Source organism: Mytilus edulis, chromosome 4 (assembly GCF_963676685.1).
Source record: "Mytilus edulis chromosome 4, xbMytEdul2.2, whole genome shotgun sequence".
Classification (NCBI taxonomy): Eukaryota; Metazoa; Mollusca; class Bivalvia; order Mytilida; family Mytilidae; genus Mytilus; species Mytilus edulis.
The window spans coordinates 12,279,856-12,522,418 of record NC_092347.1 but is presented as its reverse complement, the minus strand read 5'-3'; the positions used below and the strand labels follow the sequence as shown (position 1 = coordinate 12,522,418).

The 242,563-nt window shown below is 32.4% G+C and overlaps 9 protein-coding genes across 11 annotated transcripts; 6 read left to right on the top strand and 3 right to left on the bottom strand.

The window, feature by feature from the left end:
* Positions 1-16,092: 16,092 nt before the first annotated feature.
* On the top strand, positions 16,093-84,702 carry LOC139518971 (uncharacterized). Of its 2 annotated transcripts, none has more exons than XM_071310676.1 (18): positions 16,093-16,197; positions 35,056-35,294; positions 36,054-36,226; positions 39,320-39,361; positions 44,614-44,652; positions 47,480-47,636; positions 50,556-50,724; positions 52,166-52,283; positions 53,512-53,608; positions 54,000-54,083; positions 54,577-54,636; positions 66,089-66,202; positions 69,591-69,713; positions 70,059-70,148; positions 72,802-72,935; positions 75,051-75,167; positions 81,826-81,885; positions 84,023-84,702. In XM_071310676.1, exons 1-18 carry the CDS (start codon positions 16,133-16,135, stop codon positions 84,164-84,166), a joined length of 2,025 nt encoding a protein of 674 aa, XP_071166777.1. In that variant the 5' UTR covers positions 16,093-16,132; the 3' UTR covers positions 84,167-84,702. The 2 variants fall into 2 exon arrangements, with proteins under 2 accessions (XP_071166777.1, XP_071166775.1); XM_071310674.1 differs by having other exon boundaries at positions 50,553-50,724.
* Positions 84,703-85,630: 928 nt separating this feature from the next.
* Positions 85,631-105,357, top strand: LOC139518970 (transient receptor potential cation channel subfamily M member-like 2). The gene is made up of 11 exons (XM_071310673.1): positions 85,631-85,719; positions 86,785-86,884; positions 87,231-87,462; positions 87,971-88,060; positions 89,215-89,358; positions 95,880-96,143; positions 96,729-96,930; positions 97,396-97,561; positions 100,090-100,247; positions 100,904-100,927; positions 104,925-105,357. Exons 2-11 carry the CDS (start codon positions 86,796-86,798, stop codon positions 105,038-105,040), a joined length of 1,485 nt encoding a protein of 494 aa, XP_071166774.1. The 5' UTR covers positions 85,631-85,719; positions 86,785-86,795; the 3' UTR covers positions 105,041-105,357.
* A 2,656-nt stretch (positions 105,358-108,013) lies between these two features.
* Positions 108,014-120,792, bottom strand: LOC139518969 (peptidyl-glycine alpha-amidating monooxygenase B-like). The gene is made up of 10 exons (XM_071310672.1): positions 120,435-120,792; positions 119,340-119,533; positions 118,372-118,491; positions 116,381-116,453; positions 115,322-115,461; positions 113,035-113,108; positions 111,567-111,669; positions 111,062-111,174; positions 109,864-109,970; positions 108,014-109,052 (listed from the first exon to the last, which is right to left on the bottom strand). Exons 1-10 carry the CDS (start codon positions 120,561-120,563, stop codon positions 108,954-108,956), a joined length of 1,152 nt encoding a protein of 383 aa, XP_071166773.1. The 5' UTR covers positions 120,564-120,792; the 3' UTR covers positions 108,014-108,953.
* Positions 120,793-124,978: 4,186 nt separating this feature from the next.
* On the top strand, positions 124,979-127,389 carry LOC139518967 (uncharacterized). The gene has a single exon (XM_071310671.1). It carries the CDS (start codon positions 125,170-125,172, stop codon positions 127,318-127,320), a length of 2,151 nt encoding a protein of 716 aa, XP_071166772.1. The 5' UTR covers positions 124,979-125,169; the 3' UTR covers positions 127,321-127,389.
* Positions 127,390-147,234: 19,845 nt separating this feature from the next.
* On the bottom strand, positions 147,235-165,061 carry LOC139518979 (protein PRRC1-A-like). Its single transcript, XM_071310690.1, has 10 exons — positions 164,932-165,061; positions 162,154-162,261; positions 161,501-161,604; positions 161,029-161,060; positions 160,161-160,252; positions 159,793-159,935; positions 155,389-155,443; positions 154,818-154,927; positions 151,064-151,221; positions 147,235-150,018 (listed from the first exon to the last, which is right to left on the bottom strand). Exons 2-10 carry the CDS (start codon positions 162,242-162,244, stop codon positions 149,703-149,705), a joined length of 1,101 nt encoding a protein of 366 aa, XP_071166791.1. The 5' UTR covers positions 162,245-162,261; positions 164,932-165,061; the 3' UTR covers positions 147,235-149,702.
* A 2-nt stretch (positions 165,062-165,063) lies between these two features.
* On the top strand, positions 165,064-188,496 carry LOC139518978 (3-hydroxy-3-methylglutaryl-coenzyme A reductase-like). The gene is made up of 21 exons (XM_071310689.1): positions 165,064-165,277; positions 167,871-168,042; positions 168,580-168,691; positions 169,125-169,212; positions 170,068-170,258; positions 170,575-170,681; positions 171,299-171,418; positions 172,476-172,624; positions 175,157-175,377; positions 175,797-176,017; positions 177,183-177,298; positions 177,861-177,939; positions 178,542-178,700; positions 179,550-179,635; positions 181,162-181,233; positions 181,759-181,864; positions 182,395-182,501; positions 185,377-185,581; positions 186,498-186,656; positions 187,174-187,328; positions 188,041-188,496. Exons 2-21 carry the CDS (start codon positions 167,881-167,883, stop codon positions 188,351-188,353), a joined length of 2,928 nt encoding a protein of 975 aa, XP_071166790.1. The 5' UTR covers positions 165,064-165,277; positions 167,871-167,880; the 3' UTR covers positions 188,354-188,496.
* Positions 188,497-198,593: 10,097 nt separating this feature from the next.
* LOC139518977 (uncharacterized) lies at positions 198,594-209,945 on the top strand. 2 transcript variants are annotated; one of them, XR_011663494.1, is made up of 12 exons: positions 198,594-199,878; positions 200,281-200,340; positions 200,901-200,953; positions 201,500-201,644; positions 204,712-204,934; positions 205,240-205,607; positions 206,202-206,316; positions 206,720-206,846; positions 207,748-207,859; positions 208,320-208,429; positions 208,951-209,277; positions 209,686-209,945. XR_011663494.1 is itself a non-coding variant. In XM_071310688.1 (11 exons), the coding sequence occupies exons 1-11, from the start codon at positions 199,003-199,005 to the stop codon at positions 209,042-209,044; spliced, it is 2,283 nt and encodes a 760-aa protein (XP_071166789.1). In that variant the 5' UTR covers positions 198,601-199,002; the 3' UTR covers positions 209,045-209,945. The 2 variants fall into 2 exon arrangements, 1 of the variants encoding a protein (XP_071166789.1); XM_071310688.1 differs by having other exon boundaries at positions 198,601-199,878; positions 208,951-209,945.
* Positions 209,946-218,004: 8,059 nt separating this feature from the next.
* Positions 218,005-219,528, bottom strand: LOC139521263 (uncharacterized). Its single transcript, XM_071314731.1, has one exon. The coding sequence runs from the start codon at positions 219,526-219,528 to the stop codon at positions 218,005-218,007; it is 1,524 nt and encodes a 507-aa protein (XP_071170832.1).
* Positions 219,529-219,626: 98 nt separating this feature from the next.
* On the top strand, positions 219,627-242,158 carry LOC139518966 (CWF19-like protein 2). The gene is made up of 19 exons (XM_071310670.1): positions 219,627-219,679; positions 221,780-221,843; positions 222,520-222,630; positions 224,009-224,113; positions 226,114-226,227; positions 227,259-227,381; positions 227,958-228,155; positions 229,043-229,820; positions 230,454-230,599; positions 231,151-231,369; positions 231,980-232,054; positions 234,173-234,238; positions 234,535-234,649; positions 235,479-235,567; positions 236,076-236,192; positions 238,173-238,328; positions 238,941-239,021; positions 240,331-240,432; positions 241,943-242,158. The coding sequence occupies exons 1-19, from the start codon at positions 219,651-219,653 to the stop codon at positions 242,099-242,101; spliced, it is 2,847 nt and encodes a 948-aa protein (XP_071166771.1). The 5' UTR covers positions 219,627-219,650; the 3' UTR covers positions 242,102-242,158.
* Positions 242,159-242,563: the final 405 nt, after the last annotated feature.

The following is a 242,563-nucleotide window of genomic DNA, read 5'->3' as shown; positions in this document are numbered from 1 at the left end:
CTCCGCAATTTCGTTTTTATTTGGTCTATTTAACTTTTTACTTAGAGCGTCACTGGTGAGTAGTTTGAAGACTGAAAGTGCGTTAAACGAACAAACCTTTAAGCCTGATATCTATGACGAGTAAAACCAGAACGAAAGACAAAAACAAACTGACAACGTCATGACTTAAAATGAAATAACTTAAAAGAAAAAGAAAAACAGACAAACAATAGTACACAAAAAACAACATAGAAAACTAAATTCTAAACAACACGAACACCACCAAAAACTTTGGTGATCTCAGGTGCTCTGAAAAGTTAAGCAGATCCTGCTCAACATGTGGCACCCGTCGTGTTGTTAATTTACTTAGGGACAAGTCAAATTCCGTTGGTCACGTTCGTAAAAAGGGGAATGGGTGTAGTTACGACATTTGGAATTTATCTTTCCCAAGAGTGTACGTTACATTTTTTCAAATAGATATAAAGACAAATACATGTTGTTTCTCAATTTTCATTGTAAAATAAAAAGAAAAAGAAAGTGCAAATGCTATTAATAAATCTTAGTGCTCTTTTAAATATTGGGGAAAGAGAACGAAGTTTAAGAAAAGTACAAACGATAATTATTATCTAATCATCACCTTTCAACTTTCAAATTTAACTTTCACTCATGTCGATATTGAACATTTAGAAACAACGCAGGTGTCTTCTGTTGGCTAAAATGTCACCTACAGAACATCATAAATTGCATATGACAACTGACCCGAGGTATTAAATGTTTACTAATATAATGCATACCCATTTTAAAATGAGCATAGAGCATGGCATGATAGAATTATTTCGATTCTAATAGTAATAGTTTGAACTTTTGTACTTCGAAACGGACTTATAGTACATGTAGACTCGAAATGTCGCCATTTTGATTTGATGAACCAAAAACGTTATAGAAAATCAGCAATTTATCTATAACAGAAACATTTAAACTTACTGTTAGAAAATATTTATTTAATTTCCTAGCGAGCAACACCATCAAAAATATGTCCATTTTGATCTCTGGCGTTGTTCAAAATTCATCTGACGTTGCAATTTCAATTGTGACGTCAATCACGTGCAGCCCGTGTTCTATTCGAATTAGAACATGGCTTTGTACCCAAAGCTAAAGAAGAACGTCATATTAGAATTTGACTTACTATATACTAAAATATAAGTTCACGTATACACCTTCCATGGAGTTCAGTTTTTGCGTGATTTTACTTTTTAGATTAATGGTATACTGTTGCTATTATTCAAAAAGAATATAAGAAGGTATGTCATATGAATCATCAACTATTCATTTCTGTCATACATAAGAGGGTCTTATTCATCCTTAAATCAGAAAGACGAAAGTATGGATTTATTTTGGAATCGAGGAGGTGATAAGGTGATGGATTTAAGTCACTGTACAGAGTAAACGTATACAATAATACTTGAAATTGCCTTACCTAAAATAGGCAGAAACAAAACAGAATTTTAAAATGAATTTATTTATTTGTCTAAACATAGCACAATGCTGTGATCGGATTTAAATAATGTTTCCTCTCTTGCATAAAATGCAACGAACGATAACTGGTATCTGACAGCTACTTGCCCTCGGTCCCTGGTACAACCGGTGTCCAAAATAAACATACATTTACAATTTGCAAATTATCTTTTAAAAAAAAACATTTAAACACTTCTATTATTATTTGTTTTGCCAAATTATCAATATTTGTTAAATCCTTGAAATTAACAGACTTGCTATATAATTTGAATAACCGATTAAATTGCAGAATAATCGTCTATTTAAACACATTATTTGAACATGAAAAATTATATTAATACCTTTTTATTGTACGTATAATCACCATTAACCATGTCTTAATCATCTAAGTGTGTTCAGTACGCCTATAGTCATCCAAAATATCAAATCAACACTGGATAAATGATCATAAATATCATGCGTCCGAAGCCATATTCTGGCTTCACCTCTTTAAGGAACACTCAAAACTGAATATTGAAATCTGAGGATGCATTAGAATCGGAACAGTTCAAGACCGAAAAGGACATAGCATAATAACCAAAAGCATCTATGGTTAACTCGATAGAGAGTTGAACCCTTGTTAACTAAACAATCCTGAAAGTTATATTCGGACAATTTTAGAAATATTTGTTTTAAATTATGTCAGTACTGAAGGTATTGACTACGAAGCTGATGATACTTTTGGGGACTAATAGCCCACCAGCATCAACGTGCGTATGTTGTTCTATTCTCTTACATTTTTACTTGGAGAAGAGTACCAGTTAGACCTGTATTAATGTCAGCTAGATATTCTGTTCTTGTGAAATTTTCAGATATTTCGTGTTCGAGCATGTGCGCATTTGATTTTGAAAAGAAATGAGGAATATTTGTTATTTTGAATTAATAGTTTATTGTTAAAAGATTGTAGTTTAGAAATATGTGTATTATTTTATAATTATTAACTAGACATTACTTAAATTTTGTTTTAAATATTTTTTAACAAACTAGTACTTACATTTACTGCATCGTAGACATTTATTAAATGCGCACTATTTAATCTTTTTTTTTAGAATTTATATTGATTCAATTTACTGATTTTGCAACCAAGGTCCTTTCTCTTATCAGATATATAAATTAACAGAGGGTTGCGTCAATCTAAACAATTAGACACATTTTTAAAGGGAACATTCAAAATTGCAGATTTTATTTTACATGATTGCAAAAAGTAAACGGGTTGAAGAGACACGCTAAATAATCAATACATGTTATACCGTATACCGACATGATATCATATATCTTCTTTTCAATGACGAGAGTGACATTTTGTCAAATAAACATTATAACGTATGCAAATATTGTCATAGTAAAATAAAACAAATGCGCAAATGTAAAAACCAAAATCTTTTCGTATTGTTATTGAGGAATGAACTAGTGTATACATCTTGTGCAAATCCAGAGTTCGATCAACATACTTATAAAAATTTACGCTTTTAAAAAATTATACGCACATGTTTGGTTCCCTTATTAACGCTCCTTTGTCAAGATAACAAAATCTATATCCTAACATTAATTTAGTTTCCTATTGTTTCCAAGGCGATCTGAGTCTCTCGGCTACAAAACCACGTATTCATGGTAAACTCTACCTAAATTGATATGAAGTCATTGTATATGGGCTTCTAATATTGAAAATGGTGTGACATCGCAGAGCAAATTATGTGGAACGTTAATCAGGTCAGTCTTCGAATAAACATTAGGATTGAAACATATGTTGATATAGTTAAAATAACAACAATTCCAAACTTCAAGGAAATTCAAACCGAAAGGTCTCTTATAAAATGGCAAAATTAAATAAAACCTCAAACACATCAAACGAACGAATAACACAGCCCATTGAACCAATTATTACAAAATTTCACAAAAAGACATGATACCTACCAAATATAATATAAGAAATACTGGTGATTCATGTTATGAAGCTGACATCTTATTATATGCATACACAAGGGCAGAAACCATAGCGATTACCTTATATTACAGGTATATTTTTCATAAAAGTTGTATGATTGCCAATGAGACAACTCTTCCCATGAGACCATATGACACAGAAATTAACTAGTTTAGGTCATCGTGCAGCCTTTCACAATGAAAAAAGCCAATACCTGGTGCAGTGGTGTAACAGAAAAAAAAAGACCTATACAAAAGAATAAACACACAACGCATATGATCAACAACAACATACAGCAAACACACAATTGCAGACTTCGGACTTGTGACAGGCAAATATATACTGTAACAGAACGTGGTGGTAATAAACATGTTAGCTGACGCACAACATTCTCCTGAAACGTGGGACAGTGGTTTCACAGTACAACATAAGAACAAAATATATTTCAAACAAGAATGCGTCCTCAGTACACGAATGCCCCACTCGCACTATCATTTTCTATGTTCAGTGGACCGTAAAATTGGGGTAAAATCTCTAATTTGGCATTACAATTAGAAAGATCATATCATAGGGAACATGTGTACCAAATTTGAAGTCGATTGGACTTCAACTTCATCAAAAACTACCTCGACCAAAAACTTTAACCTGAAGCGGGACAGACGGACGAACGAACGAACAGACGGACGAACGGACGCACAGACCAGAAAACATAATGCCCCTCTACTATCGTAGGTGGGGCATAAAAATCAGTTGAAAAGGGCTGTACCCATCAGATGGATACAAATAGAAATAGATCTAACAAGAGTGGACGTGGTCGGGTATTTATACATCCCAACAACAAAAAGACATATAGTTTACCTCCAAAATAGCCTAAACATAAACATTTTACCTGTCCTTAATATTCATTTGGAACTGCAAAAAGTTTGAGGGAATAAAATCTAACCCAAGAGTATTTGAAGCCACGCTGTTAAAAAAACAAACATTTAGAAGTTGTGTTCAGAAAAAATAGTATGTCCTGATTTAAAAAAAAGAAGAGTCGAATGATTACAAAGGGACATTCAAACTCATAAGTTGAAAATAAACTGACAAAGCATGGCTAGAAAGGACAAAGAAAAACGATGTTTAATGATAACATACGAACAACAACCTACGAAAGATAAAATGACGCATATATATAGCCGTTATTCCTTGTACATTGAGTTATACCTTTACCATGTATTCCAGGCTTTAAAAATGTCCAACTTGATAAAAAGGTAAAACAATTCAAAAGAAAAATAAAAAACCAATTGTTCAGAAAATGATCTATTTTGATACACAAAAAAAATCGGTTTAGGATGTCAGTTACATCGTCAAATGATAGCTTATTGTACCCAGATTTCAAATATATGGTTTCTAGACATTTTTTTTAAAAGGGAGATAATTGCTACTTCCGGTTTGAAAAATATCACTTCCGGTGTTATTTGATAGTATACTTGACACTGATTCCAAAAATATACATGGTTCTATATACTTACATAAGGTCACTTTTGATTGGCTTTTCCAATGTCATATGGCTTGCAACCTAATGTAAAGTTCCATGGCTTTATAATGTATAATATATGAATTAAAATCAAAGATTAAAATCTAGAATATCAAACTTACCTATGACCTTGGCTTCATTTTGAAGGTCATAAATTAAGGACCACTAATCAAAAGACACTACGTCTTTAGTATATATGGTGAATGAGTTATATCACCATACGTGTAGTTTTAAAGTCATGTGAAAATTTAACTTGAAAAAAAGAATTGCAAATGTTTTTATCATAAAACTTATGTACAATATATGCACTTTTTTGTCAAAATTTAGAAGAAATTTAATTTGTTTTTAATTAGATATAGGAAGATGTGGTACGAGTGCCAATGAGACAACTCTCCATCCAAATAACAATTTATAAAAGCAAACCACTATAAGTCAGGGCCGTAACTACAATGAGGCAAATGAGGCAAATGCCTCATGTTGGAAATTTAAAAAATATAAAAAAGAAATTAAAAAAAATGGAACAAAAGATTGTCTTTATTTCGAATTGTTTTCACGGAAAGTGTCTTGCAAGAAGCATTAACTTCACCCTGTGATGTCGCCCCTGTATGTTTTTCGCGATCAATGTTTCTATTTTACTTTTAGTTTTCAGAGTTGATGGTCTATTGTTTGTACATCTGTGTCGCGGGCATGCCTATTGTTCATTTATTGTCATACTTTACGACTATATTCTGAGTGTTGATTTTTATTTGTTAATGTGTTCAATGTTGCATGTCCACAGATGTCCAGACATTGTGCGAGAAAATATTTTTAGAATATACGATGCTACTTGACACAGAAAAAAATAGTCGTTTCAGCATGGAAAATTGAACTTGATATCAAAGAATACAAAAATGCCTTTTTTATATATAAAACCACAGGGGCTTGGGTATATGATACAAATATTTTTTTATTTTTTTGTTGTTGATTTAAATATTAAATTTTCTATATTTATAATACATATCTATCACTTCTGTGCATGTCTCCTCTAGTTTTGAGTGATTGAAACGACTCAGAGAAAATACCTTTAAACGACTCAGAAAAATACCCAACTTTTCTTAGTATGGATTGTAAAATTGGGTATTTTCTCCGAGTCGTTTAAAATAGATAAAACTAGATAGCTGAAATGGTTTCAATTAAAGTAAGATCACCAAACTCCCGGTATCAAATAATTTGAAAAAAACAACAATGTATTGTCATATGACCTTTTACAACGAAGGGTTAAACTTGCATTAAGTCGTGTTCAGACACTTTAAACGAAAGTTAAGGAATATGCCAGGAGTCAACGTGCACGGGACCTAATCACACATAAAGTCAATGCATAGAAAAGAATACAAATGATCTATGGTCAAAGTTTTTATTTCTGTTCTTCATCTTCAATGATATTTGCTGGAGGGTCTTCAATAATAAAAGAATCTTTAATACCGTAAAACAAGGCCCCGATTGTCCCTAATCAGTACTAATACTAAAAGTATAATACTGCACTGTCACTTTATTAAAAGAAGTCATAAAAAATCACCAAAGTCAGCACAATACAAGACAAGAACAGACAGACAGATCCGGTATTAATGATTATGAGAATTACGATTTTTGCTTTATCCTACATACAATAAATCTATGTTTTTGCTTTGAGACCAGAATATTGTCGAAAAAATAGCTAAAATCATTTGCGTTTCGATGTAAGAAAGAGTCACGGGAAACGTTCAGAATGCACGATATTGCGTTATTTTTCTTGAGCGGCCCCCAGACCCCTCGCCAAATTTTTTTCGCCTCGCTTCGCTCGGCAAATATATTTTGCCTAACGTTTAAAAGAGGCTAGTTACGGCCCTGTATGTCAATGCAATGTACGGCCTTCAACACGGAGCCTTGGCTCACACCGAACAACAAGCTATAAATGGTCCCAAACTTACTAAACGTGTAAAACCATTCAAACGGGAAAACCAACGGTCTAATACACCTTATCACTATTTGTCCGCCATTGCTGGAAATCACACAGGTTCCCGTAAAATTTTGACGTCATAAAACAAAATGTCTGACGCCACAATGGAACAGTGATTGTTGTTGACGTCAAAAGTTCAAGCGGACGGGTCAGCCGGGAATAGCGATAAGGTGTATATATATATTGCAACGAAATGGGGGGTCCCTTGAAATGGAACTTGTTTTCCCTAAAATTGTGTGATGATGTTGTTAAAGCCTTACCGTTAATTGACTGTTTTTATTATATATTTCTTGCATAACTATGTTTGTTAACTTTTATTATTCTTGTCCATGCTTTTACAATCGGAACACCTGTGAATTGTTTACTTCAAATGAAGTACACCAATGACGTCATATATAACCTATTTTTATTATGACGTCGGCTCTGGCTTTGGTAATTTCGGTAAATGGTAAGCCGAAATGGTAAATGGTAAACCATTTCGGTAAATGGTTTACCTAAGTATAAATACGGCGGAGAAAACCGATAAGACTTTAGTACGACTTTACCCTGGGCAAGTAACACACGCTAATTCCAAGCGATTTAAATTATACATGTACCGTAACCATTTACAAAAAAAATCTGTAAAAATTTAGACAACTTATAATTATCAAAAATATCAATTTTACTCAAAAATAGTTTCCTCCTTAAATATATACATGATAAAACTAATGTCCTAAATGCCTAGTTTTGTGTACACTTAACCTACACAAGGCCTACATTGACTATCGACTGTGTGTAGGTAAAACATGATTTAACAGGTCGGGACCACTACCTTATATGGAAATGCATAAATTAGCATACTTATGTTCTCGCACATGTAATTGTTTATTTACATGTGACGCAATTTGTTTTTACCTAGGTTTTTGACCAATCCATTAAATGAGTCACAATGCATGATGGACTACTACGTGTTTACAATCAACCAAGAACACGTGTTATTTTCTGAAATACAACACATTTTTTCGTGCAATGCGGGATTCACAATTTCGCTTAGTTTTTCATTTTGTGTATCCTCATTTATAGTTCGTGATATAAAGTATTACTTCCATGCTCAGATTAACGAAGAGTTGTTTCTATGCGAAGAAAAAAGGGTTTGAATTACCCGATATATAGCCATTAACATGTTTGATGATGGCACAGAGATTTCATGTATTTGTCCACCAGAAGCAACGAAACAGCAGCGAAAAAAACACAATTACCCATGAGACAAACTTACTGGTGTAAAGTAAGTTGTCGATAACAGCCGATGCTGATATTCAAGAGTACAGCAATGTTCGTAAAGATAATTAAAGGCAAATGTGGGATCCTGGAATTTTGTGTTCGTAAAAAAGGCGAAGAATATTTATATACATGGCATTGTTAACAAAATCTATAAGTATTTTTGTTGGTCACATTTCAGTACATAAAACTTCCAAACTGTTTCCTTTTTTTTGAAGGTAGTGAAGTCAGCAACTGTAGTTTCAGTTTGTTCGTTTTTTAACGGGCTCGAACATTTGCAAAACTGAATAAAATCATTACAGCTGATTTCTTAAACCTGCAAAGTAAAACTTTGGTTGGCTTGCTTGCTTTGTTTGTATAGTTGTTTATACAAGCTTTGAAAATAAGATTGACATCTTTACACAATATATATATATATATATATAGGCATAGTTTAACTTGTATATTTTATATTTTGTACAATATACAAACAAAGCAAGCAAAGCAAGCAAGCTAACCAAAGTTTTGCTCCACATGCATCAGGAAATAAGCTGTAATGATTTTATCCATATGTGTATGTGCGACAAGGTGGAAATATTGATATGTTTTGTGAAAATTGCAGCGTTGGATCTATAATAAAAAAAAGAAAATGTGGTATGATTGCCAATGAGACAGCTGTGCACAAGAGACCAAAATGACACAGAAATTAACATTTATAGATCACCGTACTGTCTTCGACAATGAGCAAAGCCCATACCGCATAGTCAGCTATAAAAGTCCCCGATATGACAATGTAAAACAATTCAAACGAGAAAACTAACGGCCTTAATTATATAAAAAAAATGAACGAAAAACAAATATGTAACACATGAACAAACGACAACCACTGAAATACAGGCTCCTATACAATTTTTTTTTTTTTTTTATGGGATAGATTTCTTGTCCTTTTATATATTTAATTGGGCCGTTTTTTTTTTTTTGTTTTTTTTTGTTTTTTTTTTTGGATTGTTTTACACAAGTAATTTTTGGGTCATTAATAGCTTACTTTTCAGCATTGAACCTATGACTGCTTACTTTACTAAATCCTGTCTTTGTTGGAAAGATGTCTCATTTGGCACTCATACCTCATCTTCTTATTTCTATATACAAAGCACGTTTTAGAAAAAAAAATAATAGGTAATATGGCACCCACTATGATCCAGAGACTTTTAATATTGGAGATATTTTACATAAAAAAATTATGTCAACAGGACAGCAGCCGAACGATGAAAAAACCTCTGAGGTATATTTTGTGATAAAATTAGCAACACACGGATATTATCGATGGATGAAACTATAAAAAAATGTATTGAGCTATATACCGTACCCGCTCAGTGGCGGATCCAGGGGGCGGGGGTTCCGGAGGATGGACCCCCTTTTTTGGACGATCAGTGCATTTGGATGGGGACATGTAGTTGGAACCACCTTCCCTTTTGTCCAGGGTTAGGACCCCCCTTTTTTAAATGGCTGGACCCGCTCCTGCCGCTTTCATAACACTTCTTTTTAGCATACTGAATATAATGATGTTCTAACTATTAGTTCAGGTCCTGATAAAAAAAAATACACATTCAGTACAGAAATAAGTGTTTCAATGAAAGTTTCGTGTTTTTCTAGGCAGAAATGATTTTGCAATGACATTATACAGGTTTAAAAGAGCTCAAATGATTTTCTTACTGGACAGACTGTGGTCACTTCATTGGATATTTCACTGTGTCATGTCGTGAAATTAATGCAGGTTCAATTCATAACAATGCACAAAACCGGTTCAACTACTTTTGCAAGGCGAAAAAGAAAGTCGAATTGTGAAGCCAATAAACAATATTTTTTTAATCTGAGCATGCAAATTGAAGATTACGTTATATATTTTACATTAAATATATTTGCAGAATAAAAACTTTGGTAATGAGAGTCCCAGACAATATATTAATTGACTGTTTTCCAACTAATTCCACGTGTTTTAAGTAGTAGTTTACTCGTAGTAGCCCACAATGCATTGTAGTTCATTGAGTCGATTGGTCAGTTTTTCAAGGCCATATTGGCCTTGTGTTTTGGAAATTACTATGCAAATATATTCTGACGTCAGAAAATCTAGAGTTCTCGACCTGTTTAAACTACATGTAAACATTGAGTTTTACTAATGGGAACGCAATTGTGTTTAGTTTACGTGTGAGTTACACTAACACAACACCAAATTTAGGTCAATGTGAACACGGCCTAAGTAGCTAGTAACCAGACTACTTCCGTATAATGTGGGCTTGTTAATTCCTTAACAAGTTGCATTTAGAGAATAACTTCTCGAGAGAAACGTTATCTTTTGACATTGAATTTGATTTACCATTTGCCGATTACCAAACTATAGTTCGTAAACTTTCGAGGTATATATATTTCCGCTATCCATTTTCTTTACGATATTCTAATAAAGTAAGGTATTTATTTGTTGGACTAGAATACAGTTAAGTTATATACTATTTGTATGAATTGTAGATATTTAACGCATCTTAAAGTTAATATAGTGGGAGATATTATGGACATAATTGTTCAAATCGTGATACAAGCATGAAATTTGGTATAAAGGTTGACTTAATGATACTTAAGAAAAATCCGCTGCTGGCCAGAAAAAAAACTCATTTTTTCAAAATGGCCACCACACATTTCGGAAATGGCGTCATTACAAATTGGCAATAATTCGTTAATCCTTTGAAAGGTGTGTTATATGTAAAATCCAATTTTAGATTTGATAAAAAGTAAATGACAGTTCCTTAATTATGACTAGACAATACATTAATGAAACTAAAGGTGACTTCCGGTTTCAAAATGCCAGCCAAAAAGACAAAAATTTCAATTTTTATACTTTCAAGCAACTTCACAAGGGATGTAAATCCTTGAAAGATGTGTGATATGTATAATCCAATGTAAGTTATGATTAAACGTTAAAAACAGTTCCTAAGTACCTCAAAACAACACATAAATGAAAAAAATGGTGACTTTCGGTTACAAAATGCCGGCAAATACGTAGAAAATATTTTTATTATTTCCATCAAATTAACAAGTGATAACACTCTTTGTTAATTTTAAATGCCTTGTTTGGTTAGAAAGACAGGTTGCTTATCTTTTAATTATCTGATAGCTGCCTATACAACAACCCGTACAAGGAAGGCCAGAACGGTAGCACCTACAGCTACCAACACAGCTGTATTTTCGCCTCCGCATTTCAGAATTTCCTGACACAAGGATGCAACGGCAGTCAAAGAAGTCCATTTTGGTTTCCAACTGTCATTCTTTCTTTCATCCAACCCTAGTGTTCATGACTTGGTACATGTACCTGTAGAATACATGAATCAGGCTGAGCCCAAACAACTCCTCCTTGATATACTTATCTTTAGATGTGCTCTGGAAAAGAACCTCTTGTAGGCGGAATTGAATCACAATGTCGCTGCTTCCTGGCAAACAATACACATCGTGCCTCGCTTCATACTTCAGCCAAAAAAAAACGTCCTTTACATCTGGAAAACCTTCCATTGTTAGCCAATCTGACATCTTCCCTTTCTCACGACAATACGACAAAGTGCAACATCCAGATAGGAAGTATCTTTATTGAAATTGCAAAGAATATTTTCACCATGAGTAACATACACATTTTAATTAGTCTCTTAAGAAGCAATTTTGTCAGTAAGAAACTTGAACAATTTCGTTTCGTTGTCATCTTCACAGAGAAAACTACTACAAACCCTTGGTGTTCTACCAAAATCAACACCTTAAAATTTCCATCTGGCACAAGAACCGTGCCTTTGTCTTGTCACAGCCTTTAAATAATTAATTTAGTAAACATCAAATACAATGTCTACTTTTGAATACTTGTTGATGCACGATTTTATATAAGGCAGTATGACATCATTAGCATAATCATCAAATATTTTTGCAAAACTTTGTGCCCTGGAATTAACCATTGCTGCCCCACCAACGATAAATGCGTCCGACATTGTATCGGCAAATCGCAGAATGTTTCAAGTAAACTCATTTGCAGCGATTTGATACCACTATTTCAAGTGACATCCTGAGATAAAGACGGAGGGGCAGTTTAGTTTTTATGGATAAAGGAATATTCAAAGTAAAACTGTCTACTGTGGCAAGAAAGGAAAAGTCTAGAAAAGATATCGAAACCACTTTTAACGTTCTCTAGCTTTGTTTTTGACAAAGACATTTCCAGTTTAATTTTGTGGCCAAAATAGGAAGTTGTTCTTTTTTATTTGGTTATAAAAGGCAGGTTCTACTTCGTTTTGCATTTGCTTCAAAAGATCTTCGTTTTGTTTGGATCAATATCTTGAAGTTTATTTACATATCTTACCTGTTTCCGAATCAACAATTTCCAAAATGAAGTATTTTTTTTTTACAAATCTGACGACTCTTCTAGAAATGAATTTCCAAACTCGTTCATCATTTTACAATGCCTTTAAAGCTGTTTAAAGATATTTTTTTTGTGTTTTCGTATGGTCTTCATTATGTCTGTTGTAGAATAGCCCAAACCACTAGATTTTTCAAATTCATCTTCTAGTATACTGACTCCTGGTCCAGCTACCATCCATTTGTCTAAAAGGGATCTTCGGTTAATCCTATGGCACCACCATCGCCCTTCACAATTGCATTATTCTGTTGTTGTGCCTGATCAATTGTGTTATAAGAAAAACATTTGCTGGACTTACGGACAGTGAAATTTTCATTTTCGAATTCCATTGCCACCTGTGGATGATGTTCGGGAAGGGAAGTCATATCTTGGAGACGGTCGGTAACGATCTAGCATAATTTACACGATCAAGACCTAAAAATATACGCTTTCGAGCTTGATATGGACTTTTTGAAAAGTACGAAATCTCACTCATGAAATGAGCATAATACCAAAATCAGAAGAAGTTCTTAATTCATAATTAAACGCCAGGAATTAAACTGTGGTCGAAATGACTCTATTTCCTTACAACAGTCTTTTAAATCATTGAACGCCACAATGTTTTAACAGTCATGACATAATTATATATGCTGAGTTGAGCTTTCATAATATAATCCGAAATTAACAATTCAAGCAAAATACATGCGGTTGTCTGATACGCCTGTCTAGTTCTATGTACATTTGAAAATACATAAAAAGAATCTGCTGTTCTTGGTGTTGCAATATTGGCTTCAGTAAGACGAAATGTCCATCCCTACCACGCAATATATCACCCAGAGTTTTATAACAAGTCATTTCAATGTGCTATCCACCAAACATTACGATACACTTATCTCTTCCTTACAAATCAGGCCATTCCCATTGAATTTGATTAGGCATTTCCAAAAGTGACTGATCTGCAATTACCATTGATGTTACTCCGGGATTAACCACATTTTCGCCTTACAAATCGAATACCTGAGAAATGCTTGGTAGTGCATACAAATTGCTCTTGATGTCTATAAATAGTTTGCACATGCGCAAAAGTGTTAAACACATGTGTATCATAACCTTGAAAAATGTTATTAAACCAATTCATAATATCATTAGAAATCCAAAAACACTAAATATATGTGAAATAGTTCAAATGTTTTTGAAAGAATTTTGTTACATTTTCGCGCATGCGCAAATACTGGATATGTCAAATATTATTTTTTTAATAAATATGTGATGTAAGGAAGGTATCCACCAAACTAGGTAATTGGTTTTTACTAAAAGAAGTTCAAAGAAAAGTTTTCCAGAAAAATCAAGATTTTCAAACTAAAGAAAACAGCCATTTTAGAAAATGGCCGTGGCCATCTTGAAAAACAATTTTTTTTTAATGGCCAGCAGTTATTTCTCAAAAAGTATATAATAATGATGCTTTGTGGTAATTTTCATGCTTGTATCATCATTTGCACAATTCCCTCGATTTTGCTTGCTAATATCTTCCACTAATACAAGTTGATTTTTATTAAACGAGTCTGTTATTCTTACAAAAACCTAAACAGAACCAAACTAAGATCTACCAGAATACCACTAAGTACCACAAAACCTATACAGAACCAACCTTAGATCTACCGGAATACCGCAAAGTACCACGATACCAGAGTACCAAGCTACCAAAGAAGGGTCGCCAGTTATAACATTAGTTCATATATACTTATCCATGTTATAAAACACATTCTTATAGCAACACACTAAGGATTACACATTTATAGTTTAACATCAAAGCCTGACCGCTCGGTTTTCGTTACAATATATATAAAAAAAACGAGAAACGAGAAACACGTATAAATTACATAAACAAACGACAACTACTGTACATCAGATTCCTGACTTAGTACAGGTGCAAACATTTGCTTCCAGTAAACATTTCGCCGATATGTTTACCGTTGATGATGATGGAAGCTAGTGTTTAACGACCTTGACTGGCTTTTCAGCCCTCGCACGGTTGGATTTCCGTATGCAGTGAACTCAGCGTGACCTTTCTCGTAAAAATCCTGTGATCGCAATACGCATCATATTTTCACATCATTACAGACGAAAGAAATATCTTGACGATTTCACGATACGGATGCGTTAAAAAATTATTAAATCGTGCACAGAAGACTAAGATTATGATGAATACAGGCATTGGTACAAAAACTGGATGAGCATTATTTTTCACCAGTCACTTGTTTCATATGACTTTAGATATAAGAGAAAATTCTAATATAATGTTTGCGTACCTTTTCAACCAGAAAGAATGTGCAACGACATGTCACAACTAACAATTTAGTAAAACTATGGTGTGTATATCTTTTACTGCTTTTGAAAAGAAGTGACAATCAGCCAAAATCTAAATTAAGAGTATAACCTTGCCCTTTGACCTCTGACCTTGACTTAATTTTCTTCTTTTTTTTTTACCAAGGACCTTAAATCAAAAGATCCTAGGTATCTATCACTTATGTTTTACCAGTTAGAAATGCATGTATAAGGTGGAATAACTCTCATATAAAGTCTTCCGAAAGCTTCGGTCAAAATAAAACGTAACATCCTGAGAATATAACGAACATTTTGGAAAAATAAATATATCGCTTTCTTTTATGGTTGCGAATGATGTCTATCTCATATGGTAGGATTCTCAAATAAAAAAAATACTATCATGTAAACATGTTAAAAGTTCAACAGGTCTTCGAATTTATACATGCATTTTGTAACTTGTGTTTCCAGTTTTTCATTTAGTAGAATAAAAATAGCAAAAGTAATGCATTATTGATTGACATTTAAGTACTTTTTTAAAAAAAATATTGAATTCTGCAAGGTGATATTGAAATTAATATACCAGCATTATTTTTATTAATATTTATTTGAAATTTAAGTAGGCAAGTCAGAAAGATCTAGTATGAAAATTGAAAAATCAGCGTTAAAGAGATAAAATTGAAGTTATAGGTCAATGTTTTATTATTCATTACATTATGAAAGGCATAACCTTGAGATAATCTAAGGTTATTGATTTTTTTTAATGTGATTTGTGCATCGTCATTGTTAAAAATTACAATGCTTTTTTACATAAAGTACGATTATGTTACAAAACTTAATTTTCGAAAAATTTCGACTGTATTAAAATAGCTTACAATAAATGTTCCATATATTGACCTACTTTCAACTGAATTATATTTTTGAAATGCAGTCTTCCATATAAGTAACTTGGAACAATAATTAGTATTTAAGTGCATGTTTTCATATTTAAGTTTTAGAATTAAAATCAACTTGAAGGTTGTTGATATGCAGTATATTAAAAAATAGTATGTAAGTTTACCTATCTATATGTATTGTTACTATTTACGTACCATAAAGTATCAGCCGATTTTTTTAATTTATCATTGTAAAAAACAACTTATGTGTTATATGTTTTATTTCAGATGAAATAATTAAAACTTATAACATCTAAAAGATTGAAGAATGTCGAGAGTTTCCGCCGAACCTGGACCATCCAAATTGAATTTCAGTTCACCAGAAAACTTTAAGTAAGTCTCTGTATCTCGCAATTGAAATACATAGTAAATGTGGCTTTTTGAAATGATAACAAACGGTAGAACGTGCAATGGATTATGAAATATCGAACAAGATAACTGTTCCACGATCTCAAAATAGTAGACTTTATTCACAATAGCTGTTCAAGGGAACTTTATATTTGAAAGGCTGTATAGGGATTAGATCATGATCATTTGCTGTGTCTACCAGTCATTTTCATATATTTACTACAACCATTTGCGAAAGAGATGTTTTGCTATGCCCGACTGTTATCTTTTTATCTGTCTAAAATCTATAATCGGTGACTATGGCTACATATTGTATTCTGGCCAGCCAGAAGATAGCAACAATGTCTAATTTCTAACTAGCCTCAAAATGGGTATTCTTTTGTTTATCAACAGACGAAAATGCGGTCATGAACGTTAAGAACCAGTCAGTCGAAATTATTCATATAAGGGTATATCTTTTCCTTATTGTCCTTAGCGCGTTCATAACAAAAAGTTTGTAAAAAAGCAGTCGTGCGATGAAGTTTTGTCGAATTGTAAAAGAAAAGGTTGAAAATTATTAAGAGTTTATAGTTTTCTAAAGTTTAGATCTTGTTTCAAAGTTGCAATATTTTAAATGAATAATTGTTAAGACAGTATAACTGTATATATAAATATGTTTACAACTCGTCTAAACATCAATCCAACAATGTTAGATCTGTAAATTTGCTTTTGCAAATTTTTTGTTCTTCCCTCGCCTGGATTCGAATTCATGCTACTGAGATCCCGTGACACCAAATCGCTTGCACTGTAGCCGTCCCGCTAGACCACACGACCACCTGGGCTTCATAAAAATGAAGCTTTCGGTGGCCAGGTGTTACCTTTCGACGTCAGTTTTAATCTAGCGTCGTACTACAGTACATTATAAATAAGGCATGATATATAAACCAAATTCAGAGATCTAACATTGTTTGGTTGATGTCTAGACGAGTTGTATATACATAATGTACACAGCCATGTATCACCATCACTGCTGGTGGTGATCCGATGGATAAATCTGTTGTAGAGTTGTCACTGGCTCAGACGTACTTATAAATAAAAATATATATATATATCCCGGCGAGGGAAGAACAAAAAATTTGCGAATGCAAATTTACAGATCTAACATTGTTTGGTTGATGTTTATATATATATAGTAATTAATTGTGACAAAAATTTTATTCCATACTTTCTTTTGTTTTTGTTAATATTTTATTTTTATTATACAATATTCTTCAATTTTATCTATTTTACCAATTTGTAATGAAAAGTAATGTACTGTAAAGGAGGCATTACATCAATTTTTAACTAAAGTAATCATTACATTACATGTAATTGTAATTCAGAAAATGTGCATTACAAATTACTTTGCATTACATCCAAAAAAAGTAATATTACAATGCATTACAATTACATAGATGAGGATACAATTGGATATTTAAAACCAGAGAACGCCAAGCCTGGTCGATTGTATCTTCTTCCTAAAATACACAAGGTTAACAAACCTGGTAGACCCATTGTATCTGCCAACGGCCACTCGACTGAGAAAATCTCGGAATTTGTAGACTTTCATTTAAGATCTCATGTAGAAAATCTTCCTTCTCACATTCAAGACACTACAGATTAGCTTCGCAAAATGGAATCCATGAACCCTCTTCCTCCGGAAACCCTCCTTGTCACTTTTGATGTCACCTCATTGTATACCAACATACCTCATGATGACGGAATACAATCGTGTAGGGAAATATGGGACTCGCGCAACACTTTAGAACTACCTACCGAATGTTTAGTCCAACTGCTTACTCCGGTCCTGAAATGCAACAATTTTACCTTTAATGGTGAGAATTACCTTCAAATAAACGGGACAGCGATGGGGACGAAAATGGCACCGTCTTACGCCAATATTTTCATGGGCAAATTAGAGAAACAAATTATTTTAACATCTTTATCCAAACATCTGTCTTGGTTCCGTTTCATCGATGATGTTGACATGAATGGATTGAATCCCAACAAAAATTGGATGCTTTTATCAGACATGCAAACAACGCCCACCAGTCAATTAAATTTACATATGAAATATCCGACTCTCAGATATCTTTTTTAGACACAACTACATCTATAAAGGACGGTGTCATATCAATAGACCTCTACTGTAAACCTACAGATAAACATCAGTACCTTTCTCCCCAAAGCTGTCACCCCAAACACTGTACAAAAAGTATCCCGTACAGTCAAGCTCTCAGAGTAAAGCGGATTTGCTCCTCTGAGGAGGCTGTCACTCAGCGGTTACAGGAACTTCGCGGATTTTTAATCAAACGAGGTTATAAGAAATGGGACATAGATAAGGGGTTTGCGCGTGCTAACAATAACAGCCGCAATGATCTGTTACAGTACAAAAAGAAGAGGCGCAGCAAAATAGTTCCATTTGTTTTAACATACAATCCCACCTTTACTAACCTTTCACGTTTGATCCGTGCCAATTGGCAAAGTATTGCCAATCACCCAAAATTATGCAAAATCTTTCCGGATCCTCCTGTCTTAGCTTTTCGGAGACCAGCAAGGCTTAAAGACTTATTTGTGAAAGCTGCCGTCTCCTCTAATAAAAGCTGTTCAACTACAGGATTGTGCAAGTCATGTGGTAACAAACGATGTCTGACTTGCCAACAAATACTGAATACTCAAACATTTACTTGCCACTCCACTGGGTCTGTGTACACAATATTGTGTAATGTAACTTGCAAAACCCAGAATGTTGTATACATTCTTCAGTGTCGATGTGGCATGCAGTATGTTGGCGAGATAGAACAGCCATTCAAAAAACGCATGAATGGTCATCGTAGTGACTACACCTGCAAGCCCGACCTCCCCGTAAGTCGTCATTTAAGATCATATGGGCACGCCCAAGCTGATCTTAAAAAACTTACCATCACCATCATTGATCACAACGAGGACTAGTCAAAGGCCGACAGACTTGCTAGGGAAAGTTTTTGGATATGAACGCTCAGGACAGTTTCCCCATAGGGCATTAATGAAAAAACATAGAAGAGTCACTCATTTTCCCTACCATCACTAATTTCCTGCAATCACTTGTGTCCAGTAACTCCGCCTCCGTACTGGACTCTTACACTTTTCAGGAATTTTTGAATTATACTAGTTTTAATTACAGTTGGCAGAGATGTGTAAATACGCAGCCACGTTCTATTACTTAACCTTAGTAAAAATTTATTACTCATTTTTCTTATCATCAAATTACAAATTTTTGGGATGTTTAAATACGCAGTCTCTGTTGCAATTGCTCTACCGTTGTCATATTTTAAATATTATACCAGCTTAGATCGGTCAGGACTGTTTATTGGGACTGTATTTCCACGCAGTTGTTTAACATCTCAACTGTCACCACCTTTGGGAATTGAGAGTTGTGCCAGTTCACATCGTAAATAACTATTTTTATTGTGGCATATCTTTGTAGTCTTTGCGCCGTGTTTGGAAATTTTAAAATTGTTCCAGCGTTCGCTTAAATTGTATAAATTTCAAGATTTTGATAGAGTCTTAATTTGAATTGACATTATTCATTTGTCATCGTGCAATTACCGAGGAAGGATATCTGTTATCCGAAATAACTTACATATTGTTCGTTTTATTGTGTTTTTGGTGATGTTGTACCCTTTTAGACTTGTTATATATTATATTGTGTAGTGTACTGAATCATGTTTATATGATCCATCGACCCGTAAGATTTATCGTTGACTATTTATTCAGTCATTTATTATATATACATTTTGTATATACAAGTCTAAATTGAAAACTACGTTCAAACCTATGATTGCGTTGGATAAAAACTGCATTTTTTATACGTGTGCATGTAAAACAAATTTCGTTGTAGAAGGGTCTAAATACAGCACAAACAACATTTTCCAAAAGACCAAAAATGAAAAAGTGTATTTAAACAAAACGCATTTGACTAACAGGTCGAACAACTGATGTTCTTTAACCTTGCTGACTGCCATTGGCGATTGCCAAATAAAATTGATCACAAGATGTAACAAAATTAGTCCAGCAGATAAGTGCAATATATGAAGGAATTGTGCACTTCTTGTTAAAAGCACCAAACTTTGTTCAAACATACTTCTATCTATACTATTCAATTTTAGATATGGAGGCAAGCTGGAAATATAGTTAACTTCCGGTAAAATCCAAAATGGCGGATGCATGTTTAAATATCAACTTTTCAAAATTCTCTTTCAATTTTTTTAGTTTAAACTAAAAGAACTGATGTTTTAATTGATCTGAATCGTATTAGATGGGTTTCAGTGTTGCTGAAGCAGCAATTTGGATGAGTTTGGTTAACTTCCGGTCGAAATTTCATGTCAAAATTCAGGAAAAATGTTGATTTTTAATTTGCAAAAAGTGAGAGAAATGGTGTAATAGAATCAGGTATTTATTTCTTTGGAGATCATTAAAATTCAATTGATATGGTGAACACTACTGTTTCATTATTACATTTGAATGAAGATAGACATACACTTCGATAAATCAAGAGTCTAAATAACAATTGAAAGATGAGCTCTTAAAGATTTAAACTTATTGAGGCATCAGATAATCGAAGACCAGGTAGTTCGTCCCCAAATGTTGAGGCGGTTGACTGGATTTTAGTTCATTTATATGCTTTGGAATTTAATGTGACATCCATTTACTCCGAATTAGTACACCATTTGTATAGGGACCAGCTAGTGACCACATCCGGTTGCAGGAATTTCTCGCTGCATAGAACACCCATTGGTGGCATTCGGCTATTGTCTGCTCTTTGGTCAGTTTGTTGTCTCTTTGATATATTCCTATTTCTATATTCTCAATGTTAAATCTATAATTTGTCAAAATATGACAGACAAATAGCTGCAATGCCCTACACCCTCAAATTGTATCAATATTGGTGCTAGATATATTACTTTGGTTGGAAATCTCGTTAAATACAAAGAACTTCCATGTTTACCGTCTACGACCCATCTGTATACACAATATGATGGCAGGGGTCTTCCACGTACTACGTACAAAAACAATGCCACATGGCATAAGACCTGCCATCTAAACATAGAACGCAAGAGAGCTAAAATAAGACATCAAAAGGATACAGATGATATGTAAACAAAACAGGCAATCGGAGCTGGAAACCCACCCACACCGTCATTGTGTACAAATGCTTCAGTTCACAACTTTATTAGAGAAGCTCAGTGCTGGGGACCTCTTTGTACAAGAAACGAAATATCATGTCCAATGTCTTGCTTATCTTTATCGACAGGCATCAAAAGTCTCTAGTGAAGATGAGACTGAATAAGGAAGAGACGCACGAATAAGCCATGAAATCGCATTAGCTGACATCATCAGCTACAATGAAGATTCCATAACTGAAGAAGATTTAGCACCAGGATTCAAGATGTCAGGTTTTTTCTATAGGCGAATAAGGAATCTAGATGTTGACATTGAAGACAGGGTTAATAATTCAAGATAAAAGAATAGACTGTTTGCCTGTGAGAGAGCTTTCACATGTTTGACATGGATGGAGATTTGTCTCAATGGCACTCATACAACTTCTTATATCTAATGCTTGCTTATTTACCTGATATTCAGGAATAAAAACAAGGGAAAGAGAATTAACTTGCTATCAAAGATAATATAGAACCGTCGTTTCAGAAAGCAGGTGATGATGCCTTTGATTAAAACTAAATGCAGATTTATAAAGCAGTAACAATAATTCGCAGTGACATGTTTATTGTTACATTTTGGTTTGACGGTAGTTTTCCAGTGAACTGGGAGGAGAATAATGTTCCAAGATCTCTTGTAGCTCTTGTTAGTATGTTGTTGTATGGACAATATATAGCAACCGACTCTTATAAGCAGGAAACACTAACGATTGCTTGGATATTTATATTTAACAGCTACAAACGAATCCTTAACGTTAACTCTCCAAAGATCCGTCATCATGCATCTGAAGAAACATATGCACTTAGAAATAATGGTTCACTGTCTGACAGAACACATGAAATAAACATGTTGTTAAGTCGGATGGAGGCACTGTTAACAGATAACCCGTTAGCCCTCCGAAGAATAGATGGATGACAGCTTGACAAGAAATGGCAAGACATGCTAAAGAGTTTGAGAAGAGGGCGAAAGATACCAGAGGGACAGTCATATATATCGATTTCTTGATGAAGAGAACACAACTGAACATGAGCAGAAACTAAGAGCTCAAATGTCGTTTATCCATGATGTAGGTTCTGTTGCAGAAGAGATAGGAAATCAATTTCTTGAAGACAGCAACGTACTGCTTGTTCTGTATACAAATTAAAGATATAGCTTCCGCAGCAGTTGTTGATACTATTCGTCGTTCGTTGAATAGAAAAGGGACTTTCCGATTTGATTTTCCTCTGAGTTTAGTATTTTTGTGATTTTACTGTTTAGAACCATTGACAAGATGTAACTTTTGTAGACAATATAAAGATTGACAGTACAAGGAGACGTTGTCAAAGGCAATCATGCTAACCACTAAACTGATAGAGCTTCTCACATGTAGATAAAAACAAAACAGAGCTCATTCATTTTCTGTCAAATTAACAGATGGATGAACACATTTTCGAGATGAGAATTATTGCTACAGTTGTTACCGATGTATTAGTACTTGTTTCATGTCATTGTGACAATGCAGCTGATATTTATGGGTTGCCTTGGGACTGGAAACCACTTCGTATACATTTTAATTCATGAGCTTGCTAACTTTTTAGGACAAGAAAAAGCATATGCATTGCCTGTTTTCCATGCATTCACTGTATTCGACACTGTGGCATAGATCGCTGGTTAAGGTAAAAAAAAACCAGGGGATACATGAATGGTATTGAATGGTGTCACAAGAGTATACACCGTTATGAGAGACCAGGGTTGCGTCCAATATCGTAGCAGCTACGTAGTGCTACGTAGATGTGTGTCTACTGAACGAGTAGCTAATCTAGCTGCTATCTATATCTATGTTGCAGCTAGGCTAGCTACACGTTCAATAGTCATACATCTACGTAGCCCTTTGCAGCCTCTACGATATTGGACGCAACCCATGTGAGTACTCTGTGAATGTCGACACCACTATCACGCAATTAATCGAACGATTCGTTATGCTGATGTTTGATCGAACAATATCAATGGTCAAGGATATTTAACCTTTTTTTGGACAACATTGCTTTTTTTTTATCAAACATATGTATTTTGTCTCTAAATTACGTTTACTTGTGATATTTTTTACCGGAAGTGACAAATTTCTGAATAAAATACCCCGAGGGTTTCAAAGAAATGATACATTATTTCAAACCATGAATACACAATAATATTATAGTCTACACAGCAAACTTTGGCTACCAGCTGTGAGATTTGAATAACCATTAATCAGTTATCAAATATATGTCCGCCATTTTGATGATAAAACCGGAAGTGGATAAAATCAAGCTTGCCTCCATATATAATTTTGTTTAGAATGGTCCAAACTATGTTTCTACCAAATTTTATGCTTTTAAAACATAGTGCACAATTGTTCACCTATCTGCTGGGTAACCATTAATCAGTTATCAAATGCATGTCCGCCATTTTGATGATAAAACCGGAAGTGGATCAAATCAAGCTTGCCTCCATATCTAATTTTGTTTAGAATGGTCCAAACTGTTTCTACCAAATTTTATGCTTTTAACACAAAGTGCACAATTATTCACCTATCTGCTGGACTAAATGGATCATATATATATAATATATATATATATACAACTCGTCTAAACATAAACCCAACAATGTTAGATCTGTAACTTTGATTTCGCAATTTTTTTGTTCTTCCCTCGCCGGGATTCGAACCCATGCTACTGAAATATCGTGACACCAAACCGCCTGCACTGTAACCGGCGCGCTAGACTACCTGTATGTTACAATACAAAGTAAAAGGAGTTTCTTGGTACACACCAATAGGACAACACCGTGACGACTTGAAAATAAAGAAAAATATGACATTAAATTATGTATCAAACGACGAATTATATCAATAATATTGATCAAGGTCAGAGCAATGGCTGCCAGTTAAGAAAAGCTATTATTATACTAATATTGTTTATTTTGCAAGTTGATGTCGTAACTGCATATCAAAACTTTAAAATTCAGCGGTCGATATCAGAGTGTTACATGTAGCTATAATTTCTTTTTCATGTGATATAGCTGTCTTTGATATTTGTATATCTTTAAAGTTTCAATCTACTCAGATATAAGGTGTTAATACTGCATATACCAGATCTTTTGTTGACCGTTAAATGTATTATTATTTTATTTATTTCGCATGCGCCAGTTTAAATGGCAGTGAAAATTTTCGTTTTTGAATTATGATATTAAAATGCGTAAAACTTGTAAATATGCAGCATTAGTTATTTTCATTGGATTTAAATGTGTGATTAGTAATGCCAAAAAAGACTGACAAAAAAATCAAAAAGGACAAAAAACGAAAGAGGGAAAAGGCTAAAGGAAATAATTCATATGAAGACTCGACAAGTGATAGTTCTTTGTTTACAAAAGGAAAGAAGAAAAAGTGTTCAGGTGACATAAAGGGTGACGAAAACAAGGTATTTTTAACAGATACATTAAGTGAGGCCTTCTCGTGTCTTTACAACAACTCACCTACTATTAATTACGATCAAAATACAAACATGAACAATTCAATTAATCAGAGATTTAGTCAATACACACCCATTCAATCAAGTATACCAAATTTCCAGTACCATGACCAGCCCTATCAGTTTCAACAATACCCGATTCCAACACCGCCACCCCCATCCCTGCCGCATCATCTAGCAACAAACGGAATGGAGATGATACTAAATGAATTGTGTAAAAAAGTTGATTCGATGGAAACAAAACTCAACAAGCTAGACTCTATTGAAGAGCGATTAAACAAATATGAATTGAAATTTAGTGCTGTTGATGTTGATATGAAATCCTGCAAAGACAGAATAAGCACGCCTGAACATAGTGCCCAATGTATGTCCAATATAAAGGATGAACACCAAGCTATTAAAAAGAAACTTGAAAAGGTGTCTGAAAGCATAGAAACCTCAAAAACAGTTAACTTAAATGTGAAAAATAGACTTGTCAACGTTGAAAAACAAAACTTTAGCAATAATCTTCTGTTCTTTGCTATCGATGAACAAATTGAAGTTACTGAAATGGATACCGGAATAAACGGGGCACTGGGTGATTCAGAGGAGGCGAATGTGGCGGAAAAAAGCACCGGTAAACTGCATCAACATTATTACAGATTTTCTCGAGCAAAGGTTGAACATTAAAGATGCTAAAACGCGCATAAAACTCGAAAAGCCTATAGAATTTGTAGGAAAAAGACGAATGCCGAAAAACCGAGAACACTAGTGGTTAAATTTGCTGGATTCGGTGATAGAGTAACGGTACGAAAAGCTTCGGGTCGCTTAAAACAAACAAGTTTTGGAAAGTGATAATTGTAATAAATGTTCATTAAATGTGTGCTCATGAAATATCTCTAAAGGTCAATGGCGGAAACTAAAAGATAAAGAATGTTTAATGGAAATAACGAATTGTGATATCGTATGCTTAAATGAGTGCTGGGTCAAATGCCCGACGGAATTTGAATTAAATGGTTATGATAAAAAGTTTTTTTATAGGAAAGTGCAATGGAGGAGGAGTAATTGTTTTCTATAGAAAGCGGTTGAATCTTGTATATTGAAGTATTGAATTGATGTGCTATTAGATGTCGGTCATTTAAAGACGTATCAACCGTATCATATACGTTGACGTATCCGCATCTGCAGATATACCAACAAACAGTATGTGATCTCGAGCTTTAATTTTATGTACTTGTAATAATGCAAATGGGCAACTGATTAATTTCTAATGCAAAACTAACAAAACAATGAGGAAATGTCGAGTTTTTGTTGAACATGTAATCCGACTTTTAAAGATATTCCGGATAGTTTGAACAGTTTACAGTTATAGGCGAGTGACTTTAACCATAAAATTAGATTTTTAATGCACCTACCTAACACACGGCTAAATTATATATCATTTGAAAGCTACACATCTGTACTATCTGTTTTGCCCGGTCGTAAAAAAATCGTACGGTGCAATTTCCGTCAAATCAAGATCAAAGGCCAAGGACGAATAATTGCATATTTTCTAAGATTTCAGCCTGATTGCATAATATGACTTTTATATACTAAATTCAAATATGCAAACAATTTAAATCTTTAGCAGAGAGATTAACAGTCATTATTCAAATGCATTTTTTAATATTTAAAGTGTTTTTTTGACAGAGAGCACATGTTTCCTGAAATTCGAGTAAAAGTGAACAAAATGTGTGAAAACCCAAATTTTTCTTTCTCGTGCAAAAGCTAATCAACTAAAACTAAGTAAAACCCTGTAATAACTATCAAAGAAGTTTTTGACATCATAAAATTTCCTAAAATTATGCTTACTTCTAATCAAACAGCAAATCATAACAACTCATACAGTTGCCCAAAATACCGCCATCTGCGAAAAAACAGCTTTTAAGCATTTTTTCCTATTTAAACATTGTATGTGGTCAATATAAGATTTAATAAATAAATTTTTAAGAATCTGAAAAATTTAGAGTGAAAAAATATGTGCGCGAATCATCTTATTGCTTGAAATAAAGGGGCTGAAAATAAGAGATTGCAATCTGCATTGTACATGTAACTACCAGACTGAAATAAACATATTTCGACTTTTCTAATTGTTTGATTTGTAGCATCATTATAAATATTGATGTAGTGAAAAGACCTTTTATTTATTTAATGTGAATTGAAAATTTAGACCAAAATAAATAGAAAATAAATTGATGAAAATTGAAATTTCAAAGAATTTCAAAAACTAGTAAACACATTATAAAACTTGACTACTTCATTGCTTAAATTGCGTTGTTCGTTGTTTACATGCATTAATTCATCAAATAAGAATAATTTTGAAGAAAAAATATCCATTAATACGCAACGATTCTAGTTACAACTAGACTTCCTGAATAGCTTGAATGACTAGTTCATTTTTCATACGAGGATGACTTCATGCAAGAGTTGCTGATGACGACTGAAAAGAAGTTATCATTATCTTGAAACTTTACTTCCCATTATATAGATGATGTCATCTCACTAAATAGTGCAAAATTTGTGACAATGTTGGACTCGTATTTTCCATTGAAATTGAAAATAAAAGACTCAACAGATATAGTTTACTCTATCTCGTATCTTGAAATCGATGATGAGGGTTGGTTGAGAACAAGTTTTACGACAAAAGAGATGAGCATAAAACAACCTATAAAAACACCCCTTACTACCAAATTATAAACTTTTCATTTCTATGTAACAACATTATAGCAACGCCTGTATATCTTTACTACTAAAAGAGGAGACCGATTTCATTGAGCCTCAACTCCTCTGAAATAAAGGCAACTATAGTATACCGCTATTCAATAGTCATCAATCGATTTACTAGTAACTGATATAAATCCTGGTCACAAAGCAAAAACTAGGAAAACGCATCAACTATAAGAGGAACACAACGATATAACAGAAACACAGAACTGCTACAAAAACAAACGCCAACATACAAAGAAACAGATTATTCGATACCAATTGCCATATGCCTGACTTGGTACAAGACATTTGAAGAAAAATGGTGGCTTAAAAATGTTTGAAACCAGAGTTCAAATGCAAAGTTGAAATCATCCCACTACGAGTTGGTTGACATCTATGAGCTATCTGTTTCGCCAGATGACGACTAAAAAGTTCCATCGACGTAACCAAATTGCCGTCATTTCTGCCTTGAATGTCACCAACCGAATAAGGCTTGGCACCGAGTTAGGAAATACATGAGCCACAAGACGGGTTAAAGAGAGCCGTGGTGTGGTGGTTAGTGCATCGGACTACTAACACAAAGCTTCCTGGTTCGATTTCCATTCCGTGATGAAAATTTCAGGGACTGAATTTTCGGCTCTTCCTTGACACCATTTGTGAGTATGGTCTGACCCGTGTTAAGAGAGAGCCACATATCTTGCACGTTAAACACACCTATGTCGATTTCGAAAAAGAGCAGGCTAATGCCGCTACAAGGCAGCACTCGCATCCGCAAAGTGGAAAGCGATTAATTTAAATTGCAAAACTTGTTTCCCAATCCACTATAAATAAATATATTTAAACTAAGAAGGGTGTCACATGTGGAACATGATCTGCCTACCCTTTGGGATCCCCTGAGTTCACTCAATTTTATTTGTTGGTGGGGTGGGGTTTGTGTTACTCAATCTGTAGTTTTATATGTTATGTTTTGTATACTGTTGCTTGTCTTGTTCGTTTTTTGCCCGGCTTTGTCAGTTCGTTTTTAATTATGAGTTTGATGTCCCTTTGAAATATTTCGTCACTATTCAAGTAGTAAAAGGTTTAAAAATTACAGATCCGTGTAGCTAAATGTATCATGATTACGATTTGGTTCTATATATATATCACCGTGGGCAAATTAAGTCATTTTCGCGGATATTTGTCTTATTGCGTTAATCTTCTTCACTTTACTTTGAGTGGATTTTTTGGCCGATTTTCATTACTGCAAGTTAATGTCTTTAAAGTAAAATAATACCAAAGGAACAATCAACATCTCAAACCATGAATGAAATAAAGTTAATTAAAACCATGAACAAAATAAAATTAAAGTCCAAGAGACGAACAACAGTCCAACAAAGATAGCATACCATGAAAACGAACACTCCTAAAACAGCGAATGATCTTATGAGGTCAGGATGGGTATTTAACTTTTTCATTTTGTTATTTTACAACTGCTTATAGTGTTTTACATACACAATGACATGATTTTGTATTTTTAAAGCTTATGTAGAAAATACTCAAAGCATCTTTTATTCAAATAATGAAAGCGATTAAACTTCTAAACACATTTAATTTGACTTACTACAACACGATTATAAACTAAACAAGAAGCAGCCGCATTCTATTTAGTTCGTTTACATCCCGCTTTAAACAACCAAGTGTTTCTGAACAAGGTTACTTATTTCAATCTTGCCTATGATTTAGTCGCAAAGTAATGTTTGAATTTAAACATGATTACAAAAAGTAAAAAAGTTTGACTTCGTAAAAAACATATTTTAACCTCAATTACCTCGCATGTCTTCTTTTATTACTTTAAATACCCCTTCTTTTATTATGGAAAATCATTCTCCTCCCTGATATTCACAATTAGCGATGTGCTATTTTAACATAGATTAACAAAATGATTGCTATTTACAGATGGCAGATTTTTGGGCAACTGCAAATACTTCAATAGAAGGCTGTTCCATGAACAATAATTAATAATTGCATCTTAAAATTACAAAACAAATATTCCTTGAACTAAAACATATACAATTATCTATTTTTTTAGCATACAAATATCAATTCCCCAAGATATATTTTGCTTTTTGAATAATTTTTCATTTTTTTTAGGATTTGTGATAAATTTCAATTTTTGATTGAGCAGATGGCAGATTTTTGGGCAACTGCAAATACTTCAATAGAAGGCTGTTCCATGAACAATAATTAATAATTGCATCTTAAAATTACAAAACAAATATTCCTTGAACTAAAACATATACAATTATCTATTTTTTTAGCATACAAATATCAATTCCCCAAGATATATTTTGCTTTTTGAATAATTTTTCATTTTTTTTAGGATTTGTGATAAATTTCAATTTTTCGGGAAATTTTTAGCATCGAATCTCTTATGTTTGATTTGGATATTATGTATCATGTTCCATAACGTTCATATGATCTTTTGGACTATTTTATGGTACAAGAATTAGAAAATGGCGTTTTATTTAGTAATCGCAAAAATTGGAATGTTTTTTCATGACCTTTGACCTTGATTTAACAAAAATTGCACCGTACGATTTTTTTACGACCGGGCAAAACAGAAAGTACAGATTAACAGCTTTCGAATGATATATAATACAGCCGTGTGTTAGGTGGGTGCATTAAAGTCGTTAACTAAGCGTCTTTTTGAAATAAGTCACTCGCCTATTACATGCATGATAGGAGTAAATACGGTAAAATCGTTTGGTTGTGTTTTAACTTGTGCTCACGTAGAACCAAATTGTTATTTGACAAATAGAGTGATACTCAGCACATTTTTTATTTCAAATGTATTTATATGACATCTGAAGACAACTCGTGTTTCTGTAACCTTTTATGATAAAATCGCAAATGAACAATATTCAAAGTTCCTTACATGTATATAAGTGGTTCATTTGTTTTGTGTTTATTCATGCAAGATCTTGAAATATTTGTTCAATACTAGTAGATTATTAAAGGATTGTGTGTACCCTTTTAAGGGCATGTAACAGTAGTTAATAGACCCCCTTATCTTTTTTTTTTATATATAAAACACCGCTTTCGCAAATGTTGAAAGTATTTAATAATAATAATAATAAAATTCTTTATTTAACGAAGGTAACACATTTAACAATTACATGTTAATCTTCCATGAGGCCTTCAAAAACTATTAATACAAATAGAAAACGGACAAAAATACATAAAAAATAAAATACATAATACAGTTAAATATAGCAGCTTAAATATTGAATAAGCACATATATGCATTCAGTAGAAGAAGAAAAAATATACATTAGTCTCGTGCATCTTTATTCTGTTCAGTTAAAAAATAGTTTGAACAGTTGGTCTTAAATGTATCTAAATTGTCTATTTCTTTAATATTATTTGGTAAATTATTCCAGTCATCTTTAAATCCTTTGATTGTTTCGAAGAGATTTGAATTAGTTTTAAAAAAAAATGAAGTATCGAAAGCGTATAATGGTCTTAAGCTTGGGATCACATAATATTTTTTGATATATCTGTAGATGCGGATACGTCAACGTATATGATACGGTTGATACGTTTTTATGTGACTGACCTCTAATAGTATGATATGGTTAAAAATAATCAATGTTATTATGTTTGATAGTAAAGATTTGTATTTGTGTACTATATATATGACCCCTGATAATAATGTTTTTACCGAAATATGACTTCGATGTCTTTGACGTTTTGCCGGAACAAATAGAACATTATAGTTGTATTAGGTAGCATTGCAGTGATTAATTGGTAATCTCAACGGAAGAATAGGTTTAGAAAATGACTTAATAATGCAAGACAATTTAAATGTATTTAATTGCAATGAAACTGATTTACTTAATTATGAACCTGATCTACCAAGTAAAAGAACAACAGAAGGCATAAAGCCGGCTAATTCGTTTGGTCGTAAAATTTTGAACTTATGTAAATCTTCTGGTATAAGAGTATATAATGGTCGTTTTTTTTGTGAAAAAGTAAAACTTTTACATTTCGAAATAAGAATGGATGTAGCATAATTGATTATTTGCTTTTATCTTGTGATTCATTTTCTATCGTTAATGATTTTGTTATTGGTGATTTTTTCTACTTTTTCACAAAAGTTGTATTTAAACTTAAAGGATTACCTTTAAATGAATTATGTACTTGTAAAACTGTAAAATATGATTGTTATAAATGGAATGAAGGATTTAAAGATGACGTTGAAAGGGACTTTGTGGCAAATTCCGATAAAATTAATGGCCGGATGAATAGTTTATCCGACGAGCCAAGGAATATCGACGAAATTGTGAACAATATTAATTCGTGTCTCTCCGATATTGTCAATAAATATACAAAAACAGAAGTGACTAAGGTTTTAAATGTGATTATTGTAACAGCTCAAAGCGAACTTATAAACCTATACATATAAGGCAAGATAAACCGTGAATAAACGATGACTGCAAACAATTGTATGTAGAATATAAACGCTCGTTGAAACAATTTAACCAAAATAAATGTGAAGAAAACAGACTAATTTTAAATCTTGCTAAACAAAGATTTAAACGAAGTGAGAATAGTTTAAAAAGACAATATAAAAAACAGAGGGGAAACATGTTGATTCTATGAGAAAAACGAATCCAAAGTACTTTTATCAAAATTTCAGGAAACGAAAAAAGGCCATACAATGCAACATAAAATTAAACGATTTTGTGACACATTTTAAAAACTTAGTTTCTAAAGAAGAATTGACGACGGACCGGAAGTAGAAGTCAACAATAAGGTAATTTATGAAGAATTGGACCGACCTTTTACGGAGCAAGAAATTGATGTTTGTCTTAAAAAATTGAAAACTGAAAAAACAACAGGCTATAACAATCTATTAAATGACTTTTTTGAAGGAGTGTAAACTAACCCTACTGCCACTTTTATGTAAACTTTTTAACGTACTACTTATTACCGGTTGGTTTACAGAAATATAGGTCAAGAGTGTTTTAGTTCCGCTATTTGAAAAAGGTCAAGTTGATGATACAGGAAATTACAGAGGAATTTCGCTTGGGTCTCATGTTGGGAAATTGTTTAATTCTGTCACTAATACAAGACTATTAAAGTGATGCAAAGAATACAGTATATTAACTGATTCGCAGTTTGGATTTGTCCCTGAATATGGGACACATGACGCCATTTTTACCTTTCATTCTGTTGTATCAAAAAGTTTACGTAAAGGAGAACGTCTCTATTGTTGTTTTATTGATTTTGTCAAAGCTTTCGACAGTGTGTCACATTATGTTTTATGGCAAACAAATGTTAAAATGTGATATTAGTGTATTCTAAGTTAAAAACTTGTGTTAAATTAGATGGTGAATTTTCAGATTACTTTCATTGTAATGTTGGCCTAATGCAAGGCGAATCATTATCACCATTTTTATATGCAATTTATGTAAATGACATAGAAATTGAGTTAACTAAACAAGGAATAGAACCATATGAAGTAAAATTGTTAAATCTTTATCTTTTTATGTATGCTGATGATACAGTTCTCTTCAGCGAAAGTATTTCTGAATTACAAAAAATGATAGTCACTGTATATGATAGTTCATACAAGAATGATCTTGACATTAATTTAAGAAAAAACAAAATAGTTGTTTTTCGTAACAAAGGTGTACTGAAAGAGAATGAAAAATGGTATTTGAATGGTAAAATGATAGAAATGTGTGATCAGTTTGTATATCTTGGTTTGTTATTAAACTATAACCGGTACTTTTACTGCAACACAGAAAACACTATCTCAACAGGGTAGAAAGGCTGCATTTTGTTTATTGAGTAAGATTTATGATGATTGATATAACACTGAGACTTTGATATCCTTATTTGATACATATGGAACAAGTATTGTGAATTATGGTTGTGAAATATGGGGTTTCCATAAGGGAGCTGATATAGAAACGCTTCATTTGTGTTATTTAAAAATAATTTTGAAATTGAGAAAAACTACTGTAAACCATATGGTGTATTTTGAACTTGAGCGTTTACCATTGTATGTAAATAGATAGGTAAGAATGGTACGTTACTGGTTGAAGTTATTAGAATCTAATAATTATATATTAAAAATTATTTATGAAGATATGTACGAATCCAGTTTTGTTAAACCGAATGATAAACTCAACTGGAGTTGTAAGATAAGAGACATACTAAACAGGTATGGATTTTATGATATATGGTTAGCACAAAGTGTTGGAAATAGTCAATTATTTTTGCATGAATTTAAAAAAAAAAATTGTTGATAATATATAGCTGAAGGCTTGTCAGTTTTTAGAAATACTTCAAAATGTAATTTGTATCAATAAATACTTTACAATTCTATTTGAATCGACCATTGAACAGTTTATACCAGTCATATGTAACTAAATATAGAATCAATTCACATTCACTTAATGTAGAAACTGGAAGATACTTTAATATGTCCAAAAATGAGCTTGTTTGTAATATGTGTAATCAGAAAGTAATCGAAGACGAATATCATTTTATACTAGAGTGTGATAAATATGTAAATGTCAGAAGTAAATATACTAAGATATATTATTATGGAAACCAATCTACCTTCAAATTAGTTCAGTTACTATCTGTAAGAAATATTAAAAGAATTAAATAATCTGGGTAAATACCTGTATGAGCCAGCGAAAATTCATAACACTGGACTGTTTGTTATGTACCTTTATTACCAATGTAAATTGTATGCCAAACTCCGCTATATATTAATGCTGTATATGTATATGTAAACTGTATAATTTGTGTATCTGTTAAATCCTATGAGCTGTATTTGCTTATGGATTAAAGAATTATTTATAATTAATATTTAAATTGAATTTTATTTCAAACTTAGACTGCTTTCGAACTGGATATTCATTATACCTGTATTTGTGAGAGACCACATGTATCTATCTGTTGATTCAAAACTGTCGTTATATTTTTATATGTGTTGCAATGCTCTTTCTCCATGTTTACCAACCCGGCCATAGTTTTTTCTCAAGCATTCACAAACAATCGTTATTGGTGATGAGATTTTAAAATGTTACTCTCCGAAGTGCGTCTGTCAATTTTTTAATCTGTATTCTATATACATATGAAAATAAGAAGATGTGGTATGATTGCCAATGAGACAACAAGTGTATAATGTAAAACTGTATGCATGTTTGAATTGTCCCAACATTAGTTTAGCTTAGCTTGTTAAACCTTTGAATTATCTAAGATCAAAATGAGTAAAGAAAAAGTTTGTACTCAAGACATTTCGGGAAAGACAGTGTTATTGATGTTATTTATAACACTATAGCTATTTTAATGATATATTAATGTAATATGTATAATTGTTTAGAACATAAAAATCATTATAAAGCTTATTCATTGATAGGAACATCGAACTAAACGTCTGTGTGTCAACCGAAGAATCGAAAAAGGAAACAACGGAAGTATATAGCGAAATATACAATACTATACGAGAGTCTACGGAAGCAACTTCTGACGACCATGGAAGGTATTTGCCAGGACTTGTTCTGTCTGTTATAGGAGATTCTGAAAGTTATGTTCCTAAATCATGGAATACGACAGAATTTGAGTCGGGGCTACTACAGACTGTAAAAGGGGCAAAGAGTAAGCAAACTATGATTTATTACAATGGTTGTTTCTTGAAAACTTATTCAAACTAGTGCAAAACAATTGTTTTATGCTAGATCTACTTACCCTTCCGGATCACTCGAGATCACCCCCAGTTTTTGGTGTGGTTCGTCTTGCTTAAACTTTAGTTTTCTATGTTATGTCATGTGTACTATTGTTTGTCTCTTTGGTTTTTTTTTCATTTTTAGCCATGGCGTTGTCAGTTTGTTTTCGATTTATGAGTTTGACTGTCCCTCTGATATCTTTCGTCCCTCTTTTAATGTATAACTTATTTATCAATTCAACCCTTGCTTGACCCAATGTTTTTAAAAAAATCGACGTGTGATTGCCGATGATCTCAGTAGCTGATTGCATAATTTAACAAGTCAAAACGATCATCACCTTTGGATGAATCGAAATGAGTTATTAGGGGTAAGATAAAATTGACAACTTTATGTAGACATCTGGCTTAACTTGTGGAAAGCACTCAATTGGATGTTTGTTAATCAAACATGAAAAGGTATTTGTTGATTATTGGAGAAACAGATTTTCACATACTAGCTTCTTGTGGAATTCCAGATTTCTCCAATATCGGTAGATACTTTTTGAAATTTAGTCCCCGCTAAATCGACTACATGTATCATAATTAATGAATGAACAACAGCTGTCTTCCTATTGCGTTATATTCAAATAAATGTGAGGTCCTAATTCATTCAAAAGGACAGTATAGTACTGCTAACAACTGTTTCGTTGTAGAGAGCTGGATTATATATAGAGGTAACAAAGATGGCGTTAGCTCTCTGGTAGATATGGCAATAAAAGGCAGCACACTAATAGACGACAACAATCAGAATCAAGAAAATGAGAAAAATGGCGGAAACCAGAAAGTAACGTTAGTCGCAATTAAACCATTTATTAAACCTGAGGAGGTAACACTTATTTCTATTCAACATGTATTTTTGTAAAATTTGTTACTTGTATACTAAAACCTTCAACGGGAATGGAAAATGCTCTGATCAGGATACTTGTATTGCGTATATTAATACTTAATAAGGTCGTCTAAGATGGATAAAAAAGATAATTGTAAAACCGAAAACAGCATACCAAAGTTAAATGTTGTTATAAGAACTGGATGAAAAGGGATGCTTTCTCTTGGATTTATCTTCTTTAGAAATACTAAAAATTCAAAAATTTCAATGCCAGCGGTATTCAACTTTTAAGAACTTTACGAGATATTCGGCAGTAACTTGAACAAATAGTTCCATATTAATGAGTAAATCTGCAATTATCAATTATAAATAAGAATACTTACACATCGACATGTCGCCACATCGGCATATCAACACATCGATACATAGACATATCGAAACATCGATACATTGACACATCCAAACATCCAAATCGAAGGACTATCGCAAAATTAAATCTATTAAATCAATATTTTCAAGTTTGGTCAATTTGTGATATCACATAAGAATATAATGCAAACCCAATATCAAAACTTTATGCTGTGTCAAAAAGAGGTCGAGCAGCGTATTATGTGTCAGTGAACAATCAAACACTTGTTTGTGTCAATGTATAGACTAGCACCGTAGGCTGTGTCAATATGTAGTTTAGCACCATATGTTGTGTTAGTGTGTAAATGACGTAACGTTATATTGATACTAAACCGTAATATATAAATATATATTATTTCGGTGTAATTTTACTGAAAATGGATTAGATTCTGAAATGCCGAATTGGTTAATTACATATACTTATTCTCAAACTCTTTATTCATTGCAAATTCTAACATTTAATCTTACCCTGAACCTAACGCTCTCGATGTGTATCTAATATACAGTAGGTTTAAATATGCGTTAGCGTGTTCTTCTGGATTGCTGTAGAATCCTGTGAAACTTGGAAATGAATGTAACACAAATATTATAGAAATATACGGGCCACCAAATAAAAACTAAATAAATAAGGGGAGTGTTGTCAGACGCTCTGCTGAACGAATTCATGTACAGATATAGATTTATAAAATTGAGACCTCTTTTATTTATTCATTCAAGACATTCTAAATTTTCAACCACTTGTTTAAATTATGTAAAGTAGTTTATTTGATAACAAAATCATAAAAAATATTCAATTAGTTTAATAGTTTATATGGGTTTAATTTTATTTGGATTGTCTATGTGTTGATGTGTCTGTATGTCTAAAAGTCTATGTCAGTATGTGTCGATGTGTCTAGGTATCTATGAGTCGATGTGTCTATAAATCTATGAGTCGCTGTGTCTATAAATCTATGAGTCGCTGTGTCTAGATCGGCTAAACTAGCCAGACTAACAATTTGGAATATTTTTTTTAAATTGACAAAATCATATGAGGTAAATTTTCCTTAAGAAAGAACCTATTCTAATTTCGTTCATATTTTCTAATTCATCGACATAAAATTTAAGAATTACTAAGCTTTGAAAACCAAAAATCTATATGCGATAACCTTTGAATTAAACGATAACGCAACAAAACGTTCAGGCACTGTAAAACCTAAACTCCTGTCAGAACAAAACATTCCATACAATAGGTCAAAGGTACCAGGATTATAGTTTAGTACGCCAGACGCGCGTTTCATATTCATAAGACTCTTCATTGACGCTCAGATCAAAATAGTTATTAAGCCAAACAAGTACAAAGTTGAAGAGCATTTAGGACCCAAAATTCCAAAACGTCCTGCCAAATACGGCTAAGGTAATCTACTTCTGGGGTAAGAAAATCCTTAGTTTTTCGAAGAATTCAAAGTTTTGTAACAGAAAATTTATAAAAAAAAAAAAAGACCATATAATTGATATTCATGTCAACACCGAAGTGCTGACTACTAGGCTGGTGATACCCTCGGGGACGAAACGTCCACCAGCAGTGGTATCGACCCAGTGGTGTAAATAGTTATTAAAGGTACCAGGATTATAATTAAGGTCGCCTGACGAGCGTTTCGTCTACATAAGACTCATCAGTGACGCTCAGATCAAAATAGTTCTAAAGCCAAACAAGTACAAAGTTGAAGGACATTGAGGACCCAAAATTTCAAAAAGTTCTGCCAAATACGCCTAAGGTTATCTACTCCTGGGGTAAGAAAATCCTTAGTATTTCGAAGAATTCAAAGTTTTGTAACAGACAATTTATAAAAAATGACCATATAATTGATATTCATGTCAACACCGAAGTGCTCACTACTGGGCTGGTGATACCCGCGGGGATGAAACATCCACCAGCAGTGGCATCGACCCAGTGGTGTAAATAGTTATCAAAGGTACCAGGATTATAATTTAGTACGCCAGACGCGCGTTTAGTCTACATTAGACTAAAAAGTGACGCTCAGATCAAAATAGTTATTAAGCCAAACAAGTACAAAGTTGAAGAGCATTGAGGACCCAAAATTCTAAAAAAGTTCTGCCAAATACGGCTAAGGTTATCTACTCCTGGGGTAAGAAATTCCTAGTTTTTCGAAGAATTCAAAGTTTTGTGACAGAAAATGTATAAAAGAAAGACCATATAATTGATATTCATGTCAATACCGAAGTGCTGACTACTGGGCTGGTGATACCCTCGGGGACGAAATGTCCACCAGCAGTGGCATCGACCAAGTGATGTAAATAGTTATCGAAGGTACCAGGATTATAACTTATTACGCCAGACGCGCGTTTCGTCTACATAACATTCATCAGTGACGCTCAGATCAAAATAGTTATAAAGCCAAACAAGTACAAAGTTGAAGAGCATTAAGTCATACATCTAATATGTGTCATCAAGACAATTCAGGATTCTAAAACGGTAACACATACTTGAATAAAATAACCAGAATAACAGTATACTATCAGTTAAATCTCCAAACTTTAATTAGTCTCTAGTAAGTCAACACTATTGTTACTATAGAGATCAATAACAATATCAAAATTTCAAACAAATCAAGAAAGAACATCTTAATACGCTCATTTATAAGCATTATATTAGTAACATGATTTTAATTAAAAACTATATTTTAGGACTCAGAAAACAAACGTTCTTCAGAAAATCAGAACTACCAGGTATGGTTTGAAATCGTTAAGTTCACATGCTAAACAAATTCAAATGAGCTACCAAACTACTGTCACATTAAATCATCTTTTGGCCAATGCTTAATAAACTTGTACAAAAATAGGATCCAAATACTTGTAACAGCTCATGTCGGTGCAGTACATGCATATAGTACTATTCGTTTATTTTTCTTATTTTTTACTGTTTGATATATACCACTTTTTAACTCGCCTGGCCCAATGACGTCACTGTGCGTAGGTCGTCTGTCGTCATCGTTTACTTTTACAAAAATCTCGTCTGAAACTAATGAGTCAAATTTTATCGAACTTGACCACAATCATCATTAGGGTATATATACTTTTTAAAAAAGAAAAGCATATCTCAGATGATTTTTTTAAAATGCAATATAAATTTTACTAGGTAAATTGAAACGGGCAATTTCACCAACGAATTCTTACAGATAAGTTTTTGACTAAAAATGTTGAACGCCATTATTGCCTTATGTTGATGGTCATCATTATATGCAGTGGTCACAGCATTATATGCAATGATCACAACACTATATGTAGTGGTTAAAACATTACATGCAGTGGTCTCAAAATTATATGCAGTGGTCGCAACATTATATGCAGTGGTCACAACATTATATGCAGTCGTGCTAACATTATATGCAGTTATCGAAACATTATATGCAGTTATCGAAACAGTATATGCAGTGGTTAAAACATGATATGCCGTGGTCATAACATTAAATATATCATTACCATGTATTTCGGAGGAGAACTAAATAACTGTCAATAGTAAACTATGCCTTGCATGTTGGAAATAAATTAATTTTTGTTGGTCAGCGATGTCATTCGAAATAAAATATTACTAAAACATATACGATTTGCAATATTGTTTTAAAAAGGCATTGAACCGCAATTTTGAGTACAAAATAAATATTTTGTGAATTAAAATCTTGTTGAGTATATATAATTAGGACTATGCAATATTTTATAGTTGATATTCGAATACAGCATTTTAAAGAACATTTTACCCTCAACAAAAACTATAAAAACCCTATTTCGCGTATCAAAAATAAACTAACAGAACTAGCCAAGGAATTTGTTTTTGTCCCGGCTGATAAAGCTGCTAATAATATCATTATTGTTTGACGTAAATTTTATATAGAGGTTCTGCAAAAGGAAATCACGAATTCACCAACATTCCAACTGACTTCATTTTCAGAAAACGACATCTGTAACAAACATAAACTTTTAGCTACTTCTTTACAAGCAGAACCAAACACAATGAAAGTCCCAACTATGTACTGGCTTCCGAAGCTGCACAAAAAACCTTACAAATATAGATTTATTTCATCTTCTAGCCATTGTTCAACTACTAAATTGTCTGTTTTACTTACTAGTACACTTGGTACAATAAAAAACCTGATAATAAATTGTTCAAATAAGGCCTTTGAAAATAGTGGAATTAATTACTTTTGGAGTGTCAAAAACTCGTTGGAAGTACTTGATAAATTGCATGCATATATTGGTGATTTTGAATCTGTTCAAAGTTTTGATTTTTCTACCCTATATACCACTTTGCCTCATATTCTTATTAAGAAAAAATTCACATCCCTAATTAACTGGGCATTTAAAAAGTCGGAATGCGAGTACATATGTTCAAACTCTTTTAGATCATTTTTTAGTAGCAATAAACAAAAGAACTATGTCAATTGGACATGCTTTGATACTATTTATGCACTTGAATTTTTACTTGATAACATTTTTGTTCGCTTTGGAGATTCCGTATATCGTCAAGTTATTGGAATTCCAATGGGGACTAACTGTGCACCACTTATTGCCGACCTGTTTTTGTATTGTTATGAGTTACAATTTATGACTAAAATTAGCAAAGACCCATCAAAACAACATTTGATACAAAAATTTAACAATACTTTTAGATATTTGGATGATATATTGGCTCTAAATAATGACGACTTCAGTATGTATACTAAAGAAATTTATCCTGTAGAACTTACTTTAAATAAAGCTAATGATAACAATGACCACTGCCCTTTCCTCGATCTTGATATCTATATCATAAACGGGAAGCTTAATACAAAAATTTATGATAAAAGAGATGATTTTTCATTTCCTATTGTTAATTATCCATTTTTAGATGGTGACGTTCCCTTGTCACCATCTTATGGTGTTTATATATCTCAACTTGTACGATTCGCTCGTGTATGTAACAATGTATTAGATTTTAGCGAGAGAAATTTATGTATTACTGAAAAATTATTACACCAGGGTTTTCGGTATCACAAACTGGTCAAAACATTTACTAAATTTTATCACCGGTATAAGGAAATAATTCGTAAATATAACTCAACATGCAGACATCTTATACGTTCAGGTATTTCACATCCAAAATTTTATGGAAATATTCTTTATAAAGCACAAAAATGTCAGTATTCTCCTCAGAAACTAACAAAACCTTTAAATAGACTTATTAAAAGGGGATATAGTTACGATACTGTTGTCAGGTCATTAAAGATTGCATATTTTGGCTTTAACATTGATTCACTGATAGGGTCTTTGCATCGGAACTAAACACATTTATTTCTTTAAAAAAAAAACAGTTGTTGGCATGACACGGGTTATGTTCTTCTCATATATTTTATGATAGTATGATACTAAACCCCTAACGGGAGGGATTGTACCTGATATTCATATGATAAAGACATAATCTTTCAATCAGTTTAATTGAGGTCTGGAGCTGGCATGTCAGTTAACTGCTAGTAGTCTGTTGTTATTTATGTATTATTGTCATTTTATTTATTTTCTTTTGTTACATCTTTTGACATCAGACTCGGACTTCTCTTGAACTGAATTTTAATGTGCGTATTGTTATTCTTTTACTTTTCTACATTGGCTAGAGGTATAGGGGGAGGGTTGAGATCTCATAAACATGTTTAACCCCGCCGCAATTTTGCGCCTGTCCCAAGTCAGGAGCCTCTGGCCTTTGTTAGTCTTGTATGATTTTAAATTTTAGTTTCTTGTGTATAATTCGGAGTTTAGTATGACGTCCATTATCACTGTACTATTATGCATATTTTAGGGGCTAGCTGAAGGACACCTACGGGTGCGGGAATTCTCGCTACATTGAAGACCCATTGGTTGCCTTCGGCTGTTGTTTGCTCTATGGTCGGGTGGTTGTCGCTTTGACATATTCACCATTTCCTTTCTCAATTTTATAATATATAACAAACCAATAAGTTTCGACAATGTTTACTCCGTGGGTGAAACATATACAGGAGAAAGAAGCCCAACAAAAACAACCAAGCTCTACCATCAAAAGTCAAGTTTCTAGATAACGAAAAACATTTATATAGGAAATTTTCAACTTCTGATATGGATCCTAACATGGGATATAGAAAACATTTTGTAAGCAAAAATAAGAAAAATCCCCAGACTATAGCAACAAGACAAGCTTGTTTGTGAGAAGAATTAGAACGCAAATCACAATAATGAGAAGAATTCATAGTAAAACAATAGTTCTCTATTAAGAGACATAATAACGAATGGCGAGTTCTTTTGTTCTAAGGTGACAACATTTTTGTGCGGAGCTTCCCTAAAAATCAAAGAGCTCAGTAACAAGTATTATTCTTCTATCCCTTGCTGTTGCTTCCGTCTGGCGTATTAATTCTTTGAACCGTAATAAAAAAAAAATACCCTGACGACAATATTATAGGTAAATTGTCTACTAGTATTAAAACAGAATCAAGCAATTTCATGCCCTTATAACAACTGCTGTACTTTCTATGAAATGGTATACTACACTGTAATGGACTATATTGAGACAATAACTACACGACGCTTTCCCGAGTTGATGTGGGTATGTTTATGTGTTCATGTAATGCCTATATAGTAGTAGTAGGCCGTATAGCTTAATGTTTCAATTGTTTCACATTTTCATGTCGGGGCTTTTTAAAGCTGACTATACGGTGTGGCTTGGTTGACACATGTAGTTGGGTCATTAGGAATCATACTAAATGTTCTTATTTTTGTAATATCCCACTTAATTAGTAAATATTTCATAGTTTGTCATGTCAGGGCTTTCTGAATAATTAAAACTCGAGCTGTATTGTCTACATGAATTATTTTTTTTGTTTCTGAACACTTCTTTTTTTTTTTAAGTAATCTACTAAAATACTTTTTCTATCCAAAGTTCAGGTAACAATTCATAAAGGTTAGGTTTGGCTATACCCTGAACTAGACAGCGGGAAATACTCTACGATGCTGTTGCGATTACATCTTATTTCAACGTAAAGTTTAGCGCCTTATTGTCATTGTAACGTTTGCCATTAAAAATCAAAGTGTATGCTTTTATTAGAAAAAAACACATGGACACCCAGTTTTTTTTTCTGTTTTGCATTCATAAATTATTATTTCTGCGATTTTCGAACATGCCCTAGCATTTTGTAATACAATAGCAGGCGTTTTTTTGTCTCTGATAAATTTTTCAATGGAATTGCATAAACAAACATGACTTCAATAACTGTTTCATTTTGTTTGCGAGGTATAATCAATTATGATTGGATTTTGCAATTTCCGTTACAAAAATCTAGAAGTTTACCGAATCTGAACCACCACCATCACATTCATCAATCGTCATCATCACCATCACTGATCATCACCGTCACCAACAAACCACGTATAATGTTGTGACCACTGCATATAATTCTATCATGGATGCATATAGTGTTGTGACCAATGCATATAATGCTATCACGGATGCATATAATGTTGTGACCAATGCATATAATGTTCTGACAACTGCATATAATGTTGTGATCACTGCATATAATGCTTTGACCACTGCCTATAATGATGATTATCAACATAGGGCAGTCATGGCGTTCCATATTAAATCCCAACTGTTACACTTAATTTATAGTCAAAACCAGATAAGCTCAGTTTTGTCTAAGGAATTACTTTTTTTTAAATTTCTAAAATTCGACAGAAATTTGAAGAAATACTAAGCCTTGGTAACAAAAATTACTTTATGAGATAACCTTTGAATTATACGGTAATACAACAAAACGTTCAGACACTAAAACTTAAACTCCTGCGATGACGGAACATTCCGTACAATTTATCAGTCATACATCTGATATGTGTCATCAAGACAATTCAAGATACTAAAATGGTAACACATAATTGAATAAGATAGCCAGGATAACAGATTATTACTTACAAAACTATACTTTTAGGACACAGAAAACAGTTCTCCCGAAATCCAGAACTACCAGGTATGATTTGAAATCTTCAAAGTTCAAATGTTGAACAAACTTAAATAAGCTGGTAAACCAGTGTCAAATTGAAACATCTTTTGAGCAATTAATAAACTGGTACAAACATAGGATCCAAATAACAGCCCATGCTATATGTATATGTTGACAGCTTTTTCACCCACGATGTTTTTATGACTTAGATAAAAGTTTCCATTCTGTGTTTATTTTGTAGACGCATCCTTTTTTACTATATAGTTACACCAATTTAATATTTTTTTCAATTTATTTACTGATGCTGAAATACATGTAATAACTCAGATATATGCAAATTGTTTAGTCTCAAATAAAACTTGTAAAATTTCCACAGCTATTTTTGTTTGATATGTGCAATTTGGGTACTCGGAGCAATTTGAGTACTGTGACGTTAAACTGTTAAAAGAAACGCATGGCTCGGATGAATTTTTCAAAATACAAAATACATATTTACTTGGTTAATTGAAATTGTGATCAACTACATCTACGAAATTTAATGGTCAGTTTTTAACTTTAAATGTCCGTTATTTTGATGTTAATGCATGACTCGTTGAAAGTTCATATGACCTTTTTCGCCGCGAAGATTTACCAGTATGACGTTTATCAAGAGTGTATTGGGTCAACTCAACAGTGGCGGACCAAACTTAGAGATTTAATTTTATAACACCGCCATGTCAATGTGAGACCCTGCTATTGGGCATCGACCGTCTTTAGGCCGATGTGTCTGTCCCAAAGTGGAGTATCAAGAACTGAAAACGTTAACCAGAGCAAAATTTCGCGCAATTGGAACATATACCAGCAATTTGGCTGTATTAACGATATCTTCACACTACTCTTAGACAACTTTGCTACATCTAGGTATTTCATATACGGAATCGAACCATTGCCGCAACAGCCACTGCAGTTGGGATATCAGGATTTAGAAGAATCATCTCACTAGCTTTCTGCAATCGACTGCGACACCATGGCATTAGAACTAAAAGGTCATATTTTGGATCCGTTTTGATACCATTTCACAGAGTCAGATGGTGGGCTAGAAATTCCGCATATGGCACATAATCTGTTTCAGTGATGAGTCCCGAAGTAATGCTTCAGAAACGTGACGGAAGAACTCGTCTCTACCGGTGCATGAATGAACTATTAATATTGCTTCCTCCTGTTCAAGAAGTAGACAGCTTAGGTGGAGAAAGTGTCAAAATGTCGGATGCTATCTCTAATGACCCTTAAATGGAAATAATACATGTTTCGGGTGATTTCACTGCCCAAAGGTACAGAGACGTAATTCTCCACCTCATCTTATGCATTTACCGACAGAGGGTGTTATTACAGCAGGACAATACTACGCCTCAGCCAGGGCGAATAACAATTGACAACCTCAAGCAGAACAACACTAATGTACTACACTGGCCTTCAAAATAACTGGACTTTAATCTTATTTAACATCTATGGAACATACTTGATAAATATGTGCGCCATCGTCTACTCTCTTTTCAGACCCTTGATCAGTTCCAATAAATGTTGCAGGGGGAAGTATTCCAAGCATTGAAAAGTGGTTTTACACTGTATTACCTTTAATGACACCGGGAGTAGTTTTAATTGTGATAAATTGACTTGAAATTTATTTATCAATTTCATGGGAACTTACTGTGGTTTTCTCAATCAAACACGTCTTTATTGAATGTCCTTATTAGTTATTTTAAAATTTCCATTCAAAATACATGTATTAAAATTCTTATAAAAATCCGTTATGCGTTTTTCTTTTGCAGAGTATACATGTAGTCTAAAACTTTGTCAGATGAACATGCCCGACATGGCTATAAATATAACCTATGGTTTTGTCCTTTTTTCATATAATAGATAGAGAAAAAATTCAAATAGCAAATATGATCAACAAGAAAATGTCTTCAAATACGTCTACAATACTGAAATCGTCAGACGACTCTTTATTAGAGACATTGTCCTTTATGGATGAGTATTAGCAATATTTAGGTGTTTTCCTCATATATATCTTTAAAAGATAAATAGAAGCTTTAATAAAATATCAAAAATTGATCAGTAAGAGAATGTTTTCAAACAGGTCAAATTTTTGCCGAAATATTTAACAGACTCTTCATAGTAATAATTGCTGTTAAATGAAGATTTTTTGAACACTTATTATGTTTCGAACCAATAATTAGGAAGGGAGAGAGAGCCTGAAATTAAAAAACAAAATCAGCAACACAAAATAATAAAATAATTAAATTGTGAAAAAAATGCAGCAAAAACTCATTTAAACAAACCGACTTGTCAATAGTAATTATTTCTATCCAGATGAGTAGATAGTTTTTTTTATGTTGAACTATTGTAGCACGAATGGCCATTTTGTGTTGGTCGGTATTTATAAGTGAAGGAAAACAGAGTGCCAAGAGGGAGCCACCGACCTTCATCCGAAAGATGGGTAAAACTAGTCAAATTAGATGGGTTCAAACTCTTAATCTCAGTGTTTAGACGCTTTTGATATATTTGATGAACCACTTTGACCGCTCGACCACCAAGTACCCTAAGTTGAACTGAGGATGGAGATGATATTATATATTACCGTAATTGTACAACATCAACAGGAAAAAACAAAAGACAAAAGAAATACAACATATTTTAGCCACAATATACTTCAGAAGACCTAAAATTGATTATACATTTTATTTGCTTATAAATAAAAATACCTACGAAACTGTAAAATATAACCTAAATATCCTGTAACAGATTAAAAATGTACATAATATTTTCCACGTCATCATATTGCTCTAAAATGTCAATATTACGTTTTCTGTAGAGGAAACATGGAAGATGGACTTTTCAAATTAATCCACAGTTTGCAGAAGAATATCCAGAAGCCAAAAAGGAGTTTAAATGGTTCAACAACTACTTAGCTAATCTACTATCAGAGTTATCACGACAATATACACCCTTACTGATCAATGAAAATAAAGGTAAAATGTTATTTATGCTCATGTTGATATTAAATTGCTGTTATTTATATATTTTTTTTAAATCAGATATAAACTGGAAAACAAACAAACATATCCACAGACAGTCCAAATGTTAAACGTACAAATTGACTGGCAAACAGAATATAATACTAATTTGCAATGCTTAATTAATAAAGCGAGTGCTTAGCGTTTGGCATCTGCTTGCAATACTAGTATATATGTAATTTGTAAATACTAGTTCCCTTTTTAATCCGTCTCTCATAATTCTTTTAGAATGGCATTAATAATTTTAAAAAGGTTTACTTTTATAATGTGAAATGTATACTGTATTATTGATGGTGAGACGTTAATAAATTATTATTATTATTATTATATTATATATAAAATTTGCATATCTAATTTATCATTACTTTTGACTCTTTCTTTACAAACATGTAACTACTTTTAAGGCACATGTCATTAACTTTTATATCAAGGCAGAGAAGACCAATTTAATGTTAAAACAAAGTTATTAATTTTCTTATTCTAAATGTTTCTGCTACAAATCATGTTAATCCTTTTCTGTATCGACAAATTAAAATATGTTAGAATTATTAACCGGAAGTCCGATAACTAAAGCTGAATATATTTTCCGGGACACTATAAACTAAAGACAGAATATAGGTATTTCCATGAACACCAATTACACCTCTTTGAGTGCAGATGTTATCCCTGTATCATGGTCCTGATGCACAGTGTATGGTCAAACTTAGTAATGACCCGTCTAAACTATGTTCAATTGTTATATTCAACAACGTTTCGTAATCTTAATGTTAATGTGTTTTCGTTAAATAATCTGGAATTATTTATATATCTTGCTGTTGTGTTCCTTCAAACATAATATGAATCAAACTAATGTTTATATCAATAACTGTCCTTCCCTAGATTTAGCTATAATAGTCTCATACAGGAAACTCTGATTGGCAATTTTTGTCTTGTATTTTTGACGGTTTGTTTTTTGCCCCTTCAAACGGTGTTTATATTTTGAAAAACTATGTTCTTCCTGTGTCTGTGTAGTGCTTTTTTTTTATTTTAATAAATGTAATCAATTATATATTACTTAAAATTGAGAATGGAAATGGGGAATGTGTTAAAGAGACAACTATCCGACCAGAGGGCAGAAAACAGCCGAAGGCCACCAATGAGTCTTCAATACAGTGAGAAAATCCGGCACCAGGAGTCATTCTTAAGCTGGCTTCTAAACAAAAATGTGTATTGGTTCAGTGATAATGGACATCATTGAAATATATAAATGAACTAAATCAAAAATTACTTGTATAAAACTTTATTAATAATGTTTAATTAATAAAGCGAGTGCTTATCGTTTGTCATCTGCTTGTAATAATAGTATATATAAGATTTGCATATCTAATTTTTTGCATACGGAGTATATATCACCCTTTTCACGAAAGTGATCTACCGAATTAAACTATTTACCGCATTTGTAATAGTAAAAGCAACACGACGGGTGTCACATGTAAAGCAGGATCTGCTTACTCTTTTGGAGCACCTCAGATCACCCCCAGTTTTTGGTAGGGTTCGTGTTGCTAAGTCTTTAGTTTTCCATGTTGTGTCTTCTATTCTATTGTTTGTCTTTTTATGTTTAGCCATGGCGTTGTCAGTTTATTTTTAATCTATGAGTTTGACTATCCCTCTTGTATCTTTCGTCCCTCTTTTATTAAGTCAAGGATTTCGTTACCACAAATTACTTATAACGCATTGAAAGTCTGTATGATAACATATAGCTTCACATTTCTGCGTCATTTGGTCTAAGATGGCAAGTTGTCTCATTGACAATAAAAATCAATAAATCTACATTTTAGTTATATAATTAAAAAATCTCAAACAAACTCACACTTATATGTTAAAAAACCACGGAAACCCAAGTCTGGCTTGCGATTGAGTGTAACGTAGTATGCCAAATTCAAATTTAACTATCGGTAGTTAGGGACGGGAGGATTTTTTTTTCATATTTTTTTGTCTTTAAAATTGATAAGCATTTGTCCAAGTTTTATAGTTTTCTATTAAGACTTGATACTGTCAATGATGTTTAAAACAACATATTCGCAAACTGAACCGGCTTCGACGTGAGCGAAGAACTATGACATTGCAAACTATTGCCGCGGTGTCGTATGAAGCTAGCTCAATAACAAAACTTTATGTTCATAAGCAATATTTTCAAATGTAAAGGATCAAAAACAATACTCGTTAGATTCATGTTTAAAAAAAGAAAGAAGAAAAAACAATGATAAGAAACGGAAAAAACAATTATTAGAAACAGAAATAAAAAATCAAACATTATTAAAAAAAATATAGACACCCGATCTTACAATTTAGCTCTAAACATGGTTCAAACTTTTTTAAATGGCATTAAAAACTTTGAAAACAGCTAGTTGTGCCAAATGAGTGTGAATAGTTGTTTAAAAATAATCTGAGATGCCTTCAAATTTGCCCAACGTGTTTTTAACTTGATTCGACCTGCCTCTGTTCATTTTTTTCTAGAACCCACGAACACGTCATGTGAGCATAATAAAAATTAGATGCTTGATACTGCACAGATCACACCACCATGTTCTTGTCAAAACATGTTACTTATAGGGAAACATTTTATATTTCGTTATTCTTAAATATTGTATACAAGGCTGATATTCTTTTATGTATCTTGTGTTGCATATTCTCAGGACTTGATTTTTCGTCTTTATCTATTGGAAAATAAATCAAGCATAAAAAGTTTAGAAAAAAATGTCGGGTTTTCAAACAGTTCAGACCTCAATAACCAACATTGTCTTGCAAAAGCTATTTACTATAACTGCATATAGTCGTGAGTGCCCGAACTTGACAACTGATTTAAACTTATTGTTCAAATACAATTTTTAGCAGTCGTTCTTAACATGAGAGTGCCAGTGGTGGTTATTGCAGTAGAAGGTGACGTCACTACTGTTCATCAAATACAGTCATCTATTCGAAGAAAAATACCAGTCCTTTTAGTAAAAGGTTCGGGTAAAGCAGTAGATTTTATTATTGAATACATCAAAGAAACATCCAGCAGGTCAGTTATTCTTGATACACAAGACTTTAGAAAATGTCATATCTATAAGTTAACGAAGAATTATCTCGATAGGGAGAACATTGTCAATTTGAAGACAAGACATACATACTCTTCCCTAATATGTTAAGGTTATTTAAAGTCTTATATACACACATGCATATATATAAATACTTAATGGGTCTGTGAGCGTTCTCTGTTAGAAATACATACAATCTAAGTCTCTTTCCTCTTGCTATAGTTTAAACCATTTGACTTTTCTATCATTTTACTTTGTACAAATTTACTCTGTTTTAAACAAATAATTTTCCGAAACTAGCATTATCATGATGCTTGATTTCTTGATTGAAAACATATTTGTTACGTTTAGCGGACGTGTTTTTCAACAAACATTCATTTTCGTCAATTCAATCTAGCTTACTTGTTTCTTTATTCATACAAGGCGTACTTCATAAAGTAGTTATTTAGGAAGAATGAAAAGCTAGTATTGTACTTGAACATCACATTCCGCTATAAAGATGGAACCCCTTATGCATATAATTTGAAATTTCATAACAGATACAGTTAAGTCTGCCTTATATCTTGACTTACATCTAGAAATTTATTAGTATAATAGTCGGTTGAGGACAACCTTAACAACACAAGTGATTATTTTAGCTTTCGATTTGTATGTTAGAATATCCCAGTAGCGTCTGCAAATGTAAAGCTGCCAGTTGATACGGTATTCCGGGGCTTGTATTGCCAAGGCCTATCATGATTTCCTTGATATAGTATTGCCGCTTACAAGAAAGATATTTAACCTAGAGTTCGAGATGGTAAAGTTTAATTCATCCCCTCCACATTATACGAATGCCTTCCAAATTGCATGACATTTATAGGATATCTCATTTCAAATATGACGACTTAATCCTGTGTATGAGCCTGAACAAAACTAGTCCTACATTTAAAATTTATACTATCAAATAGATAATGTTAGCTGTTCTTTTAACTTATCGTTATGTGTCCGACTACGGTTATCTTCCATATTTAGTATATTCATGGTCCCAACTCTATATCCAAGTCTAGCCAATTGAACCTTAGTCACCTCAATAAACAATAAACAATAATGTAAGTCAATTAATGAAATGATTATATGGTATCATCTGACATTCGCCGTTTCTTTATAGATTATTGATAATATGAAGTTTATGTGATACTGTAGTAAAATGTTGTTTTAAAGATATAAATGCAATCTTGATAAGTTACAGTGATGCAGGTACAAAATGTAACACGTTTCAGCATGTGCAATCTTGTTCTAATCTAAAACATAGTTTTAAAATATTTCCACTACTGTGAGTGATTTAAGTATTACATGTATAGGCAAGAGTCTGTAACCAATTCGTTGTTGAATGATGCGTAGTTTACTAGTTACCTGAAATGATTAAAGTGAATAACTGCATTTTAGTGAGAAAGACAGAATTTTAGCCGAAAATGCTGCTTTGCTACTTGGAATCTACATAAACAGTGAAGAATATGAAAATTTAAAGAAGATGATGAATGAAATAGAGAAATATCGTTACCTGGTAAGAAAAGATTTTAAGCATAGGCTATATTTTACCAGATATTTTCTAAAGTAGTGTACTAGAGGACGGATGGTGATCTATTTTTTTATGTCAAATAGTTAGTTACCACTTGTCTGGATGTCTACACTTTGGAATGAACTGCCTGACGCTATATGTGTACAGTCGAACCTGAACCAGTTTCAAAGGGGAATGGCAATTACTGCAGATGTGGCTCATGTAGATCCTAAAGTTTTAGATTTTTTTATGTTTTCCATGCAACTTTTAGAACTAGTTTAGCTTATTTATTTCGTGCTGTACTTGTTTGTGCTTGCTTTTATACTTTTTTATGTATATGAACTTGATCCGTCTTACTTTGTATGTCTATTGTGTATGTTGTATATGTCCTAAATGTCCTATAAGTCTCAATATTGTATGTGTTGTTTTTGTTATAAATGTCGATAAAAGCTGTACAGAGCGTATGTTTGAAATATTTTCACGAATCCGACTTAAAGAAAAAACAATTCTATTCTATGTCTCGGCTTTCAAAATTCGAAAAACGGGGATTAGGTTTGACGAGATAATAATCAAACGCCGAAAAGCTCACAAAATTGATAGAGGTCAATTAACGGTCAAACTGGTGTTAACGTTTCAGATTACAAAATATATTACTATCACTAGTCCTTCGTGTAAAAACAAGTCGCCGAAATACATCGACTTTTACATTTTTAATGCACTTATTTAATGTTTTTAAATAGTTATGATATACAGGTAGTCCTACATCTTTAGTATATTATCTCAACTTTTTAAAGTATGTATGTAAATGCTGACAAGACAACAAACAATATGTGCAGTACCAAATGGAAAAGAAATGTTCATTCAATACAGCTTTCCCTTCAAGGATAGTCTAAACAGATGAAATAACCGTGTTTGTAAATAATGCAGCTCTTTGATGGTTTCCTTTATATTTGAAGCCAACATGTGCTGAAACACAACGATTGATTTTGTATTTCTAGACTTCGAGTAACATAACAGAAGATATTTACAAATTGTGCAAATATAACCGCAAAATATAGGTAATGATTGATTGATGTCTTATGCTTGAATTAAAATTTATTTTTAAAAAAAACCCTGCCTATATCGAATCTGTAGTAAGCAAGAAAAGCTTTACGGCCGTACTAATGTAAGTTGATTTTTGGGTCATATTATTCCTACAGCTAATCCCTTCCAGAGGAATATATTTATGTTTTAGGTAACAATTTATGACTTGCATAGCAAAACTGGCGGGAAAATGGAAGACGCAATTGTAAAAGCAATTCTTAAAGGATGGTCTCTTCAAGGAGTACATGGTACGGTATACAAAGTAATCAAAGTATTCATTATAAACTCAAGGGATTACTTTCATGCAGATCTGTAACCATCTTTTAAAGAACTTCTTAAATGATTGCCTTATTTGTAAGTTTCCATACTGACCGAAATCAATGTGAGATGGTCCTTCCTTAATCTTTACCTGTTACACTGTATAGCAGAGTAATATCAAATAACTGACAAATCAAAGAGATCTTCCGGTTTTATTATATTGTTGAATATTTCCATTTTACCAAGTCCACCGAAAAATCTTTGAAACATCAACACATACTGATTGACATTAAGTTTTCATAACTGTAATCAGGGATATAAAAACTTACTTTGATTTATTTAATACCGAGGTTTCCATTGATCATTTTTTTATTTATGTAGAACAAACATCACCTACCACGAGGTCTCAGCCAGTAACCAAATGTGAAACTAAAATACCAAATGATCAAGATAAACATGATAAAGGTATAAACATAGTAAAAGAGAAATTTGTTTTAGTAAAAATGCAAAAAAAATGGGGATTGTGTCAAAGAGACAACAACCCGACCAATGATGATATAATTGCCAAATGCTCCCAAGGAGTCTCCAACAGAGCGCGAAAATTCCACATCTGGAGTGTTTCGAAATACGTTTTAAAAAGTCAAAACCTTATCATTGTACGTTGTACATTGTACATGGCAAAGAGTTCTATCTAAACCTAATATACATGCTGTTTTACTCTCTTGTTTACGACATTATAAATCAAACAACAAATGCAAGAATAACTGTTGATATAAAATGAAATATGTGAAACGATGATGACGGTTATCACTGATTGTACTTACATGAGCAACATAGCGGTTGTGACATGTAAAGAAGGAGCTGCTTTCTCTTCCGGAAACAATATGCTTATTGATAATTTTAAATATTACATTTATTAAATATCAAATACATTTTTTTCTAAACTTGTTTTAACTAGGTACAGCAAATTCGGCAAAGGAGATGTTTGAACTAAATTCTCCTTTGAAGAACATTTATGGTTTGTATTTATATGATGTAATGAGTACAATAAATTATACTTCAAATAAAGATAATTGTCTGCAAACTATTCACTTTCTTAATGTGATAAATTGAGTGAAATGTAAAGCCCATTTTACAAGACACTGCAACTCATTACTAGTTATCCAACACACATCTATTTGACACATATAATAATGGGGTATAGCTAATATACAACATATCGATGCTGTAAATAGATTTTAAAGGTGGTGGACGTACTATTTTATCGAGTGAAGAATTCACAAGTTATTTTATGCTGGAGACGTTATATTGAATCAGGAAACCCACATTACACTACATTATCATATTATCATTTTAAAAAAAAGATTTTAAAGAACTTTAAATACCAATTTTGACAACTTCTACAAACTTTGAAAATGTAAACATTCCCGCCACACGAGAAAAAATGTCGACCAGCGGTTGATTTGATTTGGTTAAGTCAATCCAGTTTTATATTTTAGAGAAGTAAAATCCAATACAGAACGTTTTTATAAACGTTTGAAGAATTATATCAGATTTTATCCATTGAAAGTGGAATCCTGTACTTGCTATAATTTTATTTGCCTGCATATATCCCGTTTTATCAAGTTGCCGAACAACATTGTCACTGTGAGCCAAGTCTATCTTACTTTTTAGAATCGAACTTGATATTTGATTTTATTATAATAAACGTATTTTTATAATACTTTATGTGAAGTCGGAACTATAAAGGAAATATTTAACGATAACTCTACTTAGACCACAAGTTCAGGGTCGATCGTGGGACTAACCGCAACGTACACTGACCTTTTGGTTCCTATCATTGGACTCATTTAAAACTGACAATTATCCTTCGCAAATTATTGAAGTATATCCTAATCTGTATAGTGAAGCCTCTCATGTCCGAGAATAAATTAACCAAATACTTGAGGAAGGAATCCAAGGCACCTTCAGGCACACAATATCTCACACCAATATTACTTTCTGATAGCAAGGGATTTTCTCTACAGAAACAAGCATCTAATCCGATAGAACAAAGCATAAAACTGTGGTGTAAATATGGTTGAAACTCTAGACAAGGGTTAGAGTGGTTACAAGAAAACTTGGCAACACAAATTGGTCGCTTAGATAATATATCACTGTAAGTTCGGCTTGGAACGTGTGATCTAACCACATATAATAAAAAATTCATAGCTCTTGGGTCAGAAAACAAAAAGAACATAGAAGAAATAGTAACGAATTTTAAAGAAATCATTTCATTGTTTACTAGATACTCTGGATGCAAATTAACATTTTTGGAAACTCCGGTATATTCCATGTTTGACTGGAACAAACAAGCTGGCCACAAAAATCCCAATGAATTTCTAATTAAAGACGACCAACTCATCGAACAGTTGCACATACTTAGTGAACACATCCGTACTATAAATACATCCTTAGGAACAAGCGCGCCAAACTTTAATTTGGATTTAAGCCACTCAAAATACAAAACTTCATTAATCACAATCTATCGACCCCGTGACCAATATAATTTCATCTTATACAAAGACGAAATTCATCCCAACCGAAATCTAGCTGAAGTCTGGTTACGTAAACTTGCAATTAAAGTCAAAGACGAATGTTGGTCTGTCTAAATATTCTCCTGATTTGATATAATATATATATACATATGTACATACTGTTGTGATGACTATTATATTGATACAATTGATCAAAGTGGGACTTACCACAACGTATTGTTGTATCATTCACTGTATCATAGGAGCAAACTTTTAATATAAAACACATTGTATAAAGAAAACTAAGTACTATTGAAATCCAGCTGTCGTTATATATGCATATATATTGTATGGTTTGTCACTTGTTTAGACTTGTTTGTATGATATATATATACGTACTTATAAATATAATTATTTGCTGTGACTGTATATTACATTAATTTGTAGGATCCTTTACTATAGATAATTTAGCTGATCTGTAACGATAACATCTTCATGCCTTATATAGCATGTACTGTAGTACGCCGCTAGATTAAAACTGACGAGGAAAGGTAACACACGGCCAGCGAAAGCTCTTTTTTTTTAGAGCCCAGGTGGTCGTGTGGTCTAGCGGGACGGCTGCAGTGCAGGCGATTTGGTGTCACGATATCACAGTAGCATGGGTTCGAATCCTGGCGAGGGAAGAACCAAAAATTTGCGAAAGCAAATTTACAGATCTAACATTGTTGGGTTGATGTTTAGACGAGTTATATAAATATATATATATATATATATATAGATTTGTGCGATTGACAATTATACTTGGTTGTTACAATTGATCGACAGTGGGACTTACCACAACGTATCATTGTGTCAGTCGTAGTATTCTTTACCGTTCACATAATCAGAGGAATATATTAATTCTGATAGCTTACGAAACAGAGTACATTGTACAATCAATCAACAAAATGGGCACTTTGACGATATCCACATGTCCTAAAATTCAATGCTCTAATGATCAGCAAAGAATTGTAACCAATACTAGGCACAAACACTTTGAACTAAATCTTGACAAAGTAATTGCTAGGAAACTTGAAGCTACTAAGCGCCCAGTCAATGTAACTTATAAACTCACAAAGGCAGATACTGTGTCATTTGAACTGATGAAAATTGCTATAATACATTACTATGAACAACTAGATGTCAATGACAGGTATATAAACATCAAGGTTGATAGAGATCTAGATAAGAAAGGCCTCACAGTTTGTTTGGTTATCAGAGTGATAGCCAATGATACCCCGAGCTACACATTGTCTGTATACTATACATCATGCTCACTACTTGTGAATGGAAGAGATACAATTAGATTCTTTACAATTGATCTACCAGAAATACACAAGACAATTAATCAGGTGATCCTAAATGGTACCAAAGTTGATCTCCAATCTCTCAATAAACATTTAGAAGAGCAATTACAAAAAATGCTTGAAGAAAGACAAAAATCTGTATCGGAACCTAGTAAAACAAACCAACTAATTTCCAAAATAGATCCTGCCAAGTGTTTAAAATTTAAACGTAATGTTCAAACTAAAGGTGTGTACTGCTCAGCTGGTGAACACTGGATTCACTACAGGTGTGCCCGACTAAAGGATGCTGACATAAGTGCACTAAAAGATAATAACACAAATAACTTTTGTTGTATCATATGCACAGAATCAAAGTCAGACCAACACACTAACTTACCAAAACTCAAAAGTATCGAATAAGTCATTACTAATCATGAACAATGCTTACACTCAGCTAGAGATATTCTATTAGAGGAGATCCAAACAATATGCTCTGTATGCGATACTCGTATAAACAACAAATCTGTGAACTGTGAAATGTGTCTTCAATCTTGTCATATGGATTGTCTTTCCACTATTTGTCCATCCAATGAAGACGTAAATGATGCATCTAATGACACAAACATCTGTCTGAATTTTAACAATGTAACTAATCAACAACTTCAATATGGCATGCCAGATAATCAAGATTTCAGTCATAGACAACATAGACCCAATATAACAACAATCGAACATATTTCAGTACCAATTCACATAGGCTTAAATGAGACTACCAAACAAGGTTTAAAACCTAAAACATCACCTGTACAAGATCCTGAACCCGTACGAACTATGATGTCTATTAGTCCAGTAATAGTGGCCACTGAACAACACAAAGATGCACCACCTATATCGCCAAATATTATCATTGATAAGTCACCTTCACTGCAGAATATCAACGTAGACGGGACTACTCCATTGTAGAATATCACCGTAGATCATTGTATGATACAGAAACCACCATCATCTACTAGTAATACTACCAACAACACCACACGAACAGATTCGGAGTTAAAAGAACTTAAGCAGTCAGAACTACGACAACGTGAGTTAAAACTGAGGAAAAAAGAGGAAGAATTAAAGATAAGGGAGAGAATTATAGAAGAAACCCAAACAGAGAAGATATGGTTTCACACTTACATCAACAAGCTTGAACAAAGAGTGAAAGAACTAGAAAGGTCGAATGAAATTTTACGTAAACATTCCAATCTGTTAAACATACCTGAACCTACTAATCAAACAGTTAATAAAGATAGTAGTCAAGCACCAAGCCAGAACCAAAATGAACAAACAAATACTAGCAATATACAACTACATGGAAATATTCAGGACAGGGTCTCAAACTTTATCTTGCGACAAATTGATTACCAGTTAGTAAAACTTGAAGATTCCTTCATCAAAAGTAGTCAATGACCATCTTATTAAGGTACCAACTTATCTCCCGATCAATCACAAACAAGAGAGTTCCAACAACAGATACCTCCACAAATTAACGTCAATCATCAACATCTGACTATGAATCGAACATGAATTCCACCAAATCGTAGGAATAACATAAACAGCAATAAAGACACGAGTAGGAATGGGTCTAATGATATTGGCGTCAATAGAACTTTAAGTGGACAAACTATCTATTATTTACCACCGTCATATGTGACACCAAAATACCAAGCTTATGTCCCACCTGGTATCCAGGCAGTTTCTACTAATAACCAGAAGATACCATATATGCACCCACATTTCAATAGTACATTACCATCTACAGTACAAACCAAAATTTGTGTGGAGCCTCAACCCTTGATTAATCATAATCAGCATACCTGGCAAGGTAATCAGCAAAACAGTAAGAATCAAAATTATCTACGAAAAGACCATTTTTTAGGACACAGCCAGCCACAATACAACAGAACATAGCATCAGAAAGTAGTAATCAGAACTCTAACCCAGAACGAGGCAATAGCAAGAAATTGAACATTTTATCTTTTAACTGTAAGAATATAAAGACAAGTTGGAACTTTATTAGGGAAATGGAAAAGGAAATAGATATTTTTTTTATACAAGAACACTGGTTATTTCATGTGAATTAAATATGTAATCAGAAATTCATGACGAAATTGCGGGAAGTGGTAAAGCCGTGGATTCAGATGATCCAATATCAGCCTCATTCATGCCACGTGGTTACGGAGGTGTAGCAATTTTATGGAATAAAGCCATTGATAAATATATTAAACCTATCTTAGACGGTTCACCTCGTATTCAATGAGTTGAGTTATTAACTAGCAAACCAACTATCATAATGTGCGTATACTTACCAACTAAATCAACAACGGCAGCAAAATTATCTTTGATGACTGCATTGACCAACTATATGAGATAGTCCAAAAATACAAAGGGACACATGATATAGTGATTGGAGGGGACTTTAATGAAGACATTGTCAAAGAAACAAATAACTCCAAACGTAAAATTGCGCTTCTTAAATTTATGAAAGAATGTAAATTGACAACAAACCATAAAGGACCAACTTTAATTAACACATCCGGTGCAGATATATCAGAAATAGATTATTTTCTACACAGCAATATAGACCTACAGCCATCTAGGAGAATAACAGATCATCCAGTAAATGTATCTGACAATCACCCAATACTTCTCCAAATGCAATGCTACTTAACTCAACATGCTCAACAAACATCAAACAATCAGAAACTGAAAATTAAATGGGAAAAATTAAATAAGCAAGGAGATCATGAAATATTCGGATATGCTAGAAAACGATAACGAGAGCATAGACCAGATCATTAAAGAAACGACAAATTTAATGTCTGAAACAGCTAAAAAGGTTAGTAAACAGAAGACCTATGACAAGAACAAAATAAAATTAAACATCTGGAACAAAGAAATTGCAGACGAATTAAAAGCCAATAAGCAAGCATATAAGATATGGAAGGACAATGGACTTCCAATAAACATCGACCATCCATTAATTATTGAAAAGAAACTGACAAGGAAAACATTTAGGACGGAAATCAGGAACGAAGAGCTACGAAGGAAGCATAACGAGAGGAACATTTTGATACACTCAAATAGTGGCGACAAAAATCTCTTCTATAAACTGATACGTAAGCAAAGACAAAATGGCAATACCTTCATAAATAACCTAAATGTCGATGGAGAAACTTTTGAAAGATGATATCTTATCTGAATGGCATACTCATTTTAGCAAACTGGCAATACCAACTGAACATCCATCATTTAATTACCAGCATTTACAACTATGTGAAATGGACTATGATACAATCTTAGAAATAAGTCGCCAATTTACATCAAAAGAAGTAAGCCTGGATATCATTCAAAAAGCTATTAAATCCATAAATAAAGGAAAAACAGAAGACATATATGGCGTTTCCATAGAAAATTATTTATATGGAGGGGACGTATTTTTGAAATTTCTCCATAAACTCATTAATACTATGTTCCAAAAAAGGCTGATTCCTGATTTGATAAAGATGGGTCTATTATCACCAGTTTACAAAACAAAGGAGATAAATCCTACGCCAAGAACTACCGTGGTATAGTTGTTTTACCAATACTATTAAAAATAATTGAGTACATACTACGTGATGATCTAAGAAAACATTCTCTCGATCTACAGTCAGTACTACAGAGAGGCTTCACTGCAAATGCTTCACCACTGTATGCAGCAATTATAGTAGAAGAAGTATATAGAGAAAAATATGGACAAGAAATCACCATTTCTTATAGCTTTACTGGATGCGAAATCTGCCTTAGATGTTGTGGTCTTAAAAATTCTACTACGGAAAGTACACTTCACCGATGTCAATCCAGCTACTTGGATATTAATTGATGAAATACATAAAAACACAGAGGCATGCGTCAAATGGGCAAATTATTATTCAGAAAAGTTTCCAGTCCAACAGGGAGTTTAGCAGGGAGGTCTTCTCAGTGTAGATTTGTATAAAATATATATTGAAGATTTACTTCATAATTTTGAAAATGTTGCACAGGGATGCACAATTGGAGAAACCTCTGTTAATGCAATAGCCTGTGCGGATGATGTTGCCTTGATGAGCGAAAATCCAGCAGAACTACAACTTCTCAAAAATATATAGCTGCTGAATATAGTCAAAACCATCACTATCTACTACAGCCTCAAAAAAGCGTTGTCTTACAAATAGAACCAACTATCCGAAAGAAACAGTCTAAATCAGTCAATTTAACTTTGAACGAAAGTCCTATGCCAGTCGTAGACAAATCACCTCATCTTGGAATTCTCAGATCAACATCTTCAAAACACTCTCAAAATGAAACCACTGAACAAAACATTACTAAATCTACGAGAGCCGCATGCAGTCTAATGTCAGCTGGAATGCATGGTGAGAATGGACTTGATCCAATTACATCACTACATCTGATCAAAACCTTTATACAACCTATTCTTACGTACGGATTAGAAGTTATATTAGTACCTACTACATCAAATTTACTAAAATTAGAAAAGTTCCAAAAACAGTTGCTTAAAAGAATTATGTCTTTACCGATATGTACACCAGATCTGAGTATTTACATCTTATCAGGATGTTTACATATAGAAGCACAAATCGATCAAAAAGCACTAATATTATTTAATAACATATGTAGGCAAGACAACTCAAATTTAGAAAAGAAATTGGCCATTCGACAAGTATCCATCAAAGATCAATCAAGCAACAGCTGGTTTATTTCAATTAAGAAAATGATATTCAAATATGGACTACCATCTCCGTTACAACTTCTAAACTGTGCGCCAAAAAAGTTTCAATGGAAGAGAACTGTTCAAATTGCCATTTATAAATACTGGAAAGAAGCAATAATTTCATCCGGAAAAAGATATGCGTCCCTACCACATCTTAATATAGACGCATACAATCCTGGGAAATTTCACCATCTTTTGGACATAAATACAACTAATGATCCTACCAGAGAAACAACAAGACTGGCAATTAAATTAAAATTAGTAACCGGCACTTATATCTTACAGACTAAAAGATTTAGATATACAGAAAACGAAACACCAATCTGCAAATTATGCGATCATGGCGATGAAACTCTCTGTCACTTCCTGTTGGACTGTCAAATTCTAGAACCTATCCGACGAAAATATTTTCACCAGATCGATGAAATATTACAATTAATATCGGAAGAAAATTTTACAACACTTTCCAGTCATGATAAAATCCAAATAATTCTGGACTGCTCGTTACACTATCCTGGACTAAAAGGAAATAGTGAAAATATTATTAAATTAGATGCAATATGCAGGCAAATGTCGTATGCGTTACATATAGCTAGATACCGATCATAGACATTAAAAGAAAAAGAGGATTTTTCATTGTTGTGAACTGATCATATAATAATATGTTCCGAACATCGATACTCCCGTATTTATACTGTTGTTGTGCCGAGAGCATACCTGTCAAATAGTGTACTGTATATACTCGTATAATGTTGAAATTATTTTAAACATGGCTAATTCAGTGATACATGGAGGATAATATGAAACATTGATATCTCCGTACTCATGTGAATCACCGATAATGTGTGTAAAATAGTGTAAATAGATGTGGTGGTGGAATATTAACTGCTCAAATGAGGTTGTCCCGAAGTGGAAGGAGAAAGATTTCCTGGTAAGGTAAGATGCCACTGCTGGTAGACGTTTCGCCCCCAAGGGTATCACCAGCCCAGTAGTCAGCACTTCGGTGTTGACATGAGTATCAATTATATATGGTCATTTACAAAACTTTGAAATTTTCGAAAAACTAAGGATTTTCTTATCCCAGGAATAGATTACCTTAGCCGTATTTGGCACAACCCTTTGGAATTTTGAGTCCTCAATGCTCTTTAACTTTGTACTTGTTTGGCTTTATAACTTTTTTTATCTGAGCGTCACTGACGAGTCTTATGTAAACGAAACGCGCGTCTGGCGTATAATATTATAATCCTGGTACCTTTGAATATTTTGTGCAAGACATTATATATATTGGTATTTAGATTTTCATGGCAGTTCGGTTGTTTTGTTATTCTACTTTTTACTTTTTGTTGTTTTATTTTGTCAGTTTTTGTTTGTAAGAGTTAAAAAGTTTAAGTGTTTCGTGGTGTCCTGTGCATGTAACACTTATCATTCAGGTTTAGCTCTATATCGTTCCGGGTTTGATAGACTTAATTTAATAGAGAATATCAAAGATATAATCTCAACATATAATTCTCAAAAAAAATTATGAAATATATTCATAGAAAGTTAAGGAACATCTACAGGTATAAATTTTATAATACTTCATCTTCTCCTTTCACCTTTATTACAACATCTAGAGGTGGTACTTTATACGGAAAGGCGGCATAACAAGAGATATCCCGGTTTATACTTCATAAATAGTCACGGTTGCTTCATTTGCTAAGACATCAGCCGTCAGTGAATAAAGGCATACTCTGTACTCATCGGTTTTTACCGGAAGAGAGTAAAATTGCACGTAAGATGTAGAAAACTAGTAACTCAATTGTTTGTAAAACAATTGAAAGGTCTTTCCTGTAAAAGTGATGTTTTCGTAATGTACTTTGTACTTTGTACGACCTTTCGTTTGATATACGACAAGCATACCTTCTGAAACTTTTCGCTTTTTACACTTAATGACCCCATCGGCCTACATTTTCGAGATCGGAAGTATGATATATGTACCATTTAAGACTTGATGATCTTTCATTTGATATGCGACAACGCCATGTTCTAGAAAGTTTGGTTTTAGTAACTTATAACCCCATCCAACTCATTTTTGGAGGACAGGAATTTGATATTTGAAATGTACACGTTATGACCTTTCATTTGATATATAACAACCTTACCTTCAAAGAAATGTTTTTTTGCACTCAATGACCCCACCCAACCCATTTTTTGGGGACGTCAATTTGATATTCGAAATGTACGCTTTTTGGACTTTCATTTGATATGCGACAACCTATTAACAATTTGAGAAGTTTGAAGTTTTGCACTAAATGACCCCACCCTGCCCACTGGGACGAAAAAGGGGTTTGAAATTTTCATTTTTGAGTAGAGCTCATTAAGACCTTCAATTTGATGTATCATATGACCCCATTTTGCAAAGTGCCAAAAATGACGCAATATCAATTATATAAATAGAACTTATGCAACTTACAAAGTCAATGCAAAACATGAATATTTCAAATTGATTTTTTGGGGGTTTTTTTTCATGGAATGTTTTCGGTATTTGGTCAAACATATAACTATGTTACCCTCTTCAATTTCTAAATCATTTTAGGTGGTAATCTGTTTTTGATTCAGAAATACATGCCTCCGATCGCAAAATTTCAAACTGCATTATATCTAAAACGACTGCAGATATCTCAAATCTGTTAAATGATAAATGATCTGCAGTTGAAGGACAACATTGTAGAACAAGATTTCGACACTTCCAAGGTTCATCAAGGTCACAATGAATCATCAAATATATGATGCAATAACAAACCTGAGAACCGGAAGTGGTAGAGACATGGGACTACCACCAATCAACTCAGGACTACTCGGTCTCTCAAATGTGACAAGGTCAAAGTCATACTACACTTTGAAGGTCAAGGTTAAATTTCATCATGGCCTGACATTGACCTCAAATTGAAGGTCTTGAATTACTGATCATCTTTGCAGTTTATAGTAGGTTGATATATGTTACCTTTTAAAAGATATACACTTGTTACTATAGTTTTAAGAATTATGTTGTTGTAACTTTTGAACAGACAGTCGGACGTTTTTTAGCTTAATGTATAAAATGTAGAGCTCGTCAAAAGGAACATTTTATACACAGTATGAATGCAGCAAACTGTTATAGTTTTCTTAATATGCAAGCTTGAAATTGCGGCGTAATTTCTTTCTGCACTCGGTGACCCTTGACCTTGGTGCAAATTAAAGGTCACACGAATTAAAGAATATTGGTGAAGTTCCCAAGTCTCTACGACTTCCGGTTCTCGAAATATAATTTTTCCAAAAATGTATAATTTTTCAAGGGAAATAACTTCTTATCAGGGTAAATAACCTACTAATGTTTTATGTTTATCAACATTGCCATCTGTTCCTGTACACGCTGCCATTTTCAATTCTATTCTATAGAGATCTCTAATACCTTTTAAGAAAAATGCAAATAAGAAAAATGCTTCAAGGGGATATAACTCTCAAAGCCTACACGGCCTCATCTGGTAATACGTCATAATGAGATCTATCGATGGTCAATATTTGGTCTTGATGACTTCAATAGAAACGGGGGGAGGGCATGTCAAAAAAATGTTGGAAGAAAAAAAAACATTAGAAAAACAATAAGGTCTTTCCTCACGTAAGGGAAAGACCTTAATAAAAGATGCAGATTGCAACATTTTCAATCAAAATATAATACTATAATGTGATGCTATACTGCAGTGGTCCGCTATAACTTTTGTAGACTTATACGTTTCATTTTTAAAACGAAAGCCTGTCTACGAATGATAACAAACAATGCGAATTTAATTTATGTGTGCTTCTTGTATTCAACAGACACAGAAAAGATGACAGATGTTAAGCCTGTGTCACTAATTATAGTTCCAAATAATACCGAAATAGCATCAAGAACAATGACGTCGGCTTCATTCAATGTTATTGAAACACCTGGTTTGTAACAAATTTGTTTTCAAAATACAGAGCTATCTTCCTTATTTAGTATAACCCTTTTTAAAAGCTTATACCTTCTTTGCCAAACTATTTTGATATTTTTAGTACATGTTTTATTGGTCAAAATGACAAATATATCACTTCAAAGGTATATAAAAATGAGGAGATGAGGTGTGCATACAATTGAGACATCTATCTACCAAACTACAGGGTCCTGACTTGGGACAGGCACTCACAGAATGTGGCGGGGTTAAACATGATTTTTAGCACTCAATTCGCCCCGAATCGGGGACACTGGTGTAACAGCACAAAATAAGAACAGAGATTAACTATATATAAACATCAGTTGAAAAATGCTGAAATCATCAGTTTGATACAGAGCATATTTAAGAATCAAACATAAACACAAAGCGGACGTAGCAAGGTATTTTTCATACCTCCTCCTGCATCTAAGACAAAAAAAAAATCAATAAGTACACATGCAAAATTCAAAGGATATAACAATGTGAAGACGTCATTCAGAGAAAGATGTGCATTATCAAAATAAAGGATAATTGTCAATGTGTAGTATTGTAAGGGTCAGCCGTGCATATGTGTACATGCATAGCAAAACTATTAATATGATTTTTAATTAACTAAATCAATATTTATACCAATAAACCAATATTTAAAGATCTAAATACAGTGTTGAATTGGTAAACTTTTAAAATAAGATTATTTGACAGATTTACGAGTTATTAATGCGGGGTTCACACATTGCCGATTATTGCTCCCGTTTGAGATCAGACAGCGATACGACACGAAAAGTGAAAAAGTCGGATTAGAGTCCTCAATTATCTGGAATGTCCTATTAATGTCTGAACGCAGTCGTTTTAGTTCGTAACAGATTTCTACTGGTCGGGAAGGGTCCGAATAGTTCGACAAAGCACCCCGACAGTTAGGTGCGTGCCGTAACATTCGGGGAAACTCGGCCGATTTTGTCTAGTCGGATTACAATCGTGCCTACGTCGTGACAGATTCTGCTGTATCGGATCGAATTCCTAACAATGTTACAATACGACTGAGACTAGACAAAGACGTTTGCAATGCATAGAGCGGACCGTGATAGGATTACGTTCAGACAGTACCTGATCATCCCGAGTATGCCGACAGTTTTCGAACGGATAACTTCCGTCAGCGTCGGTTCACTGTCTTGTCACTATCTGATCTCTGTCGGATTACATTCGGTAGAATCGGGATGCAGTCGTGACAGACTCGGTCGAATTTTACCTGGCGAAAGATGCAAATCGGATTAGAAGCGGATTTAGAACGGGATTATAGGGATAAATTCGCTTGGAAACGGTTCAATATCGACGCTTCCTGAACAATATCTGATTGTTGTCGTGATTAAATTATTTTTTTTACAAATTTTAATTTAAGTTTGAATTTCCATCCACGATTCATAGGATCTTGATCAGACTTTTAATAAATTTTAATCGGGAATGGTCCTGTCAAGGACGGCAGTAAAAATCGTGAATGTGTGACCCTAGTTTAACGCATTTTTCAAAACATATAGTTTATACATAATTTTGTAAACTAAATTCTGTGAAAAAACTTGTTTTGTTGACAATTGTACTATGTGGTAAGTCATGAAAAAAAGTAAAATAACAACAAATACCGATTACCGAAAACGAAAATTCCATTAACAAATGGTAAAATCAAAAGTTCAAACACATCAAATGATTTTATTTGTTTTGTATACATAAGATAATAGGTTTTTGCAATATTGATCAAAACAAGCTTGTACTTTGAAATTTCTCTAATTTATTGATTGCTGAAGAGTTTTCCTTTTTCCTGTTCACCAAAAAATATGTGAATAATTATTTCAACTGCTCTAAAATATTTCCAAATGTCGTTACTCCTTCGCCGCATATGACTTGCAACTAGTAACATGGCGGCTGTCTTGCAAGAAGCAGGAACTGCTCATCTTTTCAGAACTCCTGTCTTCACCTCCAGCTTTTTGGGGTTCGAGCTATTCGTTGATGTGTGTACATTTTAGGTTTTTGTGTTATATGTTGGTTGTCTTTGTGTCTGTCGTTTTAGTGTTCTCATATTTGTTCTTTGTCATTTTAGCACTTTGTATATAAATAAGATGTGATACGCGTGCCAATGAGATAATTCTCTATCAAAGTCATAATCGAGTTTGAAACAACTCCTCAGTGTACTGTCCTTCCTTCGGAAGTTTTATGGACGCCACCCAAAAATTGGTTGACTGTTATTGAATATTTGTTGGTTTTTTATCATTAAAAAGGGCTTTTAAGAAGTAAGCTTCTAAATGTATATAGTTCCACCGACTGATTTAATGGATCGTGCATGATCATTTATGCCACACCAATTTAAATCCTTGTTCGACGGACCCGCCCTCACTTATTTTTTTTTAAACAGAATTTTTTGTAAACATTAAAAAAATAAATAGCAATCCCAGCAAATTATCATTGGTTTCCTATCCCCTTCCTTACCTTCACCTGCAAAATCATGCGTTGTTACAATAAAGTACGCAGAACTTGCCTGAAGGAGAAGTGTTGCCTTCAATTGCAGTATAATTGTTTACCGGCGGAACAAAACTACAAATGTATCCATTACCGCTGTACATGTTTATGCACCTGCCCTGAGACAGGAGCCTGTTGTTCAGTAGTTGTCTTTTGTTGGTGTGGTATTTCTCCGTTTGTATATAGATTAGATCGTTGATTTTCCTGTTTGAATTGTTTTACACTAGTCATTTAGGGTCCTTTACAGCTTGCTGGTTGGCTTGGCCAAAGCCCTGTGTTAAAGGGAAACTTTAAACATATTATTAGGTTGAAAACAACCCGTCCAATGAAAAATCCCTTTAATGAGGGATTGTCCCTCAGACATGAAGAAATTTTACTGTTGTGGATGATAAAAAAAGTAAACTTCTATTTTTTTTAAATTCATCATATTTAAAACAATTTTCTAAAAGATGTCCACTATTTTCAATTGTAAAGAAGATATATTAAACTTAAAGTCAACGAATATTAAAGTTATTGGATATGTGTTGACCATATAATACCAGATACTTCGACTATTAATTTACTACTTGTAATCCTTGGTTCAAAAGTTTTCTGGTGAGCTAAAACCTCTTTCATGAAGATCATGATCGGAAATGCAAGCTCTGGAATATCGTAGGCGCTGCTAGAATGTTGCAACATTGACACGGGAAATTCACAATTGGAACGCTGAAAACCGCTCTTTTTTCGAAACTTCTTTTCCAACAGACATTTATTGTTAATTCCTAGATCGTAGTCAAGATATAAGTCATACATGTACTTAGTTATATCTGTTATAATAAGTAAGGAGACATTTTAATGATTTGTATTTATATATTATACAGAAAAGATCATGAACGGTCCTAACGTTCCACCTGTTTCACATGCTTTCGTTGCAAATGAGACTTCTATTGAGAAAGACCAAAGCACAAAGAATTCTAGTACGCTGAATGCTGTTGACACAACTGGTATATACTTAATAAATGATACATAATATAGTACAATATTTAAAACATGAAAAACGTGCATTACATGATATCCTGTCACCTCTTAATAAGTCAAATTCACCTTCCTAAACTATCGTTAAAAGAAGATTATTTAGTTTCCATTAAAGGTCAAATTGTAGTAATACGAAATTTTTGACCCCTAAATAAAATGTGAACCGATCTTACATTTGATCAAAGTCAATGAAACAGCAACCCTAGAAGAATATTTTTATTTTGTATATATAAGATAAACTTTGAAAATATGAACATAAAATAAGATACAGTAAAGGAATTTAATTTAATGATGCATATTTGTATATTACACAGAAGAGAAAGCGAATTTTACAAGTGAGATTTCTCACGACAAAGAACAAACAACAAAGAACTCTACTACATTAAATGTTGTTGAAAAAACTGGTACGTAAAAAAAAGATATATATTGGTGTTGTTTCCATGAATTGTTCGTTGTTATTCGTAGTAACAAGAAATTCTGACCTCCAAATGAATTAATTTATCTTACCTCCTATAGTTTTATGGGGATTTGATTGGTTAACGGACTATACGTCGTGACTGTATATATTTCGTATGAGTTCTCTAAAAAAAATACATGGTTAGTAACATATATATATGAAGCTAATTTGTTTAGCGAAATATTGCGTGAATAATATATAAAATATAACAACTAATTTTATAACACTCATTAGTGTGTTAAAGTTACATTCTTAGACACTTATATAATTTAATTTAGTAACTGCATCAGTTTATTTACAAACTGATCCACACCTAGATAGATTGAATGTTGATTGTTGCTATTTTTAGACACTATATATATATATATATATATATATATATATAGGGTTAGCAACTATATGGGGTTAGTAGGGAGTTACTTCCCTTTCAAAACAAACAAAAAAGAAATCTAAAAGATTTAAACAGACGAGGAAACTGATAAAAGACGATTGAAATACATTCATAAAACAAATTTAAAGCTGACACGTTGTTATTGTTGGTATTGTTTTTTTGTACAGACAAATGGAAGTAGGTTCTTAAACATGTTAAAACTAAGTATTGGAAACTTTATCACTTTGATAGGCTAATAGTCTAAATACCAAATGTGAAGACAAGCGGTAAGATAAATTCGTAACACGGTGTGCTAGTGACCTAATACGATATATATGGGGTCAGTAAATTTCATATGGATTCGCTCAAAGCCCATATGAAATCTACTGATCCCATATATATCGTATTTGGTCACTAGCACACCATGTAACTAGTAATACAACCTTCCCTAAATTAATCTTTCGTCACATCTTGCATATTTGTAACAGCCTTATATTGCATCTGTGTTTATTATCAAATTCATTTTTTTCAAAAAAGATAAATAATTATTCAATTGGACAAAAGTTTGACAACATATTGGAATTTAAACCGGATTCTTTTTTCTTTCTTTTTATTCAAACTCAAAGAACTTTCTTGAAATATCTTTCTGTGTGACGTTTTAGGGATTATTAAAAGTTTCTTCTTCTTATTTCTCTTCATTTGCAGATCTTGAATCGCCCCTATCTGGAGAATGAAAATTATAATCCCGTATTGGCCATAGTCTCAACGCTGAAAGCATATCTATGGAAGATCAGACTCCAATCATAACATACAAATGAATCACTAAACAATACAACTGCCAAATAAAAATGAGTTGCATAGGTCCGTGTAATAATGCATGTTTTACCTATCTAATGTTGCTAAATATCATATCTCATAAAAATTGATTTATATAGTTTGTTTATTTATTTTTTTATTTTTGGTGTTTTAATGCCACTTTTAATCATCGCCTTTTGTGCTATTTCGTGGCGGCCAGTTTTTATTGGTGAAGGAAGCCGGAGTGTCCAGAAATAACCACCTACCTCTGATTAGGAAACTGACAACCCTAGTCATTTAAGATTGAGTTAAGTACACCTTCATGAGCGGAGTTTAAACTCACAACCTCAGTGTTGACTGGCTAGTGATTTCAGTACTAACTACTTAGACAACTCGTCCACCGAGACCCCCTACATATAGTTTTAAATAATCTATTAAACAACTAACAATCAATCTGTTAAAACTCAATTTTTAGTCTCTTTGTTTTTTTCTATGACGATATGAGGGTGCACACAAACAACACAAAATCTGCAGCACGTTTAAAGTACCTCTATATTACATTATGTTTTCATGTTTATTCGTTAATTTTCGTGGGAACAAATTTTCGTGCATTCAAATAAAAAAAATCGTGGTATTACATCTTGTGGTTTTGAAACAGTCTGCATAGAAGCCTATAGAAATGTTTTACTTTATAACATTAAAATTCGTGGTTGACATTTACCCATGTCATCCACGATAATTGGTATGACTTGAAAATAATGAATCTTGAGTCCTATTTTTCTACATGGACTATATTTGAACATTGGAAAGCAATACGATCGAACTTTTTGGTACGAAGCAACTTCAAGTAAACCGAAAAAAACGCCTCCTACTAGAAATTTGTCAAATGGTCGATTATCATTTGATAACGAGAATTTGGGCAAATGACGTACTAAATTATTAAAGGACCATGATATCATTCATCACATTCAGTCTTGCCCGTGATACTAGAGTCAATAGAATCATTACACCAGATTTAAACTCATTAATTACAAAGATACTGACAGAACGAAATCTAAAGCTCAAATAAATGTCTTGCAAATCAAACATCTGTATTTTGAATAGAGGATATAGTTTTGGTTATTTTAAAACTACAACAAAATATCAATTTTTCCTTATGTTGTTTTCTTCTTATAAAGTTTATCTTCCAGTTTTTTTGGTTTTTTTCTTCAAATCTCTAGTTTTTGGTGGGGTTCGTGTTGTTTATTCTTTAGTTTTCTATGTTATGTCATGTGTACTACTGTTTTTCTGTTTGTCTTTTTCATTTTTAGCCATGGCGTTGTCAGTTTGTTTTAGATTTATGAGTTTGACTGTCCCTTTGGTATCTTTCGTCCCTCTTTTAATACTCGACGTATTATGATATCAATGTAATAAAACTGTCCAACTTGTTTTCTAGGCGCTGAAAAATCTGAGACCTTAAAGGAATTGTATCCACTTATTCTCACATCCGGATCATTGTCGTTGTACTTTTACATAGTATACCAATATATCAAAGAGAGCGGGAATTTAACAAAGTCAGAGAGAGATACGGTAAGATAAAAAATTATCAACATATATTAAAAAAATTATAACCCAATAGATATTAATTCAACAAGCGTTTGAAAAGGCATAATTCAATACAATTCAAACAGGTAAATCAGTAAGTTAATGCAATAGCACATAACATGTAAATCTAGTTCTTTCGGTCAGATTATTTCGTTCAATAATTGTAACTAATTTTATTGCAAATTATCTGCTTACAGTATCAATGTTATTACATAGTTATGCATTATTAGAAGTGGATATTTTCATCTTGTCATTCCTTTATATACATATAAATAATGTGGAGATGTGTGTATAGTGTTTATGGTTTCAGTAAAATCGTATGCATTCATAGCTATAAAAATAAAATTTCATGGTATAAGATCAACACATGAACAATTTGTTTCCATTACTAAAGAGGGAGTAGTGGCTATACAACTTTGACGTTTACATCTGTACTAAAGTCTAAGATGCTTTTATCTTTGATATATATAATTGAAATTAAACATTAAACATTAATTACATTGTACCTCAAAAACGCCTTTAAGATTTAGCCCAATCAAATATAACAGTATGTTTGACAGATTCCATTAGTTAGTTAGTTTAAACATAAGTTATTGTTAAAAAATTACAAATTTGGTGTACATTGTCATTTGTTGTGAAACAATGCAAAATGACAAATCTATGCATTTTATAAGAAAAAATCCACAATGAGTTAAACATATATGATTTTTTCGTATTAATACAGTTTAGAAAACATTTTGTTTCGTTTGTTTTGATTATTTAGTGTTTTAAATATTTGACTGCCCTGGTTAGCCATTGAACAGGCTAAATATTCACAGGAATGCAAATCTTCTCATTGGCCTGTTATGATGACTGTAGAGTAATTTCAGCAAGAATGTTTAATTGCTTAGAACAGTACTGAACAGGGGTAAAACAACTAACGAGCCATAGATGAAATTTAAAAACCACAACAGTAAATTTATTTTCATAAAAGTTTACTTTGACCATATCAGATCGATCATCGTAAACACATTGTGACATAACCAGTTCTGACTAAAAAACCAATAATTGTAGACGTGTCTAATTTTAAAATTCAATTGTTCAAAAAGGGACATACAGAGAACAGTCAAATTCATATGGCGTCACATTTAGTAATGTTTTTAGGATTCGTTCTCTGTTGAAAGCATCATCTATAATCTGTTACTAGTTTTTCTCAAAACAGTTGTCAATGTGTGCGCTGAAAGAAACGAACTGATTATTACTTTTGTATTTTGAGAGTTCGTATCAGTTATTCTGTAGTTATTATGTTACTACTTCATAGGTTTAAGTATATTTTAATGGAAAAAATATTCAGCTGGGAATTATGTTAGACACTCGGGAAAGCAGACGTAAATACTCTTTCCTAATGGATGTGAGGTTGTTGATACCGTTGATTCAGAATGCACGTTCTACGCAATCTTTCAAGACCAAAATCTTGCAAAACCCCTGTCCAACCTTCATGACAAATATTTTGTCCACGTAGATAAAGAAGTAAAAACATCGTTTTTGTTTTTATGCCACATTACATGACCAATTCACTTGCAAACTCAACATGCCCCCTACAATCAAGAAACATATCATAGATAATCATAGACTTGTTCTGTGTTCTTTAGGAATTTCAACCAAAGATAAAGAACAGGATCTTTCTTCACTGTATTGAATACCTAAATTACAAACAACGTTATATTGATGGATCTTCCAATTGCTCTACGAAAGATCTTTAATTATGAACAACAACTAAAGCCGGGCTTTGAGGTTATTGTGAAACTACCTATTCTGGAGATGGCTTGAATTGAGATGTGGCTACTAAATGAAATCCAAAGATATTTTAGAGTACATTCAATATAAGACTCTGTCATATTTAACATTTAACACATTCAAGATCTATTTTCAAAACTAAAAGACAAATTTAAATAGTTTGTCCTACTTTGCTTAATAAAACAAGAACAGCCAACGAAAATACAAGTATCTTCATGAATCAAACCATGGATTGAATTTAATTAGCTAAAACTTGTATGTAACCATTGTGTATTGTGTGCTATATACCTAGATTGTATAACTTTTTTTTTCTCCATTTTATAGCATTTGCAGGTGCTTCTTCTTCATGCCATTATTGCTGATCGAGATGATTATGTATCGTCATTGATTCAACATGGGATAAGATTCGATTGCAGCAATATGAAGACTCTTTATAGCGAGGTATGGCTAGATGTATCTCTTTTTTTTCTTGTTTTCTTTTCTTTTTTTCTTTTTGATGTTCAAACTACCGTACATACATACATAGATACAAGACATAGGTGAAGATAATTATTTATATTATTGTAATGCAACTAAGTAGATATAGGAAGATGTGGTGTGAGTGCCAATGAGACAACTCTCCATACAAATAACAATTTAAAAAGTAAACCATTATAGGTTAAAGTACGGCCTTCAACACGGAGCCTTGGCTCACACCGAACAACAAGCTATAAAGGGCCCCAAAATTACTAGTGTAAAACCATTCAAACGGGAAAACCAACGGTCTAATCTATATAAACAAAACGAAAAACGAGAAACACGTATATATTACATAAACAAACGACAACTACTGTACATCAGATTCCTGACTTAGGACAGGTGCAAACATTTGCAGCGGGATTAAACGTTTTAATGGATCCAAACCTTCTCCCTTTTTCTGAAACAATAGCATAACATCACAACAAAGAAAAACATACGATAAAATATCAATTGGCAGACTTAACTCAATCAAAAAACGTATGATTAAAAAATAGTAAAGATTTACAACTCTATGGTGTGAATACACAGTATATGATACATCTTAAGAATTGTTTGGAGTTCATCAAATATGCAATCCTATTCAAAATAGATTGAATAAATTCCAAAAATACCACCATCTGTCGATAAATGACTCGTGTATGTCTTTTATAGAAAGATATATATACCCTAACATTTCCATACATCTTTTCGAACATTTAAGCCCCCGTGACACTAGACCACGATCGCACCACGCTCATCGCGATTTAAAATAAATATAGATCGTGGTGAGTTCGCGGAATGAGCGTCAAGAAAATGTTTTCACGATGCTTCTTCGTCCTCTTAACGCTTCTTTGACGATCCCGCTACAATATAACACGTTTGCATCTCGCTTTTCTTCGAACTCACTGCGATTATCACGATCTTGCTACTCTTATAACGTTCTCACTACGACTATACCACGATTCATTCGATTGTAACACGATCTTTCCACTCTTCAACTGGGATTATAGCAACGATCAAACTACGATCATACTGCGTTCATACCGCGATCTTTCTACGCTTCAAGCAATAACGTCAACATCGAGTTCTATATAAATACTGCTTAATTCCTTTTAATTCTCATTAATACGTAGATTTCTCGGAAACAACACAGTCATGGCCATTTACATAAAAAGGAAAGACAGAAGGTTCATCCTTAATTTATTACTAGTTCATTAGCTGATAATAATGACCAAACTGGTGTCTACTTTCGGTTGAATCGAATTTAGTCACCTAAGAATTATACTGTTTTCTGTCCAATTTTGTCAATTTTGGAAAAATAAGAGATGAATTGTTTTTGCTCATATTTATTTTGTATTAAACTCAATCTTTAAATTAAAAGGGGAAATGCTTATATAGGTTCTAGATGTATTGTAAGTGTTTTACATGATATAATACTTTGATCAATTGAATAGAAATTGAAAACAGATATTTGAGATAGAACATTGTATGACCAAAAAAAATTAAATCTTATACTGATATTGTTTTGAAAAGCGAAAACATGGAATACCACCTACTTTGAAATAGAATAAACAATTAAAAAAGTATCCTTCTTAATGTTATTCACACAATTCTGTTAAAACCAACTTGCACAATTCAAAAGCACATGTTTCGATTTCAATTCAATTCAATTTCTGCTTCATTAAATTTACTTCAAAAATTTTTCAAAGTAGCGACGATCATTTACAGGCATATATTTATACATTGTCTTGATCTCGGCAATCTTTTCCTTGGACAACGTGAGAGTCTTGCCAAGTTTTACAATTTAAGGTGGAGTAAAACCTGAAATACCACCGCTCCCCTTTCTTGTTTGTTTTCTAACTGAAACCTCGGTGTAACTTTCATCTCTATAAGCTTTTTTGTATTTCACATGACATGGCATGGATGAATCAATTTTAAGCTGACTTACTTTGGTAAATGAAACTTCAGAAAAAGCATAAGACAAACTTGTTTTTTGGAAATTCATAAAGTCCGACTCTTTCATTTGGATTACTTTCATGCTCCGTTTCCGTATATAAGTCAGCACTCTCATGCAGCTGACGGGACTATAGATTTCATTCAGTTGAAGTGACTTCTCTATGTGACTATGAACATTATCAACTTCCTGGATTGTGGAGTGTCCAGGCTCTGAAAATTTTTGTTCTATTGTTGTAAGAGTTTGGGTCGTATATAGCAAATCTTTTAAAGCTGACAACATTAAAGAATTTCTATTCTGTGGTACACATGAATCTGACCACAAGGTAATTGTATCTAATGTTTTAAATTCAGCCAAAATATTTTTAAAATAACAATAAGGGCACTTGCTATTTGATTCCCTCCTCGCCCACACAACATTGTATGCACATTTATTTAGAGAAAAGCGAGCAGTAAGATTGTACATGTTGAGTTTTCTTTTATAAAAGAAATTTGAAATATTAGCACGAGGACATGTGATTACATTTTGCATATCAAAGCAAACAACAAGCTACTATGATACTATGTCTGTCCTGATCTCGTTCTACTTTAGCATTGTTTTTGTTTTCAATGTGATTTTCGTATTTTTTCTTAAAATCATCAGTTAAAACATTGTTATTCGAACTGGATTTAAATTCTTCACATATATCACACCGATCTTTTTTGGGAATGTGAAAACCTAAGTTAAATTCACTGTTAAAAATACTTCTATAGATGTGACTTTTCTCAACTTTGATTGACTTTGATTGACATTTTTCCGTATAAAGATTATACATTTTTGAAAGAGACAACGTTGATTCTTAATATTCACGATGTGAATTAGCTCTACAATAGTGAGATTCAACTCTCGGAAAAGAGTTGATATGCTTCCGAATAATGCATAATGTTGCTTCAGGAATTTTATACTTTATATGTTGTCCTCTTTTATCTTCAAAATCAGGATCCTTATGATCAAAATACCACTGTATTCTCCGTGCACTTATATCAAGAGTGCTTAAATAGAATTCTTTGCAAACTCGCACTTTGATTTGATTACCAAGGATAAAATTGTACTCGTATGACAATTTGTTTTGAAAAGATTGAATGTTTTCATTTTGAGACATATTTATTTTCAAATTTGAGGATGTTGTAGACTGTGATTTTAGTTTTTATGCCCCACCTACGATAGTAGAGGGGCATTATGTTTTCTGGTCTGTGCGTCCGTTCGTCCGTCCGTCCGTCCGTCCGTTCGTTCGTTCGTTCGTTCGTCCGTCCGTCTGTCCCACTTCAGGTTAAAGTTTTTGGTCAAGGTAGATTTTGATGAAGTTGAAGAGCAATGAACTTGAAACTTAGTATACATGTGCCCTATGATATGATCTTTCTAATTTAAATGCCAAATGAGAGTTTTGACCCCAGTTTTACGGTTCACTGAACATAGAAAATGATAGTGCAAATTTCAGGTTAAAGTTTTTGGTCAAGGTAGTTTTCGATAAAGTAGAAGTCCAATCAACTTGAAACTTAGTATACATGTTCCCTTTGATAAGATCATTCTAATTTTAATGCCAAATTAGAGAATTTATTCCAATTTCACGGTTCACTAAACATACAAAATGATAGTGCGAGTGGGGCATCCGTGTACTGTGGACACATTCTTGTTTTTTATACTTTGTAAATAGTCTAAAGGTATTTTTTAACATTATAGTGATGTATCTCTATTTTTTTATTTCAAAACAGTGTATAAGAGAATATAACTGATAATGAAATGCATTCTTCTTGAAGTGTTTTCTATCAGAAGGAATATCTAAATACATAATTTGCAAGTTTAAACACATCTTTTCTTAGAAAATGAAACAATTCTTTGACATTAAAAAGGAAAACATAAGAAATTAACTCACCAGATAATTGACATGCTTTTTAAAAATGGCTATTCGTCAACTTTGTGCATGTGACTTAAACCGAGAAATCCTATTGGCTATGGAGATAGAACATTATAATTATGAGTACAAGGAATAAGAAAGGAGTTATAACAGTTTAATACTGAAAATAAGGATTACAAACCAGGGAAAACTAAATATAAGACATCATACAGATAGAACCTAGTAAAATAATTCTGTGTGAAAAATACTGGCATATTTTTGAAAATTGGAGATATAACAGTATAATTCTCATGTGACCCAAAATGACCTACGCCGTCTAAACATTTTTCTTATTCATTTTTGCTCTCTGAATAAAAATATTAGGGCCTGGTCGTTACGATTTTGTATCTATGTTAATTATTGTGGAAGCATTAGCATGTACATGGTCTTAACGTGTTTCCATGGTTCAATTGAAATTGATGTTTCAAACAATACCTGGAAAGGTTTTACATGTTTTATTTGTCAATTACAATAAGAATTACTAGATCTCGAAATGGACGTAGACATGGTCGTAGTATGAACGTTCTCATGTTGTTAGATGACCGTGATGAAGACGACATGAACCTGCTAGAATCGTACTTTTGTCCTGAAAAGCTTGGTATAAACATGATATAGTCCAATGAATAAATATTCTTCCATTTTTCATCACTAATTTCTGAATTAAGAAAACAAATCCGGTCACATACTAAAACCGAGGAAAAGCCATCAACTACTAGTATAAGAGAACAACAACGGAACAACAGAAACACTGAAGTGCAAATAAAACAATCGCCATATTCCTGACTCGGTACCGGACATTTAAATAATAAAATGATGGGTAGAACCAATTATTTTGGCTTTTCAAACCTCCCGTTTATATGACAATGTTAAAAAGGGTTGCTAAAATGACAATACTATGTAACAGAAATACAGTACAAACAAACCCAAGATCACTCAGCACAAAGAAACGCGCAAATAAATAATATATATAATAATCGTTACAACATGTAAATTGTTGAATAACAACGAACAGCTTCCATTCACGACAGTCAGCAAATGAGTTCTGTAACAGTGATGTTTGTTTGTAACGAATATTTAATTTTGAAATTCATACAATTATTTTCACTATACTAGTCTAAACCAGTATCATGATTATGATGGTATTGAAATGCGATATTCGTAAATAAATGATGTGATGACGTCATAGTTATCAGACTAACACAATATTGTATCCATGGAAAACGAAAACTAATTCTAATACAATTTGGATGTAACAATTGTTTTCATTGGCTAAAAGTTGCCGTCAAATCCACAATTGACCAGGCGTAACTACGGAGGGACCCGCCATTTTGAATTGATGAATCAACAAATGTTCGATTACTACTATATAATCAAAAATAAAACAACACCTACCTCGAATTCGCCGTTTTAATGTAATTTTATCCGAATTTGAAGCGTACAGGTAACGTAATCACCTCCAGTTTGTAAATTTTCATTTGTATGACGTCACGTTTAGCCATGACGTCTTTGTGCCAAAATCATTCATGAATTTTCGCGGATTATTTTTTTATTTGACAAATTAAGACATTTTATCAAGTTTTATCGTATTTTTTATTTTTGTAATGCATTAGAATAGGAATAACAGTACTGTAGTTGAAGAGTTGCCACCGTCAATTTTGATTTGACGGTCGAAAATCTCCGTTTTACGTTACTGTCTCCGCTACGCGTCGCCAGTAAAACTGCATTTGCGACCGTCAAATCTACAATTGACGGTGGCAACTCTTCAACTACAATACTGTTATTCCTTAATTCGACTTTACTGACAAATAAGACATGTTATACAATAGCCAACCGAAACCACAAAAGAAATATCGTCAATAAATACTTAAATGTCGGATTTATAAAAATGCCGAGACTAGTTGTAAAGCAACGTAAATTCACACTCGACACCACAATCATACACGGTTAAAGGACACGTTTGACACTTAGCAGACAAACGACATAGATGTTTAACTACAATCTAAGACGTGGTAAAAGTGTCAAATGTTAGTTTACGCAGGCACATCGTATAGATCAACAAATTCCTGAAGGTGTCTATATAATTTACGGAATGTTATTTTTAGTCTGTCTTCCTCATAACTCTGTTGGAGCAATTTCTGCGTTCAGGCCCAGTCACACTGTCACGTAGCAAAACGTGATAAGAACGTAGCACAAACCTAGTAAACCCTAGCTTCCAAAATAACCAGACATTTTACCAAATTCATGTTTGTGTGAAGATGCACGATCATAACCTAACAACTATGATATGTAAAAGAAGGACAAATGATACCAGAGGGACAGTCAAACTCATAAATCGAAAATAAACAACGCCATGGCTAAAAATGAAAAAAGACAAACAGACAATCAATAGTACACATGACACAACATAGAAAACTAAAGAATACGCAACACCAACCCCACCAAAAACTAGGGGTGATATCAGGTGCCCCGGAAGGGTAAGTAGATTCTGCTCTACATGTGGCACCCGTCTTGTTGCTTATGCGATTATGTAACAAATCCGGTAAATAGTCTAACTGTGGGTCACCGTTATGAAATGGAAGGGGATTGTAGTTACGACGTCCGATATCATTTGTGAAACGGTTAGTCCATAACGGTACAACTGGCATTAAGCACACATTAATCGATTAATTAAGAATTATTAAAATGAATTATTAGATTGTTGTCTGTCGTTTTAGACCCTTCAGTGCAAGAACTGCGACGGCATCGACTGTACAAAGATACATGCTATTCATTTTGTGAGTACTGTTTGTATATAAACATTCATAGCTGAATGTATGGATATATTCCTTTCTAAACAAACCGAAAAAAAATAGTGAATTGTCATCTTATAATTTTTTATATATAGTTCTATGAATATTATTTTGATTATAATTTACTATTGTATCTACGATTATTTATTTGTTTGCATTTGTAAAAGTAATTTGATAACAACACAATAACTAAATGAAGTCAATGTATAGTGCACACTTATTTACGTTTTAAAGTTAGCAAATAACGTTTTATTAATTGAACAGGTTTGAAGATATTGATTTTCCAAAATAATGTAAAATGTTATCTAGGATAAGATTAGACTGGTTCTTGGTTGCCATTATCAGTATGTTGCACATATACCAATATAACAGCGTTTGGCTATCAGTTAATACCTGGAACATAGTACCGGGAACCAAGATAGGATAAGATTGCAAATAGTCTGCATGTCTTGCAGCTTGCATATTATTTAAAGCCATTATTTAACACAATCTAGTATCCTCAAAAGTTGGAAGGAGCCAATAGAGAGACAAGTGAACAAGAATTTAATTACTACTCGTGCGATGACAATTGACCGAAGTAAGAGAATTGCAGTAACCAAGTCCTACTCCTGAGTCTTGATCAACTTGCAAGAATAGAAATCGTCGCTCGTTAATGTTATTATTGACAACACTACGAAAATAGTAAAATCAATAAAATACTGTACTTCGATGACAATTTTAGTCTGGCTTAAGTTGTGCTGTCCATATCTATGTGTTTATATGTATAATCTTGTTCGATTCGCTCGTGTATGTAACAACGTATTACATTTTTACGAAAGACATAGATAAAACCAGGTTTAATCCACCATTTTCTACATTTTGAAAATGCCTGTACCAAGTCAGGAATATGACAGTTCTTGTCCATTCGTTTTTTATGTGTTTTGTCATGTGATTTTGCCATGTGATTATGGACTTTCCGATTAGATTTTCCTCTGAGTTCAGTATTTTTGTGATTTTACTTTTTACTGGAAAAAAATATACATGGGTTTTCTTTATCACAAACTAGTCAAAACATTGTTATGTTTATACATCGTTGTCGATATAATTGAATTTGTTGCGACTATGATACAAATGAGAGGTTTAACTAGCTATAAAACCATGTTTAAGAAAATGAATTTACCAATTCAAGCATAATATGACCGTTGGTATTCACTCGTTTGATGTGTTTGAGCTTTTATTTTGCGAAATGCTTAGGGACTTTTTTTAATTTATCCTCGGAGTCGTCGTCCGTCGTCCGTCGTCGTTAACTTTTACAAAAATCTTCTTCTCTGCAACTACTGGGCCAAATTTACCCAAACTTGGCCACAATCATTATTGGGGTATTCAGTTTTAAAAATGTGTCCGTAGACCCAGCCAACCATCCAAGATGGCCGCCATGGCTAAAAATAGAAGATAGGAGTAAAATGAAGTTTTTGGCTTATAACTCAAAAACCAAAGCATTTAGAGGTCAAGATTTATCTGCCCTGAAATTTTCAGGTGAATCGGATAACCGGTTGTTAGGTTGCTGCCACTGAATTGGTAATTTTAAGGAAATTTTGCTGTTTTTTGTTATTATCTTGAATATTATTATAGATAGAGATAAACTGTAAACAGCAATAATGTTCAGCAAAGTAAGTTTTACAAATAAGACAAGACGACCAAATTGGTCAGCTGACCCCTTTAGGAATTATTGCCCTTTATAGTCAATTTTCAACCATTTTTCGTAAATTACAGGCTATTTAGAGCCTCTAGTTTTTGTGGTTTTACTCTTTACCAATTAAAGGACGTGCTCCAAAAATAGATGAAATACTCCTAACATGCTCAATATGTAGAAAGAGGAAGTAGTATTCATAAAAACCCAACCGATCGTAATGACAGAAAGAACAATATAAAAAGGCATTACTGACTAGAAGGCGACGCAACACACAAAATAGAATTCCTCATTTAGTATTATATCAAATCTGTCTGTATGTGCTTAGAAAAAGAACGAAATTCCCAACATAAGATAGCAATTTGATTCCCGTATATTAATAGTCTTTTGAATTAATTTTTCTTTGTAGAATTACTGTGCAATTCACTTATAAATTTTGTACATACATTTCAGGGTGTGTCAGCAACTCGCTGTCGGAATATTTGGTGCACATGCAATAATCATTCGAATCAAGTTTGTAAGATGATAAGTGATCATGAGGTTACCAATAATGCAAGGCAGTTATATTCTATTCTCTTGACATCCTCAGAAAGTTAGTTCTTTATTTGCGACATTCTTGTTATTATTTGCGCAACTCGAGGCATTTTTATACCACCATCAAGTCGAAGCAATATAGGTGTATATTTTTTCTTCCACTAATTATTGGCTTAGAAACATTCACATATAAGAAATACAAATATCACAACGAATGTTGACTTGGACAGATGTTATCAAGAATATGAAGTCATCTGTAATAGCAATATCCCCCGAAGAAAATAAAACTTCGACTATGAACCTCGCAAATGGTTTCAAATGATAAATTGTCTTGAGTCCTCTGAACCGCAATGTACTTTTTAGAAACTAAATCACTGCAAAATCTCATAGAACTTTACAAAGGCATATAGTTTCTCGCTCAGTCATTCAAAGCAGCATCCGATGAAGAACATTGTCTACTGTTGGTAATAATGCGTGTTCTTTACACCACATATACAAATATACATATTGCCACTTACAAAGTCTACATTTAGAATAATACTGTTTGAATTAAAATTCTCTATAATGTTCCATTTGTTTCAATCGATGATATACGTAAAACGTATATCAACTGATCAATATTAAATATAGTGTACATTTTGTATCTTGTTATGACGATTGTTTACTTTTAGTAGCAGATAGAGATAAAGGTAAAAACGAAGGTAAGGAATTCAAAGGGAGTTTATCCTGATAACTATATTAGAGTTATTGTATAACTTTACACCACAGTATACAAAACAAAAACGCTCCTAATCATTGATAAAAAGAAAATATAATATTTCAAATGATCAAGCAAATTAGGAACAGATACAGGTGAAGTACGAAATGAAGTGTTCAACGAATAACATTTACTAAAGGCTGATATGTTGACCGCGGGTAAACCACGAAATTGACAATCCACGAACATACAAGTTTTCCTTAATCCACGAAATTTGGTACCCAAGAAAATTAATTAATCCACAGTATTCGAAATTACATGAAAAATAAGGTGCACACTTTAAAATAACATGCTACGCGGGTTTTTCATAGTGCATCACACTTTTATGTTACTTCTTGATAGACAGAAAAAAAGAGTCAATCTTTGAATAATGTTAATTTCATATATCAAATATATAAATGCCAATTTTACTGTAGTGAATAAATTCAAATGGATCCTTTTTATATTTTCAAAAGCAGTATTCAAAGGTACTAAACCTATTGTGTTAAAATGTCGTCAAACTTTTATGATCTTAGTTGGTGTAAAAATAACATAGTTGAAAATTTCGCGTGTTGCTTATTGTAAGTAAATTTCCGGTCTAAATATAAAGTCTAGATTGCGCAGTAAACATGATAAAGGATTAGTAAAGCTTATATTTACTCTATATATAAAAAAATAACGTCAGCTTTATAATAATGGTCATTTCTGTGATCACCCGGGACGAAGATATTCTATCACGATCATAACATATATTCATATAAACCTATATAGTCGTTTGTCTTTGTAGATAATTTATACCAAGATTTATTAGCATGGGCTTTATTTGCAAACAGAAAAGAATTGGCTGGAGTATTTTGGTCCAAATGCGAAAATCCATTACGTAAGAATATATATAATTTTAAAAGTGGGTAAAAGTGAATTATTGAAAAATTTTTGTAAATTTTTTTCTTTCTTCATAATGTTTTAATTAATTCATATTTTCTGTGTTTCCATCTCATTGTATCAATTTCTGCACATTTTTATTATACGACAAGACAGTTATTCACACACTATATAACAATATTAAACACGATTACAGAAATGTTATACTGCAAGGGTATTCGGAACCACAGGCATAATATAAAATAGGCTGTATCCCACTAACATGTTTAACCCCACCGCATTCTCAATTTGTGTGCCTGTCCCAAGTCAGTAGCCTGTAATTCAGTGGTTGTCGTTTGTTTATGTGTTACATATTTGTTGTTCGTTCATTTGTACATAAATATGGCCGTTAGTTTTCTCGTTTGAATTGTTTTACATCATCATTTCGGGGCCTTTTATAGCTGACTATGCGGTATGGCCTTTGCTCATTGTTGAAGGTCGTACGGTGACCTATAGTTGTTAATTTCTGTGTCATTTTGGTCTCTTGTGGAGAGTTGTCTCATTGGTAATCATATCATATCTTCTTTTTTATATGTACGCAATAGCCAAAACAATCCTATGAGTAGAAATCCTGAACACAGATTATATCGTTCTTCAGATAATTTTGTGTGATGTTAATCTCTAAAATGATGTTTTTCAGAATGATATTTAAAAGTGGCTTCTGATTTTTTAAGTTTTAAATTTAACTGTCTAATTATGTTACCAATTGATGGATCTTTATAGAATTACGGGTCATATTAAAACTACATAATCAAGACGATGTACAAGTCCTTGCCCAATGGGAAACTATTGTTCAGAAATCAATATACATGTACAGGTATACGAAATACCATAGTTTCAGTAAAGGTATTACACAGTGGGGTTTTTTTTAATTTCTTTCAGATACATCAGTAAAACAATGTATTACGGTGCCATTTAATTTGCTTTCCCAACGAAAAATTTCATATGGTTTCAATAAACAATATTGTTTAAATTGTGACCATAGTCTTTATAATCTTCAAATCTAATATCTTTACTCTAACAGTTACAGCGATTATGGCAAGTAGTGTTTTAAAGAATATGGCTAAGAAAGTTCACACAGGCAAAGATCGGAAGTTACATGAAGATTTAACACAACATTCAAGGTTATATGTTTTGCTTATAAAAATGTTATTTGATATTTTGTTACATCAATGTTATTTGATATCACAACTTTTCTATATATACATGTCATTAAGAGATAATTATTGTTTATAGTTATTTATCCTGGTCAGTATTATTATTCATTGATCAAAGACATTATTTTACTCGTTTTCCATGGGCAGAAGCATTGTTCATGGGCAGAGTATTTTTAATAATTGTTTTTTAGCAGCATTGTTATTCGCCAGACCAAACACTTGTATCGTGTACTTTATCATTATATATGTCGCTGCCTCAGATAAAAAGATGTTCAATTTACAAAAGATCATATCATATTTTGCTGTGTTTTAGGCTTTTTGAAAAAAGGGCCTTGGAACTTCAGAATACATTGTATGACGAAGATGAAAAAGGTTGTATGTCGCTAGTAAACTCTGTAGAAGATATATGGGGTATGAGCGTTGGTCCAATTGAATGTGCTTATGAAAACGGAATGGTTGACGTGATCGGTCATCCTTGTGTCCAGCGCCTCCTGAGTAAAATATGGTACAATGATTCTGCAGTTCAGTTTCCACAGTGGTTTAAGGTTATTTACTTTCATGTGATAATCAAGGACAATATTGAGAACCAATTATATTTTTTTTTATTTTTTGCAACAGTGAGATTAAAAGAACCAGTTCAAGTATCAATTCGTGCTGGCATAAAATACGATTGGGATATGTTTTAGAAATACTTATATGGGTTAAATTCTTTCAAATTCCTAGTTTACTACCAAAAATTCCATTCCAAGACTAAAACAATGTTTATTAGATTTGCAATAAGAATAAACATTTTGAAGTAAATGTCTTATATATCTCTTTGGGGTTTAAACATTTGTATATGACATGGTGCATTTCTAAGACAATAGTCAATTTGCAGTTTTGAGCCTCTGTGTCCACATTAATCTACCTAAATTATATTGTTAAACCTGAAAACACGTTATACTACTGGCCTTGTTATTAATTAGAGAAGCCAATTGATTGAAATGTATTTTAGTATGTTATACAAAGAACACTTTGTTGTTGATTAAAACATTTCAATTGTATTAATTGCAGAGTCTTTGTTGCTATGGTCGTGGTCATAGACGTTTCGAAAACATGAAGAAAGCTTGGTCTTCTCCAGCAATGACATTTGCTGTACATTATGTAAGTGGCGCCACATATAAAATCATGAAAACAGGTTGGTAAAAAAAACGAATTTCTAGATATATGGAATAAGATGAATATCATTGAACTAGTCCATATTTTTAGCCTGTGAGATTTGAGATTATTAGCCTGGATAACTATAAACCAAAGTAGTGTCTATCTTCTTCAAACTTATACTAAAACCACAACAGAATATAAAAATAAAATGTTAGTACCATGTGATGATTAGTTCGTTTTAAAAACAAGAATAGTTTCAGAAGAAACTGGGGTTTTTTTAGATTATATTTTTCAAAAGAACATTAAAATTTATTAGAATCATTGCTTCGGGATTGTGCTTAGTTTTTCTAAATCTTTCAATAACTGAATTGAAATTGAGGATGACAATAATAAGAAATGTGTCAAATAGACAACAACCCGTGCAGAAAACCGACGAATGACACCAATGGATCTTCAATACAGCGGGGATTCAGCTTGACCCTAACAAAAAGTGTAGTAGTTCAGTAGAAATGGTCGTCAAACCAAACACCAAAACATATAAATTAAAAAAAAATATATATAAGACTAACAAATGCTAGAAGCTCCTGACTCGGGACAGGCGTTTTAATATGGCGGGGTTAATATTTCTCATTAAACTACAGCCACACAAATATTGAAAACACATAAACATATAATTACACTTACTAGGTTAAAGGTATACAACCACTTACTCATAGCCCCTTCGCTTTCTTTGTATAATTCTTCAATTTTAAGCAAAAACGACTACTTTGTCTTAAGTTCAAATAAAATCGCAGTTATTTCATGTCAAAACTATCTATAATACCTTATACTGACTTGTGCTATTATTCTTTTTAATTTTAAATTAATTATTTTTTCTTTAGGGGAGTATATAATCCAACTATCAACTGCAGCAACCCGGTTTAAGTCAGATTTACACACCGTGTGCCATTTTGTATTTACATATTCAAACTTGATTTAGTAGTTACTCTGTGTAATATTGTTACTTTTTATCTATGATTTGTTTTAATCATACTGTATGCATTTTCAGGTTTTTATTTTACTTTTTTTGACTTTTCTGTATATCATTTTATTGCATAGGGCGGTTCATTATATTCTGGTATTTTATTGATATCGATTTCATATTTTTGTATTTTAAGTTTGTGGTGTTGGTTCTGTTGGTGATTTACAGTGCATTCATTTTAATGGACATAAAAAGTGAGAATGCTCTCGGAGGAATTGGAGCGTATGAATTTATACTTCATCTTTGGATATTACTTGATTTATTAGAGGAAGTACTTCTTGTAAGTATATTGAGATGTTTTTCGATACTCCCAAAGTCTTTTTATTGATATTCACTATAGTAATATGAAAGGAAGGGACATATATTCTGTTTAGTATTAAATTTATATTAAGATCCATTTTGTTACACCTTATGATCAATTTTATTTGGCAATCGCCAATGGCAGTCAGCAAGGTTTAAGAACATCAGTTGTTCGACCTGTTAGTCAAATGCGTTTTGTTTAAATATAGTTTTTCACTTTTTTTGTCTTTTGGAAAATGTTATTTGTGCTGTATTTAGACCCTTCTACAACGAAATTTGGTTTACATGCACACGTATAAAAATTGCGGTTTTTATCCAACGCAATCATAGGCTTTTGAACGTAGTTTTCAATTTAGACTTGTTTATATTTTTTCGTTTGGACTTGTATCATATTTTCCCTCCGGTTTATATGATCCGTTCAACCTATATTGACTCTTAAAATTTAAGAGTTTATCTGAAATTGAGGGTATGGACTTCCAATTACCGTTTTGATCCCTAACATCACTGAAGAGACATATATTGTCGAAATCTAGATCTGGTGTACAAAAAAAACATATTGAAACCTTGTGTTCGTGGCATTACATCTTGGCCACAAGTGTATTCGGTTTTCTGTTTAGTATTAAATTTATATTAAGATCCATTTTGTTACATCTTCTGATCAATTTTTTTTGGCAATCGCCAATGGCAGTCAGCAGGGTTTAAGAACATCAGTTGTTCGACCTGTTAGTCAAATGCGTTTTGTTTAAATAAACTTTTTCACTTTTTTGATCTTTTGGAAAATGTCGCTTGTGCTGTATTTAGACCCTTCTACAACGAAATTTGGTTTACATGCCCACGTATAAAAATTGCGGTTTTTATCCAACGCAATCATAGGTTTGAACGTAGTTTTCAATTTAGACTTGCTTATATATATATATATATATATATATATATATATATATATATATATATATATATAAGTCTGAAAATTACACCAAACAGTGTTAGAGTTAGATTTTATACTGACAAATTTTTGTCCGTCCCTCAGCGGGATTCGAACTCACACCTTTGATACACTACAGCACCAATCGCTTAGCCTCATGTCCAGCGCTCTAGACCACTCGACCACATCCGCTATATAAAAATATAACTTCAATAGTCGTAGTGTTACCTTGTCACTGAAGGTGAATCTAGAGATAGACATAAGACACGTGTTTTTTGAGCGTGTGTAGATGTTATATTATTATTTTCATACACAATGTATTTTATTATTTGTCAGCAATCTAACTCAACAATTTTTATATATCATATAGGATCATGATTCATTTCATTATACAGTCACTAGAAATAAGTATATTTTACAAACAAGTCTAAACAAGTGACAAACCATACAATATACATGTCCACTGGATCTAAGAGTGATATAGATACAAGGTTAATGCAAATATTTATATAAGTCTGAAAATTACACCAAACAGTGTTAGAGTTAGATTTTATACTGACAAATTTTTGTCCGTCCCTCAGCGGGATTCGAACTCACACCTTTGATACACTACAGCACCAATCGCTTAGCCTCATGTCCAGCGCTCTAGACCACTCGACCACATCCGCTATATAATGTCATATATATATATGTATTTGACGGATATTTGGATTTTCCCTATTCAATTTCGACCGGTAGATTAACATAACGTACATACGAAACATGCAATTTAGACTAGCTCAGGTTAAATACGTATCTCTTAGAAGCGGTACATTAGATAACATAGAAAACAACAGTTATACATACAAATAACAGTTATACATACAAATAACAGTTATACAGTATAACAGAAACCATTGTTCGCAGTTTCTGTAGTCAATGTTAAAGTACTAACGCCCAATAAAAAAAACTTACATGTACATGATTGCATGTAAGTTACGAAAACGTGTCACTGTATTTGATATCCTGTTGTCGTTGATGAAATATGTTAGTTGTTGTTCTGCGGTTTGCTTATTGGTCGATTATTATATTATTTCTTTGTACATTTCTCTGGAATAAATGCTCTTGTGTGTGTTTGTGTTGTATTTCTATCACGTAGTGTATTAGCGATAATTTGTAACATTGCTATAAAGCGGAAATTTAGGCATGCCATTAAACCATGTTTAAACCACCGTTTTTTCTTAAAATGTCCTGTACCAAGTTAGGAATATTGCAGTTCTTATCAAAATAGTTTGTTTCTATTTGTGTTGGCGTTTGGTCATCGATGATCATGCTGTTTTCTCTTATGGTTGAAGTGATTCCCTCAGTTTGGTTTGAAACCCGGATTTATTTGTTTTCAATCGATTTATGACTTGTGAACACCGGTTTACAACTGTTGCTTTTATGGACAATGTGACAGAAAATCATCAGAAACAGCTGTCAAAGTTTAAGGAAGACGTTGGTTGACGCGGGACTTAATAGTCAACAGTTCTTTCTTCATTTGTGACAATAATATTTATTATTTTGCTAAAATAGCGTCGTATCCAATGAAAATGTACTATACAACAGTTAGTTTCGAAATGTCTTTTGTGCAACGCAAACCCCGTTGCTAAAGAAAAATATATATTTTTCGAATATATATCGACAATTGAATAGAACAGATGCATATCTTAAACCAGAAGAACATCATCCGAAGTTACCATGGCGGTGTTTCCATTTATCTACGTGCAACCCAAAATACACAATGTAAAAAGAAATCACCGCAAAGAATTAAAGTGAACAAAAGATCGTATCATTATATGTGCCTATAAATAGCAACACATAACATACAAATTTATTAGAATGTGGATTAATTAGTTAAAAGATTAATACAATTACACAAATAAAGTTTAAAAATTCCCTAACAATGTAATTTTAACACATTTTTGTATAATTAATTTGTTAAAGATATATAGAATGATACGTAATAAACATAATATTTCGCTAGACAAACTTGCTTTATCAAGCGAGCATCTATGCTGGGGAAATCGGACGTAGATAATAAACTGTTGTTGTCTTGTAAATAAAAAGTTTGAATGAAGATCAAGATTATTTGTTGAATGACGAAATTAGTGTTCGGGAGTTTGTATCCTACATTGGTCAAAACAGACATTTTCATTACAGAAATAGAAAGGATTTAAAAGAAATTGTTCTTTATCTTTCTTGAATCTTTTCTCGTATTTTTAATAATCCCACCAGATGCTTAAGTATGGAGATGGTGGATCCGAAAGATGTCTCTTTTCCTTTTCGCCTTTCTTTCCCATTTACTATACACTTATATAAATTGCCTAACAATGTAATTTTAACACACTATTGGGTATGTCATGCAGTAGAACAAGGATGTATCCTTTCACCGACATTGTTTTTTCTTTATATAAATGACTTAGCGGACCGCATAAATGAGTTAAACTGTGGAGTGAAGGCTGATGCTTTTCATTTGAGTATTTTAGTATACGCTGACGACATATCTTATGTCGCACCCGACGAAAATAGTTTACAACGAATGCTGGATATCGTGTCGGAATGGTGCTCTACATGAAAACTTTCAATTAACATTAACAAAACTAAAATCGCACACTTCCTAAATCAATCAGTTGCAAGGTCAGATCGGATTTTCAATTGTTCAGGCAATAACCGTGATTACTGTGAATCCTACAAATACTTAGGTTTCTGGATGGACGAGTACTTGACATCTAAAAAACGTGTAACGGAACTGTCAAAAGCGGCTAGTCGTGCCCGCGGAGCGTTAATAACAATGACGTCTTTGTTAGGTGGCATGACATATAAAGGTTTACACTAAACTGTATACATCAATGGTAGAGCCAGTTCTTCTCTATGGTAGTGGTATTTGGTGCACTAAATCGTTTAGTGCCATATCGACAATTCAGAACAGGGCCTGTAAATTCTATTTTCCGTCGGAAAACGAACGTCTAATTTAGCGTCACGCGGCGACATGGGCTGGACGTCGTGCTTTACAAAATAGCGAATTAACTACTCTAACCTTTTGTGTAGACTTTTTTCGCTCTGATCAACATAGAAACTGTAATAAAATACTAAAATGGACTTCAAGGTAAAGAAAGTTTTCAAAGTGCACAAAACTGTTGATTTACTAAATGTGAGAGATCTTGTGTACAATTTATCTGTATCTACAAAAACTGTTATGCGTACAATTAGCAAAAAATTAAATGTATTAGATAACACGGAATGGCACGAAGAAGTTTTTAATGCACGATATAACTCACAGAACGGAAACAAATTACGAACTTATAAGCAATACAAACAAAGTGTGAAAACCGAACAATATGTCCGTCTGAACATTTTCATAACTGATCGACATTCAATGGCTCTGTTTCGCTCCTGTTCACTTCCACTGGCGTGTGAGACGGGTAGATACTACAGGCTGCCTACACCAATTGAACACAGAATATGTGCGTTGTGCAAAAAAAAAACAGCATTGAAACAGAAAAACACTTTCTTATGGAATGCTCATTATATGACGATCTTCGATACAATCTTTTTAATGAATGCTCAAAACTTATTGAAGACTTTCAAGATTTTAATACAAACAGAAAATTTATTGAAAATATGAATTGTACCAATATCCAGTATTATTTTTGCAAATGTTTACATAAATTTAATTTGCGTAGAAAATAATTTTTAACAGTAATATTGTTCTATAATCAATTTTTAATGCATTTATTTGTAAGATTTTTACCCAATTTTATAGTATTTCATATTTCGTAGTTAATATATATCTTTTTAACCTAAGAATTATTTATATTTTTAGTGATTTGTCGCTTTTTTAATATAATTTTTATGAGATTATTTACAAGTTTAAATATTATATTTTTTTTTTATATATTTTGGTTTTAAGGATCAGTGTCTCATAAGTCATATTTTGGCTGGATATTGATTGTTGTTTGTGTGTATATCAAAACTGTGTGAATGCCTTGTTTCAATCAATATGTGACACTATAATAAACAACTTTTATTTTATTATTATTCTTAATATTAAAGACGAAAAAACAACAATCAAAATAAATACAAAAGGTCTTTCCACACAGAAGTGGACAGAACTAATAAAAGATAAAAAGAAAAGAAGAGAAAAGAAAAGAAAAAAATAATAATAAGAACAATTGGGTAATGCTTGACGTATCTTGACCTACATCAACTACAAGATATCCACATATATTAATATAGTGTATAAAATAAAATTAAGAATGGAAATGAGGAATGCATTAAAGAGACAACAACGCCACCGATTGGCCTTTAACACAGCGAGAAAACCCTGCACATGGAGGTGGGCTTCAGCTGGCCATCAACACAAATGTATAATAGCTCAGTGAAAATGAACATCACACTTAACTTTGAAACATAATATTGAATTAAAATTAAAAAGAAAAATATAAGAATAACAAAAGCCAGAGGTTCCTAACTTGGTACTGGCTCATTAATGCGATGGGTTTATGCATGCTTAGAAAAATCTCAAACCTTCCCCTATACCTCTGGCAATGTAGAAGTAGCAAACTCACATCAATACGCACAGTTAAGCTCGCTTAAAAGAAGTCCGAGTCCGATGTCAGAATAGGTAACAGAGGAAAATGGCAATAGTACATTAAAATTAATAAAAGACTAAATGCAGAAACTGACATGCCAGCTCTAGCTATAGACATTGATTAAACTGATTGAAGGATTGTGTCTTCATCATATACAATCAAGCACGATGCCTCCCATTATGTGTTTAGTATCATGCCATCATTAAATATATGAGAAGACCCAACAACTGGTTAGAATAGATGTGTTTTTTTTCGAAGCAAGGACCCTATGAGATATTCAAGAGCTTGCAGCTCCTACTCATACTTTGTAAAACGTCATCAGTGTCTGAGTAGAAAGTTGATGACCAGGGGTATGTCAAAGAACGTCTCGTCCTTTTTCTAAAACAAAAAAATATGTGACGTATAAAATTTTCTGACATCAGACACGCGAATCAATGAATGTGTTTATAGATAGATGTTTTTTTGTGTTCTGTTGAATTGTTCCGTTTAAAATTATTACACGATGATGACTGCTGTACCCATATTTTGACTATTTTATTTGTTATGTCTGTTTAGTTCACGCATCATTGTAAATATAACGGAATTTGATGAGACTGTCATCAAAGTGAGAGGTTTAGCGCTTTAAAACCAGGTTTAATCCACCATTTTCTACATTTGAAAATGCCTGTACCAAGTCAGGAATATGACAGTTCTTGTCCATTCGTTTTTGATGTGTTTTGTCATTTGATTTTGCCATGTGATTATGGACTTTCCGATTGGATTCTCCTCTGAGTTCAGTATTTTTGTGATTTTACTTTTTATGATTACATCTATAATAATTCCAAAATATGCCATCTTTAATGACCTGTCAATTGTATCGTTACTAAATCGCATAAATTAAAAGTAAATCACAAAAATAGTTTTCCAAGTGTCCTAAACACCAAAGATAATTGGATCTTTCAAACAATATACTTTCCTTACTTTCAGAGACATCTGAGGTCGCTTCTACTCTTCAAAATGCCAAAGGTTCGACTGGTTGCATATCTGAAAGATTTTTGGAACATTCTAGCCTGGTTATCATACATTATCATTATAGCTGCCTTTATGGTCAGAATTGTTTCTGCAGATGAATACAAACGTACAGAAATTAGAGTGTATAGCCTAGGGCTATTCATTATGTACATGCGATTTTTGAAGAGTATGTTGGTACTCACTTACTTTGGTCCGAAGATAATAATGATCGGCAAAATGGTAAGCTTATTTTTTGGGGAGAAAATCAAAAAATTTGATGTAGTGATATTGAGTGTTTATTAAGAATGTTGAAGTACTGTGACAATTTACATAAAACAAGGTAAATATCAAAATTAGAAGACATGATTGCAAATGAGACAACGCTCAACAAGAGACAACATAACAAATAAATTAGCAGTTATAAGCCCTCAACAATCACTACAAAAAGCCTATGCTGCATAGTCATTTATGAAATCAGTTGCATCAGTTGCATCTCAATTCGACTAAATATTCGAAAGTGATCACATCGTTAAATTGCTGAATTGGCTGAAATATCATCATAGCAATATTAATACAAAACTTTTCCTAATTATATCTTATCGACAACTTTGTTAATGACATCGATCCGCAGAATAAAAAAAATAATCAAAATGTATTACAAAATACGAAAGAAATTAGCATATCGAAATAAAAGTTCGAACTACATGCACTATATTACATATAAAGAAAATATTCAACCCCATACGATATATTATATTCTCAAAAAAACTATTAACATCGTATCCTTGCATATTTTGTGATTCATGTTTTTGTATATTTTACAAGCTAAAAGAGTTAATACAATTCAGCTGGATTCTGTTTATTTTCATCATGTGCGCTGGAGTGTTGTATCATTCAAACATGTACCCACATCACTACGACATGTGGCCAAGTCGTGGAACAGGAGCACTCTATTGGAGACTCTGGAAAATAATGTCGCTGCCATATTGGCAAATCTATGGTGAACTTTTTCTTGACGATCTGAAAGGTAACTGGTTATAAAGTGCAGTTCTTTTAATGTGACCTACTGAATATGACTATCGCCATGTGGATCAGACTTTTCTGGAGAACCTTAGATCACCCCTTATAATATTGTTGTGTTCGTGATTTCATTCACATGTGTTTTATGCTTTGTTTTGTATACTGTTAATTGTCTTTGGTCGATTTTCTTCCTGCCATGGTGTTCTCATTTTTTTTCGCTTTATGATTTTGAATAGCTCTTTTTGTATCTCTTGCACCTCTTTCATATATAAAAATTTGTAAATAATTTACTATTGGTAATGACAAATGTACGCACCAATTATTGAAACTAGATCTGTATACAACACCAATTTTATAAAAAAGCAAAACAATAAAATATTATTGCAACGCACAACTTTGCAGCATCTTTTCGAATTACACATATTGTATTGCACTGAAAATGTTACAGCTGACCATTCATTTATTTCTTCAGGTGAAAACAACAGCAACGGTTCTTGCACTTTTATCCAATCAGAATGGGAGAGTGATCCAAGTATAGAGAGATGTGTTGAGTCCGACTGGGCAATCATGATCATTGCAGCCATATACATGCTTATATCAAACCTTTTGTTGGTCAATTTAGTAATTGCCTTATTCAGGTATAATTATAAATCCTAACCAAGTCTTGTTTCAAGTATCAACATGCTGTTTTAAATATTTCTAAACAATACTGTATTGCACTAACTTTTTCTAAAAAATAAATTACTGAGAAAAACGTCTCTTGTTCAATCAAATTGATCTTTAGCAGGAAGACAACATATAGTTTTACAGCTTTACATAACAAATTTATTTTTTCTTAAGAATGTTCGTCATTATGCCATCTGTTAAAGGTGCGGTCGTTTCAGTCGTTTATAATTTGGTTATTTGTTTTAGATATATCGTATGACAACGTAAAAACATGATAACAGTATATACATGTATCTGTACTTTTACATATTAATTTGAGCTTTGATATGTTTAATATAATTACCCTGGTGCTTCATAAACTCACGGATATACTTACTATCCTCCTTTTCCAAACTGTTTTCATTAAACAAAAAAACTAAATCAACTGTTGATATTAACAACAGGTCACACCTGTGAACGTGCAATGTCGATAATATGGTACAAATATTGAAATTTTAAATGACATTACTTGTACACGAAGAAAATGGAGGCGGTGTCAAATAATTACAATGGAAATGAATAAACCTATGCAAAAATCAACTACCAACAAAATGTCGTTACTAGTTTGCCATATGCGGTTGATCTTAAACTGACCTCTTACAGGGAACTATGGAATAGTTTAAAAGTCTATAACTACATGTATAGTCGTCAGTAAAAATTACTAAAGCGGCAGGGTCAAATTATCTCAAAGCCAATATGATACACCTTTGCTATTACAACGGCAACAGAATTCAATTAGTATATTTGTGTTACTGCAATTATTATTTTTAAACACTGCACGTGGCGATATGTGTTAAGTTTGACTCCGACCTTAATTTGGTAATTTCGGAACACTTTTGCAGCAACCATCAATGCAAATTGATCGCCATGAGTCAAGTCACTAAAATTTGTTGAAAATGAAGGCGCAAACGCTCCCCAAAACCTGAGGCAGTGGTGTAACGGTACACCTTCAGAACAAACAATAAAAATTCGGAAACAATGTTTATCTCATCAGATATATACAACGCAGATAACAACAACACATACCAGACACGGAAGGGTGTTTATGCGTTCAAAGAAAACAAAAGACACCAAGCGCAGATGTACGAGTATTTGCAGTTACCGACAACTAGTAGCATTTAAAAGTTGATATCAACTTATAAAAGAATCATGTATGAAATACTTCAATATCAATATCAAAATGACATTATATTATTTTTTTTAATAGCATCACGGCCACTGTCAATCTAATGAGTTAAGCCTTTTTCAGCTGATTTTTATAGTTTGTTCTTATGTTGTACTGATATACCACTGTCCCAGGTTGTTGCATCATTGTCACATATCAGGTGGAAGAGGATTGGTGCTTTCAAATATGTGTAACACCTCAATATTCTATATGCTTGTTTGAAGTCAGGAGCCTGTAGTGCAGTAGTTATCTCTGGTTCATGACTATCGTTTTTGTTGTTCGTTCATTGTTTTGTAATAAATTAAGCCGTTAGTTTTCTAAATTGTTTTATTTTTTTATATCAATATCAAAATGAAATTATATATATTTTTTAAAATAGACATCACGGCCACTCCCACTTGTACATCTAATGACCTTTTTCGACTGATTTTCATAGTTCGTTCTTATGTTGCACTGTTATACCACTGTCCCAGGTTAGGGGAGGGTTCGGATCCCGCTAACATGTTTAACCCCGTTACACTATGTATGTATGTGCCTGTACCAAGTTAGGAGCCTGTAATTCAGTGGTTGTCGTTTGTTTATATGTTACATATTTGCTTTTCGTTCATTTTTTTACATAAATAAGACAGTTAGTTTTCTCTCGTTTGAATTGTTTGACATTGTCATGTCGGGGCCTATTATAGCTGACTATTCGGTATGGCCTTTGCTCATTGTTGAAAGCCGTACGGTGACCTATAATTGTTAATTTCTGTGTCAAGTTGGTCTTTTGTGGAGAGTTGTCTCATTGGCAATGATACCACATCTTCTTTTTTTATATCAACTTACCAACACAGTATTGAATATGATTACAATATACAAACTTCCAGTAAAATTCATTTCATACAGCGTACATATTACCTTTACAGTAAATATGCATGTTGTACTGCGTATATATTACATTTGATTTTACAGTAAACACAAATGTTATACTGCGCATTCACTATAAGTGATATATAGATGTAAATACTTCGGGTATTGTGATATGATGTCCTTGCTTAATACCTTTGAGAAGTTAACCCCTCCCGAAACGAAAGTGGATTTTACTCAATAATGCGTCTGTGCAATGCTAGGTGGTGTTGTCAAGTAAAAAGTACAGGTTAAAGTCCAGCTCGGGGAAGAACTAAGTAATCATAGTCTACTCTTATATTGTTAGATTGATTTTCCGGGCACTAATGTGATATAGATAAAAAGAAAAATTCACATGCACAGAACTATATATTTATGAAAATTTACATGTAATTATGTGTTTTGTTTCAGTTATAGATTTGAAGAGGTACAAAATAATTCTGACAGACTTTGGAAGTTTTGGAGATATTCTATCATAAGCGATTACAGTAAAAGATTTCCAATACCTTTGAACGTGCCTCTTCACATATTTGATGTGATAAGAACCTTGTATCGCCGAAAACGTGCATGTAAGCAAAATTTGTATTTATATAAATCTAACAGCTGTATCATATTAATCTATTTTCTTAATAGAAGTTACACAAAATAACATGTATTGGCCGATTATATATTTTACAAACTATTTCAAACCTCTATGTCAGCTCGAAACATGAAACATTGCTTTCAGGCGTAGGACACGAGTTTCTCTTGATTATGATATCTAGATAGTTATTGAACCAATACATGCCTATGTACTAAATAGTGTCCTATATGTCTGTTTCGAACATTGAAATGTGCTGTACGATTGCTTAATTTCAAAAGATAGGGTGATGATAGGGTCATTGAATGTGGACAATTCAGAAAACAGTAATTCAATTCCAGTACTTTTCTGAATATCTGGATTAATAAAAACTTTAAATGAATGATAAAGTGACTTTATTTAGCTTTTTAATCCTTGGCATGCTAAACCTGAAACACACACACTGTAGATAGGCATGTACGTGAAATGCATGGAGTTATATATACACGATATACATATTAAACATGTTATATAAAGATATTCTATAACTAATGATAAAAAAACTGATACACGCTTAAAATCCTTGCCTATATATCATGCCCATATATCGATGGTAAAGTTAAGATATAATATTATTGAAATAAGAGTCTTTCTTTTTATTCTTAGCTTGTAAAGATGCATCTTACAAAGGTAAGTCCTTTTATGAACTGTAAGTACTAAGTAGCTGTAATAGCTCGAATATATGCATGAATCGTAAAGAAATAAAATCAGTTATGTGGAAATTTATGGGATTACGTCATTTGGTGTATATAAGCATTCATGTAAAACATTTCTTGTGGATCTCGGTTGCAAATATTTTGATATGAGCGTCACTGATGCGTCTTATGTAGACGAAATGCGCGTCTGGCGTACTAGATTATAATCCTGGTACCTTTGATTATTAACACCACTAGGTAGATGCCACTGCTGTTGGACGTTTCTTCTCCAAGGGTATCACCAGCCCAGTAGTCGTTGACATGAATATCAATAATGTGGTCATTTTTATAAATTTCCTGTTTAAAAAAACTTTGAATTTTTCGAAAAACTATGAATATTCTTATGCCAGGCTTAGATTACCTTAGCCGTATTTGGCACAACTTTTTTGAATTTTGGATCCTCAATGCTCTTCAACATTGTACTTGTTTGGCTAATACATATTTTGATATGAGCGTCACTGATGAGTCTTGTGTAGTTGAAACGCGCGTCTGGCGTACTAGGTTAGAATCCTAGTACCTTTGATAACTATTGCAACTTATTAGACTCTTCCTTATAAGCTAAAGATGTTCAAATATTTGACATTCAAGACCTGTGTATATTTAGAAATTATATTAAGAATCTCAAATTTTAAAAAAAGCAGAAAAAATGCAATATTAAAATGCAAAAAGTCTATACATTATATAGACGAAATATAGAAACGAAGCACGATTAATTTTGAATTTAGCTGATTAGAATCAACAAATATAAAGAAATGTATATTATTGATAATTTTTCACTGTAATTGTTAATTTGATATATACGTCAATGCATAGCTAACCATAAATTTCTGTAGGGAATATTCGAGGATACTAGCTGTCTCAGTGCATATTATTTCATATGGTAAATTTAACTGGTTGTTAAAATACATTAAATGCTCTTAAATAGCAGAACAAGCATGATTGGTTTGCCTATGATTATCATAATGAGTCGATGACATTGTCATTACACTATTTTATTAAAATTATACTACTCTGAACATATTTTGTATTGCCTGCCTAAGTTCACGGCATTTTGTCTCCGTTGAAAAGTTGTTTCATGAGCAATCATATCACATCATAGACGCCAGGTGCGCGTTTCGTCGACAACAAATATTGCCATGCCACCAGAGACAAACAAATCAAAATGGGATAAATGGCTAACCAAAGTACGACGTTGGAGAGCATTGAAGACCCATAATTCCGAATGTTTTTGTCATATAAAGCACAACTTTTGGGAATTTTGGGTCCTCAATGCTCTTCAACTTGGTACTTGTTTTACTTTTTAACTGTTTCGATATGAGCGTTGCAGATGAGTCTTATGTAGACGAAACGCGCATCTGGCGTATTAAATTATAATCCTGGTACCTTTGATAACTATTTACTATTAAGTCTTGCATGAGTTAAACAAAAACATTCCCAACCGCATTCGCCAAACACGAAATCAAAGAACGAAACTTTTATATCCCTTGTTCACTGTTAATGCATTTCTTTTTTGGCTCAAAGTAATATACTTGTGAGCTGATTTTTTTAATGTATATTTTAATTTAAATTTCAGTGTTATGTTTTAGCTCACATGGCCCAAAATGGCCAAGTGAAGTTTTCACAACACTTGGCGTCCGTCGATTGCCGTCGTCCATCGTCGTCCGTTTAATTTTACAAATATTTTCCTTGACACTGCTGTGCCAAATGATACCAAACTTGGCCTACATCATCCTTAGGGTATCTAGTTAAAACAGTATCCGATTACCTCGCGCATCAATCAAGATGGCCGCCAAGGCTAAAAAAAGAAGGGTAAAATTAAGTTTGGCTTACAGCTCTGACACTAAAGCATTTAAGCATATCTGACATGGGGTTAAAAAAGTTCACTGGGGCAAGATTCATCTGCTGCCACTAAATTGATAATTCTAAGCACATTGAGCGTCACTGATGAGTCTTATGTAGACGAAATGCGCGTCTGGCATACTAAATTATAATCCTGGTACTTTTGATAACTATATATTAGAGTTTTTGGTGATTATTTTGACTATTATAATAAAAAGAGATAAACTATTAAAAGCTGCAAATTTGTTCAACAAAGTAAGATCTACCAATAAGTTAACATTACAAAAATGACCAAATAAAAAACAAATGTCCGATAAAGTTGGTAAATTTTTGTAACCTTTTACAAACATCTTCTCTGAAACCAGTCAGACAAATTAAACCTAACTTAACCACTACCATCCTTAAGTTATCTTATTTAAAAAATGTGTCAGATGTTCCCGCCTTCCAACCAACATGGTTGACATGGCTAAACATAGAACATAGGGACTAAAATGCAAGTTTTGTCTTTTATTTTATGAAGATTTATAAATAGAGAAAATCTGAAAGGAACAAATAGGTTTAAAATAATGACCTCAGGTTGCATGTTGAAAGGTATTTTTGGATTGTTTATTTGTGTATTTCTCTGTCCTGAATGTTCTTGAATTTATCTGTTCTGAATGTTTTTGTATTTATCTGTACTGTAGTCCTGTCATGTAATGTTATCCTATTAGTGTTACATTTAACATTGCAACAAAAGCGCAAGGTTTGGATAGTCACGAAACCTGGTTCAACCCACTATTTTTTTTCTTAAAATGTACTTTACCAAGACAGAAAAATAGCAGTTGATATCTTTTAGCTCGTTTCTGTGTGTGTAACATTGTCTTTTTTTGTTTTGTTGCACTTTAGTGTTTCTGTTGTTTCATTGTTTTCCTCTTATAGTTGATGTGTTCCCTTGGTTTTAGTTTGTAACCCGGATTTGTATTCTCTCAATCGATTTATGACTTTCGAACAGCGGTAGACTATTGTAGTTTTTATTTAGACAATTTCTGATAGGAGTTATGGCCCATAAAAGACCATTTCTTTTTGATTTGTATACGGCCATCAAAATTTTGCTGGCACCTATTATGTTATAAAAATGTCCGGCGTGCGTTTGTCTGTTCGTCTATCTTTCTGTCCGGCGTCCACATGTCGCAACGTAACTTGAGGACCATGTATCTAAATTTCATGAAACTTAACATAGTTGTTTCTTAGAATGATCAAAAGATCTGTATACTTTTTGGTGAAAACAAGATTCTTAGTTATATTAATTTAAAGATCTGTATACTCTTTGGTGGTGATTAAAAAATGTATTTGAGAGTTATAGAGTTTTAATGGAAAAAATAAAAGAGAGGGGTTCACATGTCGCATCGTATCTCAAAAACGATTTATGAATATTGCTTTAACCTTTACAAACCTCTTAGTTATATTAATTTAAAGATCTGTATACTCTTTGATTATGATTCAAAATTTTATTTTAGTGATTGAGTTTATTGTAGGAAAAAAATGGAAGGCGTTACAAATGTCCCGTTGTATCTCATAAACGATTTACGATTATTGCTTTAAACTGTACACACTTTTTAGTTATACTAATCTAAAGATATGTTTTTTTTTGGTGATGATTCAAAATTTTATTTTAGAGTTATTTAGTTTTTTGTAACATGTAGCGCTGTATCTCAGAAACTATTCATGATTATTGCATAAAACTTCACACACAAGACGACAGGCGTATCATGCGCTTGTGGTGCAGCTGTTTATTGCCTATTATCATGAAAACTATGATATTTAGAGAGAGAAAAAAATTCTGTTATGCCTCATATGATTTAAATTATAATATATAAATAAACACTTTAAATCACAAAAAATGATCTACAACTTGAAGGCAAGATCTATTAATAAGTCAATGAAACTAAACAGACTTAAAGATCAGTAATACAAGATCAGCAAAAAGGGGCATATGAAGTCTATTTTCGTGTTCAATGTCGTTTGATATGCAAATAGACCAAGATTAGCGACACATTCTTTTTATTTGTAGAAGTACAAGTAGTGAAATAGTATAATGATTTTATATATTACAGATTATCACAAAAAATGCATAAATGGAACGTGCCTTCCTTTTGATCTTCTAATAGACATTCAATCTAAACATGCCGCAAGATGCCTGTTTGAAGAGAAGAATGAGAAAAACCCATAGAACAGAATCAATTATTTTTGTCTGATAAACCTTTATCATTTTTTCTGAATAATATTATAAGAGCTATTCTTATTAAAAAAAAGGAAATTGATGAGGACTTTCAATTAAATGAATATTTGTGTGTGTGTATATTTATCCATTATATGTGCTAATGACAGTTGGGATCAAGTATAACTTCACTTCAGATTTATCAGGAACTGACAGAAAAACTGTTGTTTGTTTGTTAGGTTTTTTTTTACATATATTTGTTTATAGTGATTTTTTTGATACATTTGACATTTGATTATAAAGTATGGATTAAAATTAATAATTCAAAAGTTTTGGTATCTTGTACTACTTTTGTATGTAATAAGTTAAATGAACACTGAACTCAAAGTAACTTTTGGCGTTACATGAAAGGTTTATTTCAATCCTGGTATCTGTGATTGAGTTTATGTACACTTATTCTTTTAAATAATGATTTCCTGTTACTTTTGCTTGAACAAAAACTATTTTGGCACGTGAGAATTCATCAAAAATGATTATGGATGAGTGTTCTTTGGTGGGTTGTTTTGTACTGTATTCTTGTCACATAGTGTTTTCATTATTATAAACGGGGGCTTGGCTAGCCAACAATCCAAGACCAACCCACTATTTCTTTTGTTCAAATGTCTTGTATCTAGTGAGGAATATAATGAATATTGCGGTTTTTGTTAAATATTCCGTTTCTATGTATGTTGGTTGTTTTGGTTACAGTTCATTGTTTCTGTTGATCCTGAAAGTTTGTTTCCTTTTTATAGTTTTCCCTTAGTTTTAGTTTGTAACCTGGATTTGTTTTCTCCTAATCGATGTTTTTTTTACTTTTAAACAGCGGTAAACTACTGTTGCCTACATAACTAAAAGCTGCACAAAAGTCAACATACAAAAGTTGAACAAATGTTCAGTTTTGAATAAAAAGAAGTTAATTTATAGAAAATAGTTCTATATATATTAAAATCCGTAAAATGACTTCGTCAAATGCAATTAACTATTTGTAATGATTTAACTATAATGCATGCGAATGAAGTTTTTATTAAAAGGATATCAAGAAAGCCAAAGTGAATGTAAAATACAACAAAAACACCTAGAATAAAGACAAATCAAATTATTATCTAACCAGTTATCTAACATAGAAACATGCAGAAAATTAGAACAAATAATTTTGTATAAAGTATTGATATATACAATAAGTATAATTGGGCATGACTGTGAACCTGTACAAGAAAAGATTTCCAATGCCAATCTTGAAATCATTAAAAATTACGGAAGTATCTCTCTCATACAAAGCTCTGATATCTTGCCCGGCTTAAGTTATACTTGTTTTCCTTTTTGGGCTATAGCTCTTCATCCTTTTAATAAGCTTTGGATTTTTAAATGTTTCGACCTAGAGAATCACTGAAGAGACATTGATTGTCGAAATGTGCCTCTGGTGCAAAAAAAAATGGAACCGTTTATGTTATTGAAACTGAATAAGCCTAAGTACGTTGACAACTTGACTGAGAGTGTACACAGTTACGTATTGATATAAATATTAATCGAAAAGATTTTGAACCAAGAGTTACAAATGGTAAATAAAAAATCAGCCTATCTAAATATTACAGAATCCATCACGAGTAAGTTGATCGTTCTAGAAATTCTGTTTCACAGATGACCAACAGATATTTCCAATTATCATAGGCACAATTCCGTCACTTCGGTGATAATTTACTACTGTATATATATTGATAAGTGGCTAGTCATTAGAAATTATTAGATAATATTAGTTGAAATGTGTTCATCTAAAATTAATTCCATTCTTTATTCATAACCTTGAAGTATATTTATTTATGTTGTGCTCTGTGTATTAGTCAAATCTTAAATTTTATTGTTCTCTGTTTATTAGTTAGCTATTGTTAAATACGGTATTTCTTTTCCTCATTTCCTAGAAGTTTTACCATGATATACCATTGTTAGTTTCAGTTATGTAAAAACAAAATCCAACATAATCTCATTATTTACACAATAATTAATCCCGCAAACATAAATAATTTTTTTACCAACATTGTTTTAAACTTGTTTTAATAACCCCTGGTTTGATATGAAACTAAAACAGTAATTCATATATACTGTTGTCAGGTCATTAAAGATTGCATATTTTGGCGTTAATATTGGTTCACTTATAGGGTCTTTGCATCGGAACTAAACACATTTATTCAAAAACCAGTTGTTGGCATGACACGGGTTATGTTCTTCTCATATATGTTATGATGGTATGATACTAAACCCCTAACGGGAAGGATTGTGCCTGATGTTCATATGATGAAATCATAATCTCTCAGTCAGTTTAATTGAAGTCTGGAGCTGGCATGTCAGTTAACTGCTAGTAGTCTGTTGTTATTTATGTATTATTGTCATTTTGTTTATTTTCTTTGGTTACATCTTCTGACATCAGACTCGGACTTCTCTTGAACTGAATTTTAATGTGCGTATTGTTATGCGCTTACTTTCCTACATTGACTAGAGGTATAGGGGAAGGGTTGAGATCTCACAAACATGTTCAACCCCGCCGCATTTTTGCGCCTGTCCCAAGTCAGGAGCCTCTGGCCTTTGTTAGTCTTGTATTATTTTAATTTTAGTTTCTTGTGTACAATTCGGAAATTAGTAAGGCGTTCATTATCACTGAACTAGTATATATTTGTTAAGGGGCCAGCTGAAGGACGCCTCCGGGTGCGGGAATTTCTCGCTACATTGAAGACCTGTTGGTGACCTTCTGTTGTTTTTTTTTTCTATGGTCGGGTTGTTGTCTCTTTGGCACATTCCCCATTTCCATTCTCAATTTTATTAGTCTTAAAATAAGTAGAATTGGTCGAAATATTATCCCTTTTTAGCTGGATTTGAACCAATTTATATGAGGTACTGAGGTAAATACGCTTTCATATATATCAAATAATAAGCAAAAGAAAAACAATAATAATATAACAACTTAGATCTGAGTTTATTTCCAAAAAAGTCAACCATGCACATAAGTAAAATTTAAAATGTATCCATTATAACAATGTATATTTTCCTTTATTTAGAAATATTGCATGGCAATTGATCTGTAGGAACTAAATTTGAACTGGCGTCCAATAACTTTTTCTAACTATATATTCAGGAATGTTTCAATCGTAAAGTATAATAATTTATTTTAAAAAGGTTTGATTATAACAGACATTTCATCTTCTTAAAACTAGTTGTACGAAAGCATTTTTTTTTTAAACTTAAAAAAAATCTTATCGACTTATCATATCTGAAGTTTTAAATCAATTTAGTTATAAATAGTATATTTTTTACAAAATATTTTTTCGGAATATATATTCAGCAAGTCAGGAATATGGCAGTTGTTTACATTCGTTCGTTAGCTGATTAAGTCTAACTTTTACCTAATCGTGTATAACCTCTCCCCTTTCTTTTATTTTGGGAAGCTTTTTGTAATGACTTTTTTTCAATTATTCTAACGTTACTGAAGAAAAGCACGTCTTAAAATTTGAACTGAAGTCTTTTTTAATAAAGGACAGAAGTTCATTTGTCATTTGCTCGGCATAATAAATTAATATCTAAGCGTAGTCACTGGCTTTTTATAAGTTACCAAAAGTGGTGTTTAATATTCACCATGCCAAATCTATGATTGCAGCTCTATGTAATTGACGATATAATGTTTTTAAAAAGTACATGAACATGAAAAGGTCAAACAGTCATACATGAACACTTTGTTTTACGCAATTAATAGGTCTACATTGAAAGCCAAAATTTCTAGATATTATAATCTCATTCTTACAGAATAAACATTAACATTATAAAATTTAACATTGGATAAAGAATGTAACATTTAATAAAGTATTTTTTCAACCATAATCAATTATAACAACAACAATGTTTATTTGTTGAACTTTGTTATCCTGTTGGGTCGTATCTCTGCTACATACACCTGGTGACCATCAGGAGATACGGCTACGTCGTGAGGTTCATCAAAATTCTACAAACGAAATAACAGATATATATTAATATTATACATGTATGCAGCCGTGCACACCTTCACTGGTGATTCAATGGATGGATCTGTGTTAGAGACGTAATTAAAAATAATTATTTTTTTGACCGTATATTACGATCCTTTAAGATAGATATTTAGCTAACCTGCAACCATTTCCATCTTCATGCCAGATATATTATGTACTGTGTTACAACTCTAGATTATAATGACGGGAAAGGTAATACTACGCTACTGAAAGCTGATAATATAATTTCAGATACATTTTACATAGATAAAAGAGGGGCCAAAGATACCAAAGGAACAGTCAAACTAAAAAATCGAAAATAAACTGACAACGCTATGACTAAAAATGAAAAAGACGAACAGACAAATAAAAGTGCACAAGAAACAACATAGAAAACTAAAGACTGAGCAACACGAACCCCACCAAAACGTGGGGCTGTAACAGGTGCCCCGGAAGGGTAAGCAGATTCTGCTCCACATGTGGCATTCGTATAAGATAAGCAAGATCATAAAAAAAACAATGACATAATGTGTGTATGCAGTTAACCTGTTGCACATTTTATATAATTTCATTCCAAAGCAAATAGGCAACGTATGCATTCTGGAGCTTTTTAATCCTGCAAATTTTCGTTCAATAATGATCAACAAAACATTATCAGCTGTGACATCAACATTCCATTTTTCTATGCCTATCCTTCTATATGACTGATCAATGTTCCTTAGAAAAACTTACCATGTTCCTTGGTGCCAATGTATCATTGATATCTGTTTAATGTATCTATGAACTTACCATGTTCCTTGGTGTCCATGTGTCACGGATTTTGCCATCTAAATCAACAGTGAAACCTTCTACTTTATTTGAGCCAGTTGGACCATTAACAACGTACAACATCTTGTCTACGAATACATGATGAGAACATCATTATCATATGCCAACTTTTAAAACATACAATTTACAGTGGCGGATCCAGAATGCAACATGAAGTATCAGTGGAAAAAAAGAATCTGAAGAGCTGAATGTAAGTGTTCAAAGATAATGAAAACTGATTTAGAATACAGATTTTATTGCTGGTCTTAATTCACTGCATATGTTAAAGTTTTATTACAATCTACTATGAATAAGACATGTCATATGTCATGGGTTTTTTTTCTTCTGATTTTATTTTTATTTATTAATCTTAATTCTAGATAGTGTATATTTTTCGTTTGTATCATCTTGCCTTTATGACAATTAAGTTTGGTAAGTTTATTCGTCCATTAATTAATGTGTTTATTTTCAATGTCAGAATTTTATACGAAGAAGTTCGGTCCTCAACTAAAACGATCAGCCATCGCAAAAGTCGATGCGTTGTCTAATGCAAAAAGGTGTAACCTTCAAATAAAGTGTTTTATCATTTGTGAAGGTTTGTCCTCTAAATTTTCCTGCGATATTTTGAAAAGTCTTATTTTTCAAAACCAAAAATTCTAAAAACTTTCGACACACTTTCACATTTTGTATCCTGAGTTTTTGTCACACACATTGTAATTGTGTGTATGAAAGTAAAGATTGTCATTATTTATAAGTCATTATTTATAAGATAAACCTGAACCCGCTTATTATAAACTCATCATAGGTAACAGGATTGAACAGTTCTGCAAAATTTAGTGGCATTGATAAATAAGAGGTAATGTTAATGTTGTTAAACATAAACTTTCTAGAGACTTCATCCAATCCCTTTCCTGTAATGTAATTTTAAGTGTCCACAAAATTAATGATGATTGAATTATTATAATAAGTCTCGGATTTGCATCATTGAAAGTGCTAAAAACAAGTGGTAAAAATCAAGCTAACAAAGTACCAAACAAATTATTCAAAGAATGTTACTATAATTCGATGTTACACTATCTGACATGATGTTCATTATCTCTCTGTTATTTTTATGGATTATCCTGAACGATTGATGTGCGCACGGGAGTAGTCTTATGATGATTATTAAAATAGAATATACCTGTAGGGTCGTATGAAATCGCAAAAACTTTGCCAAATCTAGAGTTGGAAATACTCTTTACAAATCTACCCGTATCATTTGGATCAGTGATTCCTGCTGTGAAAAGCTGAATTCTAAAACAGACAATTTACATGAATCAATTATTAATATGGAAACATTAAATTGCGCAAACAATTTCGATTAGATAAACGTTCATTTAGGAAAAAATATAATTTAAATTCCAGATCACGAATTTAGAAAATGTGTGTGAGTTGGGTTTTGAACAATTCTACGATTGACATAGTGAAACAAGATATGTTAAATCGGTAATTGGCAAATAGACTATTACATGCACCAATTTATAAACCTATAGAATTGATGCTTTTAATAAACATGTAGCATTGTTAAGTTATTAACCATAATTTCAGTTGATACACAGGTTTGAAGATGATGATAGCACGTGTGTATTGTTGAAATAGAAGCATGACCATGTGTATTATTATGTAAAGCTAGAATTGTGTGTTACCTCCCATGTTCCCTATCTGCAACAGCTACTAAATTCGATTCTTCGATCAGTGTGATGCTGTGGGGAATAAACAGTTCATCATCAGCTGAAAACTCTACGGGATCTGGCAAAAAATAAGAAATGCATATTTATTACAAAACAAATCAACAGTACTACAAACAAATCGGTACAATTTACAGAGAAGATTGGCAGAATATGTCAGCAGCAATTAGAAAATATGGATGTTTTAAAAATATGACGAATATCATATTGCAACAGAACACTTAAGGACCCCTCAAAACGTTGTGGCAGAGGTGTTTTAACATATAGAAATTGTGACATTTTTCAACACAACGCTACTGATTTCGTGTCCAAATTCCTACCAGAAATCACTTTCGGTTATACACTCGCACATTAAACAGAACCCCTCTCTTGATCGTGGTTTCAAATCAGAAAAATTAATATGGCCAAGCGTATATACCCAAACTAAATCATTGGGGTTGTAACAAATTGAAATGAACATGATGTAGAGTATCAAAAAATGAAGTCAAGTATTGGGGTTGATGGATTTTTTTTAAGATTCCTTATTTGATGAGCACCACTGGTTGATATGGAGAGAACAGATGGGGTATGATTACCACTCATCAGAGTTCGAATATATAATGCAAGATTATATTATGCCGCACGGCATTACTGAAACAATGAGAACAAAAACTATACCTTATAGTCGGCAATATCAAGTCCCGACATGATAAATGTGAAACAATGAAAACGAGAAAAACAACGAACTTTTTATGTCAATTCAATTTACGAAAAAACAAATGTGACAGACATGAACCAACAACGGTACCTAAATTACAAGCTTATGGTTTTGAAAAGACATATAGATAACATGATTGTGGGGCTTACCCCTCCCTCAACACGGGACAGTGGTGTAACCGCACAACAGAAGAACAAACTGTAGAAATCAGTTGCAACTTTGCATTCTCAATATATCAGTTCGAACAACACACACAAAAACAAACTTGCTCCCAATCATGCTTAACCCGTCACATTTGACTGTAACATTGCACAAAGTCAGCTTTAACTAAATGTCGGTTCAAACAACCGGGTTCTTTTGTATTTACTACATCTTTGCTAAGCAAACGATCAATTGAAAAGAAAAGCAAAGACTGATCGACTCGTAGCGGGAATATGATGCCCGTTATTGGCAGCATATTAAAAATGCATGTAGCAAGTATTGTGATTGTTACATTTGGGTCATTGTCCTTGTATGCATGTTGTTACAGAAATATTCATGGGTCGTCCGTTTGGCTGTGCGGGATATATAAATTCACAGCCATGTCCTGTCATAGTGTGTGTTTAGTAACTAGTTTTTCAAAAGATACCTGGGATTTCAAAAAGTTACCGGACATCACAGCTTCAATAAAGTAAACCAAAAGAAATTAACAAAAAACTATAAAATTTAACTCGTATATATTTCACTTACTGTTTGTTGGTTTTCCCCACGTTTTAATTAGCATACCATCTTTAGTAAACTTCATTATTCTTCCGTTACAGTATCTATAATAAAATGCATAGATGATGTTCTTTTAAAGAGGGAATGATTTAGTTTATATGCTACTTAAAAAATTCCAGATGGTGATGGAATATGCGGAATACTGTAAATAGGTAATTAGTAGTAATGTCAGAACTTTTAATTGTAAATAAAAAATCAACAAAATTCACTTTTACTAAGAGTGCTCTTAGTTTGTGTAAGGGTCTAGGATACAATGTATTACCCTTTGAAAGCGAAATGCTGGAGGCGGATGATTAAGACTAGATAACAGGTTATATTTAGATTCTCATTTAAATTTTAAAACATTTTTTTTTCAACTCGTCAACGTGTTCCAAGTGTAATTAAACATGTTTACATTGTACTTGTATTTATAAGTCTAGTCAGTTCTACTGCACCTGTGATTCCTCCAATTCATCTTATTATCTGATGTTATTTCTTTTGATCTCTTAGCAAGTGTAAAACGTAAAAGTACACTGTGATTGTGGAAATAGGAATCATTATTAAACTTTTTTTAAACATACTCCTAACGGGAAGGATTGTGCCAGCTGATGTTCACATGATGAAATCGTAATCTTTCAGTCAGTTTAATTGAAGTCTGGAGCTGGCATGTCAGTTAACTGCTAGTAGTATGTTGTTATTTATGTATTATTGTCATTTTGTTTATTTTCTTTGGTTACATCTTCTGACATCAGACTCGGACTTCTCTTGAACTGAATTTTAATGTGCGTATTGTTATGCGTTTACTTTTCTACATTGGCTAGAGGTATAGGGGGAGGGTTGAGATCTTACAAACATGTTTAACCTCGTCGCATTTTTGCGCCTCTGGCCTTTGTTAGTCTTGTATTATTTTAATTTTAGTTTCTTGTGTACAATTTGGAAATTAGTATGGCGTTCATTATCACTGAACTAGTATATATGTGTTTAGGGGCCAGTTGAAGGACGCCTCCGGTGCGGGAATTTCTCGCTACATTGAAGACCTGTTGGTGACCTTCTGCTGTTGCTTTTTTCTATGGTCGGGTTGTTGTCTCTTTGGCACATTCCCCATTTCCATTCTCAATTTTATCATATTATATAGAATGACTGGTGTTGAATTTATTCGCAATTTGACAATATCAAATTTCTCAAATTGAAAGAAGTAAAAACAAAAGTAGTTCATGTGTTAGGAGTACATTCAAGTACATCAAAAGGTTTTAAGTTCATGTGGACCTAATGTTTAAAATGTCAGTGTTTACACCTTAAAATATACTTTGAGTACAGACAAATCCTTGCATCTTGGATGTTTTAAGGCAAAGCATGCCCTAGACATATATTATTCAAATGCATTTTATGTTTCAGAAAATTAAAACCTTCATTGAAGTTTGCAGTGCTCTTTTTTTTAGATCTTCGCAAGATGATGAAATAAGAAAACGCTCGAGTGTTTCTTGATATGGTTAACTCAGTGACACAGCACTTTTATGTTTTGTATAAATAACAAAACTTTGTTTTATTATATAATTCTGATGTTTTATAATTGTATATAACAGTCTCTCATATTTCTTTTAAGAATGGCACATGCATTCTAAATTTTTATATTGTGTACCTGATATTATATTGTTTTTATACTTATATATATATGTGGTGAGACTTTAATAACCTATTGAATATGAATCTGTCAGATATATTTTGTATGAATGACACTTCTAATTCTGCTAATTATTGCGTGTTTGATATTCAGGACGGCAGTCACGTGTTACACAGTTTAACATAGAGCACATCTGGGAGGAAAACATAGAAATCTTGTTTATCAGAAAACAATGTCAATTACACAAGCATAGTGACACTCTCCCAACTGATCTGTGGCCACACTTGTTACAGTCAAAAACAAACTGAGAAACATTACATATACATGTACAACATTCATGTTTTTTTATTATTATTATTATCATTAAAACGCTTTAAAACTATTAACGTATGCCCTGCCATTTGTAAAAGCCAAGCTTACAGTGGCAAAAATAAAAATAGATTTCGTATAGTATGAATCCTTAAGCGTAATGAAATTAGAAATCTTAGAAACACAGTGTATGTCTACCACCATATATGCCTCACCCGTCATATGATTCCAAAGTCAAATCCAGTATCTGTTTATCAACCAAGAATAGAACAAAACCGGTAGTAATGTCAGATTACATGAAATTATCTCACCGAGGTTCACATACAAGAATTCTAATAAATTACTTACCCATCAGATACAAAGAAATGTCCATTCGACGCAACAGCGACATCTGTTGGTTTACAGAAATGTTCATTGTCACTTCCGGGTTTCATGGCTTCACCAAGAACAAGCCCAGCATCTGTGGGGTCCACTGGTATTTTTATAACCTTTGGAGAAAGATAATGGTATTTATAGTGTTTGTCATTCAATAAAGTCTAATAATCAAGATAATAAGAAACATTTAGCAGACAAACTTTAAACTGAAGAAAAAAATGGTGGAAATTTCAATATTTTTCGGCCTTTGATTGTGAGTAGTTTGAGTAAATCATGAAATCGAGTGAAATAAATATAATACAGGTGCTCTTCTTTGTATTAACCTCCATCAGAAATCAATCCCAGTCAAAAATAAAAACACGAACTAAGAGCAATATTTATGATACATTGGATTTTTGCCAGATTGGTATTTATTTTCCAGTGCCAGCTTATTGTTCAGTGGCAGGCATTACATGCGTATTTAGGACAACAAAACATTGAAGGAAAACATAAATATAGCTTGCATGAAATCTAAACCGGAATATGTATGATTGAATCGTGACAACATGTCTGCGCCAGATGCTAACATCTTGTTAGTGTCGATTATTATATAGCGCAGACATTCTGGATCGATACAAACACACAAACATAAGCATACCGGAGTGGATGGGTCTCAATGAATTAAAAATGCAGTTTATTAAATTGGTGCATCGACAGCGCTAAAATGGTGTGAACATTCTTAACCTTGGCGCAGACATCTTTAATCCAACTAAGCATGCGTAGTACTTTGATATATAATTGTTAACTTGCAGTATATATTGTGACTTAGATGGAACTCATACCACATCTTCTTATTTATATGTATACATCTGTTGTCTAGAGTTCTGTCCGAGTCTTTTCTTCAATTCTTATATAAAAACAGATACAAATGTCAATTTCAGAGACTTAAGATTGAACCAGCCGGGTATTCAACAGCCTGAAGGAGAGTAGAACCCACGAGAAGCATGGCGGGGATACACAAAATAGATATTAATCTCCCTGTAAATTACCTACCTGGTGTAAACCAACATCAGTTACCCAGAGATTTCCTTTTTTGTCGACAGTCAATCCATGGGGCATGAAAAACCTAAAAATCAATAAAACAGAAATTATTTATTTCATTGTTCGTTCTATTTTAACTTTGTAATCTATCTGGTTTGAATGAAAGTATTACAGGAAAATTTAACAAAGATCACATTGGTTTTACAAATACATAATTGAACACGAGATCTGAGTCAGGCAAATCTGCTTGTAGGAAGATAGATTAAATTGACACATTTTACAGCCAATTAAAACAAACAGATGAACCTCACATAGACAATTTATCTATTTTGATCTCAACCATGCAAATACATGTTTTGGTCTGTCAAGTTTAGAATTACAGGTATTTCTTCATTCTATGTTTTATTTTCCTTATTTCCTTTAAAAAATGCCAGAGTTACATATTAACTTTTTTTTACAATATGCTTGCTAGTTGGTATGAATGGAATGTTACACAACAAAATAGTCTCGCGTTCATACTGATATGGACATATTATATAAGGGGGAAATGTCAATTAAACAGTAACCCATCTCTCAATAAAATAAATGGTATGGAAACTTATTTGTTAATATATTGGGGACAACTTATCAATAACTTAATATGGTATTATGAATATAACTGAATCAAGGATTTGTACATGTATTGTTTGTAGATATTTGGCTGAGTGAACTATGCTATTTTGAATTTAACACATGCAAATCCCATGAATCGTGTGCTAAATAATCACAGGCGCTTGGACATGGACATTTTTTTTTTTTGAATTTTCTGTTTTATTGTTTTGTTTTTATTTTTTAATGGGGGTTAAGAAATGTTAGTATATATTCTTCAAAATTTAACTTTATTACTGATAGATGTGTAATTGTTTTATCCTTACGCGGACACTAATATGCTTTATATATGCAGCCCATATGTTTAATTTGTTAATAATATAGTACATCTGCTCGTCTTATGCAAATTTTACGTAACATATTTTCAATTAATCTTAAAAATTACGAATATGTATTTTAATTAACTAAAACTACACTTTACAATTTGTTTATGTTAGTGGTTTGTATGCATAATGACTCCGATTGAAAGTTTGAAAAGAGGTGGCAGAAAAAATAAGCTAGTGTTTGCTGTAAGAATTTAGATTGATAAAAAAAGGAAAAAATGGGGAGTTAAGTATCACAATCGACTAGGCTGAAATTAAATCTTATCATAACGCTATGAGATTGTAGTGCTTCTGGAGTAAGGGTTACATAACTTTATTGATCGTGCGGTAAACTTTTCTTTAATATATCTCCTTAGGGCGACTTGTGGTGATGTTTAAATTCGTTCGCGACATTGTTTGGACTATAAGTGACGAATAATGATTATAATTAGGTGTCATAAATCAATTTCAAATTATTTCAAACTGTAATTGTTAACTATATTCATTTACAGTTAAGTCTTTGTCATTCTCACAGCAAATGTTAAGTGCTATTTTATTAATAATATAATACTGGTATATATAAATACGGAAAATGCAATGGAGAAGGACGGTTTATATGAAAATAAAATAATATAATACTGGTATATATAAATACGGTAAATGCAATGGAGAAGGACGGTTTATATGAAAATAAAATGTCAAATGTCATAGAAACGTGATCACACGAGAACTTGGATTATCAATCTTTCTAAGTATGCAAAACGTTTAATTTCCTTCAACCACTGAGACTTCGCGTTGTACGAACTCTTGACCTTATGGGATACCACTCAACTTTATTTTGTTCTAATATGTTCTTTTCATTAACGTTTTATTTAAGTAGAACTTTTTATTAAATTTTAGTTATTTAAGTTATATATTATAAAATTAAGTATTATATAGTCTCACTTTAAGTAAAAAACTTTAATTATTGATTGAGTAGATGCGTTTTGTCATCAATAACCTGAGCTAGTAATTCTTAGACTAGTATTTAATTTAAATAAAATGTATTAGTACCTATTAGCTCCAAGACGTTGTATAACTGTTCCATTCTTGTTCAGTCTGAGGATAGTAGCATTCCTGATAGGCCCTTTATTCTGTTCCACCTGAGAAAGTTCGTTGTTGTAATCAAAAGATCTAAAACAGTGAAGAAAAATAACATTATTCATTGCTTAAATTATCAACTTATTTTTTTTTGATAACCTTATAAGTAACCAAGTAATTTTGTTTCGAATGGTTTTCAAAATGTAAAATTAAAAACAATGACAACATCAATTACATTGGGTTATTTAAGCTGATACAAAAGCAATTTTAATTACCCTAAAAAGCGATAAACATCAGTTTTTACCAGTGACTGTGGTAAAGAAATATCATCAGGACTTCTACTCGGTCTGGCGTTAACACCCATGTTGTAGAGGTTTTCGTGTATCTTTGCACGGCTATAATTACACAGCCACGTCCAGTTAGATAGTGACGTTAAAACCGATGCCTTATATAAGAAGATTGTTATGCTCGTTATGCACGCAGTTCGTCGATTGTATATTGCAAGGCAAAAATTTGACCCCAATCAATCATTAAACCCTCTTTTCCAAGTTTTGAGCAAAATATGACGCCCTTTATCTCAATCGATTTAATTTGTAAAACCTTCCTTGGATTTCTTGTTAATTTATTCTCGCTCCGCATATGCATGATCTATTTGCAACTGGACGCTAGGAATACTACAATCAATCTACGACAAAGGATTTAGAATTTGTATGCTTATTCATATATTTCATGTGCGGTATTAATGTATATAACACATAGTGGGGGAGCAATCATGATGTATGTAAAATATAAAAAGAAACAGAAAATAAATGGTATTCTCAGTCAACTAATTGTTTTATTCCTGGCTTTGCTTGTCTTTGTTAAATTTTGAACCACCAGATAGTATTGCAGTTGTGTTTAAAAGGTCGACGAATTGAGAAAAATCTTTTAAACTGGATTACCTTGCTCCCCATGCACGATCACCTCTGTGAAATACAAGAACGTCGCCATTGTTGTCAACAGCAACACCAGCAACCTGACCTAGCTTTAGGTTATTTTGAGGCCAATTTTCCTGTTGCTGTACAGGAGAGTTTTGTTGTCTGTTTGACCTTGGAGGACTGTCACTGTCTAACAGGAATGCATATTCAGGATTATTCTAAAGAAAGTAAGCGTAAGAGGCATAAAACATTTTTAGAAAGTATCTTTATCGTTGATCATCTCGGCGAGATTGATGTTCTCGCTTGAGCCGGGACGGCAAACGGACGGCGAAAGCGAGAAAGGCAATCGAGTTGAGATGATCAATGATAATCTGTTTATCGCTATTTTACCTATGACGACGTTGTCAATTTCATGTCAATTTCGTTAGCAACGCCACGCGCCTGCTTAGTTTCTAGCGATAATTTTCCATCTCAAGCGAGTAGCATGATATGAAAATTATCACAAAAATAGATCAAAGGAAAAATGCACAAAATAGCGATAATATTGTCAATCTGTGCCTAATATACATAATATTTACATGACAGACAGTTGTTACAAAAGGTAATATGTGTTAAATCACCATTTTTAGCTCTTTGTATTAATCTTTTCTATTTAATTTTAACATTGTTTTGTAAATCAAGTTTTACTTTCGTAGAGTGGATTTGGTATTATTGGCAATAAAAACAGCTTTTAAAATAATATCTTCTTAAATATAAATGAAACATCTGTCAAATGGATTATGCTTAAACAAAACTAGTAATTTGTATAGTTAATGTATAGTTAAAGAATAATTTAGCTACATATTATCCATTATAATAATTGCCTATAAAATGAGGTATCTATTATACATCTCGCACAACGAAAATAGATTAAACCAGATGTCCATAACTAGGACTGGACTTCTAATCGTACATTTGTTTTATCCTAAAAAATCTGGTACGTACGTTGGTCACTTTTAAATGAATATTTAGTGATATTATTAAGTGATATTGTATAGATTGTTTTATAGATCACTGTGTCAAATTACAAACAGAGGTCAGACAACTATATATCAAAATAACAACCAGATGTTTTATTACCTGCAATCTGTCCAGTAACGCAGGTAAAAATTCATCAATCATTACTCGTTCATCCTCAGTTCTTGGTCGTCCATTAATTGTGGAAGCGATTCCCAGAATAACACATAAGGAAAAATATATTGCGGCCATTTTAGATTGGAATCAATTGTTTAAACGACCACAAATAGAAGTAATTCCGAAACAAGGGATTTCTCGTTAATTCTTATCACATATTGTCGCTATATACACCTGTAAAATGTTGTACACTGTCGTGTAAATATGTTTGTAATGTTGTTACTTCCTACAATCGATAATGTCAAAGTTTGTATGACGTCTATGAAATAATTAATGTTGCCAGAGATACAGGAACTGAGGAATTGATTTTTGTGTGGGTGCTGAAGACTAATCAATATGGTTGGAATAAAATTAAAATGATCAGTGTTTCCGCACATATTTCCATCTATTGAACGTTCCGTGACTGATTGTTGTCCTACAATTATTTATTTCAGTTTTTATACAAGTTTTTTATACATTAGATTAAAACAATATATATATAACTGGATTATTTGGTGTATGATGAAGCAATTAGTGCGTGTTACGCTGGATATTTCACCATTTTACAAGTTTTGATAATTTCCTTTAAATCATCTAATTATATTTATCAAAGTTGTACATATATCGATGCTTGTTTGTTATGTTTGGTAAGGGAGCTACCATTTGATTTTTATGGGGGGGGGGGGGCTAGGTGAAATTTGAAAAAAATAGGCAGGACAGGAGTTTTGAGTAGAAAAAAAAGGCAGGATGAGACACTTGCAAAAATAAAAAGTCAGGATGACAATTTATGTAAAAAAAAGTCAGGATAAACTAAAAAAAAATGCAGGACCGAACAGAGTGAAAAATAAAAAAGCAGGACAGAGATTACAACTAAAAAAAATGCAGGACAAAATTTTCATCCTAGCCCCCCCCCCCCCCCCCCCCCATAAAAATCAAATGGTAGCTCCCTAAGGTACACGTGTTTACGCTATTTATAGAAAGGTCTGTTTGATTGGATATATAAAGTATGCGGGTAGAATTTCATGCACGGGTAGTTTGATAGTAGTTAAAGTCATTCGAATCATTGCAGTCAAGTGCTACAGATGCTTTTTTCCAAATAAATAATTATAAAAATTATTTATTTACAGGTTGGTAGTCCAAGATGAGTCGCAAATATTGATATGGCAGTGCTAGTTAGAGACGGACAATTCTCATTGATATACAATGAATTACGTGTACTTGACCTTTGCAAGTGGTTACTCCCATGTGAGAGTTTTGTATTATATTGATCAGATAAATATTTTATGTTCGTTTGAGGTTACGAATTAGAACATACTACTCAATCTGTTCGGGTTTGGATTATCATAGTTTTAAAAAAGTGTAATATTTTACAAAAACGTCAAAATCAAAAACATTTGAAATGTTAGATATGTGAGTCTTTAAACAAAAATGTTATATTTTCATACATGTTTGATATCCTTCCACCTTTTTTATGTTGTTTCATGATATGTCGATATGTCATTTAGAGAACTTGTTACCTGCATCGTTGATTTTAATGGAGATAACTCTTGATTTCTGGAACTCATTGTGACTGACCATTTCTCAATCATAATAGCGTGTCCCATCAGTAACGACAACTCCTAAAACACTCATCAATACCCACTAGTTGCAGCAATTCTTTTGCCACGACCCATACATTGCTATTTGGGTGTTTTTTTAACAAGCTATTTCGTTGTTGCGTTTGCTTCCGATGTTTTTGTTGTTGCCGATATATTGATAGAAATGGAAATAGACAAAAAGAGTTGTGCATGTTTTCTTGTTTTTAAACCTAGTAGCACCATATAAAGTTATGTTATGTAATCTCACATTTAACATTGAGCCAAAACGGATAGTTTTTATCATCCAAATCGTTGTTGAATAAAACCTACATGTCGTTAAGGTGTCAGACCACCAATTAAAAATCCCTATCTGTTCAACCAAATTTTGCAATTTTCAAAGCTTTCTAAATATTTTACCTTAAGTTTCACTTCATAGAAACCAGGTATATCCTGAATTGTACATTGATCAGCTTTTTACATGCCAATTTTCACCATACCTTTAAAGCATTCTAACAAAATAACTGACCTTCGAACAGAGGTACTCCAAAAATAACCCCTGTTTTTCTGGAAATCTTAAATTAGTATACTATGGAGCGCATTAATCCCCAATTTTTAATGCAAACTCATAGACAAGTAAATTTTGGCACAAAATGGTCTAGATATATTTATCTTTCACCAAAAGTTTTATTTCTGCAAATTTGTTCGATAGTTTAAGTAAACAAGGACATCAAAAGCACTATTTTGTGTCAGAGTAGGGCTACTTTTACATACGTTCTAAATTGGAGGGAGTAATTGGTGGTCTGACACCTAAAGAGCAAAAAATTTGATCAGAAATCTTTTGTTTTGTTAATTCTTAATCCTTAGTCAATTTGTAGTTAAAAACATCCTTTCTGAGCATAATGCGACTCATATTACAAATATCACAGCTCAATTTTAACTGACTGTAATGTAAGCCTTTGATAGAAAATGCTTGAAAATCTCATTTGGACTAGAGGAACATAAACTTTCAATATCAAGATCACTTTTTGTTGATTTTTCCTTGTTTGTTCTACTGCTTTTTAAAAAGACTTTCCACAATTTTTACAATGAGTTTAATAAAAAATCCAAGGTATTGAAGAGTCAAGAAATATTGACCCCCCTTTTTTACACCTGGTGTCAGTAATGGGACTATTAACTGATCAAAAGTGCAGTCATGGTCATTTAACTGTTTTATTTACTATCAGTCAATAAGATTTAAGGTATAAAACTGTCATCTGGGTCTGACACCTCAACGCAAACCGCTATGAGGAGCTTATATTGAGTGAGCTGTTACATAAACAATAATTTGAACATAACCGTTCGCTCGTAACAGCAGCAGGATACCTGGAGTCTATAAAAGTACCAGTTATCGCCACCATGTATTGGTTTCATAGAAACCTCGATTCCAGGATAAAAAAAAACTGTTTTTTGTTTTATATATAAGCGTGAAATATTTGCAACTGGACGTTAAGCAAGCAACAACACTAAAAATGTATAGTTCCAGATAATTGTTGTACTACTTTCAAATCACAGGTTCTTGTTTTCGATTTATGGCAAGATCTTCTATCGCTATACATATATTACGAGTATGTAGTTGTAGAGGATCTCGCCATAGATAGAAAACAAGTGCTAGTGTTTCGAATTAGTCGATCAAGGTTCAGAGATTCAAAAATTATAGGGTTACCTCCCGTTGTCCACACTTTGTACATTTGCTGTTTTATTCTGAGTCCATATACACATGGGATTTAATGAGATTTAAATTACAACTTAAATATAAAAATAGGGCGATGCAGTATGATTAACAATATGACAATGACCGTTCAGCCATTACCAACTTATTTTATCCTGAATGTGGTGTCATTTCAACTGAAATTTAGTATACTTCATGATGTGGGGTTTCTAAAATCCCGCTCCTCTCCTTTTCAATAAGAAAGAATGAAATAAAGGTAAAATCACAGCTTATATTGTGTCAAAAAAGTTCATCAAATTTATTATTCTGATACGTGCCCTGTCCCCTTTAACATCCAATCTCGGATATATAGATATAGGAAGATGTGGTATGAGTGCCAATGAGACAACTCTCCATCCAAATAACAATTTATAAAAGTAAACCATTATAGTCAATATACGGCCTTCAACACGGAGCCTTGGCTCACACCTAACAACATATATGCCTGTTTTCAAGTTCGATATACTATATATACTTTTGTCAAGTTCCCGCCCAACCGTATAATTATGTCTTACTGGTAAATTGAGTATTCAATCAGCAATCGGCAAGCATTTCAATCCTGGTAATATGGTAAAGCTTTAAGGTTTATAGTAATTGGTCACTAGCTATAGTCTTGTTTGATGTTATATTTTTTTTATCAATTTTGTTGGGTTTTTTTGTGTGTTTCTAAAGAGCCATGATCATCATCTACTGAATATGCTGAATGCTGACCAATTTGTTCATGATTGTCAGATATTTTTTTTAAGTCACGTTATGCAATATATTGAAGGCGCTTAAAAAACAATTCAATGAAATGACCAACACCCATGTATACAACGTCACACTCAAACTATTTTTTTAAAAAGTGCACAAAAAAATAAATCTGACGTTACTTTGTGGTACTGCTAAGCACTCCACACCTTTCTGGAAGGGTTAAACGTGCATATACCATGAAATGCGACTACTTTGTTGTGGCTAAATGACAAAGCGACGTGCAACTACTCAATCATCTAAGGTGTTTTCTGTAGGAAGAAAACAATAATCAGCTTCTTTGTTTGTTGACTGCAATAAAACAAATTGTACAACACCATATGTCAATCAAATCATTAAAGTAAAGCATCTATTTAATTTCCTTATAAGAAATATGCAAAATCGGATACACATTCATATTACCTGAGGGGAATATAATACACTGTTTGACATGTATATGTCATTTTAATTGTCATGGCCAGTAATACTGACAGTTCCTCTGTGTTAAACCTGTGAGACGGATGGTTCGGGATTTTATGGGAACGTATAGCCCTGAATATTATCCGTATTAAAACTCTATACTTATTAAATTTTGTGATTGTATCCTTTATTGGATTATTTCGAAATTCGCAGAGGAACTATTTTCGGAATGAATTGTAAGTGTTTATTTAATTTCTTGTTTTTCACAACTTTCGTTACCCTTTCTGCTTCACGATATGGAATTGAATACAGCAGTGAGCCAAGCGCTTGTGTGACATGTATGAACAATAAAACGTGCCTTGCACCTGACTGTTTTTGTTGTAGAGATGAACTGAGACTGCCAATTTCAAAAAGAGATATACCTCAAATAGTTTTCTTTACATTTGATGATGCTTTAACTGACTCTGCTACAAAATTTTATCATCGACTATTCAATGAATCCAGAAAAAATCCGAATGGATGTCCGATATCCATGACATTGTTTGTTTCCCATCACGATACCAAATATAATAATGTAAACCATTTGTATAGAAAAGGAATGGAAATAGCTGCTCATAGTGTATCTCATGCTCATATGAGTAATAAAAATTTTATGAAGGAAGCTAAAAACCAAAAACGAAATTTAGCAACACTTGGTGGAGTGCCCGAGAACGAGATTGTTGGCTGGAGAAGTCCATTCTTGGAACCGGTCGGGGATATGCAACCACACGCTCTTAAGACCCTTGGATATACTTACGATGCGACATTGACCTATAGCAAACGGTCGCTCAAAGATAAAGCGCCAACTCCCTTTACCTTAGACTTTGGTTGGCCATATGATTGCAAGGTAAAACCTTGTCCAAAACGACGTCATTTTGGATTCTGGGAAGTTCCCGTTGTTTCTTTGTTGGATTATTTACATAAGTATGATTGCGTTTATGTTGATGGATGTAACAACCCACCACCAGACGAATCGTCTGCCTATAAGTTTTTAATGGATAACTTTAATAGCTATCATTCAAAGAATCGTGTGCCTTTTGGAATTAACATGCATCCTTCTTGGTTTTATATTCCTGCAAGATTAAACGCAATGGATCGCTTTATTCAAACATTGTCAAAAATGGATGATGTTTTCATTGTATCAGTGAAAAAGATGATTGATTGGCTTAAAAATCCTATAGGATTATCTCAGATCAATACATTTCAACCATGGCAATGTCAAAACAATAACATGCCCCACAATTCACATCAGTCGCACAACAGCCAAAAACAAAAACCCGCATGGAACAGACAATCAGACCCAGTCACACGCAGGAGAAACTACATTAGAGCGCGACTCGAAAAAATACAAGCAATGCGAAAACAATCTCAAAAACAGCATTCGGACGATTTAACGAGACTTCATCATTCCAATGAAGCAAGAAAGAAATGGTGGAGTCATACACCCGCCAGACACGAAACAAGTCATGTTCCAGCAAGACACGAAGACATTCATGTTCCAAAGCCAACAAAACCAGCCGCCATTGCACCTTGGGTACACAGAAGACATGACAGACCCGTAAAACAAAACGCAAGAAGACCTATGATTATAAAAACAAGTCCCACTGCTCAAGTTGTTGCCGAAGTACCATTTTGGAAAAGGAAGCACAAAACAAACGTCTCACCAACAAAACAGAATGAAGAAGTTGCATGGTGGGAAAAAGCTATACCGAGAACAAGAAGTTCAAAAGTAGAGATCGCCAAAAAGAAAGAGTTGATGAAAAAAGAAGAAACAGAAAATCATTCAAAACACAGTATGTCTTCTGATTATCCTGTAAGTTTTATCAGTTTTAAAGATGATCAAAAGAAACAACAAGAATCGTTAAGTGAGAACAAAAGGGGTCACACCGTGGAAATAATATCAGCTAACTTTCCGTCTCCCCCTAAAGTAGACTTTAAGAAACAGCTGAAAGAACAGGAATTGAAACAACAACAAATTATTGAAAAACAAAAAGAAATGCAGAAACGTCAACTAAAACTTCAAATAGAACAATTAAAACACAACAATGAAAAAGTGTTTAAAAAGCAAAAGGCAGAAGAAGATAAACGAATGAGGAATATTGAACAAAAACATAGTATAGTATTAAACAAACAACAATCCTTTAATATGGGTGAAATGATAGACACAAAATTTAAAAATCCAGCTTCAAAAGTTATAATTACAACAGTGTCAGAAGCTTTTGACAAAATAACGAGCACGAAGTCTCCAAGTGAGGAGAAGTTTTCATTAATTGCAGACAAAAACGACAAGTTGGATCCATGGACTAGATTCGTACAGTTTATTATTAGGAATAAACCATGAGGATACTATAGTATGCTCTAACATGTTGTGTTATAAGGTATTGGTATTCAATATATAGGTCTTGGATTATGATGATTTATTTTCTCAATTGTCAAAAATGACTTCAACATTAACTTTAGAAAAGTCGCCTGAGTTACTTCATCATTGTCGTTTTTATAACATTTAAAATATGAACGAGAAAAAAGTGGGTATATCCCGATCTGACAACAATCTCAACAGCAAAACGATATCCAAAAATTAAATAGGGTTCACCGTGTGTATTGTCGTAATAACAAACAATACTCTTGAAATTGAGAATGGAAATGGGGAATGTGTCAAAGAGACAACAACTCTTACATTATATTTGCATACTGTAGCTCTAAATGGTCCTTGAAATTAAATGTACTGTAACTAAATGTTGGGGCCCTTTATATCTTGCTGTTTGGTGTGAGCGAAGGCTCTGTGTTGAAGGCCGTACCTTGACCTATAATGGTTTACTTTTATAAATTGTTATTTGGATGAAGAGTTGTCTCATTGGCACTCATACCACATCTTCCTATATCTATGAACTTTTATTAAAGTATTTCTTGCATTTGAAAAATCAGATTCTTTATTTGAATAAAGCTCAAAACGAAGTTGGACTCCTCGTCGCAGGTTCTTATAATTTCGTCTTCTCAAAATCTAAATAATTATTTTTTCATTGGGAAACACCTATTTTTGCAATTATATCTTTATTATAACTGTGTAACATAAATAAGCAAAATTATTGTCAGATATCGCATATTTATTCATGGTGGGTCAATTCTGAGTGTGCGATATTCTTAGACTACCTTTACTCAGTAGAAGCTGTTTCACTGTGCAAAAAATGAAACAAAGTAGGTAAACTTAAAACTAAATTGCCATAACGTGTTTTATAGAACGATGTAAAAAACGAAAAAAACATCTTTTTTAATTAGTTGAAGACAACAAACACTTATCTTGTTCAATTTGACAGTGTTGGTAGTTAAAAATATTGAAATGTGCACTATATAATTAGATAATTAACTTTCAATTGTATTTGTAATAGCGGTAAAGAATCCGGCAGTGGGTGAAATAAACCGCAATTTTAACATTTCATGTTGCTTAATGACAGGACACTGCGCAGTCTTAATGACAGGACACTGCGCAGTCAATCTTCTGTTAATTTGCATATCTATTAACAGCTTTCGATTAATCATCTTATATCATGCACTTTACAGTAAATTACTAGCTAGCGTACATGGTAGCATATTATTTGTTTCCCCTACTACCTACAAAAACAATTCAACAATATGCAGATTTACGAAGAAAATATAGTTGCTAGTCATTTACAAAGATTTTTCATGCATAAAAGCTAAAACTACATATATCATGCAAAAATTTCTAGTCATTTTAGCGAAATATTAATTTTCCAATTTTGTGTAGTCTGACACTTAAGGAGGCTCGCGGGTATAAGATTTTCAGAAAAAATTAAACATTAATTTTTCATTACAAATTTTATTGATTACCTTAAGTAGCTGTTACTTTATCATATGGCACAAAAATCATTCCAAGACATCAATTCGTGTTGGCCCCAGCGGACTTTTAAAATGTAGATATCATTGAAAAAGCTCCAAATTATCTCCCTTTGGTGCAAAAATGCCATTTTTTTTGGCATTAAAATTGAAATATCTTTTTTAACTCATCGGTGACCTATATTTTTCATTGTTGTTTTCGAATAAGCTGTACATAAACTAAATAATTGTAAAATTTTAGCGATTTCTGTAATTTAGTTCTTTTTTTATTTCGATATTACCGCTATTTTTCCTATTTGTTTAACAGAAAAAAGGACATAAAATGAAATTCAAAACAGTGTGGCTGTGGCCATTGATTGACACATTAAATTCATCCATTGAAAGGACAATTTAGGTGAACGTTTGTATGTAACGACCACTGTTCACTATGTACTTTTTAAAGACACTTAAACTATGGGGTCACTAAAGGTTCTCAACACCTTAATAAAGTAATTCGAAAAATTAATCAGAAATAACACGATGTTTTGATTTATATCAATTATATAAATCAAAACAAAAAGGTTATTCCTGATTAATTTTTCGAATTATTTTATAATTAAAGGCGTTAAGAAACCTTTGGTGACCCCACAGTTTAAATGTCTATCGTAGGTACGTCGTGAACAGTGGTCGTTACAGACAAACGTTCACGTAAATTGTCCCAGTCAATGGATGAATTTAATGTGTCAATCAATGGCCACAGCCACACTGTTTTGAATTTCATTCTAAACAAAAATGTATGCTTCTTTCGAAGACAGATTGTGGGCGTAAATAAACGGTGACCCCATTTTTTTATTTCATTTTTCTATTAAGTATAAGATAAAGTTCATTTATAGAAAAATATAGAGAAATCCTATGTTAAATAAAAAATTTCATTTAGACCCGCCCTTAAGTAAAAAATATAAGTTGCAATTAGCAACCCTACCAACCTATTTTAAGGCCCAAAAATGCATACCGTCAAGTTTTCATAATCTCTTTTGGATATAACACAAAGAAAACAAATGTGGCATAAGAAAAAAAAATGTTTAATACCTTTCCATTTTTTTTTAAAGAGAAACCTTTAAAACTTATTTGTTAGTTTGTCCCTACTTCTTTTTAAAGAGGAAACCCCTAAAAAGATTTTTGTTTGTTAAGCCCTCCTTTGTTGCATATTCATAGCTGAATCAAATGCATTTGAAATTTACATATTATATGTTACAATAAACTTGTTTAAATTGATTTAATTAACTGATTATTTGACACTCATATTACAAGGTGACGTAGCAGTAAAAGTCAACGTAAGTCACGTGTGACGTTTGACAGATCAATACTAAAGGAAAGCAAGTACATATATTTCTTAAAAATAGAGAAAAATAAACAAGTGGGTTGATGGGTGACTCCTTTTATTATTTTTTGTCAAAATTATGATTGGTACAAAATGTAAAGCAGTAAAATAAAGTACATGCTGACATTGATTCGCATTTTCTATCAGCCATTTATTATTCAAATAATTTTTGCTTTATTTGTTCATGAGCATAAGAAAGGGTCTCTTGCTATTCTGTTTCTAATAGTTGTTGAATGAACGTCTTTGTTAAAATTACTACGTAACATAAAACAGGTGGTATGATTGCCAATTAAACAATTATCCATCAAAGTTTAAATGAAGTGGATGTAAGCAACTATAACCAACCGTACGGTCTGCGACAATGAGTATACCCATACCGTAAAGTCACCATTCATAGGTCTCGACATGAAAAAGGTACATACATATGTGTTCATTGGTAGTAAATTTAATCCATGTTTGGAAAATTGTTTACAATATTTGTGAGTCTTTCAAATGTGATTATACTATGTCCCATGGAGAGGTCTAACAAATAAATATTTTTTTATTGAAGCAATTTTTTATATATTTGAAGTCATTTTCTAATAAGATGAACGCTCTCTGAAATATAAATGGGGAAACGTTGTACCGAGTCAGGAATATGACACATGTTGTCCATTCGTTTGATGATTTTGCCATTTGAATAGGGACTTTCCATTTTGAATTTTCCTCGGAGTTCAGTATTTTTGTGATTTTACTTTTTGCTAACTGAACGCATATAGCTAAGACGTATGAGAATGAATTATAATACTAACGGTAGATGCCATCAAGGTTAAAGGAAGTAATGATTTGCATAGGCGATATTAGTAACATTTTAAAGCTCTGCGTTTGAAACATAAATAGCTGACGACATAAAATCACTGAATAATGAATTTTCAACTAATTTGTAGCGAATAAATTGGCAGATAACGTATGATCCCACACTTATTTTAAGTGCAAAAAATGCATTTGTTTAGGTTACTGCATGACTTTAGAACTTTTCAAATAAGTATAAATGAATTATACCTTTGCAAAGCAATCGTCACAAAAGGTTTTCCTCCATATTAATCGCTATATTTAAACAAAAAGCAGACATTCATTTCTCACTTTTTCAATTGACTTTTTACTAAGCATAATAAAGACAAAATCAAGGTCGAGCTATCATGTTGGAAGTGAAAACTAGTTGGAGTCCGTCATCCGTATTTACTTCTATTTACTAAGTAACCTTTAACAAGTCAATATATAACCTAGAATACTGTTATTGATTGCCATTCATTGGTAATTAAGCGCTTAAACAAGTTGTAGAAATACGTATTTGGTTTTTTTTAAATTGTTATTTGGATGGAGAGTTGTCTGATTGGCACTCACACCACATCTTCCTATATCTATTAAAAAATTGATTACTTTAATTTAACATAATTTATGTCATAATACCTATAGAAGAAATTACTTTCCCTTCCAGGAAACCTAAATTCTTGACGCTCCATCTTTGGTTTCTTTGTAGTGTTTTTGTACTCTTGTTTTCATCATGCTGTTTGTTTGTACTTTTTTCCCATGGTTTTGTATGTCTTTCTTCGATTTGTGTTATTTTTTATTGCACACTAGGTATTCCCCAACTTTTGTGTACAATGAATCGCAGACAATCAAAACTGTAAAAACCAGACAACTCAATCGAAAATAAACAAAGACATTTGTACAATCTAACAACTAAAACGATCCAAAAATTAAGTCTGGAGAAAAAATAATCCTAAAAGCGGATTTCAACATTATAAGTAAAATGGTTTTACATATATTGTGCACGACCATCTTAGGGGACGACAATTTGATTGTCGAAGGGGAGAAGGAGGATCATTTTGTAAATGAATAACTTGGCCTGCGGTAAGAACTTAAGATAAATAACTATGCACAAGACAGGATGAAAGTTGAGTATTCTCCAACTCAAAATCAAGAAAATCATGAGTTCAAAAACGAGTATAAATGTTCGCGTGGCAAAGTCCCCGAACAAAACTAAGCATCCGTATCAACAGATGAAAAGATATATAACAAATCCGGGAATAATCCTCAGATCCAATTCCCTCAGAATATCAAATATTCGTCACCTTAACCCTTGAGCAAATATAAAACATTACATTAATACGTCTTTCATAGTCGGGTGACATTGCTTTTCTTCCGTTTCTTTTTTCCATCATTGAACCTCCACTTTTTGTCAGAAGCATATGTAAATGTGCCGTTAGACTTTGAAATATTTTAAATGGCAGCCGCTACAATAACAACAGTACAAATGTGAAAAATATTTTTGTTTTTGTTTTTTGGTCAATTGTTCGAGTATTCATTTGCTTCATCAAATTTGCATACAACGTATATGTCCACTATACTGGCTTTTTGGGGATATTTATAATCGTTAGAACTAGTGTATTGCCATGAAAACTCTTGAAAGGGTTTCCATTTAAAACTCTATTATGGAAAAACCTTTAAGTAGTAGCATTTAACTAATTAAATGATACTTCAAATCTAGCGAAACTTAATTGGTATGTTCCCTGTCTTGTGCTAACTTTGGTATCTGTCTTTGGAATGTTGAAAAAATGGTTTCATGCAATGGAATTATGAACATTCGCTGCTTGAAATATACAAAATGGATGCTGCTTAATAGCATTGTAACATCTACTAATCCTTGCAATAGCAATTGTAGTAATAATAATAATTGTTTTAATTATTTGTACCTCTCTCCGTTGGATACGGAGACGTATGGATTTCGAGAAACAATTTCTTACAATATAAAAATAAGGAGACGTGCTATGGTTGCCAATGAGACAACTATCTGTCAAAGTCAAAATAACATGGATGTAAGCAACGCATTTCATTGTACGGCCTTCACAAGAATAGACAAAACGTATACCGTTTTAGTTGGCTATATAAAGCTCCAACGTGACGAAAGATTAAACAATAAAACAAAAACACAAAACAAAACAAAACAAAGGTTTTCACCTATGTCAAAACAATGAATGAAAAACATATATGACTGACAACAACCAACAAAAACCATTGCATTGTATGTATGCTTCTGACTTGATACACTGGTCTCTTAAAGAACCTGTATCCACAATTAAGTTTTCAATATGCATGTTCCACTTGGACTAGTTTGGTACCAATCTAATATTTGAATTTTTTATCGTAAGTAAACGATTAATATTCGCGTATGATATTAATTTCTCCTTCCGTCTGCTCTGAACTTTGTCAGAAATGATATATGTTTTATCAACGATATCTAAAGATGTCAGAATTAGAATATTTCAAGAAGATAAATCAAAAGCATGTTTGCATTTATATTTTCAAATTAATGTATATATGTACATGTATGACGTCAATCAAACACACCATTACTTATTTTATTGACAGAGGAAATACCAACAGCTACTTGTCATCGCACGTATTCCACTTAGCATTAGTTACAGACATAAGCCGACACATATAATTTCAGGAGATTAATAGTGGAAAGCGCCATCTGATCTGCATGTTTATTTGTTTCCTCTCGTGAGTCGTGGTTTTAGTAGTGGAAAGTTGCTGCTTAAATAGAATAAACTAAAATCACAAAAATACTGCATGAACTCAGAGGTAAATCAAATCGAAAAGTCTCTAGAAGCTATACAGCCAAACTCTTTAAAGGTTTATTGGATGCATTAATGATTATATTGGTCATTTTGTAATTCCTGTGTCACAGATGACCATGGTTTTGTTCCAATTAATGTATCCACAATCCCGTCCTCTTTTCGTAGATTGTGACATCGCCTTATACGGCTTATCATCGTATTTACTGTTATGAGCACCACAAAAAGTCATTTGTGGAGCAGGAACTGATTACCTTCTGGAGTACCCGATTTCACCTCCCACGTTTTTAAATGGATCTTGTTACTGAATCTGTAATTCTATTCGTAGTATTTTGAAGACTTTTTCGTTTGGTAATTGTGTTGTCTTTTTTTCTTTGGTTTGTGCTTTTTTTTTTTTTCTTTGTACCCTAACCCCCATATTTTATATCTCTAAGGTTTTATTTTTCTGAATTTTCCGTTATTTCATCAGTGACATGAAGGTACAGCAGTTTTGAGGTCTAAAAATAAAAGAATATTTATTATTTATTTTGTTGTCAAGTATAAGCACATCGAATAAAAACCTTTTAATGTATAGTGAGGGTCATCCCTTTAACCTTATAATTACCAATATGGCTAACAGCTGTAGTATCAAAGCACAGCAATGACATGACATCTTTAGCGCTGTCATTTATAAAAAAAATATACAATTAGCAAAAATAAGAGAAAACACTCGGCACTTTCATATCATGTGATTATTGTTAGATAACAAACATTTCATAATCAAAATTACCTTTAAAAAACTCTAATGTCAACAATTTGACGACTTATGTCAACAAAAGGGCTTGTTTTTACTTCTTACATCTTATTAAAATTCACATTGGGCGAGAATAGAGTCAGGATATTACTTAAATAAATTATGAAAACGTTGTTAGAATTTTAAAGTTTTTAATCAGACCAATTAATTAGGTTTTATTTAATTACATCATGATTAACCTTGTGGACTTCTGTCGGTGCACTTGTGTTCTGTCAAATTAAGTCTTCTGGTTTCTATCAACATACATGTGTGTGGTTAAAAATAAATAAATGGGGATTTAACCGATCATATCCGGATCTAGCAATACCATGGTTTATTATAGTTCTACTAATTCACAACTAACAGCAAACATGATGATTTCACCGTTGACACGCACGCTTTGAAAAAAAAGGGTTTTGTAGGAATAAACCTCAGTTGTGGTATGATTTGTGGTTTAAGTTAATTAAGATATTAACATTTGAATACCAGCACAGACTTGAAAAGTGGTTACAATAATTAAAACAAAGAACAACTAATTCAGTACATTCTGTCACCATTAATTGAATAAGGAATGAACAAACTCATACCACATAGCAAGCTATAGATGCATCAAAATAACAAACGATAATTTTGAGACTATTCAAACGAGAAAAAATAACGTTTGATTTATGTTCAAAACATCAAACAAAAAACAAATATGATATGTAATAACAAACGACAATTACTGAAAAATATTCTCTTGACTTGGGGAATTGCAGGTGCATAGTGTGTCTAGGTTAAACATGTTTGGTGGCGCGAAACACTCATCTACCATTGAACAGTGGTGTAACAACACAACATACGAACTAACTATCAAAATGAGTTGAAAAGAACTTGACTCATCAGATCCATACAAAGTACAGAAAACAAATAACACAAAAGACATTCATTACTAATCTCAGAAAACTTACTATTACTGAAAGCAAGTTCTAAGCCCAAAACAAAACAAAACAAATCATGTTGCTAAAAGAAAATATCAATCGGTACACATCGAATATATTTAGCATGTAGACTTGGAAAAACAATCTAGGAAAACATTGTCTTGTGCAATTTCAAAATATGTTTAATATCAATAATTATCTTTGTGCCTACTTGTATCATTGGCATCTAAGGCTGATATCAGGTCTCTCCACTGTTGTCTGTCCTTTGCAATCTGCTCCATTTCACCCCAGGTATTTTCCTTTCTTTAAAATTTCACTGCCAATTGTCTTTTTCCAAGTTTCTGTTGTTTTTCTCTGGTTCTTTTACCTTCCGATGGTGTCCATGTCAGAGCTTTTTTGTAATGCTGTTCTGTACTTTTCTAATAGTGTGTTCTAGCCATCTGAATCTCTGTTATTTTATGGTGGTCATCAGATCTTTTTGTCGTATTATTCTACAGAACTGTTCTTTATTTGATATCTTTGCTGGCCAATAATCTTACAAATTTTCCTCACAAATTTAGTATGAAGTTCATAGAGTCTCTGATTGTATTTCGAAGTTATTATCCAGCATTCTGCACCATACAATAATATAGAAAGCACATTACTCTGGTAGATCTTTTTTTGTTTTTTGTTTATTCACTTATGTCGCCTGTCTGCCATTCTTTATTTGATTGGTGAAAAGATGTTCTGGCCTTCTGGGGTCTGTTTGAGATGTCTTTTTCTATTGCATTGTGTTTGCTGAGAATTCCGCCCAGAAAGGTAACGTCGCCACTTCTTCTATTGGTTTACCCTTTAGTTTGATTTCAGATAAGGTAGCTGTAAGCTGCATTGGTTTTTTTTATTGGTGATGTTCAATCCAATTTGGTGTGCATATTGTCTAGATCTTGGATCTTCTTTTGTAGATGGTCAGCATTGCTTTCAAGTAGAGCTATATCATCTGTAGATTTAAGATCTTCCAGCATTGTATTTAGGTCCGATCTAATTCCTCTATTGTTACTCCCTATTGCTTGCCTCATTATCCAATTGATACCGACAAGGAAAAGCATAAATGACATGATGCACCCTGTTGTCGTACTAATCGGTTATATATGTTTACTTTAATTTATATATTTAGATGGGAGAGGTATTGGCAACTTAACAGAGTAGAAAATTATCAATTTAAGAATAATGGTCATATGGCTTCTGATAATTCAAAAAATAATCAAATTCCTTGCTAATGTTTTTTACATTGATACTACATTCAACAAAACGATTATTTAGCATGTATCAGCAAAGTAATAAATTAATTTGCCTTTATTTCAAATATTTTCTTTTCTTTGATAAATAAAGGCAACAGTAGTATACCGCTAATCGAAATTCATAAATCGATTCAGAAAAATCAAATCCGGGTAACAAACTAAAACTAAGGGAACACATCAAATATATGAGGAGAACAACGACACAACAGAAACACTAAAATGCAACATACACAGAAACGAACTATAAGATAGCAACAGCCATTGTCCTGACTTGGTACAGGACATTTTTAAGAAAAAAATGGTGGGTAGAACCTGGTTTTGTGGCTAACCAAACCTCCCGCTTTAACTGTGAGATGAAATTTATCCCGGAAGCTATTTTAAACATATATGATATTAATGTTAAAGTATTAATTACTGCATTAGCTTTCAATCGGAACTAGTTTATTGAAAACCGGAGCATAATCTTGGATATTCATAAATTGATTTTCAAACATTTTCAAAATAACCCAAACACATGATAAATTTATTTAAATTCCAGCCACACGAAATCCTCTAGAAACAACAACGACAATCACATAAATAATTTAAAGTTTACTGTAAAACTTGCGAACTCTGTTTAATTAAACGACTACATACAGCGTAACCCATATGTCTAAATGACAATATCACAAAACAAGTTGACATATCTAAAACTTACTCTATTGATATCAGAGACATAGTGTATTATTAAATTTCTATGTAAATATCGTGACTACAGTGAAAAAAGACAAGTTCGACATATTCATAGGTCTCATGGCGATCGCACCGTTCTTATTTTACACTTGATAATCTTTTCTCTTCTTTTTTTTGTTAAACAAAGACATCAATTATTATCCAACCTAGTTCAAAAACCAATTACAAAAATATACATGCAGTAAATTGCATAATAGATAATCATATGAGTGTACATGTACATTTACTATAATAACTATTTGCCACCTCGTACTGTTCCTTCATATTGACAGACCTGAAGATCATAAAAAATGAAGATCATTTGAAAGGTAGTTTTACGAATAAAACACATAACAGATGTATTGATTAAATCAAAAAGTAAAATCACAAAAATACTGAGCTCCGAGGAAAATTAAAAACGGAAAGTCCCTTATCAAAAGGCAAAATCAAATGATTAAACACATCAAAGGAATGGACAACAACTGTAATATTCCTGACTTGGTACAGGGATTTTCAAATGTAGAAAATGGTGGATTGCACCTGGTTTTATACGCTAAAACTCCCATTGTATGATAGTCGCATCAAATTTCATTATATTTACAACGATGCGTGAACAAAACAGACATAATAGGTAAAATAGTCAAAATATGGGTACAGCAGTCATTACTGTGTCACAATCTAAAAAAACCCAACTATTTAACAAAAAAAGCACAAAAACCACATTCATTGCTTCGCGTGTTTGATGTCAGAAAATGTAAACGTCACACAGGAAAAAATATAAAATAATTTTGTCGTTCAAAGTATTTAAAAACAAATATAATTCCACATGGGGAACTTTGATATACATCTACTATTTTTAATGACTACCTTTCAAAACTGTATTCCTCCATACTCTGATAACATTAAGCAACCTATAAATCGAATATAATTTATCAAGAAAAAGGACTACGCCTATTTCTGACATTATTAAAAATGAAGAACGTTCAAAGTGTTATTTGTCTGCAAACAAAACAGTAAACAATTTGAAGTTCTTAAGAATAACACCTTCAATTATGCTACGTTCTAGGCCGTGCGCTCAACAGGGACTCAAATAGCAAATAGGTATGTCACTAATTCTCAACCTTAGTCCGCCTCTGAACATTTGAACGTTTCAACTATATATTGACTAACTAAAGTATTACAAAAAAAACTCCAATTTCGCTCCATCTCGGCCTCTTGTAAGTGTTCCACGTCTGACCATTCTTTACTATAAATTAGATCCCCTACATCTATCAAAGAACTTATTATTATGTTTTGTTATGAATCATACGAAAATAATAGGAGTGTAAAACACTCTTTGAATGCTATGGATAAATGAAGTGCTTTTGATGGTGCAGATCTATTTGCTACAACTCCTATACAGTCTGGACTGAGAGAGAAAAAATACTGTATATATATACTGATCTATACTTGCTAGAACTATGATGAATAAGCGGTAAATCCTTGACAGCATATATGTATGTTTATGCAATAAAAGTTAGGTCGTAGACATTCCATTGATAACAGACTTGTTCCGTTTTTTTTCTGTGAATTACAGCTTATGTCCTTATTATCTTTTTAAGCTCAGAAAAGATCAGACTTTATTAAGTTTAATCGATAAGTTAAAAAAAAAAACATGTTACGTTTCTTTAGTAATATGTTTAGTTTGAGATAAACAAGAATTTTCAAATTCACTGCGGCAATTCACTCAAGGTAGCTTACTTAATATATATCTAATACAGACAGCAATAAATTTGTCATTTTCTGGATTTAGAATTTCAGTTTAACACATGAAACTTTGTTCAATAATTTACGACAAAATAGACGATTTTTTATTCCTTATTCTTTGGACGGTGATGTTCCTTTTGGTCCCTTTTTGCGATAAGTATATTTCCCAACTTGTTCGGTATGCTCCTGTCTTTAGTAGGCGTTTTAGATATCAATGAAATTAATATATGCATGTTTAGATAAATTTATTCTAAATGTTACCAATTCAACACTATAATTAGATTTTTTAATATTGTTATTATTGGTTTTAATATTTTTTTGGTTATCAGTGAATTTAAATTACACTAAATGTATTGTTTATCTACAAATATTCACATGCATGCCTCTGCAATCTGTCAATTCCTGTATATTGGCATTGCATAAGGTTATTTTTTTCTCTGCCGTCTTTGGCAAATTGCACTTTATCTTATAATTGTTAGCTGTGAATTGATTGATATTTTGGTCTTAGATGCATGTTTTTTAAGATTATTTTTTATAAGACTTGAACTTGTAGTCAGTAATTGTGAGTACTCTCAGATCTGTACTTTATGTTGCTATGGGGATGTATAAGTACCGATCAGTACCCAGCTGCCACGTCCAGATGTATGTCTGCTATGTTTCACTCTTATGAATTCAATCCTTTTCTACTTTTTGTACTTAAAAAGAAGATGTGGTAGGGTTGCTAATGAGACAGCTCTCCACACGAGACCAAATGTTAACTGTGATTGGTGATCGCACGGCTTCAACAATGAGCAAATCCAATACCGCATAGTCAGTTATGAAAGGCCCCGATATCACAAATTTTAAACAATTCAAACCAGAAAACTAACGGTCTATTAAATGTACAAAAAAATGAACGAGAACAAATATGTAACACAGCAACAAACGACAACCACTGTATTACAGGCTCCTGACTTGGGAAGGCACATACATACAGGATGTGGCGGTATTAAACATGTTGCCCTCCCCTAACCTGTGACAGTGGTGTAATATGACAACATTAGAACGAACTATAGAAATAAGTTGAAAAAGGCATAACTCCATATTAATTAGATTGCTGAATAGAAATACATATAACGAAAACATAGAGTGAACGAGGACTTGTACATCCCTACAACAAAAAGGCACTAAGTACCGATCTGAGAGTACTCACTGTTTGTGCCTCTCTCAAGTCAGGAGCCTGTTATTGAGTCGTTGTCGTTTTTTGATGTTTCTCATATTTGTTTTTCGTTGATCGCTTTGCATATATTTTTTTTGTGCCGTATCACCACTATCCCAAGTAAGGGGTGGGGGGTGGTTGGATTAGAAAGTAGTTTTTCCCGCCTAACCCTATGTATACCTACTCATAATCAGGAGCCTGTAATTCAGTAGTTGTCGTTTGTTGCTATCATATTTGTTTTTGTTAATCATTTTGTACATAAATTATTGGGATTTCATTTTTGTCGGCCGATACTCTTCTCGTTTGAATTATTCTACATTTTTAATTTCGGGCCTTTTTATAACTGAATATACGGGACGAGTTTTGTTGAAGACTGTACAGTGACATACAGTTGTTAATTCTGTGTCATTTTTGGTGTCTTGTGGAGAGTCCTCTCATTGGCAATTATACCACATGTTCTTATTTTTATAATAACCATTTGTTTTGAAAGTCAGAGATTTCGTTACCACAAATTAATAAAACTTGTTATAAATTCGTAGATACAAAGATTTAATTAGCAAGTTTGGTTGTACCTGTAGAATTTGTATAAAGAATGGGATGACAGATCCTAATTCGTACGGTGATGTTGTTGTTGAACCCATAAACTTAGGTACGATCCATGTCAACTCATTGATCCTATGAGTCAATATATTCTTAAAGTTTATCAATTTACCACGTTAGTCGAGTCTTTAGAAATTGTTTTTGTTGCACTTTAGTGTTGTTTCGTTCTTTCCCTCGGATTTGTTTTCTCTCAATCGATTTATGACTTTTAAAAAGCGGTATACTACTGTTGCCTTTATTATGCCCCATTTATGGGCATAATGTTTTTCGGTCTGTGTGTCCGTCGTCCGGCCGTTCGTCCGTCCCGCTTCAGGTTAAAGTGTTTGGTCAAGGTAGTTTTTGATGTAGTTGAAGTCAAATCAACTTGAAACAAGTACACATGTTCCCTATGATATGATATTTCTAATTGTAATGCCAAATTAGAGTTTTGACACATATTTCACGTTCCACTGAACAAAGAAAATGATAGTGCGAGTAGGGCATCCGTGTAATATGGACTATATCTGTTCTAACATTGATGGAGTTTTCGAAAAATTAAAACAGATATAAATTTATATTGCTATATGTGTACTATTATAAAATCCTACTTCCTGTCGACTCGATACTGTTTACTTTTATATTTTGATGTTTTTGGTGGTTTACATACATAAGCGAAACAACTGTTAGCTTGTACTAAACTGCTGATTGATACTTCAGTCTGAGAGAACGTGTATATAACCTATTAGTATTAGTTGTACTTGTATTTAGAAAATGAACATTCTTATATTAGTTCAGTCTATTGTCGTTATGATAGTTAATTTGTTGTGAGTGCTTCATATCGATCTATTAGGTAACGTATTTTGTAACTTACTTTTACAGTGTGTTCCTATGTTATGTGTTACACCACTGTCGAATGTAAGGGGAGGACTGAGTATTCAAAAACGTGTTTAACCTCGACACGTTCTTTATGTCATTTTTATATATTTCCTGTTTGCAAAAATATGTATTATTCGAAAAACTAAGGATTTCTTATCCCAAGCATAGATAAATTTAGCCGTATTTGGCACAACCTTTCAACATTTTGTGTCATCAATGCTCTTCAACTTTGTACATTTTGTAACTTTTTTGGCTTTCTAACTAGTTTGATCTGATCGTCACGGATGAGTCTTATACAGACGAAACGCGCGTCTTGCGTATTAAATTATAAGCATGATACCATTGATAACTAGTATTTGCTTTCCCTAAGTAATGAGCCTGTAATTCAGTGCGTTTTTCATAAATTGTATTGTTTTAAAATATGCCGTTATTTTTTTTATTTTTTTTTATGAATTGTTTTTACATATTTCGTCGGAGCCTTTCATAGTCGACCTTCGGCTATATGCTATGATTGGTTATACATGCATTTTCGTGATTTGAACTCTGGTGGATGATTGTCTCTTTATATACGAGGCAAAGTGAAATATCCCGCTTTAAAAATCCGCACGGTAAACTGGCACTGGTTGTACGAGGAATATAGTCAAATGTCTGTTATAAAGGCTTCCCTAATCCTACAACAAAACCTCATGTCGTCGTAAACGTACGACAAATATGTTTAAGAGTCCATAAACGGACGTAAAATATCACATGTACATATTTCTTAGTAATGACAGGCATAATAAATATGTTTAACAGTATATACAACATAAGTATTACATGTAATTACTAGCCGAATACACCGTTACAGACTTTAATAACATATGTCACTGTTAGTTATTCTTTTCTAATAGTAATAAAGTATTTTGTTTGTTGTATGACTTGCTCCTGTCTACATATGTATTATATGATTTTGATCACCGAGCATGTCCCATGAAAATGAATTGTCTGTATGGATGTTCAAGTAGTTTGCAGGGTTTGGTTTGGTTTGCTATGCCATAGTAGTAAACAAATATCTTTAAAAAGTTTATGCATGCAATGAAGTTTATTTCTGGTGGATCAAAACACAAATTGCAAGGGGTTTCCACATGGAAAAAGGGAACTCTAGCCTTTGAATTATTTGCATGAATGATGGGTGCTTTTTTGGCTAAAAGATTATTAAAAAAACAATTTTTTTCCTGAATAAAACATATTGTATTAAATATCAAAACGGAAGGAAGTGTCCTCCGAATGTAAAATGACTAGTACTGTAGTGTTCAAAGATTAATTCTAGATGGTCGTAAGAATTCAAATTTACAATAAAGACTAATGTTATTTGAAAATCGTTTGATATGGAAGATTAATATCTTCTATATTCGACAGTGCTCTTTTTCTTTAAGAGAACCGTTTGTTATTACCAGTATTGGATTATTGACGATCCATCTACCAATTCCCTTATATATGACGTTTTTTTCGAAACTAAGATTATTGTTTGTATGGTTTTCAAAGTAAAAACTTAAAATGCTACTGACAATTAAAACAGGATGAGTTGAAATATTCCCTGCTATTTTTGCATCGAAGAATGTCATTTACTAAATTCGATCTCTTTACATTTGAAATATAATATAGATATAAAATGAAAATGTGGTATGATTGCCAATGAGACAATCTCCACAACAGACCATATCACACAGAAATTAACAACTGTGGGTCACCATACGGCCTCATGCAACAATGGTGAGCCCCATACCGCATAGTCAGTTTTAATAGGCCCCGGAATGACAATGTAAAACAATTCAAACGAGAAAACTAACGAAAAGATTTATGTACAAAATAATGAACGAAAAACAAATAGGTAAGACAACCACTGATTAACAGGCTCCGGACTTGGGACAGGCACATACATACAGAATGTTTCGGGGTGAAACATGTTAGCGGGATCCAAACCAAAAGTGGTGTAACAGTACAACAAAAGAACGATCCAGTCGGAACTATAAAAAATCAGTTTGAAAAGGCCTTCTTCTCTAATGAGAAAGGTACATATGCTAGATATACTTTACTGGAGGTGTGATGAGATGATTAAAGCTGTTAATTTTCTCCCCGATAATATTTATGTACGTTTCGGCAACAAAGTTTATCGAAAGGTTGTAGGTGTCCCGATGGGCACTAATTGTGCCCCGTTAATAGCAGACTTGTGTTTGTACTGTTAAGAATCACAGTTTATGACTAAACTCAGTAAAGACCCGTCGAAATTGCATTTAATTGATAAATTCAACAACCCTTACCGTTATCTTGATTATATTTTTTCGTTAAATAATCAAGAATTTTCTCAATATACTGCTGAAATTTACCCCAAGGAACATACTTTAAATAAATCAAATTTAAACGGTAATAACCGTCCTTTCCTAGATTTAGATATTTCGGTTCTAAACGGGAAACTTCACACTAAAATTTACGACCAAAGGGATGATTGTTCGTTCCCTACTGTTAATTTTCCATTTTTAGATGGTGATGTTCCTTTGGCACCATCTTACGGTGTTTATATTTCACAACTCGTTCGCTATGCCCGTGTCTGTTGTGACGTTTTGACTTTAACGAACGTAATCTATGTATTACTGGTAAATTATTAAACCAGGGATATCGTTACCATAAATTACGTAAAACCTTTTCCATAGATATAAAGATTTGGTTTCCAAGTTTGGTTGTACTTGTAGAAAACTTATTTTCAAACGGGATAGCACATCCTCATTTTTACGGAAATGTTGTTAACCATGCCCGGAAATTTAGAAATGATCCTTGTAAACTTATCGCTCCTTTAAGTAACTTTATTCTTTAAGGTTACCAATTCAGCACTGTAATAAGATCATTGAATATTGTTTTATTGGTATAAATATTGATTTTGTTATCAGTAAATTAAAAGCAAACTAAATATTACTGGTATGTTATATACATATACACATTCATGGATGTACATTCTGTCGATACCTGTATCATGGCATTGCACAAAGTCATGTTTTTCTCTGACTTTTTGTGACGTCTTTACATTAAATCCATTGAATGTTGATGTGTACGGATTGATAATTTAGTCTTAGATGCATAATTTTTTTTATTAGTTGGTAGTGGCTTTGAACTAGCTGTCAGTATCCGGTCACGTCCACTTTCATTTTTGTCCATCTGATGAGTTGAGCCTTTTTCAACTGATTTTTATAGTTCGTTCTTATGTTGTACTGTTATACCACTGTCCCAGGTTAGGGGAGGGTTGGGATCCCGCTAACATGTTTAACACCGCCACATTGTGTATGTATGTGCCTGTCCCAAGTCAGTAGCCTGTAGTTGAGCGGTTGTCGTTTGTTTATGTGTTACATATTTGTTTTTCGTTCTTTTGTTTATATAAACAAGGCAATTAGTTTTCTCGTTTGAAATGTTTTACATTGTCGTTTCAGGGCCTTTTATAGCTGACTATGCGGTATGGGCTTTGCTCCTTCTTGAAGGCCATACGGTGACCTATAGTTGTTAATTTCTGTTTCATTTTGGTCTGTAGTGGACAGTTGTCTCATTGACAATTATACCAGATCTTCTTTTTTATATTAAATGTGCATATGTATACAACAATAATATTTAGTTTGATTTTAATTTACTGACAAAAAAGTCAATTTTCATATCAATAAAACCAAAATTCAAAGATCTAATTATAGTGTTGAAATGGTAACCTTTTATAATAAGTTTTTTGAAAGGCTCGATAATATATTACGTTCATTGAAATCCAAAACGTTACAACAGACATGCGCATAGCAAACGAGTTGTGATACATAAACACAGTAAGATGGTGTTAAAGGAACATTATCGGCCAAAAAAGGAAAATTAGGAATAACAACAAATCTTCCCTCTTGTAGGAAATTTTAGTGTAGAGTTTCCTGCGTTAATAGTTATCAAAGGTTTTAGGCTTATAATTTGATACGCCAGACGCGCGTTTCGTCTATTTAAGACTCATCAGTGACGTTCAGATAAAAAAAAAATAGAAAACCAAAACAAGTACATAGTTGAAGAGCATTGAGAATCCAAAATTCCAAAAGGTCTTGCCTAATACGGCTAGGGTAATCTATGCCTAGGATAATAACATCCTTGGTATTTCCAATAATTCATACGTTTGCAAACGTAAATGTATACAAGGAATTGTATATTTTTAAATATACAATTCATTGATGTATATAAATGACCATATAATTGATAATCATGTCTACACTGAAGTTTTGACTACTGGGCTGGTGATACTCTCGTGGAGGAAACGTCTACCAGCAGGTGCATCGACCCAGTGGTGGAAATAGTTATCAAAGGTACCAGGCTTAAAACTTGATAAGCCAGACGCGCGTTTCATCTTCATAAGACTCATCAGTGACGCTCAAATAAAAAAAGTTAGAAACCCAAAACAAGTACAATGTTGAAGAGCATTGAGGATCCAAAATTCCAAAAAGTTGTGCCAAATACGGCTAAGGTTATCTATGCCTGGTATGAGAAAATCCTTAGTATTTCGAATAATTCATACTTTTGCAAACAGTAAATTTATAAAAATGATCATATAATTGATATTCATGTCAACACCGAAGTGCTGAATACTGGGCTGAAATATCTGACTTTAAAAAGGCCAGTTATTAACGTTTATCTTTGATTTTTTTTAATAAGTTCCTTTGGGTAAATTTCGGCTGTAGAGCTTTATTTTCAATAGAATTTGGGTTATTGTTTAGAATGTCTTTTAAATGGCAATAACTCCTTAGAGATCATCTGGTCAGAGACATATAATACGTATATATGTCTGCTTTGGTGCACCAAGGAAGAAGTTAAATCATGACCATCTTATCCCAGTGGATATTCTTTATCTATTTCAGTTTTCAATATATAAGATATACGGCAATTAATGCATTTTACCATTATGTTTTATTTTTAGGCATAGCAGCCATGTTTTTTGACTGACTGGGAAAAACACATTCTCCTCAAGTTTGGTTGAAATAGGTTCATTTGTTTTAGAGAAGATCTTTGAAAAAAAATACAACAATGAAAGACGAATACAATGGACTATTACAGATGACAACAGGCATCTATGGATGAAGACCATTACAGACAAATGATGACAATAGCTCATATTGAAATAAAGTGCATTGTAAGGGTTTCAGAAATAACTTTCTGGTAGGACTAAGGGAAATCATTAAAATTAACCTACATGTAAATGATGCTTTTAATACATGATAAAATATACAGTTGTTGCAGAGGTATTTTTACTTATCAGAGATGAACCAGTTAATGTCTTTAGCAATATTTAATAATGAAATTAAAATATATTTTAAATAATTTATTGAATATTCTATACACTTGTACAACTTGCCATTTACAATGACATTTTAACCCAATTGCAGTAATACATAATGAATAAATTAATACATAACAAAGGCTTTAGAGAAAACTAGACAGTCAAATGCTTATATGTTTCATACATTCATTGTAATATTTCATATACACCAATCAAAAGTCATAAATGATAAAAGTTATTAATGGGTTGTAATCTTTATGTTACAACAGTTATTGGTGTCAAATATGCTTTAGTTACATGTCAAGAATGAACGGGGGGAAAATATGGCTGACTTCCAAGAAAATGGAGTATTTTAACAATGAATGATTCTTGAGAAATACATGTATAATATATATACTTCCATAAAATTCCTTAAATTGTATACAATTATTTCATAAACGTTAGGTTGTCATTTATATAACATGAATGACTTGCATTTGTATTATGCTTTTTGTTAAATATCTCAAGCCATATGAACTGCATTCAGCTCACCAGGATGTCAGATTATCACATACAAATGTAGTGAACCGATATCATGATTTCTATCAATAAGTTACAGTACTCATTTTAATGATAGAAGCAACACTGGATTGTTTATAGACACCCTAATCATAAATATTCAATATGTTACTGGTTCCATCTATGAAACCAGTTTAAAGAGATTTTTGCTTGCGTTTTTCATTACATTTTATTGTAAAAGTATAATCTCTGACAGCAGACATATTTGATTGCCTATTGGTATCAAAATAACAAATTTTTAGACGAAAAATATTTGAAATCTTTATAAATCTAATGATTTTGTTGTTGTATATTCACTTAAATTATGTTTCGTGACTGATGTAATCTATTTGCAGTACTTTTTAACTTCTAATATATATGGTTTAAAAATAAAAATTAATCTGTCAACATTCAGGAGTTTTCACATTCCTGGGGATTCATTTATTCTTTGTGGGTAGCAATTGTAATGGATTAAGGAAACATTACATATTCGTGGATATTTAAAATCCTTTAATTTCGTGGTTTTGCCAAAGTCTGCATACAAGCCTACAGAAAACTTGTCATTCTTTGAACATTTGATTTCGTGGTTTACCCTCACCAACGAAATCCACAAAATTGGTATCAAACGAATTATAATGAATCCACATGTACAGTACTAAAATATGGAATTCCTAGACAAATGATACATTTCTTTAGTATGAAATTCTAAGTAGGCACTAATCAAAGTTCAACTTCTTATGAAAAGATTATGTTCAGCACTTTATTGATATGACTTCAGTCCCAGTCCCATGATATATAAGTTTTTAATCTAATAGCATTTACAAGGTGTATATACTGATAAAGGGACGTAACTCTTATTGAATATGTATTAGATATTCATACATTTCTTATGTCTTTAAAAAATGTAATGTAATGTTTAATTTGGAATTTTCATACAGTAGTTCTTAGTCAAGAACCTTATCTCTCATTGTTTTTTTATTCTTTCATACATAATATGATAATACATGAACAGGTCATCTCAAGTTTACCTAAACCATATCATTAATATATGTCAGAACATTCATCCCAACCAACACAATGTAATTCAATGTATTTTCTACCATGAAAAAGTTATAAATTTGTGTAATGAATAAAACAAATGCTCACGGATGCAACAAATATATATTAATAAAGTATGATAATTCACCTATCCACATGGCATATATATTAACCAAACAACTACAACAAATGCTATAATGCCACTAAATGATATGAAAGGTATTGTTTTTTTCTTTCTTTTCACATTACCACAATATTGTTAGTTCAGAAATTATTGCAAGGTTTTTATTAATGCAAATAAAGCTACTGATTGAATTACACAATAATTGGATTTCACATTCAGATATATTATACATACATCTGCATGCAGATTTTTCTAAAATTGCAAGAATTAATCTCACATTTTGTCCATTCATTTAAAATTCCAAATAATAAATGCACAAAATAAGTTCTTATTTTACAGTATTTTTTTTCTAAAATAACTTGAAATTGTTTATCGCATTTCAAATACCAAAACAAAAATCAACCAATAAGCATTTAATGTGCAACTCACTCAAGTTTTATTTATTGTCTACTTCAGTTAATTGGAAGACAACCAGGATTAAATCCTTCAAATTTAAAAAAGTTTACAACAAAAACGAAAATTTTATTTAAAGGGTGTACATAAATAAAGATTATTAACTCATTATTTCCCTTTACAACCATGTGGTATGTTCATGATTGTTTTCTTTTTGGTTTTACACTGACAACTGATATTGTCACTGACAACTGATAAAGTCTTCAGTTATCCTAAATATATCAACTTTCAAATAATATCAACATAAGCTCAAAAATAGCTTTTATAAAGCCTTAAAGTAAAAGTCAAAAAGGGGGATTAAAATATGAACCCTATAACAAGAAAAGGTTAAAATAAATTCAATTTATGATACAAATGAAGTAGGGAGCCTTTCTTTATACATAAAAGCTAGTTGTCTTGAAGCCATACACAGAGATTCTCTCCTACTGATGCCAGTTAATGCATTCTGCCAATCACTATGTCCAATATGAGGGTTTGTTTCTTCTATTACTTGACCAATAGACTTTGCCAGTCCTGACCATCTTAATGGATAATCTGATGCTGTTGAGTCTTGGGCTTTAAGTATATATTCTGTAGGTATAGGCGTAGGTTGTGAGAATGTCTGAAGTTCCACTCTATGTGATGGGTCCCGAAGAATTAAACATGTCATTTCAAACCATCTGGAAAATATAATAAACTTCAGTATGAATAACATTTTATATCAGCAAAATTAATATTAACAAACAGCATGTAACTTTTATGTTTCTAAGTTATACCATTTGATGTATGAATGGCAAGTTTCGGATTTATAATCTTCATTTGAGGAAGTACAATACAGAGTAAAGGGTTGAAATTGAATGAGAATTCTTCGATTTTTCTACAATTCATGAATACACAAGTAGAGATGAAATATAACATTAAGAATGTCTGCAAGAAATAATATAAATTCCTTAATAGAATAAAGTGAAATCTATAAAAATGTTTTCTTAGCATTGACAGATAATAAGAACAAGAATGCGTCCACAGTACACGGATGCCCCACTCACACGAGCATTTTGTATGTTCAGTGGACAGTGAAATTGGGGTAAAATCTCTAATTTGGCATTAAAAATGCAATTTTTATGTAACATTATTTTTCATTGGCTAAAAGTTACCATCAAATCCACAGTTGACCAGGCGTAACTAAGGAGGGACCCGCTATTTTGAATTGATTGAATCAACAAATGTTTGATTACTACAATATTATCGAAAATAAAACAACACCTACCTCGAATTTGCCGTTTTAATGTAATTTTATCCGAATATGAATCCTATAGGTAAAGTAATGATCTGCAGTTTGCCAGTTTTCATTTGTATGAAGTTTTACGTTTAGCTATGACATCTTTGTGACAAAATCATTCATGAAGTTTCAGGGAAATTTTTCTGTATGTCAAATTTATACATTTTTTCAAGCTTTACTGTATTACTTCTTTTAATTCAGTAGAATCAGAATAACAGTAATGTAGTTGAAGAGTTTCCACAGTCAATTTTGGTTTGACGGTCGCAAATCTGTTTTACTGTCTACGCTAAGCGTCGCCAGTAAAACTGCATTTGTGACTGTCAAATCGACAATGACGTCAGCAACTCTACAACTACAGTACTAGTATTCCTTAAGTGTTACAATTATCCTTAAATCCATGCAAACATATAATGAAAAGATATTAAACCATTGTATTGTAAATGTACCTGTCAGGAAGTGTTTCTATAATGAATCCTTCTAATGAAACCACAGGGATATCTTCTGGAATTGTTCCTTGTTGTCGTAGATTCTGAACCCTCTCTTCTGCACCTTTAAGACCTGCAGTAAACCCAACAGGCTGTGCTGCTGTTGTTGCTTGGCTTTCCTGGAATTATAATTCAAAGTTTTATTTGGAAAATACTCTTGTATCATTTTACAAAGTGGTTATCTCCCTTATCTAACAATATTTTGCATCATTTCCTAGCCTGGCATCCTGGCCAAGCCTTCTCTTTACATTGGTTACGACCAGGCATAATACATTCAATGTTACCACTTTTCAGTGTTGAACAGGACTGTTGAATAACTGTGTGTGCATGTACTAAAAACAATGAATATTTTGATTGGATTGTTAAATAATAACTGGTGATCTTCTTAGTTAGTCAGTAATGTTTGGATTGTAATTGCTGTATTTTTCTGGAAATTGCATTTCTTTTGATAATTTTGAATAAATTCATGGCAATATATACATTTCTCACCACATGTCAAGATACAGTACGGGTAGGGACTTATTTTTATGGATGTCTTAATCCGTCTAGATGTCAGACTGGTCGGACAGTTGTCCCAGTGTAATAAACACCTGCTGTGCACTATCCAAGTGGAAGGTCGTAAATCAATCTGTATCAGCTTGATTAGAATTAAATTTTACCTGTACAGATATATTAGTATTTATGGAGGATAGATAAATGTAAAATATTGTTTTGTATTCAAAGAGAAAGAATTAAAATTAAATATAAGAATAAAAATAAAAATTAAATATAATTTTATTTTTTTTATAATTTGAAAATGAAATAAAGACGATTTTTAACAATTTATATATTGTGTTGCCAATTATTTCAATAGTTTTGTGCCAATAAACTATTTTGTATTTGTATCTGTAAACCGTAAATATTTCATCTAATTTAAAATAATAAGCCTAATAACAACCAAGACTGTTTTCAATAGAAGTTTAAATCAAATTGTTGAGACTTCAATCCCGTAAATTATACGAGTTTTCGTTGATGGTTATATTATTTCCCGCTTTTAACGTCCTGTTCCTTTATATGTTATTATAAGAAACTCAATTTTAAGTATAAGGCCAACATATCGTATTTATGAAATATGTATAGGCATTGTGAATTAATTTATTTTCCTTTTGATACAACTTTCCCCGTCGGAGCCTTTATATCTATTCACACCTGTCAATCATTTCTCGCAAGTGAAACATTTTGGTCAGACAGATCACTCGTGCTTTCTATTTTGACATATTTCCCCTTAATCTCTTTGAAAGTCAAACAATTGGTTGCAATATTTATAACGCCGAGATCATATTTCGATTCCTATTTTTTTAAAATTTTATTTAAAATTGTTGACACTCGAGATAATATGCCTTTCTATTTTCATGTCTGAATTTTTTTATCAAAATCGCCGGTGTTATAAATATATTTTACAAATTGTATCAAATCAATACATGAAAATCAAAGTTTAACCTTATATAGTTTATTGACTAAATGCACATTTATACCCCAATGGGGTTGAAGGCTAGTCGTACTAGTCATGATCAGCTGTCTTTACTTTTTCGTCGTACTTCTAGTCATTCTAAAGCTCGTGCAGTCAGTATGTTTTTTTTAAATCGATGTTGTATTATTTCCGAAGTTTAAAGGAAGTCTCCAAATAGATTATTTAAATGGGATCCGGGAAATGACTGATAAAAATAAAACAAAAAATAGTTAAAGAAGACTAAATCGTGTTTTGATTATACATGTATGTAAATCGATTAAATTTCTATTGTGGTAAATCGATCAAGAGCCTCAAAACTAAAGCACAATACTGTCAATCATTCCACATCAAATTTAATCATGAATGAATTTTCCCACGGTCGGTCAGTAAGGTCACCTGTGTTTACTGTTACGACATTTCCCGCCATATAAAAATCTCGTGCAGTGGACAAAATCGATCTTTAATATCATTTATTAGCATTCAATATTATGTGGAGTCAAGTTAAAGTTCAACCACGTGCACACACTGTTGATCACTGATATGTGTATCATGAATTGTCTTTTCACAGCAATTTTTTCTTTTAGATTGCTATAAAAAATATAACATACAAGTTTCCTTTTTAACATGGATTGTGCGTAAATTAATATTATGCAATTAAGTTCGGGATTTCGGGATTAACCCTATCGGGATCTGTGAATTCTTTTTGCGCTGTCGGGATTTAAATTTATTTAAATTCGGGACCTTGGGACTTCGTGTTTTTAAGCCCGGGATTTCGAGATCCGGACCCTCAGAGTCCGGACCCCTTTTACCCCCTACCCCCAAATGCAGATCAATTATATTAATATAGCATAATGAACAAACACGGAAATCTTAAAATAAACTTATGCCCGGGAAGAATCAATATTTTCTTCTAGTGTTATTATTTGCGTTCTATTTTAGTTATACATCTCCAACTTTCGGACAATATTTGTTTACAGTAAAAAGTAAAAACTACAAAGAATCATCAAGCTACTAATAATATACAAGTATTGCTCACTGTAATTATTTTGATCTCGGAACTGACACAACACAGACTGAATATTAAATACAAATTATAGAAATATTTTTCATGTGACCCGTCAAACTAAAACGTATGCAGCAGCACTTGAGACAGCATTCTGCTAATCAATGGATTTACGTGGAAAATAAATTAGTAAAATAAAAATAACCGTAAGCTTCAAGAAATAGAATACATGTAAAAATATATATGTTTAAAAAATTTATGCAAACAAATATGAAAAAGATACACAAAAAAAAAAAACAAATGAAAAGGAACATAAAATAAAAATAATTTTTAGGAACAAAGAAAATAAATAACAGTTGAAATATCAAAACCATAATTAACAAAAATAGGCTATTTTTATTAAACAAAGTTTTCTCCAGTACTTCACCTGTTAAAATATTTTATGTCAAATACGATGTAGAACTAATATAATCAATAAAGTGACTGAGAGGTTAAAATTGCAGGTAATCTGATTCTGAAATCAGTGAACCGTAATTCTAGCAATACGGATTAAGATGAAAGGACCATTCACACCTGGATCTGTTGATTAATGACCTTACTTCCTACCATAAAAATGTCGGATTATTCATATCCGACTAGACAGATTAAGACATCCATAAAAATAAGTCCCTACCCGTACTGTAGGATAATATCCCATGATGGATCATTGTAATATTCAAATAACAAATACATGTTGTTGTAATCGGCCTGGATCTACTGTCAAGCAGTGAGCCAGGATCTCAGGCTTTCCATTAAGAAATTGTTGTCTCCCCTTTGTGACAACTTGTTGCACAATTTACCAAATGATTATCTCCCATATAATCAATCTTTTGCATCATTTATCAAATAGTTATTATCCCTATTAAACAGTGGGTTTTTTCTGGGTTTTTTTTCTATTATTAATTCCTCTTGTATAAATTTAACAGTTTCAAAGCAATCACAACTGTTGGTAGAAAAAAGGATAAATGCCTATAGGAATAAAGGATTTCAAACTTTTCAGTGAACTTTCATGTACACTAGCAAACTTATCCTATTGTCATTCAAAGCCAGTGTTGTGGAAATTGTATACAGTTAGTAGCTGTGTTCTTATGCAAAATTTCTAATGTAATCTTATGCTAAATATTTGTCCTATTGAGCTCTCTCTTAAAATGAATACAGTTTATCAAATCAATTGTAAAACTAACCACCCCTGAGACAGTGGCTCTCCCAAACACATGCTGAAATGCTTCCCGAACAGCTCCAACTTTGTTTTCATTGGATGATGTAACTACTATATCTATATCTCCACCAGATTCTAGAAATATAAAAATAAAATTATATATTTGAAATACCTTTTAAATTTCCTTATCTAAAAAGAAAAAGAAAAAAGTCAGAAAAATAACTAAAAGCTTTATTAATGTCCTGTACTTTTACAATTATACATTTGAAATACCTTTTAAATTTCCTTATCTAAAAAACAGAAAGACCGAAAAAGAAGAAAAAAATAACGAAAAGTTTTATTATAGTCCTGTACTAGGATGAATTTATTTTGGAATTTGTTTTCTACTTTAATTAAAACAATGGGAAAATTTAATGTAAATTATTTTATTCAATACAGTATAAGTATATAAACATGTTTCCTGCATCCCTAACTACCCTTAATTTCTATGAATTTCAACAGAATACATTGGTATGATAAATCAATGTCTTTTAAGTTTTTTAAGATGTCATATTCTTCATCAACATAATGACAAAAATTTCAACAGAATAACTTACTGATAATTTCTTTCATCCCAGGGTCCAATGTTGTGATCATTGTTTCCATAGAACTCTAAAAAAATATACAAGATGTCAATAGACTCAAGACAACTGTAGGGATAAAATGTTTACATATGTAACAACATAAAATATATATCGTTTGAATTTTCATCATTATATGCCTTCCAAGAGGAAATATAACACAAACTTAGGAAGCAATGTCAAATTCTAGTATCTTCTAAAGAAAGGTAGCTAAGCTAACCACAGCTTTTGGATGTATGAGAAACATATGAAACTTGGCACAGGAACAAGGATAAGCACCCATATTCAATCAAAGCGCTGTAAGCACTGTAGGCAGTTAACCAAAAACCAAGGCAAACATAACAAGAGGCTGTCACAATGACAGCAAACCGGATTTATTAACATTTATTTGTCTCCTGGCAATATCACAAGAACCATAACTGATGAACGGTGAAAGTGAAAATCGGCAATATCAAATTTGACCTGCATTTTATCATCAGTATCAACATATTAAAACTTGAAAGAGCTTAGGTTGAATGATTCATGAGTAAATGCAACAACATGAATGGAAACGCCATTTTTTTATCTTTCAAGAACCATAACTCCTGAACGGTAAAAGTCAAAATCAACATTATTGAACTTGACCTCCATTTTGTCATCAGTAACAACATATTAAAATTTGAGAAGCTTTGATTGAACAATTCATGCCTAAATGCACGGACACGACTGGAAACGCCATTTTTCAATCTTTCAAGAACCATAACTCCTGAACGGTAAAAAAGTCAAAATCGTCATTCTTGAACTTGACCTCCATTTTGTCATCAGTAACAACATATTAAAATTTGAGAAGCTTTGATTGAACAATTCATGCCTAAATGCACGGACACGACTGGAAACGCCATTTTTCAATCTTTCAAGAACCATAACTCCTGAACGGTAAAAAAGTCAAAATCGTCATTCTTGAACTTGGCCTCCATTTTGTCATCAGTAACAACATATTAAAATTTGAGAAGCTTTGATTGAACAGTTCATGCCTAAATGCACGGACACGACTGGAAACGCCATTTTTCAATCTTTCAAGAACCATAACTCCTGAACGGTAAAAGTCAAAATCGTCATTCTTAAACTTGACCTCCATTTTTACATCAGTAAAAACATATTAAAATTTGGAAAGCTTTGGTTGAACAATTCATGCGTAAATGCAGGGACACGACTGGAAACGCCATTTTTCAATCTTTCAAGAACCATAACTCCTTAACGGTAAAAGTCAAAATCGTCATTCTTGAACTTGACCTTCATTTTGTTGTCAGTAAGGGAGCTACCATTTGATTTTTATGGGGGGGCTAAGATGAAATTTGAAAAAAATAGGCAGGACAGGAGTTTTAAGTAAAAAAAAAAGGCAGGATGAGACACTTGCAAAAAAAAAAGTCAGGATGACAATTTATGTAAAAAAAGTCAGGATAAACTAAAATAAAAAAAGCAGGACAGAGATTACAACTTAAAAAAAATGCAGGACAACATTTTTCATCCTAGCCCCCCCCCCCCCATAAAAATCAAATGGTAGCTCCCTAACAACATACTAAAATTTTAAAAGCTTTGGATGCACGGTTCATGAGACTATGCACGGACAACATTTGGTGCCGCCTGGCCGCCCGCCGTACATCCCCAAATCAATAACCGACATTTTTGTCACAAAAATCTGTATAATTATGAAAACTGTGGCAATGTTGATTCAACTTTTTTTTTAAAGATTTAAAAGAACAAACATTAAAAATTCATATATAATTGTACATTTATGTTCATTTAATGAATTAATCATTAAGGCAAATAATTCATATTTTATCAAGGTTTTCAATAGCAACGCACATGACCACGAATGGTCATGAGTCTTTCATGAGTCAGCAGTGGTACAAATTTGCAATGATTGCAGTTCTTCTAGTTGATTGTAATTTTTCGTATTAGTTGACTGTTAGTAGTTCAAGTTGACTTTAGTACGAGCTTGTAAAAGTATGAATGGACTTGCTTCCCTGGAAAGAAAACTGGGTTTGTGTTGTACAGTACAAAAGTTATGAAACACAAATCAGACAAATGTTTACTACTACAGGGATCAATGGTGAGGTCTGACTGACCTGTCCATAGTAAATGTAAATGACTCCCACCTTCATCCCAAGTCCATGATGTCTCAGTTTGGAATAAAATGACAGGTGTTAGAGTCTAGCAAAGTGATATGCATATGTGTCGCCTATGAGATTGAATTTGTATGTCATTCAATCTTTTTTGAAATGACAAACAGGAATGAATATGGTTTAGGTGTTGGTATCTCAATCTTTTACAAGTTCTCAAAACACACACAAGAGGGTGTGGGGTGACCCTAGGGACTACCCCTATTTTTCATTTGATTTTTTAAATTGTCCCATACATGAATATATATGGTTTATGGGTGGGGATCTCGACTGTTATCAAGTTTTCAAACAGGAGTGGGTAGGGTGACCATAAGGACTCTCCCTATATTTCATTTGATAAGTTCTCATACATGAATATATATGGTTTAATTTAAAGGTGGGGATCTCGACTGTTTCCAATTTCTCAATCAGGTGACTGCAGGGACTCCCCCTATATTTCATTTAATTTAGACTTGGGGATCCCAACTGTTTCAAAGTTCTTAAACATGAGGGGTAGGGTGACCACAGGGACTTCCTCTATATTTCATTTGATTTGTTATATAGTTTTATACATGAGTATATATCATTTATATGGTTAAGGGGTGATGATCCCGAATTTTTCCAAGTTCTCAAACAGGAGGGTGTACAGTGACCATAGGGACCCCTTATAATTCATTTGATTTGTAATATTGTCCCATACATAAATATATATTGTTTGAGATTGTGGATCTCGACCGTTTTAAATTCTCAAACAGAAAGGGGTTAAGTCAGAGTGGCCCAACGAACTCCACCTATATTTCATATGATTTGTTATATTGTCCCATACATGAATATATATGGTTTAGGGGTGGGGATCTTGACCATTACCAAGTTTTGGTCATTTTGGTCTCTTGTGGATAGTTGTCTCATTGGCAATCTTACCACATCTTTTTTTTTTTATATAAGAAACTTCCAGCTATTTTAACTGACCTATCAAAATTGAGAAGAAAAAAATACCCCTTGAAATTGCAGTAATATGTTTAACTTGAAAAGCATTTAACATTCATTACCAACATTTATCACTGATAAAAAAAATTATACTGTTACCAGGAACATATATATTGTTAGATAAACTGTTCCCAACTGTCACATTGTATTGGATTTTGACATTAAAATTGTTGTACAAAATATTTTCTGCTTTTTCTTTCTTTTACATATATCTTTTGGTTTTAAATTCTAGTGTTTATATTGATTTTCCAGGCATAGATGTATTTTGTCACCTGTCTGGATTTTTTTAGCTGATAGCCAAAACCCGGGATTACCCTTATCCGCTTCCGGAATCGGATCCGATATTGTAATCTCGCGGCAGCCATTTTGTTTTCAATGTTATTTTTGACAGATAGTGAGATACGATTTTACTCGGATTTACACATTATTTATCGGCGATTTTCTGTATAAAGCTAGCGGTTGAACAAATTAAACATAGCTGTCATGAATGGTAATGATATAAAATAAGTTTGAGATCGTTTATTAGGAAACTTCGGTAAAAATGTTTGCAAAGTATTTTTTTTAATTTTCTTTCAAGGTCCGTCGGGCGTAGCAAGTAACCAAGTAGAAAGTCCGACTGCAAAAGTGGAAGGTCGCAGACCTCGGACCGCCGCTAATTTGAACCCCTGCGTCCAAATTGAAAAGATACGCAAATTTCGTCTTCTAATTCAAAATTGCCGCCAACAGCGTGATCAGTTGAACTTATATTAATAGACTACTGACGTATATATACGTAGTTGACTACGTATTGACGACAAACAATATTCCTACGACTTTTGTAATTTGGGAAATCTTATAACTACTTGTCTTTTGAGATTTTCGGCGATTAAATATTTCATACATTTGTTCTTTGACATCTTAGCCAAAAGCTCAGGGGATAATAAACTACATAAGGATTCCTAATGTGCTCTACTTCCTATGTGCAACTTCAAAACTTTTGGGAAAATCGACGATCATTTAATGTTTTTCTGGTCATATTTTTTGTAATCCAGAATGAAAAGTATGAAAAAACTGTCCAATAAGTTATAAATAATATAGTAGCCAGCTAGATGATAACAATGGCACGTATTTCAGCATTTATTGGGTAGCACACAAATCCAGGGCGCTCGCATAAGGCAGCTTAACTGCCTAAAAATAGATACAACAATGATCCATGAATACCTTTACTAAATCTTGTAATCCCTTCAATAATTTTTTTATCATCATAAAATACCTTGACTTTGGACATTATTTTGTTCCCAGAAATCCAACCAAACAGTCCAGTATCTTGTCCTACAGGACTTTGTGGTGATACAGGAATCATTTCTGCTGGTACCTCAATCTGTGCACTTGCTTCATAAGGGGACTGGATTGGAGCTGCAGAAAACATTTTTGTTTTTATCTGATAATGTAATTCATAAGCTTATCATCAAAAAAACATTACAAAAGGATTTTTTTCAAAAACTGAAGAATTTCCTTTTAACTTTTTGGTTTTTTCAGAGTTAACAGATATCAGATTAGCTGAAACAGAATGTTTACATGTTTAATTGTCAAGTGGGTCATCAAACTCTGTCAATTAATATGAAGGCACTTTTCAATTACCTGGAGCTGCAATAATAGAAGCTGTTGGTTGACTTGGTACTGGTGTTGCCACAGCGGATCCTGGAGTTGATATAGCTGGTCCTGGACTTGGTCTAAAAGATAAACATTACATACAGATTGATTGATTGATTGTTGGCTGCTTAATGTCTAGTGGCAAATAGTGTGTGCATGGTCAGGCCAAGACTACATACAAGAAGTACAATTAATTCTTGTATTTATTTATTCACTATTTATGTTTAAATTACTATGAAGAATTCAAAATAAACTTTGAATTCTATGCTGATTGTAAACAAATTTAAAATTGTAATTAAAATGTGAGTTGTGCAAATGTACTTTATCTCATATGTTGTTTAATTTATTGCATACCGGTACCAAAGAAATTATATACATGTTTATGTATATTTATACAAGTTTTCTGTCTCCTGGCAAAAAAAGAAGGTAGATTTAATAGACTGATTAGTTAAATGATTTGGAGTTAAATAGTGCTTACTAAAATGTCCATTAAATTTGTTAAGTTAGACATGCAAATTAAGGAGTGGCAGCAAACATGTTCTATGTTTGCCTATAAGTCATTAAGTGACCTTTACTTTTAACCTTGAGAAAATAAAGTAATCCTCTCCCAATATGATGAGAATTGGATGCAAAAATGGAAATTATAATAAGGCTATAAATATTTGGTCTCATTATCCTGTTGATCTTTATTATATTCTTATAACTTGAATTATTTTATTGCAAAGTTTTATATTAAGTAGAGTGAAGTGAGAATGTAAAACTCCGTTGTTTTATTAAAAGTAAGATATGCACACATATAGATGGAAAGATAAATATATGTTTTGTAAAGAAAAGAAAAGGTTATATATATATATACCTTTGTGGTGTAGACAAAGGAGATCCCTCTTTCTGAAATAACAAACCAAAAGTATACATGAAATAAAGATAAAAATAAATAAACTAGAGAAAAGAATTACAAAAATAATCCTGATGAACTCAAGATGATTTGTTTTATAATGATGTTTTTTTTCTAATTTAATTTTACCCAACATTTACTTTTATAATATCTTATATAAATCAATAAAATAATCACAAAATATGTATCATGTCATAACATCACGATCATCTTAGATTTGTATTGTGCAAATTTGGTTATCATCTGATATAAGGCTCAGCTTCACTAGCTTCACTTTGAAAGCAACAGGACCCTAACCTGAGAGTGGTAAATAAAGGTAACTTATACATGTACAGTGGACCTATTGTTTAGCTGCATGAATTTTAAAGCCAAAAATTTGCAATAAATAACATTATTTTACTTCAGTGTTTTGAGACTATTATAGCATACTTACTTCTGCTGAACTACTAACATTCATAAATGCAGGAAGTGGTGTAGGTGGTGAGACACTACTGCTGATGCTCGATGTAGGAAGAGCTGGCGTGGAACTACCTGAAGCTATAAAATCATAAAGTAATATTATTATACAAGTCACATAAAAATTTTCAAAAAAATTTATAGCACCATGGGCCAGAAATATAAGAACATGCTTAGCCTGATAGGTCAACACTCTGAAATTATAGGACAACCCTTTCAACAGCTGTAAGGGCTTGAGAAGAACAATGAATCCTTCAAAAAAGATTCTTATATTATTCACTTATACAATATTTTCATTTCAAAAACTTCCTACATACTAAAAACAATAACAGTTATAAAGAACTGGGAACTTTTAACTACTGTTGATTAATGTATTTTGATGAATACAAATTTTTGTGGAATAAAGACAAAATTATAATTCCATAAATACACGTAGTAAATTTCATGTCTTTGTCAATGTCTGAATGTAAGATTACAGAAAATTTGTAATTTTTTTTGCAACACTTTAATTCAAAGTTTACTGCTACTCATCAACTTCAGAAAATTGGTATCCCAACAAATAATAATAAATGATAATGAATACACAGAAAATAAAATTCAAAATTGTTCCCATTTCTACATTGTTCTAACCGTTTAAGTCTGCTTCTTGCATTTGCCTTGCCATATCAGCTTCTTCTTTTGTTATAATCTCTGTCGATTCATCAGAAGATTCCTCCATCATTTTGTCAATCTATATATCTAAAATAACAGTAGGAAAAAATATAGTTATAGAATAACTAATCGCAGAATTGAAATAAATATAAAAATATTCAAAAGGTAACCTAACAACACAATAACATGCAATAATTGAAGAGTTAATTATTAATGTTTTTTGGTCTGAACAAATTAAACATTGTTCGATCATATGAAATAACTGACATCACAATTAAACAGTGATTTCTCTATAAAAATTTGAATTAAAGGTTGAAGAATCAGTTCCATACATTCTTGTCACTAGTTTCCAATTTTTGTTACAGTTGACCTGGTTTTATTGAAGGAAAACCATGTCATGTGAATTGTGACTAAGAAACTTGCTTTATCCTGTTTATGACTTTTTTTTTCAAAGGAAAATGTATTAATTAGAAAGTTGTGTAATTGTGGTTAAGTCTCTCTATTTATAATAAATCAGAAGAGTATACATTCCTTGTCATATTTTCCTATATACAATGTATGGAATGTACACTCAAGTACGAAGAAGGAATACACTAGTGCATTCAATAAACAAGAAAATCTACTTGCTTGAATGACAATATGCTTACTTGAGTTATTGCATGCATTTGATTGAATTAAGCCATTCATATTGATATTTTATAGTGCGCCTTTCTATGTTGTATGTTACACTATTGTTTCAGATAAGGGAGAAGGTTTGGTACCATTAAAACATTTAATTCTGCTGCAATTGTATGCACCTGTCCTAAGTCAGGAATCTGATGTTCAGTAGTTGTGGTTTGTTGTTGGGTTCATAAGTGTTTCTCTTTTCCTTTTTTTTATAGATTAGACTGTTGGTTTTCCCGTTTGAATGGTTTTACACTAGTAACTTTTTTGGGACCCTTTATCATGTTTATAGCTTGCTGTTCTGTGTGAGTCAGGGCTCTGTGTTGAAGACTGTAACTTGACCTATAATGGTTTATTTTCATTAATTGTGACTTGGATGGAGAGTTGTCTCATTGGCACTCAAACAACATTTTCCTATATCTATTGCAGATGCATATATTCATGCCTTGTCGCTACATCTATCAGTCTTCTTGGTCAACTTTCCAGTCCACAAACCCGAAGCTCATTTTTTTGAAAATTTTAGTTGAATTCTGTTGGTTTGTACAGAAGAGTTCTAAAAAAGAATGGCCAACGTAGATACAAGTATCTTGTCTTAGGGAGGGATAAATCATACTTTGCAAAGAATCACTCTGATTCAAACAAAAAATTCTCTGAAACCGATATTATCAAGATGCTTGATTTCTTGATTGACAACATATTTGTAACGTTCGGAGGAAGTGTTTTTCAACAGACTGTCCCCATCCCAATGGGAACAAATTGTGCCCCTCTACTTGCCGACTTGTTTCTTTATTATTATGAGGCTGACTTCATGCAGGAACTTCTTAGGAAGAAAGATAAGAAGTTAGCAATATCCTTTAACTCTACTTTCCCCTATATAGATGACGTTCTTTCACTAAACAATTCAAAATTTGGTGACTATGTGGAATGCATCTATCCCATCGAATTGGAGATAAAGGATACTACAGATACAGTTAAGTCGGCTTCATATCTTGACTTACATCTAGAAATTGAGGGTCGGTTGAAAACAAAACTTTACGACAAAAGAGATGATTTCAGCTTTCCAATTGTGAACTTTCCATTTCTAAGTAGCAACATTCCAGCAGCACCTGCATACTGGGTATATATCTCCCAATTGATACGATATTCCCGTGCTTGCATTTCCTATCATGATTTTCTTGATAGAGGGTTACTGCTCACAAGGAAGCTATTAAACCAAGAGTTCCAAATGGTGAAGTTGAAATCATCCCTTCGTAAATTTTACGGACGCCATCACGAGTTGGTTGACCGTTTTGGAATAACCGTTTCACAAATGATATCGAATATGTTCCTTACGTCGTAACTACAATCCCCTTCCCTTTCATGAATGTGACCTACCGAATTAGACTATTTACCGGATTTGTAATCACATAAGCAACACGATGGGTGCCACATGTGAAGCAGGATCTGCTTACCCTTCCGGAGCACCTGAGATCACCCCTAGTTTTTGGTGGGGTTTGTGTTGTTTATTCTTTAGTTTTCTATGTTGTGTCATGTGTACTATTGTTTTTCTGTTTGTCTTTTTCATTTTTAGCCATGGCGTTGTCAGTTTGTTTTAGATTTATGAGTTTGACTGTCCCTTTGGTGTCTTTCATCCCTCTTTTTTCTACAAGTCTGAAAGCAATTTTGCAAGCCAATATCCAGTCTTGTAGTTAAGCGTGAAGACTGAATTTGTATATGAGTATATGTATCAATTACTCAGAAGACAGTGCTCACAATGGACTTTGAATCTAAAGAAGTGATCCTGAATAATTTATAAGAAAGTTTTAGTTAAGATTATATTGGCATATGGAGATGATTTTACACTTTACAGGACCAACAGAAGTTTTACAAGCCTGGGCTGGTGGACATGCTGTAGAGTGCAAAGACAGATAAGATCAGTTACAGTTAATAATAATATGCTGAGTGGTTATACTCTATTTGGCAGAGTAAGCCAAACTTTGGTATAGCATCTGCTGCATTTGACAGTTGTCATTCCTCGTCAAGAGTCATGTTTGCTATGCTCTACAAATTCATGGATCAATAAGTTTTATGAAATTTATAATGTAATGTTTTAACCTATGTAATTGCTTTTGTTTACAAACAAATTCTCAATTTGTCAGTGACATCACTGTAGCCACGTCTAAAAATAAGCTCGGATGTTCTCTAGATTTATCGTTGGGTGTTTAACTGGTTCTCTAGTATTATCGATGAAAAGTGAAAGAATCATTTCTAAACAGGGAACCAATCAAAAAACCTACTTTCTTTTTCTAAAAATAGAATTTTAACCGGAAATGATAAATCTGACTTAAGATTGGCATCACTTCCTGTTACCTCTAGTAAATAAGGTTATTTGGTTTATGCAACCACCCAATTTGACGACGAGATTTTATCATGTTTTTGTTGTATCACAAATGGATAAATGGTAGGCACTTTACTTTAGTTTTCCAAAAATCATGCAGGGGATGCTTAGAAATGATTATGAAATACTCAAACTCTACTGTAGGCTTATCCACAAAATCAGAGACATATAATATTGTATTATATGTCTCTGACAAAATGTAGGTACCAGAAGCAGAAAATTATTTCTGATGCTGAGTCACAGAAAAAAAATTCCTATATACCTTAATATAACACAAGGTACTTTTCTCTTACTTTTGACAACCCCACTAAAACTTATTTTGTCGTAAATCTAAATTGATTTTTCTACACAGTGGTGTATCCAATTTGGCGTCAGTAGACGAAATATTTAAGATTGACATACTGGGTAGGATTGCTACAGATGATTCCTTCAACAAAAGTAGACGTGTTTATATAATACACCATTGAGGGGGGACGGACCTTTATCAGGACTCTGGGATCGGGTGTCTTTGAGCTCAGGATTTTGGGATCTGGGAATTCTTTAAGAATTTTGGGATGTCACAATGTTAATTTCTTCAAATTCATGACCTCGGATTTCATGTTTTAAGCCTGGAATTTCTGGATCAGGACCCCTTCGACCCCCCTTACCATTGTGTAGAAAAATCAATTTAGATTTACAACATAAGAAGTTTCAGTGGGGTTGACAACTGAGAAATCTGCAAATAACGGAACCTCGTGACTTGCTGACATTTTTCCAAAATACGAGCTAAAATGTTAGTTCCTTGTGTTATATTAAAATATATAGGATATTTTATTCTGAGACAAGTGATTGTGGCTGTGTGTTGACTATTGGATATGAAATTTGTAATTTTTTAATTTTTTTTACTTCAAATGCTTATTTGTCTCTTTAAATTGCTGAAGACCAAAAAAAGGTCCCTATTTTAATGAATTCAACAAGTTCGGTACTACTACTAGTCCAAACAATTATCTCTATGATGTCTAAAATTTAAAGGTGATTTTACTTTTTTTGCTTTGACACCTTACAGCACTGTTATGCGTCAAAGCAAAAAAGTATATATATATATATCCTAACCTTTCAAGACATCATAATTATTTGGACTAGTTGGTAACATTACCCCTGAATATATGTATTTACACTTGGACAAATGTTGGATGCAAATTTCTAATGTTTATATTTAATATCCGACATTACATAAAATCACACAGGTTTATGAGTTTGTTATCATGGTTATTTCAAGTGTTAAAAAATAATTTTGTAAAAACCACTACTTATCTCATAAGTGCTCATACAGTAACTACTAGTGTTGTACATGTTATTATTATATTCTTAGTTGAAATGTCGCAGTACCCAAATTGCACTGAAATTTATTTAGAAAAAATAACAGCAAAAATCTTACAAGTTTTCTTAGGGACTACTAATTAATATATATAACGTGACTAAACAATTTGTATTTTTTTATTTGACATTTTTTTTTTGGCATGTCTTTCAAATTGGGAAATATATTAAAATATTCACAAAATGTTCATGGAATAAATTAACATATGAAGTTTTCTCTGGAAAAAGTAAAATCTACTGAAAAAGAGGTACGAAAGATACCAGAGGGACAGTCAAACTCATAAATCGAAAATAAACTGACATTGCCATGGCTAAAAATGAAAAGGACAAACAATCAAACAATAGTACACTTGACACAACATAGAAAACTAAAGAATAAACAACACAAACCCCACCAAAAACTAGGGGTGATCTGAGGTGCTCTGGAAGGGTAAGCAGATCCTACTTCAAATGTGGCACCCGTCGTGTTGCTTATGACTATGAGATAACAAATCCGGTAAATAGTCTAATTGGGTAGGTCACATTTATGAAAGGGAAGGGGATTGTAGTTACGACGTAAAGAACATATCCGATATCATTTGTGAAACGGTTATTCCATAACGGTCAACCAACTCGTGATGTCGTCTGTAAAATTTACGAAGAGATGATTTTAACTTCACCATTTGGTACTCTTGATTTAATAGCTTCCTTGTCAGCAACAACCCTCTATCAACATGATAGTGAAGAAAATCATGATAGGAAATGCAAGCATAGGGATATCGTATCAATTAGGAGATATATCATGTATATACACTGTATGCAGGTGCTGCTGGAATGTTGCTACTTAGAAACTGAAATGTCACGTACACTAAGAGTCATGTTTGGTTCATTTTTTTGTCATGAGAGAAAAAAATGAATGATGACAAACCATATATATCCTGTATATATCTGTTCAGTTTTTAAGTCATGTAAGTAGAGTCTAGATTTTTGTATCAATTTATGTACAAATATGTATGTAACAAAACTGTTGATCACAGCTTGGATATATAATAAAAAGAATAATGTTTTGTCACTATTGTGTAATACATGTACATGTATTTGCTATATGTTGATAACTCATCATGCTCATTGTACATGTGATAATAAGAAAAGCAATCAACATGATTAAAGCTCTGTTCCTTAAATTTCCATTGGGTTTTAATCAACTTGCAGATGTTAGAGTGTTTTGTGTCATGAATCACTATATGCATGATATGTCATGTATGTACTGTAATATTATTATATATATTTTTTGTTTGTAAGATCATTATTTTTTTTCTAGACCTATAAAGATGTTGTCTGATATTTATCATACTCATGGGTACTTCTGTGCCTCCCATCCATGGGAGATAATCATTGGATCAGTCACAGTCACAACTTGTTTATTGTCTGTCAGTCTGTTTACAACAGGTAGCAGGATTTGTGGATGGAATTATGTTTGTGAAAATGACAAGGTAAGTTTGTAAGATATTTATATGTTGAAAATGTATCTAGTGAAATAAATCAGTGATCATGGTGAGGCCAACAAAAAATAATACATGTATTTCGGCTAACGTGCTGAAAAAAATAGGTTAAGTATTTAGGCAATATCAATTTATTTAACAACCATTTTTTAGCTGGTTCCTACTAGGGAAACAGTGGGACTTTAACATAGCTTGTTCTAAAATGGCATCAAAAGTGATTGGTTAGGCACTAAAAATTAGGGTAGGTAGGGTTAGCGGAAACACATGTATTATTTGTTTCGACCTGGATGTAACTTTGAGTTCTTAAAAAAAAATATCCAAGGAAATTCCGGAACACCATGAACACCTTACTTAATATATTGTAATGCAGAAAATTGTACAAGACATCAAAATTTTAGAAATATTAGCACATGACATTCTTGGTTAAAACCCAAGACTACATGTGTACAGAAGTGTACTTGACATCTTATTGTAAATGTTTCATTTTTCATTATCTTAAATGTTAATTGTTTTAATTCTGTATTTCAGGAAGAAGAAGGCTCAGATTTAATGATTTTAACTGTGACTAGGTGTTTAGCTGTTATGTATCTGTACTTACAATTTAGAAATATAAGACAGCTTGGATCTAAATACTTATTAGGTAAGTTTGGAAAATTAAAATGCAACTAAGGAATTTTAAGCATTATACATACATGTATATAATATAAAGACATTATCACATTTCAAGATTCACACATATATCTCAGTGTAAACAAGGGGTGTAGGCTTTACAAGAATATTGTAAAATACTATCCTACATCATTTTTATTATTAAATATGCAGTAGATAACTTTAACTAGTATACATAAGAGAATACTTTTGTTGTCAAATTGTTTTAAATTTAAAAGGCAGTTTCAGATACATGTTATTGTATTGACAATATACATTTTAGTGTGTCAAAAATGAAACTGGGTCTTTTTCATGGATGGAATACATATGTATCTGTAATTTAAGAAAATTATTTAGTTATCTTTTTATGAGTCAGATGAATAGATATTTTATTTTTAATTGTCTCACATGATTTATATTTCCAGGTATTTCTGGGTCATTGATGATTATCTCCAGTTTTGTACTGACTGCAGTAATTGTGAAAGTATTTGGTGGTAACATCTCTGGTCTTAGGTATATAATATATTCTATGTACTTAGATTTGTATGTCCATATTAAGTAATGTAAATTGAAACATGTGACCATGGTGATGTTTTGATTATATCAGGAATGAGTTTAAAAACATATATAATTATTTAGGGGTGAATTGTGCCTTTTGAAGATGTAAATAATATATAAAATCAACATTTTGAATGCTCTTTCCACTATATTTACAATGCAAATTATGAAATTTAAACCAAGGATTTACATTTAGAATATCAGAATACTTTTTTAAATCAGTGCCTTAAATGAATTATTTTTACAGGAATTGTATTCTTGGAAATATCATATAAACAATAGAAATAATATGTATTGTAAGTACTGCCATACATGCCATAATAACATATTTCTCATCAGATAATGACATGTGTGTTAGAGCTTGACATCATCATTATAACAAGTTTGCTATTCCTTACTGATTGATTATTTTTATGGGAGTAAATTCCCTTGGAAATATAATTAATGATGAAAATTCTCTGAAATGTACATTTCTTGAATCAATATTGATTAGTTCATATGCACTAACATATATCAAGTGGGACAATTGGCTATTCCCTATCCATCTTCTTATCTTTAGATAGAATATGTACAGAACAACAATTATCATTAAGAGTGATAAGATAAAGAATTTATCATTGTACTTAATGGGTTTTCAATATTGAACCTTTGATTTTGCACATTGGACATCTGAATTATCAAGATAATTTTAAGGTCCTAGAAGTAATTCACTTTTTCCTAGAAGCTTGACTGTTTAAAAGGTTAATATATATTACATGTTTACCTTGGATGATAGCAAACTTAATCATTCAATCCTATTTCTATTTACAGTGAAGCATTGCCATTTTTCCTGTTGTTGGTGGATTTGTCTAAAGCTTGTGCATTAGCACAATATGCCTTAAAATCAAAAACACAAGAAGAGGTACAGACAAACATTGCGGAAGGGATATCTTCAATTGGTCCTGCTATCACTTTAGATTCTATATGTGAAGTTTTAGTCATAGGTGTAGGAACACTCTCAGGTAAATGTTTTGTACAGTAAAACTTGACTAAACTTAACTATGCATAAATTAAAAACTTGTCTAAACAAAGTTCTTTTCCTCTTACAGACATTCTATACCGTTTAAAACCTCAAAATGCTGTTACAAATACATGTACATAAATCGGAATCATTCAATGCACTTCTTAATATAATTAGGATTTTAAAGAGACTTATATCCTTCCTTTTACTTCCTAAAGAAAGAAAAGTATTTATGGATCCAAAATCCCATATTTTAGAAAAAAACTAAAATACTTACACTTCAAAGAGTTTACAGTAAATTTAATTATTAATTTCAGATGTAAAGCAGCTAGACTCCATGTGCTGTTATGGGTGTCTGTCTGTTGTGGCACACTATCTAGCATTTATGGTGTTTTATCCTGCTTGTCTTTCCTTAATAATACAGGTATGATTAGATTTTATTTATTAATGCAGACAGCATTTTTCTTAAATAAATAAATGTTTAAGAATGGTTGTCATACAATTTATTTAAAATTCTCTTAAGTATTCCTCATTTCTATTTATGGAAACACTTCCTGAATTTATACCTGATATCTAAACTTGTGGAAATTGATAACCAATCAATGTGTATTGTTTATTTTGCATAAAATGTGTATATAACTTACAATCATGATCAAATGCAAATAAAAATAAATTCATTCAACATAAAAAAAAAAAGAAGAAAAAAACAAAACATGTATTGTTTTGTTCAATGTCTACTAATCACACAAAAATTTGAACAGGACTCCTGCCAGGAGCATAAAATAGAAGTAAAAAACATTTTCAATCTAAAGTCAACACAAAAAAACAATAACAATACATCATTAAAAAGCCTCCACTGTTGTCCTAAAAATGAAAATCTATTGACACAAGTAAATTATACATTTTATGTTACTGTATATTTTCAAAAATAATAACACTTCTTTAAATCTACAATAACTTCTGCATTTTCCTGATGTGATATCAATTTAATGTTTGAAGATTTCGTATTATATAAAAGTATTTTAATTTATTCTTTTGAAGATAACAAGAACTAGAAACAATGGAAGACCTCTTCTCCAACTTCAGCAACTTGCCAGAGTGTTAGAGAAAGAGGAGGAAAAGAAGCCAAATCCAGTCATACAACACATTAAAATGATAATGGTAACGTTTTATATCATGCAATCATACAACACATTAAAGTGATAATGGTAACGTTTTATATCATCCAGTCATACAACACATTAAAATGATAATGGTAACGTTTTATATCAGGAAAAAATATTCATTAAGTTCTATTGGGAAAAAATATTTAATCTTTAAAAATAGCCATTTTTTGGTACATCTATTTCTTGTGAAGTTTAAAGGAAATGATTTTATTTGGATTATTTATTTTGCCTCGTGAAACAAAAAAAGTGTATGTTAGACATAGACATGATAGATATGACATATAATACTTTAAATTCAGAAATTATTGAAATGTTTTTATTATTGCAAAAAATGCGACCGGGTTATAATCATAATAATTTAAACTCGCATTTTGAAATTTTTTACATGAATTAAACAGTATTTTTCTCAATCTCGCAAAGATAACAATCATATTTTAGTAAAATGACAAAATCCCAATAATAAATGCACACAATAATTTCTGAATTTATAGTATATATATGTGTTGATTAGATTGTGAATTATTATAAATGCTTATAGACTATAAAGCAAAATTGCTACATGTACTTATCACAAAATGAAGTTAATTGTTAATGTTTGCTTTGATTGTCAGAATTGTTAAGTACCACAGTAGCATATTTCTTTGAAAAGAGGGTTGCATTCGCATACTATGAATTCATTTATTTCGTGGGTATCAATCTTTCGTAGATGAAGGAATATTTTCTTTTTTTCCTGAATAGAAAATTTGTTATTCCCTGAACTTTTTGAATTCATGGTTCACCTGTAGTCTCAAAAACCATGAAAATTGGTATCCAACGAATATTAATGAATCCAAAGTATTTATTTTTCAGTTTCAAAGAGAATTGAGTTCCACTCTTTAGTCATGCTCAAGTCACTAATATTTTTACAGAATTAAAATATGCTTAAAATAACCATTATTAAATTAAGCCATCATTAGATTTTTGTGTGTGCAAAATTAGCAATCTGTTATTTCATGAATTTGAAGCCCTGTTGTTTTAGACATTATAATAAGATAGTTATCTTGTATTTTCAGTCAGCAGGTCTGATGATAGTACATATACACAGTAGATTTATAACTGAAGAAGGAGAAAAGTCACGGTTCAGTAGTTTATTAACCACCACTGAAATGTTAGAGAGAGACAGACAACCAGAGATGCCCTTAGTTCAGTTTTACTTACTTAGGTAACAAGATTCCTGTGTTTTAAATCAAGTTATTAGATCGCATATCCATTTGCTATGTTGAGAGGAGAAAAATGGATGACTTCATTTATTTCCTATATCCAATGGGCAAACCATGACCTCCTGCATGATGTTACACCCAACAAATGGCAACAATCATATTATGCCATCAATTGGGACATGATGCTAAAAAAATGATATTATATCAAGAAACCTGTGTAATGGAATTTACTAATAAAACCAAATTATATTGTTCTAAGAATCCTATGTAATGATTGAAAGGTACTAAAAAATTCAAATATTATTATAAAACACCTACAAAATGAAAAGTCTATTTAAATGCTCTAATAGTAACAAAATGAATTACTGAATCAGGAAAAATTATTTCAACTGTGACAGATTTTTATACGACCGCAAAATTTGAAAATTTTTTCGTCGTATATTGCTATCACGTTGGCGTCGGCGTCGTCGTCGTCGTCCGAATACTTTTAGTTTTCGCACTCTAACTTTAGTAAAAGTGAATGGAAATCTATGAAATTTTAACACAAGGTTTATGACCACAAAAGGAAGGTTGGGATTGATTTTGGGAGTTTTGGTCCCAACATTTCAGGAATTAGGGGCCAAAAAGGGCCCAAATAAGCATTTTCTTGGTTTTCGCACTATAACTTTAGTTTAAGTAAATAGAAATCTATGAAATTTTGACATAAGGTTTATGACCACAAAAGAAAGGTTGGGATTGATTTTGGGAGTTTTGGTTCCAACAGTTTAGGAATTAGGGGCCAAAAAAGGGCCCAAATAAGCATTATTCTTGGTTTTCGCACAATAACTTTAGTTTAAGTAAATAGAAATCAATGAAATTTAAACACAATGTTTATGACCACAAAAGGAAGGTTGGTATTGATTTTGGGAGTTTTGGTCCCATCAGTTTAGGAATAAAGGGCCCAAAGGGTCCAAATTGAACATTGTTTGATTTCATCAAAAATTGAATAATTGGGGTTCTTTGATATGCCGAATCTAACTGTGTATGTAGATTCTTAATTTTTGGTCCCGTTTTCAAATTGGTCTACATTAAGGTCCAAAGGGTCCAAAATTAAACTTAGTTTGATTTTAACAAAAATTGAATCCTTGGGGTTCTTTGATATGCTGAATCTAAAAATGTACTTAGATTTTTGATTATTGGCCCAGTTTTCAAGTTGGTCCAAATCGGGGTCCAAAATTAAATTTTGTTTGATTTCATCAAAAATTGAATAAATGGGGTTCTTTGATATGCCAAATCTAACTGTGTATGTAGATTCTTAATTTTTGGTCCCGTTTTCAAATTGGTTTACATTAACGTCCAAAGGGTCCAAAATTAAACTAAGTTTGATTTTAACAAAAATTAATTTCTTGGGCTTATTTGATATGCTTTATCTAAATATGTACTTTGATTTTTGATTATGGGCCCAGTTTTCAAGTTGGTCCAAATCAGGATTCCATATCAAGTATTGTGCAATAGCAAGAAATTTTCAATTGCACAGTATTGCACAATAGCAAGAAATATCTAATTGCACAATATTGTGCAATAGCAATTAATTTTCAATTGGAGTTATCTTTCTTTGTATAGAATAGTAGTTGATAATATATGTTGGAAATTTACCAGACATGACTATGATGTCATTTTCTATTTTTATTTGCCAATAACTTTATGTAAATAACTTCATTGGAAATTTGCCAATATAAAATGTTGCTGATGAAGCTTTTTTTCCTTATCTTATCTAAAATGTTTTTAGATAATGTATGTTGGACATTTGCCAGACATGACTATGATGTCATTTTCTATTTTTATTTGCCAATAACTTTATGTGAATAACTTCATTGGAAATTTGCCAATATAAAATGTTGCTGATGAAGTTTTTTTTATTGTTTTATACAATAAACAATGTATATTCACTTTTACTACCAACCAATCTTTACCATTCAGTGATAACAAGCACTTTATTTTACATTTTAATATCTTATGATGTATTTAAAAGAGTAGTTATTGTTGCAAACTCCATTAGAAATTTGAATTGATATCAGTTTTGGAAAAAGGGAAACAGGGATGTGAAAAAAAGGGGGGGGGGGGGGGTTAAATTTTTCTCATTTCAGATTTCATAAATAAAAAGAAAATTTCTTCAAACATTTTTTTGAGAGGATTAATATTCAACAGCATAGTGAATTGCTCAAAGGCAAAAAAAAAACTTTTAAGTTCATTAGACCACATTCATTCTGTGTCAGAAACCTATGCTGTGTCAACTATTTAATTTTAGATTTAAAAAGTTTGAAGAAATCTTTAATTGATTTGTAAAATCTTGACATTTGTTTTGTGTAAAAAAAAAACATATAATGTCAAAAATTTGATCACAATCCAAATTCAGAGCTGTATCACGCTTGAATGTTTTGTCCATACTTGCCCCAACTGTTCAGGGTTCGACCTCTGCGGTCGTATAAAGCTGCGCCCTGCGGAGCACCTGGTTCTAATTTTCTTCTAACTTATGCTTTTTTTTTAATTTTCAGACTGTTAACACATCATATAGACTACACATTTATGTTTGTGTTAGCCGTATTTCTTACTGTCAAGTATGTATTCTATGATGATCATATAGAGGAAGAATTAACACGTAAACTTGAAGAAGCAAGTCAGACAAGGAGGAGAGAATTATCTGACAGTCTCAGGGATGGCACTTCACAAACAACTGAATCAATGGATAATATTGTTCAATCACAAGACGAAACAGGTTTGTAAATCTAATTATGTAAAATTATCATAACATTATCTGCAATGGTCTTTAAATGTCTACAGTACATTTATAACCAGTATATTGTGCTTGCTACAGATTCTTTAAAATAATAAGATATTTATGGCTCATATATAAGATAAAGAAGATGTGATATGATTACCAATGAGACGACGCTCCCCTCAGAGACTAAATGACTTAGCAATTACCAACTAGAGCCTTTAATAATCAACAAACATCCACACAGCATTGTAAGCTTCATTGATAAGGTTGAACAATACATGTTGATGATGTCAGATCTAGAATCATTTTGAATTAACACAAATACTCATATTAATACACAGGTACATGTACTTGTATCCATCTTTTGTGATTTTTCATCTTTAAGTAAAATGTTTATTTTTATAATATATTTCTAGACTTCAAACAGAAGAATACAGTGAGTTTTACACAGCCAACAGAAACAATAGAATTTAAATTTTCTATTGGTGATGACAGTGACTCCGAGGAAGAGGATAAGTCCAGTGATAAAGGGGTACAAACAGAGAATAAAATGTCACATTACAAACCTCTTCAGAGATTACCGTCCCTCCAGCCACCAAGGTCAATGGAACAATGTTTGGAAATATTGAATTCAGATGTAAGTAACAGGTTTAATTTCACCTGTAATTTTATACCACAAAGACAAAGATAAGATTTAACAAGTCACAAATTTACCAAATTAAAGATGTTATTACAAAAATTATAGCACCATGTAACAGAAATATAGGACGTTGCAAGGATTGATGGGAACACACTCAGACATTAAATGACCACAGGTTCCTGATGATGTAAGGGCCTTGAGAGTACAATGATTAAAAGTGCAAAATTCAGTAAATAATGTGTTAACAAAAATTCTTTCAACTGGTAAGCTCAATTTAAATTTGATATACTTTCTTTAAAAGTTTTGACATTATTTATGCTTAGTTGAAAATTAAATTTAGCTAAGTTTTGGGTTACAGTTTTGGTTTTACTATAATTTGAAATAATTGAATTTACACTTGCAAAATTAATGGTTATCATGTTGCATGCATATAGTTTATATATCAGTATATATATATTATATATATTTGTTTGTGCTGTATTTAGACCCTTCTACAACGAAATTTGTTTTACATGCACACGTATAAAAATTGCGGTTTTTATCCAACGCAATCATAGGTTTGAGCGTAGTTTTCAATTTAGACTTGTTTATATTTTTTTCGTTTGGGCTTGTATCATATTTTCCCCCCGGTTTATATGATCTGTTCATCCTATATTGACTCTTTATTGATTATATGGCCTTCGGTTCCAAATACCGTTTCGATCCCTAACATCACTGAAGAGACATATATTGTCGAAATCTAAATCTGGTGTACAAAAAAATATTGACACCTTGTGTTTGTGGCATAACATCTTGGCCACAAGTTTATTGTTTTCAGTTTAGTATTAACTTTATATTAAGATCTATTTTGTTACATCTCGTGATCAATTTTATTTGGCAATCGCCAATGGCAGGCAGCAGGGTTAAAGAACATCAGTTGTTCGACCTGTTAGTCAAATGCGTTTTGTTTCAATATACTTTTTCATTTTTTTGGTCTTTTGGAAAATGTTGTTTGTGCTGATTTAGACCCTTCTACAACGAAATTTGTTTTACATGCACACGTATAAAAATTGCGGTTTCTATCCAATGCAATCATAGGTTTGAACATAGTTTTCAATTTAGACTTGAGTATATATATATTATATATTTACAGCAATTTTGATATGTTGTATTTAAATTTCAGGGTGGACCTTCTTTATTAACTGATGAAGAGATTATAAGTCTAGTCAAGTCTCGCCATATACCAGCATACAAATTAGAAATTATGTTGAATGATTTTGAAAGAGGTGTAGTAATAAGGTATGTCATGGCCATGCACTGGTAATTTAGAGATACTTTCATTGAAATACAACATTTTATTATGTAAAGGAAAATTATTAAATTTATCATGCATGTTTTTTTTCCAGGTAACTTACATGTAATCTAACAAAATATCTTATTAAAACAGTAGAAATTGATGTTATTTCAGGACTTGAGTATATTAATGCTTGATTTTGTTTCAGTGAATCTATGGATAATGTAATACTGTGGATTCATTTATTTTCGTGTGTACCATTTTTCCTGGATCATGGGAAACTTGCATGATCGTGGATATTTAAATCATGGTTTTGAAAAATTCTGCATACAAGCTTATAGTAAATTTGTTATTCTTTGAACATTTAATTTCGTGGTTCACCTGTACCCACGAAAGCCATGAAAATTGGTATCCAACTAATAATAATGAATCTACAGTATTGCCGTTGGTCATTATTACAACTAAATGACTTTTATAAAGACATACAAATGACATTAGTACTTTGATGTAACATTTAAATGCCATTCTATGTACAACAAATGCTTTAAATTTCATTATATTTTTCAGAAGAGAAATGTTATTAAATACCTTGAAGCAGAGCAGAGTATTAGATAACCTACCTTACTCTGATTATGCTTATGAATATGTAAGTAAATTGAATTTATACAAGCCGCTGTTGTAATTTCTTCTTTCAATAAAACCATATATATGATATATTGTGAGGAACAACCAACTGATTGAAATTATTTAGGTATATTTTTACTACAAAAGTAGCAAATTAACATCTAGGAAAAAGTTCTACTCACAAATTGAAGATTCGATATATATGTACAAGAATTATATACCTAATTGCTCAAGTAAAATGATATAGAATCATATTAATACAATTTTACAAAGTTATGAAATAAAAATAAACCCTTTGATTTATGGCAATTTGAAATAAAACAGAAGGAATCCATATAGTAATCATGAACTCATTTATATTTTATGATCAAATTACAATTTATTTTTCTTCTTTCAAAATCAGACATTGGAATTCAAATCTACTCAAATGCGCCAAAGGTTGAGGCACTTTACTCATACTGAATCTGCTGAGCCCTATTGATTTCAGAACATGTTCCTATAAACATCTTTACTTTTGAAGTAGCACTTGATAAATACATATGGCTTTGAAAAAACTAAACTGTTCTAATTAAATGTACTTTTGAATGTTATAAATAAAATATTCTATATTTTGTATCTTGTTAGGTGAATGGTGCTTGTTGTGAAAATGTGATAGGTTATATGCCGGTACCTGTTGGTGTAGCAGGACCTTTATTGTTGAATGGGAAACTTTTCCATGTTCCCATGGCAACAACAGAAGGCTGTCTAGTAGCAAGTACTAACAGAGGTTGTAAAGCTCTTGAGGTAATGTACAATGTTTTGTTTCAACTATAAGAACGTTAATTTACACAACAAAATATATTGTTTATGCCCCACCTACTATAGTAGAGGGGCATTATGTTTTCTGGTCTGCTTGCTTGTTTGTTCGTCCGTTCGTCCATCCGTCTGTCCCAATTTAGGTTAAAGTTTTTGATCAAGGTAGTTTTTGATAAAGCTGAAGTCCAATCAACTCGAAACTTAGTACACATGTTCCCTTTGATATGATCATTCTAATTTTAGTGCCAAATTAGAGTTTTTCACCCGATTACATGGTCCACTGAACATAGAAAATGATAGTGCAAGTGGGGCATCCGTGTACTATGGACACATTCTTGTTGTGCATGCAATCATGCATGTCATTAAGGTCAAACTGACACCCCAAAGTAATATTTTGTTTTAAATCTTAATCCATTTTGATTAAAGGTAAATAACCACTAATTTCGGGGCCCTGTCAGCAAAAAAATATAAGAAAGTAGTACATATATTCTTTATCAAAATAGTTTCTAGGCATATCTGTTACTTTGCAAATTACTGATGTATATGACAATAGGACAGTAACTGAATGCTAAAAAGATAATATGAGAAAAATGTTGTCAATAATGTTTCAATGCTATTTTAGTATAATAGCTGAACAATTACAAATGTTATATAAATTCTTTAAACAGGACTAAAACATATCGAACACCACAATTAACTATCGACCAATGAACATCTTACAATAAGCAAACATTATTTATTATGAAAGAAATGTGAGTCTGTAAAAATATAAATCATAGGCATTTCTTTTTAAATAATTATAAAAAGTATGATCTGAATGATTATTTAATTTTTTAGCAAAGTGGTGGAGTAACTAGTGTGGTTATAAATGATGGTATGACAAGGGCACCTGTTGTTAGATTTTCTTCTGCCAAGAGAGCTAGGTATTATGAATATGTTTCCATCATTGATTTGCTATTGATAATTATATGTACTAGGCTTAGAAACAGTTAGAAATATAAAATATGCTAATCATTGCATTGGTAAACTATTTTGTCATAAGTACAAACAAACTTTATCTCAGTAAAAAAGTATGGTTATTCCTTTCATGATGATTAACTTTTAAAACTATGCAGAAGATAGTGTTTAAGATGAACATTTTAAATAGGCCTATGAAGAAGAAGGCTTTACAGATATATGAACAAGGTATTCATTTGCAGGTTTATAAATACCACTGTACAAAGGTGTTAACATCACAGATAAGGTACAATATTTTATATATAATCTGAATCTGCATGTATATATATATATATAGCACAGATGTTTATAAACATAAAACAACTCCTCATATAAAATGATTGCACTTTGAAATTAATTTGTGGAAACATAAAGTGATTGTCAAGAGATACATTTTGAGTTGTCATATACAGTCGACTCTCGTTATGTCGAAGTCAGCCGGACCAGAGAAATATTTCGAGATACACGTAGTTCGACTCAAACGAATACCGGAAGTTCGACAATCTAAGGGACACAACTCTTGCTTAGCTTGGTAAAGCTAAAATAAATCCGGGTGAATATGACAAGGGGATCGATATTCTAGTATCAGATCGATGTATTTGTATGTCACAGTCTTTTATTATTATAATGACTGTTATTTTTACTTATTCAATTGTTTCAATTAAAAAAAAATCCTATGGCTTTTCCAAGAGAGTAATTTCCAATCGACAGTTTCGTAATTCAGGTCGCTAATAGCTGACAAAATTGTTTATTCTCGGATACAAGAGTTTTAAGAAAATTTTGATTTCTATTCATTTTGTTTTATCTCACTCTTTGTTTTCAAAAGAAAATATAATAAGATTAAAGACGCCGTTTGAGTAGTTTTTAGGTGATCATCAACGGAAGCCATAATCCTCACTTTATACACACCCAAGCTCATAAGTGTAAATCACAAATTAATTGTTTTGTAAACAATTAACATACTTTTTCATGAACATTAACAATTTATCACTAATTATTTATAAAAATTCTACAAAAGATAATCTTAGGAAAACACTCATGGAAATAGCATGTCATAAATCAATACAGTGGTCAGTGACCGGAAATTTAATTACACGTGTATTGTAAGATTAACTCTTCAATCCATTTAAATCCCGGAGGTCATGTTTTGACATATGTGTATTAGTTCGAGATAAAAAATGATTTTTGAATGCTTTTGTTAACCTTGGGACCGTAAATTTAGTTCGACTCAACCGAAATTTTGACTCATCCAATTTCGACTCATCAGGAGTCGAATTACATACTTTTGTATGGAATAAAGTTCGGGACCACGTGAAAACTTCGACTCATCCGAAATTTCGAGTCAACCGAGTTCGAGACAACGAGAGTTAACTGTACTTGAATTGTAATACATTATGTACTATATGTTTAACAAATGAAACTGGAGTTAAAAATATGGATTTTATTCTTTTAGTGAAGTGAAGAAATGGTTAGAAGATAAAGACAATCAAGATAAAGTTAAAGAAAGTTTTGATACGACTAGCAGGTATGTATTTAACATTTAAAAGTTATTATTTTAATGAAGGAAATCCTGAACATATGGAGAAAATTCACTAAAATAATCAGTTTTCCTCACTTTCTTTTGTCATGCTTGAAGATACTAATTTGAAAATAAGTATATAGTTTTATGATGATTTTGAGCAGAGTTATGGACCTTGGACTTAGAAAATTCATTTAAATAATCAGTTTTCAATACTTTTATTTGTCATGCTTGAAGATATTGACTTGATATTTGTTATATAGCTTACAACATGACAAGTTATAGATCAAGTTTAAAGTGTTCAAATACAATGATTTTTTAACTGGTAGGGGACTATATGTATTGCCATGCAATACTCACATAATGATTGTTTATATAACTGTTGTAACTATTTATGCTCATTGAAAATACAAGTGTGAAGTCCAAGCTGATTTTTTGCTATCTTTAAGAATGTAAGATTTGTTAGTCATATTCACATGATCATAATATTAGATGATTGTTTGTAAATTTTGTCTGCTTGTGTTATTTCAGGTTTGCCAGACTAACTAGTTTACATATTGTACAAGCAGGAAAACTTTTATACATCAGATTTATAGCTGTAACTGGTGATGCCATGGGTATGAATATGTTATCAAAGGTATGCTTTATTCACCCATAAGTAACTTCCAGAACAGACTCATTTTTCATTGAGTGAGGAAATTTATGACATTGATCATTTTACGATACAACTTTTTATGTGAACTTTGAAATAAGTGTTTATATTTTGTAATAAAAAAAGTTGGACTAAGAACTTTGATTGATTTATTGTTTGTCTCTATAACCACATGCAGCATTCTTGGGTACATTATGATGGGCAGTTCATTATTAGGTAATAAGCTCCAGATAACAACCTACAGCTGGAAACTGTCAATCCTACGCAAATAAGATCTGATTCGAACACGAATGCCTTGAACTGCATTCAAACTTTCAACATCAGTGTCAAAAGAATGGTGACCACAGTAAATGATCTACTTTGACCACTCAGACACAGAGGGTCTTATTGGTCAGAAGATGACCCCATGAATTATAAAAATTGATTTGTATTGCGATCATTATAACAGTAATGATTTGTTGCATAGGTGCATATTTTTGTAACATATAATAAATAAGTTACATTTTGAATTTCAGGGATCTGAGAAAGCCCTTGCAATGCTATCATTAGAGTTTGCAGATATGGAAATATTAAGTTTGAGTGGAAACTTCTGTACCGACAAAAAAGCTGCTGCTGTAAATTGGCAAGTGTGATATTTTTTTGACAAAATGATAAAAATAGCTATATTTATGATATAAAATGTAGTTAATCTCCATCTATTAGATTAATTATAACCCACGCAACGAAGTTGCAGAGGGTATAATGTTTTTGACCCGTCCGTCCGTCAGTCCGTCCGTCCCATCAGTCCGTCAGTCCTGTTTCTTGTCATCGCAACTCCTCTCAAACCACACAACAGAATTTCACGAAACCTTTTCAGATAATAAGGACATACTATGTAGTTGTGCATATAGACGGGAAATTGCGATTCAATTTTTTTTCTAGGAGTTACGCCCCTTTGAACTTATTTACTTTAATGTATTACTGCAACAGTTTGTCATCGCAACTCCTCTCAAACCACACAACAGAATTTCACGAAACCTTTTCAGATAATAAGGACATACTATGTAGTTGTGCATATCGACGGGAAATTGCGATTCAATTTTTTTTCTAGGAGTCACGCCCCTTTGAACTTATTTACTTTAATGTACTACTGCAACAGTTTATCATCGCAACTCCTCTCAAACCACACAACAGAATTTCACGAAACCTTTTCAGATAATAAGGACATACTATGTAGTTGTGCATATCGACGGGAAATTGCGATACAATTTTTTTTCTAGGAGTAACTCCCCTTTGAACTTATTTACTTTAATGTATTACTGCAACAGTTTGTCATCTCAACTCCTCTCAAACCACACAACAGAATTTCACGAAACCTTTTCAGATAATAAGGACATACTATGTAGTTGTGCATATCGACAGGAAATTGCGATACAATTTTTTTTCTAGGAGTTACGCCCCTTTGAACTTATTTACTTTAATGTATTACTGCAACAGTTTGTCATCGCAACTCCTCTCAAACCACACAACAGAATTTCACGAAACCTTTTCAGATAATAAGGACATACTATGTAGTTGTGCATATCGACGGGAAATTGCGATTCAATTTTTTTTCTAGGAGTTACGCCCCTTTGAACTTATTTACTTTAATGTATTACTGCAACAGTTTGTCATCGCAACTTCTCTCAAACCACACAACAGAATTTCATGAAACCTTTTCAGATAATAAGGACATACTATGTAGTTGTGCATATCTACGGGAAATTGTGATTCAATTTTTTTTCTAGGAGTTACGCCCCTTTGAACTTATTTACTTTAATGTATTACTGCAACAGTTTGTTATCGCAACTCCTCTCAAACCACACAACAGAATTTCACGAAACCTTTTCAGATAATAAGGACATACTATGTAGTTGTGCATATCGACAGGAAATTGCGATTCAATTTTTTTTCTAGGAGTTATGCCCCTTTGAACTTATTTACTTTAATGTACTACTGCAACAGTTTGTCATCGCAACTCCTCTCAAACCACACAACAGAATTTCATGAAACTTTGTAGATAATAAGGACATACTATGTAGATGTGCATATCAACAGGAAATTACGGTTCAATTTTTTTCTAGGAGTTATGCCCCTTTGAACTTATTTGCTTCAATGTACTTTTGCAAAAGTTTGTCATCTCAACTCCTCTGAAAACACACAACAGAATTTCATGAAATTTTGTAGATAATAAGGACATACTATGTATATTGACAGGAAATTATTATTCAATATTTTTTCTTATACTTATTTAATTTCTTTAATGACAATGTGGGGACGTGGGGTATGTGAGCGTGCTCACTAAGGTTCTTTAATTCAGTTCAATCAAATGCCTTTAAGTTATATCCTAAAGGTATTTATTGATAGTAGCATTGGGTTGCTTTTTTTTTGGCTTGAAAAGAACTTGGTTTTTTATCTTCTTAAAAAAAGATTAAATTTTTTTAAAATTTTAATATTGATTAAGCTTTGGCAGAAAATCAAATATTTCCAGGCTTTGATTTTTGTTCGATACTATTTTTATTGTCGTTAAGAGTCTCCATTATTCTTTTTCATTTAAAACCTTTTTTTCTTAGCATTTTAGTTTTTACTTATTGACTAGCAAATATCCATTGAATGTTATTATGGATTTTTTTCAATGAGATTTAAAAGATTAATGAACATTCAAGTAAAGGGTAGGTTTAAAATTGTCAATATATAAAAAAGAAGATGTGGTATGATTTCCAATGAGACAACTATCCACAAAAGACCAAAATGACACAGACATTAACAACTATAGGTCACCGTACGGCCTTCAACAATGAGCAAAGCCCATACCGCATAGTCAGCTATAAAAGGCCCCGATAAGACAATGTAAAACAATTCAAACGAGAAAACTAACGGCCTTATTTATGTAAAAAAATTAACGAAAAACAAATATGTAACACATAAACAAACGACAACCACTGAATTACAGGCTCCTGACTTGAAACAGGCACATACATAAATAATGTGGTGGGGTAAAACATGTTAGCAGGATCCCAACCCTCCCCCTAACCTGGGACAGTGGTATAACAGTACAACATAAGAACGAACTATAAAAATCAGTTGAAAAAGGCTTAACTCATCAGATGGACAAAAATACAAGTGGATGTGGCCCGGTACTTATACATTCGGACACAAAAAGACACAATGAACAGATCTGAGAGTTCTCGCAGTTATCTGACAGCTAGTTCAAAGCCACTAACAACTAATAAAAAAATCATGCATCTAAGACTAAACATCAAAGCTCATATAATTTAGGAGTTCTAGTAGAGACTGGTAAGATTTGCATGGGCAATATCCCTTGGACTAAAAAATGTAATTATCTTGAAACTGCTTGTAATATTGACCACTGGACATTAGAGGTCATTAATCAGTTAGTCATAAGAGCAAATTATATTCAAAATGTTAATAGTATGATATATCCTGCCCATTAAACTTTATTGTATTTTTCATTACAGGTTAGAAGGCAGAGGTAAATCAGTAGTCTGTGAGGCTGTTATACCTGCTCATATAGTGGAGAAATTACTGAAAACAACTGTACAAACATTAGTGGACTTAAATATAAGTAAAAACCTGGTTGGTTCAGCTATGGCAGGGAGCATAGGTGGATTTAATGCACATGCTGCTAATATTGTAACAGCCATCTTTATTGCTACAGGCCAGGTAAAAAAGTTATAGCTTTGTTAAAATTATACCTTTTAAATACTGACAAGAAGTTAAGAAAAGTGATATACATGTACTTATACCTACAGTGACTTGCATTAGCAAGAATAATAGAGGATCCTAATGGGGGTACCTTCGTGACGAATAACGGTAAAAATTCTTGCCAAATGACGTTAAATTTTTGGTGTATGACGATAAAATGTACACTTTCTTTTAGACAATAAAAATATCGACTGATTTTGACGAATCACGTTAATTTCTTTTCCAAAAATGACGGTAATGATAATTAATTAAAACCTCTGACAAATCATGATAAGGATATTTTGATGAATCAAGGTAAAATTTTAACCAATTTGACGCTAATGGTAGCCGAAAATGACTGTTTGATGCTGTTACTACCCTCATAATAATTATTTTGAGGACAATGTGTATAAGGTGAATGTTCATGGCTGCAATTTAAGAATATGTCAAATATAAAGAATACTCTACATTTACTATATAAGATTCCATAATCAATTAGATGGGAGGGTTAATAAGGCATTTCAAATTTTTTTTTAAACCATGAAGTTGGAAAAAATAATTTTTGGGACAGCTGATTTAAATAAAAGTGAGGCCCCTCATGGGGGGGTCCTAGTAATCACATAATCACCATTTTTTTGCCAATATAATCACATAATCATTAAATATTTGCTTATCTTTAGTAATCAAATAATCATAAACTAAAAATACAGTCCTAGGTAATCAAATAATCATGAAATATTTGGCTTAATAATCAAATAATCATTAAAAAACCGGCCAAGTAATCACATAATCAAAAACCCCATGAGGGCCCTCAAAAGTATAAGTATGAGAAATGACTTATTACAGTAATACATTTTCTTTTGATAGCATTTACAAAATTAATTTACGATTGCAGGACCCAGCACAGAATGTCACTAGTTCTAATTGTTTAACTCTGATGGAAGCTACAGGAGAAAACAACTGTGATCTTCTCATTAGTTGTACCATGCCATGTTTAGAGGTTGGAACAATAGGAGGAGGTACAGTGCTGCCACCTCAGTCAGCATGTTTAGAGGTCAGTTTAAAAAGTTGAAATCATATAAATGCAAACACACCCCTTTAAAGTCATATGAAGCCTCAAATTACAAAAAAATGATGCATATGTTTTTTATAACTAAATGGATAGTTATAAAACTTAATAAAACATTATAAAACTTATGTACATGTACCTTTTTCTGTAGAAAATTCTTTAATTTGTCCATATTTAGAAGAAGTTTACTTTATTTTAATTGCTTGCTTACAGGAAGCAATTTGCCGATATATTTTCTGTATGCAAAGTGACCTCAGCGTGACACTTCTCGTAAAAATCCAGTGGTTGCAATACGCATGGATCTATCCTTAAAATAAACTATTATCTGATTGTAGTTAGCTTTACTTCCCCTGTAACTTTATTGTATACCTGAAACAAAACCTTTTTTAGTGATAAAATTACTTAAAACTAAATGTCAAACTTTTTGAACAATTTTGAGTTCTATGAATGATATTTTAATGAATGAATTAAAAGTAGTTTATGATAATGTGCTTGTTTATAGATGTTGGGAGTGTGTGGGTCTTGTGCAGAGAATCCCGGTGAAAATGCCAAGCTATTAGCCAGTATTATTTGTGGAACAGTATTAGCTGGAGAATTATCTTTAATGTCAGCATTGGCTGCAGGCCATCTTGTCAGGAGTCATCTAAAACATAATAGGTAAAGTATTACACTTCAATGATATTCTCAAGTCAGCATTGGTTGTCAGAAATTGTGTCAGAAGTCATCTATAACATATAACAGATAACTATTTCACTTCTGACTATCTAAGTTAGAAGTCATCTAAAACATGTCAAGCAAAGTACCACACTTCAATGTAATGACTTAACAAATGTTGTTTATTTACTTTAAAAAAAAAAATCAATACAGGAACAATTGTTATGAATACATTGCTTGACAGTTATACACTATATCAGTGAAAATGCAAAAAAAATGCATTTATAAATGAAAGAGATATCAGGAAATATCACATATATCAAACATTAAAGCAGAAAAATGAACCAAACAAATAATCAAAAACAACTACACAGGAAAATAATCAAACACACAATGGTAACAATAAAAAAACAGCAAATGGCCGCATAGTCTGACTTAGTAAAGATAATATAGTATTGGGGTGAAACCTATTTAAAATGTGCATACATAACATCTCACCCAGTTCTTATTTTGACCACATATACTTGATATATGTCTCGAGTCAAAATACAAATTCACAATAATCAAACTGCAAAGTCAAGGTTCCATCAGGATAACCTTTAACTTGAAGATGAAAAAAATGTTTTTGTACACAATTAAAGTTTATGTACATGTAAAGTTTTAAAAGTATATATCAATTCATAATAAATACTAATTTTGAATTTCATTTTTCCAGATCAACAGTAAATGTCTTACCTAACCAGAGCTTGCCAAGTTCATCAGATATGTCTCAGTCACCACACCATTCCCATACAGACAGTTCTCATAAACTTTTAGGTTGTACAACAAATGCCATCAACAGTGATCATAGTATATCAACGTCAGTAGATAGTAACAATGCTCAAACCAAATCTAACCACTTCCTGTCACCTGCTTGTGATTCTCGTAGGAAATCATGTGATACAACGAAATCTGGAAAATCTAATGAAAACAGTAATGATGTGAAATTAGACAAAGATTGTTCAAATAAAAAGGATAAGATATCATGACAAAGCAGTTGATTAGGATATTCGTGTTATCATCTTAAGTGCTGTGGCATTATAGCATTGTGTATCAGTTTTAAAGGGATGAATGCATTTGATGTAAGAATGTGATGTTGGGATTTATAAAATAAACGCATGAGGTAACCTTGTGTCTATCATGATTATAAAGCCTTTTGATTATCAGCTCCAGCCCTATTGTCTCAAAATTGTCCATCACACATAGTTGATTTACCAACTTAATTGAATTTTTTTTAGCAATGGAAAACAGTTTAGACAAACTGTATCCCTGCCTGTAAAAAGAAAACGGAACAAGCATGGTGTATTGTGTCTAATATGACAATAATTGAATTTTTGTAAAAATTAGAGAACAGTTTTTCATTTCAAAATGACTTATTAGATACATTTTTAGAAGAGTAGGATTTTTCTTCTCTTTTTTAACCTCACATATTACATGTTTTATATTCATTAGTCTATAGAAGTAACATTTCCCCACAAAACATAACCTATCTTGTTAAATCAACTTATACGCTTTGCAACCCAGTTCTTTGAAACTCCAGATTGCACACATATTGAGATGTGCACTTTCTATTATTTAAATTCTCCCTCGCCCTGCTCGTCCGAATTGAAAGTATTTTATCTCTTAATTCAATAGGCTATAAACAAGACAAACACAGATATAGGATTAGTTGCTCGCAGTAACATATTATTTTCTCTTGCAATACAATACTTTATTTTACTGTATTGTACAGATTTCTTCGATTGAAACAACATATAAATACATGACATATAACATTGTTCCTCTTTCGCATCATTTCTTTTTCCTCGGCTAATATCTCCAAGTTCCAACGCCTGTACGTACAATAAACATAGCAGCAACTGCATATATACCAATGTGACCAACTTCAATTCGACGTAACTGTGAGGACCTTCGATACTAATACATTTAAATGCCAAACTTTATATAGTACCATTAAACCCCACCCGAAGAAACCGTCAAAACTTTCCTCGTGCCTTATGCACCTAACATTAAATTTATAAATAGTACATACTGTTGCAAAACCAGTATCAGAACTAGTTATACTAGTTCCCATCTATAAATAATTACTACAAATATCAATCGGGAAAAACACAATTTCAAGCAAAATAAAATACATAGAATTGAATGAGGATTTTTCCCCATTTTGAGCTTGCCTGAACTAAAAGATCCAAGTGAGCAATCGTCATACTCTAAACTTGAAAAAAAAACCTGAACATGTGGATACAATCCATGTTTAACTGTTCCTTGGTATAATATCTTGAGTTTTAATTGTATCAACAAACATAACTTCAGTGGTTAAAAATATTAGGTTTCAAGGAAACATTTTGCACTGCTAATCATTTTAAATAAAATATCTCAATAACAAAAGCAGTTACTGTAGAGCAAAATGACAACAATAAAAATGATAAGCAGTTCAGTGTCTCTTCCCTAAATGTTACAGATGAATTACACAACCAATTCAGGAGTTGGGACTCTAAAAATTCCTGTTTATCAAATTGTGCAGTTTTTGCTGTCATTATACGACCACAAAAAAAAAATTGCGTCGTATAATGGTATCATGTCGTCGTCGTCTGAAGACACATTAGTCTGAAATAAGCAATTTTGTAGTTTTCAAACAATAACTTGTGTTTAAGTGTATGTATCTCTCTGAAATTATACCACAAGTTTCCATACCATTATGGAATGGTTAGTAATGACTTTGTGGGGTTATGGCTCAAATTGTTTTGGAATTATGAGCTAAAAAAAGTGAAAAACTAGGTTTTTCTGGTCAATGGACAATTAGAACAATAGGGAGGTAATTCAAAAACATTTAACATACAATGTTGGGTATGTTCTGATTTACCTCCCTTACACTACTTGTAAATTATGTATAAAGAAATGTCAAGTTTTGGACTAATTCCAAAAAAAAAAAGAAGGGTGGTAGTAGTTGTCAAATTTTTCTTCAAATTTCTCAAATTTCAAATTTTTTTAAACTTTGAAGAAGAATTCTTTAATTGCACAATATTGTGCAATAGATTTGTAAGATCTTGACATTTGTTTTGTGTAAGAAACTCGTATAATGTCAAAAATTTGATCACAATCCAAATTCAGAGCTGTATCAAGCTTTAATGCTTTGTCAATACTTGCCCGAACTGTTCGGGGTTCGACATCTGCGGTCGTATAATGCTGTACCCTGCGGAGCAACTAGTTCTGTGTTATTTTGAAAACAATAAGAGCTAAGATTTTATTGTAAACTGCAAAAATGATCTGCATAACAAGATCTATCTAATCTGAAAAATTTACCACCTGAAAACAGGTGGTAAATTTTTCAGATTTTTGTTTTTGGAGATATTGGGAGTCAGAATTATTGATAAATACATTTTTCCAAATATAGTCCATCAGCTAGTTTTCAAAAGCGCTCTAGTTAAGGAGTTTGTGTTACACCCCAGGGTACTGCGATTTTTTTTGATAGAATTCAACTTCATTATCTTATTGATAAAATACCAGGTGTTAGACTAAAAAAAAATTGTCCAAGAGGTTTAAAAACGTCCCTTTCAATGGTCCCCTCATTTAGCTATCACGACTATTAATAAGTAATTTTTAATTAAAATTTTTAATATAAAGCGATTAAAAAAAATAAAGTATAGGTTTAAACAACTAAAACAGATATAAACTATCATATTTAATGTATCAATGAAGATTTTTGGTTTAAAAAAATGTTTATTTATATTACAAACAATCCGATTGTTTGGGTGAAAATTAAGGCATATTTTCTCATTTCATAAACAAATTCGTAATACAATTATCCGTTTTTGTTAATTAAACTTAAAAATTGACCAGTATGCAATGTTTAAACTATTTGCAGTATTTACATATCGTCTAAAATATGAATTATTCAATAAAACATATGTACGTGCAAATACTGGTGCCCACATAAGCAGTCTCAGATAATCACTTATTAATTTGCAACTGAAAACAAGCATTTAATTGTCGATTATGTTGTTTTTGTGTGACAAATTATTTTAAAAAGTAAATACTAGTATGTAACAAAATATTTATGAAAAAAATTACAAATTAAAGTTATTTTTTTGCGTTTTGAAAGGGTGTACTCTATTGAACTCAATAAAGGTGTGCTTGTTTACATTTCGTCTTTTAGCTATGTGGTGATTGAGTTAAGATTGTTAAGTCATTCAATCGACAAACATTGCTTTGAACGAAGGTCAAATAGTCAGTTGGCGAATTTGTTCAGACTTTTTACTTTCTTTGGCACAACATTATGTCGATTTGACATACCATCCTGGTTACTATTTATTTCAACGCTTTTCGTAATGTATACAATTTTAGTTTCTTGTGTACAATTTGGAAATTAGTATGGGGTTCATTATCACTGGACTAGTATATATTTGTTTAGGGGCCAGCTGATGGACGCCTCCGGTTGCGGGAATTTCTCGCTACATTGAAGACCTGTTGGTGACCCTCTGCTGTTGTTTTCTATTTGGTCGGGTTGTTGTCTCTTTGACACATTCCCCATTTCCATTCTCAATTTTATTGTTCCTCTTTTGATAGTGTTTTTTTTTTCTTTCATTTTTCTTTCCTTTTTACTATTGTTTTATAAATTTTGTACATATTGTCAAATCATTTTGTTACTTTCTTTGCATTCAGTTTTTTTTGCATATGACCGTCAAAACTTTTGCCGATACATGTCAGTCAATTTTTATTCATATGCAAAATATGCCAAATATCCATCCTGATGCGCATGAATATCTTTCATCTGGTTGTTTTTGTGTTCAGAGAAGCTCTCATGGATTTTCTAGATCTCCAGTTGACCAAACAATCGAGCAAACATTGAACAGAGATACAAAAACAAGAGGTGGCATGGTTGGTTTCAGTTTAAATAAAAGTTTTGTTAAATGTTGGTTGTTAAAAGTACATGAAAGAACTTCAATATCATCAAAGTGTCGAGATTTGGCAGGAATTGCTAACCCTGAAACATCCGCACAAAAAGAACTTGGAAAATACAAATGAAGCGAGAAGAAACTGACTATTAAAATTGGTTCAAACACTGTAAAGGTGGACAAATCCATTTGAAACATCTGAGCAGTTATTTGGCTTGTCCTCGGGTACTGTTGCATCTTCGGAATTAAGGTGCGACCTTCCAAACGCGTATGAAAAGGGAAAGTCGGCATCAGAAAATGTCATTATTGAACGGCTTATTCAAAAGTCAACCAATATTTCAAACCAATCAAAAGACAATCATTGCTTATATTTTCAACAAAGGAAATAAAAGGTTAACAGATAATGGCTGATAAGAACAACATCACATTGAAAGCATACACAAATCTTTTTGGTAGCCTGTTTGTCATGCATGGTCACTTGCAAACGTTGATGATACACCTGAAAAGACAAATAAATCTGTCCTAGGTGGTCTTTAAGAAAAGGACGTTGAACAAATGCAAGCCATTCCTGAGGAAAGCATGTGGATATTTGATGGTACGGCATTTATTCAATCCTTTACTAGGATACCAAGTACTTTTTCTGATTTGGCAATAGTTGTTTAATAAAACACCCTTTTAGTTTCAGAAAAAGCTCCCCGCATTGATTTTGTCACTGATCAGTATCGCACAATATCCATAAAAAAAATTAGAACGGCATCTCAGGTCCTTGGGAGGGCAAATCATTACGTCAATTTCTAGATCAACACAATCTTGTCCTCGGCAATTGAAGAAATTTTTGTCAGTTGCTAGAAACAAATTTGCTCTTGTTGAATTCTTTGAGTCGGAATGGAGTAAACAATCCTATAAATTTACACTTGAAGGTATTGATTTATTTGTATCATATGGAAGTATGTGCTACAAAATATATGTTGAAAATGAAATAGTGAGAAGAGTAGAATGCATTGAGCTTCTAAGCATACAGGAAGAAGCCAACACAAAGATGTTTCTTCATGCAAAACACGTAGCTGACAAAGGTTATGATTCCATTGGTATAAAATATTCTGACACTGATGTGGAAGTATTTGTCTGCTATTTTCAGAATTATATCAATTCTAATATTATTATTCCAAATGCAGATTAATAAATGTGCAATTAATGTGTGCAAAATTGGGGGAGAATGTGTGTAGATCACTGCCAGGATTTCACACCTCTACTGGTTTTGATTATTAAAGTAAGTGTTTTGTCTGATAAATGAAAAAGCAAAGCATTCGGCGTTTTGACACGTCATGTCTGTGGAGTTTTCAGAAAGTCTATCCTGTTTTGGTGAAACCTTTGAAGAAGAAGACGAAGAGTTGCCAAAACACGTAAGAGGTTTTTGTGTGTTATTATATATGAACAGAGAAATGTGAAATTAATAACATCGATGAATTAAGATTCAGATTTTTTTGCAATGCAAAAAACATTCATTGTCATCTACTGCCCCCAACAAAAGATGCAATGTTCAAAGCACATGAATCGAGACAACTTTCAGGCAAAGATTTTGAAATCTGCTCTTGAGCACAGAACTGTTCCGTCGCCAAACAACCATGGTTGGATTGTTAAGAACGATTTGATCAGTATCAATCGGTTGTACCAACCGCCAGCGTTAGATGCTTTATTAATTCTGATAAGCTGTTCATGTAAAGCTGGTTGTGCCAATAAAAGATGTTCATGTGTTCGACAAGGTTTATCCTGTACAGATGGCTGTAAATGTTCTAATGCTTGTAGCAATAAGGATTATCAAATCGTTGATATTGCTAATGATGACAACGAAGCCGATGGAGATGATGATGATGATAATTCGGTATAATGCAGGTGACGAAAATGATGATGATTCTATGGATTTTAATACCTCAAGTTCTTTGTGACCTTATGTGGTGATTCTGTTATTAAGAAAACTTTAATATAGATCTAGAAACCCTGACAGGTCTTTTTTTTTTAGTAATATGTGAGTTATTTCATGAATGTAAATACGTGACAGAATCGTGCATATCTTGTTGCTCAGGTTTGTGATTCTATTTCTTTCTTTCTTACCTTTGAATGTTTTTCAACAGCCTTGATGCTCTTTTTTTTATCAATGTAAATTAAACAATAATGTGTCCGGGGCATCCGCACATCATTTTCTAAGTTCAGTGGTCCGTGAAAATGGGTGGGAAATCTCTAATTTGGCATTAAAATTAGACAGATCATGTCATAGGGAATATGTGTACTAAGTTTCACGTTGATTGGACTTCAATTTCATCAAAAACTACGTCGGCCAAAAACTTTGACCTAGACCAAGAACTTTAACCTGAACTTGCGGCGGGAAAGACGGAAGAACGAACGAACGGACGCACAGACCAGAAAACATAATACCCATAAATGGGGCATACAAATATACCTTTATATCAACAACACTAGTACGTATGCTTTTTTTCATTCCAAATCATAAAATTTTGGAAATTACCCTCATCTTTTTAGCTCACCTGGCCCAAAGGGCCAAGTGAGCTTTTCCCATCACTTGGCGTCCGTCGTCCGTCGTCCGTCGTCTGTCGTCCGTCGTCTGTCGTCCGTCGTCGTCTGGCGTCGTTAACTTTTACAAAAATCTTCTCCTCTGAAACTACTGGGCCAAATTACACCAAACTTGGCCAAAATCATCATTGGGGTATCTAGTTTAAAAAATGTGTCCGGTGACCCGGCCAACCATCCAAGATGGCCGCCATGGCTAAAAATAGAACATAGGGGTAAAATGCAGTTTTTGGCTTATAACTCAAAAACCAAAGCATTTAGAGCAAATCTGACATGGGGGTAAACTTGTGTAACAGGTCAAGATCTATCTGCCCTGAAATTTTCAGATGAATCGGATAACCCGTTGTTGGGTTGCTGCCCCTGAATTAGTAATTTTAAGGAAATTTTGCTGTTTTTGGTTATTATCTTGAATATTATTATAGATAGAGATAAACAGTAAACAGCAATAATGTTCAGCAAAGTAAGATTTACAAATAAGTCAACATGACCGAAATGATCAGTTGACCCCTTTAGGAGTTATTGCCCTTTATAGTCAATTTTTAACCATTTTTCGTAAATCTTAATAATCTTTTACAAAAATCTTCTCCTCTGAAACTACTGGGCCAAATTTATCCAAACTTGGCCACAATTATCTTTGGGGTATCTAGTTTAAAAAATGTGTCCGGTGACCCGGCCAACCAACCAAGATGGCCGCCACGGCTAAAAATAGAACATAGGGGTAAAATGCAGTTTTTGGCTTATAACTTAAAAACCAAAGCATTTAGAGCAAATCTGACATTGGTAAAATTGTTTATCAGGTCAAGATCTATCTACCCTGAAATTTTCAGATGAATCTGACAACCTGTTGTTGGGTTGCTGCCCCTGAATTGGTAATTTTAAGGAAATTTTGCTGTTTTTGGTTATTATCTTGTATATTATTATAGATAGAGATAAACTGTAAACAGCCATTATGTTCAGCAAAGTAAGATTTACAAATAAGTCAACATGACCGAAATGGTCAGTTGACCCCTTTAGGAGTTATTGCCCTTTATAGTCATTTTTTAACCATTTTTCGTAAATCTTAGTAATCTTTTACAAAAATCTTCTCCTCTGAAACTACTGGGCCAAATTAATCCAAACTTATTCACAATCATCTTTGGGGTATCTAGTTTAAAAAATGTGTCTGATGACCCAGCCATCCAACCAAGATGGCCGCCATGGCTAAAAATAGAACATAGGGGTAAAATGCAGTTTTTGGCTTATAACTCGAAAACCAAAGCGTTTAGAGCAAATCTGACAGGTGCTAAATTGTTTATCAGGTCAAGATCTATCTGCCCTGAAATTTTCAGATAAATCGGACAACCAGTTGTTGGGTTCCTGCCCCTGAATTGGTCATTTTAAGGAAATTTTACTGTTTTTGGTTATTATCTTGAAAATTATTATAGATAAAAATAAACTGTAAACAGCAATAATGTTCAGCAAAGTAAGATTTACAAATAAGTCAACATGACCGAAATGGTCAGTTGACCCATATAGGAGTTATTGCCCTTTATAGTCAATTTTTAACCATTTTTCGTAAATCTTAGTAATCTTTTACAAAAATCTTCTCCTCTGAAACTACTGGGCCAAATTAATCCAAACTTATCCACAATCATCTTTGGGGTATCTAGTTTAAAAAATGTGTCCGATGACCCGGCCATCCAACCAAGATGGCCGCCATGGCTAAAAATAGAACATAGGGGTAAAATGCAGTTTTTGGCTTATAACTCAAAAACCAAAGCGTTTAGAGCAAATCTGACATGGGGGTTAATTTGTTTATCAGGTCAAGATCTATCTGCCCCAAAATTTTCAGATGAATCTGACAACCCGTTGTTGGGTTGCTGCCCCTAAATTGGTAATTTTAAGGAAATTTTGCTGTTTTTGGTTATTGTCTTGAATATTATTATAGATAGAGATAAACTGTAAACAGCAATAATGTTCAGCAAAGTAAGATTTACAAATAAGTCAACATGACCGAAATGGTCAATTGACCCCCTAAGGAGTTATTGTCCTTTATAGTCAATTTTCAACAATTTTTATAAAATTTGTAAATTTTTACTAACATTTTCCACTGAAACTACTGGGCAAAGTTCATTATAGATAGAGATAATTGTAAGCAGCAAGGATGTTCAGTAAAGTAAGATGTACAAACACATCACCATCACCAAAATACAATTTTGTCATGAATCCGTCTGCTTCCTTTGTTTAATAGTCACATAGACCAAGGTGAGCGACACAGGCTCTTTAGAGCCTCTAGTTTTTCTTGGTCCTCTACGATTTAAACATTAAATAAAAATCAACCTCCGTTTTAATAAGATATGATTTGTTCAATTTAAAAAAATAGTACCGAATACTAGATATGCTCTTAAATAAGTCCCCTTTTAACCCCTTTTTGAAACTTTTTCAAAAGTATAACACCTCTTAAAATATTTTTCAGACATTACTCCTTAGAATTATACCAAAAAATTGCGGTACCCTGGGTGTAACACAGAACTGAAATTTTACCCTACCAGCTGATGGACTAATAAGCTTTAAAATGGCTCATGTCACACCCTCTATCCTGATCTTTCAGGATAGAGTTTTTTTTTTATACAACTGCAAAAATAAAAATAAATTTGGTTGTATATTGATATCACGTTGTCGTCGGCCGAAGACAGATGATTTCCGGATAATAACTTTAGAATGAATGAATGAATGAAAATCAATCAAATTTTTAACACAAGGTGCATACCATTAAAGGAAGGTTGTGATTGATTTTGGAGGTTTCGGTCCAAACAGTTTAGGAATTAAGGACCAACAGGGGCCAAAATTAAACTTTGTTTGATTTCATCAAAAATTGAATTATTGGGTTTCTTTAAATTTGATATGCCAAATCTAACCGTGTATTTAGATTCTTAATTTTTGGTCCTGTTTTCAAATTGGTCTACATTAAGGTCCAAAGAGTCCAAAATTAAACTTAGTTTGATTTACACAAAAATGGAATTCTTGGGGTTCTTTCACGATATGCTGAATCTGAACATGTACTTAGATTTTTATTATGGGCCCAGTTTTCAAGTTGGTCGAAATCGGGGTCCAAAATTAAACTTTGTTTGATTTCAACTAAAAATGAATATATGGGGTTCTTTGATATGCTGAATCTAACCATGTATTTAGATTTTTTATATTTGGGCCATGTTATCAAATTGTTCCACATTGAGGTCTAAAGGGTCCAACATTGAAATTATTTGATTTCATCAAAAATTGAATTCTTGGGTTCTTTGATATGCTGAACCTAACCATGTATTTAGATTTCGGGTATTGGACCATAAAAGGTAAATGTCCAAGTTAAAATTTTCAATTTCTTGGACCAAATTCATTCTGTGTCAGAAACCTTTTTTTTTTTATCAAACCTCGCCCTGTGAAGCATTTTATTTGGTTAGATAACACCTTAAATAAGTAACACTAAGTTAATATAAGTTGAAATATAAAAAAAGTATTTTCAACTAAAATATAAAAAGCAAAAATAAAAAAGGGGGGTCCACTCCACAAACGCCTATGGTTTTATATATATTTTTTAAATCCGTTGTTATGATCACACATATAACCTGTGGTGCTCAAGAAAGTGGAGGGATATAATAAAAAAGAAAAGAAGAAAAAAAAGAAAAATCCGTTTGGATGTGCTCCTCATTAGCAGGAGGAAGATACAGAAAAGAAGAAGAAGGTTCCCTGTTGACACTGACGTATTTTATGTACAGAATACTAATCATAAAACCAGTAGACAACCTTGTTCTAAATTTCGACTTGTTGTGCAAGACAATTTCGTCATAGTTCTTTATTTAGTTTATCTGGCCGAATTTTACCTATTTAAAAGCAAATCAACAAACTTTATCACCAGTTGAGTGGAGGGCGTCTCTGGTGAGCCTTCGTTTATATAGAATAATTAGGAACAGTTCAATAATTTGAAAGTTTTAGTTTCAGACTATAACTTCGTCTTTGATTTATCAGTGAAAGTGTTTCCTACGAACTACTGCAGTCAAATTTGCTTTCAGTCACATAACAAGACAAAACTGTTTTCTGTTGTTCGTCTTCTTGTTGAGTCTAACACAGATTTAAAGGTGTCTGAGAAGACAGCTAAACTTTCAAACAGTAGTTCTCATAGTATGCAAAAGTCCTCTAAAGTTATTTGTCAGTTTTACAAAAAGTCTAGAGGTTGCAAGTTTGGGACTAGTTGTAGATTTTTGCACAGTTTTTCACCAGATATTACTCAAGGAAATCACAACAATGATGGAAATCTAAGCAGTGAAATTGTAGATTCGTCTCCAACTTTAAGTTCTACCATTTCTCAAGATTTTATCCAACCAACAGAACAAAATGATTCAGTAAAGAAGGAGGTAACTCTTAATCAGAAAGACCACACTGACAAACCATTAAAGGTCTGTCACTATTTCTATCAATATGGAAATTGTAAATTTGGAACAAAGTGCAGGTTTGAACACCCAGATGGAGGTCAACAGGTTAAACCAGTGCCTCGTGTGCAGGTGGAAGAGGGCAGAACCAAACCACACGGTGCTGCTGCATCTAACGGAAAACAAGAGAGATCTAAATCTAATGCTCCAGATGTGAAACCAAAAAGAAGGAGAAAACCTATCTGCCAATACTACAAAGCTGGTAGTTGTAAGAAAGGAGAAGATTGCAGATACAGACATGTAGACAAGGAAGATGCTATTTTGAAGGACATTGTCAAACAAAACACTAAAACAAGCACAGCTTCTATACCAGAAAACGTTCCAGATGTTGACAATAATTCAAAAAGTTCAGAGAAAATCATATTGAAGCCAACCGTTTCCATTCCAGCTGGAAATGTTATTAGAGAATTGATAAGAGAATCTGCTTCTGATGAGGAAGTCGATCAGCTTAGATGTATTGAATTACAACAATTGAAGAAAAGGTTCCCGAAAGAGAAATTGACAGTTTTGCCAAAGGTTGATGACAAAGATGTATTTCAGCTTAATTTTTCATCCAGTGATCCTGATTGGGTAAGGCTATTTATAAAAGATGAGTTTATGGTTAAATTGGGATGGGTTGTCTGTTGTACAATGTAAATGTAAGACAACAACAGCAGCAAAACTACTGCAATTTAAATCGATTTAAATAAACTGTTTAAAAAATGCATATATTTGAAATTTATAAAAAAATCTATATGTTTGATTATGATACATTTACATATATGCATGTACATGATGTATGTACATTGTAACAGTTTCTGTACATTAAACAAAAAAAAAACTTTTAAAAAATCAGAGTTTTCAAATGCTAATTAAAATGTTAATGTGGCATGCAATTTTAGTAGGGTGACAAAATATATATTATCTTATCTGTTTTATGTCTGCCTATCTTATCTGTTTTATATATATTTACATTCTCTTATCTGTTTTCAGCCCTATGATGTAAAATTGTTTGAACTGGAGATTGCATTTCCTGTGAAATACCCATTAAAGGTAAATTAGGCTAAAATTATATTTTTATATACATGTACCTGTTTATTGTATTTATTTGCGTTAGCTTATTGCATATGATTTAAGCTTTATGCCTAATTTTACTTATTGCCGCTAACATATATACATGTATATGTGCATGATTTGTACATGAACATGTGCAGTAAGTTCAAAAAAATACATGAAATATATATATATCAGTGTAAAGATCCTTAGTGAGAATTATCTTATATCATTCACACTTTAAACTTCTATGATACATAAATACCCTTGTAAACGTGGACAGAAGAAAATTGATTGACAATAAGTAGAAAGATTTTTCTTCGGTAATATAATGATGTGTTTTAGATAAACAAATATGTTAATGTATCTTTCAATAAAAAAAAACAAGCATTTGTTTTGTTTTTTCAATATTCATTGAATAGTATACATTACATGGTATAGTCTTCTATCTGTATAAGTAATAATTGTGATTTAAGCATTAAACATATGTTAAAGTAATAGTAGATCTGTTAAATATAAAGTTTATACCATGAGTATATATACATCACTGATCTTTTTAGATGATGGAAATTTGTTTGCCACAAGAACAGAATTTACCTGAAACTGTAAGAAGGTAAGTGTTCTTCAAAGTAATACTTATCATGCTTATAATGATAGTTCAGACTTAATTACTCACTACATAATAAAGTACAAAAAAAACACTTTGTAAATTAAGTGGCATGGTATCAATACTTCCCACTGAACAAGCAAGATTCAAATTTATATTGCATGATTTAATGGAATCATATAAATGATTCCTGTACAATTAATACACTGATTTATAGAAATTCATGTAGCACTGGTGAGTCAATGGAGTTAAAATATAGAAACATTTATAAGAAGTTTAAACAGTGTGCATGGTGTATGAGAAGCAAAGATACAGGATCTATATTTTCATTTAGAGGGATTTTAACTGAATCAATATTGTGTTCTGTATGCATTGCTTGCTTAAATACATATGACTGAAATAAAAAGACTGAAAATCTAGTTGGGGTTAACTAGTACATTTACTAAACACTATTTACAATGCTTAATGATACATGGCAACATATGCAAGTTTTGAATATTTTTTATCAAGCACTAATCATGATAGAATGATAATCATGTTTATGTCCTTCAGATATGTGGAGGTGTCAATTCAAGAATGGATAGAAGAGAAAGATAAGCAGAATATAAAGAGAGGAGTTATTAATATGGTGTTTAGACCTTTCTTAAAATGGTTTGATCGTAGTTTGGAGGATATGGTTACAGAAGGTTTGAAACAGGTATAAAATACAATAAATTACATTAAATTATGTGTAAACATGTTGAGAAGAAAATCTGTGGTGACAAAATTTATGCATGTTCATACACAGGTCATATAAAGGTCTTGACACAAAAAGTTAGTTTTGGGGTAAACATCAGTGTGACACCCATCCAGTGGCGGATATAGAAATTTTCATAAGTGGGGGCCCACTGGCTGCATAAGAGGGGGGCCGCTCTCGTCAAGCTTCAGTGACCCCCCTAAATCTGCCTCTGCGGTCCTTAAATAACATTCTGTTTAAATTTATCATTAAGAGGTTAACATGGCTAACAAATGACATTCATTGATAAATAAGCTCCAAAATTTATATTGATGTTTTTATACGACCGCAAAATTTGAAAAATTTTTCGTCGTATATTGCTATCACGTTGGCGTCGGCGTCGTCGTCGTCGTCGTCGTCGTCGTCGTCGTCCGGCGTCCGAATACTTTTAGTTTTCGCACTCTAACTTTAGTAAAAGTGAATGGAAATCTATGAAATTTTAACACAAGGTTTATGACCACAAAAGGAAGGTTGGTATTGATTTTGGGAGTTTTGGTCCCAACATTTTAGGAATTAGGGGCCAAAAAGGGCCCAAATAAGCATTTTCTTGGTTTTCCACTATAACTTTAGTTTAAGTTAATAGAAATCTATGAAATTTTGACACAAGGTTTATGACCACAAAAGAACGATTGGGATTGATTTTGGGAGTTTAGGTTTCAACAGTTTAGGAATTAGGGGCCAAAAAAGGGCCCAAATAAGCATTATTCTTGGTTTTCGCACAATAACTTTAGTTTAAGTAAATAGAAATCAATCAAATTTAAACACAATGTTAATGACTACAAAAGGAAGGTTGGTATTGATTTTGGGAGTTTAGGTCCCAACAGTTTAGGAATTAGGGGCCAAAAAGGGACCCAAATAAGCATTTTTCTTGGTTTTCGCACCATAACGTTAGTATAAGTAAATAGAAATCTATGAAATTTAAACACAAGGTTTATGACCATAAAAGGAAGGTTGGTATTGATTTTGGGAGTTTTGGTCCCAACAGAATAAGGGGCCCAAAGGGTCCAAAATTAAACTTTGTTTGATTTCATCAAAATTGAATAATTGGGGTTCTTTGATATGCCGAATCTAACTGTCATGACTGTGTATGTAGATTCTTAACTTTTGGTCCCGTTTTCAAATTGGTCTACATTAAGGTCCAAAGGGTCCAAAATTAAACTTAGTTTGATTTTGACAAAAAATGAATCAGTTAGGTTCTTTGATATGCTGAATCTAAAAATGTACTTAGATTCTTGATTATTGGCCCAGTTTTCAAGTTGGTCCAAATCGGGGTCCAAAATTAAACTTTGTTTGATTTCATCAAAAATTGAATAAATGGGGTTCTTTGATATACCAAATCTAACTGTGTATGTAGATTCTTCATTTTTGGTCCTGTTTTCAAATTGGTCTACACTAAAGTCCAAAGGGTCCAAAATTAAACTTAGTCTGATTTCAACAAAAATTGAAATCTTGGGGTTCTTTGATATGCTGAATCCAAAAATGTACTAAGATTTTTTATTATGGGCCCAGTTTTCAAGTTGGTCCAAATCAGGATCTAAAATTATTATATTAAGTATTGTGCAATAGCAAGTCTTTTCAATTGCACAGTATTGCGCAATGGCAAGAAATATCTAATTGCACAATATTGTGAAATAGCAAATTTTTTTTTAATTAGAGTTATCTTTCTTTGTCCAGAATAGTAAGCAAGAAATATCTAATTGCAAAATATTGTGCAATAGCAAGATTTTTTTTTAATTGGAGTTATCTTTCTTTGTCCAGAATCAACTTAAATCTTTGTTATATACAATATACAATGTATATTCACTTTTTACTACCAACTAATAAATTAAAATAATCTTTACCATTCAGTGATAACAAGCAGTTTTTTTACATCTTATTTCCTTATCTTATCTAAAATGTTTTTAGATAATGTATGTTGGACATTTGCCAGACATGACTATGATGTCATTTTCTATTTTTATTTGCCAATAACTTTATGTAAATAACTTCATTGGAAATTTGCCAATATAAAATGTTGCTGATGAAGTTTTTTTTATTGTTTAATACAATAAACAATGTATATTCACTTTTACTACCAACCAATCTTTACCATTCAGTGATAACAAGCACTTTACTTTACATTTTAATATTTTATGATGTATTTAAAAGAGTAGTTATTGTTGCAAACTCCATTAGAAATTTGAATTGATATCAGTTTTGGAAAAAGGGAAACGGGGATGTGAAAAAAGGGGGGGGGTAAATTTTTCTCATTTCAGATTTCATAAATAAAAAGAAAATTTCTTCAAACATTTTTTTGGGAGGATTAATATTCAACAGCATGGTGAATTGCTAAAAGGCAAAAACAAACTTTTAAGTTCATTAGACCACATTCATTCTGTGTCAGAAACCTATGCTGTGTCAACTATTTAATTTTAGATTTAAAAAGTTTGAAGAAGAAATCTTTAATTGTAAAATTTGTAAAATCTTGACATTTGTTTTGTGTAAGAAAACACCATGTAATGTAAAAAATTTGATCACAATCCAAATTCAGAGCTGTATCACGCTAGAATGTTTTGTCCATACTTGCCCCAACTGTTCAGGGTTCGACCTCTGCGGTCGTATAAAGCTGCGCCCTGCGGAGCACCTGGTTGTTTGTTGTGAAAGCCTGCAAAAAAAAAGTAATGTAAAGAAATTCCTTATCCTTTTCTGTTTGTTTGTCAAGTGAACTAATAAGCCTTGTTTATCATTAGATTTTAGTGGTAGTATTCTTAAATAGAGTTTGATATATTCATTCCTTCATTTTATTTGCTCTATTCTGTACTGTCTTATGAAAAATGTAAACAGAAATATATCAAAGCAAGGCTACTGTCTTTTGTATTTTAAGTTTAAATTTTTTAACACAATTTGCTCACTTTTAGTTTATAACAAACTTTGTAAAGTCCACACACTTCTGCCCTTGATATAATACAGGTTTTCTTAATTTTCATTAAATTATCTTTTCGTCATCTAGTATCAAAGAGAAATTATGGCAAAAGCTGCAGGAATGGAGTTCATTCCAGCTAGTCAGCTCAAAAAAGAAGCTGTTAGTTCCTCAGCAGATGACAGCAGTGATGAAACAGGAAGTGACACAGAGGAGAGAGAATTTACTGTTTATAAAAAGAAAGATGTAGAAGAAATTTACACAGGACCTACTGAAACCTTCAGCAGTGGTGATGAATATGAATATGCAGAAGGTAGATCTTTATACAAAATATACTTAACAGCCGTTTTAATCATTTAATTTTCAAATGTGCTTAATTAGTTCTACTTGAATGATTTAAAATAAGTAAGAATTCTTTTTAAAGAAAACATGTTTTATGTTCAACTTACAAAAATTATTGTTGTTTATGACTTTTAACATAAAAATTTCAACAGAACTATAAGAAAGATGATGTTTCACTTTCAAAAGCTATTTTCTATCCTTTCAATGTTATATTTCAACTTAACAAAGTTGTACTCCGTATCAAAACTATTTTTAACCCTCTTAATTATTTTATAGAACCGAACAGTAAGAAAGACTTAGATGTTACAGAAACTGAAGTGAGAGGTACAGAAGTCAGACTAAGAAATCTTCAATTGAGGGATTCTGCATCCACCTTGGTTTTCCTCCAGATAAAGATTATCATTCAGTGTACTAGATGTCACAATCGTTTGGATGTGAAGACTCCTCCAAACCAGGTCAATGCTGTTCCCTGTCAGAAATGTAACCAGTCACAGTTGGTTAACTTTCGACCATCCATGGCTCATCAATACTCTTCTGTCATTGGTTATTTAGATGTAGAAGGATGTACTGCTTTTGATCTGGTAATGCAAGATTGTCAGTTCAAATTAGGGTGCATGAGATGTTCAAAGGAAACAACAGTTCAGGTAAACATATTCATCAATCATGGACTTTTGACGAGGTCAATATGTCATATATGGACCTGTTCAGAATATATCATGTATATTGACAAAGGAAAAATCTGAGATTCAATAAAATCTTAACAGGTCCATATAAAACCTATTGACTTAAGTGAAAGTCCTTAATGTATATATCAAATATGTAAAAAAAAATTGCAAGTTTGAAAATGGTGTTGACTTTATGTTACTATTTTTGGAAATGATATTGACTCAATGCTACTATTTGTGGGATGCATCATGTTCACAAGTACTTCACATCTTGGTCATCTGAATATTATTTTAAACTAACAGAAGAAAATTGAAAATTAAAATAACATTATTTTTCTATACACTCTTAATAAACAGAAATTAAAATGCTTTTTATATAATTTATATTCCACAAACATTCAATATTTAGGTAAAATCAGGTAGTCTGTGATATTTAAAATAAAAAAAGGAAAGAAATATTAACAGAAGAAAGTTAATGGTGTAAGTCATAAAACATTTGATATTGCCGAGCTCCCTGAAATTTTCTTTTACTCCCTTACAGTTTTATTTTACTTAAATGCATATTTATTACAGGGTTTGCCTCCAGAACAACTGAAGGATGTATCATGTTATACTTGCTATCAAAAGATGAAAGTAGCAGCTGATTCAGTCCGGTTTACGGAACTCCAACCATCTTTTCTTAACCAAGGTGAGTGCTCATTAAGACACTAAATTCTCTAAGTTTATCGTCCTCAGCATTTCTTGGAATCATTTTTTCTCATATACTTTTGACCAGTTTGAAATTTTTTACCAGAGTTATGGAACTTTGACCATTTGTTGTAACAATAACAACTTGTGAGTTCAGCTTGGCTAAGACTTAGACTATTTGATAGTAAACTTTCATATTTTGTAGGGTTGTTTGTCATTGTGGGTAGTTGACCTTATTTTGTTAACTTTGTAAATGTATTGATTCGGTTCATTTATTCCAGTTCTAGAAACCAACTAAGAGACAATAATATCCCATTAAAATAGACATTTCGATAGAATGCATTTGTACAATATTTTACAGATTATTTTAAACACATAGATTTTTTATCTGTTTTGAATTACAGATGGTGCAGTGAATATTACTGTAATGAAAATAAAAAAGATTCCAAAAGATCCCAGAATCATTCTTGGCAACCAACTTCCGGATAATGGAATTTGTAGACATTACAAAAAGAGTTTTAGATGGTTTAGGTAAGATTTACTCAGTTATTTACTAGGAAAAGTAGGCCAATGCAAAGTTAAGGCTAGTGTAAAAATAGATGATACTTTAATAGAGTGTAACAAGAATTATTAAAATTGTTTGACAGTAAAAACGACCCAATCAACCCTTGACTATCGAAACCATATATTGTCAAAGTAAAAAACACAATAAAAGCCCTATCTTTAGCAGGTTTTTTTTTTCAATTAAGAATAGATACTATGATAAAAACTTTAATTGGAGCTTTTAGATTTATGTTGCTTATGAAGAAGTCAATCCAAAGCTGTAGCACTGTAACACGTTTGAATCCACCAATGTTTTAACCACATAACCTGTGAAAATTGTTACTTTATAAATTACAGAATAATATATGTAGGGTTTGCTATTTACTCCTCATTATGCTGTTCAAATTATGAAACTTTTTCAAGATTTTTGACCTATATTTTGTTAATTCTGAAATTATTGCATGCATTTATAATTAGATTACAACTTGACAGACCAAAATATAAGAATAATTATTGCGATTTCTGGAAAATCTGGAAAATCTACATACAAATATAAGTGGCAGATTTCACAAATCAAGTTTTTATTGCATTACACATGTGCGTCCAGTCACCTTATTTGCAATTATAAAAACTTGGCAATAATTTCTGAATTTACAGTTGTAATAAATATACATTGTATTCAAGAGCTTTTACCATTATTTACATATCAATTTTCTTTATTTCCCTTCCTATTTATCATAAGAATATTTTGTAAAGTTTGAATCTACAATGAATGAAAACTCACAATAAATATGCCTGTGTATATTTAACAATGTTTAATGCCCATGATGGGATACTTTGGCACATGGCTAGCTTGATAGATCTAATAAGTAAACTGTATACTTTACAGATTTCCATGTTGTGGGAAATGTTACCCATGTGACGTTTGTCATGACGACGCTGAAGATCATCTAATGACTATAGCTAACAGAATGATATGCGGCCATTGCTGTAAAGAACAGGTAATGAACAGAAACTTTGTGGGAATATTATACCTTTTAACGATCTGTTGAAAAATAACAGTTTTTAATTAGACCTATTTCAACCTTACTTGAGATTCAGATGTTTTACAGTACAATGTATTAAATTTATTTTTTGTTTAAATATTAGCTGTCACTTGTTTTCACTACAGTTATTTTGATAGTGAAAATGAAGAAATATTATATCAAAGGTAGATTTAGAGGGGGGACAGGGTTGATTATATGGGGAATCAATGAAGCAAGTCGGGAGAGGGTCCCCTTTTAGGCAGTCAGTGGAATTTTTATAAAGATGAACATTTCTGGATCTGCCACTGAATGTCAAGGTATCAAAACCTTTTTAAAGGCTTGAAGGTTGTTACATCAATAAGAAATTAATTCAATTTGCTATTTCCTTCTTACTACCATAAGTGTGTTTTAACTTATTATGTACTTAAATTTTCAGCCTTTTGCATTGGAAAAACCATGTAATGCCTGCCATCAATTGATGACAAAAAGTCGCTCAGCATTCTGGGAAGGGGGCAAAGGTTGCAGAGACAAAACTAAAATGAACAGGTTAGTATTAAACAAATTAATAATTATTACAATTGGTTTACTGTGGATTCATTTATTTTCATGGATACTAACTTTCGAGGATTGATGGAATCTTGCATATTCGTGGATATGGCAAAGTCTGCATATATTTCTTTAGAAAAATTGTATTTCGTTGAACATTTTAATTTTTGGTTCCAAAGAAATCCATGAAAATTTGAATTTAATGAATGTTAATGAAATCACAGTACTCCTTCTTAAATAGCAATAAAGGCATTAGAACAAAGCCTGATTCATTAAAAAAAACCAACTCTAATCCTCATACATCTATCTTCAAATACTAACTGTTTGATTTGTTAGCATAACAACTACACAAAAAATTATTTATTTTGACAATAAATTCACATAATTATCTTCATAATTTTGATGCTGGTTGGGATTCTAAAAAATATTTAAATTAAGAATTCTATGATTAAATTGTTAATTGAACTTTCTATAGCAATTGTAATTGTGTGTTAATTTTGCTTTAATCTATCTTTTTTTAGAGATGATGCAAGAAAATATGCCAACACAAATAAGACTATCTCAAGGAAAGCTCAAGAAAAAGCAAAACCAACTAAAAAGAAGGACAGCAAATAAAGTTTTTATGTTGTTGTGAACAGTTTTGCTTACAGTTTATTTTATTATATTCCATAGTGTGTTTTATATTATACAATTGTATCAAAATGTTCTGCACAGATTTGACATTCAATTATGTAGAGGCTTTAATTTATACCATGAATTCGTTTTATTTTATCATAACCATGAATCTTTTTAAATGAAAAGTAATAAGCAGAAAAATTTATAATAATTAGTTATGGATACTACAATTTGCTAAATAGTTTTTGAGTGTTCTTTTATATCAATGTCTATATAAATGTTTAAATAAAATAATATTTTCAGCATTTTTTAGGTAAAAGTACCTGACATACAAAAGTAACCTTCCCTTTATTAGTAATTTTATAGAATTAAAAGTATGATATAAGCCTTTAAATTGTTAAATTGTGGTTGTTTTAATAAAAAAAAACACAGGACTTTTAATTTCTGTAGATATATCAGACACTAACATCTGGAAAACATTTACTAAATATTTTTAAAGAGTTGGCTTTTTTGTCTACGTTTGAATCGAAAATTATTTAAATATAATGAAAATTAATTGTAACTTGAATTTCTGTAGTAATACTTATGTATTGCTAGAATTGAGGAAAAATTAAACATTTTTCTTCTTTACAGAGGTCAAGTTTGAATAAAAAAAATTCTCCTATTTGTTTTTTTCCCTAAATTGGATCTTTAATTTTAAGTTACTGGTGTCAATTCTATTTTTAGATTTAACTTTTTCATGGTAGAACTTCAGTTTTGTTGAAAAGTAAAAGGTTGATGTCAAAACCTTTTGGAATGCCAATTTTCTGCCTTGATTTATAAGTATTTTTATTTTGATACATATATGTTATTGTATATATGCAAAAAAATAAGTTTTATCTAATAAAAATATTGAAATGGTGTTTTTTTTGTTGCACATAAAACAAATTATTGTTGATACAGCTAAAGAGATGTGTTCAGGTTAAAAAATGCATATTCTTCTCTGTTGATGATGCTGAAGTTTTAGAAGCTAAGAAATTTTATTTATTCCACATCCTTTCAATAACTTATCCTTGAAATCACATTGAAAATCTTGGTGACAAAGTCAATGCCTAAAACATTCTTTGTATAATCTTTCAAACTCATATGTGCTCTTCATTTTCTACATTGACTGGTTTATCTTTCAGATCTTTATTTTCCATTGATGACAAGCCAAACAATGTAAAATTTACTTGTTTATAGTCCATTACAAAAAGCAACCTAAAAGCAGAGGATAAAAATTTGAACATTTGAAGGTCATTGTACAGTATTCAGCAATGAGCTGACTTCCCCGGCCCTCTGCACATTAAGCTTTTAACTACTCTGCTCCATAATACAGATTTCAAAAACAAGTTACATAATAAGTTACATTCATAATATACACGTATGTATGAATAAAATTTACTCCTCATAGATACCAGGAACGACTTTTTTTATTTGCACCAGACGCACGTTTTATCTACATTCCCTCTAATCCTCCCACTTGAACTTATTATTTTTTTACTCAAACCTCAGAAGTCACTGCAAAAACAGGCATATCCACTGACCTAGGAAAAAGAGAAACATTCATAAACTGAAATAATTCTGGAAGGTTTAAGTTTTTATACGAGCGCAAAAATTTGTTGGCGTCGTATAATGCTATCATGTCGTTGTCAGCGTCTGAAGACACATTTAGTTTCTGGACAATAACTTTAGTTGAAGTGAATGGATCTCTTTAAATTTTTACCAGAAGGTTCAATACCACTAAAGGAAGGTTGTGATTGATTTTGAGGGTTATGGTCCCAACAGTTAAGGAATTACGGGCTAAAAAGGGACCCAAATAAGCATATTTGTAGTTTCCAGACAATAACTTGTGTTTAAGTGTATGAATCTCTCTGAAATTATACCACAAGTATCAATACCAGGAACTGATGATAATGATTGACTTTTGGAGGGTTATGGCTCAAAACATTAAGGAATTAGGGGGAAAGAACTAGGATTTTCTATTAATGGACAAGTACATGTAAGACAATTTAAAAACAGTGTAAGGGAGGTATCCCAAATACATTTAGAATACAATATTGTGTATGTTCAGATGTACCTCTCTTAGGCTACTTATGTATAAGGAAAAATGTCAGGTTTGGATTACTTGCAAATAAAAAAGGGGATTCAATAGGCAACAGCAAAGTGTATTGCACAAAAGCCCCCCAAAAAGGGGGGTAATCTTTGGGGTTATTTTTATATGATTGCAAAAAAAAATTGTGTCGTATAATGGTATGTCGGCTGCTTCGTCCGAAGATGCATTTAGTTTCCAGACAAGGATTAGATTTAGTGAATGGATCTCTATAAATTTTTTACCAAAAGGTTTATTACCACTAAAGGAAGGTTGAGATTGACATTGGGGGTTATATGGTCCCAATAGTTTAGGAATTAGGGGCCAATATAAGCATTTTTGTAGTTTTCTAACAATGTTTAAGCGTATGAATCTCTCTGAAATTATACCACAAGTTTCCATACCATGAAGGGATGGTTAGTAATGACTTTGGGGGTTATGGCTCAAAAAGTTTTGGAATTAGGGGCAAAAAAAAGGGGAAAACTAGGTTTTCCGGACAATAACTTTAGATTTAGTGAATGGATCTCTATAAATTTTTACCAGATGGTGCAATACCACTAAAGGAAGGTTGGGATTGATTTTGGGGTTATGGTACCGATAGTTTACAAATTAGGGGCCCAAAAATAAGCATTATTGTAGTTTTCAAACAATAACTTGTGTTTAAGTGTATGAATCTCTCTGAAATTATACCACAAGTTTCCATACCATTAAGGGATGGTTAGTAATGACTTTTGGGGGTTATTGCTAAAAATGTTTTGGAATTAGGGGCAAAAAAAGGGGGAAACAAGGTTTTTCTGGTCAATGGACAATTAAGACAATTTAAAAGCAGTGTAAGGGAGGGAATTCAAAAACAGTTACCATACAATGTTTGGTATGTTCAGATTTACCTCCCTTACACTACTTGTAAATAATGTATAAAGAAACGTCAGGTTTTGGATATTTCAAAAAAAGGGGGTGGGGGTGGTAGAAGTTTTCAAATTTTTTTTCTCCAAATTTCTCAAATTCCCAATTTATGAAAAGTTTGAAGAAGAAATCTGAAATCTTTAATTGCACCATATTTCATAATAGATTTGTAAGATCTTGACATTTGTTTTGTGTCAGAAACTCATATAATGTCTAAAAAATGTCAAAAAAATTAAAATTCAAATCATATACTACTAACATATTCTAAGTTCTTTTACTTCAGTTATTCTGTGTCAGAAACCTAATATGTGTCAACTATTTAATTACAACCCAAATTCAGACCTGTTTCAAGTGCGAATATTGTGTCCATTTTTGCCCCAACTGTTCAGTGTTGGGCCTCTGCGGTCGTATCCAGCTGCGCTCAGCGAAGAAATCTAATAGTCTCCTAGTAATTGAATTGACTACATTTACGTGTGTTCCTTCTAGAAAAATATGTAGAGGTTTATCAATGAATATCAAAAGGTCTTAAACCCCTAGGTATAATACCAGTATAATACACACACAGGTACAAGTAAACCAATATTGGAAATAGTACTGCATCGAAGAATGCAAGCACCTTGTACCTAACCTGCTACTGTAGAAACCATGCCCCTAACACTCAAGCAGTTATGCCTGAGATAAAATTCCTTACAACAATGTCATGAACAGTACAGGGAGATACGTCACAAAAAAAGTACATTTTTGCAATCAAAAAGACTACAGTTTCAGGATCATCTTTAGTGTACCATATTTATAGGAAGGTGGTATTGTGACAAACACGGTTGAGATCAATCCGAACACTAGTAGTATCGATTCACAATAATTAGGATTGGAAATGGGCACCAGGAACAAAGCCTTGGCAATGTAACGGTCCAATCATGATCATAAAAGATGTATATGGTTAAGGGTTATGATTTTGGAAGGCCACAGCCTCCATGGTTGATTCATATGGTGCAGTGGAAATTCGTTATGTAAGCTACGAATGTATATAGGATAGGAGGAACTTAGCACTTGGCAAGATCTATACCTACTTAAGATATCAGAATGTACATGACACAAGGATATTAAGACACAAGACAAATATTGTCATAGCAATTTAGAATATATATATATATACAGTTTAGGAGTGGGATCTTACTGGCAGTCAAAATACTGTACACAATTAATGACAAAGGGATGGCAAGACATGCTTTCGATGAATGAATAGAAGCCATACGAGTCATGGCAATAAGGATTTAGGCAATGGTGATCTGAGCTGATGGGTTCCGATATATTTAACAATTTATCATATATTCAGTGACTGGGCATAGCCCTGAGTTACTACCCCTACAATGCACCAGAAAAATATTGCCATGACAAAACAATGTATATGGTTTAGGTGGCTATACTTATATCTCGGTATTTTGGAATTCAGTTGTTTTACTTGAGGTCGAATGTCAAGGTCGGAGGTCATCTGCTGCGGACGAGACACCTCCTGTCGCAATGCACGCAAATACCAACAAACTAAAGCCTACGGCAAAGGATAGAAAGTAATAACCCGGACAAATAGATGTTCCAAAATAGTAATTAATTAACCCTTAATTAGAAGGTCAAGGTCGCTTGATGGTCAAGATTATAGAATAGAATAGAATAGAATAGAATATTTTAATATTAAAGTGCAACCTGAATTATAACAAAAATTACATTCATATATACAAGTAATTTTCAGCCAGCCAAATAGGCTTATGATGCACTGTACATTAGTTGTGTATCATTATTGAAAATAAAATAAATAAATAAATATAGTTCAAATTTACACGCAAATTATAGCAAGGCACGTTAACAGTTGATTCTAGATTGTCTGATGGTAAAACAGTTCAAAATAAAGTTAGAAACAAGCTTGCTGTAATTACAAAATAAATGTTTTAATTTGATGTTTGCTGGTAGCGTAGTTAAGTCTATGTTGTACTTATCTCGGATATCATTAAATAATGTTGTTCGTAATTGTTCATAGCGTTCACAAAACAGCAAGAGATGGGATTCGTCCTCTATTGATTGAGACTTGCACATTTTACAAAGGCGTTGGTCAAGTGGCACATTACGAAATCTGCCCTTTTCGATTTCTAAATGTAAAGTTCCGCTTCGCATCCGGGCTATCACTGATCGTTGTTGTCTTGATAAACACTTTTTCAAGTATGGCTCTACATTGTAGTCAGCTTTAATGTTTTTATATGTTCGTAATTTAGGCATATCTTCCAGTGCTTTTATGTGACATATCGTGTTATGGTTATACACCTCAATATCAAAACTTACGAGTTCATATTAAATAATAAAAATAAAATGTTGGAACGAAAAAGTTAGAGAACAAGAACTCGAAAAAGATACTGGTAAAAGATACTAAAACATTATGCTCCATCTCTGATTTACTTATTTAGTACGTAATTTATTTATCAGTAAAACGCCCAGAATTGTTCTAGATGATTTTTGTCATATGTTGTAACAGTAATTACATCCAACATTTAAAGGAGTTGTAATTTGAACCCGGCTGAAATAACAGTCTATCAAAAATTCTTCCGTGAATCCAAAGGATTAGAAATTTTGACTATCGTTTTCAAGTTTTCATGAATAAACACAAGTACCGGCCACGTCCACTCTATTTGTGTTAGATGTATATCTATTTGTATACATCTAATGAGTTACGACTTTTGAACTCATTTTTATAGTTAGTTCTTATGTTGTACTGTTACACCACTGTCCCAGGTTGAGGGAGGGGGTTGCACCAACAAGCTAGTTTAACCCCACCACATTTTGTGTGTATAATGCCTGTCCCAAGGCATGAACCTGTAATTCAGTGGTTGTCGATTTTTGCTCTGTTTTGTTTTTGTTTTTCGTATATTTTTTGCACATTAATTAGGCCGTTAGTTTTCTAAGAGATATATATGCACATACCTGGACAAACCGAGACACTGCATGAAGACAAAAAAGAATGGGAAAACAATCTACCAAAATAATGCCTAACTGCAGGTTTTAGTGACACTATATAAAGGGTGGTGTTATCTTTTGTTCACCCACTTGCTTATCTCTAATAATTTTATTATTGTGTGCATGTTAAATGAATTATCTATATACCTATATATGTATAGATATCCGCATCTTCGCTAACCAATGGTTACGATCCAGAAGCGGGAAGTGCATATTGTAACCCTTGGCCAAAACTTTTTTTTCCATAATTTATTTTTTCATAATTTTTCTGATTTAACATTTGAAGCATTTTAAAATAGTCATACTTTTGATCTGAGTTAACTATTTGAAATATCATTCCAGTCAGCTAAGAGGTATTTTTGAAAAATTAATTCTGTTCTGTCTTTATGTTTGTGTATGTGTTGCTTTGTTTGAATGTAATATATTGTACCTTGTTTTGTGGAGAGGGCTTACATAGGCTATGCCTGTTGCCCAATCCAATTCAATTTATTTGAATAAAATATTGTTTAAACTAAACTAACCATTGGCCAGCAAAGCCGTATAGGCCTACGGCAATTGTAATTATTGTGTATACATCACGGAGAATTCGTTTCCTAATAAAGGCTATCATTGGGTGCACGGGGGATGTGCAAAAAATATGGGTCATAATCATATAGGAGGGGGGAAAAGGTTACGAAATTTTATTTAAAAATGACCCTCCTTTTATAACATCATATATTAAAGGCACTGGCTACGGTTACACGGAAATGTAACAATAAACAATAATAAAAATATTATTGTTACATTGGAGACTAAATGCCGGGATTCATGGTTGGGGAAGGACCTGTTTAATTACGAATGTAACAATAATTATTGAGGCTACGGTTACATTGCGTTATTGTTATACATAAAAAAAAACCAATGTACGATAGGACTAGTAATATGTACTAAATAATAAAAGTTGAGGACATTTATTACATACATTTATAACATACAATTTATTTACTGTAATTTTTTATGTACAATGACAATTTCTACAAATCCAGTAAGTTGTTTTTAAAGTCCGACACATTTTTGATGAACGAAATTACGTCCTCCACGGATACGTGCACATACAGAATTTCTTAGTATTTAAGTTACAGTTAGCAAACTTTGCTTTTGATTATCAATTTGCGTCAAGTTATAAAGCTGTATGAAATGTATGTCTTGATATTGTTTCAGTTTCGTTTTAAACGTATCCCAAGTTTTATTTTTTTCACCATAAACAAAATTGGTCCAAAGTATAATGACAGTAATAAGAGTAGGTGTGCAGTTACTTACTTACTTAATGACAGTCACACTCCGAATCTTGAGTAGTATTTTTTAGAACATCAAAACCATTAATACGTAGTAAAACTATTCAAGTTGTACACCATAATGATTTGTAGCCAGTGCCTATATTAAAAGGCACTGGCTACGGTTACATGGAAATGTAACAATAATAAAAATATTATTGTTACATTGGAGACTAAATGCCGGAATGCATGGTTGGGTAAGGACCTGTTTAATTACGAATGTAACAATAATTATTGAGGCTACGGTTACATTGCGTTATTGTTACATGAAAAAAAGCAATGTACGATGGGACTAGTAATATGTACTAAATAACCAAAGTTTATAACATTTATAACATACATTTATAACATACAATTTATTTACTGTAATTTTTTATTTACAATGACAATTTCTACAAATCCAGTAGTAACTGTATCTTTAAGAACATCAAAACCATTAATACGTAGTAAAACTATTCAAGTTGTACACCATTTGTTGAATAATAATATTTTATTATTAATCAGTATTAAATAACAAGTATTGTTTAGTACATATGAAAGAATGAAGCAATACAACTATGATAGAAGATTTAAGTTAATCAATCTAGCGTACATTGCTGTTTTTCATGTAACAATAACGTAATGTAACCGTAGCCTCAGTAATTATTGTTACATTTGTAATTAATCGGTTCCTCACCCAACTTTGCATCCGGCAATTAGTCTCCAATGTAACAATAATATTTTTATTATTGTTACATTTCCATGTAACCGTAGCCAGTGCCATATTAAAATGCCTTTACGTATGATAACTGTATATTGATTTGGGGCAGTATGATTTACATATCATATATGTCATACTCATATATGAATATGCTACTGGGAATTTTACATTATTAATGGTCAATTGCTATAATTTTAAAGGCTTTAAACTCTATTCATTTGATAGTTCATCACCTTTCAAATAAATTCCCTAACGAACACCGGAAATTTGTCTCCTGATTTGTATATAAATATAGGTCATTCTTACTGAATAGTCATATAACGATAGGGAATGCATTTCAGTTAATGTTTTGTTAAAATGTTTACGTTTTTGAGACAAAAATGGCACACACATACCGGGCGGCAATGCTTACTTTATAATAAACAAATATTTGTTTTGTAATCGAAATAACTTTAAATTAGAAAATACATCGATCTGATTTATAATTTGGTCAAATTAGCATTTTTGATAACACTGTCAATATTTTCATTCAATAATTTTAAATAATTTTACTGATATATGCCTGCTATTTTTTACCGTCGCTACGTTACCTGTTACCTGTTACCTGTACTGCAACTCCCTCCTATGTCAGGAGAACCACCAATCCTAGAATCGGTGTAATATCACTCGCGGTTAAAATCCTCAAGATTATGTTTAAAAGATATATAAAACCTTTAAAACTATAAAAGAGATATTAATTTATCTCCTCTGGGGGATGTGACCCTATCACCAATATTTACATTATTCTGGTATGCATAAAAAGTCATCCATCATTCAAATATAAAAGTTGCTTCTTTCATATTAAAAACGGTAAAATGTAAATACACTATATACAACAAAATGTTCTATCTTTTGGTATGACCCTTCTTTTCAGCTCGGTATTACACGCTTTTAATCACTGTTCAATTAATATTGCCCGTTGCTGGAATAATTTATGACACAGACCTCTCGATAATGTTTCTATTCTATTCTGTGCATTCTCATTTAAAAATCTAAATTTTGAGCAGTCGATAACTAGCTGACACAAATGTTCGTCATTGGTTATTAATTCTTGGATAAGATCCTGATCCTCTAGGTTTTCTGTCAATACCTCGCCTATCATATGCAGAAAATCATCTCTTATATATTGTAGCTTAGAGCACTTTAATATGAAGTGAAGTATATCTTCTTCTTCCTCTGCACATAACTGGCAAATAGGCGACACATGTCCATTGCTAAATTTAGCTCGATGATATTGCAGGTATATTGTCCCTGTTGCTAACTTTGCCTTTAAGGAGGCAGATGTGATGGCATATGGATTTGTGCCACAGCTTTTCCATATGTTATGTATTTTCCCTTCTTTGACATTTTCATAATTTAGGCGAGACAGAGTAGATTTCGATTTTGCTTCACTTATCATTTGTTTTATACAGTGATCATTGACGGTTTTATTTACCAGGTTTTTCCAAAGTTGTTTCCCTGGTGGGTTATCTATAATATCATATGGCGATGGTAGGTCATATATATTGGCAATTTCAACAGTTTTTGTAAACCAGCTACCAGATTGTAGAGATTTTGTTGCTAGCTGTCTGATAGCTAATTTTCTTTCAATTGAGTTTTCATTTCTTATGATATTTCCAAAGGTTTTCAGTATTCGTTTATGTATTTCTGATTCAATGGTAATCCGTCCGAGAAGAAGATGTGAAGCTACGTTTGCAGTTCTGTCTGGCAGGTGTTGAATTTGTCGCAAGAGTTTTCGAAAATAAGTGGAGAGGTTTTTCATGTCTTCAGTAGTAAGTGTGATGACATCGAGACCATATAACAATCGAGGTAGAACGTATGTTTGAATCAGATGAATTGCAGCTTTTGGGTTTACTCCGTTAAGTCCGTGAAGACCTGCACCCATCAGTGCATATACTGTTCTCCTTGCTGTAATGATCCGTTTTTTTACGACAAGTTTTGTGCCTGTATTTGAGGTATTGTCCCTCTCAATTCCTAGATGTGTTGATGACGTTGGGGTAGCCATAAGTTTGCCATTTAAATGCCAATTACATTCTGAAGAATCGTTAAAGGTAAGTACCACAGACTTTTGTTCACTTATTTCGTATCTGTTCTTGTTTGCAAAACTCGATTGGATATCCAGCATGGTCTGAAGTTCATATGGGTCGGTTGTAATTAATGTGACATCATCAGCAACAGTTGGAATACCACAGTATATTGAGCCAATGGTGGCTCCGATTTGGTTTTCTTCAAATGTTGTTAGTAGGGAGTTGACGAATATTTTATATGCTGACGGGGACCATATTCCTCCTTGTCGTACTCCTTGTTGTTCTATGATTTGATGGGAGAGTTCTCCTTTCCATTTAACTTTTGATGTCAATTCTGTATACCAATTTTCAAAAAATAGCCAGTTGTTTCCCTCAAGTCCTGTTTTGTGCATTTCTCTTAGGAGTCCTAAATGCCATAGTATATCCGGCTACGTTTCCGGAAATGTTTTTTTTTGTTCCGTCAATTGTTCTTTATTTTACCTTATATACTTTTCAATCCTCTACGTTAGAGAAGATGAGTGCTATTGCATTTGAGGGAAAACGGTACTATTTATTCTGCCATAGGCGACAATGTTCACATTTTCTAAATTTACCACTTTTTAAGATAAAAACCTGGATAAAACAGCTATATGTTGTGATAGTACTTTATTACTCTGTTTTAAAAATTAAAGCCAAATAGTATCATGACCAACTTCCAACGGAGCTTGTTTATGTTATCCATGCCCACCGTCATTTTGCACCAAATTTATGAAATTTTGCAAGTCTTTTCGAATAATTCTCTAGAAAATATTTCATTAGGTTTTAAAATTTACATTGTAAATATACACACTGCAGTTATTCATAGATAAATAAAAAATATATTGTACCCTTACATCCAATCACAGCGTTCCTAATTTGACTTCCTTCACCTGCCTTGGGTACACAAAAGGCCAACCTAATGCTGGGAAAATTAAATACTACCGTTTTCCCTATACTGTGACATAAAGATATAAAGAATTCTTATGACATTATTAATGCAATACTGGGCTATTGTGAAAACCTTGGCTATAATAAATACTTGTATGTCTCCAGTACATAAAGAAACATAGATCATTTTATGTCCCCACCCCTACATGCTGGTTTACCTCATTCTCTACTTCTTTCAGAAAAGCCTTAATAAACAACCTGTATCCAATCATATCTTATCTTATTTAAAAAGAATGATAAATAGTTCCATTTAAACAGATAAAATGGACAGTTCCATTCAATTTGTATTCATTTTATCAAAAATTTACAAGAAATGCACAAATTCAAGATTTTTCATACTAATCTCCATTCCATGCTTTAGTATATGCCATATTGTGGTTAAAAATTTTAGAGCTTGTTATAAAATCTATTATTCTGTCTTGAGATGATGAAAACAAAGATATTAGACACTTTAAACATTAAATATGCAAACTACTCAGCTGTAAAGTTGTCTTTGTTGCCTGTATTAATCAATGAAAAAGCTGAATTATGTCCCTTGGGAGTATTAATTTCCAACAAAAGTCCTTTCAAACAGTAGGAAATGAAAAATTATTTATGTCTGATGTAATAAAAGAAAGAAACTACAAAATGAAGCACTTTTGAAATATTTGCTGCATGCATTATCAAGAATGTGAACAATTCTTTACACAGGAGAGTATAAGTTCTATGTAAATTTAGCCTCAAGTGGGCCTCTTTTTTCTTAGATGAACAATTCTAACACTGAAAATGCTTTCAATGTGACCAAATATTGCCTAATTCCATAAACAGTACAAACTAAACCAGACAATTTCCCATCTTAATAGATTATGTTTACAGAAATACCCAAGTTATACATTTAGGGAATTACGCAGCAAAAAAGGCAAACATTTCAGTAAAAAATATTTGTCGCGACTTGAATTCTGGTGTTTCCAATTGAAAAAATCATTGCGAAAGGTGAAATCAAATACAAAAGAACTATAATATGGTGCATTTTACACAATATAGTTAATATTGACATCCTAGAATAAAGTTTTATATCATTACCAGTCAATTTGACCTATCATGATGACTCAGCACTTTTCTAAACACAGTATTGTTCTCAGTGAAAAATTTCTATTCTTTGTGATAAAAATCAAATGTAATAATCAAAAGCTTCAAAATAGTATAAAAGAATTGAAGTTTGAGTGACTTTGATTTCCCTTGCTATCTTCAGTATAGGGAAAACGGTACTATTTATTCTGCCATAGGCGACAATGTTCACATTTTCTAAATTTACCACTTTTTAAGATAAAAACCTGGATAAAACAGCTATATGTTGTGATAGTACTTTATTACTCTGTTTTAAAAATTAAAGCCAAATAGTATCATGACCAACTTCCAACGGAGCTTGTTTATGTTATCCATGCCCACCGTCATTTTGCACCAAATTTATGAAATTTTGCAAGTCTTTTCGAATAATTCTCTAGAAAATATTTCATTAGGTTTTAAAATTTACATTGTAAATATACACACTGCAGTTATTCATAGATAAATAAAAAATATATTGTACCCTTACATCCAATCACAGCGTTCCTAATTTGACTTCCTTCACCTGCCTTGGGTACACAAAAGGCCAACCTAATGCTGGGAAAATTAAATACTACCGTTTTCCCTTGAAAGCACAACAGACAAAAAGACTAAAAGAAAGGAAATACAAGAAGCCAGGGATTATTTAGTTTCCAAAGTAATTTCAGATAGAAAAGGGGTCCACGTTTATGTAGTTTTCGCCCCAACTTATTCGCCAATGAAGCAAGATTTCTCTAAAATTATTTAAAGTCTATTTTTTTATAGCCTCTAGGGCAAGACAAACACACCATACAATAGACAACTTTCGAGTTCGATGCATTTCAGTTTTTAGGAACAGTCCATCATTTAAGGTATATCCCTCATTGAAGGAAGGGGGGGGGGGGGGGGGGGGGGGGGGGGGAGATGTAACCCAGATAATCCCTTTTGGAAATTCAATTTCAAGAGCTATTTCTTTATTTGCCCAAATCTGATAGGTTTTGTGCTACAAATGTTTATGTCTGTTTTGCATTATTCATTTTGAATCTTAATTTAAGGCGGACCTGGGTTTATAATTTGTCTCCTCAAATGAGTAAGTTACACTGCAGATTACTACTGAATACTGCAATGTTGTATTCAGTGTTATGTAGAGGGTGTTTCAACCCTATTTGATTGGAAATTTTTAGGATATAATTGTCCACAAATATTTTCATGAGATTTTATATTCCCTTTAATGGTATACGTAGTACGCCCTTCTTTATAAATTCCCAGATCCACCCCTGATGTGTGTATTTTTAACATTGATATATATATAGCACAACTACTGTATAATGGATGTCCGAAAACTTTCCTTCAAGGCTAAAAAGGAGTATGAAAAAGAGCAATGGAAAAAAGAACAAGCCAAATTAAGAGGAGAGGATACATGGATGCTTCCAGCATTAAACGAGAGACTAGAAAGGGAACAAAAGGTAATATGATGATATAGATGGTAGTATGTTAACTGTTATGTTGAAATTCCACTTTGGCACTTATTAAATTTTCCTCCATGCCACAGCAGAAATAAAGTTTGTATTGAATCCTGTCTTTGATGATTATATATTTATCATATATATTAAACACTGAAATATAATGTGAAACACTTCTCCACACATTTAACACTTATACATGTGATTAGCTCCACAATGTGAAACACTTCTCCACACATTTAACACTTATACATGTGATATGCTTGACAATGTGAAACACTTCATCACACATTTAACACTTATACATGTGATTAGCTCCACAATGTGAAACACTTCTCCACACATTTAACACATATGCATGTGATATGCTTGACAATGTGAAACACTTCATCACACATTTAACACTTATACATGTGATATGCTCCACAATGTGAAACACTTCATCACACATTTAACACTTATACACTTCATCACACATTTAACACTTATACATGTGATATGCTCCACAATGTGAAACACTTCATCACACATTTAACACTTATACATGTGATATGCTCCACAATGTGAAACACTTCTCCACACATTTAACACTTATACATGTGATATGCTCCACAATGTGAAACACTTCATCACACATTTAACACTTATACATGTGATATGCTCCACAATGTGAAACACTTCATCACACATTTAACACTTATACATGTGATATGCTCCACAATGTGAAACACTTCTCCACACATTTAACACTTATACATGTGATATGCTTGACAATGTGAAACACTTCATCACACATTTAACACTTATACATGTGATTAGCTCCACAATGTGAAACACTTCTCCACACATTTAACACATAAGCATGTGATATGCTTGACAATGTGAAACACTTCATCACACATTTAACACTTATACATTTTACATGTACATGTGATATGCTCCACAATGTGAAACACTTCATCACACATTTAACACTTATACATGTGATATGCTCCACAATGTGAAATACTTCATCACACATGTAACACTTATACATGTGATATGCTCCACAATGTGAAACACTTCATCACACATTTAACACTTATACATGTGATATGCTCCACAATGTGAAACACTTCATCACACATTTAACACTTATACATGTGATATGCTCCATAATGTGAAACACTTCTCCACACATTTAACACTTATATATGTGATATGCTCCACAATGTGAAACACTTCACCACACATTTAACACTTATACATGTGATATGCTCCACAATGCAAAGCACTTCTCAACATATTTCCCTTACAAGTATGTTAAACTGTACACACATAATAACATTTTTTATTGCAACATTATGTTCTCTTCATCAATGTTTGTTCATTTATATTCTAGGAATTCAGTAAAAAGTCCAAGAAAGCAAAGAAAGAAAGGAAAAAGAAAAAGAAGCACAAAAAGGAAAAAAAGAAAAAGAAATCTGAAAGTGAAAGTTCATCTGAGGTAAAGAAAATTAGATGAAAAAAACAATGTGGTTTTGTTTATCAGTTATTTTGATTTAAGCTAAATATAGTTTTAATAAATAGAGAATGCCTAAATGCTGTTGTTTTTTGAAGATTTGTTGTTCCAGAAATAAAGGTGGATGGTTGATTCCCAAAGAAATATGCAAATTTAAGTTATGAAAATAATTTCAATTTTAACTGTTAATTGCTGTAAAGCTTTTGACAATGGTTCTTTGTCATGTTCATGCTGTATGAAAAAGAGATAATTTAAAAATAGGACCATGACTTTAAAGTCCTCAAAAATAGCCAAAATGTGAGAAAAAGTTTGTGGACCCTTCAAGCTAAGATACAAAGCAAAATCCATACTGTATGGATGATACCTGAACTTTGTTTATTTTTGTTTAACATCATGAAACCTATGGACACATCATACATTTATGTATATGTCTTATAGACAAATGACACTTCAGGTGCAACCTGAAAAATACTATTACTTCACAAAAGAATTAAGTGTCCTGTTTAAAATAAAATTTTGTTAAATAGTGACATGTTTTTTCATGAAGAATATTTTACATTTTTATACATGTTATATATCATGTATATTTGTTTATTGGGATACGATTGCTTTCAAGCAATCTGTAGACTTATACCGGTGGCTCAGAGCAATTTCCCTCACGTCAATCGTTTTATTCTAAACATTAAGGAACATCTCAGATTCTTATGATTGTCTTGCTTTAAAAGGTAAAAACAAACAAAGGGATTGAACTTAATCAACTTTCCTATAATGTTCTTTTTATAATCTTCATGTTTGATAATTCCCTTGACTTCGATGCGTGTTTTTAACAACACGGAAAATCAGAATTAACTGTATTTATATTTAGTGTAGTTATAAATTTAGAAACACGTCAGAGGGAATTCCCAGTTTTGATAAAATGCGAGAGTTCTCTGAATACCGATAATTCTATTTCTGTCATATAAGAACTGAAGTGGAGTTTTTCTTATATGTTACCGTTATGAAACTGATATTTGAGATTGTACTTCCATAAAGAAATTGAGAACCATCTATCTAGGTCGTTTAATAAGCATTTTTAAAATATATCTTGCCCCAGGGTTTGATTTGGAAATTACGCGCATGCGTAAAGTTTTCTTGACTTTAAGGGGTTTTAGATTGAATGGTTGCTCTGGATTCCCCACTCAATTAATTAATTTATAACTCATGGGATCTTTTCTATATATGTCTGCTATTGAGGGTTATTGTTGTTGCATAATTTTAAATCATATGCATCATTTAGATTAAAATAAATATATTCCACATCGTAGAACACCCCTTCAGGCGAAATGGAGTCTTCCATATTATCGTTTCGAGTTGTCTCCCTTCAGCAGTAACTTCCGTGAATTCTGAATATAAACAAGACGTCAAGTATTAGGTCGTTCTGTCAATAAACGTCGTATTATATTAAAAACGAATGCAATTTAAACCGATAAATGTGTGAGGAAAGGAGCCATGATGACAGACCCAAAGGAAATTAAATATTTAAAGAGTTAGGAATGGGGTTCCTCCTAGAATTAACGTAGAAAAAAGGTGATAAGATACGAATTGAAATCTACATCTACAGCTACATCATACGACGATCCATCAGCACATTGATGACTATACGTCGGCGAATCGCTAACAGACACTTGATAAAATATAATAACCAATGAGTGAAATAACAATACCTTCTCTGACATCTCTCACTCTGAGTTGGTCAGTGACTGCTGTGGAAAGACTTAAGTAAACTTGCTTACTTGGTATTGATAGTACAAAAATAAAACACAATAGACCTATTTACATTGTTCATACACTTTTATCCGGGTTTGGGTATTTTGTAACTATTTTACATGTCTGTTTGTCATTTGAATTAGTTTTGAAAATAATATTATCCAGCTATACATGCATACATGTGTCAATGAAACAATGGCAATCGTATCCCTCAGAGCAATCTGCTCTTTGATTTTTAGAATTCAGATGATACACCTGTTTGGGTTGAGAAGGGTGATTCTGTTGCCAACACAAGTACAAGTGGTTCATCAGAAAATGTTGAAAAAGGAATCATCAAAGGTCCTCAACTCCAGGTAAAATTCAGTGATGATACATTGTTTTGCTTTTCACGTATTGCATCTATATTATAATCTTTTTTAATACTTCGTTATTCATGAAAAGCAATAAATACCTTTAAGCTGTACTGCTTAAAAACATTTAATTGGCTTCTTGCTCACTTTCTGTTGTCATTAGTAATTTGTTTTGAAATTTACCAAAAAATGATACAGCAGAACTTCAATGTTGCCATATTGCCATAACCATCATGACCATTAATGAATTGAACACAGACTTTAAGGGTGAAATGATGTGCCACGGAAGAATAAGCATTTCATACTGTGTGCATGGTATGTATATGACCCTTCATTTAACCAAAGAAATTAACCTAAAAAGCAGTTTGATTTTTTACCTAAAATTTATTTGAGCCAAAAGAAATCTTTTTAAACTAGGGACTGCTATTGGTAATGTGAAAAGAAAATACCATAGGAATAAAAAAAAAAACAAAAAAAAACAGCTTCCCAAAGAATTATGAAAGAAAAGCAAAAAGCAAAACAAAATGCACAATGAAAACTCATACATTTCAAGGTGAGGGCAAACACAGGAACACAAGAACAAGAAAAGAAGCAGAAACAAAAATGAAAGAAAAATAATGAAAACACTAAAAACAAGCGTTGGGAGAATTTGCCTGCACCATCGATTTTGCTGCTATAAACGACTATGCATTTCCTCCCTAGTATTCTTATTTCATCTGAATCAGATGATTACATCTTAACATTTACAGGGATTTCCGTAAACATAAACTAGCATTCTGAAATATAATTTAATTTATGGATTAGGGTTCTTAAAAATGGACTTTTAATTTTCAATCTATATAACAAAACCTTCATTGTTAATGGCAGATTGGACGTAACATAACATTATCTATGCCATGCATTTTGAGAAAACAAAAAACCGCCATAAATGTTTGATTTGTTTTGAGTTTGTGACATCATATTTGCCATAGATTAAGAATTTGTCATAGATTTGGAACCCATCATAGATTTGTGTCCTATTTATCTGATTTTAGAGAGATAGCTGGATGGAAAGTCCCATGGATTTGATTCCAACAATATCAAAAAAGGACATCCTTGAACAGAAAAGAAAAGAAAAAGAGAAAGAAAATGCTGATAAGCCTAATTTGTTGGATACGGTAATACTTGATATATTACTGGTACTGAAAAATATAAATATCAAACTGAAATTGTATGCTGTTATCTTAGCTGGTATAAATAAAAATAATTAAAAAAGTCTTGAAAATTGAAAAGGGGATTTCATTGTCCATAAACATGATAACAAAAGAACAGATCTATCTGGCTTCATGGCATTTACCCTTGTCTAAATTAAAGTCATGCTATTGTTATTGTGAAAAAAAAGCAATAACATGTATGTCACTAGACATATAATGTTGTAAGTGGATTATGGATGTTCATCTTTCTTCAGTGATTTCCTTTCCTGACAAAATTTGGCCTTTCGGATTTAAGCATACTCCGTTTCATTGCATAATTTTGTCTGACAAATAGGCTATGCAAGTAACTGGAATCGACTGTATTGCCAAATATCAATCAAGTTGTTGAATATAGTCAAATATTCATTTGAGCATCAACAGACAAATAGTAGGACTTGCATTCAAAACTTCCCTATTAATGCAGACTTTATTTTGTATTGTTTTAGATTTTGTAAAAGCATCTCTCACATATTATATTCCATTCATTTATTTATTGAACAGCCTGGTCAACATGAACTGGAACTTAATCCATACTGGAAAGATGGTGGCACCGGCTTACCAGAGATGAAACCCAAATCCAGTACTGTAGGTATAGGAGATGGAGGACTGAGTTGGATGAAGAAAGCCTACCAAAGATGTGTAGAACAAGCTAAGGAAGAAGGGAGAACGTTAGACGATGTGGCTACTGAAAAATATGGTGTAGGTTTTGGAAGTAAAACAAATTCTTTTTTATATTCATACAAAAAAATTAACAGTATTATTACATAAAACTGAGGCCCAGCCAAAGGCAATAGTTGTATCCGAGGGGACCATAGAAATATCCAGTCAGTAAGTGTTTTATTATACCATAAGAGAAAACAGACAATAAATTTCGAGGCTTAATTATCGTAATATAAAAAACAGAAACACAACCATACTATTTCATGTTTACTTCATATATATTCTGAATGATAATGCTATGTTTTACACTGACGTCAACCCTAGATACAATAGGTAAAACGCAACTTAACTCTCGCAGTATTCTCACCATAAGCCAATCCCGCAGCTGTATTTTAAATTCCTCAAAATTGAATGACGCTTGCAATCAAATAGTTTCACCGAGGTCCAATAGTTGGAAACTATTGACCAGTCCAATAGTTCAATGTTTGCAATTTGAAAAAAATATTGTGTACTTATTTTATATAAAAAATGATGACTGAGGTGTAATAATAATTAATAAAAAAGGTTTCTCATAAAATTTGCTGTAGGATAGAGAATAATAAATTCATTAAACTCAAATATTTTTGTTTTTGTTTAAGATGGCTGTCATAATGATCCATTTTTGTTTTGCTCAATGATACAAAATCCAAAGAAAAGGATTTGGGATTATTACAGGATGTGGCCTTGAGATGTTGTAATCAATTGTGTCTTATTAGTTTTCTTCTCTTATCGGAAGCCTCTTACATGATTTTAACCCCAAAGTGACTGACCTTCAATTGTATTGATATACTATTATACCATGTATACTGGAATTAGAAAATTTTCATTACAAATGAAAAACAAAAATCTATTTAAAAATAACTTAACCACTTATTTTCTCTCTACAGTCTCTAAAAAAGCTAGAGAAAATGTTATCTGATGCAGAAAAGTCGCACAAAAAATTTATGAAACAGCAAGATGAAGGAAGAAATGATAGGAAATTTAGGAGACCCAATGATGAAAATGACGATAACTCACAAAGTCAGTATATGACCTCTAGGAGAGAAAGGGGTCTATCAAGAGAAAGATACAGAAGGCATTCAAGGTCAAGATCTAGGGAGGGAAGGAGAATTAGATCAAAGGACAGAGATAAAAGATCAAGGTCAAAAGAAAGAATAAAAAGGTCACAATCTCCTGTTGATAGAAGATTTAAAAGGCCTTCTAGCTCAAGGTCGAGGTCACCTAAAAATAGAAAGTTTATGAAGCCTGGTAGGTCAAGGTCAAGATCACCTAATAGAAGACAGGATTATAGAAGTAGATCTCCATATCAAAGCTATTCAAGAAGAGATAGGTCTAGGTCACCAAAACATGATAATAGAAGGAGGTCACGTTCTCCTAAATCTAAACATGATTTGGATTCAAACAAAAAATCTTTATCTAGTAGATTTAAAAGACCAGATAGTGACAATGAAGAAAGTGCTGATAAAAAATCAGAAAATTCCAAAAATAGATTTGTAAGACCTGGTGGTTCGGATGATGAAATGGAGAAAAGAAATGACAGAAGAGACAGGTATTCATCCAAGAAGTCAGATATCCCTGCATGGAAGAAGAAGGAATTTATTAAAGTGGAGAAATCCAGAGACGAAAAGAAAGAAGAAAGAAAAAAAAAGGAGCCAACACCACCAAGTAAGTTTTGGTTGCCATGACTGTGTGTTAATTGTGTGTCATAATTGTCATAAAAGTGACTTTAAAAAGGCTACTTTAAATATTTGATACTGGGTTCTCACTCAGGACTTTTTAAGGCAATGACTGGGACTCATCTTTTGATCATGTCTTGTCCAGCAGTGAGAAGAAGACATTTTACTGCTGTATACTTACAAGGGTTTCTCAAAATTTTAGATATGCTTTATAATTTCTTCCTATTAATGAAATACTGAAAATATAAACTGCTATAAAATTGAAAAAAAAAGAAAATTTATCTCAAATAAAATGCCTTAGAAATTTTTTCTATAAGACAATTACAATCAAAACTAAGGAGTAAACAAAGACTCACAAAACCAAAGGTCATTTACATCAACAGTTATAAATAATGATTAAGAAACAACAAATCTTTAACCTGTATAGACAGTTGAATTTTGAATGTCACACTAAGATGAAAAAACAAAATGCCTTAAAATAGAAAACAATATTCCAATTAAATTCTGTAGCATTTTATAACCTCTTTTTGATAAAACAGCAAATGTGTCTGTACACAACACCACACAATAAATGTACATGTTTTAAAGGTACCAGTAGTAGCAATGTATATGTTTTTTTTAGGTACCAGTAGTAGCAGTAGTAGTAGTGAAAGTTCAGAGGAAGAAGAACCTGAAGAGGACACACCTCCCCTTGTAAAACTTCTTACAGAACAAGAAATGAATCAGCTTGGGGCTAAAATTGTCAGGGCCGAGTTGATGGGAGATATGGTAGGATTGCTGTTTTTGTTAATTAGGAAAATTGAAGCTTTTTTCAAAGTTTATATTTAATTCAACATTTAAAGGGGGAAAAATCCATTGTACCATCAGATGTATAAAAAGAATAATCCCTCTAAATCCAAAAGCATTTTAACAACAGTTGGACTGAAATCCTTTTGATTTAAATTTTACAGGAGCTAAACCTATTTGTATAATTTTTTTTTATATATTTCAGAGGATTAATGGCTGCTTCGTACCTTGTGTATAGATGCCATATGTTATGAAGTATTAGTTTGTCATATGTCTATTGTTCTTAACCATATTTTCATGGTGCAGAGATTGATTTAAAGATTTTGATTTTTTTGTCATGTGAATTTCTCACTAATTTTGAGTAAAAGGTTTTTTTTTTGCAAAGTCTACCTGTCTGTTAGACAGAGTTCATTTATGAAAGACAAAAAATAAATGCAACTGTTTTAATTGAAATCAAAAGAAAAATATAAAAGCTTATACAATGAATGCCAATATTACAAAGATTTAACTTGTGAAAAATAACTATTTATTAGGACCAAGCTACTAAACTGAAAGCAGAATTAGATCAAGCAAGAGAATTAAAAGAAAGAAATGCGACTGAAGCTCCATCTGGTGACAGAAAGGAAGGTCAAGGTGATGACGATAATGTTGTTGTCCTTACAAGAACAGATAAACGAGGACGTATCATGCCTTTACCTGAGATGTCAACAGATGGGAAACCTAGTGGTAAACGAAGGAGAAAGAAACAAAAGGTTGGTTTTACTGTAGAACAAATATGTAGGAGAAAGAAACAAAAGGTTGGTTTTACTGTAGGACAAATATGTAGGAGAAAGAAACAAAAGGTTGGTTTTACTGTAGGACAAATATGTAGGAGAAAGAAACAAAAGGTTGGTTTTACTGTAGGACAAATATGTAGGAGAAAGAAACAAAAGGTTGGTTTTACTGTAGGACAAATATGTAGGAGAAAGAAACAAAAGGTTGGTTTTACTGTGGAAATGCCTTTACATTATATAATTACTTTACAACTGGTCAAATGTATTCTAGTTCCAATAACATCTATATAAGATATGTCAACTCCAATGAAAATAAATATATATTTTCTTACCATGTCTATCTATACATTAAAATTTTGTCTATGATAAATCTCCTTCATTTATAGGAAGGGGATAAATGTTTACTACTTACTATGTGTAGATGTCTAGTTTATATAAATTAGTTTTGATTAAAGCTCCCATTGAAATCAATGAATTGAAAGTTACCCTTGGCCCCTGTCTTGATTATATAATTAGGTTTCATAAATTTTAGTAAAATTTTATGATTTTCAAACTTTGATTTCCATGATTACATGTGTTTCTTTGATAGGTTGATACCCATGGTGGAATAGGAGAGAGAAAACAGTATTTTGATGATGACGACAAGTTTGATTTGAAGAGTTTGGTAGGTTGATTATCTTTTATGTTATTTCTGTAAAGAATTATGTAAATTGTGTTATATTAGGCCACTTCTCTAGATTTCAGATAATAGAATTTTTAAATAGTGAGGTGAGGTTGGTATTGAATTATCGTGTGTACTTGACAACAGTGTTTGGATTTTAAAAGATTGACGTCAAATATCCTTTTCCACCTTATAAAGTCAATTATTTTTAAATCAAGTTTATCATCATGCATACATATATGACTTAATTCACAACCAACACATGTTTCCAATACCTATTACATAATACCCCGGTACTTAAATTTACAAATGTTCCAAATCCCAAACACAAGTGTAGGAAGAATGAAAGCCTTACTTTTACATTTCTTATGATACTTGATTTTATATTGAGAAAATTTGGATTATTTCCCTTCATCAGCTTGCAGGGATTATTCAACCATGCTGTTTTGCATTTGTGATTAATCATCAATAAATACAGATGTGAAGAATTTTTGCAGATGCAATGATAATCCTTATTTATAAAGGCGATCAAACATTTCCAAAATAAGCTTGACAAAAGATTGCTTAAAATTTATGTTATACCAAAAGAGTGAATGGCTTTATGCATTTAATTCAAATGCAAATGAATAGTTTATACAATCAAAACGTCTTAAAAAATAGAAGATGTGGTATGATAATCATTAAGACAACATTGCACAACAGAACAAATGACTCAGATATTAACCACTATAGGTCAAAGTGCAGCCTTCAATGGTGAGTAGAACCCATACAGCATAGTCAACTATAAAATGATGAGTAAAACCCATACAGCATAGTCAACTATAAAATGATGAGTAGAACCCATACAGCATAGTCAACTATAAAATGATGAGTAGAACCCATACAGCATAGTCAACTATAAAATGATGAGTAGAACCCATACATCATAGTCAACTATAAAATGATGAGTAGAACCCATACAGCATAGTCAACTATAAAATGATGAGTAGAACCCATACAGCATAGTCAACTATAAAATGATGAGTAGAACCCATACAGCATAGTCAACTATAAAATGATGAGTAGAACCCATACAGCATAGTCAACTATAAAATGATGAGTAGAACCCATACAGCATAGTCAACTATAAAATGATGAGTAAAACCCATACAGCATAGTCAACTATAAAATGATGAGTAGAACCCATACATCATAGTCAACTATAAAATGATGAGTAGAACCCATACAGCATAGTCAACTATAAAATGATGAGTAGAACCCATACAGCATAGTCAACTATAAAATGATGAGTAGAACCCATACAGCATAGTCAACTATAAAATGATGAGTAGAACCCATACAGCATAGTCAACTATAAAATGATGAGTAGAACCCATACAGCATAGTCAACTATAAAATGATGAGTAGAACCCATACAGCATAGTCAACTATAAAATGATGAGTAGAACCCATACAGCATAGTCAACTATAAAATGATGAGTAGAACCCATACAGCATAGTCAACTATAAAATGATGAGTAGAACCCATACATCATAGTCAACTATAAAATGATGAGTAGAACCCATACAGCATAGTCAACTATAAAATGATGAGTAGAACCCATACAGCATAGTCAACTATAAAATGCCCCCAAATGACAAATGTAAAACTGAAAAACAAGAAAACTATAAACAGCCTGATTAATTTACTAAATAATGAACGAAAAAATATATGATGTTTTCATCTGGCAGTCATATGTCTTTTTACACCCTTATTAATGGGCATTATGTTTTCTGGTCTTTTTGGCCTTTTGTCCATTTGTCTGTTCGTCCGTTTGTCTTTTCGTCTGTTCGTCAATCCTTTCATTCGTTCATCCGTCAATCTGTCCTGCTTCAGGTTAAAGTTTTTGATCAAGGTAGATTTAGATGAAGTTGAAGTCCAATCAACTTGAAACTTAGGACACATTTTCCCTTAATTTTAATGTCAAATTTGAGTTTTTACCCCAATTTCAGGGTCCACTGAACATAGAAAATGGTAGTGTGAGTGGGGCATCCATGAACTATGGACACATTCTTGTTATTTTTTCTTTTGTTCTTTTCTTTTTTATTTATCAAGTGAATTTATTTGAATTGATTATGCAGGTTGAGAGAGAAAAACTGGGTACAGCTGAAGATGATAGCAAGATGTTTGCCAGACTTGCACAGAGGGTAAGATCATCATATACATATATCTGACTAATATGATAAACCTTAAATAAATAGATGTCACAATATTACACTTTTTTGTCACTGAGCAAATGAGAAAGGAAGGTTCATATTGTTTTGGTCATCTGATATAATTTAATTAATTATATGTAAAAACTGACAAACAGTATTTCTTATAAATCATGCTTGAAACAGATGTCACAGAATACAAGTCTGAGTGAATTTTTTCTGGAATATCCTTCAAATAATATGCTTATTATCTTTGACACATCTCACTTTTATACATATGTTATTTATAGTCGATAGATAAAACAGATGACGATTACCAAATTGATGATGTGTTCCTTGACAGAGCTGCTAAGAAACAATCCATAAATATATCAGAGATGAAAGAAAGATCACAAGCTATATATGGTAATAATTTCTTTATTGTTAAATCGTCATAAGGCATTGGTTATCAAATTATTGATAAAGTGTCCCAAGTCCAATTCAGGTATTTAACTCTTTTTCACAAAGTATACAAGTGAATAAAAGATTGTAAGGGTGCCACATAACCCAGTTTCTCACCTTCTTTATGAATCTAATAAATGTATTGAAACTTTAACTGCAGACTGAATGTAATGTTAATTGGAAGAAAAAGTTAGTCCATATATAAATAATATATATGGAAAAAGAGGAAATATATCTTTACAAAACTTACTTCTGGATACCATTTCTGATCATAAACAAGCTTCTGTCCAAGTTTGGTAGAAATCCAGGATACTTAAAGAAAATTATCAAAGTTATAAAGACTTTAACCACAGAGTGAATGTAATGTTAACTGGAAGTAAAATACTAATAAACAGGTTGTTTTGTTCACAAAATTTATTTCTGGGTACTATCCTATGGTCATAAACAAGCTTCTGTCTAAGTTTGGTAGAAATCAAGGACAGTTTAAGAACGCTTTTAAAATTCTAAAAACTTTAACAACAGAGTGAATATTTGTGTCTGTCCCAGGCCACCACCGGGGTAAAAAAAAAGTAAATAAAATGCAGAAAATAAGTGCCAAACATTTTAATGATATATGTTTTGGTTCAACACATTTTTGTGGCTAGAAATTAAATGTGCCTGGACAATGAGTAAAGGAATAAGATGCCAATTTGTATATGATTGAAATAAAACAAACTTCAAAATACCAAATTGATGGGTTTTAAAAAAACCAATTTCTGTTTAATGGCTATTGTATATTTTATTGTATTTACAGATCATAAGAAGATGGCTGGAGCATTAGAGCGATGTCATTTCTGCTTTGGAAATGTGCCAAAACATCTAATTATAGCCATAGGAACGAAGGTTAATATTTCAAGCAATTCTTAATGGTCAATCGAGTCTATGCATGTTACACTCTTTTAATAGAAAATATTATAATGTTTTATCCTTGAACCTTTTTTAACTCTTTGTTAGAGTAAAGTAAAATTAATATTATTGAAAGAATGAACACATTTTGTTATGCACATACACATCTTTGAAATAAAAGAATATTTATTTTTGATTTTATGTGAAATGACCAGACTGCTTTTATAAGAATTTGATAATAATTGAACCATTTGTTTTTTCAGTCATATTTAAGTTTACCTAATTACAAGCCATTAACAGAAGGACATTGTTTGATTGTATAATTTATTTTTGTTTTTCAGTCCTTTTTACAAATGTTTTAAGTTTACCTAATTACAAGCCATTAACAGAAGGACATTGTTTGATTGTATAATTTATTTTTGTTTTTCAGTCCTTTTTAAGTTTACCTAATTATAAGTCATTAACAGAAGGACATTGTTTGATAGTACAATTTTTGTTTTTTCAGTCGTACTTAAGTTTACCTAATTACAAGTCGCTAACAGAAGGACATTGTTTGATAGTACCAATGCATCACTCACCTTCTTGTACAGCTATAGATGAAGATGTATGGGAAGAAATGCAGGTTTGTTTGTTATTGTAATGGTTCATGGCCTTTATGTAGTTTTTGGAGGAAGAAGACTTCAAGGCTTCTGAAGGCCTATGGTGCCGGCTGTATAATCATTGAACCGTTACCACATCCGTATGTAGCATCCGTTTCTGTGTATTACAATTTCATAACAACTTCCGTTGCTTGACACCGATTTGTACACATAATTAAACATCTGAATCATTTAATTTGTAAATTAGGATTGAAAAACAATCACTATCGTAAATATGTACCCTTTTATTGATGTAAATTATTAGATTTCATCTCATCTACATGAAAGTTACTTGTAACCGGATGTTTTTAATCTAGATATCTGTAGTACGCATGCGTGAATTTGGTATTGGGTCGACTCGCCCTGTTAACATGTTCGCCCTTGATCTGTTCGTCCTGAGTTCTTTCGCCCATATAGTACGTTGGCCATGTGTTCATTCTCTTTACTCTTATCAAGGACGTTTTATAATACGTCTTTGCATTTATTAAAAAATATTAATATTAAAGGTATCGTTAAAAAATCTCTAAAACACAAATTTATGAAAATCATCACAAAAATATGATTGTTCCTTATTTTGTTCCCAAGGTAGGAGACAATCGTGTTCAGCCAATCAAATTCAATGTTTCTTGTGATCAAATTAATAAGCCAATCAAAAACGTTTTCTCTGAAGATTATTCTAACATGCTAGATTTTGAACTTGTGTTGTTTTTATCTAGTTGCAAAATCGTGAACATGGCAGGTAAATTTTCATCTGCAAGGCGGTTCTTACACAGCTTAAGGATAAAAGCATGGCTGATTGACAAAATTCAATGATGCAGTACTACCATTAAGATAATAAATAATAGTTTTTTCACTAATTTGTTAACATAATACTTGTTGTAACATATGTCATTTTTGTATTCAATTAAATCATTTAAAGCACAATGTACTATTCTTTTTTTCACAAAGACCAACAAACAGGTTGCCTAGTTCTTGGGGAAAAGTTTCATCAAATAATATGAATAAAGGTGCTCATTTTTACAGTGAGTTGTAATGTTCTTCCAATGAGGGTTTCCCCTCATTTGGAGTGTTGTTCCCAACCTGTTAAAGGTCCATCTTTGTGAATAATTCAAAATTGGAAATTTTAACAAACATTTAATATCCTTACACAAGAAAATAAACCCTGGTCTGCTAGCTACATGTTCATCTTTTCCACTGATTTAATAACTTGAATCATGCAAACAGACTTAAGAAAAAGGCAAATAAGCTCATCATACAAATATGACACTTTTTCTAGACAATCCAGATCGCGCAAGATACTTTGCCAAAAATTGTAACCTTTAAAATTGGTGTCGCACACTAAAAATCCCATGGGAACTTTCAAAAGTTGGCAGGTATGTAACAAGTCTTACTATTTTTATGCCCCATTTATGGGCATTATGTTTTCTGGTCTGTCTGTCCATCGCAGTTCAGGTTAAAGTTTATGGTCGAGGTAGTTTTTGATGAAGTTGAAGTTCAATCAATTTGTAACTTAGTACACATGTGTTCCTTATGACATGATCTTTCTAATTTTACTGCCAAATTAAAGATTTTACTTAATTTTTCACGGTCCACTGAACATAGAAAATGATTGTTAGGATGGGAAATCCATGTACTTATGACACATTCTTGTTTGAAGAAAAAAAAATATGTCATAACAATAATGGAACAAAGCAGACTGGGTTAGTGGGGCTGCTTTTATGGTAATTCAAGATACCTTTTATTCACCTTCTTCTAACTCAGAGCAATCAGCTCTTTGATTTAAAATTTAAATTCAGATATATGTATGGATCAGAAGATCTTCATTCGTGATGTCAAAAACAAATTTAAAATTTTTTTAATATTAACAACGCTGTATGAACAACAATCTGAAAAATATTTTTGGTAAAAATTCTTTCTTTAAAATAGTGTCTAAAAAGATTTAATTTCATGTTATTTCTTTGTAGACATTCCGAAAGACTTTGGTAAAGATGTTCTTAGAGGAAGATGAAGATATTGTATTCATGGAGACCAGTATGAGATTAAAGCAGCACCCTCATATGTTTATAGAATGTGTGCCTTTACCCAAAGAGACTGGTGATATGGCACCTATATATTTTAAGGTATGTAGGATAAGCTTTATCTTCCAATTCTGACTGACATTGCACTCAAAGCAAGCCTGGGTTTTCTCCAAATATCTTCAAGAAGTTATTTGCAAAAAAGGACTTCTCTGCCAACAGAACTGCCAAACTCATTCAAAGAGGATAGAGCCTGGAATGAGTATCATAATGGCTGCTATTAACATTAATTTATATCGTCGAGATCTCCCTAAACATGTTTAACCCCACTGCATTTTTGCTCCTGTCCCAAGTCAGGAGCCTTTGGCTTTTGTTAGTCTTGTATGTTTTTTTTAATTTTAGTTCATTTATATGTTTTGGAGTTTAGTATGAAGTCCATTTTCACTGAACTAGTACACATTTTTATTTAGGGGCCAGCTGAGGCCATCCCTGGGAGCAGGATTTTCTTGCTGCTTTAAAGACCCATTGGTGGCCTTCAGCTATTATCTGCTCTTTGGTTGGATTGTTGTCTCATTGAGACATTCCCCATTTCCATTCTCAATTTTATACACCATTGTCTACAAATAAAACACTTGCAAGAAAACAATAGTGATGTATTTGATTAACTACTTAATTATAAGTGGTTTTTACACTTTACACAATAATTTACTTTTCCAGAAAGCTATTCAGGAAGCAGAATATGAATGGTCTGATAATAAAAAGTTGGTGGATCTTAGAGGTAGAAATGTTCGAAAAGCAGTAAGTATAACAGCATATAGTATACAATAGGTAAAATTACTTCACTACAGCTCAAACCATGCATTTGTCTCGATAATGTTCTTGTGAATAAACAATTTAATCTCAGTCTAAAGCCCCGGTCACAACAGATCGTCCGATTTTTTGGCGTGGAAGATGTATAAAATAGTTCTTGTGGCGCTGTCGTGCAAAATGTCAAAACAATATTTCGAGTGGTCACATCAGCTACGACATGTCCACGATAGTTCCACGATGGGTACAAGACAGAAAAAAGAATTGTAATTGTATTATTGTGGGTTTGTTGCAAGTCGGTCGTGTGACAGTCGTGCGACAGTCGTGCGACAGTCGTGCAACAGTCGTGAGATAATCGTACGACAATCGTGAGTTGTTTTGGGCTATTTTTCAGGTTTTCATGTCACGGGATGCGCATGTTACTGTCGTGTCGCTGTTGTGCCAATGTCGTACGAATGTTGTGCCACTGTGATGCGACTCTCAACAAAAGCTCTTGAAATATGCCAGGCTCCATCAGCATGAATCCAACGAAATTACTGGCAGATTCCCGCTCCAAATCTCACATCAGTGTACTATACTGCCCAAACATCAGGCACCGTATGATCCTTGGCCTAACCCACCTTGGTTGTTTCGCTGGTTCTTATACTGTTCACTGGCTCAAATCAACGCTAACAGGACCATATTTTGCTCTTGTTGTAGTCTGCCATCATTGATTGAAATGCATTATATTGATACCCATGACAATGTGTTTATCGCACGACAGTCGCATGACGATTGTAAGACACTTTCACGACAGCCACAAGACAGTGACATGATAAAAAATCGTAGAGCAAAAAAGGTGCATGTCCAATTTTCATCACACGACAGCGCCACCATGCTCAAAATATCGTGCATCTATCGTCCAATTGACGATCACAGATGACCCGCAATTTGACCAAATTTCTTGTCGTGGCACTGTATAGATGTGTCATAGGTTTGTTGTGACCAGGGCTTTATGGAGAGTTAATGTTAAATAATTTAGGAAGTCTGTTGAACTAAAACGCACCAAAGGTGAACTTTGGTGAAGACACTTGAGTCAAGTTATTTCACCTGAGCAATACTAATTTTAATACCTAACATTTTACAAAATATGATCCAGATAGACTTTGTACAGACAGAAAATGAAGATAAACAAATTAGGGTAAAATCAGTTGCACATACACAAAAACATCCCCTGCTATCTTTTTACAATGTTTTTCATAAACCAAAAACAGTCTTTTTATAGATCAAACAGAATGTAAACATATTTATTTTCTTACAGATACCAAAAGGTTTCCCGTACTTCTGTGTAGACTTTGGCAATGAAGGAGGATTTGCTCATGTTATTGAAGATGAACAAACATTTCCTTATTATTTTGGAAGGGTAAGTGATATTGTTTTTAAAGTTATGTTCCTTTTGACTACAGTAAAAGGAGTCATGTTAAGCAGTACATAATTATAAATTACAGAAATGTTAGTGGCATTGTATGAAAGTAGATAATTTTATTTACTCTTTTGTTTCCATGCACTGGTAGTGTTTTGTAACCTTTTTTTGTGTTTTTAAATCTGCCTTTTTTTGGCCATGGTATTTTTCTCTTTTTGTTTGCTGCTTTGTACTTTCTTATGGTGGAATATATACCCAACAGGGAGATTACTTTGTGAAAATCAGCTGAATGTTTTATCCACGTTTTATTGTTAAGGAAGTATTAAGCTTCTCAATAAAACAAATTAGTTTTTGTCAAACAGATATATATCCAATGAAATTTTTCAGATAAAGTGTGTGGTTCAAATTTTTGGAAGTCTTTACATTTTTGTCAAAGGGTCAAAGCAAATATATTTTAAACATGTTATGAAAATTAATCAAGCCAAATTTATTTTAGTCAAGATGTTTGATACCTGTAATAAGTTGCAATCATCTTGTCAGGCAGTACTTCTTCTGTGTTTGACTAAAAATGATTTTCATCACACTTTTTGGATGTACTACTCAACCAAACGACTTCATATTTTGTCAGCAGCTTCAAAGGGACGAGTTGTTATGTGTGAGTGCTTTTCTAATTTGTTAAATGTCTACTTCTTGTTAGTGGATACTTTAAATTTTTCAATAGGTTGTGGATTCATTATTATTTTTGATACCAATTTTCCGGCATATCATTGTAACAGGGATTACAAATTTATATGTCCAATGAATTTCTTATTTTCTATAGGAATCAATGCAGGCTTTTCAAAGCAACAAAATTAAATATCCATGATAATTAACCTTTTCCTCAATTAACGAAAATTGGTATGCACTAAAATAAATAAATCCACAGTATTGACTCTTTACATTTCGTCAAATTAGGAATGGATTATGCTTTATGGCATGATAATGCATACAACAACTTGTCGGTCCAAGAAGTATTACATGTAGCTTCTGGACATTTTCAAGATGAAAAACAACATTAATGTTCTTTCAAAAAGTGTTTTATTTTTCTTGTATTGTCTTATATTCATCCATCCTATATCTATATTTCTATTTTTTAATGAGACTGGACCAGTCAACCACCATCACTACCTTTTTATGCCCCATTTATGGGCATTATGTTTTCTGGTCTGTGTGTTTGTCGCCTGTTCATGCTTTTGTTTGTCCGTCTGTCCCGCTTCAAGTTAAAGTTTTTGGTCAAGGTAGTTTTTGATGAAGTTGAAGTCCTATCAACTTGAAACTTTGTACACATGTTCCATATGATATGATCTTTCTAAATTTAATGCCAAATAAGAGTTTTGAGCCAAATTTCATGCCCCACTGAACACCGAAAATGATAGTGTGATTTTGGCATCCTATACTAGGGTCATATTCTTGTTGAATTTTTGATCTACCGATTTACTATATCATGTTTATTAATATTTACTGATTACAGGAAATATTAGGAGGAATGTTAGATGCTGAACCCCAGTTATGGAGAAAACCTACGAAGGAAAACTTTGACGATCAGAGGAAGAAAGTTTTACAGTTTGCTGAGAAATGGAAACCTTATGATTGGACACAAAAACTTTGTAAAGATGATGACGACTCATAGCAAATACAATAATTTAATGAGAAGAAAATATATTTAATAAATAAATTCTTATAAGAATCATCTTCTAGTCCTTAGTTTGTAAATAAGAATATGTGATATGATTGCTAATGAGACAGATATCTACAAGAGACCAAATGATAAAGATAAGTTTATTTTATATAAATAAAAAGGTTGATAAGAAACTAAAGCAGTAAGGGCAAATGGACAAAGGTAAAACTATTTCACAGGTCAATATCTATCTCTTGTGGAATTTTTCATAAAAATCAGACATACCAATTCAGAATTGATGCTCCTGAAATATTAAATTTTTATCAAACTTACAGTGTTTGGTTATTATCTCAAACTATTATAGATAAAGCAAAACATCTAATGGTAAAAAAGACCAGGGTACCGTTTCACAAAGCCTTCGTAAGTCTACGTGTCATCGTAAGTCCATCGTAAATAAATCGTAGGATTTACAGC

What these genes read in the sequence shown, in the direction of transcription:
- LOC139518971 (XM_071310674.1), top strand. Translation starts at nt 16,133, where the DNA reads ATGTCGAGAGTTTCCGCCGAACCTGGACCATCCAAATTGAATTTCAGT. An exon ending in TCAAGATAAACATGATAAAG is followed by an intron (nt 54,084 to 54,576) that starts GTATAAACATAG and finishes TGTTTTAACTAG; the next exon opens with GTACAGCAAATTCGGCAAAG. An exon ending in CAAAGTCAGAGAGAGATACG is followed by an intron (nt 72,936 to 75,050) that starts GTAAGATAAAAA and finishes TCCATTTTATAG; the next exon opens with CATTTGCAGGTGCTTCTTCT.
- LOC139518970 (XM_071310673.1), top strand. Translation starts at nt 86,796, where the DNA reads ATGGCAAGTAGTGTTTTAAAGAATATGGCTAAGAAAGTTCACACAGGC. An exon ending in TAATAATGATCGGCAAAATG is followed by an intron (nt 96,144 to 96,728) that starts GTAAGCTTATTT and finishes ATATTTTACAAG; the next exon opens with CTAAAAGAGTTAATACAATT. An exon ending in TTTTCTTGACGATCTGAAAG is followed by an intron (nt 96,931 to 97,395) that starts GTAACTGGTTAT and finishes TTATTTCTTCAG; the next exon opens with GTGAAAACAACAGCAACGGT.
- LOC139518969 (XM_071310672.1), bottom strand. Translation starts at nt 120,563, where the DNA reads ATGGCCGCAATATATTTTTCCTTATGTGTTATTCTGGGAATCGCTTCC. An exon ending in CGTTACTGGACAGATTGCAG is followed by an intron (nt 119,534 to 120,434) that starts GTAATAAAACAT and finishes TACTTTCTTTAG; the next exon opens with AATAATCCTGAATATGCATT. An exon ending in CATTTCTTTGTATCTGATGG is followed by an intron (nt 113,109 to 115,321) that starts GTAAGTAATTTA and finishes ATTTTATTATAG; the next exon opens with ATACTGTAACGGAAGAATAA.
- LOC139518967 (XM_071310671.1), top strand. Translation starts at nt 125,170, where the DNA reads ATGAATTGTAAGTGTTTATTTAATTTCTTGTTTTTCACAACTTTCGTT.
- LOC139518979 (XM_071310690.1), bottom strand. Translation starts at nt 162,244, where the DNA reads ATGATGGAGGAATCTTCTGATGAATCGACAGAGATTATAACAAAAGAA. An exon ending in AAATAATGTCCAAAGTCAAG is followed by an intron (nt 155,444 to 159,792) that starts GTATTTTATGAT and finishes ATATTTTTTTAG; the next exon opens with AGTTCTATGGAAACAATGAT. An exon ending in GAGCCACTGTCTCAGGGGTG is followed by an intron (nt 151,222 to 154,817) that starts GTTAGTTTTACA and finishes TTATAATTCCAG; the next exon opens with GAAAGCCAAGCAACAACAGC.
- LOC139518978 (XM_071310689.1), top strand. Translation starts at nt 167,881, where the DNA reads ATGTTGTCTGATATTTATCATACTCATGGGTACTTCTGTGCCTCCCAT. An exon ending in GAAAGAGGTGTAGTAATAAG is followed by an intron (nt 177,299 to 177,860) that starts GTATGTCATGGC and finishes TATATTTTTCAG; the next exon opens with AAGAGAAATGTTATTAAATA. An exon ending in TCTTTATTGCTACAGGCCAG is followed by an intron (nt 185,582 to 186,497) that starts GTAAAAAAGTTA and finishes TTACGATTGCAG; the next exon opens with GACCCAGCACAGAATGTCAC.
- LOC139518977 (XM_071310688.1), top strand. Translation starts at nt 199,003, where the DNA reads ATGCAAAAGTCCTCTAAAGTTATTTGTCAGTTTTACAAAAAGTCTAGA. An exon ending in CTGTGAAATACCCATTAAAG is followed by an intron (nt 200,341 to 200,900) that starts GTAAATTAGGCT and finishes TGATCTTTTTAG; the next exon opens with ATGATGGAAATTTGTTTGCC. An exon ending in TTACAGAAGGTTTGAAACAG is followed by an intron (nt 201,645 to 204,711) that starts GTATAAAATACA and finishes TTCGTCATCTAG; the next exon opens with TATCAAAGAGAAATTATGGC.
- LOC139521263 (XM_071314731.1), bottom strand. Translation starts at nt 219,528, where the DNA reads ATGCACAAAACAGGACTTGAGGGAAACAACTGGCTATTTTTTGAAAAT.
- LOC139518966 (XM_071310670.1), top strand. Translation starts at nt 219,651, where the DNA reads ATGAGTGCTATTGCATTTGAGGGAAAACG. An exon ending in GACTAGAAAGGGAACAAAAG is followed by an intron (nt 222,631 to 224,008) that starts GTAATATGATGA and finishes TTTATATTCTAG; the next exon opens with GAATTCAGTAAAAAGTCCAA. An exon ending in AAAGGAGCCAACACCACCAA is followed by an intron (nt 229,821 to 230,453) that starts GTAAGTTTTGGT and finishes TGTTTTTTTTAG; the next exon opens with GTACCAGTAGTAGCAGTAGT.